The sequence below is a fragment of the Syngnathoides biaculeatus genome, chromosome 15 (genome assembly GCF_019802595.1).
Source record: "Syngnathoides biaculeatus isolate LvHL_M chromosome 15, ASM1980259v1, whole genome shotgun sequence".
In the NCBI taxonomy this organism is placed as follows: Eukaryota; Metazoa; Chordata; class Actinopteri; order Syngnathiformes; family Syngnathidae; genus Syngnathoides; species Syngnathoides biaculeatus.
This window is the reverse complement of record NC_084654.1, coordinates 12024480-12238234: the sequence shown is the minus strand read 5'-3', so window position 1 is coordinate 12238234 and position 213755 is coordinate 12024480. Positions and strand designations below refer to the sequence as shown.

Below are 213755 nucleotides of genomic sequence, written 5' to 3'. Positions count from 1 at the left end.
CTCTTATTTTGAAACTTATGCTTTTATTTTGGCACAACTACAATGGAACAGGAAGTATTTGAGTCAGTGACTTGACATGCACAAAGGTGAGAGAGGAAAAAATGGTGCAGAAGGGGACACCTCCAATCAATATGGAATAAGACAGTGAGACTTTGTGTGAACTACTGCCAATGTATGTCTTATCATGTGTTGTTTGTTTAGTCATTTCATGTGCATATGTGCAATTAAAAATGATTTTGTGAAGTTAATTGGTACACGGGTTTATTAAAGCCCCTACAAACCTGGTTAGGTTACGTCAGATAAACAAATGGACCTCTCCAACCTGTCAATCACTCGTACAATAATAGCCAATAAGATAGCCTCATTGTCTTAACACGCCCCTGCCGCCATGTTGTCCCACAAGCCATACTGGTTACAAAGAAAATGGTCCCCAGATGTGCTTGGGGAACGTGCAATTTTGATGAAAGATATCCTGCTAGGTCACAAGGGGCCCGGTTGATTCATTTTCCAAAGCCTAAAACACAGTTGACGAAGTGTCTACAATGGATTAAGGCTTGCAGAAGACCGCGCGTACAACTAAATGTGAACAATATCAATAAACACAAGGCTGTATTTTTTAAGGTAAGTGAGGGAGAACTATCTTCTCTGAGTTCGATTGAATTATTATCAGTGCTTTATACATTGGAGGAGAACAACTTTTACTTTGTTAGTGTATCACTGACCTGTTGAATGAAGTGTATAATGTGAGTAGTTGTAGAAAAACGAACCTAACTCACTTTTAAAGAGTACAATTATGTGAGTCATGATCTTTCCAGGTAAAAAGTACTCACCCTGCTTTAAATGCGCAGTACGATTCCACTATTTTATCCTGTTAGATTTTAATATGAAGTTTGTGAGGCGTCAAACGTTTTTGCATCGATCGCCAACGTTTCGCTGTAACTCTGACATTGTGTCCTGCTCCATCCAAAATCTTAATTCTGTGTACATATCCTTGCATGAAATCGTTGAGATCACTCTGTAGAACTCTCTTGGACAAGTCTGACGCATTTGGCAAAAAACATACCCCAGTAATATCTGGAATACGCAATAGAGAATTGACTTCAAACCTGTTCTGTTCAGTCACCATTTTGGAAGCTAGTGGGACATGGCAACTGGGGCGGAGCTTAAGATCGCCAGTCGGAAAGGTCCATCATGTGTGTGACTGCCTGTGGTGGTGACTCCCTGACAAGAAAAAGCTGCACGTCACTTTTTCGGTGACATGTTGTAAGCTTCAAGATAATTTGATCCATGCTAATAGCTGCAGAGGCAGTTGCTAATTGTGTGTGCAGACTAATGCTAACCTCATCTACTGTATATTCATTATTTTTCAATGCCAAGCTACTGAATGACAGTTAAATAAGTAAATTTAAATTTATTTGAGTTTCTATTTTGCACTGACTGTGGATATGTGTCCTTAATAGACGTAGCAAATGCTATGCTAACATTTATTTTACTCTTGTCGATCTGCCTGTATACTTTTACAAGGTAGGAGGATAACTAGACTTTCATTTTGAAAAGTTCCCACTTTAATTTGTATGGTGGTGATGATGATGATGATGATGATGATGATGATAGTGTACAAGTAGCTCTTTATCCTGATGTGCCCCATCAGTGAGGGTTTTCACTCTAGCGGTAACATTGTCACATCCATCCATTTTCTGAGCCGCTTATCCTCATGAGGGTTGCGGGAGTGCTGGAGCCTATCCCAGCTGTCATCTGGCAGGAGGCAGGGTACACCCTGAATTGGTTGCCAGCCAATCACAGGGCAACATTGTAACGTGTAATTTTATTTTAATGCCACATTGCACATGCTTTCTTTAGATGTTGGCTTTGCAGTTACGTAAAGTTTTATGCTGGCACCCATTTGACTTCAGAACAGAGTATGTCCCTCCAAGTGACGTACACCGTGGCCGACATGTACGAACGTTTGCCATTGGATGTTGACGGTCCTGCTTCCTGTTGACGCCATTGCGATGTGATGAGTTTACAAGACAATGCAGCTGTCTGATCATCAGTGTGGATACATCCCACTACGTGTGTGGCTGTTTGTCTGCAAAAAGAAGGGCAGGGGGGCATAAATGCCCACAAGCCGCCAAGCCAGACTGACTGCGGGCAGGCAGTGGGAGCACGTGGCTTTGTCGTTCAGCTATTCTTTTTGGGGGAGACCAGCTGTGGTCTGGGGCGAGCGTCAAGTCCAATGATGTTGCTGCTATAAATATGAGTCAAAGAGTGCGTGCAAGTGACAGCTGTACAGTGGACCAAGGGCAGGCTGTCTTGGTGCTGCGAGCCGCTCCTAAAAAGGAAAATTAAGAACATATTCATGCTCTTGAAGTGATTGTACAGGTGGATAAGGACATAGTGTGTCAAATATAGAGTACACTGTGATGCAATAATGTTATAACGGTGAGGCAAATTTCTTTATTTTTGCTGTAGACTGAAAACATTTGGTCTCAACATCAAAATCTGAATATCAGAAAAGACATAGTTCAGCTTTTTTTCTCCCCATGTGTTTATATCTAGATATGATGCACAAATAACAATAAGACTTGGACTTGTTCCAGTATATAGGTAGTTGCAAATCCTTTGCCTGCAGTATCTGCCTAAAGCCCACACCCTCAAACATCAGTTCTTCTTTTGTGAGGCTTTTTCCCAGGCTCTCACCACAGCTTCTTTCAGTGATTTTTTTTTCATGGGGGGGAACCTCCTTTCAGTCCTCTCTTGAACAGGTAAAATGCATGCTCGATAGGGTTTCTGTCTTGCCTATGTCTTTGGTGATCTAATACCTTCCACTTCTTGCCCCTGATTGACATATTTGTTGTCATGGAGCATTATCTTGCTGCATGATGAAGTATCTTCCAATCAGGTTGATGGCATCTTTCTTCACGCAAAATGTTTCTGCAGACTTCTGAGTTAATTTTTCATTTAAGAATTTTTTGGGTTTTTTTGAGTATCATGAGAATGTCCTTTTTTTAAACTATGAAATCATCTCTATATTGTTCACAGCCACTTGGGCACAAATTTGCATTGTACAGTATCTGCGGATTGCTAAAATGTCGTCCTGCATTAAAACTGCATTTATCTTCTTCAACTGATGTACAGTCCAGTATTTGTCTTGCATTTCACCTCAGTAACAGCATCTCTCACCATCCATGTGTTATTGATGAGGCACTTCTGGTTACATTTTCTCGAGACCAATGTGACTTGAATTCTCTTAGTCCAAAATGACTCCCTTAAAAAAAAAAGAAAGAAAGAAAAAGTGCCCGATGCATGTGAGTTAATGATGACTCCTCTACTACTGTGTGTGTGTGTGTGTGTGTGTGTGTGTGTGTGTGTGTGTGTGTGTGTGCGTGCGTGTGGGCGCCACACAAACACACGGGAACATATTTGTGTGCCCTTTTCAAGTGTGACCACCTGTCTTTTGTTCCCAAATAAATAAATAAAAACAGACCACACCAGCTGTCCCTGGCAGCCCGTCCCCTTAGAGGTCAAGGGCTCCCACCACTGGTCTTGTTGAGACGGTGGACACTTAGTACTTTCCTCTCAACTTCTCCCAAGTACCTCTACACACGCACACAGAGGCAAATGAGCCAGGCTTTGGTCAGGAATGTTTTATTACACTGTAGCGTTAGACTGCACATATCCCAGCTCGTCACCCTGCAGCTAAGCTCTATCACATGGCCTCTTGCTTTCCATGTGAAGTGTTTTTGCGCCAGAAGAAATGTGCACACACCACACAGCCACTCTCAGCTCTGGATCCCATCAGGCAGATGTGAGCTGCTGCAGCAGGCTGCGCTTCTTTGTGCAGGTTCACAGCGACTGTAGCAGCGCATCAGGCTCTTATTTACTGGCTGGCTGTTTATGAATGATCTTGGGAGCACATTGTTTTCTTTCTGCTTGAGCTGGCTGGCCAGCGCCGCTGTGTCGTCTGTTTGTGCACAAAGTGCGTGCTGGGGAGCGGGGCCAGACAATAGTCTGGCTGAGCGACTACCCACGCTCACAATAGAGTAGAGGGATGAGGCCGAGGGTCTGGGGCCGCAGTTTCGGGGCCTGTGGAGGTGGGGGAGCTGGGGGCAGGGGAGGCAGTTGGATGCTGCCCCCTTGTCTATATACAGTTCCCAGAATGGGCACACTGGGACTAGGAGGCGGGAGGGTGGTGGGAATCGGAGGCCATCCCCACTGGGATCACACAGCGGAGCAGCTGGATTGCTTTCATGCTGCACGTGAGAAATGACTGAAAAAGTTCTCACAATTGCTAATACGAGTTTTCCAAACACACTAGTGTCACTGCAGTTTAATTAATCATTGGCAGTGTTTTGCAGAATTGGCGACAAAAGAGATGGTTGTCCTAAAATCATTCTTGTCCTTGAGCTCATTTTTGGACAGGCAGTATTATCGTATTCTTTTATCTCTACGTACATAGACTGGACAGCAAGTGTGGAACGTGCACACTTTGTGTTGTTGGTGATGAAATGAGTGCTCCTTCCTTGGGCTTGATAGTTTATCTATAGCAGTAGTAATACAAAACAGGAACATTTATATCATAGCATATAAGTTGTCCAATTAGAGTACTGGGCTTTATTTCAGGGGTAAGAAAAAAGGTACAGGAAATTTTGAGAGCACTTACAGTATTTGGGAGACAATAGTAACATTCACTTAAAATTGGTCAAAATGATCTTTAAGTACTTGGATATTGGACAACCATATTACCATTATTTGTAACTTTAATATATATTGTGACATGAATAGTTTGCTGTATTTTAACCCTTTGCTTAAAAAGTCCACTGTGTATAGTAGTAATTGTGATGAATTTTATTATTATTTCCTAACAGTGTCTTCTTATGCTGAGAAGCAAACATGTGATGCACTTTTATTTGGACAACGAAATAATGTTGCATGTGCAAACTGGCCAGATGATATAACACATTCCTTACTGATGTGCCAACTCTCACAATACAATACAATAGCTGGCCCATTGTTTAAAATCTTGGTTATTAGCACTCAAATAGTTTGTTTTGTAATAAACATTACTTCAATTGTATGCAGTTCCAAGTATGTGTTGAATGTTACTGGATGTTTTGTTTTGAAATCAATGAAATCCACACAGACAGAAAGTTGTTCCATTTAATTCTATGCATAATTTTATAAAGTCCTAAATCCAGATTGTCTCATTTCCACGGCACAAACACACACACACACACACACACACACAGAAAAGGCGCAATCCAGTAAAATGCACCGTAAATTGCCTCAGTATCTAATCAAAGATTGTCCTCTAATCTCTACTCCACTAACACTGAAGCAATTGCTATAAAATATATTGTTCTTATTCCAAAACAATTTTATATTAAATTCTAATGGCACTTCTAGTCTATTAAAATGGCCGTCGTTTCGACATCCAGGCAATGTAATCAAATTAAAAGTCAAGAGGCTGCAAGAGAAACAAACAGTAATAAATATTTCTTGTGATCTTACATAATTTCACAGTTGGAACCTGCAACAGAGGATGACATTCCAGTGTTGGATAATGGTCATTGTCTGACCTCAAAATCATACAGCATGATTTCGGAAAACATAGCCTTTTGTTTCCATGAAAACACAACAATGAGAATCTCTGAAGTTCACATCCGTCAGTGACATGACCCAAAGAGCTACTGGAGCCCACAACTCACATTCACAAACGCGTGCACGCATACAAATGCTTGTCCTCAGTTTAACACCTCCAAACATTTATTCACACAATGAATTGACTATCCCCGGGGAACCTCGCACTAAGCAGCAGAAAGTAAATGAATGTAACACGATGTGAAAACAACGGGTTGCGTTCTGTTTCGATACGGGGTGCTGTTGTGTGAACACGAGCGAGTACGTGAAGTACAAACGGAGGCTCCTCCAGATGCAACACCTATTTGTGTGTCGACAAGGCACAGTCGGTGAACATCCTGGAGCTTTAAATAACAGCTACAAAAAGAAGTGGTAATCTTTACATTGTTACTCCTCCCTCCCCCCGCTTTTATACACTTGTACATTCAAATATCAAGAAAGGCCTGACCAAGCCTGCATCATGTTCCTGCCTGTATAAAGTACATTATTAACATTACACAAGAAGCATGTACATGGAATAGCTGTGCTCACGAAAGTGGTTAAACTGAAGGAGTGTAAGATGTGTTGTTACCAATGATGCTTGAGCAAAATTCTGCAACCAAAGGATTAAAACATAGTGAAAACTCACAAGTGAAGTCCTGAAAGAAGGTGACAGAATATGTTCCTGTTCAGTTTCAGGTTCAATACGTCTAGAACAGTGCTACGCAACTGGTGGGTCAGGACCCAACATTGGATGGCAAACAGCAAGTCAAAGTCCATTTATTTTGACAAATATTTCATGTAAATCCAATGCCACTCTTTATCTATTGACATGCAATGAAACGAGTGAAAAATGTAGTCTTATTTTGTTAGATTTTTCATTTTTAGTCATTTAATATTCTAAAAAGTGGCAAACATGGGGTCCAAAGGTGCAACTGATTGAGAACTTTGTATTCTCGCTGTTTACAGGGAACATGGGATGCAATGATAATTCAGATAATCTCTTTATAGATGTGCAATCAAATCACAACTGTCTCTCCTCTCAGTAGAACAATGAAGCATTTATCTAACTGCATGCTGTGTGGTGGGAGGGTTGGGGCTGGGAAGGGGGGGGGTGCAGGACTTTGATGCCTCCAAACAATACACCTGTTTACAGTCTCCTTGGTTTCCCTTCGCCCAAATACATTTCTCACATTCCGATGCCTCCATTCAATACAGCAAAGCACTAAGAGAAACGTGCGTCCCCCCCCTGCTCAGAGGGAGATACACAATGATCTCTTGAGAACTACCTGGGACTTCTCTGTAGAAGTGGGGGTTGGGGTTGGACAGACAATGCTCATTATTGTCTCATTTCTATAGGTGGTCAATGCCAACTCACGATGGTTGTGCTTGTGGGGAAAAAAAATATTTCCTGTGGCAGAACAGCAGAGCTAGAGGAACAAACTTCTTTGAGTTTGTTTGCAGTCTACTTAACTGTCGAGCCCACCCCCGGAAGACGCTGCAACCTTTATAAGACACTTGACTCCCTCCACCACACAGGTGTTAAAACACATAAATAGAATATATATTTACATTAAATATTACCAATTGTAACAGCAGCCTAGGAAATAGTGTTGAAACTACGCATGCTAAAAACAAGTGCTTCTCTAGGTTCCATATGACTGACATTTCTCTACTAAAACACAATTACAATAACTTGATTTGCACAAAGAAATAAAAAAAAAAGGTAGCCCCAATACCAGTGAATGAGTACCAACGTTTGAGCTAATTGATATACACTTCCAGTAAACCCTGAACCAAGCTAATAAATAAATTCAGATCAAGTCATCTCAGGACAGATTTGACAAAAAAAAAGAAGCTATTCAGCAATGAGTTGAACTCCTTCATGCCCACGGACATTTTTTTTTTTTAAATCGCTAAAGGCTTCATCGTCATCATCAGTAGTAACACAAACAGTAAGAAGCTATGGTGAGCACGCGAATGCGAAATTCAAACGAAAGTCAGTAGCTTTAGCAGAATGGCACGGCTCCGATGATCCACCTGTCTATCTCCGGTCTCGAAAATTCCTCCTTTGCCCTTAATGGTGTCTAAGAACTGGGTTTGTTTATTCTGCTGCAATACCAGGAAATAACAACACCCGTCTACTGTTTGACTTCTTTGACAATCAATAACAACTTCACGATAAGAGCGTCATTTACATAGCTGGGTCACGCACTCGTAAGGGCACTCGTGGATCAATTAGAATTCCAGTGCTGCCAATTACCTTTGTTATCCTCTGGTATGTGGGAGGGCATTTGACAAAAGGCATGGTGATAGATCACTCTCCAAGAAGTACACAAAAGTGAAGTTTAAAGAGGCACAAGTGTTATAAGCGTGAACTCTCGCTTAGTGCCACTTGTTTGAATATAAATTTTTAAGCAGCAATTAGACTATTTCTTCAATTACTTCACATTCGTTGATTTTAAAAAAAAAAGGACAGGTGATTCTAAGGCAAAATACAATAATGTACATAATATATTTATCACATATCCTTGAAAGTTGACCTTTAAAAACTTCCATGGAAAATATTCCAGTAGTCTATCTTCATTAGTTTCGCTGCCTCGAAATATTAAACTCGTTACAATACAAACACCCAAATAAATAATATCAATAATAGTATTAAAGTAGGAAAACGGACGGTTCTGATCTCCCATGTGCACAAATAGTCGATTGTATAAACAAATGTTAGCATCCTGTATTGTGCCCCCAGGATGTGTTTCAGCTCCTCAAATAAAGACAACACAAACAAGACAAAAAACAAACAAACAAGTGCATCATCGACTTTGTCCAGCTTCCACACCGATGCTGTTTGCCAATCTGGGACAGTTTTTCTTAAAGTTTCTATGTCAAGAAAATGCCACGTAGGGTAGAATCCAAACTGCCAGTGTGTGAAAAGACACTGTGGGGCCGTGACGGCACAGGTAAATGCGTTTTATCCGACGGCAAGTGTTTTAACAAGGCCACAGTGAAACTTCCTGATATGGCGGTACAGGTCCCCGGACTGGGTGAAGCGGCGCTCGCACCATTTACACGCGTGCGGCTTCTCCCGTGTGTGGACCACCGCGTGGCGACTCAAGTTGTGCGAGTACTGGAAGCTCTTGCCGCACTGGCCGCAGGTGTACGGCTTTTCGCCCGAGTGTGTGCGTTCGTGCCGCTTTAGGGTGTACATGCAGGAGAAGGTCTTGTTGCACTGCATGCAAGTTGGCACCGAGCCGTCGGGGGACAACTTGGAGCGAGCGCCGTCCTTCTCGCGGAAGTGCGAGCTGAGGTGCAGCTGCAGGACGTGCGGGCTAGGGAAGATTTTGCTGCAGAGGGGGCACACGCACGCCTGTTGCCCCGCGGGCAGGAGCACCCCGCTGGAAGTGGAGATGTCCGAAGAGGCCAAGTCGTCTTCTTCCTCCTCCTCGCTGTCCCCGAGTAGTCGAGCCCTCCTCTCCTCCGCCGCCTCCGCCGCTGCCACCTCCCTGCCGGGGGCGCCCTCCCTCCCCCCGTAGGCCTCCCCCTCCTCGTCTATCAGGTCTTCCTCTTGGGAGAGGAGGGCGGCGGTGGAGCCGTTGTTGCCTGGGAAGAGGGCAGCGAACCCTGTCACCACTGAGCTCCTGGCACTATTCCCAAAGCGCTGGGTCTCAGGGCTCATGGGCTCACTGTCCTCCTGCTCTGACAGCAAGTCGTGTTCATCTTTAACAAGTGGCTCAGTGCCCTGCTGCTGGCTGTCGAGGGCCAGCTGTCCCGAGATGTAGGAGGCCTGTAAGGGATCTCTGCTAGACAGAGGCTTGAAAGACAAATCCAGAGCGCAGTCCATGTCATCCGAAGCCCGGGACCTCTGGGACAGTGATAGGGTGGAACTACTGACATCAGCTTTTGTTTTTCCAGCTGTTGGGACGCACGGCTCGGCCTCTGCTGACACGTAATTGACACCTACAAGGTGCGGGGACCTGCCGGAGTGACCGTTTGCCTTCTGTCTGTTCTGCGCAGACCTTTCACAGTCACTGACAGCGAGGCCCGGTTCACTCTTGTCCGCGTCAAACTGTTCCGTCGGGGAGGGGGCCCCCGGGAGCCTCCGCGAGTGTCGCCTCCCGAGCCGCTTGTCACTGTGCAGCTCACCGTCCGAGGAATTGTCCCGCTCCAGACAGCTGAGTCCGAAAGCCTCACCGATCTTCTCGTCAAGCGAGGAGAGCTCCTTATCTTTCAGCTTGCCTTTACACACTTTGACGATGTCGTACATGTGGAGGTAGCTCGCTGCGGCCAGCACATCCTCCACTGGAAGTGTGCTGAATTCCAACTTGCCCTCATACATAAATTCAAGGAGGAGACTGAAGGCCGGCGCTGTCACAATGTCACTGTTGAGATGCACAACGTCCCTTTTGTCTAGCTGGTCCCTGTAGAAGAGATGGAAGTACATACTGCAGGAAGCTAGCACGGCTCTGTGCGCCTTGAAACGAGCCTCCCCGACCAGAACGGTGCAGTCGCACAGGAAACCTTGGTGACGCTGCTGACTCAAACACTGCAGCAACTGCCGGCTATGGTCTGGGAACTCCATTCTTCCCTCATAACCTGATGGAAAACAGGAAAAACAGGACTGTGGGTAAACAAATTGGGGCTACAACAAAGATAGAGCTGAGACTGCGAGCTATTAGATTAAAAAAAAAACTTTGACCGCACATGACTCGTTTGGCCAAATTGAGCAACATTTTTATAATGAAAGCCTGAATAACAGAGATTGTGCAGTTTGAAAAGGAATTTCCTACTAAAGAACACTTTAGTTTGGGGTGAATATCCTGTAGTAACAGTTTCAAACCTTAGTCATAACACAAGACACTGTATTTACTACCAAGTCTGATAACAAAAAGGTCATTATTTAAAAGTATTTCTGTGCAGATTAATTTTGGAAACCTTTATAAAGTTGATATGAATGTGACAGTTCTGAATCGGTGTACATATTACTGGTTTAAGTTTAAAACTGAATTCCCCTGAAGGAATACTTAGTTTTGAATAAATAAGGATTACATGCAGTGGCGACCCCTAATGGGAAAAGGCAAAAGGAAAAGAAGAAGATCCTGTTGGAATTGTGAAAAAGTCCAAGCATCACATCCCTCACTATAATCTCTATGAAAGGCTGATAAGTACAAACACTGAAAGGTGGATTTGGAACACATACTTTTAAACAAGAAGTAATCGGAGTAAAATGCCTTCAAATTTCAAAATGAAATCCCATGGAAAGAAAACTTCAGTTTTGACTGCATGTGCAGTTGAAATTGCCAAATTATAGAAGTCACACACACACACAAAATGCAGGCATGAGTAAATTTAAACAGAAAAATGTTGCGAAACGTCCCTAAATTCAATTTGAATTCATCCGGAATGAATTGCAGTCATATACAGCCCATATTCACGTGCATCTTCCAACTTTTATGGAGCCTTTTCCCAGCTGCATCAAAGTGGGCTCACCCGTTCTCCGTAATGATTCAGTGGGTTCCCAGTTTCAAAATCCACTTCTTGAGCCTCCAGAAAGATTTTTTTGCATGCACAAAACGTTTCTTAACGGAGAGTTGCGTTAACAGAACAAGCAAGCGGGACTGGAAATGATAGCAGTCGTCCACCGGACAAGGAGTGTTAAAAAAGTGGGGGTGGGGGGGGGGATGAGTGGGTAAACTGCTTGCTCTGTTTGCTAATTACACTGCAAGCTGTGGAGTCAGCTGCTCTGACATCACCGCAATGGAAACGCTACCTCCAGCTGTGCTCCCCTTATGCCATATGTTACCCCTTTGCTGTCCAAAAGCACACCACTTGCGTACCATTTTTATAACAAACCCCCCAAAAACACACACACACACACCCCAAAGTGTAAAGACAGCGGCGGCCCAGCTCACTTTTTCGAGCGACTGTTAACAGTCGGAAGAAGAAGTGAAGAAAATTAAACTACAGCGTGAGGATGACAATACAAGTACTTCGACTTTCGGACTTCGAATTACCACGAGAAGTTAGTGCTGTACTTAGTTAATAGGTTATTAAAAGTTTGACGCCTCCCGTATGGGGAAAAGATACAAGTGAGACGACACAGTGTGGCCCAAAAGTGTCGGGAGACGCATTTAGAAGGAGCCTCGTAAGAAACGAAAGGGGGAAAAAACTTGTCCAAAACGAACCCAGCCAAGGGGCAAGTGGATCGTTCAACTTTCGCTTCCTCGCAGCGCCCAAACGCAAGAAAACTGCTTACTTACATTTATTTCCGCCTTCTCCCCCGATGCGAACGTGTTCTTTGGCCCACCTAGGCACCTCGACGTCTTTAAATCATGATGTGCGGCCAGATGTTGGATTCCCCCCCCGTCGGATCTTCCGGCGTTGTGTCCGATTCCCGGCCAGGCAAGGCAGGCAGCGCTCGCTGGTTTCGCTCGGCTGCTGGGTGGCTGCTGTTAGTGTGCGAGTGTGACAACCAGCAGGTTGATCGTGCTGGCTGCCCCCAGATCTCGCGACAACAGCCGGCCCTCGACAAGAAACTTGTGTACTACTGCGAGAACTCACACCGCGGCAGCAAGTAGCAGTGGAGGCTGGCAACATCCGTTGGCTCCCTGCTGGAAACACCTGTCTGCTCTGTGCACCCGGAAGAGGGGCTCCACAGCCGCACGGTCAACCAAGTTGTCTTTTTTTTTTCTTGAATTATTAAAATGTTTTGTAAAGTGTTTATTGTGATTCGTCTTTTCTGTTTTGTTATTAGTTCGTGATATGTTCGTCACTATTAGTGTGAAACAAGTCCATATTTTTTTTTTGTACTTCCAGGCTACCGTAGACGTCTTTTCAAACTGTTTACACCAAGTGCCACTTCAAAATGAAATAAATAAAAAATACCTGCCTCACCAAATCCTTACAAAGGACCAAGATTAAAATTGCGTACAGTCGTGTAGTCAGTTTATACAGTACAGTATATTCATCATAAACCAAACAGAGGTTACCGGTATACAGTCCTTAGCCAGTAAAATTCGAACTAAATTGAACCTAAATATCTGAATACAAATATTTTGATAGGATTACATGTGAATGAGGTGAACTAGAGCACAGGTGTCAAACTCAAGGCCTGGGGGTCAGATGCGGCCCGCCAGGTGATTTTATGTGGCCTGCGAAGGCAAATCATGTGTATCAACTTCCATGATTTTTGTAGAATGTGGACCAAAATTTCAAATTGTCCCATTATAAATGATGGCGTTGAGATATTGCAAGCATTTTTGCGTTACCAAACATCAAAAATTGTTGAAAAACCCATTACCCTTGATTTCTGATTCCAAAACTAGTTCAGAAATTTCATGTGTAAATATGATGGGTCAATTAAAGATTTTCATGCTTTCAGTCATAATGGGCCTCTGACAGAATCTCTAACTACAATGTGGCCCGGGATAGAAATGAGTTTGACACCCCTGAACTAGCGTGAAATAGAACTCATTGTGCTGAACTGAATCATTTGATTTTTTTTTAGAAAATCACTTTAGTGGCAATTTATAACATGAGAGAGCCACACACACATACAGACACACGCACATGTATGGATTTCCAATTTATAGTTGTCAGTTGGCGACCAACGTGACTGCCAATAGCACAGACAATGAACATGTGCGGCGCAATATGAAGTACAAAATAATAGAATGGTCATTGATGGTGTAGTGGTACACACCACAATGAATTTGGTGTGGGCAGCGTGCGTTCAGTTCCAAATCAGTGACCGTGTGAATGTAAGTGCGAATGCTTGTCTGTAGCTAGATGTGCCCCGCGACTGACTGCCGACCAGTTCAGGGTGTAGTCTGCCTATCGCCCGAGGTCACCTGGGATAGGCTCCAGCGCGGTGCGACCCAAACCAGGATAAACGGTGTTGAAGATGGATGGATGGATGGATGGATGGATGGATGGATGGATGGATGGATGGAGAATTCTTGAAGGGAGACCCCAGACTGTCGCACAAGTTCTTCATCAAGCAAGAATGAAAGAGAGTTCCTCTGTCCTCAGTTGCCAAAAGTTTATTGATGGTTGTGAAAAGGAAAGCTGCTGTAACACAGTTGCAATCGAGTAATGTCTTGACTGTAGTGTAGTTGTTTTTAATCTGGGCTCAGTTGAACCCCAGTTGGTTCCGTGAGTCAGTGTCAGGGGTTCAGCGGGAGTCAAGACCAGTGTTGTGAAGTTGAATGGCTTCTCAGCCGTCTCTAATGGCCCAAACGCTATCAGAAGCACCGACCTGCATTTACAACATCCTACAATTATTAATTAATGTTATTTATTGTAAAATTATATCAAGTTTGCTGTTGGCTCTTCCCCACTTCTCCCCCAAAAATATCCGGGATAGGCTTCAGCTCACCCACGATAGGGATAGGCACACCATTTCTTTCTAAATTTTCTCAAATGGTTTATTCAAAAGTTTGGTTCAGCGAATCGTTCAGTTCTTTCAAGTGCTAAGAATAGACTAATCTTTGATACACGTAAATATTTTTGGGGCTTTTTTTTTTCTTCAAATGTTCTCTATAATTACACATGCTTGAACACTGACAAAACAATAAAAGCTGATGAAATGTAATAGCGAGCTGATGAAGTTATGATTTATTTTTCAATAGACATGCATTGCCTTTGATGGTAACGTTGCCCACACCACTGTGGCAGCCAAATTGGTTCGTCGCTTAACCTGGCTGCTGCAGCCATAGAAATGAACACCGGAGATCCCAACATCTGGTGGTAGCCCAGCGAACACGTCCTTATGTTGTGGCCATCTTGGAGAGGTGGTTGTTAGAAAACAATGCATTGACATTAAAATTAAGTTCTAACTTGTTGTTTTAACAACCACTTTTCATTAGGTTTGCTTATTTTGTTTTATTATTTTGAGAGAGAAAGCCATGATGATTAAAAGCCAAACACTCAAACGCACCCACTCTACACACCCTGTAGATATGTTTGGATCGTCCATATATATGTATCTATACTTATGTGTTTAAACGTGTATAAATGTGTGTCAAATAAGTAATGAGTAATAATAACTAAGTCAAATCAGACTAAGCCTCTCATTTTTCATGTCAGCCAGGATCCCCAAAATCATTTACTTAAGAGAAATTCTTTGTGAATTTTACATTATTTTCTTAGGGTTAAAAAGTTTACATACACAAAAAGTACTATATACCAAGCCCAGATGATGAGCTCATGGCTTTGGAAATCGTGATAGGTTAACTTACGACACGTGAGTTAATTGGCCGCACACCTGCTTATGTATTTAAGGCCACACCTCAAAGAAATGAGCTTTCTCATTATCGTGGCATTGAGCAAAATTAAATAATTTTGTTGATCCTGACTAACATGAAACATAAGAGGTTTAGTCTGATTTGACTTTGGACAGTGAGACAAAAAATGGAATGTGTTTTTGCTTAGCGTATGTGAACGTCTGCCTTCAATTGTATATACAGGGTTGCAAACTTCAAGTTTTGAAATTTGAATGTGCAGTATATGATTTAATTTGATGTATAATTTTTGCTGAATTTTTTTGGGCTGTTTTTTTTTTTTGAGAATGAACTTGAAGTTTTTATTTTTAAGGGAAATCCTACATTTCCATTAAAATGTGAAATGAACTAACCCCCTGCTACAAAGATTTGGTTGTGGCTTTGAGATCATCAGTGGATGAAAGACAAATTTTATGGTCACAAAGAATTTGTTGCTTGAAAAGAATGATAAATCATGCATTGTAATTTGGACTGTCAGTGCTTTTGGGAACTTTAAAGGGCCGTTCTCGCTAATCCTGCTTTGAGTCGAGGAATTCCCTGGCATCAAACCACCCACTGGCTTTGTTTTTCCTGGCCATGATAGCCCAAACAGTCTTAAGACACAAGTGATGATTTATGTGGAGGGAGGAAAGTCTCAAATCTGCTTAACCTCTTGAGTAATTAAAATATTTTCCAGAGTCTGTCGGGTGATGGTAAAAGCAAAAGATGGCAGCACAGGGGAGAAACAGTTGAGGTTGCAGCTGCTCATATCTTGTGCCCCCCTTTTTCTCCTCCTCCCCATGCCTCTTAGAGCTCCCCCAACAGCCTCTGTCACCTTTGCCCTGTGTTCCAGCTGTCGTGTGTTTTGAAAGGACCATTTGCAGCTCCTCCCAGCGTTCTGACAGAGGGGGGAATGAGCAATGTGACGGGACGCGACAGCCACCGGTCGTAAGGGGCCACCGGCTAGATTCTCGTCAACGTACTTTATTCCATTTTTAGTCTCACTGTGACTGGTAAAAATGAATAACTTCACCCGTGTCTGCGTGAAGACAAGCAACACAGCTCTGAGGCACTTGCGCAAAGATGCATGGTGCCTGAGGCAAATGATGTATAGGGAAAACAAACATTCAACGTGCACCATCAATGCAGATAAGAATAAGAGCAGACACCGTGTGTTTTCATGTCCCTGGCAAACTTGGGCGCACAGTAAAGGAGGGGTGTGTGTTCACAGGGCAAGACAAAGCAGTGGTTGTGCCCCGGGACTGTGGCCTCAGCACGGAGAAAGGTTCTCACACACAGTGAAAGATAGGGAAGGATGGAAAGAGAATGAGAGTGGGGGAGTAGGCAGAGTGAGAAAACACTTCCTGGAGGTTCATTCTTCCTCTCTGCAACCATCAATGGCATTCTCCCCCTGACCCACTCCTCTCGCAGACAAACAAAAGACCCTGCATTCCACTGGTGCCTGACCGGCCAAGCAACCAGCAGCCATCCAGCCACAGTGGAAGCACATCACTGACCTCACCAGTTCACAGTCTCCTCATATAAGGGTGGGCTTGAACTGCGCTGTGGGGTTGAGGGGACTTGTAATGCATCCTAATTTAAAATCCCCCAGGAGAATTTGGACTGCTGTTTTAAGTGCTACACAAGCTATTGCAAATGGACTGTGGAAGGTGGAAAACATCAGTCCAAACCAATCACACATCTACAATGGCTCATGTCTCTATAGTCGCTTGGCAACAACAGAGTAGCATTTTAAATGCAAAAATGTGCATCATTAGGTATATATCACATTCTCTTGCGATCTAACACAAAAATCCTTTGAGTTAGTACATCACATAGTTACTCATTCTTTCTTCTACATCCCACAATCTCGCACGTTAGGTTAATTGAAGATTCTAAATTGCTCCGAGGTGGTAATGTGAGCTTGAATGTTTATTTGCCTGAATGTGCCCTGCAATTGGCTGGCAACCCATCCACTCCTCCAATTCAGCTGGGATAGGCTCTTGCTCACCTGATGGAGACTCAATGTGATGGAAAATGAAGAGATGGACTGATGGAAAAGTGTGAACCTGGCTTTGCAATTTATTTGTTCTCTAAGCTAAATGTGAAGGATTACTAGAGCTTTTCTCAATATTGATTATGATTGGGTTGCACGCGATGGCACGCTTGTTCATCGGAGTACTTGACCGCCATTGTTGCAGACAAGCAGTCAGGTGTCAATAGTCATCATGCCCGATTTTTTTTGCATCTATAGATGTGGAAATCGCAGAAACAGAGACATTGGGAAGCGATTTTTCCGTGTTCCAAACATTAGATTGCATGAAGGAGAAGACACAATGGAGTTATCGAAAATAAACGGCAACAAAAGTGGCTTGCAAATATACAACGTGCAGATCTGAACGAAGCCCAAGTACACAAGGCAAATTTTTATTTGAAAGTCTGTTGTGATCATCATCATCTGATCAGTAAGCATGTGTATTTGTAGTGTTTGGATATTCTACTTCAAGGCCCCATCACACCATGACGTTTTGGTCAGCGTTCTATAGCTTTTGAGGAAACGGTAGTCGCCCGTGGCCGCCGGGATAGCGCCAGAAGAGCGAGTGAATGTCAATGATCGCTGGGAATCGGTAGAGAACACCGGTCCGGAAAAAAAGTTTTGAACATGCACAAAAGTTCTCACCGAGAAAAGTGTTCATCAACGTTTAATTTTAAACGCTGCAGAATGTTCAAGAACGTCCGTGGAACGTTTTACTAACGTTCGCCGAGCGTTGCACGCGTTTGGCTATCGTTAGTCAGTCGTTACTCTAGCGTTACTTGGTTATTACTTATCGTTTGTTACCGTCGGACCGTCATCACTGGGGTTTTCATGGTGTAGGATCTCCAGGGGGTTTCACATGGTGCGTTACTGCTCGGACGTGCTCTTCCTCCTGGTGTTCTTTTTCCTCCAAAGACATTGCTATTTCGTCTAGGCTGCATGATGCTGACTGTTCAAACTCACGAGAACAACTGAAGTGACTATGAAATTTCCAACGTTTTCGTTACCGTTCCACTGTAAAAATTACACGCCAGCAAAATGTTATTCTGTCGTTATTCACCCATTAGTCACACGCTCAACACGCTCGTCTAACGTTGACAAATCGCTCGTCGCGCGCCAGTGCCACGTTAGCACACGCTAATGGTTTTTAGGGGTATCTTATTTGGTCGCTGTTACACGCTTCTCGTGCGTTAGACACACGTTAGTCACACGGCAGATGTGTCATCCTCATTTGAGAACGCTGAAAAATAGAACGATTGAAATGTTCAGAGAACATTGACCAGAACGTCACGGTGTGACGGAGCCTTCAGGGAAGTCTTTCAGATCCTTTGAAAGTGCATCATTGTGGAGAGTATATGGATTGATATCTGCACAGAGTTTGATCTTCTGTACATATCTACCTTTTGGTAACATCATCGAGTGAATTACATGTTATTTATTGTGCCTGCTTAGTGTCACTTGCAGCGCAGTTCAATGCAAGAGCAAACTACAACAATAATAAGTGGAATTTTCAATTTACACCTCAATTGAGCATTGTTGTATTCCAAGCTCTTGTTTTGGGTCTCATTTAACTGTACAGATGGGCATTTATCTGTCTGAAATATGCATTATATTGTTCAAAAATATAGAAATAGTCTCTACATTTTTTTTGTGAAATATGGATCACTTAAACAGCCTGAAATGAAATTTCACTCCTGTTACGCAGAACATCGCTGTGCCTTTCTGTGACTAGGTGCTGCTATTGTTGTGAATTTCCCTTGTGACTGGTCCACCGACCAGTCACACAAACACATGGAAGAAAATTGTTGGTACCCCTCTGTTCATGAAATAAACCAACTGGTAACAAATGTAATTGTAAATGTAAATGTAATGAAAACTGCCCAATTAAAACCAGGCATTGCTTTTGAATTGTGGTTCACCCGAATTGTTTAAATAAAATACTCATAAAAAATGAATTGTTCCCCTGGAAAAAAATTCAAATAATATGACCATAGGGACATTTTCAAACAAGGGGTCCCCAAATTAGCATCACAAGTGTTGCTTGGTGACATTGTCCGAACCACACTAAATATCTATCTATCTATCTATCTATCTATCTATCTATCTATCTATCTATCTATCTATCTATCTATCTATCTATCTATCTATCTATCTATCTATCTATCTATCTATCTATCTATCTATCTATCTATCTATCTATCTATCTATCTATCTATCTATCTAGCCGGTAAAACAGAGCTGCTGTACATTGTGGGAGACATTGAACCGGAGGAGAATATTTACAAGAAACGAGACCTGTTGTGCTGTTGGTTGTCACAACAGATGAGACAGATATTCAAAAGATTGTTCTATGGAATACCAGCTGAAAAGACCAGAAAATATCGATGGATTTCGGCAATTAAACATGATGGATGGTTCCCAACTAAAATACACACACGCCTGTGTAGCAATTGCCTAATTTCAGGTAGGAGTTATTTTTCCTAATCTCAAATTACCAAGAAGTATATATAATGTTAAATTGGCTCTTTTGAGAACAATGTGTATTAAAACCAAAACTGTCACAGAGGTTTACGGAGGTTAAGTGTGACCGCAATCGCGTCCATGTACGTTCCATGGAGACGACTCCGTCCTCTTTTTTTTCCCCAATCATAGTTAATGAATGCGAGTTTGTGTAAAACCATGGTTCATTTATTCAAATATTGGTATTTGTTTTGAATACTAGCTGAAAAGATCGATGGATTCTGGCAAAGGTTAACGTGTCACCAAACACACTTCCACGCTCACAAGCCTTCAAAACCGTCACTATGTGGGATTTATTCCTCATGAGAACAGATCTAGCAACAAAGTATTCGTATGCGTCCAGACTTTTATACGCTTTCAAACTTTTCCGTGTAAATCTCAACGACTTACTCACCAGATCCATGTGTATATCTTGTTGTCCCGACAGGTGGAAGCGAATTAACAGTCCAATTTCTTATCGGCAAAAACATCGATTTCAGCATGAAATATGGGTCCTCTATGCCAAATTTATCGAATTTTTCCACGTACCGTCGTTTCTTTTCACCTTCTAAATATCTGATGGCATCGGACAAGACTCTGGGCGTCGTGATACAAGACATATTTCCGTGTCGTCTCCAACCGACTTACCATTGAGCAATGCGTAGCTTGACCGGCTATATGGCGTGGTAAACAAAAGTCACGCGATTTCATATATGAGGGCAGGGGGGGTGAATGAGGAGGAAGCAAAGAACACTGCTGAACAGCAAAAGATATGGGATCCCCTCATTCTTCTCTCGGTTTGTGACAGGGGCAGCTCGACACATGACAGTCTGAGTGACAAAGCAGGGAAATGACAAAAGAGGCTGAGGGCAGAGGCCCTTATGTATACACCAGCAGCTGGCTCTACTACTCTGTTCTCATATTGTTGTTTACCAAATACAGTGTACTGTAGAGAGGAACTTCTAAAGGTTGAACAGGGACGCTGCCTGTTAGAACTAATGAAAATAAAAATAGTCTGTTCCAGGGTCATCTGGAACTTATGCAACATAATAGGGGTCACCAACCTTTTAGAAAAGGAAATGTATGTATGGTCATAACGACTCATAAACACACTCCTAAACTTTATGGAAAACCTTCCCAGAGGAGTGAAAGATGTTATAACCGGGGAGCTGACGCCATATAAAACCCTGTGGATTAAGAATGGGACATCACTTAAAATTCATATCTGAGGCAAGACAGGTGACGCAATAGTTCTGGCAATAGTGTATGCTGTGTATACAAAAACCAACTGAAACCCACATGACCATGCACGTGGTGATGGAGGGAAGGAAAACATCCCTCTATGGAGGAAACCTCAAACAGAACCCAAGCTCTGTAAGGAAAACATTTGGCTCGCCTGTTTGGGTTGGGATGGAGATACAGAGCAGAGGGACGGCGGCTAAACAGAAATGTAACAGGATAGAGGGGTTGAGCAACTGTGAGAGAGAGGAGAGAACAATATAAACAATATATAATCTATAGATCTGTTTACACTTTCAAATAATCACTACAAAATTTCAAGAAAATCCCAATTTTTCCATTAGGCCTGGTGGCTCGTCATGGTCCTTGGGGGCTACTTGGCTGCCCCCGGGCACCATGTTGATAACCTCTACCTTTATAGTTTGACATTCTTAACTGTCATACAAGTTTGAATAAAAGTATATATCAAAACACTCTTCTTTTATGACTACAAATGAATGAATGCAAACTAATGCCTTTTAGGGGTTAACATTATCTGAGTCATCTGAGGACTTAATGAAAGTGAGAGTACTGTATCTGTTACCAGTACCACCTTGAACCAACTGCAGCGGCCTGCCTGTACCTGTCCCAGTTCAACTCCTTTATTCGTTGGCATTCACTTCTGTGTCTTTCCGACGTTTTGAAAACAAACGAGTACTCGTTCACTGTTATAATGTGTTGCAAGACATAAAAACAACACAAAACCTTTGCTTGGATACGGTTTGTTAAGTGTAAAAGAAACTGATTGAAGTGAGGGTAGAATGAGGGGAGAGCGCTTGCATAGTTGTAGAGCAAATACTGAATGCAGTTCAGTCAAGTTTAGTGAGACATACTGCTGCCCCGGCAAGAGAGGTTATATTTGATTCGGAGCCCCTCGGCATGGCTCATGTGGATTTGTTAGGAAATGCCAGAAACCATTTCCACCTCGCAGCAACTCCGAAATAAAAGCATGGTTCCACCCCCTCCCCTTCCTTTTTTATTTTGGGGCAAACTCTTTGTCCATAGCAGCCACTAATGAAAACAGTCATAGTTCTATAATTGAACACTGCATCAGTGATGACTTTGAATTTGAATTTTTACATTTTATACTGGAAATGTTAAGATCAGGATTAACCAGGATGTGAAATTAGCGCAAGTGACCTCATGGAAAGTTGGTTGATGAGAAATATTTTAACTTAAGTCTGTCATTCTTTCCATTTTTTCTTTTTTTTTTTTTTGCAGACAAATACCAAGACAAGCAGGATTTGAAGACCAACATTTCCTGCTGTTTTAAGGTGATTTACATGCTGATCAATAAAGATCTAACTGAATCTTTTTGATGGTCTGATGATCATAAAGATTGATTTCAAATTTTGCAAACCAGTGATTCCAGGTGTGTGGATTATATTCCTGAATCACAAATTAAAAATTTTTTTGGATGACAGTATTGCATTGAGATGCAAAGTCACAAACCACACAGCATCACAAAAATAACATCACAATCAAATGCTTTTATTAAACTCATTAAATCTACATTGGTGATAGACAGAGGTAGGAAGTAGAAAAAGTACAATTACTAAGTTACTGTACTTGCAGGGGCATGGTGGATCAGCTGGTAAAGTGTTGGCCTCACCGTTCTAAGGACCTGGGTTCAATTCCGGCCCTGCTTGTGTGGAGTTCGCATGTTCTCTCCGTGCCTGCGTGGGTTTTCTCCAGGCACTCCAGTTGCCTCCCATATCACACAAAAGCATGCAACATTAATTGTACACTCTAAAATTGCCCTTTGGTGTGATTGTGAGTGCGACTGTTGTCTGTCATGTTCCCTGCGATTGGGTAGCAACAAGTTCAGGGTGTACCCCACCTTCTGCCCGTGGACAGTTGGGAGAGGCTCCAGCACTCCCCGCAACCATTGTGAGGATAAGCGGCAAAGAAATTGGATGGATGTATTTGCAGCTATTTGTATTTTGAGTATCCTTCCGACAACAGTTTAATTTTCCTTCTGGCATTTGAAAGGAGATATCTGTATTTTCTACTTGCGTTGTCAAAGGCTTAACTCTGCAGATGACAACATGACAAAAAGGAGACTGAGAGGAAAAGTCAATCTTGATTGAGATTTGGGGGTTGTAAAGGTGGGGGTAGGGGTGGGGGGGGTATGCGAGACATGGAGGAATCTGAACTGCTACAGAATCCAAGAACCAAGATATTCCCAATGCATTGGCTTCTTCAGGATATTTTTTTTGATTATGTTGGCTTCAATAATGATTCTTGGTGAATATGATGCGTCTTGTGTAAGCCTAAAAATCATTAGCCTCTGCCACTCAAAATCAATAATTACAGTTGAAGTAATTTTTTTCTTTCTTTTTATTTCAATTTTCTTTAGTCAATTCACATCGTTAAAAAAGTTGGGAACATATTGTTTTTGGTTATATATATTTTTTTTAATTTACGAGAAAAGGCTTTTTTTTTCCCTGAAGAGGCATTTTATTCTGTAAAACTGTTGCGCAGTCTCACGCTGACGACACCAAAGTTCATCAAGGTCACACGCGCGCACACAACAGAGGCACCTCTAAAAACATTTACTGTACTGATTTTTTTTTTTTGTCAGCAGGAGCAATGGCAGTGTTTGCTTGTTTCTGATAGGTCGGCTCTAGGACCCGGGAGAGCGACCTGCCACTGAGGCATTGCAGACAGCGCGTTTGGGAGGTGTAGTGGAAGAAAGGCAAGAGAAACGGAGTAAATGAGAGCACTTTTGTCCACATTGTTGAAGGACTTTTCAACTTAAAATACCGCCGAATCATCTCACTAGAATGAGAAGGATACATTGTTGAATTCCCGTTCAGGTAAATGGCCGCGTTTCCTTCGCATGGTTAACTACAAGAGGTCGACAGCTCGTCAGGGTATGTCCCCATTGTGCTTACATGGGATGCGGTTATTCTCACCCAAGCTGCCCTGCTAGGCCCCAAATCCTTTCTGTCGCTTCACGCAAGGCTGCAAATGTGCTACTTTCCCGAGACTCCCGGTGGCTGTCAAAGTTCCGTTAAATTCACGGAGACGTGCGAGTTTCGAAAACGAACCGTAGCGTAATGGTGTATTTTCCACAAGCAACAGTGAAGGTCTCTTCAGATGTTTGCTTTCTGACAATGATCACTTTTTGAGACACAGCCCTCAGGCCCACTTATTTGCAACTTTAAATTTTGCCTCCCTGCTAAATGCTGTTTTATAGTACTTTTATGACCCACGAGGGAAAACTAATGATATGAACCAGCGTGCGGCCCATTCATTAATCTGAACACTGTTTTACGCTTTATACTGTACGAGCCACACGTAGCTCTCTTAGCTTTCTTAGCATGTTGTTGTTCTGCTCCAACACCCACTTTTGGCAATGTGGCAACTTTTTATTTGTGAACTACTATAACAATGTGCTGGTACGTAACATTTTTGTAAGGGGTTTCGCCAAAACAGGCTGTGGCAGTGTTATTTTCTTATTATCCTGACTCAGGGATGTCCACACATTTTGCTCCATAAAGAAAACTGAAAGGCCATTTTGAAATTCTTTCACTTTATCTTAACAAATCATTTAAATTAATTTTATTTCATTAAACATACTAAAACCAATCCATCAAGTTGTTATACGTATATTTTTTCATCCCCACTAGAATAAACCCAAGCAACCAAATCCCTTCTCTACGTCAAGGACCAAAAGAACGCCGATCAAGTAAGTAAGTTGAGAATTTTTAAAACTTACTTTAAACTTACTTTCTCCAAAAACGTACTTGCTTTACATGAAGATCGTTAGCGTGCTGTTTTCACAAAACGGATCCTGTCATGAAGCAGAAAGCGGCGGAAAGAATTTTGGCTTTTAAAACGGAATTACTGAATCTTTATCGACCATAATAAAGATACATTTTCTAATTTCAGTATTTTATTTATAAATAGTTTATTTTTATCTTTGCATAGGCTCCAGAAATGCTCAATATAAAATCAGTCTTAGTAGTAGTATTCGTAGTAGGGGTCACTGGTGTCACACCATTGTAGGCCATTTCAGATATTTTTTAGTATATGCTGTTTGTTAGGAAAACAAACAGCGAGTCGCAAACGGACCCCAAACCATAGTTTGGACACCACTGTTGTAACTCATAATCAGGCTATCCCGGCCTCTGATAATTGGTATGATTAAAAAAACTTTATTATTGTTACCTTTAAAAATTAAAAAAAGTGTTGGAATTTTGGATTATATGGTTTTCAGTCTGTACCTATATTTAGTATCGTGTTTCATCAAAATAAGAAGACATTTGCAAACGCCTTCTTTTGGAAAACAATGTAAACATTTTTTGGCCAATTTTCTGGCAGATGTTAAAGACCAAAGTAGTAACTAGGCTTGGGATTCGAGAACCGATCAGAACCGGAACTATCTTTGGGGTTCTTACTGAATTGTTCAAATTTAAGCATTTCGGTTCCTATTTTCGATGCCTGCAGTCTGCCGAGCCCGAAGAAGAAACCGTTGAAAACCAATAAAGAACGCGCACGAAGAAGTGCTTGTACTCAAGGGTGGTGGCAAACAAAAATGTCTTAACGTTTGTGCCAACATCGAGGCATTTAAAAAGACAAACAGTGGGGTTGCAGTTTTGCACTGATGGTTTTTAGCATTATTTTAGTCTTCAAACTAATGTAATCATTTGTTGTTTTTGCATTTTCTGCACCATCAGCTTAAAATTGTCTTGTTTTTTAATGAAATGATGGAATAAAAAAATTTGATTCATCGATTAATAGGAATAAACGGACAGATTAATCGATTATTAAAATAATCGTTAGTATCAGCCTTAATCAACAGTTTCCCTTTTGCCCTATGCAGTGTTTCTCAGGGATGTTAAACCCTTTTAGGCCCTTTGTCCAAATATTTTTTCTGGTCATGAGACTACGTCGGTCCACTTTGTGTGCACATGGGGACTTGCCATATGACTAGCGGAAGACACAACACTCAGGCGTCATGATGCAGCCGGTGACTGTTTGGCATTGGCTGTTCTATTTAGAAAATACCAGCCGCCTCCCACCGAATCCTTTTGCTCTGACGCAAATGTGCCATCAGGCGCATGCAGAATCTGAGGAATGCTGTTACAATTTCTGTCCCTCTGCACAGTCAGATGTATTGTGCTTGTTTGTGCCAAAGGAGTTCAGACCTTATCACTGAGGATACGCTTCTCACAATGGCCGCCCACTGTTGGCGTCACGAGCGTAGCCTTCTTCAGTTTGTGACAGTGCACTGTGAACATTGTAGCCTGAGACACTGATAGCAGTTAGTCAATTGATCTTGCTCGGATATACAACCGGGTCAAGAAGAAAGATTCGTTATTGAATCTTTAAATAGTCACAGGAAGCTTTTCAGGACACTCCACATGTAGAGCGGCCGGTAGTTTAGGTGCATAAGAATTGAGGATTTGTATTCATTCGGTTCTGCATTGCTGGTCCATCTCTGATTTGGCCATATTTTCAAACAGGTCTTTTATAAGTTGTAAAAAAATAATCATTGAAACTCTTTCTGCGGTCAAAGCTTGGGTGTCATGACACCTTGAATAACTGTACAAGCAGATTAAGTAAAATTTTAACATTAAGAATTGTTAAAAAAAAAAAAAAATACTCATCTGGAACTACAAAGATCGGGATGTCCATTTATCCATCAATCCATTTTCTTTTGCCACTTATACTCACGAGGGTCGCGGGAAGTCCTGGAGCCTATCCCAGTTGTCAACGGGCAGGAGGCAGGGTATACCCTGAACTGGTTGCCAGGCAATCGCAGGGCACATAGAGACAAACAGTCACAATCACACCTCGGGCAATTTGGAGTGTCCAATTAATGTTGCATGTTTTTGGGATGTGGGAGGAAACCAGAGTGCCCGGAAAAAAACCCACACAGGCACGCGGAGTACATGCAAACTCCATACAGGCGGGGCATGGATTGAACCCGGGACCTCAGAAATGTGAGGCCAACGTTATACCAGCTGATCCACTGTGCCACCCATGATTGGGATGTAATCTATACAAAATCCAACTATTATACATGTACGTGTAAAAATTGCTTGACCGCGATTAACAAACTATACAAAACAATATCCCTGTTTTTAATTCTCATCACACATTGCCATAGAAGTGCAGACTGAAATTGTGCTTTGAAAGCGAGTCTCATCACATAATGAGTCAACATTCTTTACTTTTCAGCGTACATTCTGTTCCATCGACCAGTTTTGTACTGAGCACCAAGAACTGGGATGTGTGCATGACTTTTGTCACTAAGTTACTACTCCGCATGCCTTCAGGGTTATTTGGCTTTAGAAGTTCCACTTTAGTTATGATGTTATCATTTGTAAGGTACTTTCAGGGAACTTCACTCAAGAACTTCACACTCTCTATTTGACATTATGGCTGTCACTGCAGGATTCATTTCCCATTACCCAGTGTGCATGATGAATGGTCTCACTTCAAAATGTTATAAATACTTGAGTAAAAGAGTATACGTTTTGTAACTGTAGACCAGCTGCGGACTCTTGCCCCAGCACGAGCAGAAAATAGAGCATAAACAAGCTTACAACCATTGATCTGTGATGAAGGAAGTAGTGTGGTGGGGTTGGCCTGAATTTCTTCCTCCTGCCATAAACACTTGTGACTGTCCTTCCTCGCTCAAGTCACAGATGCAGTGTGTGTCTGTGGGATCTTCGCTTCATGACACTGATTTGCACTGAATGAGTTGGCCCCAAAAAATGAATGATTAAAAGCCGCAGTGACAGTAAGGCAGGCAGGCGGTGGCGGCGCAGAGGCCCGAGAACCATGTGACCCGCTGTCAGGGTACTGGGTTCATTCAGTGGCTGCTGGCTGCAGCACTGGCAGCAGCCCAGCTTTTTCCACACAGGCCGCAGTAGCAACAGGTCGCTCCCATTAAAACAGCAGCACTCTGTTGTGGCTCCAGAGCTGCTCTTGTGCATGTGTTGCTTTTTCGGCTGCGGCGTACGCGCCCGAGTTTGTTTGTGTGAAGTATCCAAATGTGTACTGTTTATAATATGTGTGCGCTTGTGACACTCTGTGCACACCAAGATGCTGAAGGGATCCAATTGCTTGGTGTTTGAATGCCCCAGTCGGCTCCAAGATCTTTCCACTGTCAACTTTGGGACACATGCGCCACAACCTCACTGCAATAAACAAAAAACACGTTGTAAAACTAACCCGCAAACTCTTTATGCTCATTGACATAAGTGAGCACAACGACAGTAAAAGGTGTGTTGATCACCACACTCAGTGACACATTTATTTGAACCCATGGCTGTACTGATATGACTTGTAGTCTGTCAATAGTCACATCCACTTCCTGTTATTGTCCCTGGCAGTAGGCTGGCTGAGGCCACTCACACAGAGCTCTTTTGATGGCTTCACTCTGATGGAGTGGCGGCAGACAAATTGATTTCAGTGGAAGGGCAGAGATCGCCTGGTGCAGTGTGTGACATTTGTGTGAGCAAGTAGGCAAATTGATCCTTTCTTTTCTCTCTCCTGCATTCAAAGCTGCATTTACAAGAGGTAAATGAAGAGAAAGGTCAAGTGCTTTGTTACGATACCCTCACTGTTTTGAATATTTTCAGTTTCTGGACATCGGAAACTGATGGGATCATTCTAAAATTCTCAAAATCTAATGTGATCCAAAACACCAGTTTTATTGAAAAATATGCCCTTGCAAAGAGAGTAATTCAAGTTTAGACAGAGGGATTGATTTCAATTCAGAGAGGGATTTAACAATACAGTATTATGTTTATTATTGTATCTAACCGAAGGATTAAGAATAGCAATGTGACATGGCTGCCACCTTTGTGTAATTAAAAAAAAAAAAAACATTTAATGAGGACATCAAACTCCTCCAAAATCATCCATAACAAGTAAATCTACAACAACAAAAATAAATAAAGTACATGACTTATACTCATTATAAATGACAAACTGTTCTCAATAGCCCAACCTGGTTAAACAGAATAAATTATTCTACTGCGCACACTGCTCCTCTCACAAATTATGTTCCATTTGTGGAATAGAATTTATATTTTTACGGCAACTGACTCCATTTGAAAGATCACACTAATTTTGGCGCGTAGACTTAAAGAAACCCCTCAGAATTTCTGATTTTGTTTAAAACTGAAACTTTTGGAGAAGGGGTACTCCCGACTACAAGACAAAACAGAAAGAAATCCATCCATCCATTCTTTACTGTATATCCGTGTGACTCCTTGTATCTTCCTTGTACTCCTGGTATCCTTGTGCCTCGAGCCTATCCCAGCCGACTTTGGGCAAAAGGCGGGTTATGCCCTGAACTGATCGGCACCAAGTTACAGGGCACATAAAAACAACCAACCATTCTGAAAATTGAGTACCTGGAGAAAACCCATGCAGGTATGGGGAGAGCATGCAAACTTAACTTAAGGAAGGCCAGAACCCAGATTTAAACGTCCTACCTCACAACTGTGAGACGGAGGCAGGTTACATTGTACACCGTACTGTTCAAGGAGAAATATTGATAAATCATGAGGTTATATGCAGGTAATTTGAAGGTGTTTTTAGATTTTTGTATTGCCGACATAACACAAACTACGTCCATGAAAGGGCAGGGTTTTTTTCTCCCCTCACAAAAAAAAAATCAATTGCCCTGCGTTATCCAATTCTCGAAATTCTTGCTGTGTTGTACATAGGTTTTTCACTTCTGAAAACGTGTCTTATTTTTTAAATTGAATCACTCATTCATTCAAGAAATGCCAGTTTAATTTGAGATGCATGTTTTTGGAACCTGATTGTACAGTGCTATAACTTGAAAAGGCCCAGTGGGATACAATTTGGTTATCTACTGTCCATGCACAAATTTTTTAAATTGTAGCATGCAGTTATGCACGGAACTGATATGCATTTGAGATTGAATGAGTCTACACAAACTGATAAACATACTATGCAATAATTGTTTCAGTGCCAATCACATCTAAACATTGCTATCTTTCTATACAGATAATTTCTGACAGAGCTCTTGCAGTGAGCATCATTGTAATTGTCTAACCAATGTTCAAAGTGTGTGTAGTTTACTTGTCTGTCTTAATATTACATGGTCATTTTTGAGTATGAGCAGGTAAGACCTCTGCTATTATCATATTCCATATGAATGTTTGTTCTGTACTTAGCAATGTTAGTGTGTCATGTGTCAGTTACTTTGGTTATGCTCACATCAGACAGGCCGTTTGTCTGGACGCAATCCAGCAACATTTCCGTGTTCTTGCACCATAGGTCAGGCATGAGTAAAAACAACGCTTACAGATATGGCACGTAAAAGGTGTTTACATTCTTAGACGGTTGTTGGCAGCATACTAAGTTACTGCTATTCACGAATTTTAAGTCAACCAAAACTGTGGTATTTAATCACCTCACTCAGTCAAATGGGTGGAATCATCTGTCAAGAATGGTTGTTGTTTTTCTCATGTAGCATTAGTAACACAAAATGTATCTCTTTTACTACCTGAACCATAAAGCACCACCTCCTGGGCCTCTTTGCTTTAAGTTGATCTGAAAGTTAATATTCAGACTGGAGGGGAAAAAAATGTTCCACCTCCATATAGGGCTAATTTTTACCTTTTTCTAACTAATAGATAACCACAGGCCTCGTGCGCCGAGCTGAGTGAAAAGAACTTGGGAAAACGAAGTGACTCTACCTGTGGAAATCCTGGATCCTCTACCCTGTCCACCAACATGACCAATGTAGTGATTGTCAAGGAGGGATGGCTGCATAAAAGAGGTATCAAATACATTCTGTGAAATCTAGGTTTTATGTTTAATGCACAGTATAATGCATGTTAAAAGTTCACTATCTGTAGTACAGTTGATCACCACATTCAGTGACATTTTTTGGGGTTGGGTGAGTGAGTTTTTGCAGTCATGAAAAACCTGGAGAGGTTGTGGAAATTGAAAATGCAAGGTCCTTGAAAAGTTGGTAGATATTCTTTAAAAGTTTGGAAAAGTCCTGGAAATATTCAGTGTTCAATGTGGTGAGGCATTTCCAGAGAAAATCCAACTAAACACACTTTACGAGGATTCATATATTGAGGGATGAAAGCTGTATTTGGCAACCAATTCAGTGCGGCCGTCATTCATGTTTACGTTAGGCAGTCACATCGGAGCTGCCCGACTGCGTTGGGTGTGTTCAGGGACTCTCTGTAAATTGGAGTGAATGTGTGCTTCGGTTCTTTTGTTATACACAATTCTGAAAATGGATCACAAGGACACTTATTGTTTCCATCAGAATGCTTTAGTTAACCCACTATACAACCACACTGTCACAATATGGAGTGTATTTTTTTGTAATATAAGATAATATCTTTTGTATTCTAGTCAGCTAGAGCTATGAGTTATGTAGTTTTCAATGCCTGAGACTGAATGCAACGTTCACCATCGGTCATGTCATATACAGTGTTGCGTGATTGTTTGCACATTAAGGAATACGGTCCAGTTTTTGTTTTGATTCCTCATTTTAAAAAAAGACAAAACAGCATTTTTTTTTCTCATGTTTTTGAGACTATAGGGTGAAAGCTGCAGGTGGGTACTAGTATAGACTGAATAGGTGGGAACAATGGGGAAATGACAGTATTTGATGGGTAATAACTCATAAAAACATTGAGAAAAAGGACTATAAACCAATTCATATTTGGTACAGTGAACTTAGTTAAAAAAAAAACAAAGAATGAACTATGAAGTGAACTACACTTGCGCTAAAAAAATGACAAAAAAATGTTTAATTATGCTTTTTTTTCGTGACTAACATGAAACCAGACTAACCCTTTACTTTTAGGCCAATTAGGTTTACCAAATTATATTTGCTAAATGACTAAATAGTGAGAAGATTTTTTGGGGACAAATATGTACGCTAGCCAATATAATCATGCTAAAAAAAGTAATGGCACGACAGGTGAGTCAGTACCTTTGAGCACGATTTTAGTTAATTTTCTAAGTTGTGAACTGAACTTTAAACTAGTTTGTGTAGAAACATAACTTCCCCAACACTGGAAATTTTGCATGGATAATATTTAGAATGAATAAAACATGTATAACACGCTATTTCAATATCAATTGACAGATGCTTCAGTCACGTTATAGTGGTAATGTGACTTTTCCATTCACCATTCACTGCTGTTGTCAGCCACTTTTTTACTGCTAGATGTGGATTTTGAAATGTTATATTAGTAAAAAAAAAATGGCTGGAAAATGTAGTTTCAACAACAGATGTGTTTTTTTATTGTTCTTTTTTTCTATTTTTTTGAGAAAAGTTTATACATGAACTCCTAAAATACCCTGACCACGGACGTTCAAAATGCAGACTTAGCTCCAAGTCCTTAAATGTAACCAGCATTAGAGAACCGGCACTTGTAAGCCACATGAGGGAAAAGAAACACACAGAGAATTCTGAACACTCTAGAAGATATTCCATCAGTTAGTTTATAGCAACAGGTGATGTCATTGCTGCACTGTCCTACGTGGTTGTTTTTTGATGAAGACATGAACTTGGCTGGGTCTAATGTAACAACAACAGAAGTTCTCAAAGTTTTTGTGGGCATTAAGTGATAAAACCCACCACTCCTACAAGTTGTTAATAGACGTACATTGTTTTTCCTAATGTTTCCCAGCAGCCAGGTTGCTAAGAAATTGTATATTGTAGGGGGGGATAAAAGCAAAAAATAATATTTAATGTTGCTGCAACAACAATAGATACGTTCAGGAAATTGTATTCCTAGTCCTAAAATATTTTTGTTCTCTCTTTCTCTTGCTCGCTGTGACAAAGAGAGCTCAGACTGTTCATCTGCTAATGTTATTCATAATTTTGTTTCTTTTGCAGTAAAAACATTGTAAAGTGTATTAAGATGTATCTGTAATTTGATAGTGGCACCGACTGCACTGTTTCAAATGATGTCCCGTGTTAGTCTTTTTGCATTTTCAGTGTTAAGACTGAAATTTGTAAATAAGTTTATCTTGGAAAGTCAGTGAAAGATTATAAAAAAGTCATGAAAAAATATTGCTGAAATAGTGTACAACTATGAAACCTTTGAGGTCGAACTTAGTTTCAGAGCACCTACATTATTTTTTCTTTTGCATTTCAGGATCAAACCAACAAATTCATGACACCATTATTGACTGTACAGACTATTTTTAATTGTGCTTTATCATTAATTGTTATACATGGCTAGTGGTATAATTTTGAACATAAATTCCCAAATCCATGTGTGGCAGAAGAAATTGGGCGTGTGCTCCACAAATTACATTTTTGAACATTATTAAAGTTAATCCCTGTCTGTAGTGACACTGGTGTCTCTGTTTTGAATGTGTTCTCATATTTCCAAAAATTCTTCTTCTCTCCTGTTGTTGCCAGTGGCCCTTTTTTTTGATCCATCCACCCATCCCTCCATTTTTTAACACCTCTTATCCTCACTAGGGTCTCAGGTATTCTGGAGCCTATCCCAGCTACTGTAACTGCTGGTAGAAGGCAGGGAACACCCTGAACTGGTTGCCAGCCAACTGCAGGGCATACCCTATATAAACAAACAACCATTCACACTCATATCAACACCTATGGGCAATTTAGAGTTTTTAATTAACCTTCCTTACATGTTTTTGGATTGTGGGAGGGAACCGGTGTACCCAAAGGAAACTCAGAATAAGTGTTGCAAACAAATTCAAAACCAAAATACACATCAAAGTGAACTGAAGTCCAGAGAGATACATGGTTTAAAATTTAGACTCATGTTTTAGACTCTAAATGATGCTGAGACACTTTTTTTAAGCTACTTGCCTGGGATATGTTTCTCTGAATTGTACAAACTTGGACTTAAAATGTTGTACTGCGTTTGGTAAAGATATCAGATGTTACACTTATGAAATAACCTCTGACGATAACCTTCAAATGCTGGCACTTAAAGTTCAATCAAATCAGATGTAGAATGTTGTCATCACCACATTCACTAGAAATCTTCCAAGCAATCAAACCGTTATGTAAAAACAAAGTAGCAGTAATGCTGTGCACAACAAACAAGAGGAAGTCAATTCTCAGAAAGTACCTCTTTCTTAATCAAGATTTCGAGAGAAGACCATCTCACAGCTCAGCTCATTTCCAATATTAACTAGTTGCCCTTAACAAACTCAGAGTAAAAAAAAATGTGCAGTATGCATAGCTTTTAAATTGTGCTATATAAAGACAAAACTGAAAAACAAATTTTTCTTGATTCACCTCATTGAAACATTTTACAGCTCTCGCAGTAATATTTTTCATGATTGTAAAGTTGCGCTAAATATGAATGGTCATATACACTTAGATAACTAATTGGCAAACATTATACTCTTGTTAGAAGAATTATGAGTCAAATAATTTCTCATTTAAAATGTAAATGGCCATCAAGTCTCCAGTTGGTGTCATTGGACTCCTCTGACACACGTACCTTTGTGGTGTGGTGGGTGTTAGTCCTGTTGTTTATATGAGGAAGGATTCCTCGCATACCTGCTGACTTTGAGTGCTGTAGTCACACTGTCTCAGCGCTCAAACCACAGGTGCCTCTCAGAGTCCATCACCATCAGAAGCTAAACATGATAAACAAAATGTCTGAGACCAATGATGACTTTAAAGGCCTTGGGTCAAGGAACTAGTCTTTTCCTGGAAGCTGGTAAAACCAAGACGCTGGCACACAGGATTAAGTGATAGGAGAAGGTTACAAGAGCATTTTCTGGAAGTCTTTACCACAACTGCTGTGGAGTTGGATGCTGACAATCTTCTTCTTTTCCTTTTGGCTTGTCCCGTTAGGGGTCACCACAGCGTGTCATCTTTTGCCATTTTAGTCTATCTCCTGCATCTTCCTCTCTAACCCCAACTGCCCTCATGTCTTCCCTCACCACATTTGGTCTTCTTCTCGCTCTTTTGCCTGGGAGCTCCATCCTCAGCATCCTTCTACCAATATACTCACTCTCTCGCCTCTGAACATGTCCAAACCATCGAAGTCTGCTCTCTCGAATCTTGTCTCCAAAACATCCAACTTTGGCTGTCCCTCTAATGAGCTCATTTCTAATCCTATCCAACCTGGTCACTCCGAGCGAGAACCTCAACATCTTCATTTCTGCCACCTCCAGTTCTGCTTCCTGTTGTTTCTTCAGTGCCACCGTCTCTAATCCGTACATCATGGTCGGCCTCACCACTGTTTTGTAAACTTTGCCCTTCATCCTAGCAGAGACTCTTCTGTCACATAACACACCAGACACCTTTCGCCAGCTGTTCCAACCTGCTTGGACCCGTTTCTTCACTTCCTTACCACACTCACCATTGCTCTGGATTGTTGACCCTAAATATTTGAAGTCATCTACCCTCGCTATCTCTTCTCCCTGGAGCCTCACTCTTCCCCCTCCACTTTTCTCATTCACGCACATATATTCTGTTTTACTTCGGCTAATCTTCATTCCTCTCCTTTCCAGTGCATGTCTCCATCTTTCTAATTGTTCCTCTGCATGCTCCCTGCTTTCACTGCATATCACAATATCATCTGCAAACATCATGGTCCAAGGGGATTCCAGTCAAACCTCGTCTGTCAGCCTATCCATTACCTTTGCAAACAGGAAGGGGCTCATAGGTGATCCCTGATGCAGTCCCACCTCCACCTTAAATTCCTCTGTCACAGCTAAGGCACACCTCACCATTGTTCTGCTGCCATCATCCATGTCCTGTACTATTTTAACATACTTCTCTGCCACACCAGGCTTACGCATGCAGTACCACAGTTCCTCTCTTGGTACTCTGTCATAGGCTTTCTCTAGATCCACAAAGACACAATGTAGCTCTTTCTGACCTTCTCTGTACTTTTCCACTAGCATCCTCAAGGCAAATAATGCATCTGTGGTACTCTTTCTAGGCTTGAAACCATACTGTTGCTCGCAGATGCTTACTTCTGTCCTGAGTCTAGCCTCCACTACTCTTTCCCATAACTTCATTGTGTGGCTCATCAATTTTATTCCTCTTTAGTTCCCACAGCTCTGAACATCCCCTTTGTGGTTAAATATGGAAACTCGAACACTTTTCCTCCATTCTTCAGGCATCTTTTCGCCCGCTAGTATTCTGTTGAATAAGTTGGTCAAAAACTCCACAGCCATCTCTCCAAATTGGTTCCATACCTCTACCGGTATGTCATCAGGACCAACTGCCTTTCCAGTTTTCATCCTTTGTAGTGCCTTTCTGACTTCCCCCATAGTAATCATTGCCACTTCCTGGTCCTTCACACTTGCCTCTTCAACTCTTCCTTCTCTCTCATTTTCTTCATTCATCAACTTCTCAAAGTATTCTTTCCATCTATTTAGCACAGTACTGGCACCAGTCAACACATTTCCATCTTTATCCTTAATCACCCTTACCTGCTGCACATCCTTCCCATCTCTATCCCTCTCTCTGGCCAACCTGTAGAGATCCTTTTCTCCTCCTTTCATGTCCAACCTGGTGTACATGTCTTCATATGCCTCTTATTTAGCTTTTGCCACCTCTACCTTTGCCCAATGTCACATCTCGATGTACTCCTTTCGCTTCTCCTCAGTCCTCTCAGTATCCCACTTCTTCGCTAATCTCTTTCCTTGTATGACTCCCTGTATTTTGTGGTTCCACCACCAAGTCTCCTTCTCCCCTTTCCTACCAAAAGACACACCAAGTACTCTCCTGCCTGTCTCTCTGATTACTTTGGTTGTCCTAGTCCAGTCTTCCGGGAGCTTCTGCTGTCCATCGAGACCCTCTCTCACCTCTTTCCGAAAGGCTGCACAACATTCTTCCTTTCTCAGCTTCCACCACATGGTTCTCTGCTCTACCTTTGTCTTCTTAATCCTACCCACCACCAGAGTCATCCTACACACCACCATCCTATGCTGTCGAGCTACACTCTCCCCTACCACTACTTTACAGTCAGTAACCTCCTTCAGATTACATCGTCTGCACAAAATATAATCCACATGCGTGCTTCTACCTCCGCTCTTGTAGGTCACTATATGTTCCTCCCTCTTCTGGAAATAAGTGTTCACTACAGCCATCTCGATCCTTTTTGCAAAGTCCACCACCATCTGTCCTTCAAAGTTCCTTTCCTGGATGCCGTACTTACCCATCACTTCTTCATCGCCCCTGTTTCCTTTACCAAGATGTCCATTACAATCTGCACCAATCACAACTCTCTCGCTGTCTTGTATGCTCAGAACTACTTCATCTAGTTCCTTCCAGAATTTCTCTTTCAACTCTCGGTCACATCCTACCTATGGGGCATAGCCACTAACCACATTGTACATAACACCCTCAATTTCAAATTTTAGTCTCATCACTCGATCTGATACTCTTTTCACCTCCAAGACATTCTTAGCCAGCTCTTCCTTTAAAATAACCCATACTCCATTTCGCTTCCCATCTACTCCGTGGTAGAATGATTTAAACCCTGCTCCTAAACTTCTAGCCTTACTACCTTTCCACCTGCTCTCTTGGATGCACAGAATATCAACCTTTCTCTTAATCATCATGTCAACCAACTCCTGAGGTTTTCCTGTCATAGTCCCAACATTCAAAGTCCCTACACTCAGTTGTAGGCTCTGTGCATTCCTCTTTTTCTTCTGACAATAGATCCGGTTTCCTCCTCTTCTTTGTCTTCGACCCACAGTAGCTGAATTTCCACCGACGCCCTGCAGGTTAGCAGTGCTGGGGGCAGGCGTTGTTAACCCGGGCCACGACCGATCCGGTATGGGATTCTTTAGATGAACGCTCACATTTGTTTGGCAGAGTTTTTACGCCGGATGCCCTTCCTGACGCAACCCTCTGCATTTATCTGGGCTTGGGACCGGCCTACAGTTTGCACTGCTTTGTGCCCCCATAGGGCTGCATTTTGGATGCTGACAATGATTTTCAACTACTTTATTGAACATAATTTTCAATGTCTTAAATGTTTTTCAGTATAAAGTCAGTTAGCTTTAATGAAGCCTAAAAAAAGATGATTTTCCATTTACACTCAAATGCAGAAGACATGGTCAGACCTGTGTGACTGTAAAACATCAGAGCGGAGGATATCCTTTTTTTTTCTTTTTTTTTTTCTTTTGCTTCATCTCAAACTTGGTAAATTGTTCTACATAATCACAGACTCATGAGCACAGATTTAATTAGAAAAAAGCATTGGTAAAACTATAACCAAAAGAGCGATCAAATAGTGACCAGTAAGTAAACAGTCATGCTGAGTTGTTGGAAATGTGCTCTTGCACTCAAGTTCAAGTTGTGACGGCCATCTACTTGTGACATTAAACAAACAACCTTTCAGGAACAGTGAGTTGGCATAATGTCACAGTCGAGCAGCTGTGCCCTATGAAATGTCACCCAGAACGGTTTACTTTAGGACGTCCGCTTTGGCTCCTTGACAGCAAGGCGTTTTTGTGTCACGTCACTGTCATGCAATATTTGCTCCAGAGCCACTGCACAGAAGGTGAACCTGCAGTAACCATGTCTTGCTGTCCATCACCTCAGGCTTTAGCCTTCTAAGTTGCACCTTGGGTTGGTTTCATCAAATTGCTTTCCATCTCTGTCTCAGCACCTTCGACCACATTCAGATGGCTTTGCAATGCTCATTCTGCCCACTGAATATTTGATTCCAAATGCATAACCTTCCATTAACATTTAGTTTGTTCCAATGACTTGGTCTGATCTGCAACTACTTTGCTAAAGATCTTCCTTGGAACATCCAACAGTTTGGAGTAGAGTGGTGCCTGGGTTCTCGAACACAATCCATTCCAGAAGGTTGGTTGAAAACCCAAAATGTTCGAAAACCAAAGCACGTTTTCCCATTACAATGAATGGAAAATCAAATAATGCGTTCCAAGCCTAAATTTGTTTTGATTTTTTTTTTTCAAGCTTTTCCTGATAATAAACTGCATAGTAGAAATACATGTATAGTTTAAAGACTATATAATTCGATAATTTAACAAATATATTTATTTTCTGCTTAAAATGTATGCTTTAGCCTAGTAGAGTATGCTCGGCTGGGAGTGCATTGCCATATCTGTAGCGACTCGGCCCGCAGCTTTGTAAATCTTTTTTTATTAACAAAAGTGCAGACTAACTGTAAACAAGCAATAATGGGGGGGGGGGGGGCAAATTGTTTTTTATTTGCACAGAAAGTACATAACGTAAAAAAAAAAATAACTTGGAACTAGAGGGAGGGTTAATGGAACAAAAGAAAATAGCAATGCAAAACAACAGTTTCAAATGTCTTCGGTGGGGTGACTCCTCTTTTTCACAAAGAACGAATCTGTTTCTGCCATCTTTTAAGCACTTTTCTGAAGTGGTTCATAACATTAAAATTTTGCAGTGCTCTGGAACATTCAGCTTTATTCGGGTGATGAAGTTCTACAAAGTTATGGATGTCGTTCTATTTAGGACAGATAGATTTAATATTGGCACTTGAGACATCCTTCTGCCTTCAGCCTCATCAGACGACATCTCCTCCCTTCCTCGCCAACACTATCCCCTGCTAACTGCTGCTTGTTCACAAAAATAAGAAGCAACTTTTCAACTTCCTCCAAGATCTTTGGCCTCTGCTTGGTCAACACGGTTGCTCCTTTAGCAACATCACTTGCTTTGAGGGCATCCTTGTGTATCAGAATGCCATGATCGGGAGTTAATGTTGCTCAATTTGAAGAAAAAAAGTCACTACAGTACGGGGAAACGTCCGCGAGAAGAGGAATGCGTGAGTCAAATGGTTGCGCCGCGCACGTGCATTACGTCTTGTTTTTTTCGGGAGTGCGTTCAAAAGCACAATAACAAATCGTCGTGGGTCAGCTGGTTGGGGTGTTCGAATACCGATTTTTGTTCGAAAACCAATCTGTACCAAAACCAAGACGTTCGAAAACCGAGGTACCACTGTCAACCAATTGTTGTTCCACCATGACTGTGCTCAGTGTGAAATTGCAATGATGAAAATGTTGGATGAATTTAACGTGGAATAATCCAATCAATCCATTGTCCAATTGTGAAGCACGCTTATACAACATCAGTGAACTCTGACATTACAAATTTTCCTCAGATTTACCCCATATTCATTTCCTTTAGGTGTAATGGATGTAGTAGTTTGTAACTCCAAAAATAATTTTCTATAATTTGACCTAGATTCACATCCATACTCTGTATGTCATTTTTAGAGATGATTTATTTAGTGGTCCTGTTGCCAGTGGGGGACCTCTGGCAATTCCTTACTAACTTTAAATGTCCCCATGGCCTCCAGTGGCCCAGGAGTGGACCAGCATGTTGTTCCTTTCAGCAAGTGTGTTTTTCTAAAGTTCTCATCAAAGCCAGAGCATCGTCCAACATCAAAAAGGCAGATTGTGGGTTCCCTAGTTTCCAGGGAAGTGCCGTAGCCAAGAACTCAATGAAGCTCAACAGAACAGCGCTAGCCTGTCCTCTCCTTTTCCCTGGGCCCTTGTGTGTTTGACTCATTTGCTCCTTGACAAGTATAAAGAGCCGACCCCCTCGTTAGACTAACGAAGGGAACAACTGTTAGAATTGGGTAGCACGCTCAGCTGGCTCCAACTCAAGAGTGGGAAAGGGTTGTATTGAGATGGGTGAACACAGCGTTAGATATTGTGAGGGGTAAAATAGAGAAACAGGCAAAAGAGTGAGACAGAAGTTAAACAGTGTCTATGTGATGTTCCCAGAACATTGTTCAGTGACCCAGTCTACCTCACAAGAGTCCATTGATGATGTGTGTAGGATGCTACAGTTTCACCGCTCATGGCTCGGATTTGGAGCTCATCAGCTGATTGGCTCCTTTGCCAGTCATGCGACTCAAGAACACCCATAAGCTTCCTGCCCCTCCAAGCGAGACCTTGTTGGTGGTCCAGTAGATGGCATGAAAAAGGGTGGGCCCAGGGCTTGGGGATTGGGATTGCATGTTTGATACACTGCAAAGTGAAGCTTTTTCTCATGTTTTAACATTACAACGCCACACACAGCTATAGAAGAATGAAAACATTTTTAAAGTTATTCTTAATTATGGAATTTTTGGAATTTTAGTGTAAGAAATGTGATATTTCGTGCCCTTTCAAATGCACTTAATAGCAGTTCAGACACTTAAAATGATTCATAATGGTTTAATGAGGACTGTTTCGAGAAATCAGGATTCTTATTGGCTGTAAGACTGTACTTTGGGCTTTAACTTTATCTCTTCAGTTTTCTCATCCTGTAGTTCTCTTGTCCAGGAGTTGATACCCATACTTGTCTTTACAAGCCACATTTCCCATTTTTTATTTTGTCTTGCTTGATTGTAGAAGAATTTAGAATAATAAACCCTAATCTAGGTTGTTTGTATCCCAGGATGCTTCGACCCAATGGCAATAGCTCTGTCTGTATCATAGTGTGACAATATAGCAGCAAGGTGGTGTGTACCTCCGAAGTGAATCGAACGACAAGAAGGCGAAAATATTCCTACAAGAAAAAAAAAAAAAACTTACTGGAAGCATAGCTGCTTGGGATTAATGGAACTCAAGTTAATTATTCATAGATGCGTAAGATGGAACACATTGTTACATATATGGTTAAAGGCTATCACTAGATTGTTTTGTCTCCATTTCAAATTCCAAACACATTTAACCTATGAATTCCATTAATCCAGAGCAGATAACATTTTATTGCAATGACCACAATAGGTTTTATAGTAGAGATGGTCGCCCACTGGGTTTGATTCTATTCATTGTTTCTTAGTACTGAAATTTACTTCTCTTCTCACTACTATTCCCTCATTAGGGTATCTGCTTGCTTATGGTAGATTTCATGAGGCTCTGTGGGCAGGGTCCAGTACCAGAGGGTGTCACACCAGGAAGCCAAAACTTTATACCCGCTGGCACAGACCTCCTGCTCTCTGTAATGGGAAGCAGTCTCCCTGCTAAATGTGGTGGAGAGAAGTAAATGCTGCTGTCTGCAGGCTGTTGTGCATTGCAGGGGGACCAGGATGCTGAGGGAGGTGGCAGCTCCACTGCTCACCTCCTCTCATGGAAAGCCTGCTGCTTGCTTTCTTTGTTTTGCAGTCTGCCTGCTCAAGTACTACCACCGGGTTTCACAGGGTTTGGTTTTCTTTCTTTTTAGTCCCATTGCTTCTTCATTGCTGTCCTTTCTTCTTAGATTTTTACTTTCAAGTTCTCCTTATTCTACTTGTTCCAATGGAGTCATCGTTGCTTCTACCTGCCTCCTCCTGATGAAATCCTACAAGTCTGTCCCCACATCCAGAACCCCACTTCTATGTTGACCAGGATAATAATCCTGCTTGACAGCTCACTCCCATGACAGAAGTGGTCAAGCGAAAAAGAGAGAGAGAGAGAGAGAGAGAGAGCTGTCTCCCAAAATAGTTTACCCTATGCTATATGTATTCTCCACATACTGTACCTTGGTTCATTCTCAAACAGACTCACTAACGTAATCAAGAACTGTTAAATACTGTATACATATGGGAAATTCTATTTGATTACTGCGTAAACTGCTTGTTGGTGTTACTAGGAGATCATCTGCACTAATTGGAAATTGTAAAGTATTTGGTGTTTGGCATGGTGCAAGTTTGTCAATCTATATCCATGCACTGCTTGTTTACTCAGAGAGAGTGGGGGCAACTCTCGAATCTCGTATGGCATGGGGGAACTACCCACAGTGTCTCTATGGTAATCAGCAGGTGTCACTCACTACAGAGAAGAAGCGAGGGCTTTCTTATGAGCGTGAGAAAGAGAGGCAGTCTCCCTCGTGCCCCCACCCTGCTTCCTTCCTTTTTTTTATCCTGTTGTGGTGGCAGCAGCACCCACAGTGATGGAGAGAAAGATGGGTAAAAGGAAGGGCTAGACAAGGCTACATAGAGGCAGTGGCAGCTCTTCCCTCAGAACCTGTTGATACTACTGCCAAAGCCCCTGGCAGTGGAGTAGCTCATACAGCTGCATGGGAGAGGGAAGAACCAACAATGGTTTCAGTAAGAGGAATATGATAAAGCAAAGAGCAGAGGGGGAAAAAAGTGTAGCCTCTTACAGATGTCATATAATGTGACCCCCAATAGTGGCTTATTACAGGGAAATAATTGATGAGAAAAGGGCGTCCTTGCATTGGAAGAGGCCCAACTCACAGCTCTATGCCCCAGTGCATTTTAGAGTTGCTGGTTGCTTAGGCTCAATAGGGACCCCTGCATCGGGAAGACCCCCTCTCCTCTGGAAGCAGGCCGCCTGTGGCTCATTGAGATGCAGGGCACTTGGTGGCAGGCTGCAGCTGCAACCGACAGGCAGAACACAGCAAAAAAAAAAAAAAAGACTGAGGGGATGGCGGTGTGACTGAGTGGGGGAGGAAACAACAAAGGGCACCAGCACCCCTCCTCCAATGAGTTTAAATTCTCTAATCCTCCACCTCCCCCCTCCTACATCACCTCATCTGATTCTCACACAAATGCACATATACTCTGTTCATGCGGTTAGTACTGGCTCTCTTCCTCTCATCCCCAAGCCGTGAATGACCAGGCGGGAACAAAGACCAACAGCAGCCCCCTCAGGAAGTCCGACCTCTGGTTGTGGACATTGAGAGACGGATTTTGTCTGACGCTATCTGGTACCTTTCAGTGTTAGTGTGCATACACCCTGTTCCAGTGTGTATTTCATCACATAATATTGAGGATTTGGGTATTTTTGGGGTTGCTTTAAACTTCTGTTGATTACCTTTAGAAGTTAAGTGACAGGGATTTGGAACAGAGTGGTTAATCAGCAAATACAGTATGTCTTCCTTTGAGTGATAGTGACTTGATGAGACAGACTTGAACCAAAAATGAATAACATAATTTTCGCTATTGGTTTACACACAAAGCAGAATTTTGGAAACTGAAATCCAGACATTTTAAAACATCTCAAACAGTCTCAAACTACATGGTTGCGGTTTCTGTCTTCCTCCCCATCGCCAATAATTGAGATCGGTGGCGGCACCAGAAGACGTTAGATGGAATGATATTTATTCAGCATGGAGGGGGGATGGCACATTTTACTGCTCAAAAAAACATGCGTGTTTCTTGTGCTGCGCTCTGAAAAGTATTCTCACATATTGCTTGAAGGTGCCATGCGCTAGGCTAAATTAAAACAGTGGGCTTGTATATATGGTACTTTGACAGGAAATGACCTGGCTCGATGAAAATGATTAACTTTGTGTTTCATTGAATTTGTTTTGCTTGTCTATCCTTTTTTGTGTTATTTAGTGAAAATAATTTATTCATTGTTCGGACAATGTTACCAATATCAATGTATCTTATCAGACTGTCTTGTATCTCAACTTAAGACCTATGTTTTATTTCAAATAAGAAACAAAATTTGGGTAGTTCTGGGGGCGGGGTAGGCTCACAAGCCCTTTGATAAACGTGACTTGACTTGAAAAGGCATCTATTATTAGGTTAATAAAAGAAAATAACATTTTCCTAATTATTAATCATTCTTTTGTATTCTGCTCTATTTCATATAATTTAATATATTTTACAAAACTAAAACCACAAGTATTTAATTATAAATACTGCATTAAAATACATTATTGAGTACATGTGCTGTTTAAATAAAACATTGGTTCCAGGCAAAAGGGCATTTTTCTCATCAAGTGCAAAGGGCTAATGCTGGAGCACCACAGGGGGTCTATTTGTGGACGTCCTTGCTTACCAGCCTTATGCATCAGGGAATTTTTTTTCAGAAGGTTGTCCATCCTGTGGGGTACAGTACATGCAGATGATGGTAAGCATGGGCATGGTATTTCTGAATAAAATTATTCGCCCGGTATGTATCATACAGTCTTTAATTTTGTTACCTAATGTGAATAGGGATCATTTGGACAACATTGTCTCTACGGGAAACTTTTCAAAAACCCAAAGGAAAATCTTTTCCATTAGTTGGAAATGTGTCCTTAACATTCCTGTCGAGGTCATGCAGAGGCAACCCAATACAGAAAGTTCAGTTTTAACATTTTTACTTTATGAATCCCCCTTCATCTATTGGTCATCTCTTTATCCAAAGGGCCTCTTTATCCAAATTGGCAACTGCATATCAAGGAAGTACATAAAAAACTTGTACTTTGTGTGTTCTGCAATAAGTTTTAACCTCTTTCCTCATTTTAAGTCAATTGAAACCACAGACCATCAATAGATTGGGCATCTGATTTTTCACAGATGCAGTAATATTGAATTTGTATACAATGTAAACAAATATGACAACTTGCCTTCATGTGCAGCTGTGGCCAAACCTGTTCTTTTCCTGTCTACTTTGGCGTGAGCAGGCTGGGGTATGAAGGGTGTGTCAGTGGCAGGTTGATACTGTATACACAGTGCCATGTAGCAGTTGGCAAATAAAGATAAATTCTGTTTGTTTGGCAGTGGTTCTCTGTTCATTATTTTCCACTTTGCCCAGTGCGCATCCCCGACCTCAGCAGCTGCTTGTCATGTAAAGATACTCTATCAGTCCTTGACAGCTCCTCACATAAACACACACGGTGCACATGCCTCGTACACACTCTGCTTGCAGTTGTACATATGTGGGGAACATATGAAGTGATCGGTCTCACTACTCAGCTCAGTTCTTTACACACTAGGATGCTTTCTTGCCCCTTCTCCTTCGATCATTTCTCTTCTGTTGTCAAATCTGTCTTCTGTCATACAGCCAGTTTCATTGAGTAATCCTTTACTGGCAGTGCTTGGGCCCGCTCTCTCTTCTTTGCTAATCTGTGTCACAGCAATTTCTCACAAACACTTGTCACATAGACGTACTTGGTCTGTCTATTGGACAGTTTCCTGTTTTGGAGGACACAGCTTCAAAAAAGATGTGGTTTATATGAAGACTGTCATGATGAAGCTAAAAGCATGTTATTATATGAATTGTCTATTGTCAGCAAGCACTACAGTGTTACACACTTGACAGATAATCTATTTAGTGTAGTTTACAAAGTACTCACACAGCATCACCTTTTGTAAGCCAGGGCACTCAAAGCATAATGGACCTTTCTGACTGGCGATCTTTAGCTCCGCCCCCCCTTAGCAACAGTTACCATGCCCCACAATCTTCCAAAATGGCGAGGGAATAATTGATGTTTGAAGTGGATTCTCTATCACGTATTCCCGGTAACAATGCGGTATGTTTTTTCCCGAATGCACCAGACTTGTCCAAGAGGGTTCTACAAAGAGGTCTCAACTATTTCACGCAAGGATATGTTTGTGGAATTAAGATTTTGGACGCAGCAGGACGCAATGTCAGAGTTACAGCTAAATGTTTGCGATCGATGCGAAAAAGGTTGGCGCCTCACAAACTTCATGTTGAAATCCAACAGGATAAAATAGTGGAATCGTACTGCGCATGTAAAGAAGGGTGACGACTTTTTACTTCGAAAGATCACGAGTAATATCATTGTAGTCTTTAGAAGTGAGGAGGTGTATTCATTTAACTTGGCTCGTAATGAAACCCAGTGCTCTGTCTTAAAATTCCGATGTGATAGAAATGGGCAAATGTAATTTTCTCTTGCATGACATCGCGCATTTACGTATCCCTAACCGACTCGTCGGCACAAAAACATTACGCACGTCATTCAGCAAGTCAGTGATACACTAACAAAGTGAAAGTTGTTCTCCTGCAATGTATAAAGCACTGATAATAATGAAATCAAACTCAGAGAAAATACTTCTCCCTCACTTACCTTCGAACATACAGCCTTGTGTTTGTTGATATTTTTCACACTGAGCTGTACGTGAGGTCTGCCGTAAGCTTTACTCCATCATAGACACTTTCCCAACTGTGTTTTAGGCTTTGGAAAATTAATCAACCGGGCCCCTTGTAACTTAGTGGGATATATTTCATCAGAATTGCACGTTCCCCAAGCGCATCTGAGGACTATTTTCTTCCTAACATTAACTTTTCAAAACGCACGCTACCGACAAACAGTGTTGTTTGTGGTACATGGCTGGGGGAGGGGTGGGACAAGCCAGGGGTTAAGACAATGTGACTATCTGATTGGCTATTATTGTACGAGTGATTGACATGACTGAAAGGTCCATTTATCATATTAACTGGTGACTCGGGATAACTGTTTTCTCAGAGCCCACAATCTCTAAGTTGCACCCTTGCAAATAAGCACAGTTTTGTGTATTAGTCAACATCAGAAAGCTTAACCATCAGTCACTGTTTGTCATGTCATGGCAAAAGAGACGGCACTACATGTGTAAAGTGGGGTAAAAGTGGAAGGGGAAGTGGTGTAAATAGGAACCTCTCAAGGGTCATCTTTGTTGTTGAGGCAGACTGTTTTTGGCTGAAGCGTGGGGGCGGAATAAGGGTGCATATTGCGCTGCAGAATTGCAGACACACAAACTCCGGCAACTGGAAGAGACTGCTTCCAGTCTTGTCATGTGATCAACTTTGTGGTCGGAAAGGAAGCTGTGATGTACACCTGTTGTGAAAGCCTGTGTGCTCTACTGCTTTGGTTCCCAACCAGTGTACCATGAGAGCTCTTGTAGTGTGCCACGGGAAATGATCAAATTTTACTTAATGGGTCAAAGCATAATTTATTTACAACAAACAATGTGTCTTGGTTTATCCCTCTATGGGAGTGGCATATAAAGAATGCTCTTCTATTTGATGGCAGGAAATGTATAATTGACTTGCGGATCCACTTTTTGTGACTCTTTTGATTAATGGTGTGCTGTGAGAGTATAAAAATGTGCTCAATAAAGATTGGAAATCACTGGTCTTCTGCCTCTTGTTACACACAAAAGTCATTTTAGTTAGCATATTGTTTATAAATTGTTTCTGAATCTCAAATGTTTCTTAGTGATAGTTTATTGTCAGACTAATGGAAATAATGCGCATGAAATTGTTCTGACAGATTGCGATGTTTTTTCTTGTGCACATGATTTGCTGAGGTTACAATCTTTTACTAAGATCACAAATCCTAGCTACTAAATTGCAGGTTCTCTTATTGTGCTTAGTGTTGGCAACGGGTTTAAAAAAAACAAAATTGAACAGTAGATGAGGTTGCAGTAGTTAAAATCTTCCCAACAAACCGCATTATCACAACATTCTTCACAGTTTTTTTTCCCCCCTCCGTTCTTGGGGAGTTTAAATATTTTTCAGAAAAGCGTCAAGTGCCCCCTTTATGCCCGTCAGGCAACTATTAGGAAATTGTACACGAGGAGGAAGCATAATTATATTCTTGGTGCTGATTGTTTTGTGCAGCAAACATTCCAAAAACTCAGATCTCATATTTAAAAGAGGGTTTTGGTCACCATGGAAGGAGCATGTAAATAGGAGCATGTAAATAGTGTGTAACGTGTACATTTTGTATCAGTAATTTCGTGAGCCATTCTTTTGTTTTATTATTTGCTAGTTATGCTATTCTGTTTGTTGCGGTGTGATCATTTTAGTTTTGATGTGACACCATGAGTGTGTACAACGTCGTCAGTAATGGCCTGCCTACACAGGGAGTGTATGGGCCAATGTAAGCTTCTTCTGTTTACAGATGCGAAATGCAATTGTTCCTCACTGCCTCGTGAGCACTATCAAATGGTAGCTTACGTACACATCAAAACCCGTGCTGGCATGCAATGCTAACAGTGTAACCAGTGTGTTCAAGTGTACTTCATTAGACAAGTCAACAACTGTGCACATAAGTTAGGCTGTCCATTTTGCAGAAAATATAAGACTTTGAGGTGCATCTTATGGTTGCAAAAATATGGTGTATATCATACATAAGTGTATTAATACTGCATCCATTGTATGCAGATTTTCGTTATTCGCAGGGGTGTAAAGACTATAACCCCCGTGAATAATGGAAGAACACTGTACTCTCAAATCCCTACTAAGACACACATACACATGCGTTCACAAAAGAACTGTATATATTTGAATGAAAGAAGCTAAATAAGCGCTATCAAAAGATATTTGTGTCTGCCATTCTACCTTTGTAATGATGGTGTCACATTATGACATGACCATATAAAGTCCTCACTGTGGACTGCCATGGGTCATAGCTTGGGGTCAGTCACAAACTGACAACAGCGTGAGGCGAGTTGTAGCCTAAATGATGGGACCTAGTCAAAGGAAGGCAATTTGTGTATGGCAAAGTTGATAGTTGGGTGACTGTATGTATTCTAATTTATTTTAGATTTCAATCCTGAAATTAAGTAATCCATAGATTAAAAAATGGCGACGGGGAGTGTTTTAACATAATAAAGGGGCTCTTATGTGAATGGGATACATTTGTTACAAAACTCTGAACTTTTCAGAAAACTAGATGATTTTTTTTTTTCTTTTTGTTCCAGGATTAAAAATATGAGACATCTGCTGCAGTTTGAACACAAAAGTATATTAGATTGTGGTGCAGATGTTTTGTTTCCAGGCCAACACCTTCTCACTAAGTCTTGACACCTCATTTAGAGAGTGCTTCTCCTCATATTCGATCAAATCTGCCAGTATGTCCGTACTTTACTTAAGTGCCCTTTTCCTTTTGTTCCCTTGCATCTCATCCGGGAATTGAATTTTGAGTCTATCGCACTGAGGATTCTTTGTCATCATTCGTTGGTCCAAATTAATTTGATGCAGGAACTTCATTATTTTATGATGTCAAAAGTGCAAATCGTGAAAAGTGACATTTAGTCAGCCAGTGATATTTTTTTTTTTCACATTACAAGTATTTTGGAAGGTGACCACGAAATTCACTCGCAACTGCGTGAATCAGATCCCTTTATTAGTTTCCCGTCCGTGCTCGAGAGGGGAACAGAAGTTTATATTGACAAGATACCCCATGTCTCGTTCTCTCTCGCACTCTTTTTCTGTGTCTCTCACACAAGAGGGGCCATACACACCACTTCTGTTGGAGGAAATGGGGCAATTAAGGACAGCTTGCTACGACTCTGCATGGGGCTAATATGTGTCCCCATAATTAAAAATGAATTACTCTTTTCCTTTATAAATATTCAAGTCCCACTGCACCGTGTGCCGCTCCCTTGCTATGATATGTAAGCTGGTTTTCCCCCCCATCTGCCCAACATCTGGTGTAGCATTTCCTGAACCATCACCAGAATAAATTGAATTTTGTTGGAGATGGACACACATGACTTGAAGTTATGGTTGTCGTCTCCAGCTCAAACTGGGCTTTTGGCAGATGTAATATTGTTTACAAAATCAATGAAACAGTGGACTAGATAAGACAAATAATCTACAGTATCTATAAACTTTATGCAATGTAAGTTTTATGAATAGAGAGAGCCAAGTCCCTCAGAGCCAACATAAACTTTTGTATTTCTCTCGTAATGCTGCCCAAGCATTTTTAGACATTTTAAATGTTTAAAGGTTCTGCAACGATGTGACTTTTGTAAAGTAGATAGACAGGAAAAAGGTTCTGACTTGTCCTGCAACTAACCTTCAGTAAAAGAAAAGCGGTGACAAGATGGTCATGTTTGAGCACTAGAGCAGCATAGTAATGATATCACATGGCTGTAAAAGGTTGCACGTATGGGAATTGAAATTGGGAAAAAAAATGCATAGGATTTTTTTTTTCTTTAAACCTCTGAATTCTTGAATAAACAGTCATATATCATCAATGAGAATTTTCCATGAAAAATAAAAATTGATAATCGTGTAGCACCTGCACAATGGGTTGTTTATTATTTTGTCATTAATTTTCTCATCTGTAATTTTGATCCCCGTTTTGCTCAGGAGAATACATCAAGACCTGGAGGCCAAGGTATTTCCTTCTGAAGAGTGATGGTACATTCATAGGCTACAAAGAGCGACCGCAAGATGTCGACCAGCTGGAAACTCCCTTAAATAACTTCTCTGTAGCACGTGAGTATTTGCTCTCACAGAAACCGCTGCATTTTTCCCCCAATTCTCAGCAGCTCATTTTCTCCATACTTGCGTTGTTGTAACAGTTACAGTATGTTTCCAAACACTTACCCCAGATGTCTATCTTCCTTAAAGAGTCATTTTATTAGGAAATAATGTCATCAAATGGCTATTGAATTGCTGTATAAATTACTTGTCTGAGCGAGTCTTTGTATTGGACGTACATTATTTTTTATTTCCTTATCACACCACCTGTCATTAAATCGAGGAAATTGAGATTATCCAGCATCTGAAATGCCTTGATAGGAATTTTTACCATTTCAGTCAGCTCTTACATTTTTATCATTTTGATTAGGAATAAGACATTTCAAATCAGAAATTAATCAGGCATTACATTTTTAAGTAAATAACTACCTGATGAATCATAACAATGAAATGTTTGGCATCCATCCATTCATCTTCTGCTTCTCTGGGTCAGGTCGCGTGGGCAGTAGCTTTAGCAGAGATAACCAGACTTCCCTTTCTCAGCCACGTCATCCAGCTCATCTGGAGGTGGCGTTTTGCATTTTTTTGTCATTTATCAGTTAAAGCCCTGCATAAAAGCACATTAACTATTGTAGAAATCTGAAAACATAATTTTACATCTTTACCGATGCTTTTAATGAAGGGTAGCTGTGGCATAAACAAATTGGGTGGTGTCTGTGGTCTAATACATGTGGAAAGAAAGCTGTGTAAAGCTGAAATAATTTGTAAACATTAGCAAATTAGGTGTACAGTGTTGTCATATTTTTCTTATGAATATATCTTGGCTCTTGGAAAACAATTGCCATTTTCTCTGTTTGTATCTTTTCCAACGGTGCTGTGGCAGACACACACACACAAAATGTGTTCACTTCAGTCTTCCAATGACTGAGCTCAGCAATTAGACAGCCCACTGTTAGTTGAAACATTTCTCTCCCTGACACTTTTGAGTTATTGTGGCTATTAGCCACCCTACTTATATTTATCTGCTCTGAGGCACTGCCGCCATCAGTAGTCGCTTTGGTTTTCTGAGACCACAGTGCCGAGGACACGTGGCACATCGCTGCTGACGAGGGCGCGGCAGCTGGATTGTATTTCAACCCTCATAGAGCCCTGTTGGGTCTCAGTGGCGGTCCATTCCTCTGTCCTCCATCCATCAGATTGAGGGACTTTTCTGTCACATTCCGATGCATAGGCTGACATATTTCATTTGAGAGCAGATGTTATTGTATAAGAGGATCAGAATGAAATCTCCTTCAATGTGCTTATTATTAGATTACTGAAACTTTTACTTCTTACATCCTAGACACAAGCAAAGTACATTATTACTATGTTACAGACTTGGCGAGAGGTGTTATTTGTATATGTAAAGAACAGCAGAATCACGCTTTATAGTTTCCCTAACCGCGGATACACATCTGGGAAATTAAAATGTGCAGTGAGATTTTGTTAAACCAATCAGAGTTAAATAGTTCGAGAAATATAAATATCTGCCATCTACAGAGTTAAACAAATATATTAAACTGTGACCTAATGTAGCTACCAGAAATATGAAGCTCCTAATGCTACAATGTTATGGATGTTATATATAAATTTTCTAATTTGGTTCCTCTTTCTTAAGATGCCGATATATCGTGCATTGCTGAGTAAAAAAGGATTGTTTTACTGGTTGCATGTTGTTTAATTTCTGACATAGCAGATTAGTCCACTGAGCTGGCTCAAATGTCCGTTTAGCATTTGCTACCAGTCTTCCACGTTAACATGCATTTTTTAATTCAACAGCTGTCAGTGGCAGTGAATGAGTTTTTAAAATGAAGAATGCATGAATTCTGCAAAGCACCTCTTAATGCTGGATGGTCTTTATATGATGTGGGCTAATACACTTATTTTAGCACCATATATTTTCTAGATTTACAGTAAATGCACTGTGTTAAAAAAAAAAAAAAAAAAAACTGGAGTTACACTGAAGTCGTATTTTACACCAATTTCACATCATGAATTAAATGAGATGTCAGCAACTCTTAGAGACAACGTATCTGGTGAGACGTTGGTGAACATGCAGACTATTAAACACCACAATTGTGTTTTTCTTTTGATTTTTGTGGTAGTGTATGTAAAATATAAGACTAATTTTCATACTGATGAAAGAGGTAGGCACAAAGTCCCAATTGCTCAGTACAACATGACTAAAGCAACAATTAACAACTAAAAGGGGAGGAAAAAAATTATTTTGAAATATAAATCATAGCTGATACCCTCTCCTCAAGTACTGGTGTATTTCAAATTAGGCAACAGTTTGTATTTGGGCAGCAATAAAGATAAATGGATACAATCATGTGTCTCCCTCTCGCTCCCCTTTCCTCGCCAACACTAACCCTTCTCCCCTTTCCAACTATCTCCTCATATTATGGCCAGAATGCCAGCTGATGAAGACGGAACGACCTAAACCCAATACATTTATCATCCGCTGCCTGCAGTGGACCACTGTCATCGAGCGGACCTTCCACGTTGAGACCCCTGAGGAGAGGCGAGTGAGAAGCATAGCATACCTATCTCTGCTCTCAGAGCAGCAAGACAAATTGTGTCCATGCAAAGTAAATTGTGTGCATGCAAAGTACATGTCCTTATTTCTAGAAAGCAGCAACATGTTTAGGCACTCACACAAGGTCCTCTTGGAAGAATCCATACTTGAAATTGCCCTCCTGTTGATTAAAAAGACAATTATGTGATTGGCTTGATGGCCTTTTGTAAAAAAGTTGGATTCTTTTGGCCATATTTAGGGAGGAATGGACAAAAGCCATCCAGACAGTGGCAGAAGGACTGCAGAAGCAAGAGGAAGAGATGATGGATTCCTCTCCGGACCCCATGGATATGGAGGTCTACCTGACCAAACCTAGACAAAAAGTGGTATGTCTTAATTTGGTTACACATGCGAGTGTCCCTTACATTTATGCTTCAACCATTAAGGGCCTGATTTACTCAAGGTTTGCACATGCAGAAAGCAACTGCAAGTGCTCATGCAAACTAATGTGGAATCTGATCTACTAACCAAATGCATCCAGGATTGCATCTGCCAGACGGGCAGTCTTTCCACGCAATTCCTTTTGTGCGTTCCTGGAAGAGTAGAGGCAAATGGCTTCATTTAGCACACACAATTTGATTGATTAAACCTTAGATGATTTGCCATGTATGAGTTTGCCTTGAAATAGCCCATCTGAAAAGCCGAACAATCCGCAGCACAGGCAAAATTAGAAGTGGATTGTCAACATTTTTGAAATTGCTGGGAATCTGAATGTTATTGCATCATATCATCTGTTCAATAATTTCATTTTGGAGTTTCTGAAAGGAAATAGGGGCTAATTTGGATCACCTTTGACAAAACTCTTTTCAACTCTTTCCTCGCATCTGGGTCATTTTGGCACAATGCTGCAATTGGAGCTGGCTTGTCCCAGGGTAGTTCTTTCAGGTTTGTTGTCATAAATATTAATGCAGTGGTACGCAGCCTGGGCAGATACGTACATACACATCCCCCCATACTCGAGGCTGGTTAAGTTAAACGACAAGGGATTTATGTGATTGCCGTCACTTCCTGAAATTTTCCAAGCAAAAAAAAAATACTTTACATAACTTAGTTGTATTTGTTTGTCTTCACTAACAGTTTCAATTCCATCACGTCAAACTTCATTTTGTGCTTTTGGTGCTCTCCCAAATTTTTCCATCCAGGTTCAAACCATCACAGGTACCTAAAGCGCAAAACCCTCTTTTAAACAGCAGGCTCCACCACTTTTCGACCTGCTGCGAACATCATCTGTTATTAAGTGTAGATGAACCCACTATTTTCAATCTTGGCAAAAGATCACAATCTTAATAAATCACACACAACAAAGTTACCATCAGTGCGCACAATTACCTCCAGCCGGCACTATTTGAGCTCTAGGTAAATCGGGAGGCTGTAATTGTGTTCTTGCTTTTATCACATTATTTGTTCTCCTTTATTGTGCCTTGCTTTCCACTCGCAACCGTTCATATAACATTCCCTCAAAGCTTGACAACTTCTTTGACTTTCCCAACATCAGGCCTGGGTGGCTTAGCAGCAGATAACATGTCCACCAGGCTTCCCAACCTCCCCTATGTGTCATGACATAAAGGTCCAAGGCCACCGGATTGGATGTCCTTCACACAACCATTTCTAACATTCTCCTTAGCACAAGGGTCAAAGGTTAACCGAGCCACAACCACATATAGGCTGAAACATTACAGTGGGAATTGCACCGTGGGTGAAGTAGTGCGGTGAGTGCCACTTCGTTGCAAAGGGGATTGTATGTCCTGTCTAGTTTGAGTACGAGTTTATTTGTAATCAGATATCACTCTGTGTCCTCTGGCTCTCCAGACTATGCATGACTTTGAATACCTCAAACTCCTGGGAAAAGGCACTTTTGGCAAAGTTATCCTGGTAAAGGAGAAGGCCACGGGACGCTACTATGCCATGAAGATCTTAAAAAAGGAGGTGATCGTGGCAAAAGTGAGTGGTTTCCAGTGAGATGGCAAAGCATAGAAAAGACAAGCAATGACATGATACTGAACCTTTGTGGGAGTTGCACAAATGCTCTTTGTGGATTCTTTTTGTAGGATGAAGTGGCGCACACACTCACAGAAAACAGAGTTCTCCAGAATTCAAAGCACCCCTTCTTGACAGTAAGAAACCTCTTTGTGCACCTTAATGAAACTTATTAAGACCCTTGATAGTCAATTCTAGTTTGACTAGCAGCGTCCATTGAGTAAAAAGAAGAATGTTTTAAGAATTACTGTCCTACAAAGGCTAGAGCAGGGGTAGACTTTTTTTTTTTTTTTTTTGTCAGTTAACCTATAAGGGTGAAATGGGAGCATGACCATATTGCTTTAGGGATCTTTGCATAGTTTTGTTTTTCAAAGTGTCACAGTTCTGCAAAATGTTTCACTTTTTTCCATCTTATAGGGACTGAAATACTCTTTCCAAACTCACGACCGCCTTTGCTTTGTTATGGAATATGCTAACGGTGGCGAGGTAAACTATTTTAAAATATTTACAGCATCAATAATGACATGGGAGGTCAGTTGTTATTTTCCTCTGGAATGACAGAACCCTTTCTCCTTCCCTCCATTCTCTTCTATTTCCCTTCAGCTTTTCTTCCACCTTTCAAGGGATCGGGTATTCTCAGAGGAGCGTGCTCGCTTCTACGGTGCAGAGATCGTGTCTGCGCTTGACTACCTGCATGCTGAAAGAAACGTGGTCTACCGAGATCTAAAGGTAGATGTGGATACATGTCCTCTCCCATTCTTGCTAGTATTTTTTTAGTGATCTATTTTCAGAAGGTGCTGATCACTAATCGAAATGGGAGATGTTTTTGGTTTTTTTAAAGCTCAGAATGTTGCACAGCAGGCATCTGTAGCTATACCATTTCCAACTGATAGACCAGCCTGGTCAGCAAAGCACTCTCACCCGAGTTCCCTGAAAATTTCCCTTGGGTTTATGAGGCGGTATCTCAGCCTGCTAAGCTGCTACTGAAATTGCCAGTGTAGCAAGATTGGAAGATGTGCTGACTCGCCCGGCCCTGCTGGACGTGTGATCTACAGTCGCTCGATTTAAATGAAGAAAAAGAGAAGGCGCTAGCACGTAGAGTTACTCAAAAGCCATGTTGTGTCAGTGCACTAGCTGGAGAAAGATCATTAGTTTTACATTTAACTGCACTTTTCTGTCCATCAAGAATGCAGTTAACATGATAAAGCTGGATGCAAAACCAGAATGTTGAATTTATTATTTTTTTAAATTAATGGTTGCCAAAGTGCATATTCATATTTGTATACAGGCCTTCTCTTTTTCATCGGATTGTAAACCCCAAACTTAATTGTTGAAAATTGCAGACAGGGTGTAATGAAGACACCGATAGATATCAACATACAGAGAAAAGGTCTCTTGCATGCACTACACACGAAGTCTAATAGCTTTTTTCCAATTTTCTTGCAGTTGGAAAATCTGATGCTGGATAAAGATGGACACATAAAGATAACCGATTTTGGCCTCTGCAAGGAGGGGATCAAAGATGGTGCCACCATGAAGACTTTCTGTGGAACACCAGAGTATCTTGCACCAGAGGTAACATAATCATGTTCCCAATTGCAGTCATCCTTTGATTGTTTTACAGATAAAAAATTCCATGCTCATACAGTTACAGCGTTTAAAAAGCATTTACCATAATGCTTATCTGGTAGTAAAAGCGCTTAAAAAGTGTTTGGTTGAGTTTGGTTCTGAGTGTAAAAGTGTGTTAAGGTACAGTAGTATGTATGAATCCAAATTAGGGCTCTATGATTATGGCTAAAATAATAATCGCGATTATTTTGATTCATGTTATGATTATTAATCACAATTATTCCTCCCCTTTGTGAAATTCTGCAGTGTATCTTTATTGCAGTACTTTTCAACAAAGCAATAGCCAAGAGTTTTCAGTGAAAAATTAATATTTAAATAAGAATGAATCGATCCATCCATTTTCTATGCCGCTTGTCCTTAAAGGTCACGAGCTTATCTCAGTTAACTCTTGGCTAGAGCCGGGTTACACAACGCCAGCCAACCACATGGCACATATAGTCACTTACATTCACACCTACAGGCAATTTAGAGCAATTAACCTATCATGCATATTTTTGGAATGTGGGAAGAAATTGGAGTCCACCCACCCTGGCACAGGGGAGAACATGCAAACTCCACACAGTCGAGATCAGAAGTGAACCTGAGTCCTCAGAGCTGTGTGAAAATTCTTAATAATAAATGTGCTTTTACAAACTGCAATCACAAATAACGATTTAATGGAAGCAAATTAAGTCAATGCATAAAATGCAGTAACATTAGGCTGTAAGCACTGACTTTTTATATGATAATTTTATATGAACTGTCAATTATGGGAATTGTTCTGAATGTCCATGGGTTGTGCACACTCACAAACTGCAAAAAACATGATGGTTGTAAATACACTCTCTACTCACTTCTTGTGTTTTTTTTGCTTTGTTTCTTTTTATTGTGGTCAGGCCAGGCAAAAAGTTGACGTCAAGGCAGGCGCTACAACTATTTTTAATAATGTCTTACTGTGATGCTGCCATCATCGTCAGAGTGTTAACTTCACAATAAAAGCTTCAGATGTTAGTCCTTTTGACATGTCATATTGCACTTTTATTTTGATATTGGCCATAAACTGCAGTGCCAGCCTTTAGTGAAGCTAGCCATACCATATGTTCCCCCCTGGTGGCCGGCTGACTCGGTTGCAGGCACTGCTACAAATGAAGCACTTTTCACACACACCAGTGCCCACATTTTAAATCCGAATCTTTGGGTTGAATTTAGGAGCGAGCACAAGTGTTCCACCCTGTCACGTGTGACCTGAGTAGATCCGAAACAAATTTGCAACGTGTGTCGCTGGAAATCAGTTGTAAAGCAGCATGTGGAAGAAAGGGCAGCTGTTCTGAAATGCCTTTCTAATCTCCAGCTGATGTCTGTCCTTTTAATGAGTATGGCATGCGCACAGGGCAGAGCGGCCTGCTCTCATATTTGTTGTATGGGGAGGGGTGTGTCTACTCCCTATTGCGTGCAGGTATGACAATCGTCACACAGTGTGGCCAGTGTAACTTGATAGCGCATTGTGAGTGTGGCTAGCGTTTATGTGAGAGGAAGAACATGAGCATTTGACCGGTGGTGTAAAAATGTTTTCTCGGAGAAGCATGTGCATGTTGACTCAGTTGCCTTATCGTTGTTTTTAGCCCCCATTTGGAATTCTCTTGCTGGGGAAGTGGGGGTGGGGGTGGGGGTGTCATTGGCTGACGGCCCCACAGGAAACGTGAGCTTCTGCCCCTGGTATAAGAGCACTTTGGCTACAGCTGTTGTGCGCCATGAGGGGAAGCAGAGTTGGTGCGCTCACTTTTGTTGCAACATTTCAAATTCAGAACTAATCACCTTAAACCATGATCACCAGAACATCGATCTGTAATTTTGAGCCAGGCTGGTATGTGAATATTTACTCACTGTACACAGTTATTGGATAGTCGTGAAGAAAAAAAAAAATAAAAAATACCTACAGTGCTTCACCTGTTCCTCATGAACTTCCCTCAGCCCCACTGAGAAGCCCACTGTATGACAGCTCGAGCAGAAAGCAGGGACACGTCGAGGCCTATTTCCATGGCAACTGGGTCGCTGACAAGCGTCTCTATGGAGTGCAGCCCAGGCAGTGTTACAGGTTGTTCTGCAGTACACAATGACCTTGTTGTGTGAGCTGCACAGGAATGTTGAAACGTCTGGGAATATTCCATTCAGATCAGGGGGAAGCTTGGAGGGACCCAGTAATCAGCTTTTGACCACTATGTCCCTGAAAGAAGTTGGACAAATTCACTTTCACTTATATTAGAAGTAGTTATGGTGTGAAAGCCACCCTCAAAATGATTGAATAGCCTTAGGTTATATCCACACAAAAAAAAAAAAAAACACTCAAAGTTTGAAGAAATTCACAAAAAAACTCTATAAATTATGAGTCAAGTAAAATTTTTATCCTAAATCTCACTGAACAAAAAAAGTCAACAAAAACTGAGCACATGCTTTGATATTTCATGAAGAAAATACCAATTTTAAAAACACAGGTAAAATAACTTTGTAGAAAGTCTATTTTGATGGTTTCACATGAGCAAAACCTTTGTTTGATCGTCGTGAATCCTCACCCATCCATTTTATGTAATTGCATTGTTTGGTGCTAAGAAAGTGGTACACACCCAATATTTGATCAATTTTTCATTTTGATAATCAACAATAAGCATGTGTAAATGTCGACCCCAAAAAGAAAGTCCCATCAAGACGCACAGCCAGTGCAATGGCAGTCCTAGCTTGAATGTCACTCTGTGTGAGACCTCTTTGGGTTTTAAATAGTGCATATGCAGATTTTTTTTTTCTACAAAAGGAATTGTTGAGGTGTATTTGTATGGGCGTAATTATTTACAGTGTCATAAAGCAACAGTCCTCAGGGAAAAGTGGTCTTTGTGTTGTAAATCAATGATTTTTTTCTTAAATTAAAACTAACATTTGTTAATGAAGACAATTGGATTATTTCCAGATCAAAACCTAAAGTACCCATACTGAATCAAATTGAATTATATCTCGCCCATGCTGAACCGAAGAGTATCGACTTGTTCTACCCTTACAGGTATTGTTTTTTTAATCAAATCTTAATCTGTGTATCTAGGTATGTATTGAATGAACCTCATGCTAGAGATTTCCAACACTATTTGCCAGGAGAAGAGTACTTGTCTGACTGCATTGTGGAAAGGGTGAAGTGGTGGAGGGGGGCGATTGTGATTCGGTTGTTTTTCTAGAGCTGGGCTAGGCCCCTTCGTTCTAGTGAAAGAAACCAAATTCTTCATTTTACCAAGAAATTGTGGACAATTTATTGCTCCTAACTTTGTTGCAATAGTTTGGAGCTGTCCCCTTTGTCTTCTATCACGACTGTGCACCACTGTACAACGCAAAGTGTGTAAAGAGACTGATGGCAGAATGAATGAATGAAATGCATGAACTTGACTGGAGACTTGACAGAGTCCTGACCTCAAACCAACAGAACAACTTTGGGATAAATTAGAGCGGACACTGCGAGCCAGGCCTCCTCATCCAGCATCCGTGCGTAACCTCACAAATGCGCTTCTGGGAGAATGGTCGAAAATTCTCTTGATTACATTCCTTAACATTGTGGACATCCTGACCCGTAGAATTGAATCTGGTATAGCTGCAGAGGATGTCATATTGAACCCTCATGGACTAGGACTGTGATCTCCCTTAAATTTATGTGAGTCAAGACAGGTGAACGAATATTTTTGTCAAAATTGTGTATATTGTATGTATATTCTGTTGTGCTGAGCCTAAAACCCAAAGCATGGAGAGGCTGTTGCCGAAATGCGCATCCTGTCAAGGAACGAGGCGATCACTGCCAACAGCGTCTCAGATATCAATGTGCACTCCCTTTATTTCTATTATAATATAGCTGCACACTGCTTCTTCCTTGACATACACAACTAATTTCCACATTTGGTAAAACAGATCAAAACACTTCATACTAGCTCAGGTGAATGTGTAATTGGACTGGCACAAAGCATCTGGAGCAACTTTAAGCATCCGTTAGTGTTTTTTTTTTTTTTTTTGTTTTTTTATCACAATGGGTCACCAAACCTGACAATATTTGGTGTTTGGGCTTTGTGTTTACATATATTATGTCTTATGCTGGAAAGAACACCGGCAGTAAAGACAACAAAATATTCATAAATTAGGCTTCAACAATTAGGTGATCAATTCTACTTCTGCCAACAATTTGGTCATCAATTCTACTTCTGCTTGTTAGCATAGCATACACAGGAATTCATCTAACCTGTTTTCCGGGTTTGGTCCAGGAAATTCCGTATATTGAGGGTTACGGCATGTTCTCTCGAATAAAAAAAAAAAAAAAAAAACGAACAAAAAAACAATTACAGTGCAGTCACTTTTAGGCAAGCAAGTTCCAAGTCCTGAAATTGGTGACTTTAAGTCTGATTCAAGACACATCATATTACTCAAGTTCTCTACTTCTTGTAAATAATGTACCGGTAGTACTTGGGTGGACGTAGTGCTAAAGTTAAGCGCTTTTTTAGTTTGTTTGTATCCCCCACTTTTTCACCCCTTATTGGTGGTGTAATGGTGTTAGTGTGAGTCAGGCGTCCAAGCAGGCAGTCCTTGTTACGTATATGAGGAATGAGGTTGGCTCCTGCAGTCCTGGCAGCTTCACAGCTGTGGCAGTCTTCTACATATATGGGGCAGCTGCGGGCCCAGCTGTCGCACTGTGTGAATCACACGACAGCAATGCTGGAAATAGAGACGGCCTAGTAATCCAAGCCCTGCCCGGGCTTCGCGTTACTCTCCCCTACTCGCCCGGTCGTCCTCCACAGCGCTCGCAGACACATGTGTGCACGCACGCCGCAGTCTTGTTCCTTTTAGAGACATATGCGATCATCTGTTTTTCAGGGCACTCCTGGCTCGCACGCTGTTGTGTCCGTATCTAATACTATTAATCCACCCACATCCTTTAACTGAAGTTGCTATTCTTGGGTGTGAATTGACAACCATCGTGCTCCTTGGGCTTTAAAAGGACAGACTGGTGTCTTTGTCTTCATTTCACCTTCAACATCCGCCTGGAGAGAGAGAGAGAGAGAGAGAGAGAGAGAGGAGAGAGAGAGAGAGGTAGAATCCAGTACATGTCCCCAGGGACCTTGGAACAACTGTGCTTAGCAGCACATTATTCATGCAACAGGTTGCACTTTTCACTAAGCGGACTGCCAGTAAAATTCGTCTTCATTTCCTATAAGACAAAATGATTTCCTTTTTTGACTAGTGTTATTCACATTTGTACGTGTACGTGCTTTATCTGTCTGTCTTGCCTCATATTTTGTTTAGTTTAATGGCCTGCAAACGTCAGCAGCTTGTTGATGTGTATGTGCGGACGGGCCCTGGGGTTATTAAATATGCAGAGCTCCAGGGGAAACACTATCCTCCCTCTTAATAGGAGATGTGAGTCAGGGTTGGCCCCGGCCTGCCTCTAAACCACAGGTCAATGGGGAGAGCAGGTGATTTTGAAAGCACATTGAGGAGTAACAGTTGTTTTTGGATTTATGCAGTCATCAGCCACATATTTTGATACACCTGTATCAAACAATTATTACATTTCAATTATCTGGCAACTTTAGAGGAACAAAACACCTGGGGGGGGTTTACACGGAGCCTTCTTTTCCAATTCTAATCGGTTTAGAAGCCCAAACTGAATTAAAATGCACCATATAAGCACCTCAATCGGAATAAACAAGCCAAATGTGAAAGACATTTTGTTCGGTTTCACAGCGGTCGAATGTTCCTTTTGCCAAACCAATCACAAGTAAATTTTCATCATGTAAACTGAATAGGAGTGGTGCCAGGCTTTATGTGCGCGCATGTTCTGTCTTGATATAAACAATGCAGTATTAAAAACTTCTATTCAATGCTATTGCATTTGCAAACTACAATCACAAAACAAACACATTGATAAATTCATCAATCTTAGCAGTGATCATAATCTATTCCTCAAGGCAGATTCTTGTATTGGACCATTTGTTCATCAATAACTTTACGGTCAATCTCCAAGGTACTTGAGGACAATGACTATGGCCGTGCCGTGGACTGGTGGGGTCTTGGCGTGGTGATGTACGAGATGATGTGCGGCAGGCTGCCTTTCTACAACCAGGACCACGAGAAGCTGTTTGAGCTCATCCTCATGGAAGACATCCGCTTCCCACGAACACTCGGTCCAGAGGCACGTTCGCTGCTCTCTGGACTCCTCAAGAAGGACCCCATGCAGAGGTGAGGCCATTTCTCAATGAGACAAACAGAAATTAATCCCAATGTGTTCAGTGATTAAACTAAAAGAAACAACATGTTTAAAAGGTGAAAACTGCAAAGAGGTTCTTGGATTTCTGCATAGAGGGGTAGTATAACCCACATTTGTGCAATGTCAGAATATACTGTAGTTTATCACTAAGATACAGAGTGGCCTAGCACAAGTACGGATACTTATAGGTCTGAAACTAATGATTTTAATCGATTGTTGATTGTTTGACTAATTGATCGCACTGAACAATATTTTAAACTTGACAGTGCAGAAAATGCAGAAACCTAAATTATGATTGTTACTGGTTAGATGTTTGCAGATGGGTTTTTTGGAAGGATAGTAAGTTTGCTTTATTATAGTTATATAACTTACTATTTACTGCATTATAAAATAAATAAAATTGTTTATTCCTGAGTGAATCTGATTTAGAATGATTTTTTTTTTTTATTGCACTACAAAAATATGTGCAGTTTGGTAATTCCATTTTTTACAGATGCACCGATACAAACAATACCCATTTTGATAACTTGGCACAACGTCATGTTCCATATTTTTACTCAAGCACGAGCTAACATTGGATACTGAGAAGCCAAAAATTGCCAAATTAGCTAGCCATAACTGAAAAATGCAACTTATATATAGTATGTTGCTATATTATCATTTATTGTTACTATATTGCAGATTTTCACTTATTGAAATACTGGAATGTATTCTCTGCAATAAAAGAGGGTTCAGTAAAATGAAATTCTTTCAAAACCAAAGGCCTGTTGGCATTAAGCAGTACAGTTCAATTCAGTTTGATACGGTGGGCATTTTTCAGCCTTTCCATTCTTTGCAAATACCCTGACAAAACAATCCCACTTTTACAATCATTGCCAACTGTGGGCATGTGAAACCCTTTGAGACTCTTGTGATTAAGGGCTATGCAAATAAACTTTGACTTGACTGTGAGACTGGAATGGTGACAGGTTTGTGATCCACATTACCTCATTTGTTTATTTTTACGCTTTACCCTCTCGTAAACAGATATTTTTGTTTTTTAATTGAATTGTAAGGGTTATAGGTAACATTGATGTTAGCACACTTTTAAATTGGAGTATACCTATTATTTTTCCATGCTTCCAGGTTAGGTGGGGGTCCTGACGATGCCAAGGAAATCATGCAACATAAGTTCTTTGCAGGGATTGAATGGCAAGATGTTTATGAGAAAAAGGTCAGTTTCAGACATAGGGTACTTGACGAAAGATAAAGGCTATAATATAATCATAACTTTTCCGTAAAGCCAGTGTCTTCACTGATTTTTCCGTTTTGTCTCGTTTGAATAGTTGGTCCCGCCGTTCAAGCCCCAAGTTACCTCTGAGACAGACACACGATATTTTGATGAGGAGTTCACTGCACAAACCATCACAATTACGCCACCTGGACAAGGTAATGCCTTACAATTTGATGGTTTTTCAAAGGTTATTCTTTTACTAGCCCATTTTGCCATTTTTTCTTAACATACTTTTTTTTATGAATATATATACCGTAATTTCTGGAATATAGGATGCACCTGATTATAAGCCTCACCCAGTACATTTTAAAAGGAAAAACCATTTTGTACATACATAAGCCACACCTGTCTATAAACCGCATGTGCCTACATTGAAACATCAGATGTTTACAAAGAATGAAGGTACACAGAGTGTTTTTAAAGTTTTGATAATATACCTTAGCTTTTCTTTCCAAACAGTGCCTGTGACGCAGCAGTAACACTGCAGCAACGTGGTTGAGGCCACCTGCTTTTATTACTTCTGAAAGCTTTTTTCGTCTTTTTACACTGCTCCAGTTTCTCCCGGTGCTGTTTCCAGTGTCTCACCATCGATTCACTTATGCCAAGTTTACGTGCAGCAGCTCTGTTTCCTTCTTTACTGACCAGCTCGGTTGTCTTTAACTTGAAAGCTGCGTTATATGCATTTCTTCTTGCATTTTCCGTCTGTTCATGCTAATTTGATTCATGCACAAAACGCAAAGTTTCATTAAACTTGCGTCTTCCTCGACACATACTGTATGTTCCACCAGTCTCATTCTTACCCCCTTACGCCCCTTCCGGCCGTTAGGAAAAAATGCATAAATTAGCCGCATCATTGTATAAGTCGCCGGGTTGAAAGCGTGCGACAAAAGTCGCGGCTTATAGTCCGTAAATTACAGTATTTTTTTTAATTGAATGCAGAAGCTCAGTAATAAAGAAAGTATTGTGGCTGCATAAGGTCTCTCTTCCTTGAGACCAGTCTGCCCTCCCCTGGACAGCCTGCAGAGTCTCCTTATTTCAAAACTCACAAAACTGTGGTCTCTACAGTGGTTCCTTAGTTTACACTGGTTCTGACATACTGCAATTCCAACAGCCCAATATGAAGTAGTAAATTATCCCATTTTATTGATGTCTTTTTTTTTCATCCTAAATTATATGCTTATCTATTCTAACCTATCTTACATTACCTGTTGAAAAAAACATTTGCTGTTTTTGTACACAGGCCAAAGCAAGACAAATATTGTTTTGCCGCATTGTTTTGTCTTGTTGCATTTGAGGGTCAAAGAACTGCCATACTTTTCAGACAACATTGGGTACTGGTTAATAAGCTCCATCCACTCTGTGTAGCATTTTGTTTTTTAAATAAGAGACAAACCATGCTTCATCCAAGTTCTTTGACGCTGCCATTTCATGTTTTGTGTAAATCTGACACGCAAAAAAGGAGGATTAAACATTGACTACATTAAATCACTAAAAATGTTCACCCTAATCATATACTTTTAACAAAGGTCTGCTAGCGTAATGGTAACATTATGCAAAAAGAAATTAGGAATTTACATAGATGTTACTATAATACCAAACCTTCAAACAACTGCTACTTTAACACAAGTGGTCCACCAACACATACAAACAGAGCATGCAACACTACTCTCAGGCATACATCCACTGTACTGTGGGTACAATGAAGAGTAACTACCCTTTCGCATGGACCTTTCCTGGTTCTTCTTGCTCATAATCCTGCATCTCTTCCACTAGACCTCAGTGCTGCCTGGTATGGTGTAGCACATCGTGGTAGTATTCTGAAAACTAGTGATTCTAAATTTAGATTTGGTGTATGCTGGAAAAAAAATCTTGGGGTGGGTGTTTAAAAATCAGTGATGCAGCTGTGTCAGTAATGATGAATCATGATATAATGGGCGTACACTGCAATTTAAATGTAAATAATCAGTTCCAGTGTATAATTGTTGTGATCGTTATCCTTCTTTCAAACGTGTAAGAAGAAGTTGATCACCGCTCAGCAACTAGTAATGTAAAAATAGTGATACTGTAGCCTTAATTTGACGAAGGCATCGTCCATATTGTTAAGTTATGTTGAAAAGCCACCTCTCGTATTTTGCGTAATATTTTGACTTGTGACACATGTGTAAAATGCAATTGAAAAGTTACGATAAATCTCTCAACCTGTTACATGTTAGTGTGGTGAGTCTGGGATCTTGCTGTTTTGAGCAGGTGTCCTCTTGTTAATTAAATATTGTTACATTCATTGATTGACACCTCGCATTTGAGCTTAAACTCTGTTTTTCACGTACCCCCAGACGACAGCATGGAGTCTTTCGACAGTGAACGGAGACCCCACTTCCCTCAGTTCTCCTACTCTGCCAGTGGGGTGGCTTGACAGCACTCGCACATTCCTCAATCATCACCCTCAATCCCTCCCCTTCAAGCTGACTGCATCCTCCAAAAAGACTGTGTCCTCCACCTGTTGTGCAGTGTCACCTCTCCCCACCCTCTCCCAAGTTGGGTTCTCCAGGAAGGAAGAAGTGCAAGACAACACAAACAGAGCTGTCTTTTTTTCCTTCTCTTTTCTTTTTTTTTTTTTTTTTTTTACCCTCCATGTGAACGTTAACACTAGTCTTCGTTTCCTGGCCGTCTAGCGCGTAGGCATCCGCACACCAGCACCTTTTGATGCAGAAATTGGGCCACCGCCACAAGTTTCAAGAAGGGCTAATATATTTTTCAAAACATAATTGATCCGAAATCAACCATTTCAAGTAGAAATCACAAATGCGGTGGACCAAAGTCCTGGTGATAAACTGGTGTGTGCATGACATGCCTCTTCTCCAAATCAAAACCAAACCCAACATTTTTAAGGGGGCTTCAAAGGTGAATGTAACATTTGAAATAAAGTGGATTTTTCCTGCATGCACCCTTTTGTAAACACCCTCATTGAGTCTGATAAATGAATAATATGCAAAGAACGATAAGGGTCAGGTTACGGTTCAAGACAACCGCTTAGTCCCGTGTTTGCACGCAGAGATCTTTCTTTTTTTTGGATAAAATGAAATTGTCTTGTTCTTGTTGCCTTCCTTTCTATCTCAATGCTGCACAGTGAACACCTCTGGGTTTCCCTTCTGATCCGGATCAGTCGGGCCCTCGCTGACCCCTCAGAACCTCTCCTCTCCTTTTAGTTTTTTTTTTCTTCTAGTAGAGTATTGGGTGTTTCCCATCCAGTGCTTCCTCTGCAGCCTCAGTGAGGTCACTAACACGATACATTTCTGTAGGAACACAAAGTGGACTTCAGGGGAATACACACCAAGTCATTTTTCATTTGCGTCTTAGCGGAATTTGTGTCCCATTCCCTACTTCTTATTTATGAGACCAGCATTTACATAGAAAGTTTCAATGTGCCAATGAAATGCACTTTGCTGCCCCACATTGATTGCATTTGGGTTTTGTATATGTGGTTGAAAATACTTAAATTAGCTTATCATACAATATTCAAATGTTTTGGATGGATTAAAAACCTTTTTAAAACATAGCTGAGGGTCAAATGTGATGTTTGGCATCCAACATATTCAAAGTGTGATTAGGTTTCCGGTGTGGTTAACCTGACAGATAATCATTTTTCAAAAGTGCATTATGCCTTATTGAATGTAACTTCTTGTTTTCACTTTTGTTCAATTTGATTGTTACCTATTTCTATGTACACCCCGCCCTTGCTGTCACATGAAAAATAGGGAAATTCATTTTATACTTTGTTTTTATTGCAACTTTTTGTACCTGCCCTACCATATCCGCGAGACTGAGGACACCAGCTTTAGCAAACAAATAATATAAACTTTGTACACTGTTTTTACTTTTCTTTCAAACTGATGGAATAAAAGGTCTTAACAATGCAATATGTTCATATTTTTTTAACTGCTAACGATTGACCAATCCACACCTGTATGCGCCCCCTCCCCAAAAAATATAATCCTGAAGAATTCTCAAAATGCAGCCTTTTCTATATGTAAGTGCAGAATTGTTGCTTTGTCTTGAGTAAATGTTTTTAAAATTATTCATCCCAATACATTAGAATACAGTTTTTAAAAATTTCCCAGAATTAAAAGTTTGTAATTGTCACACACCATAGACCAATTGGTGCCTATTTTCTACACTGAAAATACTTTATTTTATATATCCTATTTGGATGGTGCATTTTCAGTTTGTTGCTTGCAAGCTATAATTATCAAATGAAAAGAAATATTTTAGTCTTATGGACAGGCTATATATGATTAGTCACTGTTTTTAATTGAACTACTGAAATACAATAACTTTTCTCCATTCCTTTTTGTACTTGTACACCTAATAATGTGGCTGATGCTTCTCTTAAATGCCTTCAGATGAAATAGTCAATATTGTTACCTTGAGTACCTCCAAGCAGGGAATTGAGCATTTTATTGTGATCTCAGCCTAGTGACAACCATGCCTGACTTCGTGAGACAAATGCACTGATGGCGGTTCTGACGATTTCGCCATCTCTACTGGCTGAACTCAGGTATTATTCGTCTGGGCCTCTGCAGCTGCTCGGACACGGGGACCTGTGCTCTCCTTCAGTGCCTCGGCCAGATGGTACAGTGTCTGCAGCAGATGTTGAATGCCAGGCCTCGTAGTCCGTCTCTGTCCAGATGTAATGCATGGTGCCAACATGACAAGCTTTGGCCCATTGTGGCCCACCTCACATGACAACCAGGCTTCACCTGCCTCTAGCTACATGACCCAAAACCCACCTGGTTGTGCCTCCAAGTCTGGATGATACTGCACTGTAATTGGCTAATTGTGAACACAATCTCATCAGAGTGCGCACATTAGTTCAACCACATGATCTCTCGTTTAAAACCCATTCGTGGGCAGCGTTGCATTTTTGGGACATCACTCATTATATCCTTCAGTATATCAAAATATTTAAGTGTTTTAATCTGATTCTGGTTTTTGGGATGACCTACTAAAAAAAACCAAGTACCCTCTCGCGGGGAGCGTCCCATTTTTGGGATGAGATTATAAATTAATAAAGTTATATAACTGAACCATAAATGAAAAAGAAGTGTTATTTCCTTGATTGTGGCCTGTTAGGAGACTTTATCTCAATAAGGCAAAAAATTGCCACCCTGGGTTGATTTTCACTTCTCTCGAAAAGATTTTTCAAAACAGAGTTTACTGTTTGTATGATGGAAAAAAGTTTTGAAACAATTGATCTTGGTTTATTTTTTCAATGTAAAAAAATGGCATTTTAATGAGGGTGTGTAGACTTACTATATTATTATATTATATTCTATGCATGCATAGGACATGCGTTCATGAATAAGAAGCAAATAATGAACTGATTCAACAGCTTGACTTTTTTTTCTCCAGTGGTAAAACATGGGTGCTGTATATAATTTTGTATTAAGTAAATTTAAGGTTATTGAATTAATATCCTTGTTTAGCATTTATACTTTACTTTCGATCAACAAGTACAGAAAAATATTACTATATAACAGTTTCACACATTGATTAAATAATTTCATTCAATGCCAATCGCATGTTCTTTTATTTTGTCATCACCAAACTTGTGCAGTACACTATTACTGTATTGTCCAACGTGGAAACTGAGCCTACGGCGTCATCTAGTGGCCTTTTTGCCAAAGTTATTTTTCAGACCAACCCTTTATATGAACACGAGTTAACATTGCGCGAGGATTAAATGTTCAAAAGCAAAACACGAATTTAAGTCATTCCTTCCGTTGTAACTTTTGACACAAAATCTCAGGGGTCGACGTTTGTGATCCTCTGTGGTTCCGTCAAACTGGATAAACAAAACGAAGGACAAAGACCGTCTATAATTGACAGATCGTAGAATTTGGTGGTGGTGGTGGTGGGGGGGGGATTAAACGTACATCAGAAAATGGCGTCGTCCAGTTCTTATATATTTGTTTTATTTTTTCATGTTTTAAACGGTGATTTGTATTGAAAGCTGTGCCCATTGGAATGCGGATTACTTTATATATATATTTTTTTATGTACTGTTAAACGTAGTTTCTCTCGTCTAGTTGTTTGCACTATGAGTGAATTACATTGTGTATATTCAATGTTGCGCTCAGTTTATTTTTTGTTCTTTGTTTATTATTTTAAATAGACTTAAAATAAGGCATCGTGTTCGTGAGTTCCTTTTCAATTCAGTAGCGTCAGAGTGAGACCTCTTACCATGGCAGTGGGTTCGACGGGACTTGTCAAGTTACGTCATCGTGTCGGGAGGCGTCGGAGAGTTTCGGCCGGTTGTCATTCCCCTGAGGAAAAAAAAAGAGGGTGTGAGCAAAATTTACCTGGCCGCCGTCACCTGGCGCCGTCCTTGTATATGTTCTTTGTCGAAGTTCGATTTGACGAAGACAGGAAACGCTGGCTTCGCTCAGGAGTAAGACGGAGAAGGCTTTACAGGTATGTTTGGGGCTTGTGGGAAAGTCACGTAGGAAGGGAAAAGGCTGGTTTCGGTCGCGAACAAACAAGTCTACCGAGGCCCTTTTAACGGAGAATAATATTTAGCTTCACTTCTCTGTGTTGTGTGTACGGTTGAAATCTCCGAATGGGAGAGAACACGGTGACAGGAAGGGCCAAAGCGCGAGCACGGGAAAGTTTCCTTGTTTAGCTGAAGTTCCACGAATGGCTCACATTATTGCAACAGGGTTGAAACAGACTTCACAGAATTAAGTTCAAAGTCCCCCCCCCATGAATCATCTATATTTGACATGTGCCGTTGTAGCGTACATCATGTACACCTGTCAATCCCCTACCTGCCATATTCTTTCCCAAAACGTTTAGCTATATTCAAATATGTGAAGCGCATTATGAGGTTTAGGACTGCAGTAACTGCCAGACTGGAATCGTTTGGATTAACAGGTCTCACCTAGCTCAGATGAGATGGTGTTTCCCAACCTGTTGTTTTTTTTTTTTTTAGCCCAGACACATATTTTACATGAGCAAAAATCTTACGACACACCACCAGACAAAATAAAATGTCACAAACTCGGGAATACATGGGTTAATTTTCTGCCATTTAACGAATGACCATTTATTTATTATGCTTAGCCAACATACAGTAGTTAGATGAAGAAATATATTATTGTGTTTGCAATAAATCATTTTAGGATCAATCAAGTGAAATTGGATCATTTCCACACTTGATCCCTCCCAGCACATTGGTTGGGAATCACCGAGCTCTCCTGTGATAATTCCCCTCATTCACCTCAATGTGCCTTTCAAAAAAAAAATCAAAAAAGTATACACAGTACTGAAATAATGACGTGACCGTCTTAATTTACTCTCAGATTTGTTTGGTTTCAAATGCAGCCTTGTTCAGTTGAACACGTACCTATCTTTGTCCTATATGAGCGCCAACACAGGTTAATCCACAGACCACAATAGTACCTTGATTTCTGTTGAAAGCAAGTCTTATATTTGAACAAACCTAAATTATTGGTGATTATCTAATATGATGGGATGTTTGTCAGGGTTTCCGGTAAGTGACAAGAAGTGCAACAGGATCACTCTCTAAATGCCTTATTTGGAGAGAAATAAGGTGCAGCTCATCTTCTTGGTAGTAGACATTTTTGGTATGACCATATGTTCACAAAACAAAACAAAAACTTTGTGTGGTATAAACACAACTTTCTGTGAGCGTCCTTCAAACAGCCTTTCTGCATCCTTCTGTCCCTATAAAAAGAAATCAAGACAAGATGTTGCACATTTCTTAAAAAAAAAAAAAAAAAAAAAAAAAAAGCACTTGCTTTTTGAGGTAAAATGTCATTAAATCTCTTTTCTTTAACACTTCAACACAACTTTTTGAAGTTTGCTCCCTTTCTGTACCCATAGCTTTTTTTAGGTGTACCATCACACCTGAAGCAATTATACTTTTGTGTGGTTTCACTGTTATAACTGGGCCTCTTAGGCTTAGCTTATAGCTTAAATGTGACCCACAATGAAAACAGGTTTAACACCGCAGGGTTAACTGTACCTTCTCCCATCTTGTGCAAGAGCATTTAATTGTTTTCTCAGTCTCTATATTTTGTGAGCATAGATAGATCAACAAATGATGATTTCCTGTTGTACACATGATGATCTCGCATGGCAAACTGATGACAATGTCTTTCTGGGGGTCTATTTATGTTCCAGGATGCCAAGAAGATCCTGACTCGCAGCACCAGGATGAGCGTGACATCATGGTTTCTGGTCAGCAGCTCGGGCACGCGCCACCGGTTGCCACGGGAGATGATCTTTGTCGGCCGGGATGACTGCGAGCTAATGCTCCAGGTGTGTGACTTATCAAGTGTTTTTGGAGTCAGGGCTCACACAGGTGATACGTCCGCATGGAGGCGGAGGTCGACTCGACAATCGGCAGCACAATGTTCCATGGACTAAGACCATCTCACTGTATAATTTTTTTTTTTTTAAATAATCACTCTCTGACGGGGAAGCCATTTTCATCACGTCAAACTGACAAGGCACCAGCTCCCAGCATGCATTGAGATTGTGATGAGGCCCAACTGGCAGTAGGCAACTTGGTCTAAAAGGATGCCAATGTTTATTTTATTTTATTTTTAATTGCTACTTTGCTCAGCACAAAAGCCCCCAAACTATTTAACAGTTTAATTCTTCAAATATTTTCAGTGGCTCTCCATATTCTGCAACGTTGAGGAAAATCCTTTTTGGTGTGAAAGTGGGTGTCAAATAACCCGTGTGCCTTCCAGCTTGCATGTGTGGAATTACCAAGACAACTGTTGTCCGTTGAGTATCCAAGTCATGGACTAGTAATCAGAACACACATATCCTCCTTCCTCTTCAGTCTCGGGTTCAATGGCCTATTTGCTATTTCCTACTGCTGCAGTTGATACTTTCTTTTTACTGAACCAGGGCAAAATGATTTGTCCTCAAACAGTCAGAGGCCTGCGAGTGAGGAATGTGTCCGTGCTACTGCACAGTTAACTCAATCAAGTAGGTGAACTATTTCATTAGGCCCACCACCTCAGGCAACCAAGCCATTCACCATGAAGTTGACAGGGCAGACAGGATAATGCACATTACAGTGACTTTTCCTATCTAGATAAAAGGACTATTGAAGGGTGTCAACGATTTTGCCTGGTTGTCACTGTTTTGATTTTTTTTTTTTTTTTTTTTTTTTTGTCACGCGGATGCCCCGAGTGGTTAATGAGCGTAAAAATGAAAGTGCATCAGTTCCAGTCTCTCGCTTGGTTTGCCTTTCCAGCAACTGATGATGAAGTATTGAGACAGAAGCACATTTCTTCTGGTTATGGATCTGGATATCAGCGAGAGGCTGGATGAACAAAAAAGAAGCATTAACTGAAGAACTGAAGACGGAATATTTCTCAGCTGACTTTGTGCCCCCTGAATAGCTCTTTTCAATCTACTATATGACATGGATGTCTGTGGTTCATTTTAAAATTTCTATCCATCCAATTCCAATCCAGTTTAGAGTCTGTTCGCCCAAGGAGCATGTTTTGGTGGGAAACTCATGGGACAAACATGCTAACTCCACATTGGTATCTCCTAACTGTTGTTTTAATTGATCCGGTAGGACAGTGCTCCACTTGTCTGAAATGCAAATTCCTTTGTCTGACATCTGCAGTCTCGAAGTGTGGACAAACAGCACGCTGTGATCAACTACGACCCAAACGCAGATGAGCACATGGTGAAGGATCTGGGCAGTTTAAATGGGGTGAGTCAGTTTAGCCTGGCTCCAGCCAGAGTAATAGAACTAGCGTACAGTCTGCAGTCTGTCACTGTTGATTAATTACAAAATTGCAGTAACGGTTGATACCACTGTAATCAAGTGTTTTCTTTCTAACTGTTCCACCTGTCTCCTCTGTGTCTCCTCTCTCCTGCTTCATTACCCCCGATGTACTCAGAATTGAGTGGTCAGCGATGTTGCTCATTGTTCTCTGGTAGGGTGTCTTTGGGCCGTGCCAAACTAATCAGAACATAGCAGTGCGAGGCCTTGGAACAGTTATTCAACATGACCTCAGCAATTATCTTCCCTTAGAGGACTGAATAAAGCTGCTCTTTCATTCTTCCTTCTGGTTACTGTTTTAATGTAAAAATGTATCAATGCCCAGGTTTTGCCTACAATAACATGATTAAAGACGCCTTCACTGCAGTTAAACTCTACTTGACTGTGGTTTCACTTTTATGCTTGTATAAAGACCATGAATGTTTATCTTTCAGTGGGAAAAGGGCCATTTGCACAGAACCTTATGTTATCTGAGTGCATGCAACATTGAGCATCAAGGGCTACCACATCCACTTTGATTGAATAGCTTGATGTTTGTATCTGTTTATTTTTTTTAACAGACATTTGTGAATGACCTCAGAATTCCAGACCAGACATACATCACCCTCAAGCTTTCAGATGTCATTCGCTTTGGTTACGATATCCTTTTTTTAAACAAAACAAAACATCTTTAATGTTAATGTCAACAGTTTGGTTTCAAACAAATGTGTATTTTGTCCTGTACTTTCTGTCTTGAACCAGCAGCCCAGCCTGGAATGAGGCGCCAATAGGCTACCGCTTGCGTTACCATTAGTCTACATTTCCCCTTTGTTGGTCGCAGGCTACATAGGCATGTTAATCCCTTGTGGTTTTCCAGTCAGGGGTTTTAGATTATTGTCAAATGCGAACTGAAAATCTCCACCCTCACAGCTGAAAGTCCGTAGGAGGTGGAATTTAGTTTAGATATCATGGCGGAAAGCTCTTGGAGTTCAGTGACATTTAGGAATGTTTATCACCACAACTGAAGACACCGCGCGTGGTATGTGGTGTTGCACCCTCTTTTCAAAGATATGTCTTGGGTTTCTGTCATTCCACATCGTACACCAGTGAAAAGGATCAAATGCCAGGTTCTAATACTGTACACGAACAAATGTTTGAGCAGGTGTATATAGTTGTTGTACTTTAACTGGTCTCCACATGCTCATGTATATATCCTGGAGAAGAGCCAACATAAGGTGCCAGAGGAAGCTCTTAAAGTAAGTATACTTCAGTTTTCAGATAAGCACTGTTGAAATGATTGCCATTGATAATTTACTGAATAAAAACAATAAATGCAACTATGGATTGCGAGAATATGACCCATCTCAAGTCACAAAATGATTTGTGCACGAGTGGGACTTTTGAGCAGGATGTTGTACGAGTTGTAGCTTGTGCCTTACGTTCTGTTTCCCCACTCACACTGTCCAGCATGAGAAGTATACCAGCCAGTTGCAGCTCAGTCTCAAAGTCCTGGAGGCCCGGGTGAAGGACAAGCAGCATGTTCTGAGTCCAGAGAAGAGCAAAGAGATTATTTCCAATGTCAAGCTACCTCAAAAGGGTGAACGCAAAGCCCTTTCACATACAGGTATAAATGAACCCTTACGGGAGCTCTGAAATTGCATGTGAGGGCTTTTCTCTGTTGAATTGCTCTGTAGTGGACATTCTCTTGCACAAATAGTCAAAATGTATTCCTGGGTAGAAATCTTTTGTGAATTGTTTCCAAGCGTGTGGTCAGTAAAAAAACAGACTTCCATCTTGGCTGCACAAGCTGACTTAACTAAGTTGTTGCAAGGAGGGATGTAAAGGTTAAGGACAAGCTCTTATCTTTGTCAGCCTTGCCGGTCAGCTGACAAGAAGAACTTTTGGATACACGCCCATGTAGGTTCTTAATGCCTGGTGTTCACATGGGTACGTGTAGCTGATGTGGGACATATGTCTCGCTTAGTTGTTTTCAGGGGATCGAAGCTTTTCAACAAATCCCATTTTACAACACAGGCAGTAGTTTACAAATTGTTAGCGAAGGAAGTGCATTTGTCTTGGTAAAAGCTCTTCCAGCTGTTCACATTTTTTTTTCCGACTGCATAATAACCCCTATGAGGTCAGAGGGAAAAATCTTACTTGTGCTTAAAATAGGATGTTTATGAACATCCCCAGTGTTGCAAAATTGTTCCCACATACTAAATTGGTCAGTGACTCAAAATGTCCCCATTTCAGAGAAATAAGAAAAAGTGTGGCACATTTATATTTTCATTTGGTTTTATGCGACTCAGTCACTTGAACAAATCTGGCCTGATTCTGCTGCGTACTTAAAAGAGAGCTATGAATATCTTTTCTCTGTTCTATATTTTCCCCATTCAGCTGCTCAGGATGTGGAGTTTGTTCAGTCCTGGTGCCGTCTGCAAGGCGGGACACTGCACTTTTACAGGGTGTGACTCATTAAGCCATTAAAGAAATAGTTGGCTGCACTACTTTACATAGTACACAGTACTGCACCTTCGGAACCATGATGTTCTTTGGAAAAGTAAAATTGGCAAACTTTACAGTCATTTAGAGTGAAAAAGTGTCTTGATCTACAAAGGAGACGATCTGAGTTGTAAAGTTGCGACTCTATCTATACTATAAACTGTTAATGTTCAAAATAATTGCAGTCCAATGTGACGGTTCTTATTTAGTTTTATTGCTACATATCAAAATTTTGGTTCCGAACCATATTGGTTGATTCCATCCCACACAGATGTGAAGCAGTTGTTAAAAAAAAAAAAAAAAAAAAAAAAAAAAACTGTGATCATACAACTAAATATTAGTTTAGTGAGTCATAGGATTAGTAAATCCTAGAAACAAAAAAAGTTTGTACAAAATAGTTCTGAGTTTCTAAAGTCAACGGCAGACTGCAATTTTTTTGAACACACCCCTTTTCAACAAATTCCCTAATTGCACATATTAAGCGTGTGTATATCATGAATGCTGGGTCTTGTTGGTTTTCAGAGAATCTACTGCACTTACTGCTAACTTGTTTAACATGTAGCAATAAAAAATACAGTATACTGAAACCGTGGATTTATCTGGTTAGTCACATTGGACTGTTGTTATTTTGAACACTTCACCGTAATTGAGTCTTGACCACCAGCCATGATAGTCATGTTAACTAGACTAGACTAATAAGAGAGAGTAATATGTGTTGAAGACTTTTTCACTTTGGCTATAGTGTCCAAATGCTCATGATGTTTGGAATATGTACCTAGAACACAATCAATAATGCATGATCATTTATTGATCGGAGCTGCGCCTCTTACATAGAAGAACCCTTGTTGTAGAGATATAGTAGGTATTCATTATGCTCTAGTTGTTCTTTACCCTTGAAGATTAGGATTAACTTCATCCCCTTTTGTATCAGGATTATCTTTATAAAGCATGCATGATAGCATCTGTGTCACATTGGTGACTGTATTTTTGCCATCATCCTGTCATATATTGTGCTACAAGATCAAAAAATAAAGAAAAAAAAGTTACGCAAAGAATGATTTTTCTATTTCGCCCACTATGCATAAATCTTTAAATAGGGGCCGATCCCTGGATATTTTGGAAGCTGGTTCCTATATTTGGTAGGGAAAAAAAATCTGGTAAATGATTATTGGGCTGTTTAATTTAAAAAATATATAAATGTAATTTTGCTTCTTGCTAAAACAATGATACAGGCAGAACAATATACTGTTTCAGAATACTTTGTCCTTCATCATTTGTTTACAACAGAGTTTCAAGTACAAAAATGCATGAACTGATGAATTTGTCTTCAGATTTCATCCATAACTGTATGCAATATAAAAACAACATGAGTGCATGAATAATAAATCTTTAGGTCCAGACTAAGAATAACCTGGACATTCTTGGTTTCGATTTGGATTAAGAAATTTGAGAAAATCCATTGCTGTTGTTGTGCTGTCATCTGTCTTTGTGTGTGTCTCTCTTTATATGGTCGCATTGGTTGTAATGATTATCATTTTGCGCATTTTGAATATTTTTTTTATTCTTTATTTCCTGTATTTTTGTTTGACTGACATAATTACAGTCTTATGTTTTAATGTTGGGGGGAAAAAATGGCCATTTTGAAAATCGCTAATATTAGTATTAATATTTTGTCGTTTAGGCGCTATGGATACACTAATATCCAAGCCAACTCCCCTGTATGGGCAACCTTCCTGGTGGGGAGAGGATGAAGATCCAGCCACTAAAATCCAGAACCAAAGTAGAAAATCCACTGACCGCCAGTATCCAGGTCTGAGAATGTCCAGTATTTTACACTTACCAGGGTTTATTTTGCTTTGTCATTTGATATATCAGATACTGCCACGTTTGTGAATAAGAACCTAACTAGAAATGACCCGCTTTACTGTGACGTCACAAGGCCTTTGTGGGTCAGTGAGGGATGTGAGAGTGTAAGTTCAAAACACATCTCTGGCTTCCTGTTTTGGAATGTAAGCAATCACCTACAATGACAGGCCAATGGGCAGTGCCTGGCTGCCTCGTGTTGGACTATAACCCACTAAGCTGGTGTATAGGGGAGGAAGGTTGATTGTTAGCCTCATATTGCACAGCAGAAAAAGATTGAGAGTGGTGTTTGGCCACATTCAGCAACTGTAACGTTACATAACGTTTTGTTGACTGGTTCTGTGAGCTGTATCGTACTTGGTCATTAAAGCTGATTTTGACATACCTCAAGTAAGCTTTACATGAATGTCCTCCCTCCTCCTGTGACCACCAACACACGTTTTGTTTCCCCATTCCAACCCATTTATTCATACAAGGGTCGCGGGAATGCTGGAGCCCCGTTTTCTCATTATAATACAGTTGGCGCAATCAACTGAAGTTGTCATCCCTACAGTAACGACTGTATCCAGTCGCATTTGAGTTGACCATATACTATAAGCCCACTGATTGTTTAAAAAAAAAAAAAAAAAGGGGGGGGGGTGTGGTGGTATTTTTGATTGCAGTAGTCTGACAGTGCAATTGTGAAAGAGCAAATTAGTCTTGTAGTGTGATCCGCGCATATGTCGTCTCGTCACAGCAGTCTTGTCTCTCCCATTGTGCCATCAGATATTTACAGTACTACTTCAAAACACGAAAAAAAAAGCTATACAAATACTCCTGTGAGAAAATAAACTACATTTTGGATTCAGATATACTGTGCACGACGCGGGCGCAGTCTTTTTCAGTCATTGATCAGAGCAGTGAATTATGATATCAAAACCGATCAGCTGATCAGCAAAAAGTGACAATTATCGACTGATTCTGATCAGGCCAATAAAATCGCTGTAAAGTCCAAACCCTAGTGTGTGCGTGTGCGTGTGTGTGTGTGTGTACTCAAACGAACATGAGTGCGGGAAGCATGTTTTACAAAATGTTTGGAGGAATGGACAGAGTTCTCATCTTAGCAGCTACTGTACAACAGCTTCAACACTTCAACAAGAATTTGTGAAATGTGAAATTATTTTTGTCCATTTATGAGGACCACGGTCACTTTTGGCCAAGGCACCTGTCTAGCCATCCCTGTTATACTTTAATTTAATTTAAACATTCCTTGTTATCAAAGGGCTCGAAACTCAAGAGTTTAATATACTTCTATTGTTTTTGTCATCAATCATTTCTAAAAAATGCTATGTTACACCGCATTACAGTATGTTGAAGCACTACTAATCATATTATCTACATTGTATTCTTGCCCCCAGAATCTGGTAAAGATCTTTCCAGATTTGAGCTTGGAGGTTCTTTGTCTGACAATCAGGGGAAGTCCATCTTCTCCTACTGCCAGGAGCCCAGCTACTTTGAGATCCCCACAAAAGAGATCCAGCAGCGACCTCCCAAGAAACTAGATTTACAACTTCAAGAGGTTCCAACAAAGGACATTCAAGATCCCTCTGACCATGTCCCATCCACCCCCACACCTCCTGTGGTCCAAAGCCACGCATCCTTCACTATCGAATTTGACGAATGCACCCCAGGCAAAATGAAGATCAAGGACCATGTCACTAAGTTCTCATTCCGCCAGCAGCGTAAGCCTCCTCCTGCTGAGGCTGTGACCACACCAACTGAGGTTATCTCGTCTGAAAGTAAGGTTGCTGACTGGCTGGTTCAAAGTACTGCTAACATGACGAGGAGAAGATCACTGGGTGAAAACATCATCAGTGCTAACAGTGACCCATCATTTCTGAACACTATCGAGGGTGAGTAGCAAAGTCTGACAGTTTATTATTAATACTATGAATCTCTGTAGCATTTAGAAACTCTATTTTCATGTTCTTTCATCATCAGCTACTCACTATGAAAACGGAACTGAAATTGGCTCAGAAAATCCCACAATCAGTGAAAAGATGTTTCTTCAGTCACAAACTCCAGGTGGCTCGCAGATTTCACCTCAGGCTCAGAGAGTCTCCCCTGCACAGTGCTTCAGTGACTTAGAGCAGCACTCCTTCTACTCTCCTCCTGAGTCTCAATCCAGTGCTAGCAAAGCAAATCCTCACCAAGCCTTTGTCATAGAATTCCATGATGAACACTCTGATGATAACCCCAGAAGGAAACGTTCCCAGACCAACCCGTGCGAGCCTTCCAACCGTAGGATCCAGCATGAGAAGGCCAGGAAAAGCTCAAGTCCCCCTAGCGAGAAGCAAGTCCAGCCTCCAGGGTTTAGCACCCCTCCATCCCAACGCTACACTATTCCTCTTAAAGATCCTGGTTCCACAGGTTCTCAGAAAACTGGTTCTCTGCGAAGGGAAAAGACAGAGGAACGGATTAGCACTGGCTTTTCCTCACGGTCCTCATCTGGCATTTCGCCAAGGCCTTTTAGCAGTGTAGGTCGAAAATCTAAACTGGCTAAAGAATTTAAAGCTGAATGGCTGAAACAGACAAAGCGGTCGTCGGCTTCCATCGAGGAGAAAAAGGCATCTAATCCACCAACAACAGCTGAAACTGAAACATTGGTAGTCTCACAGCCTGATCACACACTCACCAGCCCCCCTGCAGTTGCTTACCTTCCTCCCAAGACATCCTCTCCTGTCCACCAGCCTGTTCCTCTAGAGGTGCCCAAAATGCCTCTCGTTTGTCAGAGTGCAGAGGTCAACGTGACTCAAAGCAGCCCGAGAAAAGTAGAAGAGGACACGTTGAGTGATGCAGGAACCTACACCATCGAAGCAGATGTCCCAGATAAGGAGCTAGAAGAGGCACGGAACAAGATTGATAAGGCAAGTATTCTTTATGGGTACCTGGTTGCACCACTGCTGTGGATTTTCTTTGGGAAGTAAAACCCGTAAGGCCCCGTTGGCTCTTCAAATTTAGCAATCTTGTGTCTCTTGGAATAAGGTGCCTCTCAGGAACTGGAACCATGGATGTTGGCAGCCTTGATTACCTACTTGTAATGCTTTGTTCCAGGTGTTTGGTGTTGTTGCGAATCCAGAGCGAAACAACCACAGTGAAGCAGACACATCAGCATTTAGGCCTGTTATTGTTGGGGGCAGGGAGCAGCATAGGCAGAGTAGCAGTGGGGAGGTGAGGCCTGCTCCACAACAAGGAGCAAGTGGTAAACCTTCCTGCTCAGATTTAGAAAAAAAAATAGACTTTTTTTTTTTTTTTAACAAAATCTTAAAGTTGGGTCAGTTAATTGGGCCTCTATGTTTTGGTGACTGTCTTTTGATTTCTTACATTTCCCTCATCTCGCACACTTTGGGAATTATTCATGGTTTGTTTTCATCTAACTAGATGTAAAATGACTAAATTAATCACCATACAATGCATTAGGGTCACCTGCACCATCTGATGTCCAATAGAAGAGTTGAATTAAGAAAATGTTTGCTTTCAAGATTCTTTTTGCCTTGACTATTAAAGTTGTATTCATTTAATATTTATTACTGTGGTTCTAGTTGGGAAGTGCTGTGGAATTGTACAGTATCCGGCAATATCATATGCGTTTCTTCTAGCCATGTATGATGACCAAAATAGGGCTACATTTAAAGAACTATAAATGACAACACAGTAATAAACACACTAATTTGGAGAAAAAGCACTTCTCTGACAATGCCAATCAAAACTGAGCCTTAACCTGTAATTAAAAGGAAAAAAATCATACAGAACTGAACTCTTGTTCTAGAGCTCATTAGAATGTGCACTTGTACCTAATGTGACTGCATGTTGTTGTGATTTCATTCTGGTGTCGTTTTGAAATGTGTTTGTTGCTTAGAAAAGTAATGCTGCGCTTCATCTTGGTAATTTATTCGACAGACACAATAAATTGTGTTTTACTCCACACAGCTTCAAATAGGAGGTGCAGTGATCCAGGGGGCTCCAAAATGGATGTCTTGCTGGGCGAGCTTGGTGGACGTGGAGTCTGGTCCTACTTCTAGCGACTTTGATATGTTGGCCCACCAGATGGAGCTGTCAGTAGATGGTAAGGTACCTTATGCGACATTCTAGTCAATTTGAAATGATAATGAAGTAGCCTAATGAATATGAATGATATTTTCTGTTCCACAATGTGTGTTTAATATGCAAATTTGGGTTGATAACTCTTTGACTGTAGCACGGAGCACAGTCATGGCCCCACTCAGCCTAAATCGTGACAGCGTTGACTCCGAAAGCCCAAGAGCCCGAGGCATCTTCGGGGAGAAGCGCGACGTTCCAGCTCCCAGCATTCATATTCACCATGATCCACAATCAACGATTGATGTGGAGCAAAGCAGCTTGGTGGCAAGCACCTCTCCTGATGGCATTCATAGATTATCAGTGCCTGATGACGTAGAACCTGATAGTCTGAGTGATGCCAGCAAGTCTGATGACGGTTCTATCATAGAGCTGTGGAGGAGGCCGCTGTCAGAGACAGAGAGCAGAAAAAATAAGGGTCAGGTCAAACAATATGACAAATCAAAAACATTCTTCATTGATTCAGATGATGATACACCTCAGCCAGAAGATGCAACAGCAAACTCTCTTAACACTAATGAAAAGACTGAGAAAAAACGTTCCACCAAAACCTTCTCCACAGCGACTTTGACCAAGCGCAGAGGGAGCCAGGAATCAGGCAAAGTCAGGCCCAGCATGTCAGCTCCTATTCTGGCCCAGGAAGCACAGAGCCCTGAGTCCAAGGGCAGCTCAATATCCTCCTTAGTCAGACAAGAGAGCTTCACGAAGGAGCAGCCGAGCAGTGCCAGACTACCCAACATTTCTTCTTACAAGGACTCTGAGCCCGATTTATTCCAGCAAACCAGCAGCCAGGAAACTCATTCTTACCTCAAAGAGACTGAGGATGTTCTGGCTGTTCTAGAGGCTAAGATCCAAGCAGGCCAATCAGAAACCACCCCTTCGCCCATACCAGACTCCCTCTCTGGGGAGTCTGATATGGATTCCTCCAGTACAATAAGCCAGCAGAGCAGTAGGACCAGGTCCAACCCACTGGCCAAAAAACCTCTGCTGACATCTTCAGCTAGCATATCTGGTCACTACTCAAACCACCAGTCTTCTGTTACGAGCCATCAACGACTAGAAAAGATTGAGCTCCCCAGGAGACCAGTTGGACTAAGGCGTAGTTTTGGCAAATGTGGCTCCCTGGACCTGAGTGACGAGCCTCACAGCTCCAGTGTTCCGTACTCTGATCAGGAGTCAAACTCCACACTGGCCCGGAAAAAGTACACCACACCCTTTAAGCGTGAGGATGCTAAGATATCACGGGTGACCCAAACTTTGAACCGTGTCAATAGCTTTTCAGCTCCAAGACCCACGCGGGCATCCATGCTCCGGCGAGCCCGCCTTGGTGAGGCCTCTGACAATGAGACCACGGAGACTGAGAGGCTCTCCCAGGAGGGGGTTAATATCCAATCTAAGGAAACCAAAAAACTCTCCAGGTGGGATATGCTAGCGATGCCTCGCCGACGGACAAGCTCCTTCCACACACCCAGTGACCCTGAGAACTCCTCTGCCTCGCAATGGGCAGGAAAGAGCCCATCATTCCCAAACCGTAATACCGAGTCTGCAAACAACTCTGTTTACAAGACGAAACCCCTCGAAAGGCCACTGAAGCCCTCCCTCACAAAGACGCCCATCACTCGTGGACGTTCCAGCAGTGCCAAATATGCCAGCAGCACAGCAAGTGAGTACTGTACAATAATTGTATAAGTAATCAAAGCCAGTATTAGAGAGCACGTATTGTCGGGAAGTATCAGTGTAGTGTTAGGAAACTGTGGAATCTGGTGTGTGTAATATGAGCTTCGTTTATTTACACATACTTTAACACTGAGCAGCGTTGAATAATATATTTGCTGTTTTATTCCTTAAAAGTACAAGGCACTACAAAAGAGTTCTCAATTGTATGAAAACGATTTATCTTGCTTCTAAAGTACAACAGTTCTTCAGATCATTTTAAATCTGGCACTACATCCTGAGAAAGCAGAACTTGATGGGCATGGGACTTCAAGGTCTGACCCAGTTATGAATTGGTTTGTTTCTTGAAGGATTTTTACTTTTCTCATTAACGATGTCTCCACTTGAAGTGCATTTTTTTTAACAGAATTTTGATGTGGAAAAATATCTAATACTTTTACTAACAATAATAACCCTTAATCTGCACAATGTGCAACAGTAAGACTATTTAAATCCGGTTGGGATATGGTGAGCTTAACGTGAGTACAAGCTCAATGTATTCTTGTGTCCAATCAGCTGCTGTGTTGTGGAAGCTAAACATTTGCTCATTTCTCTCATTTATGACTCAACAATATATTGTATGTGTCTGACATCCATTTAAAAAAAAAAAAAAAAAAAAAAAAAAGAGCACTTCCACAACACCTTTTTCCTCATTCGTGGACCCCATGGGCTCTATTTTTGTGACCAAGCGTAGATCTGCACAGAGATGGGTTAGGCCGGGCGTATTCAAAAAAGAAGAGATTGTGCTGTTGTGGGAGTGGACACTACTGACCTCATCAGCCGTCAATCAAAGCGTCTCATGTCATTCCCTTTGTTACCCACAGTATGTCTCTAAGCCGTAGAACACATCACCTTTTCTGTATCAAGGAAGCCAACTCATGAGATCTTTTCAAATGTAAACGTTTTTTTTCTTTTTCCATTTTATTCCCACTTCATTGTAAATAGCTTGGCTAGGTTCCAGCGCGCCCACGACCCTATTGAGGATAAGCGGAACAGAAGATGAATGAATGCATATCTGTAAATATCTAGCAGAAATCTCTGATAGAACAAGATATGAAACATTACCTTTTAAGTGTTCTCTTCCTTAAGTTTTTTTCTTTCACTTTTAAGTGCTTTGAGTAACAATGCTTACATCAAATTAGCTATATAAAAAAAGACTGTAGTCTTTAAATTCGGCATAATGACAGCTCTGAATTGAGACAATTCTGTGCGAAAGACAGTGTAGCAATCTGTGCGTGATTTCAGTGTTGTCACTGCTCTTGGCTGGTGTGTCAAAGTCAACGTTAGCGGGTAGCGTCATTAAATACCGAATGAGCGCGTGACAACCACTGTCGATTTTTAAATATGTCCTCATGACCTAGCTTCAGCCAGCGATAGTTGTGTGTGATGATGATGATAATCCGTTCAACTGATTGATTTCTACAAGGTTTCAGAGGGTTTGATGCCTGCTGTTCACATATTCATGAATGAAAACCCGTCATCCACACAAACCAGAACTCTGCCTCGGCCCTGTTCAAATTCACCAAAATCCCGTCGGACTAGTGGTCTACATAGTGGGTCGGATTTACGTGGTCTAAGCAAGTGTAAAAGTAGACCAACGGTGTGCCACCAAAATGTCACATGCAGCAGGAGCCACCATAACTGCAATAGTATACCGAGCAAGCCTTGCAGTGGCACAAAAATCACCATTTTGTCGCAGTTGCGCAGTCTACAAAAATAAAGCCCTATGTATCACTTTTCTTAGCGGTGTACTGTGATGGAATCTGTGTACCTTCTCCTCCTTCTCCTCCCCTCATCCCTACTAACCTCTGTAACACAAACCAATTCATGCTGCCAAAGGCTCCCGGAGACGACAGAAAGGTTCTGGCTATACCTCCACATCAGATGAGGAGTACGACTCCAATCAAAGCACTGCTAAATACAAACGCTCCCAACCTTCCTCAGCCTCCCACAGTCCTCACCGTCCGCCTCGGCCCCAACCTGTGGTCCCGCTGCACCTCAAACCCCGCGGCAAGGATTCTGAGGCGGAGACCCAGGATAGGGAGGGCGTTAACAACTGGTCCACCCACAGTGCTGAGATTGCACGGTAAGGGATGTGATTGCTAAACATTTTTCTTTTTGTTTCATGGTGTTTTCTGCAGTACTCACCTTGGGAACGTCAGTACTGATTGAGAATATGGTGTTGTACAGATTGATTGATTGACTTGATTATTGAATTGTCTAGTTTTTGCTCCTTCTCTTGTAGTTTGAGTCAGGACCTGGCCAAAGATCTCGCCATCTTGGCCCGAGAGATTCATGACGTCACAGGAGAAGGTGACCCCCAAAACTTGACTGTGGAAACTAGCGTACCCATTTCTGCAGTGACGGCTCACGAAAAGGTAAACAAACAGTCTGAGGCTTTTCACAGCTTTTACAGAATCAATAAATCTGTGGTTTTCTTAATCCTGATCTGATTTTGTTCTACAAGTTATTGTTGAACAGGCCGCTCTTAATTTTTTCAGCTTGTTCAGCACATACCTGAGATGGGATTGAACTATCGGAGAGTCCCTCCAAGTTTATCTTCAGCAGCAGAACCTTACCTTAACTCAAGTGACCAGGATCCGAACTCTACCCTGCAACCTCACGACAGAGAGGAGGTCCAGCACAACACCACGCATCACTAAAATGACTGACGCGAGCCATCTGAAATCATCATAATGTCTTCCTTTTTCCACAGGTCACTGTGGAGGACCCCATGCTGAATCCAGTGTCTCAGGTCATCATGGCCATCCGAGAGAACACCGAGCAGCTTTCTGAGAAGATCAAGTAAGACGCGAGATTAGAATTGAGTTGACTGTTGGAAAATCTATCCATTTTCATAACCGCTCATCCTCACGAGGGTCCTGGGCGTGGTGGAATCTATCGCAGCTACCTGCGCCGGTCGGCCTATTTCAGGGCACATATCCATAACCTTTCTCACTTGCATTCACACGACAGGCCGTTTGGAGTCTTTAGTTAACCTTCCTTGCATGTTTTGGGGATGGGGGAGGGAGGTGGAGTACCCATAGAAGTATTTTTGTTTTGACTAGTGGTTAGCACGTCTGCCTCACAATTCTGCGGCCTTGGAATGTGAAATTCACTTGTGGCCTCCTTGTGAGGAATTGGCACGTTTTCTCTGGCTACTTTTCAAAAACATGCATTTTAGGTTGATTGGTGATATTTATGCATCGGTGTGAATATGAAAGTGAGTGGTTGTTTGTATATGCAGCACCCGGTACATGTTTTGTCATTGGCTGGCTAGTGGTGCTGAGGCGTACCTCACATTTCAACCAAACCTCAACCTCGGGGGTTCTTAGCCAAATTCAAATGTGATTTTCGGTGAGTCCAGAATGTCCAATAACCTTGTGTTGTACTGTGTACAGGGTGCTATTTCATGATAGAATGGATGTTTGGGAACAAGTGGAAGCTGAAATGAATTCCTACAGTGATGGTGCTGTTGTCAAAGCATCCAACAAGGTATGGATTTATTTGTTTATTTTATAAAAAATGTTTCAGAATTACTATTTACAAATGACGGTCAAACTGTATCTGTGCATTTCAGGATATTACTTCTATTTTGAAAGAACTAAGGAGAGTTCAAAGACAGCTTGAGGGTAAGTTAGCAAGAGCGTATACAAGTCTGGCTATTTGTCATGGTATTTCACCAGATAAATTAATATTTTTCTTTGCAGTCATAAATACAGTCATGGAGCCCAGTTGGCAGCCAGACGCTCGCTCCTCTGACCCTGAGATGACCTCGCTAGGGGGTCGCTCTTCCAGACCTGCGGCCTCTCGGGACTGGAGAACGGTCCACTCTCCCTCCAAGCGAGGAGGGGGTCCCAGGCCCGGTGAGAGCGTGCGGAGGGCCGCCGTGACGCCAGATGACCTCCGCGAGGGACGCTTGGTTTGACATCGACGTCTGTTCAAGCGTGAACGTCACAAATGCAGGTGTCAGACGTAGAGTGAAGGAAGTGAAATTGAGCGCAGTGAAATGGTGGAAGTGGTACACACTACTGAATTGAGATTAAAAAAACACCACAAAGATGTTGAACATAGCAACACAGAGTCTGAGAAGAGGACTTTCTGAATAAGTTTCATCATCAATATCCTTCAACACTACTTGATTGTGTGTTTTTGCCAGTAAGTTGACCAACGCAGGTTTCAAGCTTGATCTAAATGAATTTGGGGGGGGGGGGAGGAAATAAAATACCCTGGAAGGAACGAACTCAGGGAGCCTGCCTAAATTTTATTTTCCTGTTCTTTTGATAAATCACATTGTAAAATAAGATTTGTTTTAAGATTTATGAATGTTCTTTCATGTCTGTCTACTATTTATATTTTGTAAGACAATCACGTATTGTCTCCTAAATGTTATGTCGGGAGATAGCGGTCAATGCAAACATATCAGTTGTTCCTTCCAAATGAGTAAAAGGAAATAACACATGTGGCTGTAAAACTGTATAAGTCCAGTTGTAGTTGTGGCCAAGATGTCATCGGGCTTTCTTTTACCACAACCTGCGCCATGTATCTCAAGATCCAACCAATCGCCACCTTATGTTGTCCTAAGTAAATGTTCTAAGTCCTTGATCATCGATTGTATTTGATAACTACCAATTACCTCTGATTGTTACGGGGCTTTTGCACATGAGTAGCACAACGGTACCCCTTGGTCCCTGCTTTTCACCTGCGTGACAGAAAACTGAAGCAGCACCAGCAGGTTGACGTTCTTCCCCTTCCCGGTCCGTTTCGCGTCTGTTTTGTGAAGTTCTTGCAAGTGCCACTGAGCTCTGTTAGGATGCTTCTTGCAGCCAAGTGCAAGCTGTTTACAAGTGAATGTCTGACGCGTTGCTGCTAATCTTCCTTGATGGGATAGTTGGGTTTAATCCTAACGAAGCCCTCATAACTGTACAAAGCTGAGATGTAAACATAGTGTGTCAGTCTGTTTCATTACTGTTTTGTTGCTAAATGGCGTTGGCATTTAGTCGTCTTATTTGTGTTTTTATGTTTGGTTATTGTGTCGAGCAATCATGAGGGTGTTTTTCAAATAAATTCAGCAAGCAAAGATGGATAAATGTCATGATGTACTTGTTTCTGTTTCAAGCAATGACAATGTGAATTGAAAATGTGCACACAAAAAAGGGGAACTAAGATCTGCTTTACATTAAAGATAAAGCAGAAGAAGCACAATTGTTTTCCATTCTTTCAAGTTGGACACTTTGTGTTCTTGTGAGTTGAACCTCTGAAGAAGAATTTTGCTTTTTTTCGTGTCTTTTTGATCCACGGTCACAGCTTTACTTTTTTTCTCCTCGACTCTGTTAGACCACTTGTGTATGAAAGGATGAAAATCTCCATACGATACAAACATCACGACAGTTTGGTTACAAGAAAAAAGGTATGCTGTCGTCAATTCTACAATTATCCTTTCAGTGTTATTTGTTGTTGTTTGTTTTGTTTATTTTTGGGTTGTTTGCTTTTAACTGTTAAGGTTTTTATTTTTCATGTCAGGAGTTAAGCCGTTGTATGACTTTAATCCTGATTATGGCCTGTATGAGCATCCTGGGTGCCCTGCTTGCTACTGCAGTGCTGGGAAGACTCCGGACCCACCCAAGTCCTCAAAATACTGATGATCCTAATGCCCCTATGGACCAGTGCAGGTGACAAGCATTATTAAAATCATTTTCTTTGCAGCCATTTTATTTCAGATATAAAAGGGGATGGGAAAATGTCAAGAGAGAATTTATTGTAACGAGCGAAAATCCCTGTCAATTAGCAATATAATAATCCCTAATCGGTTAGAATTAAACAGCATGAGCACAAGCATATTCATGAATGAAAATATAATGACAGAAAACTGAACTGGGCAAAGCGAAGCAAATTTATTTGTATAGTGCATTTCATACACGAGGTAACTCACTGTGCTTTACATGATTAAAGGCATTTGAAGACAAAGAGATAAAAACATTTAAAGTGCGATATAAACAATAAAAATGACCAAATATTTTTAAGAAGACAGTTAAAACTGCATACAGTGCAAGTAATATGATCAAAAAGTGGATATATTCTAAAAAGCATGAGAAAAAAAGAAGGCTTTTCAAGTTGGATTTAAAAACATTCACACTTGGGGCTGACCTCACGTCTGTTGGCAACTTATTCCATTTCGGTGCAGCATAATAGCTAAATGCTGGGCAGCACGGTGGAGCAGCTGTATAATGGTGGCCTCACAGTTCTGAGGTCGAGGGTTTGATCCCTGTGTGGAATTTGCATGCTCTCCCCGTGCGTGTGGGAGTTTTCTCCAGGCACTCCGGTTTCCTCCCACATCCCAAAAACATGCAACATTAATTGGACACTCTAAATTGCCCCTAAGTGTGTTTGTGAGTGCGGCTGTTTGTCTCAATGTTCCCTGCGATTGGCTGGCAACCAGTTCAGGGTGAACCCCGCCTCCTGCCCGTTGACAGCCAGGATAGGCCCCAGCACTCCCGTGAACCTTGTGAGGATAAGCGGCTAAGAAAATTGATGGATGGATGGTTTACAAGTCTGTTGTATTGCATGTATTACAATGTTTATTTTCTGAGGTTCATTTTCTAACTCTAGAAGTACTCAATGACTGCCTTGTACGGGTTTTAGGAACATTTTCCTGGTTGCTTTGCAATGTGTGACCATTTTAAAGGACCGCGTGCTTGCATTTAATAATATTTTTTTTCAGTATGGCCCTTGTGGAAAGTATTCCTCAACATGTGCAATACAAAGGCAACGCAACATTCGGGATCCCTTTGGAGAAGGCTTGGAAGGAGCTTCTCTCCATAGCAACGCAAAACCTGGAAGTGGTCTCCTTTTACTGGACATTGACCGGGGACGACATCAACATCAACTCTTCCTCCGATAGACCTGTGAGTGAAATATTTGTTACTTCTCTCCAGATGTCATACTGACACCAAACTCTTTGGCAACAGGGACGGGAAATCCTCAAGCAACTTCAATCTCTTCCGTCCAGGAACGTGTCAGTCCAAGTGGTGACCAGCGTTCCGTCGCTCACCACCAACTCCACTGATTTAGATGTCCTGGAAGAAAAAGGTATCTGACTGGAGCGCGATGCTTTTGATAACAATCCAGTTTCTCACATCCATCCCTTCGTTTATCTTCTGCAGGAGTTCAGGTACGGAAGGTGAATTTTGGACGCTTGACAAACGGCGTGCTGCACAGCAAGTTCTGGATTGTGGACAGGCAGCATGTGTTTGTAGGTAGCGCCAACATGGACTGGAGGGCTCTGACGCAGGTAAAGCTGCTTTATTTAACTTTAATCGCTTAAGTGTGAGCCGTTTAAGCGCACCTGCGGCTGTGTAGGTGAAAGAAGTGGGCGTGGTCATCTACAACTGCTCCAGTCTAGCAAGGGACCTCCATAAGATCTTCCTGTCTTACTGGGTGATGGGAGAGTCCAACAGCTCTCTTCCGGTGCACTGGCCTCCCACCTTTGACACTAATATCAATAAGGAGCACCCCCTTGTGGTGAAAGAGGATAACATCACCAGTAGAGTCTACATTGCAGTCAGTTTCTGTCTTGAGTTCCATTTTTTTTTCCTTTCAGGATGAAGCCCTAAATGTAGCTTTATTATTATTTTTTTTCAATATATGACAGTAACTTCTGTTATTTGTATCAAGAGCTCCCCACCACAATTCTGCCCTCAATCAAGGACACAGGACCTGGATGCCATCGTCTCCATCATCTCAGGAGCTCAACACTTCATCGACATAGCCGTTATGGACTATACCCCCAGCATACGCTTTCAACGCCCGAAAAGGTGAACAACAATAGTTTAAAAAAATACCATGTCAATCAAATTATATAAATTAGTCAATCAAGGTACGCACCATTTTGGTTTCTTCCCTGTTTTTCTTGCAGATACTGGCCCGTTATTGACAACGCCATCAGGACAGCAGCGTTCGACAGGAGGATTAAGATCCGAATGCTCGTCAGCTGCTGGGCCAACTCCTTCCCGGGGATGCTGCCGTTCCTGCAGTCCCTCGCCTCCTTGGACAGCTTCAAGGAGCACATCAGCATTCAAGTTGTAAGGAACAGCATCCTGTTTTAGAGAAATAAAAAGTACAATAAAACCTAGAGAAAATTCTGATTCAAATCAAGCCCAATTAAAAAAAAAAAAAAAAAGAATGTATATTGAATTCATTTTAAAAACTCCAAACTTGGACCAGGCATTGCCAGGTCATGCTTGAAATAAGCTTAGTACCTCCATTCAGTTTTCCTGGGCAAGTGACTTTTTCCCCCCTTTTTATTTATTTCTGTTTCAAATGTGCATACAAGTGTGAAATTTGTGTTGAATACCCCCCCAAAAAAGCCATTTTACAAATGTTTCACCAGAATAAGAGACACCCTAACATATCTGCATATTTGTCATGGTGCCCCTCATTCATACACACAAACACAATTTTAAAACCATTAAAAATTTAAAATTTCATTTTAATATGCAACAATCAGATTTTTTTTTTGTTCTTAAAAGAATAATGACTTTTCACTATTTGTTGTTGCTTTTTAGAAGTTGTACGTCCTGCCTGTCAGAAACCAGACAAACATTCCCTTTAGTCGAGTCAACCACAACAAATACATGGTGACCGACAAAGCGGCCTACATCGGTGAGTCGCCGACCTTTGCCTCGGAGGCCGCGTCTGATCAATTATTAACGGGGTCGCTGGGACGCAGGCACCTCCAACTGGGACGGTGACTACTTCCTGACCACAGCTGGAGTGGGTCTGGTGATTTCCCAGGACGCTCCTCACCCCGTGTGGAAGAGCAAAGCCGTGCAGGCCCAACTCCAGGTGGTGTTCCACAGGGACTGGTACTCTGATTTTGCAGTGCGGCTCACTGACCTGGGCCGCCACCCAGACTGTGCGCTGTCACCATGACGGCGTGATGAAGCTTCTTGATACTTAACAGTCTATGATTTGAAATCTATCTTTATATCAGAAATTTAAATTAATTAGGTGCATTAGTTCTCTCACTCTGTTCTTCATAAGCTATCCTGTAGGAACTCTCACCTCTTTTTTTTGTATTGCCACTGACTGTGTCAACACCTGGAATAAACAATTACAGAAGGTACTGTTACATGATTTGTCTTTCATTAAGATTGATTCAAATTGAATGTGCAGATGGCCATTTTGCGGCCATGTTTGGCTGCATGCTAGGAATTTGAGTCATAATATTGCACACCCAGAACCACATTGTAGTTATTCTCCAAGAGAAGAGGCTGAGACTGGGTTTAATGGAGTTATGCGCTCCGTACCACAGGTCGGCGCTGTGGTCAACCAATGCGAGATCGACGGAAGTGAAGTTGGAAAAAGGGGAGGGACAGAGGAAGTGTTTATCTTTTTTTTTTTTTTTTTTTCCCTTTAGGAAGTGAAAAGCACTAGTAGGACGTGTTCCTCTAGACCGGCCACTAAGCTAACGCTACGTCTCATTTGGAGTCGCGAACATGGTGCTGCTCGAAAACGACTCGGTAAGAACCGATGTTCATTTCATTCTAATGTCTGCGTTATTGTCGATAATCGTAAATTAAGCTGACGAAGTCCAAGAGAGTTGGACACAAGCCTCATTGATTAGCCATATGAGCACAGTCTGGTCCCACCAAGCGTGCACTGTATCAAGTGGAACTCTGAATATTACAAAAATATATAGTTAAACGTTGCCTTCAAGTGTTTGAAAAAAGTATATCTCAATTCGTTCTGAATTAATGTTTCAAGGACATGATGAAAATACGACAAGGTTGATACTGGCAGTTTCTTGTGACAATATTAGTTAGGTCAAAGTCTTTGCTATCGGTCACGATGAACAAGCATCTGTCTGATTTCTTGTTTCTTGTAGTTCCTCACAGAGCTCACACGTTTGTTCCAGAAGTGCAGATCCTCCGGCAGTGTTGTCATCACTTTGAAAAAGTGTAAGTAGGCCAGCTGCTTGCAATCTGGAACGTGGATTCCCACTGCACTGGTCAATCATTTGATCCCGATGCGATAATTTCCTCAATTTGGAAACGGAGCAGAACAGCACCGGGACTCTTTTGGAGCTGGTCGTCCGTCTAAACTCGGCCATTGGGAAAGAAAGGCGTTAGTCAGGGAGATGAACACACTGCCAGATCTCTGTAATAGGCAGATTGCAGCATGCCTGATATTTTCCCAAATTTTGTCTCTTTCAGTTTGAGAGAGACTCAAACTATGAGAAACCCAATTCTCTGATCTCCTTAAACAAAGACTGAACACTTTGGTGTGAATGTCAGATGTTTTTAGAGGAAAGCAGGCACTTTTCATCCCCTGGCCAATGCCACCCTCCGAACATTAACGTACGGCGGGAGGAAAAAGTGTGTAAATCCAAAGGAATTTTTTTAGTTCTTGCATAAATGAGCCATAAAACATGCACTGATTTTCAGTTAAATTGAAAAGCATAGACAAACTTAGTTTGTGTATCTGATGCGTTCCGTGCCTCGCTCAAAAGAGCTCTCACAAGACGCGATTCAGATTTGACTTGTACAAGTCTGGAAAATATTACGAAAGTTGTCCTAACTCTTGTTCATCAGTTCACGTTTAGGTGAATTGTCACCATATACGTTGACACTGTAGTCACAGTTAGTTTTTTTTTTTTGTTTTTAAATTGATATAAACTTTTTATTCTTATGACACGTGTGTGTTAAAGGGGAACTTATTCCTAGATTTCCAATGTTTTTATTCTATTGTAAATGTGCGTTTCCTGATCTGATTCGTTTTCTTAAATCTGTAAAGTATCTTTGTGGCAACAGTATGTGATGATGGTATACACTGCTGTCAAGCAAGGTGCCACAATGACAAGTGTCGGGCCACCTTTATTTCCTGAAAAAAAAAACAGACAGTTGGTAAATATTCAGCACCCGCTGCAATGGTTGTTCATATTCAGGATTGCAGTAACGCTTCGCCCACGCGCTACGAGGACCGACTTGAGAGCACAGGCCCAACAAGGAATTGATGTACTTTTGATGATGTTTTAATTTCAAGTTAGCGGTGCTGAGTTATCGTAATGCTTAGTATGAACAATTTTTTGTGGCGGTTGCTGAATATTTGAGACCCCTGTCTAGTTTTGTCTGTAAACAAAGCAGACCAGAAGCAAGAACTGATTGCATGTCACATTCTCGCGACTTTTACACACGAAACGATGTAGAATGGAAGCCCCCGTAGGTGAGTAAATGCTGCCTTTTAAATGTATTTTTTTTTTTAGAATTACTGTAATACTTTGTAAATTGACGGGAATCACATCAGATAAAGAATGTATGCACATTTGAAATATATCAGGTTTTTACATCTGGGGTTTAGTGCCCTTTTAAAAGATGGAATGCATGCATGAGATACATCTGTGACTCTGCTCAACGTTACACATTTGAATGCTACTAAAGTTGTATTAAATTTTAATATTCACAGTGCTTGTTTTTGGGACACAGTTTGTACTTGCATTATTGCCTGAGGAAAAAAATCTACCATAATTATAGTCCTACAGAGCGTACCCGGTTACAAGACTCACGGAGTACCGTATTTTCCGCACTATAAGGCGCACCTAAAAGCCTTTAATTTTCTCAAAAGCCGGCGGTGCGCCTTATGTGTCGATCAATATTGAGGCTTTAGTGCACCTCCATCTAATGGGTGCATAACATGACCCCAGCCTCCACTGTCGCGTCTATTCTATGTGCCCAATAATGCGGTGCGCCTTGTACAGTATATGGGAAATGTTTTAAAATAGGCCATTCATTGGAGGTGCACCTTATACTGGGGAAAATACAGTACATTTGTAAAGGAAATGCCATTTGGTACATAAATACGCTGCAGCTGTGTGAAAGCCGCAAGTCCCCACATTGAAACGTGAGATATTTACAAAGACTGTACACAGAGTTTTAACGCTAGCGCCGCGCTAGCAGCAACAGGGTCTGTTAAAATAACTTACCGGTAAATATCACTGAAACATGCCAATAACAGCGGCAACACGCTAGCGCAGCGCTAACAGGGCCGGTAAAAGTCACTTCCTCGGCACGTATATTCCACCGGTCTCATTTTTACCCTTTCCGCTCGAGTGCCACCTTGCGGCCGTTAGGAAAAAATGCAACAATTAGCCGCATCACCGCATAAACCGCAGGGTTGAAAGCCTGTGAAAAATGCCGCGGCTTGTAGGCCGGAAATGACGGTAGTTATTGAGTTTAAACAGAAGTGCAAAAGGACTTTGTGGTCAATGTCTGTAAAAAGTGGTGTGAAAACACATGCTGGCAATTGAATGTACAACGTTGTGACGCGTTCCAGATGATGGGAGGACCAAGCCGGTGCCCAGAAAAGGCCACTCGGAGTCATTTGAGCCCGCAGACAACAAATGTCTTCTCAGGGCTTCTGACGGCAAGAAGAAAATCAGCACAGTGGTGAGCTTATTGATGAATTTCAAGGACCTGTTAGTGCTCTCCAGCCTGCTTCGTGCTCCTTTCCCTCAAATTGTACCCGTTTTTCTTTGCAGGTCAGCACCAAAGAAGTAATCAAGTTTCAGATGGTACATTTGATTTCTTTGTCAATTCTCCTTCTGTAGATTTTTTTTTTTTGATCGAGTTGAGTTGATACGGCCACAAGATCGAGCATAGCAGTGGGACAAGGAGTAGCTCTCCAGTTCCTTCATCCTTTCATTGGATGAGTACTTGGTTGAAAACAACATTCAGTGGTACCTCCACTTACAATCGTCTGGTAACAAAAAAATTAGGTTATCGAAAAAATCTTGCTCTATTATTTAAATCTTCTGTAGTGTGGGAAAATTAGGAGACTTGGTTTTGGTTAGCTTACTGGGTGTCCACTTATTGTCAAGTATAAATAAATGCTTTACTTCAATGTCATGCCAACAGCCACCGATAATGATGATTTCTAATTGATTAATGTATAATGATCAGCCCGACTATTTGCAGGCGTACTCCAACCTCCTGCGAGCGCACATCGACGGCCTGAAAAAGAAAGACAAGAAGAGCAAAAGCAAGAAGCCCAAAGCCACCCAGTGAGCGACGCTGTGGACTCAAAGAGGCTCACGAACTGAGGTCGTTCCCATTTTGAGAAGATGGGAGCGTGTCCCACCCCAGTCAGTCCAACCCACCCCCCCACAAACCGTGCTCACCCACCCACCCAGTCACCCCTTGGATATTCTGCCGCCGTCTGGTGTCGTCAATGACTGTTCGGTGCCATCTGCGAGGATTTCTTTCTTCCGCTGCACAAATTGACGTCTGGAGCCGCGTCCGTGCCATCCGTCACGTCGCCCTTTCGTCTGTTGTATGGCTGCGTTGCCTATTTATGTTCAATTTAGGATTGTCAAAGCAGACTCTTTTTGGATATGAAATTGTTTCTTTGGAGGGATGTTTTTCAGTGGATTGATATTCAGGCAGTTGCGTGGAAACTAATATCACATTTCATCTCTGTAGTTTTATTTTTTATCAGGTAATGAGAACAATGCTTGTAACCTCCCGCGTAAGACGGAAAGCTGAACTCTTCTTACTTTGTCTGCCGAAGATGTAAATCAGATTTGAGGATGGAGCTGAATTGTACAGAACTGTTTGTACAAGTTTCAGCTGTGTTGAAAGGCGCATTTGAGTTACAAAGAATCCTTAGCGTGCCGGTCAGGCCCGCAGCAGATTTTGAGTTGACAAATAAAGTGCTATATTTAGAAAAATCGCAGTGTTTGGGTCCATTCTGCTGTAGAAGCGCACATGTCTCTGAGAGTTTGAGTGGGTCTCTCAGAGCGCCGTCGTGTTCCTCTTGTCTGCTGGCTGGTTCTGTCTGTCCTCCTCCTCCTCATAGCCTTGCTTCATCAGGCGGGTCACGTACTGAAACAGGGTCTGGATCACACACGGGAACAAGTCTTTAGACCACAAGAGGGCAGCACATCCTGGGTAAAGCCAGAATTGGAGTTCTGACATGTTTTAAAGCCTAACTGCCTATAAACATTCTAAAATGAATATTGTAATGACAAATACATCTAACATTTTTCACTTCAATGTCTTATATGAGCGGATAGCGCGTCATCCATGCGCAAAGTTGCGGAAGTGTCATTTGACATCCAAGTGGCCTACCCGTGACATCACCCCGGACATTCGCCATTGAAAACACGCGGTGGCCCCTACTATGGGTCGACGAACACGCCCCTTCAGACAAGGAAGCTCTTTCGGAGAAGAGAACATCACACAACCGAGTGAAGTTACCGAGGCAATATTACCCTATCGTTTCAAGCCATATTTAGATGGTGTGCGGATCACGGCCAAACCACCGCCGCACGGCGGTGATTAAAAACAAAGCCGCGGCCAAACCGCCTCCTTGTCCGAGCCACTTCTGGGGCAGATATGAGCCACCACGGCCTGGCGCCGCGACGACCCACCCCCCCGGCCAAAGCTTGTTGATAAGGGCGGCTCGGCGGCCAGTGGCGATTCACAAGGCCTGTGGAGGCCGTCCTTCTGTGGCTGATGAACAGAAGCCTTCCGATGCGCACATCGACACAATTAGCACCCCTGACTTACGGATTACGCCCCCCCCCCCGCCAATTTTTGTTTTTTTTTTTTAGAAACTGTATACACACCAACCTGTCATTTGGAACGCACGAAGCTCTCGTCCTTTGCACCTGTGCAATCCATTTTTCACGACGAACAGGGTCTTTTGGAAAAACATGAAGAGCAAATCCATCCTCCCGAGTGTTCAAGCAATGTCCAGCAATGCAACGAAGCTGGAATTTTGGTTAACACGAAGGAACAACGAGCTACCTTCCCACAGGTAAAACTAGTATAAACAGACGAGACCGCTTGAGGGAAAGAAAATAAATAGGTCAACGTGTGGCCGGAACATGCTTCCGTGTACAGGGGATGAAGCCTATCCCAGCAGTTTATTTTCCTTTCTTTTTTTTTTTTTAAATATGCATTGGACTCATTTGAGAACAATGCATATTTAAAAAAAAAAAAAAAACATCTGTCGCAGATAGGTTGACGGAGGTTAACATGTGGCAGGGATCCGCTTCCGTTTACGCTGTCCTAAATTTTGTTTTTGTTTTAGTTTGTGTAAAACCAGGGATCATTTATTTAAATATTGGTATTTGTATTGAAAAAAATCTGAGTGGCTCCATGACTATCTGGGATTTATGCTTGATTGAGAACAGCTCCAGCAACAAAGTATTTGTATGGGTCCAGACTTTTTTATACGCTTTCAAACTCTTCCGTGCAAATCTCAACGACTAACTCACCAGATCCATGCGTATATTCTGTTGTCCAAGACGAGCGGAAGCGGGTTAACAGTCCAATTTCTTAAAGGCGAAAACATCGACTTCAGCATTAAATATGGGTCCTTTGTGCCAAGTGTCTCTCATTTTTCGACTTACCTTCACTTATTATCACCTTCTAAATGTTTAACGGTATCGGACAAAACTCTGGGCGTCGTGCTATATAAGACATATTTTCGTGTTGTCTCCAACCGACTTAGCATTGAACAATGCTTTGCTAGACCAGCAGTGCAGTACGGCCAATCACGTGATGTAGGTGCACAGGTTCTATATTAACATTACATCAGCACACAACCCCCCAGTTTCCCGCCAGCTGCGTTAACTTCAAATCATTTAACATGATTTGTAAAGGGGTCAAACTGCCCCAAAGATAAGTGTGTGTCCGTTTTCGTCAAAGTGCTGTTACGTGCGCCGTTAATGTTTTACCTTCCATGCCTCCTCCAGCTCAGCGGTCCATCTGTCCTTCAAGATGGGCTGCACGGCACTGATGAATTCTGCTCCGACATACTGAAAGATGATATGAGATGTAATTAAAAAAAACAGTCAGTACTACTTGGTCAGTACTACTAAGGCCTTCTTGTTGACCTAAATGTGCCTGCCCTGCGATTGGCTGGCAACCAGTTCTGGGTGTAACCCGCCTCCTATTCGAAAATAGCTGGGACAGGCTCCGGTGCTCCCGAGACCCTTGTGAGGATAAGCACCTCAGAAAATGGATGGCTAGTATGCCCTTTAGATACAAGAGATAGATTTGCCCTTTGACCACAAAACATACAATCATGATGCAAATAAAAAAAAGTTTTAAAGAAAAATGTCATCATCCTTTGTCCTTCACTGCACATTGATTACTCTGATCAAAAGAACAAATCGTCGTCTTACGTCGTAATATTTGGGAGGGGCGCTGTAGTGGTAATGGCTTTTCCCCAGCTCCACGGCCAGCGCCTCCAGTCGCTCCAGTTGCTCCAACCTGGCCACGCTTTTCTCGATAAAGGACATGACGCTGAAAGAGAGGAGAAACGAGCCGTCGCGATCAACTTGCCTGCTCGTATTTCATACTCCAGCAGCTCAAATGGCGACATGATTAGAATTGAGCATCCATCCATTGCGTTCAAACTCGCGCAAGTGTCTGTGTGTATCTCCCACAATGCAATTCCAGCTTTTGCACCTTCATCTCCACAGGCCGCCTTCAGACACACCGGGAAGAAAGTGGCAACGCTCCGTCGCCACTGAACTGGAAAGTTATAATTAACCGGAAACTTGCACGGCACAGCATGCGACGTGACTTCATGTTTCATCTCGTTCAATGAAAAGTGACGTCCCGAGAGGAAGACGTCGCCAGAAAATAACCCGCTCCTAATCGAGTTGCATTTTTGTATTTTCGGTGAAAGTTGTACAAAACCGGCATTTTCACAAAGAGTGGAATGGAATGACGAAGGCCGTATTAATCCTAGTGTGAAGCCTCTTAAGACCGAGTCCAAAATGCCACAAGCCTCACCAAGGCCAGACAAAGAGGTGCACGCGGGTTGCGAGCTGCTTGCTGGCTGTTCTGACACGAGTTTTGGTAAACTCATTTTTGCAATGGGCCACATTGAAGTTACCGTTTCCCTCAGAGAGCCGTTATGACTGTGAAACCATAAAAAATCAACTCATCATATGTACTACACACAAAATTTATGAAGTACTGTAAAGCCTCAGTTCTCAAACGTCCCTGATTTCGAACGAAAATCGGTACTCGAACGCCCCCGACAAAACCCGGAAATAACATAATGCGCGCGGCGCAAGCAGCTGACCCACCCACTTCGGGCTTTGTTATTGTCAATTCGGACACCCCCCCCCCTCCCCAGATAAAAACCCGAAAATGACATGACGCGTACGGTGCAACCAGCGCACTTTTGTTATTCTGTATAACACAGCCTCTGTACCCAGATGTGTTGTGGTAGTGACTGTTGTTTTTCTTCTCATCGAGGACTACCGTATTCACCCCAATCATGGTTCCAAATAAGGGAAGTTGCTTGTTTAAAGTTATTGTGCACTTTTGTTAATAAAAAAAAGTTTACAAGGCTGTGGGCCAAGTCGCTACAGATACGGCAATGCACTCCCAGCCTAGCGTACTCTGCTACTAAAGCATATATTTTAAGCAAAAAAATAAATATATTTCTTAAATTATTTTATTATATAAAGTATTTAAACTTTACATGTATTTCTACTATGCAGTTTATTAGCAGGAAAAGCTAAAAAAAAAAAGATTTAAAAAGACTTCTTTTAGGCTTGGAACGCATTATTTCTTTTTCCATTCATTGTAATGGGAAACATCGATACGGTTTTCGAACAAATCACAAATCATCAACCGTTTGCTGGAGCAGATTGTGGTCGAGAACCAAGCCATCACTGAGCTTTTCAACCGTCAAAAATTCTTGGAATTTCTCAACGTTACTTATTATATGAAAAGTTGAAATTTTGGTACAATCATGGAAGTTGACACACATGATTTGCCTTCACGCATTTGGCGCGCACGTCATGACACCTGCGTTCTAAGGCAATGAATGCCACACGCACACGGAAAAATTAAATTCACACGATTGTCTTAAAAATGAATGTTAAATGCATGAAAAAACTCACCATAATGGATAGTTATCCTCTCAAGTAAATACGCTCGATGTCCACTGCTATTTCATTTATTCTTCTTGTAGTCACTGAAAGTGGGATCTTTTCAACCTTTTTTTTTTTTGTTGCAGCCTCTCCGACAGGTTTGCTGCTGCAAATGTCAGGTCGCATTCAAAACAAAGAGAACTCAAACTACGATATGAATCTTGATATTTTCTTTTCAAAGCAGCTTTCTTTTTCTTTTAGCAGGCAGTCTGTGACCTCTCCGTTGTGTCATCCTTGTCTTGTCTACCCTTTCCAGAGAAACTACCCAGTGAACTGTTTTTGGTTCATTTTACGAGGGCTAACTTGGATTTTGCAGATGCAAGAATAAGACCAGCCAGAGTCAAGAGCGGAAATGAGGCGAAGGCGGAAGTGGTTGTCTTTCAAAATAAGACACCCGGAAGAAAAACATTTAATCATTTTTTATTCATTCTTTGTGCCTGGGCTACGGACTGGTAGAAATTGTATTGTTCCCAAATCGCCCTTGTTTATCATATTTATGACGCTTACATCCTCAAAGTACCTTTCAGAGTGCCTTATTAAAAAACCGGGGATGAATGTGACAACTGCATGTGCAAAAAATGTGAAGATGGACAATTTTGCAAAATATTGGCACAAAGAAATTCCATTTTATCTTGCGCCTCACTTTATTTTGAGAATATTTACCTTTAACACTTCAAGTCATAATGTTGATGATGCGTACCCGCCTCCCCGCCCCAATAAATAAATAAATACAATAAATAAATAGAATAATAAAAATAATCAGCACTAGTGCTCAGCGGCGGCCCGTCATGCAATTGAGTTCTGCCTTATGGGGTTGCACGTCGGTCCACATGACTCACCGCAGCCCGTGCGCTCTGAGTTCCCGGCTGGTCCGCAGCCTCTCCAGGTCCTTGACGTCTCGGAACAGGAAGAAGACGTCCTTGCATTCGGGGTGGGTCTCGAAGAGCCTGTTACCAAGACGACAGCATCAAGCAGATGAGGGTGAAGCTCTGAGGGGAGCAGGCTGTCATGATCACACCCCTCCCACCACCACCACCTCCACCGTCGTCTCTTACTTTGTAACTCGAGGTCAACACGCATCACTTTGTATTCTTCTTTTGCCTTCCGAGTCATTGACGCTTATAAAATCTGCTGCCATCCAATCAGAATATTACTATAACTAACCCAAGCTGAGCTGCCTGATATTAGTCAGCTCCCATAATGCATCTCTGACGAGGTGAACACGCTCACATTTTTTTGTGCGCCAGACGCTCACTGGTCACATTATTAGGTACACATGCACAAACGTTTTGAAGGTATGATATATTAATAACACCTATAATAATAATCATGAATCATGCTAATATAATTCCTCTTATCTGATAATAAAGTTTCCAAAAGTCATCCCTTTGTCAATACCTTTCTTGTGTTTCACTTGCTTGGACCTAATAAAATGGGCCAAGTAATTGCCATTAAAGGTCCACCCACATACAAGTACACACACCCTGATCAATAAATTACTGTAAACAGCAGCTGGGCCCTGTGATGTTGTATTAAGATGTGATCTGAACTTGTTGGATGTTATTGCTGCAGACTTCTGAGCAATAAGTAGTGCAGGCTCACCCCGACGTTGGCCTGGACAAAATATGTCGGCAGCGCAAACAAAAGCATGGACGGCGCAAAATAACAGGTATCAAACTCAAGGCCCGGGGGCATTTTTTGTTGAATGTGTTTTGTTTTTATTCTGGCAGAATATCGGTGCCGGAATGCCTTTCTTTTTTCACTTTTAACAAATATTCTGGGACAAAGTTCAAACCATGGATGTCACGGAAGGATCAACAGTATGAAAATATTTTTTCAGGATTATGATCAACGAAAAAAGTGTGAATTTTAAAATAACTCTCGATAAAGTCCTTAAAAGCATTTTTGAGAACTATTATCATGTCAATGTTTATTGTAATTGATCAGAACATTAATTAACACTTAATAACATTTACTATTTTGACAAAAAAATGTATATTTGTGCCACTCTCCACTTCATCCCGACTGCATCCTTTTTGGCTGCCACTGACAGTAGCGCTACTTCAACTGTCAAGCGCGTCTGGCTTTTCTTGTTGTTGGTTACGCATGTCCGGCATCACCGTGAAAAAGGAATCCACTGGGAAAACTTTGCTTCCTTGTCCTCACAACGTGCCAACAAGTTTGTTTTGCTACCTTCTTCCTGAACCAAGTCTGCGCGTGAAGAAGATGGAATAGTCCATTGCGTGAGAAGCGAGGGGGAGCACCCAAAATAACTGTGATGAGAATTTTGATGTGCCTGAAGTCCTTCCCTGTAAACCCAAACCGTGACACACACACACAAAAAAAAGAGTTTCTGAACTCTCCACATGTGTGAATGTGATTGCGAGTGGCGGTCTTTATGTGCGCTGCGATTGTCTGACGACCAGGCCATCGAAAACGGACAAAGAGATGGATGTTCGCTCGAAATCTGCAATCTGAATTCTCCACTCACTTCACTCTGAAATTGAAAATGTCCAACAAGCTTACCTGACAAAGACTATGATGCCAACTTTTGCTATGTCGTCTCTGATAACTTTCCAGGACTCCTTGATCATGTCAATCTGGCCTCGACTGGGATGTTGTCCCAGTCCTCCTCCAGCATCACGATCCCTTACAATCTTTTCTGCCAAGCCCGCACTTTCAGCCAAGCCAGATATTGCACAGCCCATTCTTCATAAAGAATTTAAAAAATGTCTCTTTGCTCCCCCCGCCCCACCCCTCTCCCGCTCCAAAAGTAAAAAAAAAAAAAAAAAAAAAAAAAAAAACAAGTTTAAAATAAAAGCTGTTGAACTGGAGAGTGTCGCTGCCGTTACTTGCTGTTACTCGGCGACGGAGTGCGCGTCTGCGGCTTCATCTCTGCCTGGACTGGTTTTCACTTCACTGCACAGTCGGCCCGCCACGCCGTCAAAATAAAACCCTCGAAGGAGGAGAACAACGGATACGCATTTGTACTAACATCCGGTGTGGCGTAGTTTGAACTCCTGTCAGCTAGCTTGACGCGAGGCAAAGCGAGGGTTGTTTGTTTTGCTCAATACATACGTACGTTATGGTATGCAGAGTCCTCGCGTTTACGACGGCGGCGGCGTTACACGGAAAAGTAGTGTAAAAAACAAATCCAAGTAATATGTAAAAGGGTAAATACGGTAACCATGTGTCCTCTGCTGCCGCGTGACCACTTTTTCTTATTTTAGGCTGCTGCTGGAAAGTTAATATATTAGTATGTGCATAATTTAACATTATATTTAACTACGACAATAATAACAGTGAGGGCATCCAAAGGAGACGCTCATTAATTTCCAAATTTTACTCTTTTTCTTTTCCTCTCGGCTTGTCCCGTTCGGGGTGGCCACAGCGTGTCATCTTTTTCCATCTAAGCCTATCTCGTGCATCTTCCTCTCTAACCCCAACTGCCCTCATGTCTTCCCTCACCACATTTGGTCTTCTTCTCGCTCTTTTGCCTGGGAGCTCCATCCTCAGCATCCTTCTACCAATATACTCACTCTCTCGCCTCTGAACATGTCCAAACCATCGAAGTCTGCTCTCACCAACTTTGTCTCAAAAACATCCAGCTTTGGTTGTCCCTCTAGTGAGCTCATTTGTAATCCTATCCAACCTGGTCACTCCGAGCGAGAACCTCAACATCTTCATTTCCGCTTCCTGTTGTATCTTCAGCGCCGCCGTCTCTAATCCGCACATCATGGCCGACCTCACCACGGTTTTAGAAACTTTGCCCTTCATCCTAGCAGAAACTCTTCTGCCACATAAACACACCAGACACCTTCGTCCAGCTCCGGGTTCCAACCTGCTTGGATCAATTTCTTCACTTCCTGACCAATGCAATGAGCAAATAACTGTCAAAATGTAAAACATTCAGCCTCATGCCTGAATGAGTTATGTTCATCAGTCCATGATACGGTTCATTTCAATATTTTTTTTTATTGCAAATCTGGCACAATTCAAGTAGTCTTTCATGGAACAGAAAGCTTTCAAAAAGAGTTGATACCATAGCTATTTACACGCCAATCTTTGCCCCAAAATACAGCTTCATAAATATCATTCAATAAAAATATAGATCATTTGAGAAAAATAAAGCTCCAGTGATGCATGAAAACAGCTGTAATTAGTCAAATAACTCCTGTAATGATTCATGGTTTTTGTATTTATAAGCAACAAATAAACTCTTTGGTGTGCAGTCATCTGAGTTGAGGTAATCTTCTCACATCCACTTGTTGTTATGCTTTAATACTGTAGTGAAAATTAGAGTATTAATTGACAGTGAATGGGAACTGAACAAAAAGCCTGTCATCATAGTGATGATACAAATAGGGGGGAACTATTTACACATTTTTTTTTACATCCAATGAGTTAGGAAAAGTCCCACATATACAAATATTGCAACACTTTTTTTGTTTGTTTGTTTCCCCACACTGAATGGACCAATTAACATCCCTTCAAAATCATGCAGACTGCACTGCACAGACGAGTTTCAGTCTTTCCCTGCTGGTATTGACCGTTGAAGTTTTCACGAGTCGGTGCTTAAACTCTGGAATTTTTCCCGCAAAGTCTTCACCAGATTACTTTCCGACGTCTTGGCTGACCTCAAAGCGGGACATCGGAAGCCGTCCTCCAGGAGCTTGCCGCCCTCTGTGAGGACGCCGCGTTGTGCGGTGGCCAAAGACGCCGCGCTGCTGGGGAAGCAGGTCCGCACGGGTTCCTGCAGGTTCTGCACTTCATGGAGAGGCAGAGATCCGAGCATGTGGTCCAAAGAGCTCCACCTGCACAGGAGCTTGGAGCGGGGCTGAGGCCAGTCTTTTGCCGCCGGAAACTGCGACAGGTCTTTATGAGGGTCTACGGGAGAGTAGCCGTTGCACGTGACCCGAGAGCATTCCTGCAACTCGTTTGTGGAGTCTGCGTCAGATCCACAGAGGTTGTATTTGGACCTCAGTTCTTGTACATCGGGCCAGTGGAAGTTTTCCGACTGAGGGGTTTGCGGGTCAGTCGCTGTGCTGCGTGAGCTGGCTGCAGAACTGGGTGTTGGGACAGGACTCGGTGTATTCACTTCATGAATGACCATCTGCTCACAAGTGTTTGAGGGCAGTCTCAGGTTGGGTTTACCTGCACACATTAAATGCAGCACATGAACAGAACCATCTGCCATCAATTTTCTAGACCACCGATCCCATTTTTTTGTCTCCTATCCCACTTTTTCTACCACTGAGTACAGCTCCACCCACAACAGATAAAGTCGAAGTTATAAAGAGAGACCATATAAAAAAAAAAAAAACGGTAAAGTAAAACTTTACACATCCTGCACACTATGAAAACATAACTTATTAAAACCTTTTCTTCACCTTCGTGCTGGTCTCTCGCTTGGTCACAGTTCTCCAAAAGATACTGTGATTTTCTTTACTACAAATGTTTAAAAAATGTTTTTTTTGGGTGGAGTGGAACAGATTAATTGAAGTCCCATTCAATTTAATGGGTACATTTGTTTTGGGATACAAGTGTTTTGATATAAGAGTGGCTAGCGAATAAATTAAACCCATATCTAAAGGAACCGTTAGAACTTTTCCCCTTAAATAGTAATAATCCCATTGGAGTCGAAACACTTTCCAGCTCACTCCATTTCAAGAAGATGGCAACAATGTAATATTTCTCAATGTTTTGGCTTGTGCACAAAAGCAGCAAATTGGTGAATTTGTTCGTGAATACATCAAAATAAAATGAAAGGATTCTCCCAAAGGCATCTTCCACTTACTTTTTTTCTTGACCTTCTCCTCGAAGACAGCAGGCATGTTCTTGAACCCTTGCTGAGTCGAGGCTTCCCGGGTCTTCTGCCAGACCATAGGTCGATTATTCTTGATGCGTTGGCTATACTGACGTGCCAGTTGGAACACTTTATTTTTCATCCTGCCCACGTCCTGTAAGATCTGGTCTTCGTCCACACTCGCTCTGAAGCTAATGATCCTGGGAAGTTGGACTAGGTTCCTCCCTTGAGTCACAGATGTTCCAAGATGTTTAGAATCCTGAGCGGACTTTGTCTCTTCTGCCGTAACATTTGAACAATCAGACGAGGGACTTGTTTCACCGTCCTCCAGAATCAGTGCTGGTTCCTTCACAAGTTTACGAGCTGAGGAACTCAAACACTCAAAAGGTATCTTTTTCTGTTCTTTGTTCTGCTGGACTTCCTCCTCTGACTCCATGTCTTGCCAGACTTTGATCATTTCTGATGAAGGTCGGAAGTCTTCATCAGTGGTAGAGGAATCTGTGACGCTAGAGGATCTCGCCGTCACGCCATCTGAACTCTGCAGTTCAGCCTTTAGGTGAATGTCTGAACTGGGATTTTTCTGTAAGCCCGGAAGGTCAAACACAGACCAGGAAGTGGGCCTGTACCTGGTGAGGACTTTCCTGTGGACTGGGACCGCGTGATGGTCCGGATTATTGTTAAGCTGTCGGCTCAGGTGCCTGACCAGACCCGCTGGAATGTAGGAGAGACTTTCCCTGCGCTTGATGCTGAAGTTGGCATCTTGGTGCTCGGCATGTTCATAGTATCTCCTGATCTTGTGGATCAGTAGAATATCCTGTTTAGAAAGGGTGGATCGACGTTCCCCCTCAGCTAAGGCCGGTTCCCGCGCAGGTGCGCGACTCTCAGAGGTGACCTCTGGGTCAGGAGGCGACACAGTGGGCGACAATTCGGGCTTCTCTTCAGAGTCTGTGCAGGTGGAGGGGCTGATGAAGACTTCATTGGAGGCCAAAGGAGAGGAGCAGGCCAGGGAGCTTAGATCCTCGGAGACCAGGCTGCTTCGCCGAGACACACCAGCGACGAAGTGCTCAGCAATGACGCTTGCCTGGTCTAACACGGAGCAGGATAGGATGCTTGTTCTCCTCGCCGCCGCATCCTCCTCCTCCTCGGAGACCTCACTACTCATCAGCACACTAGTTTCCTGCACTTGACCCAACGAGTCGCTTCCACCCTCTTCTTTTTCACCCATTTCTGTAGAGGTGTCCACGGACTCCAGAGTGACGGCCTCTTGCGCTGGGGAGGGGAAGACCGGTGACTCTGGGAGCGGATGGGCGTTCTCAGCTGGATGCAGCTCATCCAAATGGGCCTAAAATACGACAAGCAAAAACCGACGTAAATCAGAAACATCGCAATGAAAGCACTTTGCGCACTCCATTATCTTAATGGACCATTTCGAAGTCAACTAAGCAGTCAAATTGAAGGCATCCACAATTTATGATGCTTTCGCTTTTACATTCAGAGGCCAATTGACTTTGATTAGGACGACCCATTCGAAATGAATTTGTATGTTTTTCTCCCGAGCACTCCGCTAATGGCTAAAAAAAAATATTGACAGTTCTTATGAATTTGTTTCTAGGTGTTCGTCTGCTCTCCTTGACCGCACGATGTGCAGTTTGGCGATAAGCCTCGGAAAAAACAAGGCTAATGTTCACTCTGCTCACAAGTGCAGGAGCTGCGCCCTGAGTTAAGAGCGCCAGTTGGACCCAAAATCTAATCTCAGGCCTGACTGCAGGAGAGCGGGTACTAATACAGCTCCACATGATTTACTGTAAATGGGCCTCAGTGAAATGTGGTGTTCCTGGTAAACAACATGCACTAGTGACTAGTCTTGCCTATTGTAACAGTCAATGAGCTCGGACTTTTTCACAGAGCCACCCACAAAAGAAATACAATGCTTATAGCAAACAAAAAAACATAAGCAGTGAGAAAAGTACCTGTCTGGTCTCGGCCATATCCATCTGTTCTCCGTCATCGGTCAGATGAGCGTCATCGCTTATTGAATCGCCCTGAAAGAGTCCATACATTTCATTCAAACTTGTGAAAATGGAAGCAGCACTTTGCAGAGGAATTGTCGTCATCAGCCGCAGCTAACATTGAGTCAAGTACCATTTGAAAAATATTTGTCTGACAACGGTAATGACAAATATTTAGAATCTATTAATCTATAACAATGGTGCTTGTTTATGAAAACTCTGAAAGGAAAATGTTCATCAAAGAGCAAACCTTGTGCTGTTATAATCATTTCATAAGATGCCTGCATTAACCTTTGAAGTCAAGCAGAATACATTGAGTCAGCGGTTGTAATGCAAATGAAGACATGGGCCTCATTTAAAACTAATCATGAAACGCAATATTGTGACATTGACACCAGACAGAGGAGGAAAACAGAAGATAAACACATGCAGAGATCGACCCATGCACACAAAGAACACGACCCGTATGTTTCATCTTGGTGGCTGACGGCGGACAGCATGGGAGCGCTTCAGCCCACAACAACATGAATACAACCTGACTCATTCATTGTGCAAGGCACACACGGAGCTGTTAGCGGGATGCATGCATACAGACAAGAGTGGGACGAGGACCGACGTGGGCGAACAGAGGGGTCGAGAGGAGCGGTGAACAAGCACAACGGAGCGGGGAACGGGCAAGCTGTGGGTGGCTGGAAACCCTCACCGTTGTGAAGTGAGAAGAAAGCAAAGCCCGGGCTCTATAGTGCCAGCAGGAGATGGCTGCCAGGACGGAACTGGCAAAGTCGGCTACCTGGTCGTCCTCCATCAGTAAATCCTCCTTGAAAATCAGTTCCTCCTCATCCTCCTGTGTTTCCTGTTCTGTCACCGGCAGCTCGGGACCCCCCTCACGAGGCGGGCAGCTCAGGTTAGCGGTGGGAGAACTTAGCTGCCGGAGAGTGTCGTCCGCACCGGGCTCCTCAACCTGGGGCTCGCCTAGACCGGACTCCTGGGTCCTGACACTTGGGGCCGGCCGAGGCGGCTGCCTGTCCCCCAGCAGGGTGCCCTCGCTCTCAGCATGCTGTGTGTGAGGGCGCAGATAGGGTTGGTCATGGCAAGGAAGAAGCTTGTGCCACTTTCTACATGCGATGGAATCATAAAGCTGCTTTGGCTTCTAGTGAGATATGAAGACACACCATTTTTAGGAAGATTAGTTTTGCATGCGCTCATATTAACATCAATTATTTTGCCATTATAGGGGTGGAATTTGACAGTGTACAAACTGGGGCTGCCCGATATTGGGTAAAAAAAATATATGAAAAAAAAAAACCCTGCGATATATATATTGTAATGTGAAATAAAACAGGATCAGCGATGGGAAAGTTCATTTTCTATGCAAACTGGTTCAAAGTTTAGTTCATAATTCAAAATATGAACAAAGTTCGCTCCCCTCAATATGTCGCCGATGGGCTATTCCCCTCAAAATAGCGGCATTCAATTTCCCCGTTGTTGCCAGCTGCATTTTTCACCATTAAAATCTCACATGAGGAAATGTCTCTTGAATGGTGTTTTTTTTTTTTTTTTTTTTTTTTTTAATTAAAAGTAAGTCATTAAAAGAAGAAAACTTTTGTCCTTAATGTGCAGACAAAATGACTCAACCCCAGTACATATTTAAATGACATTGATAATTCCTCTGCATAGCTCTGGCTGACTATAGTTAACAAAATCCATTCTTGAAACAACAAAATTCCAGATTATCATAGTGTGATCATTCAGTGTTTTAACTAAAGCATTCTGATACAAATAATTTTCCTAGTAAGCCATTCTACACTTAAGTAAAGTAAGTTTCTTTCGGCTTGTCTGTATTACAAAAGAACATTTCCTCCCATTTACGCAGTGTCCCTGAACACACCTCACGGCCCCCTGCAGTTTCCAAGTGCCTACCTAGTTTCATTTTGAAGAGCGCAAGAGGAAATTCAGCAGGTGTATCTTTTGATCTTTTGAGAATGTCCAAACTGGTCCTCCTGCTGGCCACTTTAAATATTACAGTTAAGTCACTGTATATTACAAAACACCAACATCACCGGGTACAGGCATACATTGCAATGACGACGGGCAAAGAAAATATCGTGCAGCCCTAGTCCAAACTGTCTTACAAACGCACTGGTATGGGTAGACTGAGAACACACGTAGTATCCATTTCCAACACTTACCTTCATAACATCTGTGAGGAGAGGAGAGAAAAGCACAGAAAAGCAGAGATTAACAAATGATGAAGAGATGATTTTCTCAAGTACAATATTTCATGTGCAAATAAGCAGAGTATCGCATGCATCTTGTGCAATTAGAGTCAGGATCCAAGCAGGGAGTAAGCTGACCAGTGGTTAGTCTGGCCCAGACTCATGGGAGGCTTTGTGATTAGATAAATGTCAATTAGAATCATCCTTCTCTCAAACTGAACATGACGCAATTACACAGGATGTGATGAACAACTCCCTTGCTGAGATGAGAAGGTTGACATGAAAATTACATCTTCATCAGGCGCAAAATGTAAATGGAGAACAATGGACTACAACCCAAGGAAGAGAAAATGGGGGTTCTCTCTTTCATAATGGACAATTATGACAAAAGAGAGCAGATATGAGTGCAAGGCTGAATTTGCCCGTTGAAAAGAGCTCTTGTAGGACAGAGCCTTGCACCAATGGCATATAATTAACTCCATTATGGGTGAGGCCTGTGGAGTGTGTCTTTGGAGCTGGTTTGCAGCAGTCTTTGAGTGCAAACAAAGCAGAGGTGCAGTGACAATTTGAGAAGTTCTTACGTGACACTAACCATGAAACATCACCTTGGGTCGAGGGCTTTTTTGGCCACTTGACAAGACGTGCATCGACATAACTGGTCTACTTTTCACATTTACCTAATATGCTGGAAACAACATACTGACCTTTGGTACTTTTTATGATTTGTTTAGCAGGTTCTAAAACAGAAAAATACAATTAATGACATTATTGGTATGATCAAAGCCTGCAGCTGTGGTATTTGTGAAGAAATGCAGATGAAGTTGTGACAGATCGGGTCTGCGGTGTTTTACCAGATCTCCTCCTCCCAGTCAATCCTGCAAGATGGAAGTCATTTGATTGGTAGGAATCTGCTCTCTTCACCCGCTCTGGACTACAGTGGTACTTCTTCCCAAGACCTAAATAGTAGATACATTTTACTTTACAATTTGCAAGAAAGATGAATAGACAGAATGCAAACTGAATTTTATTCAAAATAATCTTAGAATCACTCACAATTAGAATGGTCCACGATTGCTTCTTTTGCCTAAAATATGAGAAAGATATGAGTGCTTTAACACAAAATGGCTCAAAAGAGATGAAATTATACAGTGAATGGACACTGGTGTGTACCTTTGGTGGAACAATGGCGTTGTGGTTCTCAAGAATGAGCCTCTTGATGTGATGGGCCCAGAGACGCTTCTCTTCTACAGATTTTGCCTAAAACAACAAGCCCTTGTCCATGTTATTAAAGATACAGAGGACGTTTGACAACAACAAAACACAAAGCAGTCCCAAAACAGCATCCTAAACAATTACATGCTGTAAACAATCCTAAAAATAAAGTGGATATAGAATGTGAAAACAAAACCCTGTTTTTACAGATATAATTTGTACATTATACGCACACATGTATGTATGTATGTATATGTTTTCAGGCAATTTTATGACAAAATTTCTTGCCCCATCATCTCAAGAAAGTGAAGTTTTTGTGAAATTGAAGGCCAAAATGGACTGGTATTTAAAATACCAAATCATAAGGCCCCGTTTTAACAGGGTTGTGTTCACTGTCTTTTTGCCACTGTATATAAAATTCAATTGAGCGTGTGTGACAGTTGCAATTTACCTGCACTGTGTGGGGCTGCTTGGGATGCTTGAAATGAATGACACTGAAGAGCAGGGGATCCTTTGCACTGTCAAGCAGCATCAAGGTGGAACACTAAAATCACAACAGTAGGCATTTGATTATGCAAAAGGGAAGGTCAGGTTAACTGAATTTAACCTGTTCTCATGAGGACTTACTAATCACTTAAATCGTGCAAATGGTTACTTGCGGAAGCTGCTTTCAAAATGATTTTGAATATTTCCTACTCCCTGAAAATTTAAAGTATAGTATGCATCAAGTATACCAGTTTTCCATGATTCAATGCATTACCGTCATGCACAGAGCTTTTGGGTGGAGGGGTAAATGCACTTTAAACATACAGTGTACCCGTCATTTACTTTTGACAATCTAAAATAAATTGAAAAAAAAACACAACATACTGAGATATGTGTTTTGTAGACATAGTGCTCTCCTCTTCTTTTGGTAACGAGTAGCATCTTTTCAAACAGGAAGAGCGTACGGCTGTTCTTTGCCCGCAGGACGTGAAAGGTGCCCTCCAGCACCAGCTCACCATATGTGGTCAGGTCAGGACCCTTCCAGTTGATCAAAAGAGACTGGATCTCCTGCACATGCAAATGAAAACAACTAAAAGCTGTCCAACTTATAAATGACTACAACAGACTTCTCGTGTCCGTTTGTCCGCGGTAATTATAGCAAACCTGCACTCTGACTGCGTGTTCGTGTTTCCTCTTCATGTCGTTGATGTACCAAGCCACCCCTGTCATGGTGTCTATGGCCTCCTGGACCACCTCATACCCCTTCTCGTCTGGGCCAAAGTGCTTTGCAATTTCCTTTAAAAGAGTACAAAAAAAAGATTGAGAATGTGCCATTGCATTTCAAAGTAGGAGAATTAAAATGTGAGGACAGTTTTTACCTGAAGAAGCAGGTGATATTTGAGGATCCTCTGCACTGGCTTAAGGAGGAAAGAACCCAAAGGGAGTGAACGCTTCAGAGCAGCCTGACGATCCTTGAAGAACTTTCCCAAGGTTTTACTTCTCATGCAGTCAGTCAGTGCTGCTACTGAACTGCAGGAATGTGAAAATATATTCATCAGAACGCCAGCATCATCATATTATTAGGTATCTTAAAAAAATCGGTTTGTGGCGCTTACTTTGGATAGTTGGTGCAATATTGCGTGTAGATTTCAAAATATTCGCTCTGGGGAACCAGAGAGCAAAATTACATGATGTGCTTCTGTCTGTTTTCTGAAGAGCATTGTGAGGAGGATAAGAACGGTCACTCACCTTGTCAACAAAGCATTGGGCGATGGCCACAGGGTCGTTCTCACACATGTCCAACGACTGCAACAACTCACTGAAAAGAGATCATAAAAAGATGAAGCCCAAAAGATAAATTCATTATTTTAAAGAAATAAGAGTCTATTGTCCGGAAAAAAAAACAACTTCTCAAATGCCATAACAATCAAAAATAATCTTGTTGTATCCTTTCTTTCCACTAGTAGGAAGTTCAGACTGTACAAAAAGTGGCCTGTTGTGGAAACAAGCGTCAAACCAGGAAGAACTTCATTTTCAACCCCAAATAAAAGACCACAAATGAAATGATCAATGAAATTGTAGCCCTGGAAAACACCCAGTCCTTGACAAATTTATTAGACAACCTGTCAGTACATCAAGAGAGCATCCAGCTTCCGAATTGCTTTATGGACCCAGTTTCAGTGAGCTCGGTTTGGACATTTTATAATTTTGAATAGGAATGACGATTTTCACCTTTTTATTTCAAATGAGAGACGACTTGTTAGGTTTCTCTGAGAAGTGAGAAAAAATGAAACATTACACTTAATCACTGAAGCATTTTTTTCTGTAAGGGATTTAGATAAATAATACTATAATTTATACACTGTACAATTTTTGCATTTTCATATGAATGCAAGCTGAACTGCATAGCGTGAAGTATATACTATAGATTCATAAAGTAAATGTTCACAATGTTCAATATAGATTGCATTTCATGACAGAGTGAATTACTAAATCAGTCTTGAAAATCTATGGATAATAAAACTAGTATCCTAGTGAATAACATCTTGATACTGCTTTATTAACCATTACAGAAACACAAAATGATTTTATTTAGCAATGCTGGTAGTTCAAGGCTGCTTGGGTAAAAACATTACCCTTGGTGGTGGTCCAATACATTTGTAAAGCCATATACAGTGCCCTCCATAATTATTGACACCCCCGGTTAAGATGTGTTAAAAGCCTTAATAAATAAATTCAGTGTTTATTGCAGAAGAATACTGTCACACTGAAAGTTTTAGGAAAATGTAACCTTCAACTCAAATGAATTGTAAGAAAATGAAAAAAACCTGACTAAAAAAATAATTATTTTTCATTAAATCACCTGCTCCACTATTATTGGCACCCTTAACAATTCCCAGGAAATAAATATAATTGAAGCATTACTCTCATTTCTACAGTAGTTTACAAAGTTTACCAGAGTATGTAGGAACATGTAATTAGTAATTCATCACTTCCCGTTTCCCTGGGGTATAAATATGACATGACACAGAGGCCATTTCTTTTATCCACGCTTAAACATGGGAAAGACAAAGGAACACAGCATACAAGTGATGCAGATGTGCGTCGACCTTCACAGGTCAGGCAGAGGCTACAAGAAGATTGCCACTCAACTGCAGCTGCCCATATCCACTGTGAGAGAAATAATTAAGAAGTTCAAAACAACTGGAACAGTTGGAACAGTAGTAAACAAGCCTGGATGAGGACACGTTTATTTTGCCACCACGCACAGTGAGGAGGATGGTAAGAGAAATCAAAACATCTCCAAAGCTCACTGTTTCAGAATTACAACAAATGGTAGCATCCTGGGGACACAAAGGCTCCAAATCAACCATCAGGCGCTGTCTACATGCCAACAAGCTGTTTGGGAGGCATGCACGGAGAAAACCTTTCCTCACTCACAATCATAAACGCAAATATCTGGAGTGCGCCAAGCGGTATTGGGGCATCAACTGGGACCGTGTGCTTTGGTCAGATGAGACCAAGATTGAGCTTTTTGGCAACAAACACTCTAAGTGGATCTGGCGTGCCACGAAAGATGCGCATGCTGAAAAGCACCTCATACCCACTGTGAAGTATGGGGGTAGGTCAGTGATGCTGTGGGGCTGTTTCTCTTCCAAAGGCCCTGGGAACCTTTTTAGGGTGCATGCCATCATAAATGCTTTGAAATACCAGGACATTTTAAATCAAAATCTGTTGCCCTCTGCCCTAAAGCTGAATATGGGTCGTCACTGGGTCTTTCAGCAAGACAATGACCATAAACATATGGCCAAATCTACACAGAAATGGTTCACCAGACACAAAATCAAGCTGCTCTCATGGCCATCTCAGTCCCCAGACCTCAACCCCATCGAAAACCTGTGGGGTGAGCTGAAGAGGAGAGGACCCAGGTCTTTGGATGATTTCGAGAGATTCTGCAAAGAGGAATGGCTGAAGATCCCTCTTTCTGTCTTTTCCCATCTTGTGAAACATTATAGGAGAAGATTAAGTGCTGTTTTGTTGGCAAAAGGGGGTTGTACAAAGTATTAACACCAGGGGTGCTAATAATTGTGACACACATTATTTGATGTCAAATAATTATTTCTTTCTGTGGGATTTTTTCCCCACGGAATAAATGCACTTATATTGAAGGTTGGATTTTTCTCTTTTTTTCCATTAAGGTCCCATATTATTTACAAAAAAAAATATTAGAAGCTAAAAAAACACATCTTAACCAGGGGTGCCAATAATTACGGAGGGCACTTTATACGTTGTAATATTTGTAGCATCGTATAGAAAGTGAATCGTGTTGCAGCATGATGACATTTTAAAAATAAACAAAAACAATTATTATAATGCATCTTTTCTTGTGTGTGCATATGAAGTGAGCTTGCTGGCTGTGATGCAAGCAGAATTTCCTCTTGAATAGGGAAATATAATACAAATTCCTTCCATACCATATAAATGGGTTTTGAAATGTTAAAATCCTAGACTTTACAGGCTTCTGTGGAATTACCAGTGTAGTTCCTCACTATGAGAGGAATGTTAATGTGTGTTTTGGCAAGCTGTGCGGTCAGCAATGGCCGGCTGCTGACGTAAATGGTGTTTCGTGTTTTTAGTACCCACTTGGAGTCAATGGGTGAAATATCAACTTTTCATAAAAGGAAAACTGGACTTAACCATGACATTAGTCACACTCTTGGTTTTTCAAACAAACAAAAAAATATATATGAGTCATGTAAAAAAACAGAATTAGGTGACTAATTAATGATTTCAGCTCATTTATTTTCCTCTTCATTATCCCTTATCTTCCACCATGGTGACTGACTGGTTAGCACACCTGCCTCACAGTTCTGGGGACTGGGGTTCAAATCCAGCAATGCCTGTGGAGCGTTTGCATGTTCTCCCTGTGCCTGTGTGAGTTTTCTACGGGTACTCTGGTTTCCTTCCACATTCCAAAACAGGCATGGTAGGTTTATGGAAGACTAAATTGCAGCTAGGTATGAATGTTTGTTTATATGTTCCCTGTGATTAACTGGCGACTATTTTAGAGTCTACCCCGCCTCTTATCCAAAGATAGCAAAGATAGGCTCCAGCACACATCTGACTCGAGGTTAAGCAGTACAAAAAAAAAAAATGGAGGGATGGATGGATGTTTTTTATCATGAGCTCCGAGTAAAATCACGTGAAAGAGAAATATTGCTGGTCAGTATTGTTACAGAGGAGAGAACGTACCTGTTGAATTCATAAATGTCCTCAATATTTCCAAACAGAGCACACACTTGGTCTGGACGTATGGGAAGGTTGCTCATATCAATAATGTGAGCCAAATAGTCCTGGAAAACAGAGGTGGAAATTGAGTCACATCACAAACCATGCAGATGAAATTGATTCTTTTTGACAAGTGTATGGTATGAGCACAACATTTTCAGATTATTACCACTGGAGGGAGCAAGGATGTCCATGTTCTATCTAGGGAGGAAGGATGTGCATGTTCTACCGAGCTTGCTTTGATGACCACATCACATCTGTTATAACGTGCCATTTGTTTTTCAGTAATATGTATTACAATTGGATTTTTTTTAGGCTTATATAAAATGGAAAATTAACAATTTAGTGGATGTGATCATACAAAAGGATTTGGTTCATGACTGACAGAATCCATATAATCTACTCCCCGTCCTGGGACTCAACTTTATTCAACTATATTCCAGCGCAGATGAAAACCTCTTATATTCACAGGAGCGCCCCCCACGCCCACCCAAAAAAACTCTTCAGGATGACTATGCTCCATCGGGCTCAGTTACACACCCACGTGTCATACAAACAAGCAGCACGGAATGTAGACAAGAGACAAACGCACGTGTTGACCAAGAGTACACCAGCAATTTGTCCTGACACAATTTGTTCTGACACACTAATGGTGTGTTGCAAATACACAAAAACAACGTACAGCTAGTGCTGCAGCCCACATCGTAGAACTAAAAAAAAAAACTGCACAGCATTATGGATGAAAATTTCCACGCAATGAGACCACGCACGTGACCTTCCGCAAAGGATGGGAGACATGAACGTACACTCCTTGCAGTTTTCAGAGCTGCAATAGATTTTTAGTTTGACTTTAGCCTAATAGCAACACTCGATGGGATCTTATAAAATGCTGTTAAAGGGTTGCTCACATTCTTGTTCATACAATTTTGGTTGCATATGGTGATTTGTGGGTTAGCTAAAACCAGGTGTTGGGGATGTTTTTGGGTGTGTGACACCATCTGGGGGTCAAACAGCTGTTCTCTCCACTCCCCCTGAATGGACAACTGAGAATGAGAGGCATGAGAGCTAGTGATACACAACATCTTTAAAAAAATACATAAAAAAACTAAAAAGGATGGACGCAGTTTGGACAACAGCTGTCACTGGTGATGCGACTTTCTCAAGAGACTTCTTTGACGAGCTCACTGCCTTATTTTCCCACATCTTTCCTTCCTTTGAGCTACAGTATGATAATAAAAGAACTCACTGGATCAACGTGATTAAGGCGCCGCTGTAATCACATCAGGGTAGTGGTAGCGGATACATCTGTATAAGGATATGTTCTCACATTGTAGCTGATGGAAAACCCACTGCTCTTTTGTAACACGGGAATACTGTTTGTATTGGCTGGAAGGGACTTCTATGAGTGTACAGCTGTGGCCAGACCAAGCATGTCAACCGAAACACTAAGAGCCAGGTCATAATTTGAAGTGCGTTTGTCAGGGAGGTAGACTCAGATGCCAGTGTGGTGCAAGACAAGGTGAGGAAAGGTGCTTGTTGGTTTACAGCCAGCCTGTTTCAGAAATGCCTTCCATGTTAAACGCATTACCGTGAATAGCAGATGAGTGTCTGACAGCTCAGTGCTCCTGTTTCTATACTACATGCATGATTGAGCCCCAAAGAGGTTTCTCTTTCAGCAATTTGTTTCCAGACTACAAAAAGTGGTAAAAGATGAATAAATTGTTGCGTGGTAAACCATTTTTCAGTACAGCACACGGGGGTGTTTTTGGTTCAAAAGCAAAGCTTGGTCCATGAAAGACCTGCAGTGTGTTCATGTTGAAACATCAAATATGAGCAGATTCACTGCAAGGAAAATAAACACACTGGCTTCTATGCAACAACATGACCAAGCCGTAAACTTCTGCACAGCCCTGGTCATTATGGGCTTCAAATCTTCCAAACAATACATACACTTGCCAAATGTCTGACCTAGTTTCTGGTTGTTCACAGATTTGTTTAGAAGTTTCATCCAGGTAAAGACTGAATGTCCACTGAAATTTTAGCACAAAATGATATTTGCTCTAACTGGCTCTTGGCAGCCTGCAGACATGACTTCATAATGTTCTTCCAAAATGAAGTTTGTTCAGGTGGTGATGAGGAGTCACTGTACAGTAATTACAAAACTGACTCACCTCTACAATGCTTCGCAGGTCTTTGACGTACATGCGCTCAGTCTCGATGATCTCCATGACAACTCGGTCCACGTGGGTCAGTTTGGGGTTGGGCGCCATTGTGTCAGTGATGACAGGTGCTGCGTGGATGTGAAGGATCTCTGCACTTGCCTGCCTGTCGGAGGTAGTGTTATTGTTATTCCACTGGTTGCCGATCAAGTGCGGCTTCCATAGTCCGCTGGACCCTGCGAGGCCAGGATTCTGGTCTTTTGTCTGCTCTACTGTGCTTTCGGGCGGGCTCAGCTCCAAGTTGATGTCCTCCTCGCTTGGTATGGGCGGGGTGCAGGAGGAAGGAAGAGTAACGGTGCTCCCAAACAGGCTGTGACTGTCACGGGATGATCCAGAAGACAAGGTGGACACTAGACTTACTGGACGTTCCCCCTCTCCATCCAATGGATCCACACATAGTTGGTTGTAACAGTCTGGTCCCAAGTCTGGGTTTGTTTGTTCATGTTCTCCAGCGGAGAGGGGCGAGGGTAGCTGAGGATATTCTATATAGAAGAGGAATACACAAATAATGATGGATAAGTCAACTGAGAAATCTGACAAAACCCACTTTTCTTCAGTTGACATCTTTCTGGATGTCAGGTTTTAATGATATGTATAAAAGACACCAAAATAAATCATTAAAAATTATTTTCCATTATTAATGTGACCCGCAGCCTCTACAACTCAATTGAAATCTTTTCTAGGAGGGAATTTAAAGTAAAGTTAAATGTGGTTGGACAAGTGGGAACACTGTCTTAAGATTGGGAAGTGGTTGTGTTCTGAATTGACCCCTCCGTGGATATTGCGCAATCCGCGTCACTGACCAATCAGAGGCCAGAGATCTGCATAAACCAAAGCCCGTTTTTGCTCCCGCCATTTTCTCAGACAACATTGCATGGTCCAGTATAGGGTTAGTGAGCGTTTTATCGCGTATTTGGGTTATTTAACAAAAATATGGTTAAGAGGTGTAGTCACGGACTTTATAATAGTGACGACAGGTATCCTGAAAGGCTAGTTGGTGGAGTTCGATTTGTACCCTTTCCAAAACCGAAGACCAAGTACGAAAAATGCCTTCGATGCATCAAACTTTGTGGAAGACCGCATCATCAACTAAATCCATCTAATATCAACTGGAACACATATGTTTGCATGAAGGTATGCCCTATATTTGATTTTCAATACATGTCTCGTATAAATGAATTCGAAGTTCTTCGCTAGCATAACACTGCTGCGTGTGAACGATTGACACACTTATTCTTTGTTGAGCGATATTTAGCGATGATCTGACTGCACAAACGTATTGATTTCTTGCTGGCTCGCGGCCAGAAGCTTAACCAGACTGTGTTTGCACGAAGATATGCCCTAAATTTGATTTTTAATACACGTCTCGTATAAATGAATTAGACATTCTCCGCTAACATAACACCGCTACGTGTGAATGATTGAATGAAATCAGAAGCATGGCGTCTCTTTCAGTTAAGAATGTATTGTATTTAGAATCTATAATATATCGTTGATTTGAATGAAATCAGAAGCATGGAGTCTGTCTCAGTTCAGAATGTATTGTATTGGCCATTTTTATTGTTTGTCTTACGTCAGCGCACGTGGCGTGACGTCACTTCAGGAGGCGTGGTTAAGTGCCCTGTACGGAGGGGTCAATTAACAAATCACACTCAAATTCGTCTTAAATGGGAGTCAGCATACACCAGCCACACAATTTAATATTCCTCTGATTAACCCCAGATAAAGTTCAGTTGTTTCAATCCCAGTTTTGTTGCTTCTGCTTCTTACCAGAAGACTAAAGGTTTTGCAGTAACACTGAATGATATTAGGAATTGCTCACAATTCCCCCCACCTTGTCTAAGGCCCTGTTTCCAGCCGAAGAAAAATGTCCCCAAAAGCATGATCCTGTCCCATGTGCCCCCACCATGCTTCAGTGTAGGCCTGGGTGATAAGCACTGTTGCATTTGTGCCAAACAAACTTTTAGAACTAGGACCCAAAAGTCCAACCTTGGTTTTGTTGGGACCATAATGCATTAGCCCATATATTTGTAATGGTCCAATGTAGATGAGCTATTACTTGACCCCCCACCCCCAACTAGTATAACATCAATTTCCGTTGCTTTCTACGGGTGTTTCCCCACTCAATTCAAATAAATAACTTAATTTTCATTTATTGTCTGCATGTGAATGCAATGGAGAAATTGTGGTTATCTGGGCAAAAGGTTCAGTGGTCTGGTTTCAGTTCTTGGCTTAAAGGTTTTATAATCAACCCCCCAAAAAATTCAGTGATTTATTTGTACGCAAATCATTACTGGCATAAGAGCAACACTTTGTATTTTTAGGAAAGTACTGCCAATTTGTCTCATTTCACTGCCTGCTCAACCCAACCTTGGCATAATGCTAGAAAGACCATATCAGATAAAAATGATGAAATTAAAAAAAGTGGGAAATACTGGGAGGTTTGTTTATATACCCTTTAAGCCTGTATTTAAATTGTGAAGAAATGCATGTTCAGTTTCAGATCCTCCCTAGCCATAAGAAAATCTTTCCTCACAGATTTTCCAAAATATATGAAGTCATAGGCAATGTGAGAATGACTGGTACTGAGTTGCCTCTGTACAGAGTTCAAAAGGGTATTTGTCTTGTGCCAAGAGGTCAAACCCAATTTATGGTGAAGGACTTTTTGTCCATGTATTTTGCCTTCAGAGGTTCAGACAAATAATATAGATTGAATAAGGAGGCTCCAATTTTAAAGTGAAATAGTTCAGGTGAAGTCCATTGCCAAGTGAGGATGGAGAGGATAATCTTGTGGTGATAGCTGACAGCTGTAGCTCACGAAGCGCTCTGCTTGAAACCCACTTGCATATCAGTGATGACAAGCGTGAGCAGAAACGGTCATCGTTAGCTGTGTATCATTGAAATTCCACTCACATTTGAAAACTAAATTAAACCCAGGAGAAAATGTGAACGAAGTGGAGAGGAGTCACTCTTACCCAGCAATTGCACTTATTTATACTGAAAACACAACCTTCTATTGTTCTTGTTGGACTGAAACAAGCTATACAAGCCAGAAATTTCACACGAGAGCAGAGCAAAGCTGTCAATGAAGTTTGACAGCTGAATGATACCCTTCCAGTTTACAGACACATGCACACACATCTGGCACCCACCTACTTTCCATGAGTCAGTTTTGGGCTGAATAGACACTTGTGCACCATATTACTCTACTTGGTCCACTATCCACACTGAAGCATCCAAAGCAATGCGGTGGGAGAAACAGAAGAGCAGGAGATGACCACTGCTTATGCCTCGTGACAAACTACAGCGTTGAGGGTGCAAAAAAGGGAGGACAGCGGTGAGCTGTTACGTACCAATTTGAATGAGCCATCTGCTTCCTTTGCCATGCCCATCTCTCAAATTGTGCTGTCTGGTCTACAAAGCTCACTTCCTCTTTCCTTCTCCTCACCGCCCGCCCAAATATTCCTTCATAATAACACTGTTGTCCTACAGTGTATGCCAAGTTAGAGGGAAGGGCAGAAATGGCGCAATGAGCAAAAAATGAGTCTTGCAGCCTTATTGTCTTGCAGTTTCAACACCAATTCAAGATTAGACTCCTGAAGAAATTTTTCAAATGACTAACTGAGTAGAATCACTACAATATTTCACTTATCTGCAGACCTGAGCAACAGGCCAGCTCAGCTTCTACCACAGCTTTGATCAACCACAGTAGATAGGCATAAATTATCTGTGAGGGAAACCACTCACCACATGTTTCCCATCAACAGAGCCACAGCGGAGCACTTAGCCAGTGCAGTTGAATGCAGAATAGTTTCATTCTTCACGTTATGCAGAAGAAAGATTAACTTAAGAGTAATGGTGAATGTGAGCGAGGATGAGGAAGGTTGTTGTCTGGAGCGTCTTCGACATCAGCAAACGTTTCCCCTTAATCTCAGTGGGAAGGAGAGACACATTGACAAGGCCAGACCTATTATGGTGTCATTCCTGTCAGACGTACACAAAAAAATGCTATGGTATTAAACTACTGCTTAAACAAAAACACCCTGTGGCTTGTGACCTCCCGTTTCTTTTGTTAGTTTTTTGTGTGCGTCTGGAACAAGACACAACCATATCTGGATTTTTTATTAGTATTCAGGTCATTAGAAAAAAACGTTCATTGGGGGAGCTCTAAGTAAAATAAAAATCTACAATATCTTCTGACATGGATCTACATCTACAGAATCTCATTTTAAGACCAGCAAGCCAATGCAATTTGGCAGTAACACACGGTAACAAAAACACTAAATTGCACATGATACTTACATTATGGAACACAACTGCTTTATACTAATTTTCTGCAAAGCTCCTATTTGTTAAATACAATGTACACAGTCTGCACTGCAATTCATTCATAATCTCAGGATCTTGGAAGTAACAACTTTTTTGAAATCTTTATACAGTATTATTAAATAATCTGACACTATGTAGACTTTTCATAGCTCTGGAACTTTGGGAAAAAAAAAATACAGACTACATTTTTTTTCCCAAGATGTAAAACCCTCTTTGTTTTGCACAGTATCAATACAATGGTTTACTCTCTAACATAATCATTAACCAAGTCAAGGCTACACAGACAGTATAGTATTTACCGGTAGACTCATTTAAAACAGCCCCAAAGTCACTCGTAGCAGTATTTTGCTATGTTTTACAAAACAAACCCCTTCAGATAATCCATTCAGTAAACTAATCTTAATGGATTAAACTTGATCAACTGTTCATCTGTAACTGAAAGAAAAATGCTTGAAACTTCACTAAAACAAACTTGTGGAACCAGATTGAGCCAAGGTTTACGTTTCCACACAAAAGCTAAATAAATACAACACGCTTGACAATCCACCTTTTGGAAGTTTGCTTTCCTTTAACACAAATCATCAGGAAACTTCCTCAAATGCAACAAATGACTGTTTTAGCTTTTTGGGAATTGATGATTAAAACAGGTTAGTTCTACTCCAGTGAATACCTCAGGCTGGTCTCAAGATGAAAGCAGACAGGACACAATGATTAATCAGTCTATATCTTGTAATCTAAAATCTAGGCTAGTTTCTACTATCAGACCAGTAATAATTATCTTGTAATCTAAAATCTAGGCTAGTTTCTTCTATCAGACCAGTAATAATGCTTATGCTTCACAGGCTCTGATGTCATAGTGGTGATTCCAGAGATGAACGGACAGCTAAAATGAATGCTCAAAAGCACCTAGCAATTAACATTTTTTTAAAAGGCGAAGTCACTGAAATGACAGAAATGATCCACATCACTGAGAGGATGTAGGTGCAGACAACATTCCTAAATATAGAAAATCTGGTTTGCGAAAAAAAAAGCATCTCAGAATGCTTACCGTAGCTGTAGAGCCCGAACAACAAGAGTCATGAATGTTCCAACTAAAACACACTACGAAATGATGTGGCATATATCAGAGCAAATAGCTGAAGATATATCAGAGCAAATAGCTGAAGATAAGTATTGCTACACTCCCTCAGGAAATGATCCTGCACACCATGGAACTACGATGCTTCGCATAGGTTGCAAAATCTTGTGAGGACATGACTCATTTTCCGAACAGGTCATTATGCAAACAAACTTCAATGTGGACCACAATGCAAATTCTGACAGGCAACGTTACCCGCTTGTTTATCTGGCCTATGCCTCTCATAGCAAAACTGAATTATGAACACTATATTCAAAATTCTGTAATACAATGGGGAACTACAAAAAAGGTGATGAGACTCAAATAAATAAAGAAATGCATAAAAATAGCACAGGGTGCAAATGACAAGGTGGAAGCATTGACAGTAGACAATGCTATATTTTTGAAATATCTCCAGGTAGTTATTCAACTACTACAATATGTCACAGACAGCAATGATGAGACAAACCCAAGCAAAAAAAGGACGTGTTAAAGGTAGGATGCTATAAACGCACTCACCTCCCCTTTCGGACTTTTAATATGATGGCTCACAAGTGAGAATGAAGAGCCTCTTCCCCCACTATGTCATGCATTTATGATTTCTATCAATCAAAAACTTAGAATTGCGGGTTCAATCTTTCCATAACTATCCCAATTGATACCAATTTCATTTTCTTATAAAATTTGGCTCTCATCACCAAACAGTGAATCAAATGGTAACCGTTCTCCTGAGCGTACAGGAATGTACGATCCTGCCACAGACAAACCGTGGGCGAGCAAAAGTATTTACTGCAAATGGCATGTCTGTCATTTGCATCTGCAGTGAGCATTTTTCCGAACACCGGAAAAAAAAAAATACACAAATCGGGGGGGAATGTGGAACACGCTATTACTTGCGCCGATAGTAACATGCCACACAACCACACCTGGTTGATTAATAATGAGTCACATTCCAATTGTGGAAGTAAAAGTGAATCACATCTTACTTCACCTTGTAATCCTCATCACACTTTATACAAACATGTCACTTTCAGACAGAATTTAGAAAAGGGGGAGATTGCATGTGCAATCATATAGGCAATATAGCACAGGGCAATGCGATAATTAGAGGCTTAGCCAAATCAGCCTGAACGCTAAAATGATTTTCAAGAGCCATTGGCACTGCGCATTAGTTGCGCACTTGCGCTCATGAGTCAGACACAGGCACCGAAATCCATATAGAGCAGATTAATAATCCACATGATGGGAGATCACCAGCAGCAAAGTTAAACCACATCAGAAGCAGACCAGTGGACCGTACGGATTGTACTGTGCCTGGAGATGGGGAAAAGTTCAACGCTTCAGAAATAGCAGCAAGCCATAAACCGGTTGGGGACAGCAATCCGTGGAAGTAGGTACGTGCCCAGGAGAGTTGGCAGGGTGGCAGCACACTGGTCCAAGCGGGAGTGATTCGTGTGGTACACCAGAAGGCTGTCTAGCCACAAAGCGCAGAGAGGAGCCACAGTAGTCCCACAAAGGAAGCAAGTGTCTGCCTCACGAGTGGCAAGGCAGTAGCAGCAGACAGCTAAAAGATTATTTAACTTCTCTTTCAGGGGTGCAGAACGTTAGCTCGAGAAAGCAGAGTCTAACAAATCATTTTAAATATTGAGATTGTCTTTATAAAACTGATAAAAAGTACAAAACAGCTAATCAGCAGTGGAGGCCATATATATGTACATCTTAATATATTAGTATATATATATTTTTTGCAAATAAACTGACTATTTTGTAATACTTTATACATTGTTTTATTTCTCCTTTATTACCATTTGTAAAATATTGTAATAGACCTTGCTCTTCATTCACTACAATATTTATTTTTTACATCCTCTTTTACTCATTAGTTTTAAACTTGGGATGTTTTATTGTTGAATAATTTCTATCTTGAAAAATATTGTTAAATTGAAAAAACGAGATTTTATGATTGAATAAATGATTTATCAGCAAATAAATACACAAAAGAGTACTGAAAATTGGTACATTTGAGTACCAGTATGGATTCCCAGGTACTGGGGATTGGTACCATATTTAGTCAAATGTCAAAGGTATCCATCCCTAATCTGCATTTAACTTGAGTACTTCAATGCCATCCATTATCTGAGTGTCTTATCCTCACGAGGGTCACACGAGTGCTGGAGCCTAGCCCAGCTATCTTAGGGTACGAGGTGGGGTACACTCTGAACGAATTACCAGCCAATTGCAGAGCACATAGAAAATTATCCGCACTCACAATCACACTTAAGGACAATTTAGAGCCTCCAATTAATGCATGGTTTGGAATGTGGGAGGAAACCATTGTGGGTAAAGAATCCCCACGCAGGCATGGGGAGAACGTCCAAACTAAACACAGGCGGGACCAGGATTTGAACCCTGGTCCTCAGAACTGTGAGGCAGATGCTCCAACCAGTCGCGCACCGTGCTGCCGACATTAATGCCATAAATAGATTCAAAGTGTAGTCCATCTTTTGAGTGAAGTCAGTTGGGATAAGTTCCCTGAAGAGGATAAAAAATATTGAAGATGGGTGAAATGATTGATAGTCATTGGACTAGATCAGGAGTCGCCATCCTGTGGGTCTTTAGTACCCCCTTAGCTGTGGGTCTTTATTACCCCCCTAGTGGCTCACTTGAGGTTTTTAAAAAAAAAAAAAATGATCAAAGGTTCAGTATTTCTAGTTCTGTGCATTATCCTCTTGAGTTTTATACAAATGCTAAATAAGTCAGTGCAAGGTAAAAAGCAGCATCCTCTTCTCTTTTGTCCCGCACAATACAACAGAGCCATCCTTGGACCTGAGTGACAAAACAATAATATCCCAGTATCATTCCAAATGCATACCGATGTCGATATTTTTATAAACACAGGGACTTCGTTGCTAAATACGTGCCTGGGACAGAATTGTATTCTTGCCCGTTTAATGTGACTGGACAGCTTCGCAACATCGGGCATGCAAGTATTATGTATACATATAATATATATAATATATTACTGTATACAAACTCTCATCTTTGAGGCCTTTGTGATGTTTGGATTTAATGTCTTTGAGAACATCTGATCGCACAGATATGTTAATCCAAAGAAATAAAATATTACTCCTAATCCATATTTCTTCATTACTTTCAGGAAGAGCATTACGCGTTTCAAACAAGTTTCTCGGTGTTGCAAGGCTTTCAGTTTCGCTCCATTGGTGGCTTTTGGCAAGGTGGGCTTTCTGCCGAGTGACATTTTCACTCCCAACTGGGTATATTCTGGATCAAATGTAGCATGCCTTTCATGGAAATGTCTTCCCACATGACTCTGTTATTGGACAACTTCTCATTACAAAGCACACATGTAGGCAAACCTGCTGCGTTGGTAGTGAAAGCAACTGATTTGGTCCAAGACTTGTTGAATCTGCTGTGCTCTTCAGCAATCTTTGTCTTTTTCGCTTTGCAATCCATGGCCGATTATACACCCGCCAGTTTGTTTGCGAGAGCCACCTGCCATGCTGAGCACATGTCGCAGACTATGACGCAAATTCCTTGTCGAGGAAACTGTAGAGTGAAATGTTGCAATCTGTTCTACACATTTTTACACCATTGGAAAAAATTGTGATGTTTGTCCCCCACGCCATAGAAATGAAAAAAAAAAAAAAAAAAAAAAAAAAAACATTTTTCTTTCCCATTTTCATACATTTTTTAAAAAGCTCCAAGGAGGTGCTAAAGAACCACAGGTTCCCAACCCCTGCCTGGTCTTGTCAAATGACGATTCAATCATTTCATCCATTCGTTAAACTGCTTAACCTCTTCAAGGTTGCGGGGTGCTGGAGGCTATCCCAGCAGACTTCACTCGAAAGGCCGACTACACCCTGAACTGGTCGGCAGCCAGTCACAGAAAAACATTAGCACTCACATTCACGCAGTCACTGAGAGGGAACTGAACCCACACTGCTTGCACCGAAGTAAGGCAAATGTACCACTACATAAACAGTTACCATGACTGTTGTATCGTTTCTTCAATTCTAATTTCCTGAGAAAAGTCGCCATCTTATTTTTTTAATATATTGCTTTCTAGGCGTATTTGTTTAACCCTTTACCCCTCTCCTTCTCAAGAAACAAAACAAAAAAAAAAATCTCAAGAATATTCTTAGTCTGTTTTTGGACTTTGGAATAACTTTAAAATCAACAGATGCTCACCTATGACAGCAAAGCATGTAACAATGAGGAAATTCCTACTTTCATCAAGGCCGAATTTTACTTTAAAATTCCGAGTTCACTCACAACCAAAAAACATTTGCCACCTTGTTTAATGACACCTGTTAATTTGCAAACTTGTCCTACTAATCCATAGTCAGAGCACACGACACCGTCGTCCTTAACAGATACCAACTGAATCATCTTTCATGATACAATTATGTCTTTCCTTGTCATCTCTGACCTTCCTTCTTCAATGCCCCCAGCACCCCACAAGATTCAATGTTATGGTCCTGATCCCCATGGGAAAAACTCCTCCCCACCTGGTAATGTCAACGGCTAACCCTCTGGAGGACAAGGGCCACATGCTGCGAGTGCGTTCAAGGTCTTCACCATTCATAATCAAACAGCATGAGCCAAAATGCTACAAATTAAAAAAAAAAAAAAAAAAAAAAAAAAAGGCACAGTTTACTATATGTGAATGGCGGAGAAAAATTTAAAACCATTTTTACTGGCGTTTGCTGTAAATATATAGCATAGGCTTGAGGTTTTGTTTTAATTCTACCAGCATTTGCCCCACAAGTAGTTTTTAATGTTAATAATTACCTTGAAGTTGAGTAAATAAATGGCAGTGGACAGCAGACTGCGCGCGCGCGCACACACACACACACACACACACACACACACACCACACACACACACACACACACACACAACGAAACAGCATTCCACACTGACAGTCAAGGTCAAAATCTGGGAAGCTTTTGGGGAATTTGCGTATTTTACACGTCAAATGATTAGTACTTTATGCAGTCACTTTATTTACAAGGTGAGACCTTCCTTTCAGAATGTATTTTTTAAGCTGTATAGACTGGGGAAAAAGGGGTGGGGTTACTTTACTCCATCTAGTTTCTTCAACTAAATCACCCCACATTCATAAATAAAATTTGGGAGTTTTGATGAGGACCAAAAAAAACAAAACAAAACAAAAAAAAACCCCTCACATTTAATCCTGTAAACCTCCCGTGTGCTTGGCCCCAGCTCTGAAAGGATCCAGCCGTGCCAAGTGACCTCAGTGTATAGGCATGTGATGATCCACTTCGGAAACCCCTCCATTGACATCTCACCCCCCACCAACAAGAATGCTCCAGCCATCCGCATGCTCAGCCAGCCTTCAATCTATTCAACACTCGCATTTCCTTACACATCTGGGAGGCGTGAGTCCACTGTAAACGTTACCACCAGTGTGGCGATTACAACCACACTGCTGTCATGTTAGCGCTTCTCCAGAGTACACACGGGTTGCAGGAAGGTCACATGTCCCAAGTGTGGAGGAAGAGATTCCTTTACGTTACGTGAAGCTGTTAATCACATGCAGCGTTGTCAAAGGTGTGATATGGTTTATTCACTGGTTTAAGCATCCATAAAACTGAGTACACCACACCAATGAGGAATTTAGCATCAGTAACCCACATCATTTGTGCAAACAACACTGTCCTCCAATGAGGCGTCGCAATAATGCCAGATAGCAGTTGTTAAGAAAAACCGAGCAGAAAACAGTCAGATACGTGGAGCATGTTCATGCCATTTGTAAATGTTCTATTGTATATAAAACTTGGAAAATGCCAAGTCCATAGTAAGTGGGCCATTTAAATAAATTAAAAAAAACTTGAGCTTGGAGTATGTAATCAAGTGATGAAATAAGAGTAAAAAACAGTTTCATAAATCCCCGTTTTCCAAAACTATTGGCTTCTCATAACAGGCTTCAGTTAGTGTTGAAGTAATAATCTCCTTTAAATGTCTACATGCGTGATCATTTAAGGCATCTCAACTGATTCCAAAGTACTCTGGAGGAAGTTGTTAACAACAATTGATTTCAACTAGTTTCTGAAGAGACCTAAAACGGAGAGCCTGTGACAAATGTGGAGAATCCACAGAAAGATATTTATAGAAGGAATGCTATTGTAAGGCACAATAAAATGATTTTACAATTAAATAAATATCTTTAGAGGGGAATTTGACTTCAAAACTGAGTTGAGTATAAGTTCATGACTGTATAAATCTGCATTTTACCTGAGGTTAAGTGTGCTTTAACCCGAAAAGCAATTAAAGGCGTTAGAGCTCCCATCCAGACGCTCCATAAAAAAAATGTTGCTGCCATCACCCGTCTACGTCCTATACCCACTGGGCTGGAAAAGCTGCAAAGAATGGAGATGATCCGTCCGTCCCCCAGAAGCCCTTTAAAGCTGTACATTCTGCACACACAGCTACATTCCTGCCAGGGGGTAAGTAGCTCACAGTGGGAGTCTTTATCTTTGAGAGAGCTGATGTAGGTCTGCTGATGACTCTCTGAGTATCAACCAAACTGACAGCTGAGATGTACATCAACCTTTTAACACCATACGATATACTATGAAAGCTTTTCCATCATGGTGAGCAAATCTGCACTCAGGTGTCAAGTATGAGTGCTTTTATTATCTTGTCATTCAGCGGTGCTGGAGAAATAATCCAAAGATGCAACAAATGCTTGAATCAGAAATATTTAAATTCATGCCCACAGGCTGCTTTTAAAGGTGAAAACTACCAACGCCGTTGTAAGGATGCTGGTAGAGTAGGAAGAAGGACAACAGCTCCGTCAATTCATAAACCTTTCACCCTGCAGAGGGATTGAGTTTGGATGGTCACCACTATGTTTACCTTGACCGCACTCCATGTGCATTCCTTGTGTCTAATAATCCACATCCAATCAGAATCTCACATACATTACCAGAATTACCATTTCCCCATCCATTAATGAACATCCACCCACTCATCAGTAACAAGGTAGTTATGTCACCCCAACATTTTTTCACGCTCAACTGGTCCAAGTTGTGAACAAGTTTTATTTGGACAGGCTGCAAAATGAGCTATCACATGTATGATTGATGCGGGGTGTGAGCTTTGGAGGAAACATTTGTACTAATCACTAGGACACAAATTTCCTGCAGCCAAAAGTCTCTTTGGTCCAAAGCCGAACCTAAGAAAAAAAGGGAACCACTGACACATTTGTATTCTTCAGCGAAAGAGGAAACCCAGTGCCAAATGTAGAGTGGCGGTGTGTGTGTGTGTGTGTGCTAGGGGTCAGAACAGGCAAACAGATACAAAGAGGCGCTGTGTCAAATCCGTAGCTCTGTGACTAAAGATAATGAACACTAAAATAATATGTAATTTGAGTTCCCCCTCCACCCTTCTTCTATCCCCACGAATGCAGAGTCAGCACTGCTGGCCAGACAAACTATCTTAGTCTGTGACTTTGACACATTCTGGTTTGATGTGTGCGAGGTTGCAGCTGTATGGTCGGCACTTGGCAGAGCTCCACAGACACACAAAGACTCTCTGAGCCAAACAGAACTGTAGGAGGACTGCTCAATGCCTAGCCATTACATTTGTGTAACTGTCCACTTGCAACATTTCTCCATTTGGTTAACTCTCCCACGCATAGGGAAGAACAGATAGAGCTTTAATTTGTCAATCAGTACTGTAAGAGTGTATAAACAGAGATTAAAAGGGCAGGGCTCATAAAGCGTAAAGCTGGACTGGGCTTACCTTCCCCCATTGGGCCCTGGTGGAGAACAGAATGGGACCCCTCTGGCATGGCACTCAGGCCTTTGGAGCTGAAAAACAAAACACAGAGTCAAAAAAGAGCGAGGACACATCAAGTCTAAACTTTTGTGTGTATATATCAAAGAAACGGCGACTCCTCTTGGTGTGCTCATTTTACACTTAAAGTTTAGGTTTGCTTTACTTCAAGTCAGTCTTTTTTTTTTTTTTTTAATCAGGCATCAGCAGCATAGAAAGGTTATTGGGCCTTACTGTAAGCAAAAGAGGAAATTCTTGTCATTCTCGTTCACTGCTCTGGGTTTGCTCATGCCAACCACTTTGTAATATATAGTGAAGCCAGTGTGAAGGTATGCAGGGGAGACCGTGACATGAGCTCAGGCTAATCAGGAGAGAAAGGGCAATGTAGAGATGTAGGAGAACAGACGCCCGAGCAGAACCACTTTATGCCATTATAATGGGGTCAAAATATGAATCACAGTAACATATGTTCCGTGCATGATAAAGGAGCAGTTGAGCCAAAAGGCAAAGCTCTCGATTTACTGGTCCTAGCCTCGGCAATGGTCAAAAAGTATAAATCAGGACTGAAATGATGGTGGATACAGGCGAAATACAGAAATGAGCTTCATCTGCAGGGTGCCTGGGCTCTTCCTTAGAGATTGGCTGAGAAGATCTCTTATCCAAAAGAGGCTAAGATTAGAGATGCTGTTCTTCCGCATTGAGAGAAGCAAGATGAGGTGATAAGAGTGCAGTTCTCCCTGCAACCACAACTGTTAATGTAGTTCACATTACGTATGCTGAATAACGTGGTCGAGAAAGAATGCATTTTTTCCCTATGTATTTCACAGTCACTACCACAACAAAAAGAAAATAACATTGTTGCTATTAAAAGTGTATTAAATAAATTGTATATAATCCAATACATTTAACTTAACTTTAACAACATGCAAAAATCTGTTAAGTGCAGCAAATTATAGTGTTCATTTCGTGTATTTTTTTTTTTTTTTAAACGGATCAAAAATACACTCTCTGAAGTGTTATTTTTCCAATGTCTCATGCTCAGATGAGGTGTGTCCCCTGACAACAAATCGACAGCCTCTAATGCTCAGGGGTTTTTTTAAGTTTTTTTTTTTTTGGCAGTAAATTAATATGGCTCACTGTGCATGGGAACTTGTCCGTTTGTGATTTCTAGTGAGCCTCCGACCTTTAAAACATTGCATTCTTGGGCTAGCAAGATCAGAGGAGCAGAATTTTTTTTCAGGGATTAGCATTACATTGTTCCTCTTGCTTTCACTGGCCACTGTGCTGATCTGACAGCCAGGCCAGCCGAGGCTAAAGTGAGCCCATTGCCAGGAGGAGTGCCAATTAAGATGTGCAGGAATGGAAAAGAGAAATGTCACAGACCTGGATACTCGCTACTCAAGAGAACTTCTACTTTGTAACAAAGCTGTAATCTGGATTCCAGAAAACTAGATTTTTTTTTTTTTTAATCACTATGACTCAACACAAAGGCTCATCATTGCAACAGAATTAGTTGTTTAGCAATCATCGGAACAAAATTAAGTACTTAAGCCCCACCTTCGTCATAGATCTAATGCAATAAATTAGATAGTAAATGATGCCAGCCATGTGAATGTCAATGCAGCACTGTACTGCATCAATGGCATTCTTTTCAAATGAGGACTTTCCAAATAGCCTTTGGCTCAACTTGGCCAATTGAGTCTGAAGTAAGTTGCTCAAGTGGACCTCAGGTTTTGGATGTAGGCTTTCAACTTTTAGTCAAGAAATAAAATCCTAAAAATAATCCCACCGACAGTTCCCTGTGATCTCATCTATTTTACATTTAATGCCCAGACCAAAATTATAGTAATCTCTCTATTATCAATAAAAGGACTGGGAAAAAAAAAAGTTCTGAAAATATGGCATCCTGTCTGGGTTTTAAGAAAATGCTTTCCCATGCCTGATCAAAAACTGATAAATGTTTGAGAGAATAAATTCTGAAGACTAAAAATGTTGCTGAAAAAATATTGGCCATAAAAACCAGTGTATCCCGCATTTAGACAGAATTCTGTAGCTTTGGACCTATATTTGTTGATATCACAAATCCATGTACTTATATTCTTATGGAGGCGACATGGCCAATTTTTTTTTTTTTTTTTTTTTTAAATCAGAAAGAAAAACGTGACATACCGACCAACATTCAGCAAACTTGACCACCTGTGCTTGAACTAGCTGCAATTTTGCCAAAATGGAAAGTGTTCGGTTCCCACAGCTGATGGATGCATTACCCGTAGCAAAAAAATTCAGCAATTTTCTCACTAATAGGAGACAGATGCAAGTTAAGCCACTCCGATGGTTATTAAACAAAAGAGCAGCAATGGATCACTTCTTCAATGCCCCTGTAATTTCCAGGCTTTACGATAATCCAATGCTTGGATGACTTTCTTGAAAGCAGAACGAAAGTGTTCAATAGGACAGATGAGAAAACATTTACTGTGAACCAAGGCCTAAAGGTTGATAGGTTTAAAAAAAAAAAAAAAAAGTGGGTGGGTGTCATCTGGAGCATTTTTCACCTTTTAATGGGCCATCTGGGTGAAGTGAAACCAGTGAGCATGTTTACAGAGGAAGATGGAGCAAAATGATACTTCTATCTCCTTTGCGTCTCCTTCAAAGTGCTACAGTGGCACAAGCAAAAATAAAAGGCTCTAACCAAAAAGATGCATGTGAGTAAACATGAATTAACCTTGTCAAACGGACAGATAAAGTTGTATTTATACTGTATAAAAAAATGGGTGGAGAATGTTTTTAATTACGTGCGTTAAAAAGCAACAATTTCCTCATTGCCTAGATTCAATTGAGCCGATACCATGTCTGCACTAGAAACTAATAACAGTCACAAAAACACATTACACAAGTACAAAGTGCAGAGTTTTAACCAAGTAATAAAAATTTTGTATTTTTCTTGCTTTACAATGATTTAGTTCAGTCCTCAAAGATAAGTTAGTTATTATGGCCGCTCTTCTTCTGCCACCATGATTTTCCCCTAAAATGATGCTAAGATTGCTGCCAATTCATAGCAAAATGATGCCCAAGTAGGCACTTAATGAGTATTTTATGTAACAATTAACCACCCAAATTGATGTTTGGTCATGCAAAACAAGCTGGTGGGAGAAAAAGCTAAAAATACTTCACAGATCTCCTGCTCTCTCGGGGATGAACTAACCGTGTCATGTTGCATTCGCAGTCTGCCCCAAAATGGCTTGAGAGACTCTTCAAGCATGACATAAGCCCCCTGGGATATCTTCACTTAGACATGGTGAGGACATACAAACATGGACATCGTCACTCAGGGCCTATCTATGTGGGAAACAAATATGAATCCGATTTGACAAGGAAAGCAGGAGACCTACTGGCCAAATTAACTTGAATTAAAAATGCCAGCCTTATTTAAAAAAAAAAAAAGGCATTTCTATACGAGCACCATCTTTCCCACATTACTCCTGCGATTTTCCCCCTTCCACACAGGGCTCAAGAGACAAACGCCTTTCTATTCACGGGGTTAAACAATACACCCTGACAGTTTACCCTCACCTCCATCAAATGCTTAATTTCTACAAAAGCGCTGCCCACACACACATGAGAAATGAACCACTTATTTGAATCCACTGCATTTTTAAGCATGCACTGTGGTAAGTGCACAGTGGACATTACTGCACGCTGATCCTGATCAAAATAGCCTTAATGAAAGAATGATTCTTCCCTGGTGTGTTCAAATGAGAATTTGCACTTTTTAACACTCAACCAGCTATAAACACAGGCTTCGATATGCATACTCTTTTGGTGAAGTTGAATAGTAACACCTTTAATATTTAAGGAAAAAAAATAACTCTCCAAGTCCAATCTTCCATAACCAAAGGGAGACAACTAGCGTTGAGTAGTTATTTCAAATTATGAGGCCATTAATGTCAGAAAACTAAGGGTAAATGCACGTGCAGTAAAAAGAGTGCTTTGGTGTGCATTTTTAAAAGTATCCTCACGGAAAGCTACAAAAATTGCCTGTAATTTAACACACTGTAATTTGCATTCCGTGCTCATAACATACACACACCAACTGCTTGACCGCCCAGCCTTATCTAAAAGTGTTTTTTTTTTTTTTTATAGTTTAAACACTACAAGAAATTCTTCATTTAAATACCTAATTTCCAAAGTGCATTTAAATTGTTGTACAAGCAGTTGGTGCGCTTGTATGGAGTGTCATCACAGACTAGCCTAGTTTTCATATTACAGGTTGAAAAGTTATTTTCAGGTGTGTGGGACTGGGATCATTTTAACACAGTAGGTGGAACTTTCCAAAACTGACCTCGCCCCCCCCAAAAAAAAGGTTCTCTGTTCCCACTTTAACTTGCTGATTGTCATGTCAGCATACCCAAAGTCCCACATAGTTTGCAGCTAAAGGCTAAGACTGCTGGATAGTCTTTGGCTAAACAATCAAGCACATTTATGGGACTTCCAGCTGCCTTGTGCCTTCAAGGAGTCTGGGATCACCGTAACAATATAAAACAAAAAACAAAACAAAAACAAAAAAAACACAGACTTGACCTTTGTATGGCACCTACAATGCTAAATCACTTACGGCATACTCTCCCACATTCAAACAAAGCTGTCACGTGCTTGGTTAAAAGTTACCATTTGACTCTCGACGTGTAAACTTTCTCGAAAGCTCGAACTGACAAACCCCTGGAACTACGGAAATTTTAAACATCAAACAAGCATTGTAACCATTTAAATAGAAATGTGAAGAAAGTTCAGATACATGTTGCTAAAGTTAAGCCTTGCAATTTCAAAACATACGCAGCATAGCAAGGTTCTGAAAGAATCGGTTAAGTGCCACATCTGAGGTCCAAGACATGAGTAGCTTCATGTCTTGACCACCTGGATGGTGACTGCTAATTGTATTAGGGCAAGATTTGTGCATGAAATGATCTTGGAGATATTGTCTGCAAGGTCAAGTGGGGTCAAAGACCGGGAAGATGGAACTTTTCACTAGTAGCTGATTGATTTTGTTCCTTTATTCTTCGGCAGCTGGTCATTGACCCAGCTCAACTTGCATTTTAAAAGAAGGAACTAGGAGAATCACACTGGGGCACTCATTAAAGGAGAACAATTGGCTTTGACTGGGCTAAATGTTGGCCCGGAGGGTGGGGGGAGGGGGCGGCGGTGGGGGGTGACGACGACGACGTACGTAATAAAGAGGCAAACGCAATTGATTCAGTTGCATCAAAGCCTGAGCCATTCTCACAGGATTGGACTTCAACATTACACAGAAATAAACCTACTCAATTAAAACACACCAAAAAAGCAGAATGAAGCAACTGACCAAAGTTCGCATTACTGACAGTTTCCAATTCAAACACAAACATGGCTTATCTCACTGAAACTCACGCCCACGAACTCGACTGACAAACGATGGAATTGTTTAATTACACAAAACGATAAAAAAAAAGTTATATAGTGCAGTAGTTGAAACAGATTTTTAAGCGATATGTGCCACAGGGTTTCAGATGGAGCAGCAGATCGTGAGGAATGTGCTGCTCTGTTTTGTTTAAATTAACTGAGCCAAAGAAGAATAACGGCTGGACTACACTGAGCAAGAACATTGATGTTGAACTTGAGAACATTTAGTCGTTTTGTGATGATGACGGAAGCACTTGAAACGGTCCTCTTAAAACTGAAGAAAAAAGCTAGTTTACGACAGTCACGTTTAAATGCGTGATTGTCATGCCGTTAGAAGGTTTAATATTTCCTACTGGACAACATTAGTATCAACATTATTAATTAGAACCTCAAATAAACTTGATATTTGACCTTATTACTTGCATCAAAACGACAATTAAATTAGCAAAGATTTACTCCGTGTGAATGTCGTTCACTTACCAATTCGCCCAATTCTTCTCTTCCGACGACCTTCTATCGGGGGTAAAAGTATCACTCTGTAGTTTCTTGTTAAGAATACCACTGGTACGGAGTTAATTCCTCAATTTCCACATGTTAAAGTCCCACGGACACGCACATCTCCACGCATGACGCCCGCACGCGCAGACTCCAAGTTCCAAGTGCCTGTGAACCAACCGTCTCATCTTCTTCTGGGGCAGAAAAGTACAGCCGCTGCATTCAAGTTCTATCGGAGAAAACTAAATCCAGCGACGTAGAATTGAAAAAAAAAAAAAAAAAGGTTTTATTCTACGTCATTGACTAAACCATTGTTGGAAAATATCATCTTAGCATGTTGAAGTCTATTCGATCGTTTATTAATATTGATATTTAAATAAATACATCATTAGGCTTTTATCTACAATGCAACTGCTAACATGTCCCACCACCCTGTAGATATTAAAATATACGAGGACTTTGAATGTAGCACCAAGGTCGCTTTACCTCTTTAACTAAAACATCTGGCACCAAGAGTGCTCCAGCGGTTCAAAGTAATGCTCTGCCTCTTTTTGTTTGCATTATATATATATATTATATATATATATATATATATATATATTATATATATATATATTATATATATATATATATATAAAATTTCAAATCAAGATTTTGGAGGGGGAAAAGTGCTGTGTAACTAACAACAAAAACTAAAGTGATCTACTTCAACAGTTTTTATTTTATTTTTGTAATTGAAAAAAAAAAAGATATATTACAACTTTAGTCCTTTACAATTTTGTGACAGTCTTGTTCCACCAAATTCTCCCATGTGTGGTTTTGGAATAAAATAAAACAATGCAATAATGTAAAAGAAAACATTATTACCCTACTTTTAATTTTTTTTTTTTTAGAATAATAGCCGTATATACATTTATTTTAACCCATGTGCATAAAAGCAGGCTTTTCAAACGCTGAAGATTGTATAAAGGAGTCTATTTTCTTTCTCACAGTACTACTAAAGCACAGCCTTTGGGTGTGAATAGACAAAACAATCCGTACCACTTCCAATTACTTTTATGAGGGTCAGGTCATCTGAAAATTTGGGCCACAAAAGAAGGATTCAGTGAATCAGTTGGGGTGGATGCTAATTTATGTGAGGCTCAATAAAAAAAGACCAGCGATCGGCTGGCAACCAGTTCAGGGTGTAGCCTGCCTCCTGCTCGATGACTGCTGGTATAGGCTCCAGCATTCCCACGACCCTCGTGAGGATAAGCGATTCAGAAGATGGATGGCTGGATGGTAGGATGATTAAAAAGAATATGGCAATTTGGCTTCCACTTCTCCCTCTTTCCATTCAGGAAATATCAATATGCTGAATGTTTCATCTGTACTTGATGCAACTGCATAGTTTAAGCTTCTTCGTTCTGCAGACAAAGTCATGTTCGACCAATAAAAACAATATCAGAGGCGTTTCCAATCGTTTCTTCCAAAACACAATTCAACCAAAATACAAAACACATTATTCCCTCTATTTTTTTTAGGCGATTACACACCAATACTGCTACCTGCTGGTCAAAATAGGCAATTGTGCAATATTCCAACTTTAAGTACAGTAAAGCAGTGATTACCAAACAGTGTGCCGGGGTACATTAGTGTGCCGTGAGCCCTCTTCAGGTGTGCCGTGGGAATTTATCCAATTTGATGTAATTGCTAAAGAAAAAACATTTATTTCCAAGAAATAATGTATCTTTATTCATCTATTTATGCCAGTGAGGCACAATGACAGAACAAAAAAAATCTATTAGATGGCAGGAAGTACATACAGTATTTAATCTATCCATTCTTGGTGACATTTACTTTTGGTGGTGAGCCGTGGGATTTTTCAATTGTAAAATATATGCTTTGGCCCTATTAAGGTTGGAAATCACTGCAGTAAAGTGACCAGTGACTGGTTAAAAACGACCGATAGTGTATTGTGAACATCAGAGGTGGCGAAAGTCCATCCCCTCAGCACATAAGTAAAAATACTTGTGCAAATAAGCCAAAGTAGAAGTACTGATTCAACTTAAGTGCAAAAATTAATGAAGTACAATGGGAGGGACGTCATGCACGCTGCGATCCCAAAATCTATGACCAGTACTCAGCGCACACCCCAGACCTCTTTCATCTGGAACCAATTCATCCAACAGAGGGCATGTATGTTACGTATTGTTTTGATGTATTGAGGACTGACAAAATTAGCATGTCGTTTGAAGTAAGAAAAACCTGGACATTTAAACATGCCCCAGTAGCTTTGCTAACGTTTTAAACTGACTGGCAAAAATGTTAAATTACTAAATGATAAACTGGAAGAATACCCTCTGTAGCGTTTTCATTCAGGCAAACATAAATAAATAAAACAGAAACCGGTGCATTTGCCACACACCCAAACAAACGACCAAACTCACAGTAGAAAGCATATACAGTACCTTCCTTGCTTGATTTCTACTCAAGCACAATATTTGTTCTTTGTTACCTCCCACCATCTGTCTTAACTTAGATATTATATAAGTAACTGGAATGTTGATACGTACACCAATAGAGCAAACATATAAACGTGGTCTTCAGTTTAAAGGTTTTAAATCACCCATTAAAAAAATACAGTATAGGCAAATATATAGGACATAGTTATATCGTAAACTTTTAACCTGCAACCAATAATTCCAACCATCTTGAAATATGAATTTCTTTTTTTTTTAGGGCACAAGTATTCCCCATAATGCAGAAAATGACCCAGGATGTGACTCAGAAGTCAAACTGTTAAGCACACCAATGCAGAGGTAATTCTTTTATTTGGCATATCATAATGCTTAAAACTGTTATTTGTGTCGAGATCCAAGCATTATTTAACTTTTCTTATATCTTTATTTAGTTATGAATTATCATAGATGAACGCATTATGCTTGTCATAAAAACATCTTAACAAAAGAACATACCTAAAACTAAAATCAAGACTGAATTAACTATTATTTTTCAGATTAATCAAGGGAGTCACAAAGAGATAGAAAAAAAAAACCTGTCAGACAGGTGATGTCAGTTAAAAGAGCTTTAAATGAAACTCAAGTAGTCCGTTAGAAGAACATTGAATTTTAAGTAACAGAACACTATGAACCTGGGGAAAATTAAGTATATGGAGTTAATTTAACAAATGAAATTACTCAAGTTCCCAGTTAAACTATATAGGAAGTGTTCGTCAAACAGACAGTTAAAACAAACTTTACTTAAAATCAAATCTTTAAACATCACATTTTCCTAGACACTGCGTCCTGTACACACATTGCCTATAAAAACTACACACACAAAAAACAATTCCACTCGTGGCGTGAAAAGACATTGTCGTCTCTTCCATCAATCAGAGTTCATTCAATAAATGATGCAAATGATGCTCTCGACTCAACTGTCATTAACAACACAGATAGTGGGGTCAGATGGGCTTGGTGGTACTGTTGTAGACGAGATGCTCCCTGTCTTCTATGGAGGTGAGTGGGGCGTTGTTGACAGGCACGCGGTGGTGCTGTGACGACTTCTTCTTGCCCTTCATGAAGCAGTACAGAAGAATGCCCAATAGGATGACGATGGCTATAGCCAGTACAGCAGCTATCGCGATGATGCCTGTACAAATAAAGGTGCAATGGTTCATTTGATAGCAAAAAGCGGTTTTGCGTATGCGATCCATTCAATTGCTGTGCTGCTTATCCTCATTATGTTATGGGCGTGCTGGAGCCAATCTCAGCTATCTTTGGGCGAGAGGTGAGGTACAACCTGAACTGGTCGTCAGCCAGTCGCAGGGCACATAGAAACAAAATTTTTCAAACTTCACAGTTCGGGGCAATCTAGTCTTCAGTTAACCCAATATGCAGGTTTTTAGGTTGTGGTGGGGGAAACCGGAGTACCTAGAGAAAACCCACAGAGAGAGCAAGGAAACTCCACATGGGCCAGATTTGAACCTCGGTCCTCCGACTAGTGAGGCGGATGTGCTAACTGGTATTCGTTTAACGTGCTGAAATTTCAGGTATGCTTCGTTAAATTTAAATCACAAGGATAGTTACATACCTGTATGACTTACAGACACTCTGGGCTCAAACTCCTGTTTTCTTGCAAACACATCTTTTTCTGAAAACAAAAATAGCAAGAAAAAAAAACATTAAGCAGAATCAGTAAAAACAAGTTGATTCAATTTGACTTGTAAGTTTCTGCTAGCACAAAAGATTCCACGCTGGGATGTTAAGAGCTGTTCCGGGCTCATTTAATGCAAACATCTCAGTTTTTCAATAGTTAGGAATTTGTTATGTAAGGTGCAAAGAGTCACACCTTGGAAAAAAAACACTTTTCATACCAGGCCATGGTAGGTTGGAGTGAATTTAATCTAAATGGTATTCATTCATTCCTCCATCTCCATTTGGCATGGGGGGTTGGTGGACACACGCGCCCCCCCAATTGCATCTTGATGAAATTGTGTTGAAAGCTGTATTTGAAGTTTTGATATGAGTGGTGGCATCATATTGTACACGTGTACCAAATGATGTGTGGTAGTTTAACCATAGAGGATAACCTAACCCAATTAAAATTTAAAAATGAGATAGTAAGAAATCGTATGTGAAACTATAACATTTCTGGTCTATGGGTGGGGATGTAGTTTTTACGCAATCAACAAAGTGGAATAGCAGATGGTCGATGTATGACGTGGTCACTAAAACCACTTTTAAGCATGTCACATGTATTAAAGTAAAACAGATTACCATTGATAATGGATTTTATTGCATTTTTATGCTTTTGTGTGTGATACAACCTACAGAACCAAGAATGAAAATTACATTACATTAATCCCCCCCAGTGTCAATCAGAGGAAATAACCCAAGGCTGCAGTTCCAAAAAATAAGATGCTTTCCTAGTACCACTATAATGGCCAACGTTAAAAAAAAAAAAAAAAAAAAAAAAGGTGCAAGTGTCAAAAAACATGACAGTTTGTATTCCTAAAATTGTAATGAGATAAAAGATTTATTTTTACATTCAATAAATAGTCAAAGATATATTAAATAAATAGTCCAAAATAGACCAAAAAAGTCACACCTTTACATGAAAACTACAAATTGCACATAAAGGCATAACAAGCATTATGGAAGGGGAAAAAAATAAATTTTCATCACAAAGTTGTGATTATTATGGGGAAAAAAAAACAGCACTACAAGGTTTAAAGGAATAACTCGAAATATGTGATGTGGGGGGGCCAAAATTATGGAACACTAATGACTGAATACTGTACTCAAAAAAGTACCACATTTTACAGTGAGAAAAATCGTCCTAAACAAAAAAAAGTTACATTACAAGAAAAAACTTTTAATTTTTGAGCGTTATAATTGAAACAATTTTCTAAGTAAAACGTTTAGGGGAAAAAAATTATGCAAGTACAAATTCAAGTCCAATGTATCCCATATAAAAGCTATTTTTAAACGAAATTACACTGTTTAATACAAACAGTTACAAAATATTAAATGCAACTGTATTGAACTTAAAAGAGGCGGCACAGTGGCTCAGCTGGTAAAGCTTTGGCCTCACAGTTCTGAGGTCCAGGGTTCAATCCCAGACCCGCCTGTGTGGAGTTTGCATGTTCTCCCCATGCCTGCGTCGTTGCCTCTGGGCACTCCGGTTTCCTCCCACATTCCAAAAACATGCAACATTAATTTGACACTCTAAATTGCCCCTAAGTGTGACTGAGTGCGGCTTTTTGTCGATTGGCTGGCAACCAGCTCAGGGTGCACCCCGCCTCCTGCCTATTGACAGCTGGGATAGGCTCCAGCATTCCCCGCATCCCTCGTGAGGATAAGCGGTAAAGAAAATGGATGGATAGATGGATGAACTTAAAAGTTAAATACCACGGAACTGGACTTGGGCATTGATTGATTGTCATGCCTCTAGAGGGAGCCACATACCACTAGTAGTGCTTGTACCACACCTTGAGAATCAATGACCTAAGGCAAAAGACAAGGTTGGCAAAAGCAAAATATATGACTAATCCAAACTAAAACTATCCTTCAATAGTAACTTAAGTGCTCAACTAAAATAAATGGTTGACGGTTGAAAGTATTCCAAACATATCACTTGCTTCAACTTCAGGCCACTTGTTATTTATAACAGGGGCATCAAGCCCAAGAATGTTCTCTACCGCTTTTTCCCCAATATATGTCCACAGAATCCACAAGTGTTGGGATTTCACAAAAATACTAATTTTAGGTGCATCGTATTACAGCTATGCAGGATCAATTTGTTTATACATCAACAAAAAAAAAAGGAGATCACACTTGACCACCCAGCATTACGCGCTGAGTTAGTGACCAAGGGCAGCACAGCCTTAAGTCACTCCATGACGTCGCAAAGTTACCCAAACGATAACCTTAATGTGCCGCACCACCTTACAGCTGTTGGAAAACCAGCGGAGTGGAAATAAACCCCAAAAGCCATTGTATGAAATTAATTTGCAAAGAAGAATACAAAAGACAATTTTGCTATAATTATTGTTCGTTCTAATTAGTTTTGTGAACAGAAACTATTCATGCATCCATTTTTTTTTTAATTCCGGTTAGCTTCACTAGGGTAACAGGCATGCTCCAGCCTATCCCAGCTTTCTTAGGGCGAGAGGCAGGATACACCCCTGAAATGGTTGCCATACATGCCAACATATAAACCAGCGGTCGGGAACATATGGCTCGCGAGCCATATCTGGCTCTTTTGATGTTGCATATGGCTCGCAGAGCCCTCATCACTACATACTGTACAATATCATTTCTGTCACTTAGGGAACGCAAACGAGCAGAGACAGTTTGTCCTAGTGGGCTTGCCGTAGTTCACTGTAGTAGTCGATGTGCGCAGTTTTTGGCAAGACTGGACAGCCATTGACACATGGAGGAGGAGGAGGGCAAAGCATTCGTGCCTGATGTTGCAAAGGAACTTTTAGACAACTTTTCGCAGAAAGACAAGATCATCAAACCAATAAAAGACATGCTATTGTTTGCAAGAACTGTTCAGCATCGTACATCATCGTGATGGCAAATCAAATTGAATTACGTTCACGATGAACGGATGGAAGTCTCAACGCCTGTATGAAGCAAAATTTAACGATGTATGAAAGACTAGAAAGCCATCAGCAAAACCACAAGTCACATGGTAAGAAGTGCTTTTGTCATCACTGGTTAGCAACATCATAATGTTATTCCAAACAATTCAGGGACTTCTTGTACTCCAAAAGTGTTGGATCTAAATAAACGCTCAAATACACCCGTATTTAGGTTTTCAAATATTGCATGGCTATTTTGAAACGACATTTTGGCATTTTTGGCTCTCTCAGCTGAAAAGGTTCCCAACCCCTGATATAAACACACATGCACACCTATGGGCAATTTAGAGTCTTCGATTAACCTACTATGCATGTTTTTAGGATGTGGGAGGAAGCAAGAGTACACAGAGCAAACCCAAACAAGCAGGGCCAGATTTGAACCAGAGTCCTCAGATCTGTGAGGCAGAAGCGCTAATCAGTCATCCCCCGTGCTGCCCAGAGAATGTAGTTTCATTATTATGAAAAAAAAATGTTTTTGAAATTTCAGTTATTTTGTTCAGTTTTGAAAAAATACAGTAAACCTTGGTGAGCATCACCCACCTGTCACCCCTTTGCAAACCTTCACACAGGCCTCCTTAGAGTCAAATCTGTTTTCGTTTCCCTGGCAACCACCATAGTTGAAGCGATAGCAAACCTGCTGGAGAGGGTTGTAGTACCACTTTGTGAACATGTCTCTGCAGCTGCCTGTCTGTGGAAGCTCAGTGCACCGCACTGAGAACAATGAAATAAGTATGATTAAACGACGAAATGTCATTTTCGAAAATCTTGTCTCATGAAGAAAAATCACCTTTTTGCTCATCTACTGGAATCTGCAGCAAAATCTGAAATGTTTTGTCCACTGAGACAACAATAAAAATTAATTGAGGTAAGTATATATTTCAGCTAATTGAGCTCATTGAGTTCTTAAAAAAAATAAAAAGTTCTTACAGTCCTTGCATTTTTGTTCATCTGAGCCATCACTACATTGAGCTTTTGAGTCACACTCCAAGCCTGGTTCCAAACAGCAGCCGTTTGCACAGGTGAACTGCTCTGCAGTGCAAGGAACGCCACATTTTTCTGCCATGAAACACAAAAGAAACATGATCAGCATTAAGGGAATATAAACTGGAATATCACAAGTGCAGCAGAGTAGAAAAAAAAAAGCAATGCCAGTAGGTGCAATCATGACAAACCTCGCTGATCCGGAAGTGGTAAACCTCTGCCAGAACCCCTTTTTTCTGAGGGAGGGAAAAAAAAAATAGTATTCAACAGGAAACAAACAAATTTCCACTAAGTTTGCGTACATTTAATGCATTCATAATGTCACTGTTGCAACTCAAGTTGCAGCACATCTGGGATGGATGACAACACGGCATGGATAAATGACATTGTCAGTGGAAACACTGATTTAAACAAGCTTAGCTGGTTATTTGTCAAAAGGGTCCAGTGCTTGCTTGTAACATTCAAAACAATTATATTGGGGGAATACACCTGGAAAGTATTTCTTCCCCCACGGTCACTGAAACGCACAGGTGCATTTAGTAAATTTTACGGTCGAACATTGCCAACTTTCGAAATATCTCTGCTCTTTCACTTTCCTCTTTTTGTTAAGGCTTGCAGCTTTTCCGTTACAGAATGTAAGTACATGTGCGGTGCTGAATTGCTTGGTGTCCGGCAAAGAGTGGACAACTGTCATTTTTTCCCCTGCAATGGTCCACTTCAGTCGCATTTGCTCACATTGCTCAGTGTCTGGCAAACCTAACATTATGTGGAACTGATTGAAATGAAAATATGCCTCAAAATCCACCTTCTACCTTTGTAGTGAAGAACCACCATGAGCAGGGTTTAAAGTGGTTCAACCACAAATTGCAATACATGCAAATAGCGTCAATTGAAATTTAGAAACAAAGTGTACCCAACCCGGCTACTCGATATGCACAATTAAAATATATTTCAAATAGTAACGCTGTGTGAACACAGTGAATGCATGAATGGAAGGGAAGCAAACGTACCTGTGCCATAGCATGCATTTGTGCACTCGTCCTTGGAAAGATAGTTATTCAGGTTTTCCCTGCAGCCCCCAAACACAAACTCCTCGCACCTCTCTGAAGCGGCATTGTAGTGCCACCGAGGGAAAGCACCGCGGCATGGTCCAATCTTCTTTGGAGCCATGCAGTGATCTGCACGAAGTAAGAGTAATTGTTAGGTCATGTTATAATTTTTCTTGCAGATATTTGGAAAACATTGAGAAAATGAAAACTAAAAAAAACAAAATCCATAATCAAATGTCTATATTAATATCCAAACTAGATGAAAAGCAAGCTCTCTGTTTTACATGGACAACCTGCTCAATTATACTTTTTCCTCAAGTTGTGAGTCATTCAACCAGACAACAACAAAAGTTTCTGTTTCACACCTGACAACTGATCTTGTTTGTGTTTTTTTTTAGCTCCCCCAAACATCCAACAATTTGCAGTGTCTGCTTTAAAGAATCGAGACTACACTAGACAGCACTGTGTGTAGAGATGTAAAAATACAGTAGGATGTTTGTTTAACAGAGTGGGACACAGCCAGACGTGTAGTTCGTCTGTATGTAGCAGATGAAACATACAATGCTCACCTTACATGACATTACGAAGAGATGCCTACAAAGCAGCCATTTTTTGTCTTCTCACCTCATAAATGAATACAATACTACAAATCAAAATGCACACCACATGTGAAAAAAAGTTATCACAGAATAGTTTTTTTTATATAGAATTTATATATTTTTTGTCTTTTTACATAGTACTTTAAATATCTGACGGACAAAGTTATGCAAAAAAAAGTTCGTGCAATGCCAGAGGAGACAGCTGAGACAAAATGACACGTAATGCACGAATGAGACTACAAGACAAATTTGCTATTTCACAATTGCATTATGTCAGACAACTGCAATGAAATCCACTGCATCCATTTTTTTACAATCATTGGGCTTTATCTGGTTAACTCAAATGCAACCAAACACACTCGTTACTGTGGGGATGACAACGAGTGGATCATGCTGACTGTATTACAAGAAGAAAATGGAGGGTGGGGGTGGACGTGTGTTGGTGGTCACTGGTGCTCAGGACAAGGAAGGATGTTGATGTAAGGCTTGTGTGAGGTATGCAAGCAAGCAACGAAGCGTTACGTAGCTTAGCAAGCTAGTGCTAGCACTTGTGGTTGTGTGTAAACATGGTGCCCAGTTGAACAGATGACCTGCCCAGAGGAGTGAATCCCAATCATTTTGGACCCAAGACACATACTTTATAAATAATAATAACAAAAAAGAAAAATCTCACAGCACACCAACAAACAAAAGTCACAAAAAACAGATGCATTAATTACTCTATGTACTTACTGCCATCTCAACAATTTGTTCTGTCTGTTGCTATGCCTCACTAGAATAAAAAGATCACCAAAGATACAATATTGTACGTGAGTATATACATTGAATGAACAGGTCATCTAAATAAATTCATTGCCCCAGCTCGTGACTGAATTGGTGATCATTTTTTTAAATTTGCTGATCAGTGATTGGCCCCAAAATCTTGGTAGCGTAAAGCCTACTGAATACTAAAATCTTATGGGACATTTCTAATTACATTATGCTGTACTGGTTTGACCTTGTTAATAGAATAATTCAGAATTTGACCAAAATTTGAAGAAAAACAGAGTACTATATGTCTAAGAACAGTTGACAAGACTAAGAAATCATAATAAAAAAGGCATAACTGCATTCAAGCATCTTATCATACGAAACATCTTGCAATGCCTCAGTTAGAGAGTACATATCTAAAAGAATTAACCACAAGAATATTGCCGAAGAGGGGTACCAATGCAAAAGATGCAGCCCATATAACTGTAAATGGCACTAGAAGGTGGTCCACATGTGGCTGCTCAGTACAGTACATAAAAAAAAAAAGTCAACAGCAATTAATTGAGTCAGCGCCAAAAGTGAGCTGCATGAAGTCTTTAGGGGTATACACTTGCCTTCCAGGCAGTTAATTTCCCACTGTGCCCTTGTCACTCATCTTTAAACTTGAGCAGACTTTTTACTCTTTGCATAGTTTACGACAAAGAGTCCTTACGAAACACGGTTTTCGACAGACTATATCTGGGCATTGACACGTTTACACTTTAGTCAAAAGATTTGATCTAGTGATGGCTATTTCTAAAGTTGTAAACCAACTGTATGAGACTATTACTGTTATTGTTATGAGTGTAATAAAACATTACCAACTTTAAAGGACTAAAGCATGGGGGTATAACAACTCTGGCAACTTGGATTCAAGTTTTGATTGCATCAGAGGCCTGATGGCAATATTTAGGACTACGGACCATTTGTAAAAAATTCACATCATATAATAGTTTATTAATTTCCATATTTCTATTGCAAAAGTGAAACATTTATATTATATAGTCGGGGTCAATAATTTAAACAATTTCAAGTATTTGTTTATTCTTACATAATTTGGGCTTCCAGCTCATAGAGTCTGGGAAAATAAATAAAATTGTAATTAGTCTAAATTTTCCAGGCCATATATGTTTTACCACTGAGGGTGGTACACTGATCATCTACTTAACTCAAAAATACCTACACAGATTTCCCTTGGTGTCGTTAATTGTTTGGTTCAATAAGGGGAAGACTGCAGACTTGTCAACCGGCCAGATCATCATCAATGATACCCCCCACAGGATGGGTCAGCCGCAAAAGTTAATTGCTAAGGAGGCTGGCTGTTCACAGAGTGCTGTGTCCAAGCATATCAATAGAAGGACAAAATGTGCCAGGAGAAGATGCACCAGCAAAAGAGATGAACGTGGGCTTCAAAAAAGATGCAAGAACTTATGAGCCCAAGCCAACCAACGTGGTTTGATATCCATGCAATCATAGTACTTGCCTGACCAGCGCACTCGTCAGATCCAAACACCATTGAGATAATTTGTGATATTCTGATTCTGATTATGCAAAACAAAGAGAGCAGTACCAGACCCAAAATAGAGAACTGAGAGCAAACAAAAAGGAAATGCACGCTTCCATTACTCCCAGGTAATGCCAAAGGGTGATGCCACAACGCATCCAGGCAGTTCCCAACCTATAGTATTGAAGTTTAATATAATCACTGTCAAAGTACCATATTTTGATGACTTTAACATGACTAATCTCTCTTTTTTTACCCTCCTATAAAAACTGAGAATCAAATGATTACTTCAGTTTTCTAATTTCTGGGATTCCTGATTTTATGTGCTCAAAGCCCAAGTTATGTAAAAACTAATATTTGAAATTGTGGGTCCCAAAACCTAAAATGTATGAAACTAACTTTTTCCAATGGAATTATGGAAATTGAAAAAACTTTTCATAATAACGTCTTTGGAAAGTGTCTGTATATGGCAAATTTTTGGAATACGGATTGAATCCTCTTGCTGTATAGAATGTGCAATACACTAATATTTTTCTTGATAAAACTATTGAACTATTGAAAATGTTTCAGGATATCCGTGGATTAATATGCAGTTTATTAAAAGTTACGTTAAAATTTTATCACTGAACTTGGACAGTTAACCTTTATATGGTAAACATTCACTTGAACGAAAGCTGGCTGTTTTTCCCCATGGGAAAAAAACCCTCCTGTTACGCATATTTTGCTTTCCAAATAAGATGTTAATGAGTAATTTAACTGAATTTCTGAAGCCCAGAGTCTTACCCAATGTGCAGTCAACCCAGACTGACTATAATCTAAGAAGTAACACTGATGACCAAAGATAAAAGCCTTATGACATTCAATCAATATAGAGAACGATTGGAGTGTTTTCATTTACGACACCCAAGGTGAAACCAGACCGACCGGTTTTGTTGAGTCGGGGGCGGAGGGAGTGGGAGTGCACCAAGTACGGTCCTCACTTCTGTTTTCAAGAAAAATAAACGAAGATTCACATCAACAGCCCTTGTCTGGTATTCTGATATTATTCTATTCTGACACCAAGGGGGAGGAGATTGAAGTAGTCACGTCACATGTTTTAGGTTTCTTATCTTTGTACTCTTCCTCTTTCAGCCAGCAGGATGTAACATGTCTTGACAGGTTTCATCACATTAAAAGACAATGGTGCAACAATGCCAGAAAAAAAAAGGTCACTACTTCAGAACAACTCCGGTTGGCCTGTAAACATGGAGCTACTGAGCAAAACAAACAGAAATATGAAGATACCGTAATAATGGGGGGGAAAGGAATGTAAAAAGACCTGAGGAAACAAAATGACTATAACGGCATTGTCTCAACATGAAACAAACAGCCAACTCTGAAAGGGGTCAGAAAACATGTCAAGAAATACAGTGTACATAAGAAATAGTGGCAAAAAAAGTTGGAGGACTGTACTGTGTAAAGTTCAACTAGCTTTGTCACACTCTCTCAAAATAATTTGGAGCAATCCACAATACTACATAGAATGGTAGTATTACCACTATCTGTAATGGCACAAGAGTCATCAAATATTTGCGCGCGCGCGCGCACACACACACACACACACACACACCACACACACACACACACACACACACACGCCAAGTTTTGTATTTTTCTAATCATTTTGCACATCTATCCTGCGACCATGGAGAAACTCCTCCTTTAAGAAATCCTGTTTCCTGTCATGCTACACCCAACATTTAGTTTTACTTCAATGGAGGCTCAAACAGCGGGGAGTCGCAAAGTAAATAGACCTGTTAAATAATTTTCACCATATTATGTATGCAGTTGGATGTTAGAAGAATACGCCACTGAACAATGAAAAGCCTTAATCCGATAGGTCATGTCATATGTACTGGACCTTGAAAATTCGAGGTTAATCCGATATCAATTAATGGTGTTTTGAGAAAATGTATCGCCAATTGCGAATTTTCATGGACACCACCATTTTGTCGAGTCACATGACCCACTTGCGCGGATGTGACGTATTCTGTGCGTGAACAAAGAAATCATGGCCGATTTTTAGTGTATCACATGCAGTAGCACCACCATAGGACACGTGAAAATACCCTACTGTATCGTGAAATTTTGCCATAATTCGGATATAAAATCATCAGAAGAAGGCTCTGTTGGCATATTCCGCCCAGTAAGAAAAAGAAACATTTAAGGACCCAGAAGCTAGCGAAGTGTGGTCGCCCTGAGCCGTACGACATAAGTACAAGTGTATTTGCGCATTTATTTAAGACAAACACTTTTGATAAGTCATTGTTATATTGCTAACCAATGATGACAAAAGTACTTCTCACCATTAATGACACTTCTTGTGCTTTCATACGTCATGCAGGCGATGAGACTTCCATCCGTTAATCGTGAACGTAATTCAATTTGATTTGCCATCACGCTGGTACGATGGTGAACAGTTCTTGCCGATAAAGGCATGTCTTTTATTCCTTAGATTATTTTGTCTTTATGCAAAATTGGCAAAATGTCTATTGGCAACGTCAAGTACGAATTCTTTGGCATACTCCCCATCTGTGAATTTTAACACACAGCAGAACCCTCCCTCTCCACAAAGGCTGTCCATTCTTTGGTTCTCATTTTTTTTTTGTTTGTTTGTTTGAGCGACCTTTGTCAAAAGTTTCCATAATTATTGTTCCACACAATTGGCGTTCGACCGTTCTGTGCCAGTGGTTAGTTACCCAGTCAGACTCCGTGTCATTCCCGTCTGAAGATCAGTCCAAATATTCACCATTATTTACAGCCACAGGTTCAAATCTGTATGGACATATTCTTCCGTCTTCCCGATTAACCAATATTGCCATTTCTTCATCAGATGAGGATAAATCCGATAAATCAGCACTGTCCATGATTGTATATTCCTTTGATCACGCACGGGCAACGTCACTTCCTGTTTTTAAGTCATGTGACTGGCCAAAATGGCAGCGCCCATGAAAATTTGTAATTCCCAATAAAAATCTTCTCAAAACACCTTTAAATGACATCAGATTAACCTCAAATTTTCAAGATACAGTACATATGACATGATCTATCGGATTAATGCTTTTCATTGTCCAGTGGCGTATTCCTTTAAATTTAAGATTTCCACTCTATCATAGAAAATAAAATATTGATTTGAATAAACATTCAGAAATTCTAAATCTATTTGTTGAACAGTGCATTCAGCTTGCTTAATGAAAGTCAAAAACAATGAATATGAAGTTCCTTGGAAAAATCCAGATATTTTGGTGTTTAAATGGTTGAATCTCAGAGCCAGTCAAAGGATTCTATGGAATGGAAAAGCAATACTTACGTTCCGACTGTTCAGGTGTAAGAACCAGAACAGTGACCTCGGTCGAGTCCGACTGACCAATTGTGTCCGTGACAGTCAACTGGAATTTGTAAATCCCAGACGTCAAATTGGACACAATAATCTGGTCAACAAATTTGGTTTTCTACATGAAAAGAAAGCCTCTGTTACTGTCAAGATGAATTTGCTTCTAAAAAAAAAAAAAGAAAAAAAAAGCCATTGATACTGACTCACCTCAATGATGGCGTAAGGATACTCAGTGAGCATTTGCCACATATAAGACGCGATCCCTTCGTCATCTTTGCTCTCCAAGCCGTTCAGGGTCACAGTGTCCTGAGGCTGGACCACACGGTCCTGGCCGCCATTAGCCACCGGTGGACGGTCTGTTTCCTCTAGAGCGGGACACCACAGTAGAATTTTTAATCACACAAGCACTGAATGTACACTGATTGAAATTCAATTGTTCAATAAGCACGTGATGCAACATATTCACAAGTGAAACAAAGCTGTGGTAGATGAGAAACCCAACACTACACCAGGACCCGTAAGGGTTTGGCATGTGTGAACATGCTGAAGTAGAGGTTTCTATCCCAGTTATGTGGTCTGATATTTTGAGTGCAAACAGACCCGTGAAACCCATTGAAAAAGAACTTTATCACTTAATGTTGAGAAATATTAAATGAATGGATGCATCATGAACTGCCCATATTTCATTATTGTCAAATGATGAGATGATGGAAACAGAAGTCATTCAATGGATGTAACGATGTACATTTGTTTTCATGAAAAATAGGACTAATAAATTAATTGTATCCCACTAAGGTAGACATTGGCTTTATTAATTCATGTTTCGTTTTCAGTTCATCATATTGAATCAAGTGTATTTTTAAACCGATATGAAAGCTTGAAATGGGCCAAAGCCCCACCTCTTCAAATTGACGACGTTTGGAATTTTTTTCTTTTTACTAATTTAATCTGATTTTATTATTGGGACCTATACAAAATCATATGTGGTGGGATGTCCAACGGTATATATTTTAATCATCCACACACCAATGCATATGTAGTTTCTGGAGCATCATTTACTGTGATATTTAGAAGTACAACATTAAAATAGTAGAGAATGAATGAAATTAATGATAAAATCCTTTCAAAAAAAAGTTCCAAGATATTTCACCCTCCTAAAGCAGTGATTCTCAGTTTTTATACCAACTAAAGAAACCACTTAGTGCTAAGGGGTTTAAATAAGGGGTTATAAACTACATCCAGGCTTTTTACTGAATCATTCTAAACATTTCTGCACATGGCCCTAAAAAAATGCAAATAATATTGATTTCTGCATTAATTGTGATACAGTGATCTCTCAACCTGTCTATGGACTTGATAAAATGTAACACCGTTAGGTGACAATTGGGGATGTTTATGTATTCTTCTTGTCACCAGGTTGGTTTCAGATGTGTTAAACGCTGTTGGGTCAGTATGTTGAGCGTGTTTAAGGTCCAACTACTGCTAAATATTCACTGCAAGTGATCAAGGTGTTACTGTAGCAGCTAAAGTTACATGCTTATTTATTTATTTATTTTTTTTAAATCTGATTTTTTTTTTTTTACATCATGTACTTGCCCAAGGAATTGGTCATTGCGTTTTATGCATATTTTTAATACATTGCACAGAATACTTTGCTATTAATTGAGGATTTTTTTCTAAAAATGGTTGGTCAAATCTAGGTTAATGTAAATAGTAATTATTCAGTGAATTAAAATTCATTTAATATTCAATGAGGTTCTACACGTACACGCTAAATTGATTTAAACACGCATTTTTCTGCCACAATAGATGCTGCATTGGCAGTTATATCTCACTATTTATTTCTTCTGCAGCATCAAAATAGTGACAGTAGTGACAATTGGACAAACGGTGACTTTCATTGAGTGGCCAACAGTCAGCTGTGGACTTCCCTTGACATTAAGGAATAAAGCAAGATTTTAACTTTCTCATAAAGTTGTAGACTTTCTTTAAGTTTAAGACACCTTTGGCGTCGATCATTGTAGTCACAGGAACTTTCAAATCAAGTCTACTGTTTGCTTAGTTTTCATAGGCTAAGTTAAGGAAAATTACACCATGTAACCCATTTCTTGTTGGGTTTTGAATAATATTTCATAAAAAGGATGGGATCATTTGTCATCTGATGTATTAATGTATGACCCAAATGAAACGTTAAAACACAGAAACTGGCAGAGTACTCAGTTTATAGCATTAAACAACCTGGGAGCAATGTTTTCATGTTTAAAAAAAAAAAAAAAAAAAAAACTTGTAATTTTTCTCATTAACCACAGCCCAAGGAATGATTTGTTACCTAATATACATCATTTGGACCATTTAAAAAAAAAAAAAAAGAAAAAAAACCTTGGCAGTCCCTACTTAAAGCCCAACGTCTCACACGTGATTACTACCGTACTGTACAGTAGTTGGGAGTTAATTAAGGCCCACTTGGCCATATGTGACCATTATCTAAACCGGAAGTAATTTAGTTTTTTTTTCTAAATGTGTTGTTTGTCTTCTTTTGATCCTTATTGATTAATTTACTTAGTATATAAAATTTTAAAAGAGGATTTGGATGTCTTGGGATCTCTAACACATTATTACGATGACTTAAGTGTGTGTGTAGAGGGGTCTTACTTGGTGGGAGATCCTCCTCCAGGTTGCTCTCGTAGACGGAGTCCAGAATGTAGTTGGAGTAGCCTTTCTTCCTGACGAAGCGGCAGGCGTACTTCTGCTTGTAGAGGCAGTCAAAGAGGAAGCAGGACTTGATGGAGTTCTCCTCAGCACCCCCCTGCATGAAGGCCACATTGCATTTGGGCTCCTTGCAACATGCCGCGACGCAGTCTCTGGAGCGCTCCAGTTTGGGGGACGAGATAAAGGTGGCCCCGTCGTTAACGGACTCGTCCACGTCCAGCACGAAATCCTCCCGGCCTTTCTTAAACTGACCCAAACACTCATCACCCGTCTCCTGGCTGGAGACACACGCCAAAAACACCACGAGCAGCACAACTGGATTCATCGTCAAAATAATACAAAAAAGAACTCCCACGATTGAAAATCAGGAACCGAGCGCCACCTGGGACAACAACGAGGCAGATAATTAACTACAAATGTCTTCCTGGGTGCTTAACCCGAGTTTAGGCCGCGAAAGGTGAACACGGACGGGGGCGGCGTTTACTTCTCACAAACACACGAAACCAGAAGAAAGTCCGGCGAGAGTCAGGCCATGTCAAGCCTTGACGTCCTTGACGATTTTCCAATCAAAAGTTTGATCACCGCAAAAAAAAAAAAAAAAAAAAAAAGAGTCGCGGCGGCCACGACGCTGGCAAAGTGACTCACTCTTAGCTCACCGCCGCCTGGGAAGGACAGGAAGTGAAATTCGACTCCGGAACACCGCGACCTTCTCTCTCTCTCTCTCTCTTCTCTATCTCTCTCTAGAGCTAGCTCTCTCTCTCTATCTCTCTCTCTCTCTCTCTCTTGCTATCTCTCTCTCTCTCTCTCTCTCTCTCTCTCTCTCTCTCTTCCCTCCCCCCTCACAACAACACTATGCACAAATAAGAAACTTGCAATTGTTGCATATTTATTATTCTCTGGTACTAAACTTTACTATATTATAGAACGTTATTGTGAGTCTCAATCGGCGCCCAACATTTTTGAGTTGTTGAAAAGCATTTCTAGTTTGCAGTGGTAATGGATAGGCTGACAGATGAGGTTAGACTGGAATCCCCTTGGACCATGATGTTCGCAGATGATATTGTCATATGCAGTGAAAGCAGGGAGCACGCAGAGGAACAATTGGAAAGATGGAGACATGCACTGGAAAGGAGAGGAATGAAGATTAGCCGAAGTAAAACAGAATATATGTGCGTGAATGAGAAAAGTAGAGGGGGAAGAGTGAGGCTACAGGGAGAAGAGATAGCGAGGGTGGACGACTTCAAATACTTGGGGTCAACAATACAGAGCAATGGAGAGGTCAGGAAGTGAAGAAACGGGTCCAAGCAGGTTGGAACAGCTGGCGAAAGGTCTGTGTGTTATGTGACAGAAGAGTGTCTGCTCGGATGAAGGGCAAGTTTACAAAACAGTGGTGAGGCCGGCCATGATGTACGGATTAGAGACGGTGGCACTGAAGAAACAACAAGAAGCAGAACTGGAGGTGCAGAAATGAAGATGTTAGGTTCTCGCTCGGAGTGACCAGGTTGGATAGGATTAGAAATGAGCTCATTAGAGGGACAGCCAAAGCTGGATGTTTTGGAGACAGATTCGAGAGAGCAGACTTCGATGGTTTGGACATGTTCAGAGGCGAGAGAGTGAGTATTATTGGTAGAAGGATGCTGAGGATGGAGCTCCCAGGCAAAAGGGCGAGAGGAAGACCAAAGAGAAGGTTTATGGATGTGGTGAGGGAAGACATGAGGGCAGTTGGGGTTCGAGAGGAAGATGCAGGAGATAGGCTAAGATGGCAAAAGATGACACGCTGTGGCGACCCCTAACGGGACAAGCCGAAAGGAAAAGAAGAGAGAATACTGGTGCACATTGTGGCGAAAAAACCCCCTATATATATATATATATATATATTTATATATAATTTAAACAATTACCTATAACTACTACATATATGAGGGCAACCCGATTTGAAATGGTTTTATTGGTTTTTAGAATTTTTGTTTTATTGTATCGTACAGCAATGGTTTGTGGATAACATCTACTTGTGCATTTTCCACTTTATTCCAAAAGGTGTCAGTGCAGCCTCAACTGCATCGAAAGACGGAAACGTACGATAAATATCTTACTCGTGTGAAATGCAGTTTTGTATCGTTTATACCTTGGAATGATAATAATACACGTAGCACATCATTTCACATCACGACTGCTTTGGAGCTGACTCACGCACTGAGTCATGTATTCGGTCACCACATGAAACCGCCAATCAAATACACGGAAATGGTCGCGAGAACGGTGACGTAATCAATGATCAATGCTATCCTTTGACTATTTGGAAACAAAAGCGCAACATAAAGGTCGTGGGTCATTGACACCGACTGTATGTAAGTGGAGCTGTTGGACAAGATCTGCTTTCATCTCCGGTTTACGCGGTTTTGGTGAGCAGGCTGAGGCACATCTGTGGCTAGTTAACCTAACAGTGCAGAACTAAGTTGGAGAACGTCAGATGAATGAATTTGTGTAGCAGGAAAGGTGAGCTGCTGAAGGCCCTCAATAATTTAGGCGCATCAGCGTGTGTATAGTGTACGTCTTGATCAAAAGCCCCGACCAGCTTATTAATCACATTGTAATGGGATCAATGGAAGCTTTTGATTGGTGGGTGGTGCCGCAATTCACGATTGGAAACAGTACTCAGCGTTTTTGTTTGTTTTGTCTTTTTCACTGTTTTGACACAAGTTAAACAAATATAGTGAAACAATCCACAGTAGGACGTAAAATACTCGATGGAATCCATTTAGATTTTAGAGGCATGTTTCGTTTTTTCTATTTGTCCTCATTTTAGCTTGTGAGTGCGGCTGTTGTCTGTCTCCACGTCCCCTGCGATTGGCTGGCCTCCTGCTCGATGACAGATGGGTTTGGCTCCAGCACTCCCGTAACAATCATGAGGACAAGTGCCTCAGAAAATGGATAGATGTCATGCACATCTTTAAATTGGCCACGCCGAGCCAAATTTGAATTTTTCTTTTGTCTTTTCTGGCATCCTTATTGCCCTGTCACACCATCTTGCCCATTACAGGTGATTCTTGGTACTATGGCAGACATATGATCAAGATGCTGTTACGTGTGTAGTCTGCTTTGTAGGTCATTTCGAGTTCAACACACTATAAAAGCACTAAACACAGGCATGGCTTTTTTTTTCTTTGCAGTGTGGGATAGTTCACACCTAAAAGACTGATTAAAATTTGATGTATGCACCTGGATTTTACATTCACTGTAATTGGAGCTGCCAGGAAGACCAAAAAAAAAGGTTGATGGATATTGTGAGGGAGGACATGAGGACAGTGGGTGTTAGAGAGGAGGATGCACGAGATAGGCTCAGATGGAAAAAGATGACACGCTGTGGCGACCCCTAACGGGACAAGCCGGAAGGTAAAGAGGAAAAAGGCAACTATGTATGATAACTGGGAAAGCTGGCAGTGAATGAGAGAGTACATTAATCCCGTCCGTCCAAGGACCGAGTCCTAGTGTGAAAAATGAAAAAATGTGACTAATTCACACACCACCAATGTATTTTTTGAAAATCTCCCAATATTCACAGTTTCAATTGTAAATGTGCCCAAACCTCTAATCCCCAAACAGGTGGACGTAATTCCAAACTACAGTAATTTAGCCAATTTTGGAAAGGCACTTGAAGTGCACACCTACATGCACATGCTTCAAAGACTGACTTTAATTAACAGCCCAAGCTAAACTTTGCTCCTCCCAGACCTGAAAAACTCCACATTTTCGCTGATGGGGCTGAAACAATCCGCGCCCCCAAACCCTGTCACAACGCCGCGCCCCCCAGTTTGAAAACCACTGCTTTAAAGGAAAGGATTCTGGACACTTGTACGACAAAACCAAGTTGTCCTACTGTAAATCCATGTAAGAGAGTCACTCTAATTATGTAACGGAGGAGGCCAGTTTACTTCAATGATTATTGAATGTGCACGTAATAATGCGTTTTCCCCATAGCTCAGTGGTTAGAGCATTGGTTTGGTTTAACAGGGGTCGTGAGTTCGTATCTCACTGGGGCCTCCACTGCCCCTGAGGGGTTGCTCAGGAAGGGCATCTGGCGTAAAACCTTTGCTAAACAAATATGAGTGTTCATCTGAGAGGTCACGCTGTGTCGACCCCTAATGGGACAAGCCGAAAGAAACTTACTACCTAATAATGCTTTTGGGCAAGGTCAAGCTGAATATCAGATTTTGGGAACACAAAGAAACATTTCAGATTTTGTATAATCGCAGACAAACAGTGCAATCTTAACTTGAATGAAATGTCAAGCTTTAAGATTAAAAAACAAACAAAAAAAACATCTTGTGATGTCAGTGTTGACGTTTGCAGACACTTTGTTGCCGTTTAGTGATTTACAGCCTTCCGCACTCCTGATTAGTCTCTCTCTCACTTCCTCTTCATTTTTTTATGACTGTGACTGACCTATGCTCTTTTGCGACCTGCTCCCACACACAAGCCGCAAACACACACCCTGTCATATAAGTGGCATACACACACACACACACACACACACACACACACACAGAGGCGTATCTCATTACCATTGTCCTCATAGTGCAGGCAGTGGGTGTTGCAAGAGGAGGCGAGAAAGAGAGCGAGAGGGGGACAAGCAGTGTGAGTCAGAGTCAGTCTTACGGAGAAGGCAGGCATTGAATACGAGACCAGAAAACGCACAGGGATAGAGAGGCCCAGACCCTGCGCATAACTACCTACTTGTGTGTCTGTGTGTGTGCGTGCGTGACAGAGAGAGCCTGGTGTGTTTCCACGTTTTTTTTTCCTGAGGCCATGGCAGCCATGGAGTCAGAGGAAAACACCCAGTCCAGAGTGATGTTCCAGCCCACGGGCAAAGTCGACGAGCCGGGCCACCGCAAGCTTGGCAAGCTGACCGTCAAGTACAACCGCAAGGACCTGCAGAGGAGGCTGGACATTGAGGAGTGGATAGACGAACAGCTGCACCTGCTCTTTGACTGCGCGGTAGGGGAGAGACTCATGGACACACACACACACGTTCATGCAGATACACTAGGAGCAAGGGAGGTAGTGCTGCTTTAGCTGTCATCTTTTATGCTGACATACTGTATAAGCGAATAAAATGCAAGTGATCCCTTGAGCCAACTGCACTCTCGCTTGCGTTCCAATATTGCAACAAGAGTAGCTGAAAGTTAAAGGATGTCATTCATCATTGTAAAAGAAGACGAGTCCCGTCATAGCAGTTCTGTTCTGTGATGTATAGAAACACAATGCACATCAACTGCACTACTGTCATGTGGGGCTCAATCCAATTATGTCACCAGCTGCATGTTGACTTCCGTTGGGTTCTCTCAAGGGGGAAACCATGGCAACAGATGTCTCATCTCCCACATGAGGATGTCCGCTGGCGAACATGGGATGACGATGCAGATTCATGACAACATCACCGAGGCACAGACAAGCACACTGTGTGCATCCTTTTTGGATAAGACAATTATATTCTTCAGAGCTAATTTAGACAGGGACAACAAACAGTTATCCACGACTATTTAAACAATCAGGATGAGCCCCACCTTCTTGTGCAGTTAGAAATAAGGAAATAAATCTATCTTGGCCCACCACAGTATAATCGCGGGGTCAATGTCACGTTCAAGTCATCTTCGAATGATTCAAGTATCATGAATATGACACATACGAATGAAACTCTGAGGTTTTATTTTTAGTGGCTAAATATTTGCACACATACCAGTGCAAGGGAAGCTCACATATTTGGCACATTTATTGTCTACTTACAGTTAATGTATTTTTAAAAAGTGCGGAAGCTTGACCAATATGCATTTCTAACAGCATAACATCTGCTTAATATAATAAATATGAAATTCAATGGAAAAGCTCAACATTTTGGGGTGAAAGGGGGTTTCCAAAAGGGACCTTATAGACAATATTAACTCCCCTAATGTGTCACTGTACACCACATTATTTTTAGTTGTATTTTATTTATTGGACTCCATGATATTTGACTACCTTTTCCAGTGTTGTAAAGGTCAAATGTCAAGCATACTAAAACATTAAATGTAGGATGCCGAGGACAAGACATTGTACCCCCTAAGTTATATTTAGATTGTCCATCTTTTCATGACTGGTTGGGTTGTTCTTGAAGATTTGATTAACAATAATTGGACAGAGCCCCAGTAATAATAGTTGGATCGAGCCAGACAAAAACAGATTAGCAATTTTGTAAAACATACAGTAACTTCACAATTACTGTCATTATCTGGGTCAATAATGGTTTACTATGGTATATATTAGCAAGAGAACCAGTGAATATACATTTTCAGTGCAATTATACAATTATAAATTCAATTAGATTTCTTTCCTTAGAATTCTGCCATATAGGAAAATAGAGCCCACATGGGGAAAAAAATCATGACTGTATCTGGCATCTCTTTCCCCTTTCAGATCTGACACTCATGTCATAGGCACTCCATACATTTTGTCTCAAGAAGAGACATCCATATGGGTTATATTGGTGTGGATAAAGGAAAGACTCCTCGTTTACCAATATTTTTTTACTGAGAATCATCAACATGTTCATATCACACAAAAGTAGGCCTAGCCTGTCCATGTGGACTGGATTATGGTTTGGGTTGAAAATACATTTTGCATCGTCTCCATGAAAGCTTATTCTGTTGTCTTCCGCTTCAAGCTTTTGCAAACAGTCCTTTACATTGCTGTCTAAATTATTCAACCACATCTCTAATTCATGCAAGCGGTGCCTTGACCAGCTCCTTTGCCAACTTCACACCTTTAGAGAAATAGTAAACCACATAGAAGGTGTGATCGGTCATCTAAAGAAATGAAAATGTCCAGTAACATGTAGACCTACCTACCTACATACTTTATATTGGTAGTCATTGGTGTTTAAATATGATAGAAAGAGCATTTCCCTCTAATGGGAAAGGCAAGAAGAGTGATAAGTTGTACACATGCTGGCATTTTTACTGACAATTTTATTTCCTGGGCACAGTTTCCTTATTATCAAGCAAGTAAAAACATTACGTGTCTTGGTGGTGGTTTGTTTTGTGTTCATTTCGACAGAGTCCCTTTAAGGATTATCCACGATGGCATTTTGATTATCAGGATTATTGATGCAGAAATGGAAAGTGTACGGTAGGGCGTTGGCGTCTGTATCCCATTTTTCAGGGTGCTGAAGTATCCGAAGAATGAATTCCAGCACCCTTGAAATTTGAGCCATCAAAAATTATATTTAAGCACAAGTTGTTGTGTCTTGGAGATGTGATCATATTAAAACCACCTTGCTACTGAATAGCATACTGGTTGACATGGGCATTTTTAGACAATTTTTAAAATGAAACCCAGCACCTTGATGATTCTGGGATCAGAGCTTAGAGGGGTTCTGAGCTCCCCCCCAGGCAACTTAAACTGTTTTTACATTTTGATACATTTTCATTCTCACATTTTAGAAAGAAAAGCATAAACATTTTTGGGAAAGTCAGTAACTAAACTGTCACATCTGATGAAGGTTCTTCAAACTTTGAAATCGCAAAAGAACAATGGATCGGAATCATAAAATTAACACATTTATAAATAAATAAATAAATAAATAATATATAATAAAATTATATATATATATATATATATATATATATATAATTTTTTTTGGGGGGGGCAGGATTAAAACCAGCCCCTCTAGTGCTAAAGGTCTAAAAATTGATTTTGGACTTATTTTTAAAACTTTCATTTAAAATGCAATAATTCATTCATACTCTCAAGTCTTCTGTTGTGCTTCAGTGCACAACATTTAAAACACCCGAATGGAAATGAAGTTATGTCAATACTTTGAAACTTATATATGAATTCCTCTCTCTGACCCCCCCCCCCCCCAATAATGTTTGTTGGCTTCCGCTCAATAAACTGTTTGTAGGACCTTGGTTGGAGTATTATACACAATTAGAACTAACTTCTTTCATTGCAGTTCACACAGAGTATAAATACCGTTTACCTTTCTAGGTTATTTTAAAATGACCTGAAAGTTTAGAGTAATTGTTTTGACCTGTCAAAATTTAGTAGCGCACAGATTCCTTTTAGGGGTGCCTCAGCATCACCCAAATTGGCTAGAAACTAATTTGCACAGCGACATTTGAACTGATCCCTCAATGGGAGCCAAAAACAGATCAAGAGAATTATTGTATATTTAATTATTTTAGGTTTTTTTAAGTGCATTAGGGACATAAAGCACTTGTACGAATAGGAAAAGGGACAAAAAAATAGATAACCCATTTGTTTATGATGACTGCATCAGTGTTATCTCCTGAAGCTGAGACGGTGATATTCATAAACTGAAATATTAGCTTCAACCCTAATTTTATTGCTTTCAACTTCAGAAATTGCTGCTGAGATATTCGTCAAAGCCCTCATTTTAATGTATTTTCTTTTATACTGCAGGTAAATCAGCAAATATGTGCAATATAAAAATGCTGGAATTCAAATATTGTAGAAGAGTCAGTGATTGAAGAAAAATGAACTTTTTAATTCTCTTTGCACAGATGGATGGTGCATTTACATTCACCGAGGAATTTTCCTTATTCACAACCTGCTCAGCTGTTGCTAACCTGGTCCTGTAAACAGGTTATAGTGACCAAATAAGAGAAGGTAAAAGCAGAATGTTTTAAAGCCATCCAGCAATCCATTTTCTTTCCCGCTTATCCTCACTGGAGCCTATCCCAGCTGAGGCCTTTCTGGACTAGAGGCGGGGTACGTCCAGAACTGGACGCCAGCCAATCACAGGGCACATGTATGCGGCCTAATACCTGTAGGCAATTTAGATTGTTCAGTTAACCTACCGGTACCTTGCATGTTTTTGGAACGTTGGAGGAAACCAGAGTACCTGTGCAGGGACGCTCAGACAGAGCATCCAAACTCCACACAAGCGAGGCCGGATTTGAACCCAAGTTCCCAGACCTGTGAGACAGATGTGCCAACCAGTCCTCCACCATTCCGCCATGTTTTAAATCAATATCTGCAGTGGCTTCTTGGTAGACGCTCGTGAATGGCTTTGAGTATTGAAAGATGCACGTCATACAGTACTGAAGAGATGGATTATTGTTGGCCAAAAGCAAATTACAGTGTGTCATGCATAGTAAAGTCAAAGAAAACAAAACACTTTTATATTCATACAGATGCAATCAGAGATAGCCAGTTAAATTACAAACTCAACCATAAACGGAAAGGAGCATCATGAACAGAAGTCATAAAAAACCCAAGTCCTGCAGAGCTAAGCAGAATTAGATGGGGTCCATCCTGGGAACATGGATCAATTAGAGGGTGCATGGAGGACATTTTAGCAGGGTCCATCCACTCCACAATTCAGCGCTCCACATTGATTAACGCTCTCATCATCCACACAACCATCCTAGTCCCAATCTTGCCTCGTCATGAAACCCTCCCGACTGGAACATTTTCCCCTAGAAAAGCAAACCACCCTGTCAAATATCAGCGTTAACCTGCTGAGTCTGGATATACAGTACTGGTGGTCAGGCTTCCTCCCAGGACTCTCTGCTTCCTCCCAGGACTCTCTGCAGAGCTTGAAGTTTTTAAAGTTCTTAAGATGACACATTTATAATGTTATATCTTTTATAGACATAGTTGGTGAAAGTAGTCACTACATTCATGTCTTGAGTTAACAGGCACAGTGGAAACATCAGCGCTCTATTTTACAATGTCTTCCACCCCAGTGACTGCTCAGTGGTGTGGAGAGTCATGTCACTGGGATTTAGGGTGGGATGTACACTGTGACCTTTTGTGTTGCGCAAATGTGGGGAATACAGGAAAAAGGAATGGGCCTGCAGACACCCAAACCTTCCATCTATTCAGTGTTTAATTTGGGTTCTTGCAGGAAGAAGACATCCCAGAGTTGGAGATTGACATCGATGAGTTGCTGGAGCTATCAGACGAGGGGCAAAGAAGTCGAGTACAGGTACGTGCAGTATTGTATGCTGACAGTGTTTTAGGAAATGCTTTTAAACATCGGTTGAACACATACTTAATCACTGTAATATTTGATCTCACCTGCGCCTTCACATTTTGTGGGATAGAAGCTGAACTAACGCTGAACATGTTGCAATGTTTGAAATAATTATTGGAAAAATGCATTGAGACCTAATAGAAGCCCTGGCTGTGATGTAATCTGTTTTTGAGCTTATTCAAGATGTTTGATGGGGTCACGGTGAGAAATCGGCCCACCAATGATTCATTCATGAAACGATAAGTGTCCTGACAGCTTTGACTGATTTTTCTCTGTGCTTTTCTTCTCCTGCTTTCAGGAGTTGCTGCAGGAATGCAGGAAGCCAACAGAGGTGAGAAATTTAGAAAATGTTCCATTACTTGTATGATATTGTATGCAGGCAAGTACATATGGCTCACAGTCAGAACTGTTCTGTTTAAACCTTGCTTGGACCTTACTGTGTTTGATTTTCAAGGTTCGTCCCATCCTTGCATGGGTGCACTTATTTCCTCCCGTATTGCAATAAAACACAGACTTATGGTTAACTGAAAACTTAAATCTTCCATAAAGACAGGTTGCGTCCTGCCCCTCTCCCAAAGTCGATTGTGATACGTTCCACTTCATCCATAAACAGGGCAAGCAGTAGAAATACTGTCCAGTATTCCATTAATAACGTTACATGCGTGACCCCCCCCAATTTAGCGTTTTTCTAAATGTCTCCCATGCTGAAACAGCCATGCTTGAAATCCTATTAGTCAAAACGTTATTCAATATTTCAAATGTTTGGGCCATAACAGTAAAGACAATCAAGAGATAAATGGTACACTGATTTCATGACGGCGGAGTGGTGGATCAGCATGTAAAGTGTTGGTCTCACAGTTCTGAGGACCCAGGTTTGATCCTGCCCCCGCCTGTGTGGAGTTTGTATGTTCTCCCCATGCCTGCGTGGGTTTCCTCCCACATCCCAAAAAAAAAACATGCAACATTAATTGGACACTCGAAATTGCCCCTAGGTGTGATAAGTGCAACTGTTTGTCTCTATGTGCCCTGCGATTGGCTGGCGACCAGTTCAGGGTGTACCCTGCCTCCTGCCCGTTGACAGCTGGGATAGGCTCCAGAACTCCCGGGACCCTCGTGAGGATAAGTGGCAAAGAAAATGGATGGATAGATGGATGATTTCATGGCAATACAATCCAAATGTAATGATTTCTTAAACTTGAACAGGGAAAATCATAAACAATGATCATGACTTACATTTTTCCACAGCGTAGTCGATAGGGAGTCACTGACAGATCAGCCAATTGGGTTCTTCTGGACTTCTTGCATCCATCTTGCATCACGGTTAAAGACGTAAACCGCTTCATAGCAACCATTAATTGCACAATTTGCATATGTTGCCCTTCATACGCAAACCTATTATACTCGTCTTTATACATGCATAATCACTGTAAAATCATGCAATTGTTCTGACGCATTAACATATTCATACGCACCTCAGAAAAAAAAAACCACCCATTTGGCTGTCTGCGATTGTGTGAGATCAGATCGTTTTGGTGTATTGTAACAATGTAGAGAGATCCCCTTTGCTGGCGTTGACAAAAACGACAAGTTAAGGGCTATTTCTAAAAGAAGCAAAAAAAATAAAATAAAATGGAACTCTATTGTCTGCGTTGGGTTTCATTAAAAAGGATGATGTATAGAATGTGCATGGATGTTCATGACAGAAAACCACGGCAATGGAGTGAGTGTTTTTGTGCATATTTCGTAGGATTTTGTCAACGCGCTGCTCTACAGGATAAAGGGACTTCGCAAAATGTCAGGCCCCTTGAAGAAGTAATTCTAGGTCAAATCAAGAATTGAGACAATGGATTCTCATTGGTTCCAATCCCCCATGTGTTTACCGTTTGGATGCCTGTACGTGCGGTTCACACCCTCAAGGAGGTTCCTCTTGCCCTCTTACCAGGTCAGCATCAGTTGGACACCAAAGCAGTCAATCATCTTTGACTGTTTGGACTGTGACATCATGCCACCCCCTGAACCCGAATACATATAACGATGCACTTGTGATGGAAACTGTAATATTACTCCAGATATTTCTGTCATGTGTAAGACTGTAAATTTTTGTTTGCTTGTTAATGTACAAATATTTTTGTTCATGTAAGAGTATTGTATGACAATAAAAGAGACATTTTCGATACGAAGAGTCACATCCCATAGAACGACAAACATCAGTGACTTGATGTCTTTGGGTATTATATTTATTCCACACACTCATTCTTCTTAAAGTCCCCCTCGTACTATGACTTGACTTTTACAAGACAGTTAGTCAATAAGACGTAAGTCATATTATTATTTCCAGAAAGCCTTTTCTGCCACTTATTTATCAGCATGGCAGGGGAAGTTGACATGTCAAGTTTAGGAGTAAACACAGCAAAATCCATCAGGAGGAAGGTCCATTAAGTATGCATCCATTATTCTCTCCCATTTCCTGTCTGTGGTCTGCGTACAACATAACAAGAAAAAGCAAACACATTAACGACCTCCATACAAAGCTTAATGGAGCCCCCAGAGGAGAGTGCGATGATGGTTTCTCCTCAGTTGGCTAGACAGTGATGTGTCTTGATGAGACTACACTCTGCCACTCTGCTCGTCTCTCTGTCACACACAAGGGTCTTTTGGCTCCATCAGGGTCCATTAGAGTAATTTGCTTGGATAGCCCCCCATTTCCACTATTGAGAGCATCTACACTCTCGTCACTTGCAGCCGACTCTGCCAGCCAGGGAGGTTTTTGTAAAGTGATTGGGCTTGACTGAAAAACTACAAAAAATAAAATGTAGCCATCTCTCAAACACAACCCTACAGCAGTCACAGTAATGAAATTACGTGCAAGGAGAAACAAGGCAACGCCGCAATGTTCGACACACATTCAAATGTAGATTACAAGTTTGGCCGAGGTGCGTGCCAATGGAAAACAAAACCCTTGCTAATCCTTTTATCCGGACTCTGCGGAGCGTCGTCACTCCAGTGCTGACAGTCTGAGTTTGGAAATCATCCCAGAAGAGCTCATGATTTGCTTTGTATTGTGTGTGCTGTCAACATCGTGAAACCCTCGAATTGCAAAGCAAAGCCCGAGTTACTTAGGAAGTAGGATGAGTGACAAAAAAAAAAATTCTCAAAGATGCACTCCTATTTTGATTAAATCTGAAGAACATTACATTGATATTTAAGACAGCATAATTCTTTTACCTGTATTATTACTACTTCAATGTACTTAAATTATTCATTCATTTTAACACAAAAAGAACATCAGTGACTGGATTTAAACATGCATGTTTAACGTTTTGAAGTTAGTGTAAGGCTTTCTTATCAACACTAAGTGTTTTAATGGTGAAATAATGCAGTGTCGATCAGGCCACCATTAGCAGCTCAGTGTCACCATCAGGACTTCCGTTTCTTTTTTGGGGCAGTGTAATTGGCGGTGCGGTGCTCCTTCCTGTCGTATTTATCGTGTCCTTCCCTGTGGATGGAAAAGGGTGTGGATTGATAATTCACAACACTAAATATTTAATACACATGCTGCTTGGCAATGTGGCAACAGCTTGCCACTAATTTATCTGGGTCACGTTCTGCATTCGCACTCACATGCATCTCGATTTGGGTTAGGGTTAGGCTACCATGAAAGGGTTCAAAGTCAGCGCAAATGCATGATATGCTACCTGAAACAGCGGTTGCAGTACAAGTCGCCATCACAGGTGTAACAGCGTAGAGTGGCATCATGGTTACAGATGCAACACCACGGAAGTTCATCGTCATCGCTGTCTGACGGCGATTGGGCCGATCTCACAGCTGCTGGAGGAGTCCGACTCTTGGCTGCTGGAGCTTGATTCTATCGAAGATAAAATCAAGACCAGTGATTATCAAAAAATGTTCCCAATTTCTCAAAATTACATTTTGCTCATAGTTTAATACAGGCTTCTTGGGGAACTTTTTCTTTTCTGCGTTTTTTGGTCCACTGTGTTCTAGAGGTATGTTGTAGCCACTGGCCTCATCTAGTGCAGCTTCTTCTGAGAGCTGCAACAACAGGCACGCAGGAATTACAACATGTGAGCATTAAACCGCTGTTGAGTGGTCTAAAAAAAAAAAAAAAAAATCAACGCATATATGTTATACAAGAGCAGCACTGTCATCCATAAGCAAACACACCATACCTGCTTTAAAATCCTTTTTATGGCTTCATCCTCTGTCTCCTCATCACTGTCTGGGTCTTTGAAATCTTCCATCTTAACTAAACGTGACATATTTAAAAAAAAATGTCTTCACACGTCATTTCATGACATTTAGATGTGAACAGTTTATGTTTAGCAAAGATTTACACCCAAGAAAACTACTTTCAAGTCATAACAGGCAATATTATGTGTGGCTTTCTTGCACTGCTGTTATTAACTGATGTGTGGAACCTTTTTCTGGGTCCTGGCCCTTCAGAAGTGCGAGCCTCTTGGCCATGTTGAGGATTTGTTCTGATGAATGACGATCCTTTTTCAGCTCCGCACGGGCCTCTTCAAGCAATTGTGCTGCCTCTATCTCAAGCTGCCTCCTTGGGTCTTGGTTCTCATCCATATTGTCCTGTTGTGTCTTGGCCCCACCTTTGTTAAGATCATTCATAACTCCATCATCTGAAATTATAACACAATTCTCATATCAGATACCATCTGAACTGTAGTTCATCAAATAGCACCTCTGTGAAATTATTTCAAGTGTAGAGGATAGGAAGCATTTTTTTTCAAGACCAGCGATCTTTCGTTTGTACATTGTATTTCAATAATAATATATATTTTTCAAGTGTTTTTATTCAAATCCTATATATTTATATAGAATATGTACAGTGGTACCACTGACCTAAAAAAAGACTGAATAGCGCATACATATCTAGCGGTGTGTCGATTGGTTGAAGCCAGTTGGCTGCCTTCTTGGTCCTCCCAAAACGTGTGGAGGGCATGGTTTACAGCTTGGATTATGGTGGGGTTTCTCTCCAAGTTTGGCATGTGCAATTAAAACCGGTCGTGTGAGATTGACATTTTTTCAGTTCTGGTAACATGAAGGATTTTTAATTCGACTTGGTAAGCCAAAAAACTCCAAGTGCAAAGGAAAGACATATAACACCATGACTACCAAGAAACCTTGCACATTACCTAGGGCCCGATTTCTGTGACATTAACTTTTACCATAATATGCTCTGAAGCACTATGTGAAATAAAAGCATTCCATCCAAGAGTGCGGAGTCCCCATAGCTCTGTGGTTAGAGCATTGGTTTGGTAAACTAGGGGCCGTGAATCCGTATCTCACTGGGGCCTCCACTCCCCCTGAGGGGTTGTGTCAGGAAGGGCATCCTGCATTAAAAACTGTGCCAAACAAATATAAGCGTTTCATCTGAGATGAGACGCTGTGGTGAACCCTGCTAATGGGACAAGCCAAAAGAAACTTACTAGTGCGGACCTAATTTTTTACAGATATATAAGCCAGGCGAGCCCCAGGACCTGAATAAGGTAGACCAAATTTATGGGAACCCCCCCCCCCCCCCATTTGTATATCCACACTATTTCAGCACTTCAAAGAAGGAAGAGAGTTTCCAGCAAAACTCTAGATGCCAATCCCTTGTGTTAATATTATCATATGTGAGTGACAGGGGGCTGGCTATATTGTGGCACTTGACCTCTGTGAGGCAGCATAAGACAACAGCTGTAGAAATGGATCCTGCAACACGTAGATACTGTTCTCATATGACTGAAATACTGTTAAGCAGGACATTAAACGTGAACCATTTAATCATTCATTGAGAGCAAGAACAGGTATAAATGTGGTTCGAGCCAAAACTATCCCCAAGTTACTGGCAGATCACCTTTTTCGAGCCTCAATTCAGACTTCATGGAAATTATCGCTTTCAGTTGCCTGTTGGTACTGTTGGCAGAAAAACATGGAACTGAAAATACATTAAACCCTGTATAACTCGACACTGTATAAACCGACATATACTGTAAGTCAACATTAAGAATGAGGTCTCAGTCTCCAATAATACTACTGAAAAGGTTACGTGTAAGTCAACATTTCTCAACGTTGACACAAAAGTTGTGGTCCCAAACAGTGTCAAGTGATGCAGAGTTTATTATATGTCTCCTGACCAGATGTCAAGATTTTTCTGAAGTGAACATGAAAAGAGAAAAGTTACCTTCAAAAAGTGAAATCTGGAGGTTTGCTGCCACTCAGCCCAACATACTCGAGCATGATCCGGAACTTAACTTCAAAACATACCAGTAAGATCGGCTTTAAGGGACATCCATGTACGTTTTATTTAGAAATATATTTCCACATACATTTAGTACCAAGTGTTAACACTGAATATGTAAATACATATCCACAGCCACGGAACTGGCGATTAACAGAGGTCGGCATGTTTGTTTTGAGAGTGTCAAGATGGCGGATATCTGCTTCCGGTGACTTCAGCTACAATGGCCAATGTGCTATCCAGTCTTTTCTTTTTTTTTTGTTAGATCAGTGAGTGGTACCTTGACTGGCAAGTTTAATTAGTGACCAAGCTCATAAGAATTTTTTTTGTATATAACCTCAATTTTCCCCATTGAAATGTACAGAAATACAATAAATCCGCTCAACTCTCCCAAAAGCCAGCACATTTTTTTGATAAGAAAAGTAAATAAACTGGTTTTACAAGATGAAATCACTGTACATATTGCAGTATTTGTGAATAAATGTTTGCCTTTAAGGGGTGTGGCCTTGTCAGTGAGTGATCAGGAGCTTGAGTAGGGGTTGTGCAAGTTTTAGCTACCGGAGCTCCTTGAAGTATTTTCCTTTTATAATGGTGTGTTTCACTATTCTTTTGTAACAACAATTGAAACTGAGTGTGGCTCTGCTTGGCCACATGCCAGGGCATTACAGTAAAATTGATTGCAACATTTTTTTCACTTCACTGGAGCAACGGCGAATCTGAAGTGCGTGTCCAAGTCAAATTTTTCATAGCACCAAAAAGCAAATTTTAATTTTGCAACTGCTTGTAACTAGAACAACCTTATCATTGGGCACTTGTAAGTTAAGGTACGGTACTGTAATAATCATTGTATAACCCTCTGCCACTCATCCATCCATCCATTATCTGAGCCGGTTATCCTCACAAGGGTCGTTGGGGGTGCTAGACCCCACCCCAGATATCTTCAGGCAGGAGACAGGGAAAATACAGAACTGGTTGCTAGCCAATTGCAAGGCACATAAAAACAAACAACCATTCCCACTCACAATGACACCTAAGGGGAATTTAGATTCTCCAATCAACTTTTCTTTTGGGATGTGGGAGGAAACCGGAGTGCCCAGAATAAACCTACGCAGGCACAGGAATAACATGCAAACTATAAACAGGCGGAGTGGGGATTTGAACCCCAGTTCTAAGAACTGTGAGGCAGACTCTCTAACCACTCTCCGCCGTTTCGCCACTTCTGCCACTCACTAATTCCTAATTCTTCTCAGATCAATGATCATCATCTTAATGTTACACAAGTTTCAAAAGTAAAGTTCACCTTTACAGATGCTGGAGCTGATGCACGGGTGCTACTGTATCGGTGTTTACCATGACATGCCCTGACGATGTCATATTCCAGGTAATTACAGCCAACAAGTTGCACAACCTGGTATTGTTTGAAGTTCATCAATTTGAGGTGTCATATTTATTTGTTCAAGGGTACGGATGAGACGCTAAACGTTTATTTGGAGTAAGGCGTCAATTCGAAGAGAGGCTACGATTTGCACAAATATGGTCATGTGATAACTGTTTCATATAGGGTGTTTTCTTACTGGATCCAGGATTTGCAAGCTCATGGTCGATAACAACTTCCTCTCTCATCTGAGTAAGAAGATCATTGGCTTGCTCTGTTTGAGTCCTGTTATTTGGAGGCTGGTAGAACTGTAAAGAGGAACACAATAAAAAAGAAACATGTACTGTATGTGATTATAATAAGACGTGCATGTTAGTTAGGCTTACAGGTTGAGGAGCTTGAGAAGGAGGCGTTTGGCCCTTTAGAGCTGCTAAACGGTCTTCCATCTCCTGCGAAGTAGGCACTGGCTTGCTGGGAGCTTTCAGGGCAGCGAGCCGAGCCTCAATTTCTTTGTCAGAAGGGAGAGACTCTGTGCATGCAGGCAGTAAAAGCAGAATCAGCAAGTAAAATTATTCTCAAAGAAACTAAACATGAAATGATAATACTTGGTGCAGTGTCTTCTTTCAGCTTTTGAAGCCTGTCAGCAATTGCCTGATCTTCTTTACTTAGGCCTTTAGGAGGAAGACCCACTTGAGAATTTATACTGCCTCCGTGTGGTTGTGCTTTCTGTTTTTGCTGTTTGGCTTCAAAAGCAGCTACTCGTCTGTGGATCAATTGTGTTTGCTTTTTAATAAACACCCAATTGTTAAAAACATTGGGTTTCCAAATGTGACGATAAACTCACTTTTTGTAGTTTTCGGGGGGTGACCATTTTCTTGAATCGTTTGAAGTATTCCCACTGGAAACATAATACGGCGATGCAGAATCAGAAGGGGTCACTACCTGAATTACTTACGAACATTAACTGACATTATATTAATTTGCAGATCTACCTTGTAAGACTATCATGGCATTGCTTGCAGACCTTCTGCTGGGTGTTGCCATAACGTGGCACCACAGCATTAAAAGTCAGGCAGCCGGAGCAGAATGAGCGGCCACATTTTTTACAACCCAGCTAGGATAAAAATGAGTAAAAGCAAATACGTATTTATTTTACACCTTTGAAAAAACTGCGATCCGGTATTTGCCCAGAGTGACCAGCCTTACCTCCTTCTTAAAGACACCGAATTTAGAGGTACAACAGTAACAACGATTATCCATTCCGATGCGTATACAACAATCAGTTAGAAATGGACGAATACTGCCGTCATACAAATATGTATGGCAGCACACCTTACGGGAATCATTGGGCGTCCGATAACCCACTGAAAGCCATTAAGACCAAAACAGGAACAATTCCGGAAACTGTGATTATCCGTCATATCCTGTTTGTGATTCCTCCAATGAGCTTTCTCCAAACCAAACAGCGTTCCTCGTTCAAAACAGTAGCAGTGCTGTTAATGTACGTACTCGCAATCAACTGCAGACATTCCGGCGAACTTGATATTCGGCACATACAAGACGATTTGTGAGTGGTAACCACTTTTATCTCACAGCCCATGTTTAACGTAGTACTCAATCAAATGCGAGCGGGTTTTTACAAGAACGGATGAACTGTAATACCCATCGCGTTAAACGGATATTAACCTAGCTAGCACTTTAGCAATCACGGAGCAAAACGCGACACTCGTTCATCAGTTTCACATTACTTCGACTGAAACGATTGTGGTGCATTACATTATAATCAACACATTTATGTGTTGATGTTCATGAATCGCAATCGCATTTTTTTCCATTTTAATACTCAATTACACAACACCCACATTCCAATGTTTTATTCCTTTGCAAAGTCCAATCTCATTGTTTTGCTCTTCAAAATGATTGGATGAATGTATAGATATACTGTTGTGCTTTTTGCCATCAGGAAAAGAGGATGTGGGTGTATAGCTACTAATATGTATTTATTGTGATTATCATCACATTCTAATATATATATATATATATATATATATATATATATATATATATATATATATATATATATATATTTAAGAAGGTATTATCTTGTCGGTGTTCATCTTTCTGTGTCCAGCTGCTTTCCACAATGGCAGAGGAGAAAGAAGTGGAATGGGAGCTCTGCAAGGAGAACATTCAACCTTTGAAACGTGGGAGAAACATGTCAGCCTTGCTACAGGCACTCAGTCACAACAAAGATGGCCTCAGCCCTGCCATCCTCCAACAGAGACAGTATGAATGCTTTAAAAGATAATGTTGTATATGATAATAATTGTAAAATTTTCAGAATTTTTGTAAATATCCTTGTTTTTTTCCATAGGGCTTTTGAGTCTGAATTGCGGCTGTACGATGGAGATGATCCGCTTGATGTTTGGGACCGGTAAGTGTAAATAAATGGTACAGTAGAGATGGATAATACAGCGTACCCCCTCATTTAAAGTGCCTCATGTGTTTTTGCGTTAAATAGGTACATCAAATGGGCAGAGCAAATGTTTCCTCAGGGAGGAAAAGAGAGCAACCTGAGCACACTGTTAGAGCAAGCCGTGACGCGCTACACAGATGAGAAGAAATATCATGACGATCCTCGCTACGTTGACCTTTGGATCAAATATGTGTGTCCTCTGATACTCAGCAAAGCTATCAGTCCCAAGCTGCTGCAGTGTTTAAACCTAATATGGGTGGTATGCTTGTTAGGCAGGGCATTGCTTAGAGCGCTTGGACATCTACAGGTACATGAAAGCCCAGGGAATAGGAACCACCCTGGCGTCCTTCTATATCGCCTGGGCCGAGGAGCTTGAAAACCACGGTGACTTTCTCAAAGCTGACTTGATCTTCCAAGAAGGACTCAAGATGTTGGCCCAGCCTCTTGACAGACTACAGCAATTCCACAAGTACGTATACAGGGGCTACTGTATGAAGTACTAACTTTTGTCACATACAATACATTAGCAAAGCAAAGAAAACATATTTGTATAGTGCATTTCATACACAAAGTAACTCAATGTGCTTTACATGATTAAAGGCATTTGAAAACAAAGAGATAAAACATCTAAAATGGGATACAAACAATTAAAATGACAAACAAAATATTTTAAAAAAGACAATTAAAACCACATACAGTGCAAGTAATATGATCAAAAAGTGGATATGTTCTAAAAAGCATGAGAAAAAAGAAGACTTTTCAACCTGGATTTAAAAACAATCACACTTGGGGCTGACCTCACCTCTGTTGGCAACTTAGTCATTTGTGTGCAGCATAATAGCTAAATGCTGCTTCACCATGTTTGCTTTGGACCTTGCGCTCCACCATTTGACCTGAGTCAGTCAATCACAGAGCTGCACTGGGTTTGTATTCCATAAGGATTTCTTTCATGTATTCAGGACCTCAATCATTTAGTGATTTATAGACCAGTAGCAGAACTTTCAGATCAATTCTAAAGCTGACTGGGAGCCAGTGCAAGGACTTTAGGATTGGAGTTATATGCTCTGACCGCTTTGTTTTGGTCAGAATGTGAGCTGCAGCATTCTGAATGAGCTGCAGCTGTTTGATACTCTTTTTTTGGGAGTCCAGTCAGTAGACCATTACAGTAGTCAAGTCTACTTGAGATAAACGCATGGATGAGCTTTTCCTGGTCTGCTTGACTCATAGACAACTTCACTCTAAATAGGTTTTTCAGATGGTAGAAGGCAGTTTTTGTGATTGATTTGATATGATATTATGTATTTATTTATACATTTATTATTTGGATATGTTATGAGTACTTGTATAGCATTTATTGAATTGTTTGAACTAATTCAATGTTATTACACATTATCCATACTATAGGTGTAATGAAATTATGTCAAACGCAGCTAATATGGAAGAAATAGGCCAAATTAGACGTGCATCAGTTTAATGTGATTATAGTGTGATTTTTTTTCTTATATTTTTCATTTTGCTCCTAATATATGTTTCTTTTTTGTTGAATTGTACAGTCTACAATTCACATTTTGGCAAAACAGTGTAGAATCTCTCGCTTTCCCCCGCATTGCATAAAATATGCGATGTTAGGTTCATTCAGTGGTTTTCAAACTTTTTTGGGCACACCTCCCTTTTGGATATTTTCTGCTATTTTTGAAAGGGTTGATATTCATTTGCCACCGCACATTTTCTGCCCCCAATCGTAACAATCTGTCTTATTAGGATGTTGCAGGCTCGCGTGTCCCGTCAAGCAATGAAAAAAGTGGACGATGGTGACAGTGACGATGAGGTCAAACAACCTGAGAGAGTTTCGCTTGCTGAGCTCAAAACACGAGGGAAGAGGGCTGCCGTACCTATTGTCAGAACGGGACACGCAATAAAAAGTAATCACAAAAAAAATAGATCATACTCAAACGACAATTTTTAACAAGGTGACCTGTTTGAAATGACCGTATGTTTGTAGGTGCCCCAAGGGGCCTGAGTTTACGCGCCGCTCCCATTAGAGAAAGCAGCAGTCACAGCAACAACAGTAGATTGGTGATCTTTGATGAGAGCAAGGCAATCGCCGGTCCTTCAGAGGCAAAATTTGAGCCTTGGTTGGCTCCTCCAACTGTGAGGGCAAAGGAAAATGAGAAAGCCCCAGAAAAATGGTGCGATGTCAAGGTAAGATCAAATCTGTTAGTTCATATTGATACGTGCCTTGTATAAACTACTAAGATTTTACTTTATGCTTCCATCCATTTTTGTCCCGTCCAAGATCCGCCAAAAGTCCAAATTTGGAAACACACTGACGGTTCCGCCTCCTCCGAAACCCACTTTTCGACCATTTGTCGACGAGTCGGATGACACTCCAAAGATGTGAGTGATCAATCATGAATACAGTAGATGTTCTACATTATTTGATGCTTATGGAAAGTAGATTTTCATGCAAAGGACAACACAATAGCTTGCTGAATTTTGTGTGGTGTCATCTAGTGTTGAAGTTGCACATTGCAACCTCCCCCACCTCCCTTTCTAAGCCTGTTGAAGAAAAATCCTCTCCACTTTTTGCTGGCCTACTTTAGAATAGGATATTTAGTTTTGACTGTGGATTTAAAATGACAATATTTGCTTAATTGTCTTACACACATATGTGAACTGAAATATATAACCACACAGTATGTAATGCCTTTATAACAAAAGCACATAGACTGATTATGTGCTTTACAAAATGAGATTGGAGCAATATTTTAAAGCATGTGAAAAAAACTGTATACACAGTATATTAATGTTGGTCTTGTAATGCAGGTGAACAAAGTTTTTCTTCTTAACTGTTCCAAGTAAGCTTTTCCCGTTTCCTCTGCTTGTGCAACCTGTCGCTCAGGACGCCGCACAAGATCATCCCGACAGTGAATAACATTTTGTCGGCGCGCAAGCCCTGCAAAGCCAACACTCCTTTGACAAAGCTGCTGGAGAACCAACATCAGCAGAAAGAAGGCAAAGTGGGCGAAGAACTGGAAAAGAGCATGTACTGTAAAAAGCTGCTCTTCAGCGGTACCACCGAATTCAGCTTGGAGGAACTCCGGGCTGAGCTGTACTTCAAGAAGAAGAATTCCCAGATGGCCAGCTGCCCTGACAAGCCAGTGAATGACCCTGAGAAGAAATAACCTGTTCAGCATGGTCATTGTTTTGGTTTGTTTACTCGGCAGAAGTAGCTTTCAAAATGTGAAAACATTCAGTACACAGGATCCACCATACTCTTTACGATGTGAGGAAAATTAACAATAAATAACTTGACTGAATATTAATGTTTTGCTACAATATCATCAGAATATTGTTACCACACCATTGATCCTCCAGAAAGGACCAGATTAATACAGTGAACCCCTGTATATTTGCAGATCAGCTCCCGCCGATATACCTTTTTGTAGATTTTTTTTTTCTTCAAAGGTTTTCTCCAATTTAAAATATTTTTTACTGACAAACCTATCCATCCATTTTGTACCGCTTATCCAAGGTCAGGTTACAAGGGCAGTAGCTTTAGCAAGGACGGCTAGACTTCCCTCTCCACAGCCGTGTCACCCAGCTCTTCCGGAGGGATCACGAGGCGTTCCCAAACTATCTGAGAGATGTAATCCCACCAGATGTGTCCTTGATTGTCCCTGGGGCCTCTTCCCGGTGGGAGATGACTGGAACACCTCACCAGGGAGGCATCCGAGATAGCATCTGATTCAGATGACCCAGGCACCTCATCCGGCTCCTCTCAAGTGTAGGAGCAGCAGCAGGTCTACTCTGAGCTCCTCCCAGATGACCGAGTGTCTCACCCTATCTTTAACGGAGAGCCCAATTTTGGGCGGTTATATCCCCGATCTCTTCCGGTTACGACCCACATCTCATGCCCATAGGTGAGGGTATGAACAGATCGACCCGTAAATTGAGAGCTTCGCCTTTTGACTTACCTCCTCCTTTACTACAACAGACTGATACAAAATCAGCATAATTGCAGATGCCGCACCAATCCGCCTACCGATTTCCTGCTCCATTCTTCCCACACTTATGAAGAAGTCCCCAAGATACTTGAACTCCTGGTCGTGGGGCCAGGATCTCACCCCTGACCTGGAGAGGGCATGCCACCCTTTTCCAACTGAGCACCATGCTCTCAGATTTGGAGGTGCTGATTCTCATCCTAGTCACTTCACACTCAGCCTTATTTAGTTTACATTGTCAAATTGAACAAACGCTAAAAAGTACCAAATTATTTACTATTAGAGTGTAATGTACACTATTTACTGGCTCTGCTTCTAAAACACTCATTTGCCCAATAGTAAATTGTCCCTACATACTTTATGTTCTATTTGTTATTTCATCACAGTTCCAGTGTAAGAAAAGTTCTCTTCATCCTAAATCTTCTTCTTTTCCTTTTCGGCTTGTCCCGTTAAGGGATCGCTACAGCGTGTCAACTTTTTCCATCTAAGCCTTTCTCGTGCACCCTCTGTAACACCAACTGCCCTCATGTCTTCCTCACAACATCCATCAAGCTTCTCTTTGGTCTTCCTCTCGTTCTTTTGCCTGGCAGCTCCATCCTCAGCACCCTTATACCAACATACTCACTCTCGCTTCTGAACATGTCCAAACCATCGAAGTCTGCTCTCTCGAATCTTGTCTCCAAAACATCCAACTTTGGCTGTCCCTCTAATGAGCTCATTTCTAATCCTATCCAACCTGCTCACTCCAAGCAAAAACTTCAGCATCTTCATTTCTGCTTCCTGTTATTTCTTTAGAGCCACCGTCTCTAATCCGTACATCATGGCCGGCCTCACCACTGTTTTATAAACTTTCCCCTTCAACCTCAATAAAACTGTTAATTGGCAAATATTCTTCCTTTTTCCAAGTAGTTGAAACACCCTGCGCAACATTGAAATGGGGTTTTATATGCATCATCAAAGAAACATCTGAAGATGGCCAGAATAATGTTTTAATCCAGTTGAATATTGAAAGTGAATATTAAATATTAAACAAATTAAATGAATGGCACGATTTGGTCACAATTAGCAGAGGGACTGTTTATTCAGCCGCAATGAGTCGGCGTCAGTTAAAATTTAACTGTACTTAATGTAGACTTCCAAAGCAGCATTCATCTACTCCGTACAGGACAGGCATGGAAAAACGGGTGTAGAAACACTCAGAGAGGGACCGATTCCCCCATCCTAGTAAAAAAAGCAAAATTATTTGGTGAGTCACTGATGGTGTAGTGTTACACATGCCTGCCTTTGGTGCAGTCAGTGTGGGTTTGATTCCCGTTCAGTGATGGTGTCGATATCTGCCCTGCAAATGACTGGCGACCATTTCAGGGTGTAATCCGCCTTTCGCCCGAAGGTAGTTGGGATAGGCTCCAGCTTTCCCGCAACCGTTGTGAGGATAAGCGGCTTGGATAATGACATGATGTGACGAAATTATTTGGAAATTATCCTCATTGGTTATCAAAGAAATGAAGTAAAATTCCCATCACTATACCATCATCTCCTAATTAGTCAATCACGGTTTCAACTGGACCTTTTAGGTTCCCTTTTCTTCAGTTTCACATTTTGGGTTAGTTTATGATGTGCAGCAGTGCAATTCTAATGAAGTTCCTCGGTTTAAGGATACTACAGTATATTACAACTATTTTACAGTCAATTACACAGAAACAGTTTGCGGAGCAGATGTTGATGACTGCCTGCAGGATAGGTGGTCAGCTCATTAACAAGTCAAACGCTTCCATTACAATTAGGAGCCACGGCCCTCCCCCAACGATAGCCAGGCGCTGCGCTGCAGAGAGAGGCTGGCGCTGCTCTGACGTGGAACACTGGAGAAAAGTGACTTTAATCACATAGTGGAAATGTGACTCGATCTGCCAGCCAAGATCCTCTCAGCTGGTGAGTTGCCAAACTGTCTACTTTAAAATTTTTGGCTCCCAGAGCGGAGAACAGCTGAAATTCACTGATAAATGATAGGAAACACGATGCACCGCCACGGTAGCTAACGCAGCATAACCACTTTATAATCTAGGCTCGCTTTTTGACAGGACTTACTAAAAGCTCATCCCGTGAAAGAAAGAAAGCGAGCCAATGACTCCGATAACACAGAAAATCCACAGCGACTTCTTTTACTGCAGAGTGGGGAAATTGTGCAAACAGGCCACATTTGTGCAGACAGGCTCTCAGAGCACATGCATCTTTTTTTTCCGTCCTGAGCTCCTACTTTGAAAGACAAGCACATTCATGTTCTGCAGGCATGTGCTTTTAACCTGTTTTTTTTCCCCCCTATTTCTCTTTTAAAATGCCATGAACATACAGTACTTAACCAAAGCACGGAAAAGAACTACAGTTGGTTGGTTTGCCTCAGAAAAAAAAAAAAAAACTTCAAAAATCTCAGCAGCATATTATTAGTGAAATTTATAGGCATCGTCGACAGGGTTGGGTGTTTCTTTCTGCCAGGAAAATAAATGAAAATGGGGAAAAACAGTCATGTTAGAAAATAATATTTTCTTGGAGGAGGCACTACGCTATCTGTTATTAATTTTTCGGTTTCACCAGACTGCTTCATAGGTTTAATCTCTAAATTCAATCTCATAATTGTGATTTAGTATTTCATACATCATATGCTGTCAAATTTGTGTTTTGGCTCAGCATTACATTTTTTTATGATGATAAACAATCCCTGGCATCCACATAAAAATTACTGCCAGAAGTTTGAATTTGTCTTCTCTTAATAGTACAATGCACACTGTGACACACATTTTTAAGCAAATTACATTTATTTCTTCTGTATAGGTTGAACCTCCTAAGCAAATGTGTAATTGTTGCAGCTTGAGAAAGAGAGTGAAGTAAAATGTATTTTATTAAGACAGCAGAGTCCCACTATATGCAGCATTTTTTTACATACATTTTTAAGCAAATTACATTTATTTCTTCTGTATAGGTTGAACCTCCTAAGCAAATGTGTAATTGTTGCAGCTTGAGAAAGAGAGTGAAGTAAAATGTATTTTATTAAGACAGCAGAGTGCCACTATATGCAGCATTTTTTTACATTTTACATGGAGGTCGTGGTGGTTTCAAGCCGCCATTACCACCACGATTCACCGTAGGCTTTAGCGAGGTTATCACCTCTGACACTGGAGCTTCCAAATCAATTTAAATAAAGCCAGCGGTGATCTTTTCAAAATGTTATTCAATGCATCCCTAATAGCTTTGGGGGAGGGTGTCCGGGCATGCACAAATAATTTCATTGTTAGTTGTTATAGATGTATTTTACTAGCACTGGCCCAGTAAAGCTGGTCAACATCAGTACAGTGTTTTGTTGTGCTAATTAAAATTTGTAGCCTTTTAAAAGGCATGGAACTAAATGAAGTGACTTCATACTTGGCCATCACATACCTCTTCAAAATGAGAACGCAGCTGTAGCATTATTATAAATGTAATTATGCTTTGATTTGTTTTGGAAACGTTGCTATTATAATAGACTGGTAATGAACCGTTGTACTTTTGAGTACGGCAGTCCAATATTGCAAAAGTCATTTCCATGTGTAAATTAAAACTGAATTGAGCCACGTTAGTGAAATAGTACAGAGCCCTTGCAGCATTTTTGACATTGATGCTGACGAATGAAACAGGGGGTGGGGGGAGGGGTTGGTCATATCGTCCCTCGTCCCCCCCCCCCCACTCCTTCTCTCCCTCCCCAACAGTCAAATATGTCCTTGTTAGGCAGATTGCTCCTTTCGATCCTCTTTTGCTTGAGTTTATTTGATTTGTAAGGAGGAACATCAGAATTTTTATTCAGGGGCCTCTGTCAGCATTCCTCCTATCCAAACATATGACACAATATGGCCCAATTTCTGCTTGCACTTTCTGCATGACTTGACCCCGATACATTTTCCCGCTTTGTGCCTTATCTGAGCGGCTGTATGAATTTTTCAGGAAATGATTGTGTTGGAAAGAGAAGAGAATGTGTCATTTAAGCAATGAGGATGAGCTCACATGCAGGCCTCGCCTTTAGTTTTCACCCTAGAAGAATTTTCTTTTGGGTCACATAAAGAATGTTTCAACGATGAGGATTGTACCTCCAGTAATCCACCTCCCGCACTCCTTTTTTTTCTTCTGTACACCTCTCCCACTTTCTGGTATCCCTGACCCTGTCATTCCATGGATAATGCATTTGACTGAACAGCAGCAGAGTAGGTGAAGGCAGCACCCTCGTGTTCTCATGTCACCCAGATTCGTGTAAAGGAGACAGCATGGTGGGGGCGCGGGGCAGATGGATGAAAGGTATCCCAGGTGCACGAGAGGTCTCCTCTCCTTACAGTCACCGGATACCAGACGTAAGACCAAAAAAAAAAAAAACACTCATTCGTTCCACGGGCGCAGACACATGCACACGCTGCCATCAATTCCTTGACAAAGACAGCTCAACCAGGGAGTGGGAGGAGGCAGAGAAGGAGGGAAGTGATAAAAAAGCAAAGAGAGAGTGAGAGAGAGAGAGAAAAAGGGAGGGTGTGAGTGTGTGCAAGCTGGAGAAGGAGAGGCAGAGGGGGTGGGGATGGAAGGACCTGGATGGGGACGAGATATTCTCTCCCGGTGGATGCTGCCTGTCCTCTTCATGGCTTTTCTCGTCCGTTCTCCAGTCCTCCCTGGTCCCTGGGAGCCGGCCTGGGCGCAAGGACCTGCAGCGCCATTCGGCAGCCACGCAGCCGGGGATGAATCAGCCTCGACAAAGAGCCTTTGAGATGGCAGCATGCGCTTGTGCCTGGAGCGAGGAATGCATCAGGCTTTCCCGGGCAAGCGGCAGCCTGCAGTGCTGGCTGGCTTGAGAGCCAGTCCTCCGGTGTCCTCGTGCGGGTGCATGTGTGTGTGTGCATGAGCGGTGTCACAAGCAGCGTATGCTCGTGTGCATGTGCTCACTCTTGCTTTCAACCCTTCCTGGAGGAGAGTGGCTACCCCCCCACAATCACTGGACAGTAAGGTAAGATTTTTTTCCCCATCCTCTCTTATCAATGATTTATTCCTCTGGAGCCCTCCATTCCTTTTCTCGACAGCGGGATTAATGAATGGAAAGGAAAGAAGCTTAATGGTATTGGTAAAGGCTACTGTACACCCTTGGAGGAGGAGACTGTGAATTCAGAGTAGCCAGAACACGTTGATGGGGGGGGGGGGGGGGGGAGAGCCAGATGGTTCTCGTGTACGTATGATGGGCTGCATCTTCATCACTGAAGATATCACGTCAATCGCCCTCTTTCTGCTGTCTCTATTGTCAACCTGGGATTCTGCTTCTGCATTCTCCAGTACTTTTAAGGTCATGCTTTCAAATATGGATCGCTCTTGACAAATAGGCTACACTCCGTACAATCTCATTGTGTAGCGAGTGTATGCGCATGATCTATTGTTTTTTTATCAGTCCATGTGTGTTCAAGAGATGCAGTGCACCATTATTTAGACAGAGGTATCAGTTGTAGCTTCTGCAGCAACTAAATAAGTCAATTTGGAGTTGATCCTTGCTTTAATAAGCGCTTTCCAGTCTCTTGAGAAGACTTTACTGGAAGTGGATTTTTTTTTTCTTCTCAGATAAAGTCACACATACTGGTTTAGAGGCCCATACTGAAAACCTGTGCTTTATTGCATCCCAAAAGTTTTTGATCCGGTTTAGTCCAAGCCTCTCACAGTGCTACACCAAACTCATCCAAGGGCATTATACAATGGACTGGACAATCCTTTCCTAAACTGTCCCCACAAATTTGGTAAGTCAGGCAGCTGATTCGAGCATATATTTTTTCCTATAATGTACAGTATTAAATATTAGTATATTAAGTGCAAAATCTATTGTGCCAGCGCTAACTCAACCACTGGAAGTGATGTATGAATTTTAATCTGTTATCGTGTGGATTTGACACATCAAAACAAGCTTATATCCATTGATCCATCCATTATCCATTTACCATGGCACTACTTCAAATACACATCTAGGGGTAATTTAGCATCCTCAATAAACCTAACGTATCTTTTTGCGATGTGGGAGGAAGCTGGAATGCCCAGTGAAAACTCATGCAACCACAAGGAGAACATGCAAACTCCATACATGAAGGCTGGAGCCAGGATTCGAATCCAGAACCTCAAACTGTGAGGCGGACTTGCTCACCACTGTTATACAGTACATTGTCAACAAAAATGCAAACCAGGTTGCAGATCGCCTAGATTGCAGTTTCAACCCAACACTTTCTCATGACCATTGCATCATTGTTATTGGAAGCTTGCTTGCCTCACATTTCATGTTGATATTTGTCATTGATATTTCAAAATAAGGTGACAGAAAATAAGTGAGGTGCACGCTCACATGTGAGGTTCCATAAACCACAATCCAAACACAACGTCGACACAACTCATGCACCCAGAAGGCACTGACAGAAGCTTTAGGAGGCCTTACACATGAAGGATGACACAACATACGTGGAGGTGTCATTGTTGTGTGCCCCATGACTCAACGCTTGCTCTCATGTACACTCGCTCGCGTTATTGTTATATTATTTGTCAGCCCTCGGAGGGAAACGTGTGTGTTCGCGGCTTAATGTAACCGGCAGCCATGAGACATCAAGCTCTCAAGGATTAAAAAAAAGGCAGTCCAAATTAGGACAGCATGCCATGAGTCTCCTGACTGGGTTGAAAAACCGCCTGCGCTGGGTTGCAGCGGAAGGCGGTTGAGTCGGTGCACACTGAGACTATAAAAGAGCTCCAACTTGTGTTGTCTCTTGTCAAGCTGGGCTGAGAAAGATAAATCAAAGCAGCCTGCTGTAACAATAAATTAGAGCCGAGGAAGAAGATCGGTACTGGTACCATTCAATGATAAAGAAAGTATGTACTCCTTTTTCAGTTGCACGTGATTAAAAGGTGGTTAAATGACAGTTTTCCTCTCTCATAATCAAATAATATTTGTTAGTTTAACAATTCAATCATTTGCAACGGATATTCTAAATAAGTGAATTCAAAGGACTTTTTTTTTTCCCAGTGTTGGATTGTTTTTTACTGCACAGCGTTAAATTTGTACAAAGTGGATCTCATTAAATATAATTCTCCATTTCCCTACACCCTGCAAACTGGACAAATACCAAAAGCATTTCTTACCGTGCATGGACAATGAGACTCAGTGGGGTACGATATGCATGTCAAATACTCGTGCCCCCTAACAAAAAGATCTTTGTGGATCCACCAGTGCAGTATGAAGTCTTTTTTGACCCTTAGGGCCACCAAACGTTTGTTTGTAGCGTTGCACATCACTCAAAATACAGTACGTATATTTTATGTTATGCTGGTTCATCATCTGTACTGTATCTCTTAACTGCCTCAAGACTATAAAAATGCTGCCGGACAGACCCGATTAAACGCACATTAATGTTCAAGCTTCTTGCTGCAGGGCAGAACAAACTGTTTTGTCTAGTTTGTCATCAAGCATCATAATCGGGCCCATATGTCCAGTGACAGAATGATGTATGAACCCACTTGGTACAATTGTCCTCAAATCCCCTTCTCAGTTGAGGCTTGTTTACTTGCGGACACGACGTGCTCGAGATGACGAAGAAAAGAGGTTACATCTTGCACGCTTTGAGGGTCATTTAATGGGACAGATAAGCATGATGTGGGTGGTTTGTAAAGACACAGATTGCTCCATTATTTCAGCATGCTTTTTCTCCTTTATGTCAGCGCCCTCCATCCCTCCTCTGCGCTTGCTCACCCCCCACCTCCTTCAGCTGTCACTACATCTGAGTGTCCAGATTCTTAATTTCTTCCCTTTTTAACCTCTCTGCATCTTTTTACCTCCTGTCAATATCGATAGCGCAGAGGTGCACTTCTTAGGCAGGACAAGGGGGTTCACCGTTGCGACCTTTTCCTTAAGGCCTTCTTTTACTTCTTTAAAATGACATCCCAAGTCTTCATCTCTGCAGTACATTTAGGACAAGTTGATGCTTCCAGCTTCCTGTGAACAATTTGAAGATTCCACTTTTCTGGGCCAGTATCACCGAAGCTTGAAAATTGTGGTTAGGCGAATCTGTTGCGGAACAACTACAGAGGACTGACCTCAAATGCATCAAAAAGCATTTGGAATGAACTCGAAAAGAATGTGTGAACAAGACTGTTTTTGTTCCCATAGACACACGCCAACATCTCGTCAAAAGTCTGAGCAGAAGAAATTGTAGTTTCTTATATTAACCAGACCTACTCATACAGTATATTTATCATGTTTTGTGCTTTGGACTTTAAACTATTTGTTCAACTCCAATGCGCCATGGCTTCTGATTCATGGTGCACGGCTGTGACTAATGTGACATTTGAAACAACTCAAAAAAAAGAAAACCCAAACACCACAATATATGTCAGCATGAATGAGCTCCAGGAGACTGTGGGTGATACTGAAATGTAAACAGTCAAGATGACTATAAGTGACTTTTATTTAACATGATTTGCTCTGACAATTTACTGCAGCCATTTTCATGCTTTCTGACGTACAACGCCTTCTGGTACTTTGGTTTCCATAAAGTTTATATTGAGTGCTGTCCATATATGTCACTTCGCATGCCCTTGCGTATGCTCCATATTGTGTCCTTGTCACAGAATGGAGCTTTATTGCAGGTGCAGAATAATCATGGGATGGGCATGGAGTGAAATACAGAATGAATCTGCCTAAATTTGCACATGAACCACTTTCTCTCCCCACTTTCGTGCAAGTCCAAACTTTTGAGTGACCTGCTTTTGTAAAACACAGCAGGGCCTCCACTGCACAGTTTAGAGAATATTGCTTAATACGACAACCCACATAAATGAATGGTCAGTAAAAAAAAGTCCAAAATTATGAAGATGAAAGTGTTCAAAAGTCAATGTTATTTTATCCTTTCAAAAGTGGGACAACCTTTTGAAAATCTCCAACAAACTCATAGATTGCACAACAAGATGATACTTCTAGGTCATATTTGGAAAAATCACCAGTCATTTTTGAGATGAAGCAGCATTGCAAATGGCCAATCACAAGTGTCAGATTTAGCAGGAGGAAATGGAAAACATTTTCTTCCAAATGTACCTATAATTGTCATCATGGAAATTTTCAAAAATCAAATGAAACATTTTCTCCCAATAGTGCACTCAATTACAATTACATAATTTTAAAACATGTCATTTCGTAAACTAGTTACATGCAATTAGCTACTCCCCAACACTGTTTTTATGAAGTATGCACACGTTATTCTGTGTCACTGAATGCAGCGCATTACATCACTCACTGTCTTCTATTGACAATCCCTCCATGTCTCCAGAGGTGACTTCAAAGATAAAACAGCAGGCGTCAACTTCAATAATAAACGCCCCCATTGTACTGTCCGGTCACGTCTGGTCCTTGCATTGGGCTCAGATTCCATCAGCGTGAGTTGGTTTGAATATGGCTTTTCCAATCCGTAAGGTGGTGATGACCAACCAAAGCTCCACCCCGCCCCCACCTTAAAAAAAAAAAAAAACAATCTACCCTCTGCTTGCCGCTCGTGAAAGACTCACATAATGCTTAAAGGGCAAAACGGTCGTCATAATGAAGTTGATGGAGGTACAATCTTCAAGCGCTTACTACTGCACTACAGAGTCAAATAAGACACACAAAAAAGAAAAAAAAATACAAACAGATGAGACTATGGTGGTATCCATCCCACGACGAGATTTTGTAATTCATTATAGCCAGATTATCTTCCGACTGTACGTCCATCCGCAAGCACACACACAAAAAAAGAGGATTAGTTCGTCTCCACCAATTCCCACCCTCACCTCACTAGTTGACACGAATCACGCGGAAATTAAACACTGCTGCTGCAGAGGGTCCTAAATTAGATCAGTGAAAGCCTGCACATGCACTGCACTTATCCCGCTGCACCATCACCTATATGCACGCTTCCCACATAAATGCGTGCACGTAAACAAAAATGAGAGAGACAGAAATCAGGGCAAATAAAGTGGTACAGGGGGAGGGGGGAGTAATCGTTCACCACAGCTCGAAGCGCTAACGTCGCGCAAATCCAATAGCTCTCTTATCTCCCGATGCCATTCCATTCGTCCAACTACTGCTTGGGGTGCTTTCAACATGACAGCATGGGAAACAGACCCCTCTCCTTTATAACATATGGATTGCCTGCCTGCGTTTTTCTGTTAACCGCCTGTTGAGGGGACCAACCAGGCGGATGCCGTAACCACACATGATATTCTTCTGCGGCTGCACGGATGGAAATACCCAATGAAGCACAATTCCAGGATGACCTCATCCTCACAGGCAGTGCCTGTCGTAGTTTTGCCTCAGCACTTTGATAGATTCAAGATAAGCCAACTGAAGCATTGGGTCAAGTCCCAACAGTTTAGGGAGGGTGGGTGACAGGCATGAATTTGCACCGGGTAAATTGTGCTCGGGGCATACCTATTTCTCAAAATAAATACTGTATGTATTGTTGTCAACATGACCATGAGCGTGGAGCAGTCAATGAGGTCGATCTTAGTTGTTGTTAATTTCTTGACTGACAGATTGATTTAAGATTGTAAATTGGTAACAACTTTCTCCATCATTTTTCCTTCATGGGCATGACAAAGTATCAACAAAGTATGCATGCGTGTACAGTATGTGTTTCCACTTGTACGGGATATCAAAGTGGTTAGTTTATATTCCTGACACAGGGGGACTGTGGTGCAGCATATTGAATGCAAGGATATGTTGTGTACTTTTAAATGAAGTAAGTAAAGTACTTGACAGTGCAGTTGTCCTATTTGCGTTGGTATCATCCGGCTATTGCTGACATAGTGGGACTGTAACAGTTTGCATTTCACCCATGAGTAAATATTGATCGATCTGCTTGTAAAAGGATACATGGGCATTATCTGCAAATGTTGGCTCAGGCACTGTCAACATCTACATAAACAGCTGTCCAAGAGATCGGAGTTATGCATGCATGTAGGTAAAAGAGATTGTCATCTCGTGTTTTGTCGCTTCTTTTCTCAGGCAGTTGCTGTTGAAAAAAAAAAGCTTGTCTGAAAACAGAAAAGCAGATTTAATGGAGGCTCTAAAGTCAAATGGCCCTTCAGTTTCATAGTCGAATTTTGAATTTGTAGTTGCCACCACCTGCCGCAAGATTTCAGTGGATATCATGAGTATCTGCACGTTTCGCTTTTTATTTGGCTTTCGGGATGCATTCTTGTGACAGCAAAAAATATATTTTGAAACTGTCATCTGTTTTTGCTCGTCTGCTAGTTCCATTGCTCCATACAGTGCATTTATGTGTACCATCACATCATAATACAAGACTACATGACACAATTTCCCTAAAAGTGTGGATTATTTTGAACCGTTCTCTTTATTTCTAGTATTATTCCTGGTGGCGGTTATCAATAAAAACTGATGGTTTGTAACGGTTGCATTGATGTGACAAGTCCAGTCCAAATGCATTTAAATCTAACGCATGTTTTATGATTGTGACAGATTAACCCTGGCATGCATTTTTTTCTATTGTCATGATTTCCCATGGGAACATTGTTTCAAAATGAGAGGATAAACAGTGCCGTGGAACGTTTGTGTTTGACCTCAAAGGTTCCAGTTACCAGTGGCGGGCCACGCATTTGGTACCTGGACCTTAAGGCACCTCTTGATACCACCACTATAACACCAGAATTACAGAAACCATCAATACTACACAAATGAAATGCAATTCAACTATGCCATGGACATTCTCTTGAGCAGTTCAGAATCAATATTTATTTAATAACATGACAGTTTTTTTTAAATTAAATACTTTAAGTTATACTCACCAGAGATCCTGATTATGAAACATCATTGTTGTCTACAGATCACTACTGTTTTGGCATTTGATGTCGGCTGTACCAAATTTTGTTCTGGGCAGCCGATCAAAGACAAAAATGCTGTCATATCATCATCGAGGGCCTGCTTGCTGGCTGAGTGAGGACAAATTTGAAATCTAAAGAATCAGTCAGATTAGAAATAGTAAATAGTTATATAGGCCTGAACTTCTTGTACCCAAGGGCCTGGGCAGATTAGATTAACAGGGCAGCGCAAAGAGGCTGAAATGTGATCTAACATCCACATCCTTATTCTGAAAACAGTGCAGTCAAGTGAAATGCTATGAAATAAAAAGAATAGACGGTCGGAACCAAATGTAGGTTGTAAATGTAGGTCAGTGCTTTTGATAGTGTTGAGGAGATGAGGCAAATGCTCACCACTGCCATTTACACATCAAACGCTAACTTGACTGCACCACAGCATCTTGAGTTCCTTCATACCATAATCTCTCTGTCAGGTAGAATTTAAACCCTTCCCAGCGCCACATTGTGTACACAGGGAACGCAAACAGCCATATACTTATGCGTCACTTAGCATATAGCCCCGTGATTAAATTATCCTTGGAGGGTGACACGTCCCTTCCAGCTGGGCGTCCCAACCCCCAACCGCCTCCTCATCATGCTATAATCCGTCTTTTTCCCTCAAGGAGGACATCTGATACGACCGGTGCGTCATGTTGTACCCCATGAAGGGCAGGGTGAGGAGCGGTGTCATAATGGGCGCCGTTGTTGCCTCGTGCTGGTCCGAGGGCGGAGGTAGAGAGAGGTGAGGCAGTGAGTGTGATTGCCCGCTGAGCCGTGGATCACGGACCGTTTCCTCAACTCCCACTCCTCTCACAGTGCATGATGGGAGATTGTATCTTGAGTCCGGGTGCCTTGTTGGCCTTTGACAGGACACTGCCCATTGCTGTAATCTCAAGTAATGTACCTAATACAATAAAACGAAGGTTACATATTCTCCAAACACGTGGTCACGTATTCAAGGATTAAATACAACTGTCAATGGGCATTTTAATCAGGGCAGAATATTCAAGGGTTATAATGGGGTTATGAAGGATATCCTGCCATTGAGCATTTCTGCATGCAAGTGTGCGTCTGCACGTGCGTTTCGTTTCAGTGCTAATGCAGTGAAAGCCTGTGGGCTCATGCCAGCCCAGCGACACGCTCGTCAGCAAAAGGGCACACAGAACGAATAAGCCTTAATTGACCGCACATCCTTCATTAGACATCTGCTTACAAATGCATCCATTCTCCTTGGAGCTCCTCTTAGAGTGGAACAGCCCCAACAGTATTAGATAAAAATAATACATAATTGTGACTTTTTTTTTGGGGGGGGGGGGGATATGTGGGCCCATTGGATTGTTTTTTAAGTAGTTGGGTGGCCTCTACAAATATTCAAAATTGAGTCCTTTCGGGGTTCGTGTAGGAACAGATGGCAGATCCAGTGATTCTTGGAAGTCTACAGTTCCACTGATACAATTGTGACTGCAAATAGTTTTCTGTATGTCTGCACCTTTTTAATAGATTCCCCAAATTGAACAGGTTTGGAAATTTGCCATAATTTAACCCATGTAACGTGTTCAGAAAAATTGTCGTTAAATTTGATCAAACCAAATAAGGATTTGCTTTGTTCTGTAGATGACTGTGAAGAGCATATATAGTAGCAGTTGACTCACTTATTTTACAGGTGACAAATAGAAACGTGTCTCTACAGGGATATTTTGACGCAGGCAGGCTGTCCCCCTCGCGGACGTGAGGATGTTTCGCAAGAAGAAAAAGAAGAGGCCTGAGATATCAGCGCCCAAGAACTTTGAGCACCGCGTCCACACCTCATTTGATGCCAAGCGGGGCTGCTTTGTTGGCCTGCCCACACAATGGCAAAGCCTGATAGAGAACCTGCGCAGGCCCAGGCCCATGGTGGACCCTTCCAGAATCACAGAAGTGGAGCTGAGGCCCAAGAAGGTACACCACACCCTCCAGTCTGTCGTTACCTAATGACTCATTCAACCAACGCCTTTGGTTCGCAATCGGGTGCTAATGCAAACATGATCTTAAACTGCATGTCATTGCAAGTGCTTGCTGTACTGATGTGTCGCTCAGCGCTACTGAGAGTTCCTGCTGTCTCAGAAAATGACGATAAAATGGAAGACCCGCTCCCCTACCAATGTTTCGGCTCCCTTGTCTATCATGGCGACCGGGCTAATGACCCTGCTGTGCACAGTGACTGTAAAACGTTGAACCCTTCAACGGGCAACAAGATTTATTGCTCCATGTGTGCAATTAATAATAGCTGGTGTGTCACCGAACAGTTGTAAAGCATCAGTCATATAAAAGGAGAGCAAAAGAAAGGCCAAGGTGGAAATGACTCAATTCCTTCCCAGACCATTTAGTGGATGACAAACACTGAGCACCTTGTTTTAATTGGCACTTTGCATAACGAGGACTATCATGTTACATTAGGGATCAATAATGGCTGGTAAACTTTGTGATGCAAAAAAAGTGAAAACACAGTGGCACCCCCACAGAGGAGTACAGATTCGAGCAGGATACTGATGCCCTTTGCCTTTGATTGTATTCTGGACAAGATTTTCCTATAATGGAAATAGATTTCGTTGTTACTTATACAGGCAAAGAGTTAAGTAATAGCTTTGCATTTTGGATAGTCACTTAAATGCAAAAGGACAAAAGCAAAATAAGACAGATTGTAACTACATGAAAATAAATCTAACAATCTGTTTTTAAGACACTGCATATGCAGTATGCATACTGAAATATTCACTCATTGTATTGTTTAGTATTTTTGTCCTTGAATTTTTTTTCTTTTCATTCAAACATTTCCAGTTTGGATTTTATTTTAAAACATTATTTTTACAGGCGTGCATCAGAAATGTTGTTACTTGTGATGTAAATGCCACTTCCAGCAGCATTGGAACACACTGTGCCAAAAAATTTGTCAGATTTTATAAAATAATCATCCTGACATTCAAAATTGTTAATATTGCTTCGTTGTGCATCAGTAATTTCTACAAAAATAAGACAAATCATTGATTGATTTTCCATTTTCCGAAAAAGAGGAGATTAGTTTTGCACATGCAGTTACCATGTTCATCCTCACTTTCTTAACAAGGTGCTTTGTAAGGCACATTTAACACTTATAAACATATAATTATGTTTCAGAAGAGGGATGGAAAATGCGAACTATAAATTGTAATAAATGCTATTATACATAAGGATTTTCAAGGGTAATTTTTGAACAATACGTTATTCATTGTTCATCTTTCCTGCAAATAGAGGTCACGGCATGGTAAAAATACGAAAATGCAGGTCTCAAAGTCGCAGCAGTTGAGAACCAGTGACGTTGAGGATATTGCAAAAGCTCATGTGGGCTGGAAAGCTTTTTTGTATATGACACAAAAATATGCTGTCAATTCTCAATTGTATTGTGTTTTATTCTTTTCCATCTCTCTTTTAAAATGGTATTCCTGAAAAGGCGATTGTCTCACCTTTCTTGAAGGTGCTAGGTGAGATATCATCCGATTTCCCCCCACCCCCTCCTCCCTCCCCCATGTTATGTGCACACCGTTCGAGACACAAAACAGGCCTTTGGCTGCCATGAATTGAGCATGACTCTATCTTCGAAGTGACTAATGAGACACCACGCGTTCCGTGTTAGTGTTGCAATGGCAAAACATTTTACGGTTGTCTCATTTCTTGTCAAGGCAGGCTAACGGCAGGTCCTTTGACTCAACACGCCTTCAGTTCACCGCGTACCATCACAGTCCTCTTACTGCGTGTCGATTTTTCTAACCCACTATCTTTTTAAGTGCATTGTCAGTAACCACTGGGGGATTTAGCTGAGTCTTGACAACGATGTCCTTTACAGTTTCTGCAGTCTAAATTTAACTTGGCTTTGAACAATGATTGTATAACCCTCGTTATTCTTTTTTTTGGGTATCAAACCATACTCTAATGCCTCTCCTCTTCCAGACCATTGTGCGTGGGAGCATGATTGGTCATGGAGACTACATCACAGCCATGATCAACGATATGAGCCGTCTGTCTGTGACCAGCTCCAACTCTTTGCGAAAGAGCAGCCCCTCAGCCAGGAAGAGGGCTCAGTCTTTGGGAAGGCTGGGAGAAGTGAATGAAGGGGATGCCTACCAATACGAAGGCCTGGTTCAAGACGACAATGATGAAGAGGATGCAGCTCAGGATCTTTGGAGGGACAAAACGAGGAACATCCACAGTGAGTCCAACACTCCCTACTTGGGCATGAAGAAGAGCATCACTTTGCAGCCCAATGGGATTATACCAAAAGCCATGTCCACCTATGAGGTGGGTGGCAGCCCATTGGAAGGGCCGTCTCAAGCGAGCCAGAACCAGAACATTGCGGTGCTGAGTCATGGCTCTTATATGGAAGGTGATGTGGGCAGCCCTCAGGAAAGAGTCATATGGAAGAGAGACTTTCAGCTCCCCAGAGGAATGCCACCAAATCAAATTCCTGTTGCATGTTTCTATAGTCCGGCTATGAGTCTGCAGCAGCACCAAGATCAAGGTGTCAGCCCCACAGAGCTCCGGCCCAGTGTGCCAATTCACATGCACCCCCAGAACAGCCCGGGGAGGCCGTTCTCCTCCTATGACCTGAAAGTAAGTCAGATGTAGCAGCAATTTCTTTACATCGTATTATGTACAATATATTGCCCAAAGTATTTGCTCAATTGCCTTGACTCGGGTATCTTTTTCTTAATAGAGAGGGTTCAATATGACATTGGTCCATCTTAAACTCTTCTGGAATGGCTTTCCACAAGGTTTCAAAGTGTGTTTATGGGAATTGATGACTCTTTGTCCAGAAGCACATTTGTGAGGTTACACACAGTCTGGCACTCAGACTCAGCTCTAGTTTACCCAAAAGTGTTGTTCAGGGTTTATGTCAGGACTGTGCAGACTAGTCCAGTTCATCCACATCAAACCTTGATTTGTGCACTGATGCAGAGCCATGTTATGTTGGAACAGAAAGGTTCTGTGTCCAAACTACTCACACAAAGTTGGAAATATCCAAAATATTAGCCTCTTAAGCGCCAGTGAAGTGAACTTTGAATGCTTCATAGATTTTGGACAGACAACCAGGTTAGGGATTATCCTTTGTGTTCCGACATGTCTGTGCACCAGTGCACAAAGCAAGATCCATAAACATGGATGAGAAAAAATTACATCAATGAACTTTACAGAGAGTCCTCCCTCAACCCGATAGAACACCTTTTGGTTGATTTGTTTGGACGATGAGCCAGGGCTTCTCGTCCGACATCGTTGTGCGACTTCACAAATATGTTCTTGAAACAATGGGAAAATTATATATTCCAATAAACCTACGCCTCAACCTTGTTGAAAGTGTTCCCAAAAGATTTGAAGCTTTAATTGCGACAAAGTGTGGCCCAACATCATATGAATCAAATATATTTACAATGTGATATCACTTAAATCATATGTGAGTCAAGGCAGGTGAGCAAATACATTTGATATCATACATGAATTCATTTTTGGAAAGATTATTTTGGAAATGTAGTTGGTTACAATTACAAGTATCACTGTGTTAAAAATGCAAGAGTAGTCAAACAGATTTCAATGACTTATTCAAAGTTTTGATTACTTTTCTTAATTTTGAATGCGTCAACAGCACAGTTGGACGTTTCCTCTAAAAAGGCGCATTAAAACGAGTCTCAGCATTATTTAGGATTAAACCACCTATTTGTCATTTACACAAAAAAAAATGAACTGATAACAAACATGATCAAATGTAAATAAACACACAAACAAAAGACCCAACCCGAGGGATAGTCAATGTATGCAGCCTCTTCTTTTCCACACTTAAATTTAAAAATGTCTTCCATTTCCCATCCATCTTCTCTAGTTTGTGTACCGCTTATCTTCACAAGGGTCGCAGGTTTTGCGAGATGTGACACAATCCCTTTACAAGGACCTCAAAAAAAGCTGAAAGGTCTTCTGAGATTGGTGGGATTCTTTTGTGCTCGAGGTATCGCATATGCATGTAGAATGTCAGGTCGTGTGATATTTGTATGAATTAGTGGCATGTATTTCTTTGTGTGATGTCAGGGACATTCAACTTTAGAGGTTCCACTGCATTTGGGTAATTTAAGCGTTCATGCTCGGGTTGTGGAGCGTCACATAAACAGTGCTGTATATTGATTTGCTTCGCATTGCTGTGTTTACAGTTCAATGGAAATGCATTTTTTTTATGAACAGAAAATCAATACTGAGATCATATCCTTGGCAAGATCTCTGGGGGACCATTTGATTTTATCTAGACTATATTGGTTCATATTGGTGGAAGTCAATTCATCATCAGTCATTTAAATTTTGGGACCCTGTTTTTGAGCATAGCACAAATCCAGCACTAGGCTTGGTGTAACTTTGTATAGAGGTGCGGGCTGGACCTGGTTTTGGTAATTACGTGGACTGATGTAACCCTACAGCGTTTAAAAATGGGACATCTGCGCCAGTGTGTGCGTCATCACAGCCATCTTCAAATCTGCCCAATCGAAGGAGCTTCTCTTGTCCCCTTTCAACGCAGTACAACAGTCTCACATGGAGACGTGTCTATAGAAGGAAAAGGATGCAACGATCCATGCATGCCTTGAGCTGCGAACATTAGCGGGTCCCCTTCTTAAATACAGAATGAGCTGGTGAAAACCACAGATGCCCTAAATAAGTCAGCTGACCTCGTGTATCTACATCCCCTCCAACAATCCTTGATCATCCCTCACTATGTGTTTGTGTGTTTTTTGCAGACGGATTCAGCAGGGAGGTACCACTCTTTCCTGCCAACCGGCACCAGCAGTCCTCTAGTAAGTGGCATCAGACCTCAGCGGACTGTGAGATCCTCAGCAAGCTACACTTTAGGACTGTCCCCCAATATGGGACTAAGGCCCAATGGACCAGAGCCTTTTCTTAGGCATTCCGGATGTCCCAATCCTCCTTACCCAAGACAGGACAGTCCATCCCAACCTCGACCTTCCCCTACAGGCTCTCTTGCCACTAGTCCTCCCGGTACATGCTCACCCGCCTTCAGACCCCCTCACCCTTCCCCGCGACCCCCGCCAGACCCGCCAAAGGTGACCCATGAACAGTTCAAGGCTGCCCTGCAGATGGTGGTGGATAAAGGTGATCCGCGGTCTTACCTGGAGAACTTTGTGAAGATTGGGGAGGGATCAACGGGAGTGGTCTGCATTGCCTCAGAGAAGCACAGCGGTCGGCAGGTGGCGGTGAAGATGATGGACCTGCGGAGGCAGCAAAGGAGGGAGTTACTCTTTAACGAGGTACCATATACACATCTACTAAAACATTGATTGGATTACCTTTAAATATGTTACAGCCAATCAAAAACAACCCTTAGACCACTCCAATAGTAAGTGAGTGCTGCCGTAGCATGATACTTTTTTTGCGCATTAAACAGAAGACATGGAGCTGCAACGGTCATTTAATCTTCCAATATATTTTGAGGGACTTTTGCTTATGAGCCATGTAATTGTCCAAAGTTTTCACCCTTTGCAGTGCCCTTGTCCAAAAGCTTTATGGCAGGGGTGTCAAACTTGTTTTTGTTGCGGGCCACATTGTACTTGCGGTTTCCCTCAAAGGGCCGTTATGGCTGTGAAATTATAAAAATCTTTAACCACCTCATCATATTTACACATGAAATTTATGAACTAGTTTGGGAATTAGAAATCAAGGGTAGTGGGTTTTTCCAACTATTGTGGTTTGGAAACACAAAAATGCTTCTAATAGCTCAATGTTATCATTTATGATGTGAAAATGGGAAATTTGGGTACAGATGCGAACAAAAAAAACATGGAAGTTTATACGCATGATTTGCCTCTGCGGGCCACATAAAATCATGCGGCGGGCCAGATCTGGTCCCCGGCCTTGAGTTTAACACCTGTGCTTTATGGGCACTTGAAAATACACACACACACACACACACACACACACACACCACACACACACACACACACACACACACACACACAAATATGCTTTTAATCACCAAAAAATAACAGTCACAAAGTCCAAAATAAAAACTTGAATGATGTATTGCACCTTGAAATGTAATCATGCTAATTATATATTACTTTAGGACTATATCATTGTTTTTTTTGTAGCACTGCCATATGCTGCCACCAACTGTATTTCTAAAATGGAATAATATAATATATACATTATATATTTTGTAATAACAACAAATACTTATTTTTTATTGAACACCAGTCATTTTCTAGTTCAATTTTTTTTTTTTTTTTTACTGGGACGGGGTTAAGTCCTCCCCCTTCCCCTTCTAATTATACTATGCAGTTTTATCTTTTAAAGAGATTAAATGGCACCATAACAAAAGTTGTGGAGTCAGAAAATCTGTTTGAGTATTTCGAATGTGTTAAAATTGCTGGTACTCGATTATTATTATCTACTGTGTCTCACAGGTGGTGATCATGAGGGACTACCAGCACAGAAATGTCGTGGAGATGTACAAATCTGCTCTTGTGGAGGAAGAACTGTGGGTGATCATGGAGTACTTGCAAGGTGGAGCACTAACCAACATTGTGTCCGAAACCAGGTTGGATTTCATTCTTTTTCTCAGCAAAACTCTCTTTTAATGCGTTGGCGAGTATGTTAAATACAGGGTCCTACCACAAGGAGGCAGTGTGGCATTCGAGGTTGTGGGTCGCTTTTGTCTGCACCAAGACACCCGATGGGTATTCAAAACTCCTTGAACGGTCCAAAACTGCATGGAAATATGAAAAGTGACACATACTGATTAGATAGATAGCCGATGCCCAAGATTAGATGACATAATAGTTTGAACTTAATTGCATTGTGGTGTAGAATATTTACTTTAGGATGTTATTGTGTAACAGTATTCATTGTGTTTAACAAATGTTCCAATATTTTGGCAAAAAATAGTGCGTGCATAACACAGCCGTTTTCCTCCTATGAAAGTCACGTGAACAATATGCAAATGAATGTATGAATGAACACTTGTCATTTTTCACAGCGCCATTTCAATGAACCCATTCCTCTCTGTCATTTTCTTTAATGCGTTGGTGATTCATCATTTTCAGCTTTTTGAGCTGTTAATTTGCCGATACTCATTAGTGGTATGTGCCTGCCAAATGATAAAATACTAATGTGTGCATATCTTTCAAGCTCTCTCTCTCTCTCTCTCTCTCTCTCTTTACCCCTCATTACACTTTCGCAGACTGAGTGAAGAGCAGATTGCCACAGTGTGCGAAGCTGTTTTGCAAGCCCTGGCCTACCTCCACTCGCAGGGAGTCATTCACAGAGACATCAAGAGTGACTCAATACTACTCACGTTAGACGGAAGAGTATGTCATCTTGTGACTTGGTCTTTATTTCTCTCTCGTATGCCATTTTTGTTGTGTAAGTGTCTCCCCTATTTCCCCCCACCCCCTCAGGTCAAACTGTCCGACTTTGGCTTCTGTGCTCAGATCAGTAAGGACATCCCCAAGAGGAAATCTCTGGTGGGGACTCCTTATTGGATGGCTCCAGAAGTCATTTCCAAATCACCATACGGCACTGAGGTCAGGAGGGGCACAAATCGTGCCAAAAGACATTTCTGTTGCACAGCCAACGTTGACAATCTGTGCTGTGTTTGTGTGTGCGTGTGTTGCGCCAGGTGGATGTCTGGTCCATGGGCGTCATGGTGGTGGAGATGGTCGATGGAGAGCCACCGTACTTTAGTGAAACCCCCGTGGCAGCTATGAAGAGACTGAGGGATGAGCCAGCACCAACCGTGCGAAACGTCAGTCAGGTAAGAAAATTAAATATCCAAGGACTAGTTTATCCATCCATAACGCTGACTGAAAATTCAAAATATTATATTTATTTTGTGTACTGTACCGTACCAAGATGTTTCAATAATGTCTGTGCCATCCTTTCACCAAAATACCCCAAAGAGCAAGAATTATAGTATACTTTACACATATCTTATAATATCTTGTTTTGCTGAAATGATCCCATTTTGAGTGCAAGTGAGAAACTGAACAACTTTGCACATATTCAGATGGGACAATTGCAAGTAGAGATGTCACTAGTATGAGGACATGGTGCAGATTTCCAGGGGGGCAGAGGTGGGGGATGGGGTGGGGTGAGGGTTTCTCTAAAAGAAAATGGACTGTTTTCGTCTGAAATTACACAACTTCTGGTTTAGAAAACAGTCGCCATTTTGGATGGGTGAATTCGAATAAACAAACCATAACTAAGCAGAAATCAGTTCAGAAAGGCGTATGAATGGGGGTGCACTGCTACTCGGTTACTCAACCGAAAATGGGCATTGTAAAGCGTCTTTCTTTCTACTGCCAGTTGTGATTAAAAACCAGTGGGAGAAAATTGAGCAGGTATCAACCAAACGGCGACAACTGTGACTGTCTCGTATCAGCAGAGCCGATCTAGCAGCCAAATCATTCCCTTATGTCAGAGTTTACCCGGAGCATTTTGTTCTTGGTAGGATTTGGATTGGATACCTTTAAGAATTTCACACTTACTTAGCAATAAAGGGCCTACTTAATATTCTTGTGTAAATGCAATGCATGTCTCTCAAAATCTGTATTTTCTGTCAGCCCCCGAAAGCAACTAAACCTGGATTGAATTTCCACCCCAGTACTCTATCATGAAGCCATCTTAATCTTTATTTCATTGTTTCACATATTCAGTTTGCACTTGCTTTTCTCATCCCCCCTCCCTAAACTGATCGTTATGTGCACATGTTTGGATCAACAGAAATTATAACAATCTACACTTCTTTCGTTGATCAACATAATTTAACACAATGCTGACTGTAATCACGCAAATGAATACTTTCAACAGCATTCACTAAGAAATTAAGTAGCCTCAGCCTAGATATTTAAAGGCCAAGTGTCATCCCTATAAACATTCTAAAATAGATATTTTAATGAAAAATACATATAACATTATTCACTTCAATGTCTATACGAAAAAATAAATGTGAGTGGAGAGGGCGTCATCCATGCACAAAGTTGCAGAAGTGTCATTCTACGATATCCAAGTGGTCGCCATATTGACTGCATCCTCTGTCCGTGACGTCACCCGGACATTCGCCAATGAAAATACGCGGTGCACACTAACTATGGGAGACAAACGCGCCCCTTCTGACACGGAAGCTCTTTCCAAAAAGGAGAACACAACACAACCGAGTGAAGTTACCGGGGCAATATTACACTATTGTTTCGAGCTCTTGGGGCAATACACTATTGTTTCAAGCCATATTCAGATGATATGCGACTACGGCCAAACCGCATTCTCGTCCGATCCACTTCTGCTGCGGAGATGAGCCATAGCATGAGTCGGCGGGTGTGGCTTATGACAGAGCCGAGCCGTCCTGCTTAAGGGGGGTGTTCACAGACGTCGCAGTACTGAACAACACAGTTGAGCCGCGGCGCTTTATGAGACCACGCGGCTGAGTTCTTCAGAGCAGCCCCCGTCCGCAAAGCCCGACGAGCAGCCTTCGCAGAACGCGCTCAAAGCTGCCGCAGTACTTGTTGAACACCGTCGAGCCCGGGCGCATTACTGTCTACCTGTTATTTGGAACCCACGAAGCTCTCGTCCTCTGCATCCATGCAATCCATCTTTCACTACGAACCGGGTCTCTTGCAAACTTATGGAGGGTAAATCCTTTCTCCCGAGTGTTCAAGCGATGTCCGGCAATGCAATGAGCCGGCATTTTGGCTAACACGAAGGAACAACGAGCTACCTTCCCGGAGGTAAAACTAATGGAAACAAACGAGTCGACTTGGGGGCGCCGCTGTCTTTTAAGTCACTTCCTACTTCTCGAAAACGAGGATTTTCATGGTGGGAGTTGCAGAAAGCTGTATACGTCCAAATAATGTTTTGTGGTGAAAAAAACGCATGGGACCATATTGGCTGACGTTTTTTCATTGATAACATACTAAAAAAATCATCCATTTTATGACACTTGACCTTTAAATGGTATTGTGCGATACACCAACCTTAGCAGTGTGGAGACATAGGTTGCTTACAATGGATACCGCCGCATGACGAACCCAGCCATTGATGAGTTGTAGGCCCCCAGACCTTTGTAATTCTTTAGTTGGTCCATGGTATAAGCCATGTCTGGATAGGTTACCGACCCCACAGTTCGAAATTCTTGTTCCATTTGTGTTTTTCCAATGCATATGGGTCAATATTGTCGATCAAAGCACACTTCTTGTCGTAAAGTTTTCTTGAAACAAGATCTAATGAACCTGTATGCAAAAGCAATAGAGTGAACGGCACGTCAGTAGAGTGAACCCATCCAGCATGGCGGGGTTCACGGATGAGGTCACCTGGTCGAAAACAGTCCATACAAGCAATTTCCTTCATGGGTTTAGGACGTCATCACCAAGCCACTGAATTACATTTGTTAATAAGTGTGTCGATCTCTGGATGTATTGACATTGCCAACTGGGAAATCCTTTGTTGGTCTTCTGGCAACACGACATGTCTTAGGTTACATCCTAACTGTCATAATCACAGAATACATGTCTTGGCCGAATTTTCCGCTAACCACGCACATACAGTAAGGATTTGCAATTGTACATACTGAACAGATTTATAATTTATTAATGTCTGTCGCGACTGTCTTCTGAGCAGAATGGGGATTGAAAATCCTTCATTACTCACCCCTACGCACAGGATAGTCACTCAGGATTATCCTGGTATGAACCCTTGGGCCCAGTACACACGGCCTGTTTTTGTGTTGAGTTTTCAAGCACGTCAAACGCCAAACTATCTTCAATCTTCAAAGATGATCCTATAAGATTGTCTTTAGGTCTTATGCATTTAAATAGTGTATTTGTCCGGATTTTAGGGTCTGAAGCTGGTGAGGGTTGACAATCATAAATAATGAACGTGTTTAATATTTTCAAACAAAAAACTGTTGTCTATGGGAAATGAAGACTTCTCCCATTTCATGACACTGACAATGCTAACGTGAACAGAATGTAAAGAGTCAAGGAAGCACCCATGACTGACGAACACACAAACGACCAAAATTGAAAGCAAAATATGAGAATATTGCCATTTTGCACCAATGTTTTTTCTTGTTTTTTTTTTTTTTTTTTTATAGCTGAGGTGTGATCATGCCAGATTTTCTAGATCAGTGATGGAACAGAATCTTTTTGTGTGTGGTGTGGTGTGTTGAGATTCTCTGAGCACACCACACACGATGACTAAAATTGTTAAATGGCAGATTTTTTAAAAAACTTTATGTGTGGGGTCTGTAACAGATCAAAAATCCTTTGAGAGTGAAAAAGTGTGTACAAGGCCTTTGCTGACTTTGATTGGAAGGGGTGGGGGAGTGATTCTGATTCTGATTGCCAAATGACACACTTGAAGAGAAGAATCTCCTTTCCTCCACCCTCTGATCCAGGTGTCCCCAGTTCTCAAAGACTTTCTGGACCGTATGCTGACTCGGGACCCCCTGGAGCGGGCAAGCGCCACTGACCTGCTGGAGCACCCCTTCCTGCTGCAGAGCGGCTCACCTCAGTGCCTGGTCCCCCTGGTGGAGCAGTACCGAAAGCGCATGTCCCGTTGCTGACCCCACGGTGCTCCCGGATTCCCAACACCTGCTTAAAGTCCAACCCTGTACCTTGTGAGGACCGAGTGCTCAGTGGTTCAATTCTTCACGCACCCAAACCAAGGGGCTGCGTCGACGCAGGCCTAGACAGCATGTTGCCATGACAGCAACAACGGCGAGGACGGCACGTTTGGTCGTAAGGTGGCGAGCGTCCGTCAGAAGCACTTTAGGAGTGAGTTCAAGGCAGCATGCAACCACTCATCTCTAACTCTGTCACAACACTGATTGGCTTCCTGTGACATTCTGTGGGCTTCAACACACGCAAGATGGTGCATATCAAGTCAATATCCCACGTAACAATGTGTAATGTGCTACTGCGAAAGAAAAAAACTATATTTTTATAGCGGGCATTATTTATGGTGGAGTAAAAAGTCGTAAGAGCTGCTTTTCAACTGGATGGATATTACCTCCGCACAGTCACAGAGTTGTGGTCCGGGTCCCGGCAAACAACGATCGGAGACTCTTTGCATGGCCAGATGGAGGCACACCTGGGCTGAAGCGAATGCTTGATGTACCAAACGAGGATGTGAAAGAGCATCCTCGGTTATTAGCATAACAAGTGGTTAGATGAAAGCCGTGCTGCTATTGTGGGCTCACTGGAAAATCTCTTTTACACATATATTCTTTATATCCGACAGGTGTTTTGTGGGTTCTTTGTATGATGTGAAGTTACAAATAGGTTTCTGTGGACCTAAGCAAAAGCAGATAAATCCACGATGTACATATTATACTGACTATTAGGTCTTTACGACTGCTCATTTACCACTGCAAACTATATTAAAGTCATTTTACTTTCTTGACAGATTTGTGAGCGTATAGCTAAGTGTATATATAAGAGTGTGCATGTGGGTTTTTGGAGCACATGGATGTACGGGTGAGGGCATCTCAGCGAAACAATCCTGTTTATATTGTACCAGACTTATTCGGGGGAAGGGGGTGGGGGGGACACGCAACCCGTGTATTCTTCGTTAAGATGTTTGATTTTTCTATTAGAAGCACACACGCCTGGCATGTGATGCTGCGAGACGTCCACATGCTGAGAAACACTTTGCACATACTCCACTAGTCTTTGACTCATGTATTTCTTATGTGGTGTGGATCATTGATGAAACGAGAACTACACTTGATTTTAATTTTTGTACAAACCAAATAAATGACGCATATGGAAGGCCGGTGATCCATCACTCCCTCACACATGGAGTATGACAAGTTGGTTGAAAGGGCTGGTGTTTATTCAGCGTGAATCATACAGCACACTGTCACAGAATATAATCGGACAAAAGATCCAGAGACCTCATAAAAAGGCAGAAGCATGTGATTTGTTTTCATTTACAGTATAAATAACTATGATATTTCATCCATAAATGAAAATTCACAAGCTATAAGTATACACTCATCAGCCATTATGTTAGGTGAAATTGCAAATTCTAATTAAAACACAAGATAATTAAAAAGATATGTTTGTTGAAATAATCTAGTTGCAGTGGGGGAAAAACTGCACTGCTGTATAAGTACCTGGAAACATGTTAATAATCTTTGCAGTCAGAACGGGATTCCGTTCTTTCGCTGGCTCCTGTTAAATTGTTGAGGTTTACCTTATAAGGTGATGAAGGTACATATAGATCAATTCTTGCAACTTGGAACAGGTTTTCATTTTGATCAGAGCAAAGACATCAGACTGTGATTACATTTGTCACACGGAATTTTTCAGCAAGTCAACGAGCTGCGTTGCAAGTGCTGTAAATGTGTTACTACATGTCATTCCCGTCGTTTGAACTCCTTTCCAGCCTCCTAGTCGAGGGCCGACTGAGACGATGTGCTTTCAAACTCACATTTGACTCCACTGATGCTATCCACGCTGGGCTGACTGTTGACCTGCTGGTGCGTGTGGGAGAACGGGAAGGTCTCGGAGCGTGACATCCGGCCTCTGCCGTTTGAGGAGCCCGAGGAACAGTCTATAACCATCCTCATGAACTCGGGTGCGGTGAATCGACGGAGCAGTCTCGTTCCGAGGCCCATGAAGCCAGGGCCGCGGCCGGGCGTCTTCCCCGCTGGCGTCTCCCCTTGGCCGAATAGCATTTTGTTGTGTCTGCTGCTGTGGGCAAAACTTCCCCTCTTCTGCAGCTCGTGTGTCCTTGGCTTCTCCTCAGCGCCTTTCACCATCTGAGTCTTGATAGCGAGTGGAGCTTTTGGAACCGAGACTGTTTTCTCAGCATCATTGGTCAGGACCCGGGGGTTCCCCTGACATTCCATCTTGTCCAGGAGACATCGGTCATCCTGCAGAGAGGCTCTTTTAAATTTGCTGGCAGACAGACTCAAATCCTGCACATCTCCTTGGTAAGATTGCTTTCTGATGCTCAAAAGCTCCTGGTTGAAAGACTTTGCTTTGCCACAGGGGGGAAACCTTTGTGATGCCTTCTCTTGGGCTCCAGTTTCTTCTGTGAGTTCTTTTGCCGTCGTCTCAATTGACGAGTTGGGTGTCCTAGTCCCTCTTGGATCATGAAGTTGGCAGTTTTGGAGTTGTTTGGTTGTGAAGAAACTACTCTGGTGCCCCTCATTTTGGCTTTTTTGAGTCGGCAGAGACTTCTTATGGCGATGGTGCGGTTCTTGGCTCTGCTTACTGGGACAAGTGAAGCGGTTCCACAGTCTGTTGCCTTCCTGGATCTTCATCTCCTTCTGAAACACCTCTGGTAGTTGCTCTTCTTTGCTGCTCATCTGTTTAGAAAACTTTTCCAGGACATGCCTGGGGAGTCTGTTGGGTAACTCTCCATCTCCAACGTTTCCTGGATCAGCAAGCCAATCGTCAGCACCCACACTCCGTCTGTACTGCAAGTTTAGAATTTGCACACACTGGTTGTGCCCAAAGAAGTCGGCCACCTCGATGGCTGTATGTCCGGCATTATTCGTTCTGTCCAGTCTCAGCCCTAGTCTTTTGAAAGCCCGGACCAGAAACTCAAGCACCTGACTGTGCCCGGAAAAAGCAGCGTACATGAGAGCACTGTTTCCCCAAACATCACAGATGTCTGGATCGGCATTAAACTGCACTAGAATCTTGACCACGTCTAAGTTACCCAACTCACAGGCGTGACTCAGAGCTGTGCGACCCTCTTCGTCCTGGCAGTTGACATCGGCGCCTTTCTCCAGTAGGAGCCTGGCGAACTTGCCTCTCGTCCCAGCTTCCTGTAGACACACGGCATAAATTAGTGGCGTGCGGCTGTTCTCTGTCTTTGAGTTGATGATTCGTCCGTCCAGGGCATCCAGAATGAAGCGCGCAAGGTGAACTTTGCCACCGTGCATGGCATCGAGGAAGGTCTTAGTGCCAGAACCCTGCCGTAAATCTTTGGGTCGCATCATTCTGCAACACCTGCTTGCAGAGCTTGCCAGTGAGCAGAAAGGAAAGATCTCTAACCAGGAGAGCGCGCAACTTCTCCAAAGATCCCCTTGGGCAATGCGAGCTCACTCAAGACTAAGAACTGGAGAAGCGCGGTCTGTGGTTTTATACCTCCCTCTCCACACATGCCCTCCCCACGTTGCCAAGGAAACAAACGTCTGAGGACCATTATGCGGCGGCAGCATCCATTCAGCCCCAGCACTCGCTGCCTGGAGAATAATATGTGCTGTTTGAAAAGAACAAATACTCAAGGAGAAAAAAATGGACTGTGGTTTTAAATTAAAGTAAAATATATATATAAAGAGAGATAGGGAGAAAGAGAGAGCAGTTTTCTAACTTTCTGTAATGCAAAAGAACTCAGTTACGACTTTTCAGCTCCTCTTAAACAAGAGGGGAAGATAAAAGTCAAAGTTCAAAAGCTCCTTCAGATGGAGTACAAGTGTTCCTTTTTTCCCCTCCATTATATGCCTTTTAAACCTGGTCTCTGTCAAAGCTATGACTGATGCACGAATCATTCTTCACTTTCAAGGTTTCATTATTATTTCCTGCGTGGTTAAAGCTAACACAACAAAGGCTGCAGAGGATAATTATTTTATTCTTGAATTAATAGAAAATTAAATTGCCAAGTACTCTTCCAAATCCTTGCCTCCACTCGGTCAGTGTTTAATTTCATATTCATGTGACTATGAATATGCAACAGCTAGATAAAACAAAGGCAACCCTTAAATCCCCCCCGATCAATGCAAAAAAAAAAAAAAACCATGAAAACTTGCTTGACTGCATAGTGTAATTCACAGAGAACAAAACAATATCAGATCAGTCATTGAATGCTAAATCATTGCCAACCAGATTCAAAATCATACCTAAAGCCAGAGTCCATTGTCTGATCCAACATCATTGGATTGTCATTCGCAAATGAAAGCACAAATTTAAAAGTTCCAAATCATCTTTTAAGGATTATCGTAGGAAATACAGTTGCATTTTCAGCAACTACGTTTTGCTTGCTTGTTTCCATCCGTCCATCCAACCATTTTCTGTCCTGCTTATCCTCACAAACGTCACAGGGAGTGCTTGAGCATATTCCAGCTACTTTCAGGTTAAAGGTGGAGTACATCCTGAACTAATCACCAGGCAATGTTTGCTTGGTTCCTGTGTGAAATGTGCTTTTGTGTTGCAGGTCCTTTGTCCTTGTCGGTAGGCAGTCTCCCACAATGCACCTGGTGGTGATTTGTCATCCCCATGTGTACATATATCATTGTAGTGTTTTTGTATTTTAAGGTACAGAACTTTAGGTCACAGGTATTTGGAATTAACATATCTAGTTCTGCATTTAAAATTGAATCAAGTCATGAAGACATTCTCAAAAACAATTCTCAAAACATTCTGAAAATAATCTTGAGTCTCCACCATCATCACGTCTTATGTATTTTTTTACTTTCATATTTATCCCGTGGGTTGGGTTGCAGTTTTGGCCCACAGGCTGTATGCCTGACACCACTGGTATAAGGGAAGTGATTTTGAAAAGGACAAAAGTGTCAGTCAAGTCATTTGCAATCAAAATTACTCAAATGATATATGTTTGTAATGAAGCACAAGTCATTAAATTGGCAATTTAATGAGTTTCCTTTTTTTCTTTTTACTGAAGTGACTTACAGTTTGTTAGTGCATCACGAATTGTCCTGTTGAAACTCCATAGAACAATGTTTTCCAAACTTTTGCATGAGAATCCCACATCACCTGACATAAATCCATCCATCCATTTTCTTTGCTGCTTATCCTCACAAGGGTTGCAGTGAGTGCTGGAGATGTCAACAAGCAGGAGGCAAAGTACACGCTGAACTGGTTGCCATGCAATCGCAGGGCATATAGAGACAAACAGCCGCACTCACAATCACACCTAGGGGCAATTTAGTGTCCAAATAATGTTGCATTTTTTTGGGATGTGGGAGGAAACCGGAGTGCCATTTAAATATTCTTCCCATCACTATATATCACATCTAGACAGATTAATAAACATAATTTTCGTTAGTAAATAAGTGGCACTGAATAATTATCCGTGGCAACCCTGATCATCTCTCACGAGGCGCTGCCTGGGAATCACTGCTATAGAAACAATTCCATTCACTAAAACGAAAAATGGGACTGAGCACTAATGAATGAAAAGTGGTTCATTTGGCGCTGTGAGACTTGTTAATTGGCCAGACGTATGCATTCAAGCAGAGATGTCATAGTAAATACCTGATCTCTCATTCATTGCTCATCG

The 213755-nt window shown here is 41.3% G+C and overlaps 13 protein-coding genes across 21 annotated transcripts; 7 read left to right on the top strand and 6 right to left on the bottom strand.

The window, feature by feature from the left end:
• Positions 1-5146: 5146 nt before the first annotated feature.
• On the bottom strand, positions 5147-12256 carry zbtb42 (zinc finger and BTB domain containing 42). 2 transcript variants are annotated; one of them, XM_061844393.1, is made up of 2 exons: positions 11877-12256; positions 5147-10212 (listed from the first exon to the last, which is right to left on the bottom strand). In XM_061844393.1, exon 2 carries the CDS (start codon positions 10196-10198, stop codon positions 8591-8593), a length of 1608 nt encoding a protein of 535 aa, XP_061700377.1. In that variant the 5' UTR covers positions 10199-10212; positions 11877-12256; the 3' UTR covers positions 5147-8590. The 2 variants fall into 2 exon arrangements, with proteins under 2 accessions (XP_061700377.1, XP_061700378.1); XM_061844394.1 differs by lacking the exon at positions 11877-12256 and adding an exon at positions 11107-11242.
• Positions 12257-23147: 10891 nt separating this feature from the next.
• On the top strand, positions 23148-68452 carry akt1 (v-akt murine thymoma viral oncogene homolog 1). 5 transcript variants are annotated; one of them, XM_061844744.1, is made up of 15 exons: positions 23148-23400; positions 24324-24382; positions 30324-30469; positions 50437-50565; positions 53002-53113; positions 53367-53493; positions 54977-55108; positions 55216-55281; positions 55562-55630; positions 55748-55873; positions 56591-56719; positions 62793-63007; positions 64161-64248; positions 64361-64463; positions 66642-68452. In XM_061844744.1, exons 3-15 carry the CDS (start codon positions 30424-30426, stop codon positions 66719-66721), a joined length of 1422 nt encoding a protein of 473 aa, XP_061700728.1. In that variant the 5' UTR covers positions 23148-23400; positions 24324-24382; positions 30324-30423; the 3' UTR covers positions 66722-68452. The 5 variants fall into 5 exon arrangements, with proteins under 5 accessions (XP_061700728.1, XP_061700729.1, XP_061700725.1 ...); XM_061844745.1 differs by having other exon boundaries at positions 24324-24386; XM_061844741.1 differs by having other exon boundaries at positions 23148-23507.
• Positions 68453-70620: 2168 nt separating this feature from the next.
• cep170ba (centrosomal protein 170Ba) lies at positions 70621-88265 on the top strand. The gene is made up of 19 exons (XM_061844738.1): positions 70621-70779; positions 72511-72648; positions 73982-74071; positions 74704-74784; positions 75322-75378; positions 75590-75746; positions 78306-78434; positions 79885-80379; positions 80468-81393; positions 81581-81697; positions 82457-82592; positions 82725-84287; positions 86177-86423; positions 86583-86715; positions 86839-86973; positions 87054-87142; positions 87739-87832; positions 87918-87969; positions 88048-88265. Exons 2-19 carry the CDS (start codon positions 72544-72546, stop codon positions 88263-88265), a joined length of 4824 nt encoding a protein of 1607 aa, XP_061700722.1. The 5' UTR covers positions 70621-70779; positions 72511-72543.
• A 1211-nt stretch (positions 88266-89476) lies between these two features.
• Positions 89477-93461, top strand: LOC133513714 (5'-3' exonuclease PLD4). Its single transcript, XM_061844739.1, has 11 exons — positions 89477-89581; positions 89675-89747; positions 89861-90009; positions 91059-91242; positions 91306-91426; positions 91501-91628; positions 91697-91897; positions 92012-92151; positions 92253-92418; positions 92902-92998; positions 93066-93461. The coding sequence occupies exons 1-11, from the start codon at positions 89478-89480 to the stop codon at positions 93266-93268; spliced, it is 1566 nt and encodes a 521-aa protein (XP_061700723.1). The 5' UTR covers position 89477; the 3' UTR covers positions 93269-93461.
• Positions 93462-93698: 237 nt separating this feature from the next.
• Positions 93699-97978, top strand: srp14 (signal recognition particle 14). Its single transcript, XM_061844747.1, has 5 exons — positions 93699-93858; positions 94224-94296; positions 96668-96780; positions 96873-96905; positions 97309-97978. The coding sequence occupies exons 1-5, from the start codon at positions 93835-93837 to the stop codon at positions 97396-97398; spliced, it is 333 nt and encodes a 110-aa protein (XP_061700731.1). The 5' UTR covers positions 93699-93834; the 3' UTR covers positions 97399-97978.
• Positions 97979-98114: 136 nt separating this feature from the next.
• xgb (x globin) lies at positions 98115-105140 on the bottom strand. Its single transcript, XM_061844746.1, has 5 exons — positions 104823-105140; positions 103136-103243; positions 100527-100647; positions 100077-100157; positions 98115-98226 (listed from the first exon to the last, which is right to left on the bottom strand). The coding sequence occupies exons 1-5, from the start codon at positions 105002-105004 to the stop codon at positions 98125-98127; spliced, it is 594 nt and encodes a 197-aa protein (XP_061700730.1). The 5' UTR covers positions 105005-105140; the 3' UTR covers positions 98115-98124.
• Positions 105141-106251: 1111 nt separating this feature from the next.
• Positions 106252-140430, bottom strand: LOC133513402 (pleckstrin homology domain-containing family G member 3). Of its 2 annotated transcripts, none has more exons than XM_061844162.1 (19): positions 140216-140430; positions 134270-134337; positions 120985-121514; positions 118778-118878; positions 115274-115343; positions 115141-115187; positions 114904-115054; positions 114689-114820; positions 114410-114592; positions 113991-114083; positions 113498-113584; positions 113381-113411; positions 113179-113283; positions 113032-113064; positions 112301-112311; positions 110815-111168; positions 110073-110144; positions 108094-109444; positions 106252-107450 (listed from the first exon to the last, which is right to left on the bottom strand). In XM_061844162.1, exons 2-19 carry the CDS (start codon positions 134316-134318, stop codon positions 106858-106860), a joined length of 3993 nt encoding a protein of 1330 aa, XP_061700146.1. In that variant the 5' UTR covers positions 134319-134337; positions 140216-140430; the 3' UTR covers positions 106252-106857. The 2 variants fall into 2 exon arrangements, with proteins under 2 accessions (XP_061700146.1, XP_061700147.1); XM_061844163.1 differs by having other exon boundaries at positions 110902-111168; positions 140216-140429.
• Positions 140431-143024: 2594 nt separating this feature from the next.
• Positions 143025-159039, bottom strand: spint1a (serine peptidase inhibitor, Kunitz type 1 a). Its single transcript, XM_061844587.1, has 10 exons — positions 158310-159039; positions 155865-156022; positions 155634-155775; positions 149354-149521; positions 148535-148579; positions 148290-148418; positions 148150-148200; positions 147903-148073; positions 144305-144364; positions 143025-143863 (listed from the first exon to the last, which is right to left on the bottom strand). Exons 1-10 carry the CDS (start codon positions 158689-158691, stop codon positions 143676-143678), a joined length of 1494 nt encoding a protein of 497 aa, XP_061700571.1. The 5' UTR covers positions 158692-159039; the 3' UTR covers positions 143025-143675.
• A 1456-nt stretch (positions 159040-160495) lies between these two features.
• ppp1r14d (protein phosphatase 1 regulatory inhibitor subunit 14D) lies at positions 160496-170288 on the top strand. Of its 3 annotated transcripts, XM_061843708.1 has the most exons (5): positions 160509-160768; positions 163132-163361; positions 168274-168354; positions 168701-168733; positions 170150-170288. In XM_061843708.1, exons 1-5 carry the CDS (start codon positions 160645-160647, stop codon positions 170216-170218), a joined length of 537 nt encoding a protein of 178 aa, XP_061699692.1. In that variant the 5' UTR covers positions 160509-160644; the 3' UTR covers positions 170219-170288. The 3 variants fall into 3 exon arrangements, 1 of the variants encoding a protein (XP_061699692.1); XR_009798418.1 differs by having other exon boundaries at positions 160496-160862; positions 168274-168733; positions 170150-170265; XR_009798417.1 differs by having other exon boundaries at positions 160502-160768; positions 168274-168733; positions 170150-170265.
• A 67-nt stretch (positions 170289-170355) lies between these two features.
• Positions 170356-177378, bottom strand: zfyve19 (zinc finger, FYVE domain containing 19). The gene is made up of 11 exons (XM_061843706.1): positions 177243-177378; positions 177029-177150; positions 176881-176934; positions 176642-176799; positions 176423-176565; positions 176236-176344; positions 172839-173054; positions 172590-172666; positions 172351-172452; positions 172098-172267; positions 170356-171898 (listed from the first exon to the last, which is right to left on the bottom strand). The coding sequence occupies exons 1-11, from the start codon at positions 177294-177296 to the stop codon at positions 171820-171822; spliced, it is 1284 nt and encodes a 427-aa protein (XP_061699690.1). The 5' UTR covers positions 177297-177378; the 3' UTR covers positions 170356-171819.
• Positions 177379-177462: 84 nt separating this feature from the next.
• On the top strand, positions 177463-181842 carry bub1bb (BUB1 mitotic checkpoint serine/threonine kinase Bb). Its single transcript, XM_061843705.1, has 9 exons — positions 177463-177603; positions 178168-178322; positions 178411-178470; positions 178558-178702; positions 178785-178981; positions 180274-180434; positions 180515-180714; positions 180809-180909; positions 181415-181842. The coding sequence occupies exons 2-9, from the start codon at positions 178180-178182 to the stop codon at positions 181695-181697; spliced, it is 1290 nt and encodes a 429-aa protein (XP_061699689.1). The 5' UTR covers positions 177463-177603; positions 178168-178179; the 3' UTR covers positions 181698-181842.
• A 189-nt stretch (positions 181843-182031) lies between these two features.
• On the top strand, positions 182032-209166 carry LOC133513184 (serine/threonine-protein kinase PAK 6). Its single transcript, XM_061843704.1, has 11 exons — positions 182032-182701; positions 184301-184445; positions 187190-187527; positions 196135-196382; positions 198408-199067; positions 201227-201754; positions 202910-203043; positions 203686-203812; positions 203903-204028; positions 204124-204258; positions 207895-209166. The coding sequence occupies exons 4-11, from the start codon at positions 196179-196181 to the stop codon at positions 208060-208062; spliced, it is 2082 nt and encodes a 693-aa protein (XP_061699688.1). The 5' UTR covers positions 182032-182701; positions 184301-184445; positions 187190-187527; positions 196135-196178; the 3' UTR covers positions 208063-209166.
• Positions 209167-209859: 693 nt separating this feature from the next.
• LOC133513740 (ankyrin repeat domain-containing protein 50) lies at positions 209860-211455 on the bottom strand. Its single transcript, XM_061844791.1, has one exon. It carries the CDS (start codon positions 211453-211455, stop codon positions 209893-209895), a length of 1563 nt encoding a protein of 520 aa, XP_061700775.1. The 3' UTR covers positions 209860-209892.
• Between the last annotated feature and the right edge of the window lie 2300 nt (positions 211456-213755).

What these genes read in the sequence shown, in the direction of transcription:
- zbtb42 (XM_061844393.1), bottom strand. Translation starts at nt 10,198, where the DNA reads ATGGAGTTCCCAGACCATAGCCGGCAGTTGCTGCAGTGTTTGAGTCAG.
- akt1 (XM_061844744.1), top strand. Translation starts at nt 30,424, where the DNA reads ATGACCAATGTAGTGATTGTCAAGGAGGGATGGCTGCATAAAAGAG. An exon ending in AGGAGGTGATCGTGGCAAAA is followed by an intron (nt 55,109 to 55,215) that starts GTGAGTGGTTTC and finishes TTCTTTTTGTAG; the next exon opens with GATGAAGTGGCGCACACACT. An exon ending in TGGTCTACCGAGATCTAAAG is followed by an intron (nt 55,874 to 56,590) that starts GTAGATGTGGAT and finishes ATTTTCTTGCAG; the next exon opens with TTGGAAAATCTGATGCTGGA.
- cep170ba (XM_061844738.1), top strand. Translation starts at nt 72,544, where the DNA reads ATGAGCGTGACATCATGGTTTCTGGTCAGCAGCTCGGGCACGCGCCAC. An exon ending in CAAAGCCCTTTCACATACAG is followed by an intron (nt 75,747 to 78,305) that starts GTATAAATGAAC and finishes TTTGTCGTTTAG; the next exon opens with GCGCTATGGATACACTAATA. An exon ending in ATATGCCAGCAGCACAGCAA is followed by an intron (nt 84,288 to 86,176) that starts GTGAGTACTGTA and finishes ATGCTGCCAAAG; the next exon opens with GCTCCCGGAGACGACAGAAA.
- LOC133513714 (XM_061844739.1), top strand. Translation starts at nt 89,478, where the DNA reads ATGTGCACACAAAAAAGGGGAACTAAGATCTGCTTTACATTAAAGATA. An exon ending in AGATGTCCTGGAAGAAAAAG is followed by an intron (nt 91,427 to 91,500) that starts GTATCTGACTGG and finishes TATCTTCTGCAG; the next exon opens with GAGTTCAGGTACGGAAGGTG. An exon ending in CGCTTTCAACGCCCGAAAAG is followed by an intron (nt 92,152 to 92,252) that starts GTGAACAACAAT and finishes TTTTTCTTGCAG; the next exon opens with ATACTGGCCCGTTATTGACA.
- srp14 (XM_061844747.1), top strand. Translation starts at nt 93,835, where the DNA reads ATGGTGCTGCTCGAAAACGACTCG. An exon ending in TGCTGCTCGAAAACGACTCG is followed by an intron (nt 93,859 to 94,223) that starts GTAAGAACCGAT and finishes TGTTTCTTGTAG; the next exon opens with TTCCTCACAGAGCTCACACG. An exon ending in AAGTAATCAAGTTTCAGATG is followed by an intron (nt 96,906 to 97,308) that starts GTACATTTGATT and finishes GACTATTTGCAG; the next exon opens with GCGTACTCCAACCTCCTGCG.
- xgb (XM_061844746.1), bottom strand. Translation starts at nt 105,004, where the DNA reads ATGGGCTGTGCAATATCTGGCTTGGCTGAAAGTGCGGGCTTGGCAGAA. An exon ending in GGCATCATAGTCTTTGTCAG is followed by an intron (nt 103,244 to 104,822) that starts GTAAGCTTGTTG and finishes TCTTGGTAACAG; the next exon opens with GCTCTTCGAGACCCACCCCG. An exon ending in CCCCTCCCAAATATTACGAC is followed by an intron (nt 100,158 to 100,526) that starts GTAAGACGACGA and finishes ATCATCTTTCAG; the next exon opens with TATGTCGGAGCAGAATTCAT.
- LOC133513402 (XM_061844162.1), bottom strand. Translation starts at nt 134,318, where the DNA reads ATGCCAGAGGGGTCCCATTCTGTTCTCCACCAGGGCCCAATGGGGGAA. An exon ending in ACCTGCGAAGCATTGTAGAG is followed by an intron (nt 118,879 to 120,984) that starts GTGAGTCAGTTT and finishes TCTGTTTTCCAG; the next exon opens with GACTATTTGGCTCACATTAT. An exon ending in AACACGCAGTCAGAGTGCAG is followed by an intron (nt 114,593 to 114,688) that starts GTTTGCTATAAT and finishes TTGCATGTGCAG; the next exon opens with GAGATCCAGTCTCTTTTGAT.
- spint1a (XM_061844587.1), bottom strand. Translation starts at nt 158,691, where the DNA reads ATGAATCCAGTTGTGCTGCTCGTGGTGTTTTTGGCGTGTGTCTCCAGC. An exon ending in ATCCTTACGCCATCATTGAG is followed by an intron (nt 155,776 to 155,864) that starts GTGAGTCAGTAT and finishes CTTTTCATGTAG; the next exon opens with AAAACCAAATTTGTTGACCA. An exon ending in AGTGTCTGTAAGTCATACAG is followed by an intron (nt 143,864 to 144,304) that starts GTATGTAACTAT and finishes TTATTTGTACAG; the next exon opens with GCATCATCGCGATAGCTGCT.
- ppp1r14d (XM_061843708.1), top strand. Translation starts at nt 160,645, where the DNA reads ATGCTATCCTTTGACTATTTGGAAACAAAAGCGCAACATAAAGGTCGT. An exon ending in CTCCGGTTTACGCGGTTTTG is followed by an intron (nt 160,769 to 163,131) that starts GTGAGCAGGCTG and finishes CGTGCGTGACAG; the next exon opens with AGAGAGCCTGGTGTGTTTCC. An exon ending in ACCTGCTCTTTGACTGCGCG is followed by an intron (nt 163,362 to 168,273) that starts GTAGGGGAGAGA and finishes GGGTTCTTGCAG; the next exon opens with GAAGAAGACATCCCAGAGTT.
- zfyve19 (XM_061843706.1), bottom strand. Translation starts at nt 177,296, where the DNA reads ATGGATAATCGTTGTTACTGTTGTACCTCTAAATTCGGTGTCTTTAAG. An exon ending in TCGGTGTCTTTAAGAAGGAG is followed by an intron (nt 177,151 to 177,242) that starts GTAAGGCTGGTC and finishes TTTTTATCCTAG; the next exon opens with CTGGGTTGTAAAAAATGTGG. An exon ending in GGGCCAGGACCCAGAAAAAG is followed by an intron (nt 172,667 to 172,838) that starts GTTCCACACATC and finishes TGTCACGTTTAG; the next exon opens with TTAAGATGGAAGATTTCAAA.
- bub1bb (XM_061843705.1), top strand. Translation starts at nt 178,180, where the DNA reads ATGGCAGAGGAGAAAGAAGTGGAATGGGAGCTCTGCAAGGAGAACATT. An exon ending in AGACTACAGCAATTCCACAA is followed by an intron (nt 178,982 to 180,273) that starts GTACGTATACAG and finishes CTGTCTTATTAG; the next exon opens with GATGTTGCAGGCTCGCGTGT. An exon ending in TCGGATGACACTCCAAAGAT is followed by an intron (nt 180,910 to 181,414) that starts GTGAGTGATCAA and finishes CCTGTCGCTCAG; the next exon opens with GACGCCGCACAAGATCATCC.
- LOC133513184 (XM_061843704.1), top strand. Translation starts at nt 196,179, where the DNA reads ATGTTTCGCAAGAAGAAAAAGAAGAGGCCTGAGATATCAGCGCCCAAG. An exon ending in TCTCCTCCTATGACCTGAAA is followed by an intron (nt 199,068 to 201,226) that starts GTAAGTCAGATG and finishes TGTTTTTTGCAG; the next exon opens with ACGGATTCAGCAGGGAGGTA. An exon ending in AACATTGTGTCCGAAACCAG is followed by an intron (nt 203,044 to 203,685) that starts GTTGGATTTCAT and finishes ACACTTTCGCAG; the next exon opens with ACTGAGTGAAGAGCAGATTG.
- LOC133513740 (XM_061844791.1), bottom strand. Translation starts at nt 211,455, where the DNA reads ATGATGCGACCCAAAGATTTACGGCAGGGTTCTGGCACTAAGACCTTC.